Source organism: Nelumbo nucifera, chromosome 4 (genome assembly GCF_055504915.1).
Source record: "Nelumbo nucifera cultivar China Antique chromosome 4, China Antique-T2T, whole genome shotgun sequence".
NCBI lineage: Eukaryota > Viridiplantae > Streptophyta > Magnoliopsida > Proteales > Nelumbonaceae > Nelumbo > Nelumbo nucifera.
In genome coordinates this window covers 40,404,619-40,691,536 of record NC_142652.1, presented here as the reverse complement: position 1 = coordinate 40,691,536, position 286,918 = coordinate 40,404,619, and the positions used below count along the sequence as shown (strand labels likewise).

The window sequence follows — 286,918 nt, the reverse complement described above, 5'->3', positions numbered from 1 at the left end:
CTTCCTAGGTTTGGTCTCTATTGGCAAAAGCTATATCAGCTAATTTTGGGGGAGATAACCAACCCAGATCCTGTTTGATTCTCATGCTGTAAACCTTAAGGGCCCTTTGGTACTAACAACTGAAGTGGCTGAATTGAATGACTTACTGCTTTGTCTTTTAGTGTAAAATAGTTATAATTAAATAATAAAATGCCCAAAACTATGATAATCAATCCAGTTCTTTCAGTTTCAGATATTAAGGAGCTCACACAACCTCCTTATTAACGTATATTCACTAAAAGGCAAAAAATAAGTGATTCAGTTCAGTCACTTCAGCTATTATCAAACGGCCCCATATGTTGTAGTGCAAAACGAGCAATATTAAGTTACTAACCAAGGGATCAAGGTCTTTTATCATTAGCTTTCTACTATATATCCCGAGTGAAGATACCCTTAAATTACTTGATTTGTATGGTTGTAGAGCTGTTTTCTTGTTCATTTTATCCTTCTTTTCTGTACTCATTTGATAAATTTGTTTTGTTCTTTATTTTTTGGAGTAACTGACATTTGATTTCACCTGATTTTTTGAATTAATTGGCATTTGATTTCTATCTTTTCAATAAGAATGAAATATTCTTTAGTCCTTTTCCTACTAGAAGTTGTCAAGCTGTTTGGATGTTTATTGATGAGTGTATAATAAAAATCATTCAAGCTGTCTTATTTAGTATAAATATGCCAAGTCTTTTTTGTCTTGGGTAATTCTTACCACATCATTTCTCATTTACCTCAACTTCTTTGCTGTTCTCTTTTCTATCAGATTATTCAGTGTTTTCTATTCTTTTAAAAGCATGACTCTTGTCGTCTTGATAGAGCACAATGGCGGGACAGGATTTCTGTAGCGAATCCTAAATAGTAGGGAATTGGGATCATGGCCAAGTTGAGTTATGTCTATATTCCTAGAGTTTTAGTTATAATCTTGATCTAGGTTTGAAAGAAAAGGTAGGGAAAGGAAGGGAAAGGTATTCCCTACCTTTCTTCCAACCAAACACAGCCTAAAATCTCTGGTGTATGTTATTGTTACTCTGATTCTAGAGGGTATTTAGCCCATTGAAAATTAGCATTTTGTTTTTTTGCTTGTTGGGGTGCCACTTCTTAGGACAGACTAAAGAGTGATGTTGAGGAGAAGCTCAACGCGGTTTTCCTTACTGCTTGCGGTTCACCATTTGTTTTCACTTCTGTAGTGCCATCAATTCACAAGACAGCAGTGGGATGACAAAAAGTGCATAATATGTAGAAAACACCCTAAGCTAAGGTTATGTTTGGTTTGAATGAAAATATGACAGAAACAGAAAGTTGAGGGAAAGTTCTTATTTTCTATCAAAGCAAAACATAACATGTAAGAGTTTCTTTGAATTTATCTAACATTTCATATTTATTGTCCACTAACTTCACTTTCTATTGCTGTTTCTAAAGAGTGTTAGTACCAAGCATTCTCTTTTGACTTCGTTTTACCAAACATATTCTTGGAGTGAGCAAAAGATCCTTCTTTTCTTAAAGCAATCTCTCTCACTCTGCATCAATAAATGAGACACTTGAAGCATAAATGATCCTTCTCCTTATCATGTTCCCCAGTTCTAGCTCAAGGGAGTCCAACATCCTTGAAGGAAATCTCATCACCTTCCAAGTATTAAAAGCACACTTGGATTCTATTTATAAATTCTAGCTCAAAAAACAGCGCCGTTTTATTGTCTGTTGATTTTGTTGAAGAATGAGAAGTTGCAGTATTTTACACGATTATAATCCATTCTACTAATATAATAGAAACTCTGCATTGAAATAGATAAATAGTTGTCTTGCTTCCATGGTGTTGGGTTCATGGTTATATGGTTCTTAAGAAAGGGTGGTATGATTCCGAAACCATATCAATATTTATTTTATGAAAATAACAATTTTTTGGAATCACATTACGTAAAAGATGTTCTATTCAGGGTTCATTTTTTGAACATTTGTATGATGTGTACATGTACTTTCACTATTTTCATCATCAATTAGAAACATTATGCATTGACTAGAGCCATATGAGTTCACTTTGGCTGTTTTGGGAGCCTCTGCACATGACACCTTAGCTAATTCAGGTCCTCATTTGTTTTTCAACTAAAAAAGTCTCAAGTGTAAATACCTTTTTGCCCACTCATTATGAGATGTCATTTGCAGCAGTCTCCCAAAACAGCCTAGGCTGTTTTCTACACAGCCAAAGTTTTTCCATATGGATAAACCTGCTAAAATGTGTAGGCTTTCAGAATTGAGATTGCCAATGGGCCCTGTGTGCATCCTTGCTCTCAATAACCCCACTATCTGTACCCCGCCCTTATTAGGGCTAAAGTCGCATGTGCATACACACACACACGCCATCTTAGGACTAAGATGGTGGAGTTGAACATGTATATATTTTAAAAGTAAAAATACCAAAATTGAGATGGTATTTTTTTTTTTTTTTTTACAGTAGGATACTGTGCTTGCTGAAAGTTGTTGGAAAATGTTAAAACAATATTCTGCAAGAGGCCTAAACAGGGTTGATCACACACTGAGGCCTATGCAATCTACTCAGAGAGGTGGTTACCATCTCTGTGTAGGCTGTTAAGCATGCATGATATAATGTAAGTCATGACTAGGCCCAAAGTGAATGCAGAAGTCTAGAACTTTTATGGGTATTCTCGGACTACAATAGATGTCCATCATCCAGAATGGGTTCTGATTCATCTTTAAAAATTTTTAGTTCAGACCCCGAAGTGCCAACCAACTCGTGCTTCTGGATGAAGGCAGGATAAAGAGTGTTCTCAAGCTTCTCACCTATATCCACAACTGAAGAATATGCCACTTGAATTCCCTGCTAGGATTCTTCTCTGTTTGTTGAAATGTATTCAGGCTACCTAATTTTTGACATTTTTCTTTTGTATGAGCCATGAAGTAATTGCTCTCAGACTCAAATCCACACTCTCACACTTGCCACTTCCAGATTTTACCATTGTACCAAGCAATGATTTTGTTTTTCTAAATCTAAAATGTTCTAGTTATTCTTTTTGACCTTTCTGTTTTACCAAAAGGCTGTGGTTTCCTCCCCTACTAGAAGGGAACAAATGCAACCTATAGAGTGAAATAGAAGAAACTTAAATTTTTCTCTTATATGGTTATATCACTTTCATAACCTTAAACAGGAGTATGGCATTTTGATATCAGCTGAAGGACTTCATTGCTGTTTTTCATTGAATATATTATCAAGGAGGTTGTGAGGTCCTCAAATATATTTTATCCACAAAAAGACAAAACAATATGTCATTCAGTTAGCCTTTCAGTTATTTTCACAGCCCTAGGCTCACAAAAGTCCATCACGCTGCCAAAAATTTGAGTGGCTGTCACTCAGCTCAACTCAATGGCATCTAGGAAAAAAAGCAGAATAGAAAGAACTTTTATTGACCGAACCGACCGTGGTGTCCTTTTTTCAGTTACGTTGGGAAAAAGGGAAAATACGTGGTGGTGTTTGATAAAAATGATTTGAATTTGGTTCTAAACCCTGAATATTTTTACTTTTCCACTTTAATTGGTCCCACCTGATTGCAATTTAATTGGCCCCAGTGATACATAAACATCTATGAAGCATTGGATATATATATATATATATATATATATATGATATGATATGTAAATCCTATTTTAAACATCTCAGCCTTGACCCTGCTAAGTCAACAGGGTTGTTTCTGTCTTGTCTTATGGTAACAAAAATTAGGGTGAGACATGATGTGAAAACTAGTAACTTGTTCTTGTTCAATTTGCTCAATAATAACCAGCAGCTATTTTACATGTAGGGCTATGGTCCTTTAACTATGACAACTACTTTATGGAGGCTTCAAGCTTTTTCTTTCCTTGGGAAAATAAAATAAAATATAGGTAGGCTCTTCCCAACCCGATCAATCAGTGTCATTGGTTCAAACTTTTGGTCGAAGATAGAAGATCCATATCAATAGAAGGCCCATATAGTGGAGTGGTGACATAGCCCCATCAATTCAAGGAACCATCTTTGGATTCAATTGGATGTTTGGTGGAAGGACAAGTACATATTCCTTCTGGGTTCTTTTTTTCTTGTTTTCTTCTTCACTCCAAGGGTAAATTACTTGTAGGTTCCCAGCTGGGGCTTTGATTTTGTTATTTTTTTTATTTTATTTTTTGGTATTTGGTGAAATGTCCAAATCCCCTATATGGCCGTTGAATATATAGCGCAGCACCACACTCATTTTATTTTTATTTGAATGAACCAACTGATGAACTGCCCCTCAGTTGGCCTGGGGCTTTGATTAAATACTAAGACACTATCCCTTGGGTTTACTTATCAAATTAACTACTTACCACTTGTAGTTTGAGGTTTAAGTTACTTACTCCACACCTCCACTAATGAATAATTTTGGTGATTGAAAGCTCTCATGTAACATCTAAAACAGTTTTGCTCCTATATGAATAAAAATACTCCTATAATTCTTGAAGGAAGAATCTTTTTATCCAAAGAGTTGAGGCGGGAATGAAAAGTAGAAAAACATTTTTTACTTTGTCTTAGTTTTGCTGATTGCACTTATTAATTGTTTATCAATTAATAAACAATAAGTGCTTCATTGAGTCCCCATCATGAAAGCAAGCTTAATTACATGCATGATATAGAGGACTTTGTAGAATTGTCCCCTTTGTAGAACATCACATGTATTGGTTCTACCACAGATGGCTTCCCACAAAAAGAACCTTAACTTTTGGAGGTGCAATTGAGAACTAAATCTTCTTAGCAGTGAAGGAGGCTGGGAGTAGCTACGTGATTAAAATTTAAAAGAGATTTAGTAAAGAACCAACCATTAGGTCTCTCTCTCTCTCTCTCTCTCTCTCTCTCTCTATGGTGAAGACCAACTATTAGGTTCGAGACGCCAAATATCCTACCATCTTGTATATATTTAGGCTATGTTTGGTTTGAAGAAAAAGGTAGGGAAACCTTTATTTCCCTTTCTTTCCCTACCTTCTCCTTCAAACCAAACACAGCCTTAGTGAATAATAGGAAGGCAATGGTTCGAGCAGATAAGCATTTTTTATATTTTATCCTCACTTAGGTTTCTAGTGAATTTAAGGTTCCATCTCACACTATTTAGATCAAAGATGAAAGCATTTTTCTATCTAGCAAAGATGGAATAAGTACAGAAGGAGATACAAAGAAGTTAAGTGCACATGGCCAAAATTTTGCTCCTATTCCATTACCCTCATTTAATTTTATTGTAAAGAAAGAAAGAAAGATGAAGGTACACTAACATACCTTTCCATGGGTTGGCCAAGGTGGTGGAGTTGCAGGCTGTTGTCCTTTCCATCTACATTCATGTCATACTTTCTGATTATGTTTTCTCATACATAAACCTTTCTAAATAAGAGGGAATCTCCATAGACATTCTTTAGAAGTGATCAGTGATGCATTTTACTTTTGTGAAAGTTTCCCAATCTTTAATCCATCTTTCTCCTTTAATTAGCATAAGTAGTCTTATTTACAATACGCTAACCTCTTGAAATGGTCTAATGCCTTTGTTGAAATCTTGAATAGTTACATACAATACACTATGTTTAATTTGTTAATGTGGTTTTAATTAGTGTAAAAAAAAAAAAAAACTCCTTTTAATATGTAATTCTTCAACCATTAATTTGCTAGTTTTCTTTGCATCTCTTTATAGACAGAGTCTAAATATGAAATTAATTTTAGATCCCCACAACTACTTTATTGTCTGTTTATCCTCCTTTAAACCCCAATTACCATATTTGATGCTTTCATGTTCGTACGTACTATTCTATTTAATTTTGACAAGATTTACTCTTAACTTCAAACCATTTCAGCAAGGACACTTCAAATTAGTAGTATTATAATCTTGGGGTTCTAAACAAAATGATGCGTGATGAGATCTACAATTCGAAAGTGTGATACCATCACCTCTTCCCTTCTCACTTCAAATTAAATCTCTTGATCAGTCCTCTTTCAACAAAAGATACGAGATAATTGAGTATAGTTGCTAGAGAGGCCAGAGGGGCATCCTTTTACTCATTTTTGTCATCTTGTGCTAAGTGTAATATCTAGAAACACTTCAATCTATTCAGTACGACCATCTTTCCTAAGACTAATTTGCACAACATCCAATGGGGCCTGTCCTTTTCTTTCTTTCACTTTTTTCTTTCTACCGTGTTTCCTCGCCCATGTCTTTCGACGAGTTCCCATCCTCGTCCTATTTGCTTGAATAATTCATTCTCATCATCTCCTATTCGATTTAGCTCCTTTGCCTTTTCTAAAGGAGTTGCTGCTCAGTCAGTGTTTTAGTGGGTTATTGGAATGAAGAAAATCAGGATAAAATAGTTCAAATGATTTGGTAATCTATCAATCAGCCACCCTCACGGCTGCATAATGTCATTATAACTTCCCGAATTTTTTGGATTTTAAATTACATTTTTCTCTATATCATTTGAACACTTAGGGTCCATTTGATTCATAGTTGGAATTAAAATTGAAATTCTTTAGAATTGCAATCAGAATGGTCTATTCTCATAGTCTATTTTATTCGGATAGAAATGAGAATGAGAATTGGAATCAGTAGGAATGAGATTTCATTCCCAACAAAGGAGCAGGGAATGGCCATTCCCTCAAATAGGAGAATGTTATTCCAGAAAAAAAATGGGAATGAGATTTTAATTCCACTCAACCAAACAATTGAAATTGGAGTAGCCCAATTCTGATTCCAGACCCCAATTCCCGCGAATCAAACAGGGCCTTAATCTTTTTATACAATATAAGAAAACATAAGATAGCCACGTAAGTTCATCATATGGGAAGGTTCCATGACAGAGCTCCATGTGTTGAGTTGGATAGGTGAATTTTTATGCCTATAATCTATAACTTGAATTCAACCTAGCTCATTATACAAAATTTGAAATTCTATCTCTCGAAATGGTAAAAAAAAAAAAAAAAAAATTGTTCCTTCCTACAAGTTACTTCCACTTTTTCACGGTGAAAAAATTTTGAATGTTTGATGAGGCGGCTTTAACATCTATAGTGAAAAAGCATAAATGTCTACTTTTAGGACGGAGCAAAATAAAGCTTTCGTAATAGAAGTGAAATCTGCATTAAAATATCTTATTTTAAGATCCAGAAATAATGGCCTTTATTTCTCTATATTTTTATTTTTTAATCTCTTATTAATGAAGCTCAAATTCTATTTAGGGGCCGTTTGTTTTGTAAGAAGAGAGGTCTGGAATCAGAACCATAATGGTTCATTCCGATTCTAACTATTTGGTTGGGAGAATCGAAATCCAATTCCCATTCCTACTAGAATGGCATTCCCCCATTTGAGGGAATGGCCATTCCAGTCCCTCCCCTCCCCTTGGAATAAAAATTCATTCCAGCCGATTCCAATTACGATTTTGATTCCATCTACAAACCAAACGGACTCTTAATTTGGATTGATGTCCCTGTGCACATAAGGAAAGTACAAGGTGAAGATGCTATAATAATGTCATAACTCATAAAGATGGGTTGTATGAAGATAAGACTATTGGAGAAGATGGAATTGGTGACATTGATCTTATTCATTTAATGCAATAGGATTGACAATGCACATGCAACAGAGTTAAACAGTGCGCTATCCTTTGTTTTACCTACATGCATGTTTGTCATGGAACCAAAAAGACTAGGTTTCAAAGTTATGTTGTACCAATATTATTATTGCACCATATAGTACAAGTGAGTGGGTCAAATGTATTGTGAGCTCCTTGAATAGTGGTTAAAACCATGAAACTTGCTGTAGCAAGAAAGCAGTACTAAATTTCTATGAGTGAGCAATAGTTCTTTGAATTTGAAAGCTCCAGTGAATTAAATGGGGACCATGAAAATGGAAAAGTCACTGAAATATTGCCAATTAACAAATTCTCTGGAGAGAGAGAAAAAGAAAAAAAAAAGGACCTACCTTGCTATATATACTAGTCGGGCCCCTGTGTTGTTAAAATTGTGGCAGGAACTTTATGATAAATTGATAATTCACAATTGGGACAAGTGGGGTACCAAGTCCAATTCAAACTATTTTTGGGTTAGCTGTTGTTAGATAAATTTGTATTAATTTTTATTATTTATCTTAATTTTTACTATTTTCATTACATTTTATTAATTTTATTACTTTTAAATGTGATGGGTAGGCTTTGTTAAGTGACACTTAGGGTTTATTTGGTTTGTAGGAATAGGGGTCTGGAATCGGAATCAGAATGGGCTATTGCGATTCCATTTGTTTGGTTGGGCGGAATCGGAATCCCATTCCCATTCCTATTCCTGCTGGAATGTCATTCCCCCATTTGAGAGAATGGCCGTTCCCTGCCTCTCCCTTGGAAATGAAATCCCATTCCTGCCGGTTTTAATTCCCATTCTCATTCTTGTTTGAACCAAAGAGACTATGGAAATGGTCCATTCCAATTCCAATTCCGACTACGAACCAAACGGATCCTTAGCTATGAGTCTTAGGACATTTCTAATTGAGCCAAGATGAACCCTATCCATTTTAGCATCATTCTTAGGTTAGGCATTGTTTAATAAATTTAAAAGATAACAAACAGTGTAGAAGGGATTAGGGAAAAGGAGAGTTACTTTTTTTATTAAGGTAAATTAAAAGAAATTATTTATATTGATTTTAATTAAATTATGTTTCTATTAATTTGTATCAATTTTAACTAATAATTTTTGCTAAGTTTGTTAACAATTTTTTATTGTTTTTAATTATGTTAATTTTTTATTAATTATTTAAATTTTAATATTTTATTAAGTTTATAAAGTTAATTTTAGAGTATGTTAATAAAACTAAGCTATTTAATTTATTTTAATTAATAAGTTAATCATGTAAAGTAACTTGCTGATTTCAAATTTCCCTTACTTATATTTTTCTATTACCTTCTAATTTTTAATATTTTTCAATAAATATCACATTTAATATATTAAAAAATTTATGTTGCTTTTAGTGAAATTTATTAGTTAATTAAAAAAGTTAAGTGTCTAATTTTTTTTCTTATCTTTTATTTTGTCAGAAAACTTCCCTTATTTTCACAAGTTTTTTTTTGTTATCTTCACTTATTTTTCTAATTTTTTCGATATTTTTTAATTAAAACAATTATTTTTAGGGAAAATTTCTCTTATTTGCTTTTTTGGTTTCATGATTGCATAACCGGGTTGAACCAAATCAAACCATATCGGTCCAGCTTAGCTGGAGAAACAACCTAATCCATTTGATCTACCACTCAATTATTCTAAAATTTAATTTGTCGTAATGGAGCTATAAGACAAATTCACATAAAATATTTTTACAAAATTAGAAGTTAAATTTTCACATAATTTATAGAAAAAATATTAGTGAACTTTTACTATTATTTTGAAAATATAACAAAAAATATTTTATTTAAAATTTAATTAATAGTGAAATTAATATTTTAACAAAAACGTGTTAATTAAAAGTGTTTCAAATATTTATTTTCAAGACATATTTTCACAAAAGTTACATAGTTGATTTAGTAGACCAACTGGATCAATCAGTTTTGTTCAAATTGGCAACTACAAATTTATATTTTCTTGACCCATCTTCTTGCTATAGTGTTCACCAAATTTCAACATCAATACACATTGTGATATGTGGATTCAAATACATCCCATGGAGAGAGATAAATTGTATAATGAGAATATTAAAATATTATTTATAAATATAATAAGATTTTTAATTAATTATTAAAATTTATTATATTACTTTTATTATTTATCTTATTGTATTATCTATTTTTTCTTTTATTAATATTTTAGATACTTTTTACTCATTTTTTATTTCAATTTTTGAGCTTTAATTTAAACTATGTTCTAAAAGAATGAACTTAAACATTAATATTTTAATACATTGATGAAAAATCAAATGTGTACATTTGGAAAGTGGAGAGAGATAAAAATAAAAATAGATAGAAAGAGATGGGGAGAGGGAAAGAGACGTTAGAATTAGATAGTTTATTGGGCACATGATATAGATTAGGAGATGTTTGAGGAAGTTTTAGGTGGGGGAAATAGTTTATGAGATTTTTTTGCAGTGGAGATGAATTGTTAAATCTTACAGACCTATGGGTAATCAAATCGGGTCAAATCAGATATAGATATCGGACATCCTTAGTAGATTCAAATTCCAATTGATCTTTGTGAAATCCATCAAATTATAGGATCAAGATCGGATGTAGGATTAATATTATTGGGATATACCCATATCCAAATCCAATATAATTTGTTTGCATCCATAGAAAGTTGAGCAAGTTAAGCCTAATTTAAGTTCAATCCAGGCCCAACCCTAAGAATTGGGTCTGAGGCTTGAACCCAAGACTAATATATATCCACGACTAATCTATCCAATCCAAGCCTAACCACATTGGAATTTAATGCACTTGGATTGGACTTAGGTTGGGGACTGGGCTCATGTTGTTAAATCAGTCATCACTATAATTTGGCATAAAAGTATGTGTTTTTGCATGCATATATGCAAATATGCCTGTTTATGAATATAGTTGAGCTGTGCTTAAGCTACCTAAGGGCTAGGTTCAAGTCTAACCCAAAAAATAAAAATGGCCAAAATTTTGGGCCCACCCAACCCAAGGACCGAAAAAGCAAGCCTAGCTTGTCTTAAGAAGGCATGTGACAACAAGTGAATGGTATTGAGATAAGCAGGAATACTAGATGTAACCAATTAGGGGTGTGTTATTGGATAATAGATGAGGTAGTGAGGTTGCCTTTGATAGAAAAGAGGTAATAGGAGACAGTTTTATAGGATAGGAGGGTTAATGTTATAGGAAAGTAGGCTTTTAATAGTGTATGTGGAGCTGAAATGTTCAAATATGATTATTAATATATGTTTTATGGTACTAGTAAATGTGCACTTTGCACATGGAAATTTCAAATGATAACAACAACAACAATAGTTGTATGTATATTGGTGATTTATTGCCTTTCAACCTAAAAACTTGTATCAAATTAAATCTTCCTACTCTATAGTTTATATCAATATTTTCAATTTTTGTGCTAATTGAACCATTGCTTGCCTAAAGATCAAGTAGACTAATTGAATTGTTACATGACTCGGATTTTAGGTTCATTTTCAACCAAATTGCTTGTCTTTAAAAAACCACTGACTTGACCCACAACATGGTGACCTAGCTAACCAAACCATTGAATCATTTGATTTATTTAGTAGGGTGATGGAATAGACATTAATTTTCTCTTTTCATAATTTTTGTATTCCATTTCCATCATTTAGCAAACATGAAAGTGGTTTCATTAGTAAAATAGTTTTAAATTTTGTATTCCCTTTTTATCATAATAAAACTATTTCTTATTTATCATACGTAAAAACTAGTTATGTTTCCAAGTTGATTTTCAACGTGAAAGTTTTTATGCTATTAAAATTGTTATTCATGAATTTAATTAGTAAAATTTAATAATGAGAAACAAAAATACATTAAACATATGATTTAATGAGAGAGAATTGAAGTAAACCTTAAATATGAGACATAATGGAAGTTAACCTCAAATGGGGGGATGCCATTCCATCAGCAGGAATGGGAATGAGATTCCGATTCCACCCAACCAAACAGTTGTAATTGGAATAGCCCATTCCGATTCTGATTCCAGACCCCTATTCCTGCAAACCAAACAGGGCCTGATATCATGACCCATGAACATCATCAAGGAAATGGTTGATATTCAAGATTGAGATTGGCCAAGATAGAGTGGATGAAGTCCTCCTTTGGGATTAGCTCGCCTATCTATATTAAAACTCAGAAGCTAAAACTAATTAAAAATTTGAACTATTGGATCCTTACATGGATGTCATCGGAGGAGAAGGTCCAAACAAGTATATATCTCCTAACCTTCAGGAGATATCCAATTTGGTCTTAGATGTACCAGGAAAAGCAGTTGATCGACATTGGACAAGGTTTGGGTGGCGCAGTGGTGATGGACTCCGTCAATGAATTTCATGGTTGATGATCACGTGGAACAATGAGAAGAGCAACGGGAAGAAATGTACTTACTTGTCAAAAATGTTTTTGCTATATGATTACCACGTCAAGTTTAAGGTTCAATGATTTCATTCATTCAACTTATGTAAGTATAGAGCTGCATATATGGTAATCTTGGTGTGATTTATTACAATTAAGAGTACTGGTGTTGAATCGAACTACAATTCAAATAGATGTAAAAAAGGCTTTGTTGATTGCAGGAAATTCGATCTCTTATAAACAAGTGATTGCTGAGAGTGAGAATTGTTATTTGAGTTGTTCTTAATCTTCACTACTGCTTTTAATTTGTTTGCAGTGCAACTAATTTCATTAATTTTCACTAATGTAAATGCAGATTAGAAGGTAGAATTTGCACTTAAATCAATTAATGCACTCCCATGCTTTTGTACCAATGCAAATGGAACTTGCATCGCAGGTGTTGAGACAAACCAAGTGAAACATGATTTATCCAGTTGAGGTGAGGAGAAAAAACAATAGAAATCCAACATGAGATAACCAGGAAATTTTCCTAGGATTATCTATGTAAATAATTACAATACAACCATTGAAATCTTGTTTTTCCATGTGCCATTATAATTTTCTTTGCTGCTAGATCTCTCTCTCTCTCTTTTTTTTTTGTTCGGTTTACAAATTATCTCCCGAATTTCGGTTTTCTTCCTTTCTGTATTCATCATTTTGTGGCTGGATTTAAATAGTTTGGTAGGATTATCATATTTGTTTGTTTTATTTTTCAAAAGTTCTATCACGGCTTTAGATTCAAATCTTATTTGCTACGAAGGTTTCTTCTATCTAGCAGACCTCAAGTGAGCTACAGTAGTTTTCTAATAGTTATAGGCTTATATCTAGCTGGTTTCATAGTAAGAAGCTTGTTTTTCTTTTATATATATATATATTTTCTATTCTTTTCCTCTGTTAAGAGATAACTGTTTCCTTAAAATATCCCCTTTTCTAATTATTTTATTTCTGCTGTTTCACAGAGGCTTCAGCTGCATGCTAGAGATACTGCCATGCATAAACAGTCAAACATCCCATCATATGTTTTCCTCACTCATGCTAACTAGCAGGCCTATTCCTGCAGCCAAACACACCCTCAAATTGGCAATATTGCTATATAGTGTATACCACGTCAAGTCAAGCCTTTCAGGTGGGTAGGGGACCAAGTAGTCCCAGCTCCACACAAGTCTCAATCTCTGCCCTCTAATGGGGTCCTCCACCCAACAAAGATATCTGAGAAAGAGAGAGAAAAGTCCACGCCACATTTCTACAAAAAGCCCATAGTGTTTGCTAGCTGCTTCTCATAATCTCATCTCACCTGCCCAACCAAGAAAATACTACAAAAGAGACAAATTTTGGGGAGGAATTTGAATTTCTTCCGCCATTAACTGTCTTCTTCCACATCTTTTCCTTTTGTATTAAACAGTTTACATCAAACCAGTCCCACTCACAAAGGAGTAGCACCCTCGTTCAATAAAGTGAGTGCTAGACATTAGACAGTATCAAAATTGCACGAATCCCTAGGAAAACAAATCCCCACCCCTTCCCTTTCTTTCTCCAACCTTCTTGGCCCACTTCTTCTTCCAAAATCTGTTCCAGATTCAGTTGGGGACTTGGGATGGATGGAACTGGGTCGGGTCAGGTCTCGGTCCCTGCAAATTACCAGGTTAAAACCGTTTTGGGTAGAAATGTTCAGCCCGACCCGAAGTAGGATCCCCCATGCAACACTATCTCCATCACGATGAAGAATCAAAATCTGTCGACGTGGATACGTATTCTATAGTTTGATTAGTAGACCTGTCACAAAAGTGTTTCTTCTTTTTTACAATATATAAATAGAACAAAGTTGAAGGCCATCGACGAGATCTAGAGGTTCTACATACACTACTCCTATCACCAGTCCTCCATGGATAGGGATCTTCATGGCCTCGGAGTTTTCAATACAGGCATGTCCTTGACTTGGGTATTTCTTCATATTAACTTTTGTCTCTTTGTTTTATTCATTATCTTTCTCTCCAATAAAAGGAAACGCCGTTCTTTGATTACTGAAGATGGCTGTTTGTTCATACTTGTGTTCCAGTTATTGAATCTCCTTTCTCATCAGACTTGTCGACTGGGTACCTTGAAGACGCCATAATTCAGTGGAGTAATCGCAGTAAACGGCGAAGAATGTTGTCATATTCTCATGACCGGACAATGAATGAACACTCAGAGGTTTCTTTATTTCTTCTTCTTTTCCTTCTATTGAGAGAGAGAGAGAGAACTCGAACTCATGCATTCAGTGTATTTTGCCACAGAAATACTGGGACATGGATGTTTATGGGGACCCGTTGGCGAATTTTTGCTACTTGAGAGGGAATTATGATTTAATTCCAGGTAAATAATTCTTCTTCTTCAATTACAGTGTTCATTACTTCATCATATCGGTTCTACAATTAATGGACCATCTTCAGTCAAGTAGATTTTTACCCAAAAATAAATAAAAAAAGAAAGTCAAGTAGATTACCCCAACTAATTTCTCATTCGTTTGGTTGTTTCTTTAATTTTTTTTTTTTAATGTGGAAAGCTATCAATGGAGCTCTATATAAATGCGTGAGATAATGCAAGCAAAACTTACATAGTTTTAATATAAGAATTACATCAATGCCAGTATGTTTGGTTTTCTTTATGATTTTTTTATTACTTTTTTTTTTTTGCATTCTAGGGTAGACTAGTGCTCCCATTCATTTTATAAACATGGTATCAGTTTAAACTCTTTTAATTGGTGTGCTTATCCTGTCGAATTACTCTCCAGAGACTTTGTATACGGTATATCTCCGGTGCTAAATCTTGTGTTTTTGCACTGTGCATATTTGTTTTTGCACTCTTGGAGGAGTGCAAATACAAATAAGCTGAGTGCAAAACCTTGTATACATATTTATAAACCTACAGTACATATTTGTATTTGTATTGTTTCCAAACTGAGCCAATGTTTGTGGTGATCACAGAAGAGAACTGCTTGAAACATTGGTGTTGGGAGAGCAGCACCATCAACCATGGTCTGGCAGGCGCAATGGAGAAGAAGAAAGGAGTGCCCGAGTTCCATGAAAGTCGCTCTGCCTCGTCTTCCTTTCACATGGACTCTCTGGCCACGGACCCGGATGAAAAGGACCCCTCATCTTCAAGTATAATTGCTTTCATTTCAAAAGTGATTCTACTAGTTATTTGTGACCTCTGTTGATCACTTTATCTTTTTTTAATTTCTGCTTTTAGTGAGACGATTACTTTCTTAATTGGGTCTGATGGGGTTCTCGTGTTTAATGCTATGAAGCAGAATGTGGGATGTTGAAGAAGAAGAAGAAGAGGGTGACGTACCCTTTTGATGTAGTAAAGCCGGGAGGGGAGGAAGGAGACGTGACCCTGGAAGACATAAATGAGAGAATGCTCATGCGTCCCACAAGGCCCATAAGGCATCCAGTGGGGGAGTTGGCCTATCGCCCTTGTGCGTCTGCAAATGGATTTGGTCTTTCAGGGAAAGCAGTGGTGGCCCTCACTAGAATCCGCACACAAGGAAGAGGCACTGTCACTATTATTAGGACTAGAGGTTAATTGATTGTAGCTTGCTTCTTCTTTTTTTGTTTTCTTTTAAGAACAGATCGATTCAATATTTGTATATGTGTTTCTGTACGATATAAATCTATAAAGATTTCAAGTGGGCTTTTTCTTTTTGCTTTGGATGGTTATATGCATTATTGGCCACAATTATGAATGTGAGAGGTAAGGTACATTTACATCTGACGCTTGTAGCTGATAAGTTAAGGCCATGTTTGGCTTGTTGATACAAATTAATTATAAGAGGTAGTACAGAAAGTTGAGAGAAAGTAATTCTTAATAAATTATATGAAATTCCTTCTACTTCCCTCTTATTTTCTATCAAACCAATAATAGCCCAAAGGAGGGAGACCTTGTTTCTCTCTCTCTCTCTCTTACTTTTTTGGTGGGTCATTTGAATTAAATGATTTAATTCATAGATTGGGGTGGGGATTTTTGGGATAGGTGGCAGAATTGGAATTTTCAATTCCATAATTAGTTTTGGGTCCATTTAGAGGTGGAGTTGAACCAGCTTCAGCAATTAAAAATATGGTTTTTAGCTGGGGAATTTGAAATTGATGGAGGAAGAATCATTTCAATTCAGGGAAATTGAATGGGAGTGGGAGTTCAAATCCAACTCCACTTCTGCTATCCAAATACAACTTTAGGTTGAATTTGATTATTTAGAAAATAAGAGCAAGAAAAAACTATTTGTAGGAAACTCCTTAAGATATGTCCTAAAATTCCATGATAATTTTCTCATTGTTACTCTTATTTTCTAAGGAGCCAATTAGCCAAACACAACATGAAGGAATGCTATTTTAATCTCAGTTACTTTCTTTTCTGGTTGATCAAGCTTTGAGAGTCAAGTGGTTGATCAAGCTTCAGTCTCTAAGTTGGACCCCATGTCTTAGTGGCAGTTGGTGATGACTTTGACAATACTAGAGCTAGAGTTCATTGAAAATCCAAAGATCAGTTTCAAACTAACCTAACCTCTCTAAAAATTGTCCCAATTCATATAATTATCGTGAAGTCAACCAGGTAATGGGCCGGCTAATATGTTTAATCTGGGAAAGCTTCTTACCAAAACAATAAAATAAAAATAAAAATCTGAGGAAAACTTATGGTTAGATTTATCTCTGGTTCAAATCACCCGATAGCTCACCCCTTCTATTGTTTTCTGGACATAACTCATCAGATTCAGATTAATTCATGAAGAAATGGCTCAATAAGTGTTGTCAGAGCTGGTCCAACCATTAGATCATGATCCAGTAAGCTTTCGGGTTCCCGGTCTTCTGACAGTTTTCATGAGTTCAACAATTAATTATCTAAATGGAAACTAGTGAGTAGTGACCCAGTGAGCTTCCACATTTTTGTCTGGTCTTACAAACTGATTAAAAGGTAAATTAAATTAATTACCTGTAACTAAGGACATTAAAAGTAAACACCATCAATCAATGCTGGTCCCCGCCATCCGGATCTTGTAATGGTTTGTTACACCTACGTTAAAAAAAAAACCCGAAAGTTCATGTACTGAAAATCATGGCCGGGCCCAGGTCGGTTTTGACAGTGTATCAACGGCATCTAGGGCCATCCGGGGCTGATAATATATGTCCGGGCCGGGCCCAGGCCATGCCGGACATCCAGTCTTGCTCCTATAAAATTATGGTCTTTAAAAGTTAAAATATTTATCATATATACATTATTGAAAACTGAACCAGACCGGACGGTTGAACTGGTTGACCCAGGAATCAGTCAGGCAACCAGATCTGCTTCACCCTAAAACTATTCCTAGGCCAAAAACCGTTGAATTGGTCAGTGACCCGCTGACCCAGGTGGTTGAACCGTCGACCTGAACAATAATTTTTGGTCATTTTTATTTTAATTATTATTTTTTTTTTTTAAATCAGAGTGGGCCACCCATTCAAACTGGACAATTGGACTGTTTGACCCGGGAACCAATGGCCAGAACTGTTCTATGTCCGATCCTGTTTTTAAAACCTTGCATATATACATAACTTCGAGGCCAGACCAGCTGTGCTGGGCCTAGGGTTTGCACTTCCGAGCACCATTGACTGTGCTACCAAGAACTCTGAAATTCAGAGGTTACCCCACTTCTATAGAGGCCTATAATAAATTTTTTAGAAAAAAAGACTAACTTGAGGGGGAAGTTGTATATGGACTCTAGAATTTAGATATGCTAATGAAGCAGAAATTTGAGGGGGAAGTTGTTAAAGAAAATTTGTGAAATTCCTTAAAAATGTTCACTTTTAACTTTCTGTTTCTTATTTTCTTCCAATCCAAACACCCCCCTCCCCCCTTAAAAACTTTTCACTCAACTTGTTGGGCCATAGGCTGTGCTGCGGGCCATGTCAGCTCGGGCCGAATCAGCCCGTTGGCCTCAAACCCCAGGCCCAGCCATCCTGGTGGTATGGGTCGTGCCATAGAACCGCAAGCCATACTAAGAATGACCCATATTGTGTCAGGCTGTGCCGGCCCTTTGGCCTCAAATCCCAAGCTTAACCCAACCCAGGGGTATGGGCCGGGCTGGGCCTGACACGAGACTCTAGCACCACTGAACATGTGTATTGTATTCATAAAGCAGAATGGGTGTCCCAGTGTCATAAAAGTAGCACGCATGCGAAAAACTTTCATTTCACGTCACCAACCTGGGTTACAAATCATTGTATATAATAGATGACGACACATGAAGACCAAGTAACGGAGTAACGATACGAGGGAGAGAGCACGCATGCTTTGTAAAACACTGAGCAGCACGGTTACCCTCTCTCATGATCCAACAATAATGCGTTTGGACAGGGTTCTCAGTAGTGCTATTTTTTCTCATGCCTCAGTCCAATCTCTACCAACTTACTCCAGTGACAATGCACCAATTGTCCTGCGTTTTTTTTTTCAAATTCGAATCATGGTGGTTTGATGATCCCAATATTCACTCTTTCATTGACAATGTCAGGTCCAATATGTCAGGTGACCTCTCTACTAAATGTTCACAACTTCGAGCTTGCTTACACTCTTATTGTGGCAACCTATCCTTTCTTAAAGCTCAAATTTCTGCACTTGAAAACCAATTGTCCAATTTACAAGGCCAATCAGTTTCTACTGCTAAGTCTTCTCCAAGCTCTGCAGATCCGCACCTAATTTGACATTCTCTTGGACCATAAAGAGGGTTATTGGCTATATTGTTGGAAAGTGGGGTCAATGTAACTTTAGAAGAGAAGCTCGGAGGCGCGTTTGAAGACACTATCTTTAGAACATTATTTGCCCCCATTCAGTTTCACTGAGTTTGTTGTTGGATTACAGGCAAATCCATTCCCAAGATACAACAGAGCCTTGGGCGAGAATCTGCAACTAGCAAAGTTGAAAAATCTCTGGAAAAACCTTCTGTGAGACTGTAGCAGATCGGACTGGGAGAGAGAGAAAGAGAGAGAGAGTGGATTTCGAAAATGTGTATTTTTTAAGTCTGATTCATGCTCCTTAAATAGTTTATGAAAAGGTATGAAGAAAAGGTAGGTGTTGATTCAGAGAAGGCACCTTGAACAGTCACAATTTCAAACATTGTGACTGTTTAAAAAGTAGTTAACAGTTAATGACTGTTAACTTTGAATTATGCCTCTTGATCACACCCGACTGAATCATGACCGTTGATCTCATCAACAGTGATCAACGGTCAGCATCGCACCAAAACCAAAGCCGCCCTTTGTGAAGTGCCTCATTGTGCCGCACACACGTGCACGTTGCACAGTACCAAACCCCCATACTCTCCTCTACTATTTCTAAGGAGTGTAAATCAGCTCCAATTAAAATACTAAAATGAAGGCTTATAATTTTCCAATGTGGGACAAGTTCAAAACTGAGTTTTGTAAGAGAAAAGCTAATTTTTCAATCAAGTGTGCAAGTGCAATTTCTCATGTAATTGACCAATCAAACCCATTGGATTTAATCTCTTATGAGATTAAAATCCAACACAGAGATCCTGCCTGTCCAGACAGAGGGAAGGGGACCATAATACTCGGTTTTTTCATGTTGTGGCTTCTAACAAGAAGAGATATACAGAACTCTATTCACTAGCTAAAGAACTCCATAGGTGATTGAACTGCAAATCCTCAAGAAATAGCAACTATCTTCTACACATATTGTTTTCATCTTCTTATCCCTCCCTTACTTCTTTTAGGCCCTGTTCGCTTTTCGGTAAGTTACTTATCCAAGTAAATGCAGTTATCTGGGTAAGTTTTTCTTGGAAAACACTTACCCGGGTAAGTGTATTTACCCATGTTCTTTTATTTCTTATGTAAATAAGGCAATGATCATTTTAGTCATAAAAATCCATTATTTAAATGGGCATTTTTGTCTCATTCAAGTGTTGGCAACTTTCCCCCTAGGTGGAAAAGTTATTTACCCACCTAGGAGATGGGTAAAAATGATAGACTATGTGCAGTGCCAACAGTTGATGAAATTAAAGATTCTCTTTATAGTATGGGTGCCTACATAGCCCCCAGTCCCGATGGAGTCCAATCGTTTGTGTATCAATAGTGCTGGAACACAATCCACACTGGTTTGGTTCAAGATTTACAGGAATGCTGGCTGAATCCTTCCTCAATTACCAGAGTAAACAAAACTCACATATGCAGCACAAGAACTGCTGTATACCATGAAAAAGCAGAGAGGTAAAACTAGTTATTTTAGATCAAACTAGACCTCTCCAAGGCCCATGACAGTTAGAATGACCATTTGTGCTAAAAGTTTTATCATCGTTGGGATTTTCTCTGGCTTTTTGTGACATTATTCACAACTCTGTCGATTACTCCAATGAGCATTCTAGTAAATGGACGTCCAGGGACTGAATTCTCACCAACCTAAGGGCTTCGTCAAGGATGTCCTCTTTTTCCTTACCTCTACATTTTGTGTACAAAGGTTCTATCTCGAATGCTCTCCTCCCAACTCCACAATGGCAATCTTTGTTGCATTCAATTCGTTTAAGCAGATCTAGAGTCAAATCAAAGCACTTATTTTTTTGTTGATGATATGATTCTTGTTGGTAAGCATATCAGTTTTTTACATTCAGTGGCTGACTATTTTTTATTTATATCCAAGATGGAAGGATCATATGTTGTAGTTCTTGCCTATGTCGATGACTTGGTCATCACAGGGGATGATGCAACCTGAATCAATTCTCTCAAGGCCTATTTGCATGATTGCTTCCACTTGAAAGATCTAGGCCTACTTCGATATTTTTTGAGCCTTGAAATTTCCAAATCTTCCTCTGGGATCTTCATATGCTAGAAGAAGTATGCTTTAGATATCTTAACTGAAACGAAAATGCTTAAGTATAAATCAGTCCCACACCTAATGGAACAACGACATTTTGTTGATATGGATAGTCCATTACTTGATGATCCAGCCCAATACAGGCGCCTAGTAGGCCGATTGGTTTATTTGACCATAACACGACCTTATCTGAACTCTCTTTCCATGTTACTAAGCTCTCTCTCTCTCTGATCTCTCTCTAGGGTTTATGCTATTTGAATTTGTATGAGTTAGCTGCTGCTATTAGTGTTTGGTTTCACATGTTTGTGCATACTTACTTATTCTTATTTGAAAGGAGAGATATGTTTTCATTTCCTTTGTTGTAAAGTTTAGAAAGGTTACCGGTATCTATTTTTATATATTAAGAAAATGAGTTTACTTTTGAGTAATAATAGTATGTGGTTTGAGTAGAAACCTATCCAATTTAATAATTCTTTTGACTATAAAGTGATAGTGCACGATTTGGAAGCTCCTAGCCAGAAGGTTACCTGGATGCTGGCCGCTTAGCGAGCTGGTTCAAACTGCAAGAAAGTGGATCAGAGAACTCGGGGTGGCTAACCCGGCAAGGTCACTCCAATCCTTAAGTTAGTACTGTATTCTAATAGTGAGCTGAAAGTTTGAATGCAAGTAGCTAGTGAGCTAGTAATCGCGCATATCTTGTGCTATGGGAGCCAATGCCCTTATATAGTTGGGCTACCGTGAGCCTCACGAAACCTCTCCGAGATCCTCGGACCAAGCAGTAGGAGCCCGTTCCGCTCTGGAAGGTGAATAACGTGTTGGCCGATAATCGTCATCGTGTCCACCCAAATCGGGTGGGATGAGGATAAGACCTACGGATGCACGGCGTGATCCCGAAAGGCTCGGAGACAACTGGTGAGCTTCTAGAACCTGCTACGTGTCACCTCGGCAAATACGAGCATCCGAGATACCCTCTCCTCGGGGCAATCCGAAGTGACTGGGACACCCGAAGTGATCGATCTGCCGAAGTAGTCAGAAGCACTGAGTCATCACTTGATTGGCAAGTTTTGTCCACATGTCCTCTGTTCATCAGGTCGGGCCAAATCACCCATCATCACAAAGTTCCAAGGTATAAAGGCAGTAGACACAAGAAAAGGCATCAATTTTCCAACACAACCAACAACCAATATGGTATAATAAAGGTACAACCTTTTTTAATGGTCCTCCACATCAAAATATTGATAACATCACATGATGATCACCTTCTAATTCATTCTATTGTTTTAGAATATTGACAAAGATGGGCGCTTTTTATATTTAAATATTACTTGTCTAGAATCCGTTGTGATATGGTGTTTGTGGCATACAAAATCTTTCTCTTTTAATCGCATGATAATAACCAACACTCTTTTACATAGTGTTTGGAAGCGTGGGTGCTTTTTGGGACTGATTTTCAAGAAAAAATGCTCATATTTCTAAGACCCGTTTTTCATAAAAAAGCGTTTCTACTACGTAGGCAATGAGCAACATTATGTTGTTTGGTATTTCATACATCGGTGGAGTCCCGATTTTCGAGGCATGTCCAATTTTTTAATAATCGGCTGAACCAAACAATGAGATACATGGGCGTTTGTTGAAACGCCTATGTGGATCCAACGTGGCACCATTTTTTTGAAAAATGGCCACGGTTCCAAACATCCCCTTAATAAGGAGGTCATGAGACATTAATTAGTGACCTGGGGAGCTTGTTATCCAAATTTTGCATAACTAGAAAGGAAAACAATTTATAGACACCAAGAACAACCTAAAGATTTTAATACTTCCAAGAGAGGGATTTCAAATCACTAGTTCCTTACCTCTCACCATTCACAAGGATTTAAAATTCACTACATTCAAATGGAAAATTAAATCTCTTCATAATGTATCCACTTTTGGGTTCCTCCTTATAGTTAATACAAACAATGGAAACAGAATTCTAATATTGGATCCTTTTTTTTTCTTTGGGGGGGAGGGATTATCTAATTCATGCTAGGGGGTGTTTCAAGAAAAATGAATTTAATGGTTTTTGCTCTAGGATAGGAAGTCTAACGCCCTGATTGATGGGGGGCTGACATGGATCGATGAAAAAGACACATTTTCTCACCAAACATGATTTAAGTACATCCAACAGTTGATTAATTAGCCATTTTCAAAAAGGAAACTTGGAGAAACAAGGAAGAATAGCTTTAGTAAGATATGCCATGATAGGCATAAAAATAGGGCTAGCTGTTAATGGCCGGAATGAGCCCAACACACCTGAACCAATTTAACTCTCTATTACATTTATAAGGGAATGGATCCATATATATATTTTAGCCTGTGTTTGGATTGATAGAAAACAAGAGAGAACCTGAAAGTTGTGGTAAAGTTCTTGAATAATTCCATAAATTTTGTTAAGAATTATCCCTCAACTTTATAAATAAGATAAAATCAATTATGCATCCACTGCATTGTGTAGCAAAAGGGGTGAACCAATAATTGATATATCACAGCTGAATTTTTAATGTTGTTGAAGCCTTGATTGGTAAGTATACGTTGTCAAATGTTAAAGTACACTTTGTGAAACGTGAACCAATAAAAATTAAGCAAACCATATGACGCCCTTAACCTAATTGATTGATATTTGAACCTAGCATGCAACCAATATTACTGAATGCATCATAGTTGAACTCATAAGATATTTTGAAAACAAAATACAAGAGAATTAGTAGATTTATTGCTAGGTCTTCATGAGTCAAATCCAATAAGACAAATTAGAATACTGCCTTCTAATATCTGAAAAGCAAAAAAAACACTAAAAACTAAATACCTTGAAAATTTATGATTTTCTTCTTTTTCTAACATCTAATATCTGATCGACTACAAATAATGTTGTTTTGCATGCATGAATGTTGAGATCTGAGAAATGACACTTTTACCATTTTACCCCTACAGATTAGAATATTTGTTTTAACCATTCAACAAACTAATTAAAAATAGTAAAACAATAGAAATTTTAATATCAATATAATTATTTATTGAATAATTAGATATTTACTAATTACTTCTTATTTAATAAATATTTATTAATAAAAATTCATAAAATAATTAATAATTTACTATTTAATAAATTAAATAGTTAAATTAATTATTGAATTACTTATCTAATACTTAACTAGTTATTTATTAAATCAATTAATAGTTTATCTCTAAAAAAAGCTCCTTTTAAAATGTAAGTGGTGGAATTTAGTGCAAATGTTGAAGACCTCCTTGATAACTTTAGAATTCATTCTAGGTCAATTACTTATATGATCAAGGGGTGTTCATGGTTTGGTTAACTGAACAGTGGGCTTTCTCTTTAGAAATGGAACCAACACCACCGGTTTGATTCTTCAGTTTCCGGTTATATATATGTGTGTACACATAACGCGTTCAATTATTCACCAGCTTTTTCTAGGTTAACCAAAAATTGAAACAGTCCTTTGATTATTCAAATGCACCGAACCTAGTGGATTGGTTATATATATATATATATATATATATATATATATATATATATATATATATATATATATATATTATATATATATATATATTGATATAGAGAGATAGATAGATAATTATATATGTACACATAACGCCTATATATTTATATATAATATATAGATAATATTATATGACATATATCAAACAGGTTCGATTATCCACCAGTTTTTTCTAGGTTAACCAAAAACTAAAATGGTCCTTTAGTTTCTCAAATGCACCGAACCTATCGGATTGGTTAACCACATTTTTTGGTTTAATTTTCTCGGTACAGTTTATTTTTTTGGTTTTCAAGCTATGAACACCACTAATGGGTCAAACCTAGTTCTGCGTGTTTTTTATCTAGTGGTGTGGGATAACTGACTCTACCCAACCTAAACCCACATTGATTGCCCTACAAGAAGCCATTGTAGAGGCCCGTTTGGGAGAGCTGAACTGAAGAAAATTCAACTAAGCTGATTCAGCTGCTTTGAATCGCTCTAAGTTATTTAAGTAGGATGAAATGGACAGCAATTCAAATGACTGATTAACAGCTAAAGTAGGTTGATTTTTAACCAAACAAGGTCCATGGGCTGTCCATGTAGGGCCTACCTTGGAATACCGGAAGCCACTGCAGTTTACCCTTCCCAAACAGACACTAATTGGTACATAAACTGCATATAATTTTGGTGAAAAATCACAAGGTCTCCAAGTCCAATATCAGCCTAGTATTCATCAATCATCATACTTTTCATGTATTTTCATCGTCCATTGATGAAGAGAATTTAATACCACCCAAACTACTTTGCTAGTTATGTCAATTACCACCCAAACTCATAGACGAACTAATTAAATAACTAATGCTTTCATTTACACTTAGTTCCATGTAGAAGTAGAACCGCGTGAAAGGCAAAAATTATCATTTCTATTTTTCATTTTGCTCTTTTGTTTTCATTTCATTATCCACTAGAGAATGAGTGAATGACCACTCCATACTAATTACAGGATTAGTGTTCTGATAATTTGAACCTTGAAACGCCTTCTAAGGAAAAAAAAAAACCTTGAAACAGGTATCTTGGCTTGCCCACATAAGCCTTCAAAATTAAAAAATTACATACAAAATTTTATTTTATTAATCATAGAATTGTTCTCATATTCGAAAGTCACAATTTCCCCATTATCAGTAATATAAATAGGGTCATAGAATTGTACACCAACGCACTAAGCATAATTATAGTGCCCAGACTTGAATGGAAAACTTGCAGTCCAATTTGATCATCCCTAGTAAGGGGTAGTGCAACGTGGGTAGGCCTAATCCAAGCCCAGACTGACCCATCCTGCAATTTCTGGGTTTCGATTTTTGATCTTTGGGCTTGTGTGGGTGGGCCCAAAACTTCATGCATTCTTTTCATTTTAAATTTATTTGGCTGGGCTCCTGCCTAGCCCTTAACTTAAAGTATGTCAAATTTCAATGTAGGCTGGTCGACAAACTCAAAATTATAACCTGCCTAGCCAGCAGCCCAGGATACTAAAAATCCCAATAGAAAAGAAAAAAGAGAAATATTTGGGGTGTTCCTATCATAGAGAGTAGAGTAACAAGAGAGACGTTCAAGAATGTCGAGGAAATTGTAGACAATAAACTAAAAGATTTTGTCAAATTGCAAGCAGAGTTACTTTACTGAAATCATCAATCAATATGGTGCCTCAATATTTAATGAGAGTATTCAAATTCCCCAAAAATGTGATAGAAAGTATTGAAAGCAAACAAAAGAAGTTCCTATATATGGAACAAAGTAAATAATAGAGGTATTAGCCTTGTCAAATTGGATTTAATATGCCATTCTAAGAGAAATGGGGAATGGGGTTTAAAAAACCTTAAATGGACAAATGTAGTTAGTATAGCTAAACTGGAATGGAAGATTCTCACACAACCGGAAAATCTATGGGTTCAAGTCATGAAAAATAAATACATTAAAGATAAAAGATTGCTGGTAAATAGAAGCTAAAAAGTCAGTTTCTTTCTTGGCTTGGAGAAGCATTCTCGAATTTCGCGATATTCTAAGAAAATGAATTGAGTGGAAGTTAGGAAATGGGAGAACCATAAATTTTTGGACAGAAGGTGGTTTGGCGATGAAGCTTTAGTGAGTGGGGAAGGAGATTCCCAATAAACCATCAGAACTCAGCGAGTGAGTTTATTAAAACTTGGGATAAAGAAAATTCTGAGCTCCTGTGAGTAAATTCTGAGCTCAACATCTCCTATTCTCATGCTTTCAGTTAAGCAAACTTTGCGGGGGATCGTCTGGCTAGCCTGGCCGGGTCACTCTTTATCCTTTACCGGCCCAATGCTTTCTGATCATCTTCTTAGTTGCATTTGCTTGTTTGATGATTGGGGTCATTATTCAGAGCGTCATCCTTCGTTCTAAGGCTTAGTTGTTTCTTTCTTTTGTGCTTTTTATTTTCTTGTTCTCGTTCTACTGTTTCTTTGTTTTATCCTTCTTCCCACATATGACCTTGGCGTGAGATGGGCCCAGGTTGGACAGATGGATTGAACTTCGGATTGATCCAGGCTCAGGAATTAGGCCCAATTATTAGGGTTGGCTTGAGTTTGACTTTCTTTTAACCAAGCCCAGTCCGCACAATTTGCAGCCATATCCAGTCTGAACGAGACAGAGCGGAGAAAATTCTACTCATTAGAAAATGGTGTTTTATTCTATGGAGAACTTGTCCAACATTTTTAAACTGATAAAGACAATACTAATAGTCTCTCTAACTCTAACCAACAGAAAATAAATTATAGAATTATAGCTGAGAAAAGTTAACATCAGGATATCCATTTCAGGATGTGGGCACCTAGTATATATTTACTTGTCAATCACCATTCTACCCAGTCTCTAGCTATACCCACTGATTCGAATCCATCTAAAAGTAAGAAAAAGGATTGCTTGGTCAACTCAAATAAAGCAAATAAGCTGGATCCTGTGTGGCCGTGTGGCTGAGACCTGAGAGACGCATGATCAAATAAATCGAATCGACCATCATGTGGTTTCTAGGCACATTTGATCAACATATCTGGGCCCTATTATATATTGTAAGCAAGAATTTGTGACACCGGCCGACTATATATCTTAGTTATGGGCCTCTTTGAAGCTTGAACCCAACACCGAGAGACACGATCCTAACATTTCTCTGTCCTATTTGCACTGGGAGGACTGAGGAGGGGAAGTTGATGAAAGGGATATATAGAAGCAAATTTAAACTGAGTCCAATATGGGAGCCAGCTGAAAGGGTCATCCGGAACTCAACCACAGTACCGGGTCTCGGGCTCTCAGCATAGCCAGGTTACTGCAATCTTACGCGGAGTAGATACATCTAATAAATAGGGACGACCATGCTCTCGAACAAGCACTATCGTCTCAGATCTTCAGCAGTCTCTCAGATCGTCAAGTATTCTCCATGCCTACATCCGGCGCACTAAACCCACCCAACTCCTTTAATGGGGTTCCTCCTAGAAGAGGACAAGTTCTCAGAAACATTCTGAGACGTAGTCTTTTTCTTGTGGCAACTGTTCTCGACAACATTATGAGAAATCTCTTTCATAGAGTGTAGATTCTGAACAACATTATGAAGATCTCTTTCGTTTTGTTTCTATAAGAAACCTCCCAGTTGCCTGATAATTAAGCTTTGTCCTTCTCCCTACTTGTTACTAAGTTCTCTCTCTCTCTCTTTCTAAGTTTTATACTATTTGAGTTTGTATGGGTTGACTCCTGATATTAGTATGGTTTCACCTCCTTGTACTAGTTATTCAGCTAGTTTGGAAGGAGAGATGTGTTTCCATTTCCTTTTGTTGTAGAGTGTGGAAAGGTTATTGGTATTTATTTTTGTGTTATAATTAAGAAAATGAATCTTACTTTTGAGTAATGATATTATATATGTGGCTTTGAGTGGAAACCCATCCAACAGATTAAAATAAATGGATTCAATTTTATAATTCTTTTGATTATAAAAGTAAAAGGTCATCAAAGCAGTAGAGACCGGAATTGACTTTGAACCAGACTTGAACCGACCTCACCCAATCTGTTAAAGGGTGGGTAGGGTCTGGTTTCAAATTCTTGGAATCGGTCCCTACCCAAGTCAATTCCAGGGTCTAGGGGTTTACCCTACCTGAACCGATCCAATGAACCGGTCTTGGAACTGAACCTGCGTTAAAATAAACTATTCAAAATATTTTTAGGAATGTGAAGGTTTGAACTCAAGCACTCATTGTTACAAAACCATGATCTCACTTGACCATTGAATTACTTAAGTAACTTGATCATTTGCTTTCATTTTAATATTTGAATGTATGTAAAAAATAATGTAAAAGGTAATACTTATAAAATTTAAATTATAATATGATAATTTTTGAATAATATGTTAATATATTATAATAATCTACATATTAAGTTACTCAATTTAATCAATAAACATAATATAAGTTTTACATTATATATTATCATTATTGAAATTCAACATTTTAAAGGACATATTTCATTTAAGAGGGAGAATAAACAAAGAACAAGTTCCGCGGGTAGACCCTAGAACCAACCCTAGAACTGCTAAGGCCAGAACTGACCTTGGAACTAGGGTTGTTCACGGGTCAGGTTAGGCTGGTTTAAGACAATTTTGTTTAATCGACCCGACTTGGTCAGGTTACTAAATCATCAAATTGAAATCGTCCAACCATGAAGCAAAACTAATCCAAACATGAAGGGTCGGTTTGGGTCGGTTTATCGGTTTAAAACTAAAATATATGTTTCAAAAATATATATATTTGATATATTTTGGAATATATATTTTTCGGATATATATTTATTGTTTAAAACTGAAATATCTATTTATATTTAATTTTATTTCTTTTTAGTTTTTTATGCAAAACCGAAATATAGATTTAAATAGATTAATTTTTATACAAAACTGAAATTTTTTTGTGCAAATATACATTTAAATTTATACCAAACTAAATTAAGTATTGTACAATTGTACTATATTTGTATTGGTTTTACTTTTTTAGTTTTTTTCATAAATAACCAGATTTTTTTTCAAAGCTCAAACAAAACACGAATAAAATATATCAACATTTAACATGCATTAAAATTTAAAATATTAAAAAAAAAATAAAATAAAATACTAACCTGAAAATGTGATGCTTGAGTCTTGAGAAGTTGAGAGAATGAGAGTTGAGAAGAGGGGAGGAAAACCAATAGCACTTGTAGTTGTAATGGTGGATGAAAGAAACCTTGAGAGTTGCAAACTTGTAGCTTGAGGCAGACAAGTAGTAAAAGGATGAAGATGAAGATTGGAAGAGCCAAAGAGAAATCAAGATCAAGTCTTCCAAACTCTAAGACTCCTATTTGTGTAAAGCATGGAACCTCTCTTCGACTCTTCCCAAAAATGCAAGACTCCAAGTCTCCAATGTGTCCACTGTCCAAGACTCCATTTTGAGAAGAGCAATTTTCTAGGTTTAGCAAGTCTAAAGGTGTAGGGATCTTGCTTGCAATGCTTGGTAATCCCAAAAGGTTTTTGAAATTGACTCAAATTATGTCTTCCCCTCCCCCCCATATCCAATGTTTCCTATTTGGTGTAAAGTTTCCAACTCAAAAAAGAAAAACAATCCCAAAGACAAAACCAATTCCCATTTAATTATTTTTTTTATGTTAAGTTAACTAACAAGAAACCAACTAGAATAGGGATTACCGGATTAGGGAAAAACTACCTAGGGACTAATTACTTAAAGGATTATATGTTTGGTTCAGTTTGGTTTCGGTTTTCACACATGAAAAATAAAACCAAACCGAATTGTCAGTTTATTTACCTACACAAACCGAAACCAATCGGTAGTATTGAAAAACCAACCAAATCAGGTTGGATCGGACTGATTTGGTCAGTTTACCATCAAACATGAACACCCCTACTTGGAACCGATCTTCACAGGGTAGGTTTCAGTTCCAAAAACTTGGAGCCCACCCCTAGAGGGTAGGTTCCAAGTTCTGCCATAGAATCGAACCCAACCGACCCATGCTCACCCCTATTCTACATAACCTCCTAATTAATTCATTTTCTATTGACATAAATACAATGTTAGTGGAAGATTTTTCTTTTGTTTTCTCCAATAAGATATGTAGGATATGCTCATAATTGAACTAATTCACTATAAACAACTAGATCAAGCAATATATTGCTCAACTTGAAGGTGTAGGTTGGCTTTCTGGTAAAATCTCCTATTGGTTGTAGCAGAGACCTGAGATATTAGTCTCCGTAACCATCAAAGATGAAAAGTTCTAAATAACAGATCCTCTGAGATCCAACAAGACACCATCAACTCTTCCTATGTCAAAAACCTCCCAGCCAAAACATAAATGACACACCTCAACCACAAAATATACCGCCCTGAGCATTCATAGATTAGGGTAGGAGATGCTTTAATTAGACCAAGAACTGAACAGTCTGGTAGGGATGTCAATGGACCGGTTTTGGGTTGGACTCCGTCCAAATCAAAATTTATTTGGACGGATTGGACGGACCAACAAGATAAATTGAATTTGGATGGATTGGACAGACCAATATGACATATTGGATTGGACCTGATCCATCCATAATGAATTTATATTGGATTGAGCCAATATCTGATCCATTAATAGAAGAAGAATATAGGTGTCAATGGACCAGGTTTGAGTTGAAACTAATCTAAATTAATAGGAATTTATATAAATTGTACAGTCTCTGGACCGATCCAAAATGGACTCACATTTATAATGGACTCACATTGGACTGGATTGGATTGGACCAAATCCAGTCTAATTGACACCCCTACATTCTGGGCACAAGTTCTAAGGAGAGAAAATGAAGAAAATGTTAAAATCGATGAAATTCTCAATTTAGATTTTTTATGATAAGATACCCCTTATTCAGATATTATAACAGCTGAAAATTCTTTGATAGCTGCAACCAACACAACAAATAGAACTCATGAACCATTCCTAGTTAATTTCCTTGTAGGAAACATAAACGGTGTTGTTTTGCAGCATGGTTTTTAAAAATGAATTGATGATCGAATCGGTAAGGAGTCCAGTTACCAGTTCGAATGGTTTACTGGCCAATTCAATAGTTTGCTGACTAAAATCAACGGTTTTGGGGGAAAATGGAACCCGTCAGGTGACCGGTTCCCGGTTTTTCCGGTCTTATCGTCCGGTCTAGTCCGGTTTTGAAAACCAAGGTTGTATGGGCTATTTACAAGTTAGAGAATGAGTTAATAACTCCACCACTGTTAACAGAGGCCTACCCCTTTATTAGGAAATCAAAAAGATTACCTAATGTTTAAAGTAACTTCTCTGTCATCCATTGCTTAATTGCAAGAATTTATATCTCTTCACCCAATAAATGTGAATAATTTTTTAATAGGATTGTGTGAGGCAAATAAATGGCACGCATATCTCATCCAGTCGATCAATGAGCAAACTTTATAGGCGAAGAAGAAGGTGTATAGATCAAATCTTCTAGTCGTATGTAATTTTCATTTGTTTGTGTACACTTGATGGGAAGGTTTGACATATGACTCTAGAATTCTTATGAAAGTAATTACTAGACTAGAAGTCTAATTCCTTGTACGTCCACCAATTACACTGTAAATACAATTAATAGCTTTTAAACAAATTATACTTAATTTCATAATATCCTTATCATTAATATTACCTTGTTGATTTTAGCTTTGTTAAGGCACCCATATTTCTTGCTCCTTGGAAAGTGGTACCACACGAATGATTTTCAGGGACATAGTGATAGGAATATGCAATTACACATGCTCTTCCTTACATAGAAAATTCCCAATTTTAAAGAATATGTCATGCTATGACTTAGATTTTCATCGATTCATATTCAAGGCATGTTTCATAACATACAACTTCATTAAAAAGGAGGCATGTGAACATGCACACATTGATAGATAGGGGAGAGAGAACATGCCATCAGATGAAGATGATGGTTGTGCTAAAGGTGATGATATTGGTAGTGGTGCTATAGTTGATCAACCGACATATAGGGAGATAAATGTAATCAGAGACCAAAACTACTAATGCACTATAGGAAAGATACTAGAGGAATCATCTATAGATGATCAGTTAATTGAACTCATCTTTTGTTGTTGTTATTTTCATTAAACACACGTTTGAATAGTTTGTAATGAATGATTGTTGTGCTTGATATGTTATTTATATTTAGAATACTTATTATCTATCGGGATTTTATGTTTAGTAGTTTATCATGCCAAAATTATTTGCGGAAAACACATAATTGAGGGGATATTTTTATCAAATTGCTTATGCAAAAAGAAAGAAATGACACTACACGTGACAAAGCTGAAGCGAATAGGGGTTCCTTGCCCACTAAGAGGGGATAATAGGGGTTCCTTTATATGGGCAGACCAATACCTTGGTACATACCAAATGCCACCCCAGTCTCACTTCGATGGGCCAACTTCTCTAATATTCAACCACAACATATATATAACAACAAATACTTTACTCTTATTGCATGTTGTGGTTACAATATAATTTGTTGTGTGGTATATGCGTGGTTAGCAAGGTTTTTAAAATCAAATTGGATAATGAACTAATCTGGGGTCCAGTTCTCAGGTCAAACGGTCCGATTATTTGAATCAAACGGATGGCCCATTATGACAAAAAACTAATAAAAATTAAAAAATATAAAAAATCATTGGACAATTCGAATGGTTCGACCACCTGAGTCTGCAGTTTGCTGACCAAATCAATGGTTTTTGGTGAAATAATGGTTTTGGGGTAAAATGGAACCAGTAACCGGTCACCTAATTGGTTCCCGAATTTTTTTGGTCTGACCATCTGGTCCAGTTTTGAAAACCATAGTGGTTAGTAATGATATTATTAATATTTAAACTTTCGAAGTGAGTGAAGTTGGTGGTGTTAAACTAATAGATTATTTCTTATTGCATGTAGTTGATTCCGGCATTGTCATGAATAGACCTGTTCATAGGCCGGGCCGGGTCGGGCTTGGGCCGGGCTTTCACTCTGTATTAACAGAATTTTCTAAGGCCCGAGCCTGAGCCCAACCTGACCATCGGGCCTACAACTTGGGCCCGAGCCCGGCCCTCATAAAAAGCCCAGGCCCGAGCCCAAAATTTAGCCCATACTGTTAGCGGCTGAATAGAGAGAGAGAGAGAGATTATAAAGAGAAGAATAAAAAATATATATATTAAATTATAAATATATATTTTAATAAAATATTATATTATTTATATATTTTATATAATATATAAAATACATATTACATACTTTATAAAATATATAATGCTGAGTCGGGCCAGGTCGGGCTCGGGCCAAGCTTTTTTGACAAATCCCAAGCCCGGCCCGAAACACAATCGGACTTACTGTGTTAGGCCCGAGATCAGACCCGTAGGCCTAATTACATGACCAAGCCCAACCGAAATACGGGCCAAGCCATCGGGCTACCCGGCCCATGAACAAGTCCAGTCATGAACTATCTTTTACAGACATGTTACACCAACAGTGTGTTTCTTAAACTAGCATAAATCACATTAAAACATAGGTTCCTTTCATATTACAAATACTGAGTTACACTCCTTTGTTTTTTTTTTTAACTTTTTGTTTGTTTTGCAAATAGTGGGTTACATTCAGGTTACTTCCATATTACAAATTAATACAAGTGATGGTGGGATAATTTCAGCCTTGGTCCGGTTGTATAATTCAATAGATTTTTTTTAATTCATCATACTTAACTTCACAAAATTATGTTTTAGCATATGTTTGGTTAAATAACTTATTGATGGTGGGCACATAGGATTTGAGATAAAGAATGGGACGCATGCTTAAATATATAGTTTGAATGAAAACATAATCATAAGTTCAAAAATATGAATAAAGAGTTTATTTTGGCTTATAACATTCTTTGGATTTCCATTTTGAACAATGCAAACCATTTGACATATATATCTCTAAATAAGCAAATAATGACCATTAGACAAGTGTTATCCATAAGATAAGCATCAATGTATGTTGTTGTAGTATGTGTCATACGATGTATCAAAAAACACTTTGAACCAAGCAAATTATAGATAATGAAAATGTTGTCAATATTTCTACATGGCAGCGACAGTGCCAAAAAAAAAAGTGTTTAGTGGCCATTTCCATTGTGGCATGGTGTTTTAATATCCTCCAGAAAACACCTCACTGAAAATGAGTATGATACCAAACACTTAATCTATCTAGCATAGGTGCAAGTCAACTGTCCAAAATGTAGAATTTACACAGCATCGGGCCTAAGCCCTTGGGCAGGAATAAGTAGACTGCACTCCACTTCAGAAATCTGAATTTACAGCCCCAATAGCTCCTCCCCCTATAAACCGTATCCTGCCCATGAATTTAACATGGATCCATGGTCAATGCTAAGAGTGGATTGAAACAATAAAAATTCCTTGTGGGCAGTTTTTGGACTTGGCTTCCAACTATTAATGATGTCACCTCATCGCTGACATCTCTGGTGCTTCAGCTTGGAGGTGGAGGCTTTACCTTAAGTATAGTGTAGTTTTCTTCCTACAAATCAAATATAAAAAAAAAAAAAAAAAAAAATGATTTATAGCTATTAATAAACGTCAACATCAAAATTAAATATCTATCCTAAGTGCATATATACCCAGTCTATAGCCTCTACCCACTGAAATACTGCAAACCAGTTCGCAGGCATCCATTGAATACTACACACACTAAAAGGATAGAGTAAAAAGCTTGCTTGGTCAACTGAATGCAAATGAGATGCTAAGGTGAGTGCTAGGTAAAGCAGTCTGTCCTCTCTCGGATGGGTCAGACACTCTCAATATATATTTGGCTAGCTAAAACTGAGTCCAAGACAGGACACTGAAAGGTTCATCAGGTACTCAACCACAGTACTGGGTCTCATATCATGGCCAACTTGCAAGCTTACGCGGAGTAGATACATCAAATAAATAGAGCTAGACGACCATGTTCTTCAACAGGCAATATCGATATCAGATCTTCAGTACTTCAGTTAAGGCAGCAACATTTCATACAATAATCAAGTATTTTCCATGGACACTACTACCTTCTGCTTCGCTGATAAGGTTCCTAGAAGAGGGCAAGTTCTCAAGAACATTATATCTCAGATCTTCAGTGACTTGAAGCGGTATTTCAGATCATTAAATGTTCTTCATGGTGACACACAGCTTTGATTTTGTGTCTCCAAGAACTAGAAGAGGGCAAATTCTCAAAAACATTATGAGATCCCTCTTTATTCTTACAGGGAATTATCTCCAGAACGTAAATTTGTGGGATCGATCACTCGATCTTCTATTTTCTAGATCCGGTTTGCTTTTTCCAGGAATCCTCCCGGTTGCCTGATCAGCTTTTTCCTTCTCTACCAACATGCTAGGGAATTCTCTCTCTGTCTCTGGGGTTTATGTACTTAATTTGAGTTCGTATGGGTTGATTCCTGATCCTAGTGTTTTGTTTCACCTGTTCTTGCTTACTCGTTTGGAAGGAGTTAGAGATGTGTCTTCATTTCATTTTGTTCAAAGTGTGGAAAGGTTATGCTAAACACGATGATCTTACTTTTTAGTATATAGGTAGCTTGAGTGGAACCCCACCCAAGAGTTAGAATAAAAAGATTCAATTTTATAATTATTTTGACTACAAAAATCTAAGGGTATCGAAGATCAAGAGAATGAAAGCCATCAATTTTCCAAAACAATTAAGGGGGTGTTTGATTCAGTATTGTTGTGTTGCTGGTGTGTTTAGGGATGATCAATACAAATTTGTATTTTACTCGAGCTTCATTTGATTTTTCTAATTGAAATGACACTCATATATGATGTGGCAAACTGGCGACACATATTTCTTACAAATTTATAATGATCAATAATCCAAATGGCAACAGAAATTCAACGCCACTCTACCAAACACCTTTTAAAAATTAATATGATTTACAAGAAAAATGGTCAATGACGAATACCCCCTGAACTTTTATTTGCAACAAATACCCCTGACTGTTAAGTTAGATGACGGAACCAGCTAATTGACCAAAAATACATTCACTTTTCCAAACGTAACCAGTTAAAAAACACAAGAATCATTTCAGTGGCATAGAAAATAGTTTTTTTTCTTTTTTAATTCTTAATTCATTTCACTGACGATGTCTCTCTTCTTCTTAAAATTGAAAAACTATATCCACTCATTTCTCCAATAAATCAAGAAAAGCCAAACAAAACTATTAATTTGTATCTATCAGAAAGAAATCTCTACCATTTTATTTAAATATTGAATCCAGCCAGAAATCTGTAAGGATCTATCGGAGCAACCGAGAGGACTTCAATGTTATTTATAAAACTAATTGAATCACAAATCATTCAAATAAATAAGAAAATGGTAGTTTGGGGATTTAAAGAAATATAAACAGCTGAATGAGAATCCTTTTCAAAGTTAGCTAACAGAACTCTAACGGAGGTGGATATTTTGTCACAAAGTGAAAGTTCAGGAGGGTCATTACTTGTCACAAATAAAAGTTTAGGGGGATATTTGTTACTGACCCCATAGAGGAGGGTCTTTTTAATTTACCCAAAAAATGAAATTGACAACATATATCTTAATGTTAATTATTCACATCATATCCCAAGGAAGGGGATGAGGAGGTAGAGGTTGAAAAGTGGTCTAAGGCCCTTGCGGTGGGCTGATTTCTTTTGGTTTAGCCCAGGTGGTGGCGCTTTGGTCCTTTTCTTGGGTCTGGTTTCTTTGTTGGGCCTAGGCCTGTTTAATAGGTTTTTTGTTGTTAGGTCTTCAGAAGACCTAGTGTCATGGTTCTGCTTAGGCCCAGGTGTTGAGCCTCTGGTGTGGGCCTGGGCCTTTTCTGCAGTTGTATACGATTCATATGTTTTCTTTTGATAAAATTTTATCTTTACCATTTTATAACATTCCAATCCATTCTTTTGTCTCAGAATATTGACAAAAATGAGACTATATATATTGAGAAAAGGATAATGTATTGGAGAAGCAAAAAAGTTACAAACCCTGCTCAACAAGAAATTGAAGCAAAAGTTTATTACGTGTCTGAACTAGATAGTAGATACAAAAAAAGATTTCTATGATAAAAAAAAAAAAAAGGAATATCCTTTAGCTGTCCATGCATTGCAGATCAAGAATAGAATCTTCCCCATATGCTTTTTAGGATTGTATCCTCGGAATTGCACTTGTTTTCAAAAATTCCCCTGTTTCTTTCCAGCCAAAAATACCAAACTACTGCTGCTGGGACCACTCCCCATAAAACATTCCCTCTCTTGGACAGACCCTCAAGTTGCTAGCATTCCGATAGAAAAGAAATCAAATCTTTTGGAAAACAGAATTGAACTTCAAATAGCCCCAAGGCTTTTCCCCAAATCCAGCTAGCAAGTTTGCTTGATCCCTCAGCCAGATCCTTTTATCCGGGCTAGAGGGGTCTGGCCTGATAAAACTAAGGCTCTGCATCAACTCCAATCAGTGTGCTATTTTCCAATTATTCAGATTCCTTCTGAATATGGAACACCAATCTCCTATAAATCTACCAAGGGAGTATACCTCAGCTACTAGATAGACAGTCCTTATTTTGGGCTAATTCAAACAGTGTTGGTAATCTTTCTTTCAAAGGGCCCTCCCCACACCACTAGTCCTTCCAGAATCCAGAACACCCTGAGCCACCACCAATTTTAAACTTGGTTTCCTTTTTAAAACCAAAGGCTGATTTCTAAATGCATTTCCAAACTGAACACCTAAAAGATAAGCTGGATTCTCGTGGGGCCTAGTTTAAATTGGTCGAACCATACTTAGCCAAAATCACGATCTTCTCCATAGACTGTTGGACTGCTCATTCCACCTCCAAAACCATTTGCCTAGGCAAGGTATATTGAATTTTCTTAATTTTCTCACCCCTAGGCCTCTAATTTTTCTTGGTTTACAAACCTTATTACAGTTGAATAAGTGTATTTTGGATCCCTCCTTCCACCCCTTCCATAGAAAATCTCTCATTCTCCTCTCAATTGTCTTTGCCGCATCATTAGGAATTAGGAAGGGTGAAAGAAAGTAAGTTGGCAAAGAGGAGAGCACACTTTTGATTAGGGTTAGCTTCCCTTCTTTTGATAAGTACTTGGTCTTCCAGAGAGCTAGCTTCCTGTCTATTTATATTTACATTCAGTTTTCAAGCATCCATTGTGTTCTGATGTTTATGATATGATTAAAGCAAACAATATATTAAAAAAAAATGCTCTTTTCATCAAATGATGATTATCCACACTTTAAGAGAAAAAAAAAACATATTTTGAAGTCCTAAAAGAAATATCTCTATGTGAAGTTTTTAAGCCATGGAAGTGGAAATAATTATTGTAGATTTTTTATTTCCTCGTATCTTCAAATGGCTACCCTTGGATTTGTGATTGAGGAAGAATCGACTCTACAATTCCAGATTCCCTTCGATTTGTGAGTTAGTCACACTTAATAGTTTTGCTTCGTTCACTAGTTACAACTGATGATCGTCATATGCTTCCCACTCATTCTTCTTTTAATGCGTATTAACTGATGATCGTCATATGACACCCTTGATTGTTGGTTTATAGTTCTATCCATGCCATCTAGCGGCTTTTCAGCAGTCATCCCCTACTTCTGACTCAATTGCTGGTTCTATAATTCCACCAATGCCATCTAGTGGCTATTCAGCAATATGTACCTCTTTCTTAACTGACTCAATTGCTGATTCTGTGGTTCCACCAATAACACAATAGTCAATCATATGTTATTATCTGTTTATTTTCAAAATGGTTAATGCTCTGCCAACAAAAGAAAAAGGGTTGATTTAAACTTTCTAAAGATGGTCGGTTTCTCAATTATTTCATTGAATAATCCAGTCGATATGGATCCATGGTGCTCATCCCTATCATCTAGGGACCGTTCCAGTAGCTTTCTTCTAAATCTTATGTCATACTTGGTTTTGTCCAATTCATCTTATCTCATGTTTTTTTATAGCAATGAACTCTGCCGATATACTAGAAGAATGTCTATATTAAAGTGTTGCGGAAAAGACTCAAGAAAACAGATTTTAATGGCATTCAAAATAAAAATAAAACATAGATAAAAAGAAACAAGCACAGAGAACATACACAGATTTACGTGGTTCAGCTTATAACCTACATCCATGGGTGAAGGAGGAACAGAAATCCACTATGAAGTTGGTAATGAAAAAGAAATTGTATTCTCACAGAAAACCCTAAGCCTCAAATACACCCAAGGTCTCACTTGTCTCTCACAAGATCAGATTCTGTACAAAAGAGAAAACCCCCGAAATACATAACTTTTTATATTCGGTTCTAACCTATAAGATAAATATGGGTGGGTCTAAAAATTTGCCTTCAGATTTTTCTCAAATTTATTTGGAACGGACTCATGAAGCAACACACCACAAAGAATTCAAGGCACAAATATAATAGAAAGCTTTAAATCTTCAACATTGAGAATCTGCAGACACCTTGGCATTTCAAAGCTGAGGTTAAGGTCATGAAATCAGTTCTCGTAGCCAAGTCTGGGCTCTGTTTCCAGAATCATCAGCTTCAATCCAAGCTCTTTTTTTGGGTAAATAGCTTCAATCCAATGTCAGTTGGCCAAACGAGCACGAATCAAGCTTGAGGTGGGCTGGTTGGGAAGTACAGCATTGAATAATCTTTTGATCTCTGGTTGTAGAAGTTGCCATTGAATGGTCCTAAATACTAGTATCAATAAAGTAATTAAATTAGCTGAGTCAATCCCTAGCAAGGCAAGTAAGAGGGGAGCCAAGTCCGATAACTCTGATCTTAATAACTTTGGAATCGTTAGAAGCAAGAATTCAACAGATTGATTGTTTCTGAGCCCGAGCCAATCTGGGAAATGTTTCTCGACTTGCTTTGTCTATAGCCCTATTTTGCATGGGTGACTGCTGTAAGGCCATAAACCCAGTCAAGCAACATCCAAAAAAACCATTAAATTGGGAGGATAAAATTCCACCCATGCTTGAAAAGGCGGCCCGACCATAATACATGATCATCTAACCACAGCTTTTTTGACGTGTAATATACACTGTCCAAAAGAAATTAATATAATTGCTTTGAATAGGGATTAGGGGCCACCTAGTCAGGTTCTTCTCAGACAAATTTGGCATATTTCTCTTTTTTTTTTCTTGTTGTCAGAACATCTAGTAGGTCTAATCCATGCCTACCCCTTACAATAACAAACCAATCCCCCCGACCTAGCTTTACAACATCACATCTGATCCACATTACTCAACCTCTTTTGGATGACAAATTCCTCCTCTCCTCTTTTATGGGCTCTTTTTCACAAGCTTCCTCTGTTCACCGTAGGGAGTAAAGTGTTTTAGTAATATCTTCCACGTTCTGCAAAATAAGTTAATGGGTCTTGTGGATGGTAAGGTCTTTTGCACCTTGTGCCAAAACAGGTTGCTCCCTTATGCGAGCTAAGAGGATAGAAATTTGCTCAGTTGCCATGTCTAACCGCTCCCTTGACTTGGCTGATTCTGTAATAAGAGTTGACACCATAGACTGCAGTGCCTGAACACGTTCAGCATGATCATTCGGGGTAGTCTGGAGGAGTTTTGTGGGTGATGTGTTGATTCGACGCCAACGGAGAGGTAGATACCGTTCTGGGATTTGAAAACAGTTCCCTGTTGAGAGGACCCGAAGCGCATGACGGCATAGGATCCCCGAGAACTCAAACTGATGGCAGCTACAGGTTATGATACCTTCTCGAGGGATCCAAATCACTTTCCGGCCTCCTTCCAACTTGGTGTGGTGTCTCACATGGAAAGATCCATCATCCATCTGAAATGAAGCATAATGTGCAGCCAAGACAAGTTCTTCCTGGAGTTTACAGAAGGCATAAGGTGTGAGTACTGTAGCTGCATGGGATTCCATTGGGGCCCCTGTCTTGAGGCAAATATTTTGAAGATTTTGTTGCATTGTTTGCTGCTCTCCTGCTTGATCTTTGAAATCAACAGCAACCGCTACCTTTATGTGCAAAGAAAATGTAAGTGAAAGGGAAACCTCATAGACATATATGAGACATTTATGAAAAGGAGATGATGCTCAAACATAAAACATGACTGGATTGCTTGGGCTGTTTCACCAAGTATCATATTCAAGTTGTGTCCCATGCTTATGCAATTTCCCCAGAAATGTTTAACCTGTCTAAGCTGATTTTAACCTTGCACTCAACGAATAAGAGTTTTACATTCAACCGAATGATCCAAATACAGTCAAAGAATGATCCAAGGTTCAAAGACATTGCCTGGCATAGGAGATGAAGGCTTTACCAGTTCCACTTCTGCTTTCATTACATATAATCAAACAATTTTAGACAATTCCCCATCAGTTTATAATCTATGAGATTCAATTCAGATTTTGTTCTTCTAGGCCTGTTGTTTGCCATGACATTGTAGACCTAAAAATGGACCATCTAGAAAGGCATAGTGACATTGTCAGTTGATTTATATCCATAAAGCAAATGTATATATTGATTACCGATAATAAAAGGGAAAACTTGCCTCCGTCTTTCATTAACCCTGCATTTTATTTTTCCATTTCCTTTTCTATCATCTTTTTCATGTTTCTCTCTTGAATCCATTGGACAAGTGGAGTGATGCCATCCATCCTTTGTCCATATTCATGGTTTCAAATGTCGCGAAATGTCGCTAATGTCGCCCAACATATGTCGACATTGAGGCTCACCGACATGAAAATGGATGGTAATATAAAAATTGTATTATTTCGATCGGCATGTCGACCAAATCGATCCAAATAACAAAAAATAAAGACAGTTTTTCCTATTATGTCAACAGGATGTCGACTAATGTACATTAATAATATAATATATTAGTAATATTATATTATTGTAATACAGTATATTAATATAGTTTATTCCATTAATAATTTCTATTTAATATTTCAAATAAAATATTTATAAAAAATAATTAACAAAATAATAAATTAATTACTTTATAATATAAAACATAAAATATTTTTCAAGTAATAAAATATTAACTAGTTAGTATTTTTTAAAATATTTATTAAAATCAGAAAATGTTTATTAAATTTTATAATAAATCATATTCTACATTTAATATAAAAAATCAGAATAAATTTATTATATACTAAATCATAATTTTTTATAAGTTTAGTATTAAAATCATAATAAATTAATTAAGTTTTATAAGAAATCAGAATTTATCATAATCTTAATACTACAAAAAGGAGAATCAGTTTATTAAATTTATAATGAAACATAATGTATTATAACTTTAATATTTAAAAAATCAGAATAAATGCATTTCTATTTACTAGTGTGAAATAAATATATTAGAATTTATAATAAATCAGAATTAAAAATAAGAAAAGAAAATATCAGATAACCTTGTAAAAACATCAAAATGCATAATAAATCAGTAAATCATCATTTACTAATTTGTTATTGATCTTAATTTCTTAGCTTTATATAATGGTTGGGAATAAGATAATAGTCTAGAAATATGTACTAATGCTTCTTTTATCATTTTACAAAATACCATTGCATATTTCCACATTTCATAATATTTCCACTGTCTCTAATTTTTACAATATTTCCCCTCAACATTTCCGACATATGTCCTATATTTTGGTAAGCGACATTTCCATCGACATCGACATTTTAAACCTTGTCCATATTTTTCTATAGGATTTCTAGAGCTTTAGTTCTCTCAATCATAGTTGTCAAGGAAACACCTAGGCGACAAGGTGCCCTTGGAGGCTTGCCTCACCTAATCGCCAAGCAGTTTTGATAAAGTTCATATCTGCACTAGTACTCAGTTAGAAATAGTAGTAGAAGATTAGATAAAAGAGAGAAGAAGAAGAGAAGTGAGAGGAGAAGAAATTGGTTCAAACAAGAGAAAAGTCCATCCTCTCTAGTTGGCCAAGTTATATTTATAGTTTTCTACAATAAAACAAAATGTTTGTTATGCCCCTTCTCAAGTATCGGACACATCACTTAACTTAAACACTACACCTCACACAAAACATAAATAAAAAGACCAAACTACCCCTATACATTTGACACTAACACTCCCCCTCAAGCTGTTGAGATATATCATATAATCCTACCTTGTTGAATATGTAGTCCACTCTTCCCCAACTCAATGGTGAACAAGTCTGTCCATTGACTTCTTATGTTAACATATGCAATATCTATCACTCCACTAAGCACCTTCTCTCTCACAAAATGATAGCCAACTTCTATATGTTTTGCTCTGTCATGAAAACTGGATTAGAAGAGATGTGCATTGTAGCTTGCTTGTCACAGTAAAACTTCATAGGAGTGTCAATCGAGTACCCCATCTCCTGTAGAAGATTTCTCAACCACACTAGTTCACAAGTTGTATGTGTCATGGCTCTATATTCAACTTCTACACTGCTTCTTGCCACCATTGTCTGCTTCTTACTCTTCCATGTCACCAAATTACCCCCGAGAAAGGTACAACAATCTATAGTGGACCTTTTGTCAAATATAGAACCAGCCCAATCAGCATCGGTGTATCCCTCTATTTCAAGATTTCCTCCATTTTTGTATAACAAGCCACAACCAAGAGTTCCCTTCAAATACCGTACAATCCTTAGAACTGCATCCCTATGTGGAACCTAAGGATTTTGCATAAACTGACTCACCACACTAACTACGAATAAAATATTTGGCCAAGTAATGGTTAGGTAGTTTAACTTGCCCACCAACCTCTTGTACCTTCCAAGGTCCCCGAACTCCTCACCCACATCATTACTTAGTTTGGTATTTGGTTCCATAGGTGTTTCACCCGGCTTGGCACCTAAAAATCATGTCTCCTCCAATAAATCAAGAACATACATCCTCCGACATAGGTTAATACCTTGCTTAGACCTTGCTACTTCTATCTCCAAGAAATATTTTAATTTACCAAAGTCCTTTGTTTGGAAGTGCTCCTGCAAAAAGGTCTTCAGCCTATCAATCATCAACCTGTCACTACCGATAATAACAATGTCATCTACGTATACCACCAATAAAATCTTCCCAGCATGTGAGTCATAGCTTAAAAGTGATCAACCTAACATTGTTTCATGCCAAACTTCTTTATCACTTCATTGAATCTACCAAACCACACACGAGGAGACTGTTTAAGTCAATAAATGGCCTTCTTTAGTCTACACACTTTACCACCATCCTCCCCTTGAGCAACAAACCCTGGTGGTTGCTCCATATAGGCCTCCTCAAGGAGATCACCATGTAAAAAGACATTCTTGATGTCAAGCTAAAACAAGGGTCAACCGTACATAGCAGCTAGAGATATCAAAACACGAATTGAACCAATTTTAACAATAGGAGAGAATGTCTCTATGTAGTCAATACCATACATTTGGGAATATCCTTTGGCAACCAGTCAAACTTCCAACCGCTCTACACTACCATCAAGTAAATACTTAACAATGCATATCCATTTACAATCTACAACATGCTTACCAGGGGGAGCATGGTGAGATCCCACATATGATTATGAGCCAAAACTGAGAATTCTTCCATTGCATGGCATCACCCTGGAGGGGCAAGGGCTTCCTAGACATCTGTAGGAACAAGAAGATAACATAAAAACAAACTGGCGATGGGAAGAAGAAATGTGAGATACAGAAACATATTTTGAAATAGGATGAAGTGTGCAACTACGTTTACCTTTCTGCAAGGCAATAGGAAGATCAAGGTCAAAAATAGTGGGTGGGGCTAGTGTGGGAACAACTATCAGATTTGTCGACGGCAAAGAAGTTGGAGGAGGAGTTGGTAAATGTAGCCGATGTCTATACACTTGTTGGATGGGTGGTCGTTCAATAGGAAGCTGCACTAGAGGCGAAGACTTAGCCACAACTAGAACAAGTGGAATATGACATCAGGATACACAAAGGAACGTCAAGAATTGGGGTTATAGCACTTATACCCTTTCTGGGCCTGAGAATAGCCAATATACACTTAGTGGATCGTGCACCTAATTTGTCCATTCCAGGTCCAAGATTATGGACGAAACACACACACCCAAGAACCCAGGGAGTAAGAGGAAACAAAAGACAAGGTAGGGAACAAAGTTGTGAAAGGAGAATGACCTTCAAGGATGGGCATGAGCATCTGATTAATGAGGAAGCAAGATATAAGCACAGTATCACTCCAAAAATGTTTGGGTACATTCATATGGTGCAAAAGGGAACGAGCAGTTTCCAAAACATGGCAGTTCTTTCTTTCAACTACCCCATTTTGCTATGGGGTGTAAGTACATGAAGTCTGATGGATGATGCCATGTTGATCCAAATACTCCTGAAACAATGTATAAAAATATTCTTGCCATTATCAAAATGAAGAATCTTAATATGCACACTGAATTGGTTGTAGACTTCAGCATAAAATTTTTGGAAAATGGAAAACAATTCACTCCTTTCTTTCATAAGATAAAGTCATGTCATCCTTGAATAATCATCAACAAAAATAACAAAGTATTTGTAACCATTGTATGACACTATTTTATTTGGACCCCAAATATCTAAATGAACTAAACAAAAAGGACTCGACATACGATTATCAACCCTAGGACTCAACATACGACTCTCCAACCGACACGACTCACAATCCAAAACAGAAAGATGACTAAACAATGGGACAAGTGAATTAAGTATTTTAAGTGATGGATGACCAAGTCTATAGTGCCACTAAAGAGAAGACAAAGATGTCTGAAGAGCTATTGGCAAACCACCACCACCATCAAGATAATACAATCCACCAACTTCATATCCTCCACTAATCTTCATCCCCGTCTTAAGATCCTGAAAAACACAAGAAAAAGGGTAAAAGGTAATAGAACAATTAAGAGACTTCGTCATCTTACTAAAAGACATAAGATTAAAAGGAAATTTGGGAACATACAAAACTGAGGACAAGGATAAAGGGTCTATGTCGACATTACCAACACCACAAATAGATCAACTTGGGCAAATCATGATATAATAGAGTGTGATATGGAGCACTTAGAAAGGGAGGAAAACACACTTGGAGTCTCAATCATGATTGGAAGCTCCAAAATCGATAATCCAATGGAAGGGTTTGGATGCCAGAGAAGCCATACTTGAATGTGCGAAGGTAGTTGTATTTTGTTGAGACGTGGCCTGGATAAACCACTCATACTCATCGCGTGGGACACTCATCATCTCCTTCCCAAAGACATCCGTAGATTTAGAAGGCATCTAATCAGCTTGTTGGATATCCTGTCTTGAACTACCATCACTGGCCACTGCATGATTTGCCCAAGTTGAAGGTGGGCCATGCAAATCATAACAAAAGTTGATTGTGTGCCCTTCCATACCACAATGTGTACACCTCATTTCATTACTATGTCCTCTACCATGAGCTCCCCCTGAATCTCGACCTCCAATACATCCACCACCACTATGATCGGGCCGAACTCTCCAAGCTCCACTCTAACTCCACAACCCCCCCCCCTCTTGTCACTGCAAAAGGCGGACTTGTCAAAGATATTAGAGTTCTCTATAGGTCCAACAGAAATCCTCTAAAGTCAGGCAAACACCTTCTAGAGAAGAGCTGACCCACCTAGTATCTGTACTCACTATTCATATTCAGATTTAGCCCTACTAAAAATCTGGTTACATCAAGTTGCTCTCTCTCTCTCTATTATTGTTGAATCTTAACATCAAGAGCAAGGGGGTAGTACACATTCAACTCATTACAAAGATTTTTCATGCTAGCATAATATTCCTTGAGACTTTGATTACCCTGTCGCAAATTAAAGTACTCCTGATAAAGCTGGTACACTCTAATAGTATTATCTTGTCCAAAGTACAGCTTCTTGGCATGGTGCCAAATCTCCTTGGTTGTATCTAAGAACATAAAATACACACTAATTTTGGGTTCCATACTATTCCATAACCAGGTCAATCTATGCATCTTCTTGTTCCCAATCACTATATTCCTGAGAATCAGTAGGAAGTTTTTCTTCTCTTATATGCTTCACTTTCTTCTTATTCCTAAGAAAGACCTCTATAGATTTCGCCCAAGGCACATAATTCTCCCCATTCAATTTGATAGAAGTCATTTGAACATTCAGGTAATCGGGGGGAACCATAACACTAAACTTGTGTTCGCTACTATCTCCCATATCTGAAATTCTTCCCTCTCTCTCTCTCTCTCTCTCTCTCTCTCACACACACACACCTGTATATCACATGCCTACTTCACTTTTCAACACACTGCACACTAGTGACAGATTATTGCTGAAGACACCTACTGTCACAATTTTCAGCAATAACAGTCATTGATATTCTTCACTCTCAGCACTACAAAACTACCCGAATGCACACCATAAACATAGCAACTCACCAACTATTCGATTAACACCGAAACACCCATACAGCCCACCTATTTGATCAACAAAAAACCAACCTGCACTCGATTGTCCACTACACCACCTAAAACAGCCCTCTTCGTACCATTGATTAGAGGGTTTCCTACAAACCATAGTTTTCAAGGCGCCAAGGCAAGACTAGTCGACACGGGGGCGCTTAGTCGCCTAGTCACCTAGGCGGGTGCCTAGGCGTCACCTAGGCAATGGATTTTTTATGTAGAAAACATAGATCCTAGGGTAGTTCCCTGGGTACCATAACCATATTTCCTTAATAATTATTTATAATTTTCATAAGAAAAAGTATAGAGTTCATGTTGAAGTATAGAAATCAGCATATTAATGAGAAGAAGAAAAAGAAGGAAAAGAACATTCAAAAAATATAAGGGCTGAACCCTTATTTTTGTTATAGGAAAAGAAGAAAAAAAGTAGTAGAAAATGTGTTGATTAGACAAAGTTTTAAGTTCTTCCTTACTTATTAGTTCAAGTTTTAAAGTCTTTGAGGGTTATACAGCATTTAGCAATGCTTTTTTTTTATAATTGAAAGAATTTATTAATCATCAATGGTAAATAGTACAATATCCCCAAGGAGAGGCACGAGATGCAACCTCTCCAAGCTAGTTAAGTACAGCTTTCCAATAAATTATAACAAGTTACAATGTAGCACAAAAAAGATCCATCCTGGAAACCCCCATGTTTGGCCAAAGAATCAGCCATAGTATTAGCTGACCTGCTTACCCATTTTACCTCAACTCTCATATTACTAGTCAACCATTTTACTTTTTTCATGAGATCTTTGTAGCCCCAAATGGTAGCATCCGGGTTTAGAAGCCACCTTGTTACCACCTAAGAGTCTCCTTCAACTAGGAGATGCTCCACCCCAAGCTGGTTAGCGATCTGAATTCCTTGTACTAGAGCTACTATTTCTGCCCTTGTAGAGTCCCCCACTCCCACTGGTCCTGAGAATAGGGCCTATACCTGAAGGCCCAAGGTTACCTTGCTAGCATTTAGCAATGTTTGTATTGATTAAACCCTAACAAATAAGAAAATAATAAAAAGAAATTAGTATATAAACACACAAAATGAATATTTTAGTTTAATAGTGCCTATTTTATAATTATAATGTCAAAAAATAAAGAATAAAAAAGTATTTTATAATACAAAGTACAAAACTGCTTGGCAATTAGGCGAGGCGAGCCTCAAAGGGCGCTTTGTCTCCTAGGCACCCGCCTAAGCATCGCCTTGACAACTATGCTACAAACCACCACAAACACCCACTAAACCACAGACTGGTGGCATGAAAACCTCCAAAAGGGAAGGGTGACCAATCCTTTTCAGCCCTTTTTCTTATCTCCAATAGATGATGATGAGATCTAGAAAACCCTAGGCTGAATGACGATGGAAAAGAATTCTAGGCAGATCTGAATTTTATTAATCAAGAGAAAAAGTACATCCATAGATATGACAATTGACAAGATGTCACCACAAGAGCAAAAAAGAAGAAACACTCCCCAATACATAGAATACAGCAATACATCTCAAAAGTAAAACAAGACAAAAATAAAATATTAATTTCTTGACTCTAACTCTAAAAAAGTCAAAAAAACCATTTCCAGTATCTTCTTTGGAGACTCCTTCAAATTCTGGCAATAAAGTAATACAATCCATGATTCTTTTACCACAAAGGAATACTAATTTATCTCTCTTTTCTCTTTCCTCTTTTTCTTCAAAAATTCTTCTAGTACTTTCTTTCCAGACCTCCCAACATATGGCAGAAGGAACATAGCTCCAAGCAATTTTCGCCTTGAGACTTCCTTACATTGTCAGCCAATGTGCAAAGCTCTCTTCCAGATTTCTAAGATCCAAAAAGTTATATTTGAAAAGACCAAAGAAATATCCCCAAATGTATTTCGTAAAGCAACACCTTAAACACAAGTGCAGAACATTCTCTTCAGCTGCTTTGCATAAGTAATACCTCCTTGCTAATTGCACTCCCCTACTTTGAATTAGTATTTTAAAAGGCGTGGAAGGTGTACGCTTGGAGGTCCCCCATGTGAGGCACCCCCAAAACGTCCTGAGGCATTGATACCTCTGAGGCATATGCCTCACATCCTTTTTCATGAGGCATGCTAGAGGCATATGGCTCATTTGCCTCATGCACACCTAGTACAAAAAGACAAAAAAGAAAAAAGAAAAGAAAGGAAAGGAAAACTCCCCCTCCTTCCTCCTCGTCCCCCACTTTTAAGGAGGCTTATGCCTCCTTTTGTTTGGGAGGCTTACACCTCTTATGTTCTGAACTACTACCTCTAGGTAGTGGAATGTGCAGTTTGGGCTGATTGAGGGCTTCTAAGTAGGGATTGAGAGTCCTTGTATCTCTCATTTACAGTATGTTGATGATACCTTAATATCCTTGGATGCAACAGTGGACCAAGTATTTATTCTGAGAGCTATTCTGGCCAATTTTGAGATGTTGACAGGCTTAAAGGTGAACCTAGCAATGAGTACCATTATTGGAGTTGGGGAAGTCAGCAGAGAAGTTTTGGGGAGAGGTGCTTCAGTATTTGAATGTCAGGTTGGAGACCTCCCTTTCCAATATTTGGGTTTGCCAGTTGGGGCTAAGGCTTCTGCATTTTCTATTTGGAGGCTAATCATTGAAAAAGTGGAGAAAAAGCTTGACAAGTGGAAAGCTAAATATTTGTCATTGGGGGGAAGAATCACATTGGTAAGATCCTTTCTAGTTTGCCAACATACTACATCTCTCTTCTAAAAATTCCATCTTAAGTGGCTAAGAAGATTGAAAAAAGGCAACAGACTTCTTGTAGAAAGGATTGGGGGTCTAAGAAGTTTCATCTAGTCAGTTGGGACTTGGTGTGTAAGCCAAAGAAGAATGAGGGCTTGGGAATTAGAAGATTGAGAAGTTTCAATATGGCATTGATGGGTGTGTAGGCTATAGAGACTTCAATAAGGCATTGCTAGGTAACTGGATGTGGAGGTTTGGTTTAGAGAAGGAGAGGGAATCTTTATGGAGGAGGGTGGTGGTTGGAAAGTATGGAGTGGTTAGATTTGGGAGGGAATATTTAGGTTGTCTGAACACCAGATTAGAATTGATCAATGCTTTAAAGTGTGTGGAGAAAGATAGTATGGTGTCCTAAATTCAGAAGACCCTTGCTGGACCAGGAAATAGAAGAATGCGTTCATCTGTTGAACTTGCTTCAGAAAGTTGAGGTATCCGCTTCCTCCCAGGATGGCTTGTGGTGGAAAGAGTGCAAGAATGGGGTTTTTCTGTGAAATCTTTCTATCTAGCTATGTTAAAGGATCAGCAGGTATCAGATTATAAGGGTGGAATCTGGGGGAATCCCATTCCACCTAGAGTGGAAGCTTTTGCTTGGCTGGTTGCCATGGACAGCATCTTAACATCTGATCATTTGAAGAGCAGAGGTTTTCATATGGCAAACATTTGTGTCATGTGTACTTCAGATGAAGAGACTGTCCTGCACTTATTTTCCACCTGCAAGACCGCAAGAATCATGTGGAGTTATTACACTTCTTTATTTGGGATAAGTGTGATTCAGCCAAGTTCAGCAGCAGAAATTTTCTCCAACTGGCCAAGATTTGGGGGAGGTAGGAAAGCAAAGATAGTATGGAGCTCCATCCCCTTTGCTGTATGCTGGATGCTATGGAACGAAAGGAATAGAAGGATCTTTGAAGACAAACTCAAGAACACAGAAGTTCTGGTGGCTGTGGTAGGGAAGTTAATTGCAGATTGGGTTTGGGTGTTACCAGATTTTGATCAAGTAAACAGATCAGGTTTGGGGAAAATTTTCGGGAGTATGCTTGAGATTCAATGATGTAATCGTATCAGTCTTAGTTTTGGACTGTACCTAGTTCAGTTTTGCTTTGTTTTGTAAGCTAGGTGCCATCTTGTCACCTTTTGCATGTAACTGATTTTTTTCTTTTAATAAAATTTCTATTTTACTCTTCAAAAAAAAAAAAAGATTTGGGTGGGAATCAAGAGAAGTCTCTTCTTCATTTGGGGTGAATGTATGGAAAGGAATCATGAATTTTAACTAAGAACTTAAAATTTCAATAGTTTCTTGGTTGGGGAAGGAGCTAGAATAAAATTCTGGGAGGATGATTGCTGTGGAGTGGGTAGATTGAGTGGTATATGTCCAAGACTGTATAGACTGGTTGACCATGATATTACCATTAGCCAATGCTATGAGATGTGGGGGGATAAGATGATCTAGAGTCCTAAGTTAAGGAGGCCTTTTTGGGATAGGGAGGTGGAAGACTGTGTTAGGCTGTTGGAAGTATTGGGAAATCCAAAGGTGTCAAGTTCTTCAAGGGATGAACTGCGTGGAAGGAGTGTAAGAATGGGAGATGTACGGTGAAGCCCTTTAGCTCTTTTAAGGGAGCAGATGGTTGGAGACAGGTGTGAAGGTGTGTGGGTTAATCCAGTCCCACCTAGGGTAGAAGCATCCACATGGTTGGTGGCTGTGGTTAGTGTCCTTACCTCAGATCATCTTAAATCCAGAGGCTTTTGTATGGCAAACATTTGCCTTATGTGCAGGGAGAGTGATGAAACAGTTTTCCATCTGTTTTTCTCTTGTAGGCTGGCTGGACTTTGCTAGAAATATTACTCAGCTTTGTTTGGCATACAATTGTTTTTCCCTGAGAGGCGACTCCTAGGCGATAAGGCACCCTTGGAGGCTTGCCTCGCCTTATCACCAAGAAGTGTTGTACATTGTGTTATAAAATACTTTTATATTCTTAATTTTTTGAGGTCATAATTATAAAACAGACATTACTAAACTAAAATATTCATTTTGTGTTTATATACTAATTTCTTTTTATTATTTTCCTATTTGTTAGGATTTAATCAACATAGACATTGCTAAATGCTGTATTGAACCATCAAAGACTTCAAAACCTGAACCAATAAGGAAGAACTTAAAATTTTGTCTAATCAACACTTCTTCCTCCATCTTTTTTTTTTTTGGGCATGTACACATGAACACTTGGTATTCATTCCATATACCAATCCGTACTACTATTGCACAATCAGAGGTTTGCTTCTACTTCTACCTGGGTATACATATACACTTGATACCAAATCCTTGCTTTTCAGAAGTTGTGAACCAATGTTTTGTCATCGTCATTTACTTCCTATGAAGAAAAGCAAGGAATCAGTCAGCCACATCTTCTTCCTCCTCCCAATTTCTTTTTTACAAGATATAGTCCTAAATTTTGGCCAGTTTTTATGCCCAAAACCCAACAAGTTACACCTTGACCTAGCACACATCTGGATCTTCTTCTGGCTTAGCCACTTAGCTAACAAAAGCTTTTCATACAAAGAGTGATACATACATTAATTACATATGTATGTATATAGACATGGACATGTACTAGGCATTTGCACTCCTTTAGTTTCATATATACCCATCATCTATTTATCAAGAAAATTAAATATTCTAAAATTGGAAATGCAAAACAAATCACATTCAAGCATAAGTAATATTTAAACGAAAAGCAAGATAGGCAAACACTATTGTTATTACTAGAACAGCCTTATATATGTGAAGGAAACAAATTGAAACTTGACATAACCATCACTGACTAAGGGCTGACTATATAAGAGATGAAGATAGTAGGCACATAGAGAAGTAGCACTAACATTTAATGGTTCAAACTATGAGGTTGGTGGGCCTTAAAGATATATGACCCAATAATTCCAACTATATTTTACTACATTGAATAATTAGAGAAAAAAATCCGTAAAACTATCAAAAAAAATCTGTCAAACTTAAGATGAAAAAGGAAAATATAGGCATTGGATTTTAATTTAAACAAGGAAAAAGAATGAAACTGACCCTACAAAAATTTAGCTTCTGAAATTTGGAGCGAAGAAGCTCCAAGATAGTATAACAGACAAGCATATACACATATATAACTATACAATGCAACCTTGAGTTCATTCACTGCATCTTTTTTTTTTTTGATAAATTTCCTTCAATGCATCTTCAACCCATATATGACAAGGATATGGCTGGAGAAGATGTCAAACACAAAATTTGCATTAGGCATCAAAGTGTCCAATACATCATTGAGTATCTTAGGGGTGTTTCCATGTGCATGTATAACTCACATGAGAGAGAAAGAGAGAGAACATACGTACTTGTTCGACAAAGTGTGCTAGCCGAGTTTGTGCGCTCAAGAACCGTTGGATGAAAGCATTGATTGACTTGGATTGGCCAGTTGTAGTCATTCCCGCAAAAAAATTGCTTCTCAAATAGGGTAATGCCCAAAGGGTTCGTAAAGAAAACAAATTCGCAATGTGTCTATTTGTGTGAAGCCCAAAAGAGTTCATCATGTCTCTCCAGCCTAGTTCAAACTCCTCTATCGATTCAAGATTATACAGCCGATAAAACTCGGCCTTCCATTCATTGTAGCGTTCCCCAAGAACAGCATTAAACCAGGAAGGGAACTTTGCCACAATAAGCCAAATGCAAAGTGCATGTTTAGTATTCGGCATTTCAACAGCTATCGCCTCTTTGAGACACATATTCTGGTCAGTAAGGATTGTCTGTGGAGGCTTCTCATTCATAAACCTCAAGAATGCCTACCATATTAATAGATATATAATAGAAGAATACCGTAAGGTTAGAAAAGAAAATAATTAACTTTCTTTGATAAATGTATTTTTTGAAGGTCCATCACCATCAATGAACCAAAATATCTACCCTATTGTTATGCATATGGGTTACCAACTCATACATCTGAAACATCCAATCACTTTGCCCACCCGAGTAGGTGCCAGCTAAAAACAGACTGGCTAGTCACACCTAGTCTAGCCAGCCAAAGCATTAGCTTTCTTCCTATCACTAGAAAAATTTTACTCTTCCAAATGCAGTTAGAGGTTAAGATAGTCAAATTGATATTTCAGCTGCACACCACCAAAGGTATCAGAAAATTGAATGCTCAGATCATTGAGTTAGTACATCCCATGTTTAGTATGCATGTCACATTTAATGGTGATAAACCTTCAGGCTAACATATATGGCTTTACTCCTTTACCTTCAATGCCCACGAGAAGGACCGCATATTCTCCTCTCGTAGGAGTACACAACCAAAGAAGCAAGGCATGCCATAATTATTCATGCCAACCCATATCCCAAGTGGCATATCAAAGGCAGTTAAACGATGAGTTGTATCAAACACAACAGCATCACCAAAGATCTCATATGATTGGACTGATGAAGCATAAGACCAAGCAATGTTCTCTAATCTGTTGTTTGCATCAATTGTGTACTCATATTTAAAGTTGGAATCTTTGTCCTGGATGTTCCTGCACATCCTTAGGAGATCAATACTGTCATCTTCTTGATCTACCTTTCTGAATGACTGAAGTAGATTTCTCACATCTTTCTCAGTGAATGGCAAGTATCCAGGCTCCACACGCTTCTCAAGCTCCATGAGCTTCATCATTTGTTGTACAGAGATGCCAGTTTTGGCAAACATGAAGATACGGTTCTTGTCACTCTCTGATATTGTCCGGTATGCTGGTAGGAAGCGAACTTGGTTTGGTTCCAAGAGCTCATGGTTGTGGTGATTTGCAAAGCCTGTAACACGCCATTCTGGAACCCCTAATTCCATAGTCTTGCTGATTCTTAAGTACGCTTGGCAACCACATCTTGATGACTTGCGGTTTCTCTGTGGTTTACTCTCATTTGATGCCTTGATTGGAGTGTTGCCAGCACGATGGCACACAAAGTACCTTCTTGTCAGTCCTTTACCAACTCCATCTTTTCCTTCTGTCCGATGCCGTCTGATCGAGAATCCGCATCTTTTTGCAAACTCACTGTAGAACTCATATGCAGCATCGTGAGTTAGAAATCTTTGCCCAATGTAAGGAATTGCATCATTTGAAGTTTCTAATGACAGTCGGGTGTTCTCTGGTGATTCTTCAGTGCTACTGGTATCATCCAAAGACAAAGATCTCTGGTCTGAAGGATCATTATAAGCCTCTATCATCTGCCTAGCTTCTTCAGACATCACTTCGTTTCCACGTAATAGCATTGGAAGTGAAAATTAAAACCCTGTATCGAATATTTTAAACAATCAATAGGATACCCAATGCAGGAGGTAACAAAGTAGTTCATTTGAATTTAATTTAATGCAATGCAACACAAAAACTTTAGCAATAAATTCAGCCTAATCAATAGTCAAAATAACAAAGAACAGACATGTCCCCAATATATGGTCAGTTTCTTGCCCATATAGCACATTTTTTATGTCAAAACACATGGAGAATTCTAAAACTATTTCTCATTATCAGGTACAACAAAAGCATTACATAGCTGCATTTGGATGCGATGTAAATCAAGAACCGATGTAAAATTTACATCGGTTTGGTTTTGTAGGCATTTGGAAAGATGGTGTACTTATTATCGACGTAAAACTCAACTCCGGTTCAGTTTTGTGTGTGTTTGGATGGAGTGGAGTTTTATGTCGATAATCTATGTCAAACTTCATCAGCTCTAAAGTTTTACATCGATAATTGATTTTATCGATGTAAAACATTACACTCTTCCACCCATCGCTATTTTCAAAAAGCAACGGTCACTTTCATGGTTCAGTGTAAAACGTCATTGGTGTATTTTAAAACCGATTACGTTTTACACTGATTCCAAATGCAGCCTTAGTGGGAAAGAGGGGGGGAATAGAGGTGTAAACCCAAGATGGAATATACAAAGGAACCTAGGAAGGATGGGATCAGAAAGTCATTCAAAGGAAAAACCAGGAGTAGCTCCAATAAATGAGTGGGAAAAAGGACGGGGTAAGAGATCAAGAGAACATGTCGAGAAAATGAGTGTGGCAGAAATGTGTATGCTGAGATGGATAGGTGGAAAAATAGAAAGGACAGCATCAGAAATAGTCATTCAAAGGAACCTAGAGTAGTTCCAACAGGTAGGGGTGTCAATCGACCAGTTTTGGATTGGATCCAATCCGATCCAAACCTTATCAAATCGGATTTCGAGGGTTCATTATAATTATTGGATTGGGCCAATCCAAAATAAATTGGTCCATATTCTTATTGGTCTGAATTGGACCCAAACCAAATTTCCAATAATCCGGGAGGCCAAACCCTTGTCCAATTTGAAACCAATCAAAACTGAAGTCAGCATAAAGTCACTTTTATGAAAGTACTTTCATTACAAAAGCACTTTTACGAAAACACTTTTACAAAAGCACTTATATAAAAGTAATTTATGAAAAGTACTTTTACGAAAGCACTTTTACAAAAGTACTTTTGTGAAAGCACTTTTACAAAAGCAGTTTTATAAGAACACTTTTACGAAAGCACTTTAATAAAAGCACTTTTACAAAAATACTTTTGTAAAAGCACTTTTACGGAAGTACTTTTATATAAGTAATTTTACAAAAGCACTTTTATGGAAGTACTTTTATAAAAACACTTCTATGGAAGCACTTTTATAAAAGCACTTTTACAAAAGCACTTTTATGAAAGAACTTTTACGAAAGCACTTTTACAAAAGCACTTGTACGAAAGTACTTTTATAAAAACACTTCTGCAGAAGTAATTTTACAAAAGTACTTTTATGAAAGCACTTTTATGAAAGTACTTTTATGAAAACATTTACAAAAGTGCTTTTTCAACGCCAAAAGGGTATATTTTTGTAATTTTCAGATTTTCTTCATTTTAGTATATTTTTGTAATTTTTTATATGTTCTATTTTTTATATTTCATTCAGTTTGGATTGGATCCAATCCAGTCCATTTACATTTTAATGGATTGGATTGGATTTGGTTTGTATTGGATTTGGACTGGATTGGGTCCAGTCCATTTGTAAGTGGACTCACATTGGACTGGATCGGGTTGAACCAAATCCAGTCCAATCAACACCTCTACCAGCGGGTAATAAAATGAGAGAAAGTAAACTAAGATGGTTTGATTGCATGTATAGTATAGAAGACCATCAACAGCACCCATAAGATGAAGTGATCTGTTGCAAGTTGAAGGGGCTAGAATGGATAGGGGTAGACCTGAAAGGACATGGATCGAAGTAGTGAGAAATTAATTAAGCACCCTTAATTTTAACAATAGATATGGCATTAAACAGAATGGAATGGCAAAACAGGATTCATGTTTTTCCATTTCACTAGATTCAGTCTAGGAGACAGCAAACTAATTAAATTCTGGACTGATCTATGGTGGGAAACCTAAACCTTTAGTCTGTCCTTCCCCAATCTCTTTCATCTTGCCTTGGATAAACAAAGCCTTGGTTTCTTCCACCCTCATTAGAGAAAGTCATGGCTTAACCTATAATTGCAATTTTCATACAGCTTTAACTGAACCTGAACTGGTCAAGATTTCCTACCTAACTTCCCCGATCTCCAACATTGTCTCTTCTCATCCTGACAAGATAATATGGCTACTTTTATTGAAAAAAAAAAACAAATCATTGCAAACAAAAAGAGAGTACAATAGGAAAGTGATGAGAAATCACCCAAGAGAAGAAAGCAACCGACTAACAACAACCAACTCACTCACACAAATGCAAAAGGAACCAAGCAACAAACACTCAGATAAACAAAAGCAAAAGCACAAAAACCTCTCTATCTCAAAAACACATCAGTTTTCCCCTTCAAACACCTCATCCAACCTGTCTCCTTCCTCATTCTATGCCTCTCCTCCTTCCCCTACACAACGCTTCTTCATCCTTTCTTCTTTGTTGTTCCTCTCAAACACTTCAAATGCCTTCCTTGCGAACTCCTCTCCACCCCACAAGAACAGACCTAGATCTTACCAACCCTAACATTCCTATCAGCCGAACTCACAAAATCCACTTTTCCTCCCTCCTCCTCCTTACCACACCTATAGGAGACTCAACGACACTTTTTCACAATGTACCCTCCTTTTCTTTTTCCTCTGACGGTCTGACCCCATACATAACTGAACAGCCTTCTCTGAAACTTCAGACACCTGTTTCACCAAACCTTCAAAAACATGAGATTCATGACCACTGCCTGTTTTACCTTCAGAAATCTTCTTACATCGTGTTCCTTTTCTCTTATAAATTCTTTTGTACTTGTTTGTAGGACCAACACCAATCAAACCATCTCAATCTTGAGAAAATTTTGGTGACATGAACCAGATGGGACTTGCTTGTACCTCGATCCTCTCCAAAACATTGGCAGCTCCTTCCTTGATTACCGGTTTCCTTCTCCTTCACAGATCAAACCCTGTCTTTCCAACAATCACTTCGGACCAAACAAAATCCTCACTATCCTCTGAGTTGCACATCATACTTGCATTTACTTCCTCCTGAAGACAGCAACACTCTTCTGACTTTCTACCATATCCCCTTCACAGACATCCCTTCCTTTCTTATCCTTCTCAGCATTTCCTTCCACTTTAACAGCTTCCTCCTCCCCTTCTCCTGAACCATCCTCTTTTTCTTGATTCCTTCTCCTAGCATTTTCAGCCTCTCGATCAATCTCCTCCGCAGCCACCTCAGAACAACCAACACTTCACTTATGCTCACCTAGACCACCAAGGAACTCGAAGGAAACAGAACTTTGCCTTTGAGCAATACAGAGCATAGACTCTTCCTTCCGGACCTATTGTATTTTGCAACCAACCAAACCAATTCTTATTCCTACTTCTCTTGAGATGAAAAGAAACACATCCTTTTCTCAGCTTGGCTTTAAAACCCCTGTTATCTCTAACCTTCAACCTATTCAACCTGTCATCCCTAATTCCATGCTCCACCACCGATTTTGAATGGTGCTCCCCACATACATCTTTATACTCGAGAAATCAGAAGAGCCCCTTCTGTGGCTCTCCCACTCTCAGCACCTAACCCAACCCTTTCTTTCCTCAAACTCCTCGCCTCCCCTTCATTGGTCGTTGGGAACTAATAATCTCTCATGTTCCTCGAGGCTTCCAGTTTTAAAATTACCTCCCTATCCTTGTCACTAAGCCTTCTTTCTTCTTCCTCTTGCCTACCGCTCACCTTCCCAACTTTGTCAAACCTCTATTCAATAGCAAAAGTTTCAGATTTTGAGCACCTCTCAGAGAAAAGGTTGGGTCCACTCCGACCATAATTCTTAATTTGTACTTTTCTCCAGCAAATAAAAGATCGATACACTTCAGGATCAACTGAATATCTTCTACTTCAATCAGGATTGCAAACTGCAACTGAAACCATCTCCTATTCCTGAAGTCATATCTTTTGAACCTTCCACAGGCATCCCCAACAAAGCGGAAAGCTTGAATGCATCAGGCATGTAATGGAATGCCGAAAACATTAATCGAAATGAAATTTTTCTTCATCTCTCCTCTAGTCAAACTGACCGACGGTTCCATTTTCCTAACCTCAGATCAGGGTGTTCAGCAATCCACCTCCTTCAAGCAATAAGGTTTTGCCAGTGTCTTCCTTCCACTTGAACATAAACAGGAACAAGCCTGTATTAAGCTTTCTCATGTCAATGAAACCAAAGCTTCTCCAATCAATCTTTGCCCACCTGAACACAGAGTCTTCATCTGGAAAGGAGTTGATAAATCTACCCACCACACATGTTTCCAGAAACTGAACTCTCTCCTTCATCTTTCCACTATCCTTTAGCTTGACCAGGACCACTTTGCACACCGGAGTTTCGTAAGCCTCTCGAAAACAAGGAGAGATAAGCATTATCAAGATACACACCCAAAATGGGATGTTCACTACCAAATCTTTCCCAGACAAAGATTTGTCTCTCCCCGGTCCCACCCACAATTGCCTCCTTTTTATGGGAAGCAGCTTGTGGAAAGATAAAAACTTACAACCATATGCCTACATGATGATGAGACCTTCTCATAAACTGTCTTGTGGCCTGTGTAGCTTATGGCAACACTTCCTGGACCTGGTTAGAGATAACCGCTTTGATTGGGCCCCTCACATTTCTGTTTGTGATTTTATTCATCAGTGGAAAGGCAGAAAACTTGGGATAAGAGGTAATATCTACTGGAAGGTCCGAAGGTGGAAGGCTGTAATACATGCTGCCATGTGGGTGGGGCATTTGGGATGAGTGCAACAAAATAATCTTGGAGGATAAATCCGCTTCATTAGAAAACTCAACAAGATGCATATTAGATTTGGTTAACTCCTGGAACTGTTCTTCATATCAGCTTCATCCTCTCTCCAATACCCCCTTAATACCTCTATTCTGCGGTTTGGTGGCAGTGTAGGAAAGATCAAGAAAACCCTCCTGCAACTGGATTAGGAGCAGTCAATTTGAGTCCTAATGACAGACTGCAATGGATTTTTAGTGGCTCTGTTATTAAAGCAGATGGTGCTTCAAAGACTGAGGTTAAAGCTCTTCTCAAAGGTCTTCAATTACTTAAGGCTCTCTAAGCTGATTCCATTTTAGTAGGTGACTACAAGAATGTTATTGTCAGGGTCAACTCTAAGGGGAAGGAGCCTTGGAAGCTGGCTCATTTTCTCCATGAAATTCCAGACATTTTAGCATCTATTACTTGCAGAATCAGATGGATTTTGCGAGACCATAACCGGACCGCTGACTCTTTAGCTAAATCAGGGATGGATAGTAACTTTTTATACAGTGCAAATAACCTACCTGATTCATGATAGGGATATTTCTTTTTGGTTGTTTAAGCACTTTTGTACATCATCTCATGTACATCCCCCACACACACGCTTTTAATTGAAAGAAAGCTCTCCACTCCCAAAAAAAAAAGAAAAATAAGGATTCATGTAGGACCTCATATAGTTGAGATAAGGGCCATACGGCTTAGATGATGTTGATGATGACAATGACCACAAGGAGGAAGAGAGGCTTAAGAAAAAGGCCAGATCATGGGGAAAAGATAAAATGCAAAGCAATACAAACCCAGCCCCTATTGCCAGAAAAGGTGAACCATGAACCTCAATACAAATTCCATCTCCTAACACTCTCCATAGTGAACCTATATGCCGCATGTCTGGCAGAACAAGGGACTCTGCCCATGGTTGTCAAGGCAATGCCTAGGCAACAAGGTGCCCTTGGAGGGTCGCCTTGCCCAAGGTCCCATATATTTTTGTATAAGGCACTACATAGTATTTTATATTTTTTATTTTATGATATTATAACGTAGTAATTCCGCCAGAAAGTACAAACAAGAAAGTAGAGATTTGTCTTTAAGGTTGAGCATAAGCTTGCTAAACAGGTCATTCTAGACTCATAATCCAACCCACATTCTTCCAAAGTGCATGTCAGTGGTGTTTGTAATTTGGTAGCAAGTGTTACATATGAGCACAGAGTTATGTAAATTCAGTGAAAAACAGTGTTATAGAATATGAGGTTTAGAGCAACCTAAATTCAGAACACAACAATAAATGTCAAGTAAATTATCAAAAAAAAAAACAATAAATGTCAAGTAGACCACAGTCAAAGTTCCTCCACATTCACCCAAGCTGTCCTCATTTATGATTGGCTCAATGTAGCATCCTTGTTCATGATATTAAGCTGCTCAATAAGCCAAAACATTAGAGACAAGAGCTTGCCTACGTTATTTATGGTCTCCAATATGGCCAAAGGTGAGGCTTAGTGAAGCTTGCTTTTGATGTTGTCATCACCACTGCAACTTAACATTGCCTTACTGCTCACTTGGTAAAGCTTAGTAAACCAAACCACTTTTGGGGGCAATCAAGTAAATGTGGTTCCAATATTTAAACATGTACTAATTATCACTTATCACACTTATTTTTATTTAATATGATGCATATATAATATTAGAGACATGCCCAATTTTTTCTGCAATTTTTCTATATTTTAATTATTTTTTATATTTTATTATTTAATTTATAACATCACAGGTTGACCCATTTGACCCAGCCAGTTGAACTGCTGACCTTCCACCCAGAAAGGAAAGCAATTCTTTTTCCAGGTCAGTTTTATAAACATGTTTTTGTGGTAGTAAAATACCAAAAAAAAAATGACAGCCAAGAAATCAGCTAATCAAATCAAATGCCAAACAAGTTAGTTGCAAAGTGTAAAACTGCTCTCAGACTGAAAGGTTAAAGAAAATTATCCAAAAAATAAAATTTCTTGTTTGTTTCTAATTGGTAATTATCAAGATGTTTGGGAAGATAAATACTTTATTCATTCTCACATGAGATCCATCAAAGAAAAGTTTTAAATTTCCAATTACATAAAATACTAAGATGAATTCTTCAACAGAATTTTCATTGCTCAACTATTTCAATGTTTCACAAAGTTATTCTTGCTCACATCTTCTTTACTTATTAATATATCATTCTCAATAATGAAGAGAATTTAACAAAGCACATAAGAGGGAAACAAGAATACTAAAACACAGTGCCATCCCAAGGATGGCAGAAAAACAAAGAAGCGACGAGAAACATGACTACTCCGGTGAGGTGGAATTAGAACAGTTCAGTCAAGGAAACCAGCAGTCATAGATCCAGGAGAATAAGATACTCGACATTGACCCAAAGTCCCAAACATAATTCTATGGCTAATTGCTTCTCTAGAATTTAGGTGGGAAGAGAGGTATCATATGGCGGAAGAATTATACCATGAAATCAATGTTATCAATGTTAGACAGTGTATGCCCTTAGCTCCAATCAGAATGATGTACATTATGACATTTATTGTAAATGAATAAAGTACATATTTGATTCATGTTATTATGGTGTGTTTCTGTGTAATGCCCTTAAACTGGACACATATGAGACTCGTGTTGGTTTAGAATCTTCACAGTCGTTGGATAGATCTGGGGAGATTTATCCTGCCAAGGCTGACACTGATGTGCCACCAAGTGGGTTGGGGTGGCTTGTCTCAGCTGCCAGGGTGAGACCTAAGGTGCATGCAGTGTGGGTTTTCTTGAAACCCTGAACCGGACCAGAATTCCAGTATTGCCCTGGACCTTGGAGATTGATGGGCAAAACTGGAATGTTACACCTAACCCCTAGACTCGATTATAATACTACACTAGGTGTCGAATTGGGCTGTCTTTGATATGCCAATCAGTGAGATCCTTAGAGGGGGTCAAAACCTGAGTATGTTGGGACAGTCCGAGAATTCATCTGAACGGGTGATCATAGTGCTAGGATCAGCCCCTTTGTAGGACAAAGGTAATGATCGGGGATGCACTCTCTCTGATGGAAACCAAAGCTGCCGGCAACCGATTTCAATCGTTGAAATTTGTTTTTGCAAAATATATTTATATAAAGATATACATATATATTACGGTTTCAAAATGTTTGCAAAGGTTTTAATTCCCAGGATCCATGTGAGTGGAGAGTGCAGCATTGTTCCTTGCAGCCAAGGGAGAGGTCCTCTCTTGTCGAGCAATGTTTGATCATTATGGGCTGAGAGGTTAAGTGTAAGACCATTGAGGGTAATACCTGATGGGTTAATCTTGCATTTGCCCACAGTCCCTGGGTTTTTATAAGGTGGTTTGGCCCAAGGACCACTTAGTGTAAGTGTTGGGCCCATTAAGAGCCCATGGTGATGGGCTCAGAAGTTCACTGTTTCCTACAGTGAATTCGGCCAAGCCTTGTAACAGAGGCTAGGTTGAACCCATGTGGCTGATGTGTAGATCAATGTTTGGACAGTCCCTGGGATTTTATAAGGTAGTTTGGCCCAAGGACCACTTAGTGTAAGTGTTGGGACCATTAAGAGCCCATGGTGATGAGCTCAGAAGTTCACTGTTTCCTACAGTGAATTCGGCCAGGCCTTGTAACAGAGGCTAGGCTGAACCCATGTGGCTGATGTGTAGATCAATGTTTGGGTCCCACACCATACAAGGAAACCCAACTGGGCAGCAGTCTGGAAGGTTAGTGAGCATATGGACTTAATGGGCCTAAAGCCCAATTCGAACTGGTCTAATTTGATTAGTTAAAGAAGGGGGCAGATCTGGGATTTGGACCAGCAGATAGGATAGGGAGTTATCCCTATCCACTCAAAGAGTCTAGATCCAAATATAGATTTGGATTTGGAAACTCCTAATAAGATTAGGAGGGCTGATCTAATCTACAGATAAGATAAGGGCTTATCCTTATCTCTTAAAGAGAAGTTATGATCCAAATACAAATTTGGATTAGGAAACTCCTAATGAGATTAGGAGATCTCTTTAAGGCTATAAAAGGAGGGCGAACCTCCATTCATCTCATCACAACTGATCTCAGATCACAGAAAGAGAGAAGACAACTACAGTAAGACTGTGCTATCTTCTGCTCTTGCACCCTCCTCCTGCTACCGCCATTGCCAGTTCGATCTCCACTGTAGGAGCGATCAAGAAGTGTTCTTGATATCAGTTTTTGGAGAAAAACTGATCTGAAGTCGTGCTCACATTCCCTCCATCGAATTCTTGCTGAAGGATTCGGTTCTTGTGAAGAACCTACTGATTCTGCTCCACCCTACGCTGTGTCATCTTCAGTGGGAGCAGTCTTTGGTGTTTTCCTTGGGTGTGAACACCTTCATTGGGAGATATTGTTTCTTCGTATTAGGTACCTCCCTCTCCTACCTTTTGGTTTCAGATCTGGTTCGGTTCTTGGTTCAAGATTGATCCTTGAAAATACAGATTTTCTAAAACAGGGAATGTGATTCCCAGATGGGAGAGAGAAATTTTTTTTGAAATTTCGCCCTACCTTCCTGCAGGGTTCGGCCATCCATATGATGGATCTCTCATCCCTTCAATCAAAGCTCAACTAGTGGCAATTCTATGCCAGTACACCACTTATTGAAAGCAGGAAGGGAGAAGGTCTGGAGGGTGGTCTATGGTTCAAACATGAATAGCATTTTTACTAAATGGAAAAACATATGCTGGAGAAACAAAAAGGTAGTTTTCAGGGGGAAGGTCTTATGCGTGTAGAAGAAGGAAACAGTCTAAAGGGCAGCTGGACTTTTGCACAGGTTATAGCTGGCGCCAATATGGCATTCTTAAACAAGGAGAAGGTTGTTCAGGGAAGAACCAAACCTAAATTTGATAAAACCAAACCAAGTGGTGGGCTGAACGTGCATGACCCTTCACGTGAAGCTGCAGGTTTCTAAGAATGGGCCAAGTAATAAGCTAAAGCCCATGATGAGGAAACTTAATATTAGTAAGGGCCCAAACGGGTCAGCGGGCCTGACCCAGTTACTTAAAAAGGCACGTGAGCCTTTAAAGACTCATGTGACTGGGGAGAGACATAAGGTAGACGATAGAAATCGTCTATCATCGTCTTCCTCAAGCTCTTCATCCGTTGCGAAGGATTTTCCCCAGGCCGCTGCTTCGAATCTTCCTACTCAGTCAGCTGGCTCTCTACAGTGGCATCCAGTGAAAAAACCTCAACGTTCATCTCCTGATCGTCGTAGTCCGTGCTCTGTCAAAAGAAGTAATCCAGATAAATTCGACTTGAATTTTTCGTCTGACAAGGAGGATTGCTCTGGTTCTGATTCCGAAATTGAGGATACTTTGAGCCTTGGCAGTATCGACCTCTCTCAAACAAAGGATCTCTTTGAAGATGACAGTTTAAACACGGAAGTGTTGTTCCTGGAGGAAGACGTTTGTGGGGCTCTTTGACAGGATTTCAAGCAGCAGCTCCCTCCCCCCCGCCAGGTTGTACTTCACGTAAGGGTTGTATGGGTTCAAAGGCTGTTACGGAAGTTGCACAGGGGACATCTACTCCAACAAACAAACCCTCCTCTGGACTGCAACATGCTCAGGTTATCTATTTAGAGGATCAGAACTCATTACTGTCATACCACGCAGAATCGCCGATTAGGGGGCAACCTTTAATGGTAGCTTCGGCTGCATTGGTTAATACAACCTTGATTGAACCTAGACAACTTCCAGAGATCAATCAGTCAGAGGAACCAGGCCTAGATTCGATGCCTCGATAGCAACTTCTGCTCCTGTTCCTACTCTACCAGTTCCCTTTGATTCAGGTACGCCTATGGATTTGTTTTCTGGTACTAACAAGGGTCCTATGCCTGAAACAGGTACTTTGGCTTCCCAACCAGAAGGAATGGCCAATGGAGGGGAGAGTGAGACTGCAGCTAAGGGTTGTGGAGAAGAGGAGGGGGAGGTCTTATTGAAAAGGAAGCAGGAAGAAGAATTAGAGAATTTGGGAGCGGATTTGTGCTCTCTTGGAGGACTATAAAGAGAAAGAAGAGCAAATGGAAGTTACCCCTACAAAATTGGAACGGAAGAAGGAAAATAGAGAGTGTTTGAGAAGTGTTGGAGTAGATAAAAGTAGGAAAAAAAAAAGAAAAGATCAGAGGTGGAAAGACTAATATCAGATATTGAGGGTGATATTGAATTCAATGGCCGAGGGGAAAGAAGAAAGGGTCTCAAGTAAGGGTGGGTGAGGGTGTTTGAGAGGGTTTTCTACTCTTTTCTAATGAAAATCATAAACTGGAATGTGAGGGGTTTAGGAAGTGCAAGGAAGAGAAGACTAATAAAGGAAATGCTTAGAAGAGAAAGGCATGATGCTGTTATGCTACAAGAGACAAAATTAGAAGGGATGGATAGAAGATGGGTTAGAAGTGTGTGGAAATCAAGAGGGATTAGTTGGGTTTCAACTCCCTCTTAGGGAGCTTTAGGGGGTATAATTACCTTGTGGAAAGAAGATGTTGTAGAAGCAGTTGAGGAATTAGTGGGTAACTTCTCTGTGTCTCTGAAATTCAAAATGGTGGAGCGTGACTTTACTTGGCTGCTAACCAATGTGTATGGGCCCAATTATTACAGAGAGAGAAATGAATTGTGGGAGGAGTTGTATGGCATTAAAGGGTTATGGGAAGGTCCTTGGTGCTTAGGTGGGGATTTTAATGTTATCCGATTCACAATTGAGTCAAACAACCCTCATCAATCCATCACGACTAGTATGAGGAAATTCAATGATTTTATCAACTCTTATGAGCTGAAGGAGATTCCTCTTTTGCAAGCCAATTTTACCTGGTCCAACTTTCAGGAAAACCCAACATGTTCGAAGTTAGATAGATTCTTGTCAATGAAGAATGAGAGATTCAATGGAGGGGATTGATGGCTAAAGGGTTACCTAGAGTTACTTTGGATCACTGCCCTATTCAGTTAGGAGAGGAACCCTTAAACTCTAGACCTAGACCCTTTAGATTTGAGAATATGTGGTTGTCTCACCCAAACTTTGTAAAAAATGTTGAGAATTGGTGGAGTGAAGAGCTAAGGGGGGTGAGGTGGAATAGAGTTAGATTTCATAAAAAACTGAGAAATTTGAAGACAAAATTGAAAGCCTGGAACAGGGACCATTTTGGGAGGATAGAGGATTTAAAATCTTCCTTGTTGACTCAGAATTGGACAAGAAGGAATCCCTAAGGACTATGAATGCACAAGAACAAGAGTTGAGGTGGAGTTTAAAGAAGGACTTAGAAGAGGTCCTGTAGCAGGAAGAGATTTCATGGAGGCAAAAATCAAGGTTTAAATGGATCAAGGAAGGAAATGGGAACACAAAATTTTTTCATGCGATAGCCAATGGGAGGAGGAAAAACTTTGTTGCACAACTTGAGATTGATGGAGAGGAAATCTCCTCTCAAGAAGAGATAGCCAGATGCTTTGTAGATCATTTTAAGTCAATTCTTAGAAGACCTCTTGATTGTAGGGTGGAAGTGGATGGTCTAGACTGGCCAAGTCTTTCTGAGAGGGAGAGGGGATGGTTGGAAAGAAACTTTGAGGAGGAAGAGATCAGACAAGCAGTTTTCTTAATGGATAGATCTAAGGCTCTTGGGCCAGATGGATTTACGATGGCCTTTTATCAAGATTGTTGAGACATAGTTAAAAATGATTTATTTGAGGTCTTCAGAGAGTTTGAGGATAATTACGTTGTTAGCTCTGGAGTTAATGCTACTTTTGTAGCGCTTGTTCCCAAGAAGGTTGTCGCTAAGCATCCTAAGTACTTCAGACCAATTAGCTTGGTGACTAGTGCTTACAAAATTTTGGCTAAGGTCTTATCATTGAGGATCAAAGTGGTACTCCCCTCTCCAATTAGTCAAGCTCAAGGTGCCTTTGTACAAGGCAGACAAATAGTAGATCAGATTTTGATAGCTAATGAATGTGTGGAGGAGATGAAGAGATCAGGTAAAAAAGGTTTTGTTTGCAAATTGGATCTTGAAAAAACCTACAATTTGGTGGACTGGAGCTTCCTCTTAGAGGTGCTAAGAAAGTGTGGGTTTGGGGAAAAATGGTGCAAGTGGATTAAGGGTTGTCACACTTCTTGCCATTATTCTATCCTTGTCAATGGAGTAGTTAAGGACTTCTTCCCAGCTTGTAGAGGCCTTAGACAAGGTGATCCACTCTCTTCCTTTTTATTCACTCTTGTTGCTGATGTGTTAAGTAGATTGATTTCAAAAGCAAATAGGGAGGAGGTAGTGAGTGGTTGGAGAATAGGAAGAAATAGTGTGCCTGTGACTCACCTTCAGTTTGCATATGATACTATAATCTTTTGTGAAGGAAGTGACTTGAGGAAGGTTGGGAACCTTAAGAACCTAATTAATTTTTTTTTTTTAAAGGCCTCAAATCTAAAAATCAACTTTGAAAAAAGTTGTGTGGTGGGAATCAATATGGATGCTCAAGAAATAGAGGCTATTACAGGTTGCTTAGAGTGCTCCACCTCATCCTAGCCCTTAACTTATCTAGGTCTTCCACTAGGAGCCAACCCAAAGGAAAGCCGGTTTTGGATCCCTGTTGTGGAAAAGTTTGGAAAGAAGTAGGCAAGCTGGAAAAAGAATTATATCTCTGTGGGGGGTAGAGTGACTTTGATTAAATCCACACTTGCTAATTTACCGGTTTACTTTCTATCTGTCTTTAAGATCCCTACTAGGGAAGCTAAGAGGATAGAGAAGATGATGAGGGACTTTTTGTGGGAGCCGGGGCAAGAGAAGAAGGATCATTTGATTAGATAAGAGTTAGTTAGTCGAAGTAGGGAGGAAGGAGGATTAGGATTAGGGAATATCACTTTTAAGAATGTAGCTCTTCTAGGTTGCTGTGGGGATGGCCTTTAGAGAGGGAGAGGTTATGGCATGAAATGGTGGCAAGTATCCATGGCTGTTTTGGAAATGGTTGAGATGCAGGGATATCCAGGCGGGCAACTCTTGCAACACCTTGGAAGGCAATTCATAGCATCCTCCCATAGTTCCTATGCTGTGTAAGGTATGATGCTTGCTTTGGGACTCGGGTTCTTTTCTGGGAAGACACTTGGGTGGGAAATTTGCCCCTTAAGGATCTGTTCCCTTCTCTCTTCTCTATTTCCCTTTATAAAAAAGAACTTGTGTCTTCCTTTCTTTTGTCCCCATATACCCCCTTGTTGACAAATTGGGACCTTGACTTCCATAGAGGGTTGAGGGATGAGGATTCCCTATCAGTTTCTAAGCTCTTATTGCTACTTGATTCTGTTTGCCTGGACCAACTCATTTCTGATAGGAAGATTTGGACTTTGACTCCGAAAGGGTCGGGCTTTCCCAGTTAAGGAAGTATGGTCTAAGCCTGTTCCCCCAAAAATAGTTGTGTTTTGTTGGGAAGTTTACCATGGTAAAATCAATATGATGAATAACCTACAGAAGAAAAGACCTTTCTTGTGTTTATCCCCTAACTGGTGTATTTTGTGCAAAGCACAGAATGATGACAGTTTGATTTCTTGTCCTTTTACTGCAGCCATTTGGAATTGGGTATTTGATTTGTTTGAGTGCAGGTGGAACTTGCCAACTGAGGTAAATTTGTTGTTTTCCCCTTTTACCTTTGTGTGGACCACAAGAAGAGGGAGAATCATGTTGAAGTGTATAGAGCAGCTCTCCTTTGGACTATTTGGGAAGAGAGAAATTCCAGAATTTTTCAAGAGAAGGAAAGAAGCATTCTTGAGGTCAAAGAGTGTATTATTACAAGGACTATTTTGTGGCTGAGATCCTTAAAACTCTTTGAAGATTATTCCTTTGAAGATTTAATGAGGAATTGGTATGCAGTTGCCCTCACTTCCTCTAGGAAGCCTCGAGTTCAAGTAACCTGGACTCCGCCGATGGAGGGTTTTGTTAAGCTGAACTTCGACGGAAGTAGTCAGGGTAACCCAGGACCGTCTGGGATTGGTGGTGTACTGAGAGATGAGAACAGCAACATCATTGCTTTTTTTTCAGGACAGGTGGGAATAGGAGACTCTGTGAGGGCTGAACTCCTAGCTGCGGCACAGGGGGTACAGATTTCTTATCAACTTGGAGTGCAAAACTTAATAATTGAAGGAGACTCTAAGGTGGTAGTAGGATGGTTGGCTGACCCGGGTACTATCACTTGGAACTTTAAGGATATCTTAAAAAAGGTCAAATGGCTATTAAGGGGCATGACAGTTAGAGTTCAGCGGTTGGGTAGATCGGCTAATGCCTTGGCTGATTATCTTGCTAAACAAGGGGCTACTCAGGTTTGTAATTTTCTTTTTCCTTTGTTTTGTTCTTTAACTAAAGGGTTGATGGTTTCTTCCATCTCCCCTCCTTAAAGGGGAGGTAGCATCTCGTGCCTCTCCCTAAATTGTAATTTGGCTTTGATTTAATAAATCTGACAATTCACTGATAAAAAAAAAGGGCATATCAAATAGTCAAGGTTGCAATCTTTCTTTGCAAAACAAAGGCTTTAATTCCCCATCTTAGCTTGTCCATCTTAATTTCTTAGGTTTGCAAAAGAAACATTGTAAACTAAACATTCATATCATTCTTTTTTTTTTTGATAAATAATTCATATCATTCTTTTCTTGCATATTTATTGTCTAAATTAGCTTATTTATGAGATAGCATCAATGTCTTGAACTTAGAACATATTTTATTTCATCAACTAACCAACACCTAGGCATTGACTAGTAATTGCATCGACTAGATAGGCCAAAACAACTAGTCATTGCCCCATCACATTGATGACACTGCATGAAAGCTCTCTTGGGAGTTGGGAAATCATTTTGTCTTATTTCTCCCTGTTCACCTTGATCCAATTCCCAAACTCCCCTTAACATGTTAGCCTTTGTTGTATGGACACTTCTAAAGAGGCCCCTATCCATGTTAAGAATTTCTATTTTATTAAGTTTCATGCTTGACAATTTGTCTTATTTCTCCCTGTTCACCTTGATCCAATTCTCAAACTCCCCTTAACATGTTAGCCTTTGTTGTATGGACACTTCTAAAGAGGCCCCTATCCATGTTAAGAATTTCTATTTTATTAAGTTTCATGCTTGACAAACCTCGTTCAGGTGACATAGATGTTGGCTAATCTTCATAAACCCCCCTTTAGAATTTCAATTCACCCAAATAGCATTATATTAGTCAACTTTCATATTCAGCCTAGACTCAATATGCTAAAGCCTAAATTGATGCTTTGAATGTAAAGTCAGCACGAAGAAAGGGGTTCAGCTCTGGTTAGATTTCCAATAAGCCCCAAAGGGACAAAGTTAATACCTTGTCACAAATTCTTTCAAGTAATAACTTGCCAATAACTGAAAAACCAGGACTTGCCAAAGAGCAACCATTTTTTTCTTTATTGGAAACAAGGTTCAAAATATCGATACAGTCCGATACGCTGGAAGGGGCACATCAGTCTGTATTGAAGCTCGCCTTTGTTTTTTTTTAGTTTTTTTCTTTGAAACTGGTTCAGGGGTTGGTTTAAGGTCCGTCTACACCCTGAAATAGGTCAGACCCTTAAGCACTAAGTTTAGGGGCATAAGTCGCATAACAGAGGGGCCCTGGTACGATACATATCGGCTGATACGTGACGAAATTTTAACCTTGATTGGAAAATAAATATATGAAAGGAAAAGATAGAATAAGGAAGTATAGCCTCTTGCTGACAAGAAGCTGGAGAACCTTTATTAACAATGGTGGAAATTTCATTAATTAAAAAATAAAAACACGAATGATTCCCGAAAAAAACATAGGGAAAGGAGGGATTTCAGCCAACAAATTAGCAAAACCTTGAAATCCATCTAAACAAGATATTCACTCTGGAAGCTAAGGATCTATCCTCTTTAATGTGATCATATAAGCACCAGAGTCACCCAAACTATTTAGAAGTCCACCCAATAATAGTCCAGCACTTACCTCCACCACAACTTAATTATAGCCTGAGGAGTGTATTAGCATGAGACATTGGAGTAAGGTCAAATTCTTGGCTCTATAGTGAGGTGTTAGGTCCTGCCCATACTGTTAGAAGGACTTGTGCTTTTTACCATGCTGACATCCTGTATTAACTTACAGTCTGCATATTGGCGTACAATTGTTGCCAAGGTGTAAGGGTGAGGTTTAGAGAAGCCTAGATGATGAAAATTGACAAAAGCAACCCAGAACTCCCAAACTATTTTCCTAGTCAGAATAACGTCCACAATGTAACAGAGTTAGCAAACATCAATAATTTCACTAAATAACAATGCCTCTCACCTAATAAAGCAAACTAAATCATCGAATCTGTAAGGAAATAGAAATTCAAAACGTCAATTTCCCAAATCATTAATCATCACCAGGAAGCAGCACCGAGTATGTCTATTATTGATCATACATATAAAAAAATTGGAGAGAGGAATTTATTTTCTCTGTTTATCAAAAGGGTAAAGGATTGAAAACTAGAAAAAGTAGCAAAGTAAACCTCATACCTCTTAATTCTTGTAATGAAGGAAATTTCTATCCAAGCGTGCAAAAGTGCCAGCCAAAATTAAAACCTACAAAATTCACATTCCAGATCAGAAAGAAACATGCAATATCTGACTGGAGAATTCCAGGTTCAGAGCTTTTAATTACTTAAATATCACAAAAACAATGGAGGTCTGCGCTGTTTTTTTTTTCAGAAGAGAAAGGTCATCGAGGGGGAGGAAGAAGACGAAGAAGAGAGGAGGGAAAAAAGAAAGAATTAAGAAAAAAAGAAGAAGGAAAAAGCTACCGGGAACTGGAAGGCCCCAATCGATGCAATCGATTCCTCCTCCATCATTCTCCTTCTCACAGGTAAACTCAAACCCTCGGTCGCATTCCCATCTCTCTCTCTCTCCGGTCGCATAATCGCATTCTCCAACAGCAAAACTAGGGCATCAAATGGGTCGGATCTATATCGGGTCAGTGTAGATACATTCACGTCCGGATCTGTAGACGAACATGAAACTCGAAACAACTAATGGAAACGTGGGTCGTGTTGTTAAGATATTCATTTGTTAGGATGATCAGATAATGCATAATGGATTTAACAAGGCCAGTTTTCAGGTCATTCGCTCCTTTTCTGTTTTTCCTTTTTCCACCCGAAAAGCAGTAAAAAAGATAAAAAAACAAAATATTACTGTTTGCTAATGAAAAAGATTAACAAGTATTACGCTAGGTGTATTATGTATACCAGCTGGTTGATAAAGATTCCTTCTAAGCCTAGTGGAGGCTTGGGATCGAATCCCGCGTGCTCCTGGTTGGTTGGGGATAGGCTACCACCTTCAAATACGCATACATATCAAACTTCTTGGTAGTAGGGAGGATGTAGACTTAAGAATAGGGGTTAGGGTAAAGTTCAAAGTATCAGAAATGAGTGTATCGGAAAAACAATTTTAAGAAATGTATCACGATATGTCTTGAATATATATGTGTATTCGAGAAAAATTAAGATATACATAGATATGCTTGAAAACACTATAAATATTTTAGTAAATTATAAAAATACATCAACAACACTTTTATGAAAAAATATATATTATAGCTAATTATAATTTCATTAAAAATCCTATGCTTAATTATAATTTATAAATTATAATTCTTTAAGTTTCAATGTTTTATGGGATGAAAAGAACGCAACTCTCCTATCCAACCATAAAACATGCACTGGCACAGCTTCTATGTGAAAATATAATCAATAATTATTTATTATTTATTATTCATTTTTAGAAATTATGAAAAATAAATAAATATTATATAATATATTAAAAAATAGTTACTAAAGAATAAATTTCAATTGCTTTGTGGATATGACAGATCATCCATAGAATTATAATATATTCAATCATTGTGATAAAATGATAAAATATAATTAATTATTTATTTATTTTTAATTCCAAAAATAATAAATAAAAAAATCATTATTAAAGAAGAAATTCCAATTGGTCTGTGCATATGATAGATCATCCATAGAATTATAATATATTCAATTGTTGTGATCAATAGATAAAATATAATTAATTATTATTTTTTTAATTCTAAAAATATAAAAAAAAAATCAAAAAATATTAAAGAAGAAATTCCTATTGCTCTATGGATATGATAGATAAATCCATAGATCTAAAAAATATTTAATCATTATAGGCAGAGAAAAAATTACATTTTCAAATTTTTTGTTAATTTATATTTTCCCCAAATATCTTCATGAAATTTTCATAAATCTACTAATAACACAAAAAAATGTGATTTTGAATGTAAGAAATTTAGATTAACATAAATTTAAACATTCAAGAAAAAAAATCACAAGATGTTATAAAAGACTGAAAAAACTTACCTATTTTTTCCATATTTTTTTCAAAATTTGAAAAATCTTTTAAAAAAATAACAATTCACACTTGTTTCTTGCAAATCTAGCACTCTAGAAATGAAGTTTGGAGTTTTAGAGTCACTTGGGGGTGAAAGAAGGCTTAATTCAGGGAAAAGAAGTGTGTTCCCCTTTAGTTTTTTTTTAGTTTTTGGCCATATCTTTTTCGTCGAGACGCCACTAATACGCCCCTGATATGAATCTGATATGCATGAAAAAAGATGAAACATCTGATTTTCATGCGTATCCTGTATCGGTTTTTCAAAGATACGATACAATACGCTCCGTATCAGACGTATCATATCAAAATTTTAAACCTTGGATTAGGGGTGCAAATCAGGTTGCCTAAAGTAAGCACATTTTACACCGTGCATGAGCCTTTGTGTTAGGCACATTCGTATTTTTTTGCAAAGTCTAATCTAAGCCCACCCATTTTGCACCCCCACTTTGGAAGAAAAAAAGAAAAATGTAGCACATGGGTGTGTCAGACAACATGGTTGGTTTTATTTTGAAAAAAAAAAAAAAAAAAACTACACATCATCTTATGTTTTGACCACATTTTAGGGGGTGTTTGATAATTTTGTTGATGTGTAAGTTGTTTTTGTGCTCAAAAACAAAATGAACCATATTATCAAACACCCCCTTAATTTATATAAATTGAGAAATTAATAATATTAAAAATATAATTATTCTCTTTTTAATTAGAAGATGATTTTTGTCAATAGGTATATTTTAGAAAATTTGACATTATGTTTAGCACAAATGTATATTATTAGTGAAGGAAAAAACTAGTAACTATCCTTAGAATCAAGATAATATCAAGAAGTAACAAATTGTTGTAGTTCCTAAAACAACTCAAAATCATCTAGTTTCAAAATAGATTGTTTCTTAGAACAAAAACACAAAACATGTTATTGAATCTGATTGTGAGTAAGGTAAGGTTACGTACGGGGTTTCCTTGGAGGACAAGGGAAAGTCAGGAGCAGGAGGTAGGCTAAAAGTTAGTGTGAATAAAGTGATAGAATGATTATCTCGTTATGAGTTGGACTCTCATTTATAAGGAGAGACCATGAGGTCCTAAAAGAAATGAGTCAAAAGTGTTTGATTCCCATTAGGGAAGGGAGTCTTGGATTTGGTGTCAGTTGTCAAGGAACATTGATAGGGTTTTGCCATGTGCCTTATGAGATAGCTCAAGGATGAGCTTTCCTTTTGTCTAAAGATTCTCATAATACACGTATGTTACTTCCTTTCGTGACTATTTTAAACCGATGTGATACAGATGACATCACTACTTATCTCGCGTGTCCTCTTTAAGCCTACAAGGCATCCTGTCACACATGTTGTTAGCGATGCACGTGTTTCTTTTACTTGTTTTTGACCTGTGATGAACTTGCACCCATCACAATTGTGCAATGACCTTAAGCTCATCGCAAGTCCGTTCGGGTCCTGAATTCATCGCAACTCGTTTTGGGTCATAAGGTCATCACAATTGTGCAATGAGTTATGGACTCATCGCAAGCATTTGTGTAGTGTTGGTTTAGCACATTCCATGCTCTGATGGCCTATGTAACGATCATGTACCTACATTGGTTTCAAAAACATGTTTCCATCTAATTATTCAACTTCATGTTCCATAAATCATATAATTTCAATATTAAAAAATTGTTTTATTTTAAAAATCAATATTTGTTGGTTCTAAAAGCATGTACTATTTTTTGAAACAAAACCAAATTGTTTTTCTTTTTGAAAACAAAATCAAAGTTCAAAAACATGTTTTTGTTTTTTTTTTTATGATATGGTGATTCAAGAAAAAAATGAAAAAAAAAAAAACATTCTTGTTGTAGAACGCCCCTTAGATGATAGGAAAATAAGCAAAGAAAATTGGAAGGTTATTAACTTGCAATGGACAAAATCCAAAAACGACTCCAATTGCAAAAAAAAAAATTAAAAAAAAGGAAAATTCTTGATGAATACTCTATATTTTAGTCCTTAACTTCAAAATGTGCCTCTACAGTACTTGAACTTTCAAAAACTGTCTAATAAGTGCCTTCCGTTAACAATCTGTCAACTATCTATATCACATGATGATGTTCCATTGACAATCTATCAACTATCCGTATCATATGATGACATTCAACAATTAAAAATTTTCAAAATATCAAAAATACCCTTTAAATGAAGACATTGTTCATTGTCTTATGCCTTGAGACTGAACTAGTTGCTACAACCAGAACCTACACCTCAAACAATAGGGGGGTTACATATGTCCATGTGAGGAGAGTGTTGCAGTAGGGGAGGTAGGTTCCATCTTCCTTCAAAGTTCATACTTGCAACAAAAACATCCATACAGAAAAATCTTAAGTTTTCGAATCCTCTAAGACAGTGGGTATCCTCTCCTCTTCCACAAATGACAGGTTAAAAAACTTAGTCACAAAAGCCCGCATCTTATACATATAAAGTTAGTAAAAAAGCCAAGAGATGCAATTACAACTTCAATGCAATGGAAGGCATTTTTACGGTCAAGGTATCCATTTGCTACTGCTCTGCACAAGGCAGTGTCATCCAGATCTAATTCTCCACGATGATCCTTTGGGCTATTTTTAAACTGCTCTTCCTCAAGAACTTCCTTGACACGGTCTAGTTACTATGAGATTGATAATACAACTACATCAAAAGACAACACATGATTTTCATGCAATCTAAGATTTACCTGTCTGTCATCATAGACTGGGCTCCTAGATATCTTTGATGCTAGTTTGGGAGAGAACTGCTTGTGATTTACCCGTCTGTCATCACGACCGATGTTGAGTACATTGTCGCAAGTGAAGTTACCAAGGAAGCAGCATGGATTTCATCCATGAATTAGGAACTATTACATCCAACGCATCACCCATTCCACTGTTGTGCGACAACACTAGAGCCATTGCTCAGGCTAAGGAGCCAAGAGACCAGTCGAAGTCTAAGCACATCAAGAGGAAGTATCACATACTACAGGAGATTGTTGGTAGAGGGGACATCTAGATTCATAAGGTAGGATCAGCAGAGAATGTGGTAGACCCATTGAATAAGCCACTAACACAGTCTAAACACATGGATAGTATGAGACTGAGGCTTGTACCCGATTGGACCTAAGTGCAAGTGGGAGCTGTTAAATAGTGAATTCCCTTAGCTCCAATCATATTGATGTATAAATACAATTATTGCAAATGAATAAAAGTACATTATTGTTTCATGTTGTCATTGGTATGTTTCTGTGAATTTACTCCTTAAACTAGACATTTATGAGACTCGTATTAGTTTAGAATGTTCTCAGCCGTTGGATAGACTTGTGGAGTTTATCCTGCCAAGGCTAACACGTGTAGTGTGTGTTTGGTTGAAATACTAAATCCACACAACTTTCCAATTATACCCTAGACCTTGGATACTGACGGAAAAAACTGAAAAGTTACACATAACCTTTAAACTTGATAATGGTACTGCACTGTGTCTCAAATCGAGCTATCTTTGATATGCCAATCGGTGAGATCCTTTGGGGGTCAAAACCTAGGTATGTTGGGGTAGTCTAAGAATTTACTTGAGTGGGTGATCATATTGATAGGATCGACCCCTTTGTTAGAATTAATGACCGGGACTGCACTCTCTCTGATAGAAACCTAAACTTTTGGTAGTGGATTTCAATCGTGTTTGAGGTTTGTTTTGCAAAAAGTTTTAATTCCCACGACCCATCCGAGTAGAGAGTGTGGCACTACACCTTATAGTCAAGGGAGTGGTCCATTCCTATCAGGTAGTGTTTGATCATTGTGAGCTGAGAGGCTAAGTGTAAGAGACCATTAAGGGTTGATTACCTAATGGGCTATATCTTACTTAAGTCCATTATCCTTGGGCCTTTATAGGATGGCTAGAATCAATGATCATTTAACTGTAAATTTTGGGCCCATTTTTTAGCTCATAGTGATGAGCTCAAGGGTTTACTGCATTTAACAATGAATTCATCTAGGCTTTTTCACAAAGGCTGAGCCGAACCCACATGGGCTTATGTGAGGTCATTATTGGGGTCTTATGCTATACAAATCAAACTTAAATGGGCCAACAACACTCTTGGGACATTAGCCACTTAGTAAATGGGCCTAAAGCCCATGATTAATATGATTAATCAAAATGTCACATGATTGCTTGAACTGTCATGTGACATGGGCGAATATGGGTTGGAGCACCCATTCTCTTAAGAGGATAAGACCTATCTATGATAGAGTCTAGATCCAAATAAAGATTTGGATCAAACCTCGTAATTCGATTAGGAGGGGTGCTACTTAAGGATTAAGAGAAAGAGAGATCGAACTACTTCAGATAACTTTGCTTTCAATTCTCTCTTCTTCTCTTGTCGCCCAAAAAACCCAAATTCGACCCCCACCTTTTTGGGATTGATCTTGATCAGTTCTCTTTTTTATTTTTGCAAGAAAAATACAAAGAAAAATCATTCTCACCTCCCTTGTTCGACCCATAGAGTTGGATTGCAGTTTTGTTGAAAACTACATTGCTAAACCGACTTCACTCCATGTTGCGCCATCTTTAGTAGAAGCTGGTTTGAGATTTGATTTGGTCCAGTTTTAGTGCAAGATCAATCCTAAAAAAAAAATGCAATTTTTCAATACTTGGGAATACGATTCCTAGAAGGTTAAAAAAATTTTTTGAAAATTTGCCCAGCCATCTAGCATGGTTCGTCCATCCATATGACTTCCTTCAATTGTCTATAGCAACAATTTTAAATGACTATCACTATATAGTAATATTTTTAGCAGCAGTTGCCCTTTAGCCCCTTTCAAAATTGCTACTATTTTCAATTTTGTTGTAGTGTTAGTACCTAATTTTGCTCGGTCCCTTCACCCTACCTCTTTGTACCTTCCTTTTAGACCCCAAAACTTAGTAACATAACCAGATCAACTTTAGACTTTTCAAAGCCAAAATTCCCTATTTTAACACAATCCACAGGATAAATACAAACCTTAAAATCAACATCAACATCCAATTAGATATGATTCATAGATTTAAGAAATTATAAATTAGTCATACATTAATTTTATGACAAAACTCCAAAGATCCACTGTTCATCAGGTTAACTTTCTTTCCAATGGCCCCAATCTACATGATATTCAAACTTCCAATCCACAAAATCAAATTCAACACATCCTTCACTTCAATATCACTAGGACACAATCAATAAATCCCACTACAAATTTATGACAACCAATCTTAAGAATACCAAGATTCCATTTTGCCAATCCTAAATGACTAAAGCTAGGAAACCAAGGCCAATAATTTCTTTCTCAAATCAGAAACATCCACTTGACTCCTCACCTTAATATGTGTCCACACATCAAATCTTAGCTAAAAAATCTCTTGTTTAACAATTTAATCAACAAAGATTCCAATTTGACCTTTACGATTAAAACCACACAAAAAGGCATATCTTAAGACCAAAATCTTCAAAATAAACGACCCATTAGGTTTGGACTTAAATTACTCCATTTTCCCCCAAAACAAGTAAGATTTCATTTTGGACCTTCTCATTGGTTAGTGAGCCATAAATAAAAACATTTATCTGAACCAAATCTTTTAATCCACACATTTGATAAAAGATCCATCACTTTTATCAGATTTGAGATGTTCAAAACTGTTTACCCACTAAACTTCACCAAAAAATTCTCTCATTTAACCCTCTATCAAGCAATGATTACGTTTCAGCAAATATCGTCAATGCAAACTTATTAGTCATAGATCTCCACCATATTGACCCTATTTGACCAATTATACCTCACTATTGTGTTCAATAACTCAAAAAACCCAAATACAACAAATTTCATGACCAAAGTTGTCCATTTGACTATTAAAAAAGTGAGATTCCATTTTGGGCCTTCTTGTTAATTGATAAACCATAAGCCATACCCTTGATTTAAATCAAACCCTTCAATCCGTACCTCTGAGCAAAGATCCATCAGATTCAGAATGTCCAAAATTTCTTACCCACCAAATTTCGTCCCAAAATTTCCTTGTTAAACTATCAATCAAACTTAAATTCTATTTCAACAAATCTTATTGATTCAGAGCATACAAACCATAGATCTTCATCATCTAAGTTTTATTTGACTAATCAGACCTCCCCTTTGTATTTAAAAACCCCAAAATCCCAATACATCAATTTTCATGTCTCAATACACATTTGATTGTTAAACTAGAAAGATTTCATTTCGCTATGCCAGATTTAATCACTACATCAACTATCCCAACCTAAGATTTCAAGAGAATGGGGGTCACATCAAACCCATTATTGACCTGTCCAAACACTTGGACCAATGAAATTGAAACCAATAGACAAAAAAGCCCAAAACCCAAAGATACCCTCACTTAAAACAAAAAAAAAAAACGAAACAATATTTGTAAGTGGGTTAAATTTATATTTTTTGCCACTAATAGCCCCAAATGTGAGACTGCAATAGCACACACGTCCCAAGCTCTCTCTGGTCGCACAAAACCCGTGAAATTGAATCCAAAATCGAAAAGAATCCTTTCACCAAAGAGGGAATCTTGACTAAGCACTTTTTTCTGCCAAAATCTTTACCCATTTTTGTGAGCAATTTTTATTGAACTCTAAACTCTCTGATTGGACAAGATTTAGACCTATCCCCTTCTCTTTTTCTATAAATACTGATCCAACTCGAGCTTAAAAAGGGGGAGAAGAGAAAAAAAGGAGATATCTTAGAAGCATTTACAACCTCTGTAAGGCTCCCATTCATGAAAAGTCCCCAAGCATTTTTGAACCTCAAACTAAAAATCCACCCCTTTGTCCTTAAACTGCTGATTTTGCAACAAAAAATACTCCCCAACTCAAGAATCTTTCCAAGCTTCATTTTAACTAATTCAAACTGTTGGAAAACCTTTGTTAAGGTCACACACACGAAAGGTAAGCATCTTACTTTCTCATTTGTTTAGATTTGAAGTCCCTAATTTTTCTTTAGTTTAGTTTCTAGGTTGCTTGAAGTTCAGAAACCTTGGAGAACCATTGTTATCAACTTCTTCTAGACTAAGAAAAGAGGTAGAGAGCTAAGGGTTTTAGGGAAATTAGTACCTAAGGCCCAATAACATCACTTCGAAATTGATCTTAGGAGAAGTTGGGAGCATGATTCTCTAGATTTCAGAAATTCTAATAACCACTTTTAGTGGTTTTTCATTAGAAATTGAGCCTAAACCATTCCCATATTGGGTTGCTACAACAGTTTGGAGAGAGGGGTGCCTAATACCTTCCTTATCCCAATCCTTTTAGATTTAGAATCTCTTGATTAAGTGCCTTTCCCGTAGAGAACATAATCAATATCAAATCAATAAAATCAATTTTTTTCAAGCTGAAAATAAGGGTCCATTTTCTTTGAAAAATGGGCGAGTCCTTTTATTTGAGCCTACCATGATCTTTCTAGAGCTCACAATGGCCTTTCATCTACTATAGTGAAGCTTCTAGTTATATGAGCCCTGACAATGTTGTTGTTGTGAAGCTTACAAGTTTAATGGTTGTAATGTATTAGGCAAAGGGCTGAGAGTAAAAAAAATTCATCATGCCCTGTTGAAGTAAACAAAAGTTTAGCAAACAAAAACTATATCAATAAATCAAGTATTATCAATAATACCATTAGACAAGACTAGTAATAAGGTGGACTAGGACCACCTGCACTAATTGCTAACTACAAGTAGTTTAACTCTCATGAACCCACCATTTATTGCATTTCTTGAATCATTTTTCTTAAGTAATCCACTAACAATGACAACAAGCATTGTAGTTTCAAAGATCACTTGCATCAAGAAAGAAGAATGAATTTGATTTATTTAGTTTCCTTTTGATTAAAAGAAACAAGCGAATGATTAAATTACTTACAACATGAGTAAAAGAATGAAAAAAGGAAACTAGCCCCGTTTGGTTTGTAGGAATAGGGGTTTGGAATTGGAATCTAAATGGGCTATTATGATTCCAACTGTTTGGTTGGGCAGAATCGGAATCCCATTCCCATTCTTGCTGGAATGGCATTCCCCCATTTGAGGGAATGGCCATTCCCTGCCCCTCCTTTGGGAATGAAATCCCATTCCTGCTGATTTTAATTCCCATTCTCATTCCTGTCTGTACCAAACAAACTATGAGAATGGGCCATTCCGATTCCGATTTCAATTCCAATTCCGACTACGAACCAAACGAACCCTAAGGTATCAATAGCACTTTAGTAATGAAAAGAAAAGAAATTCATTTAGTAGTTAAACCATCATTGCATAAGACCAAAAAAGTAAATATAACTTGATCAAAACATAGTGATCCATTAGGTTAAAAATATCATAGCATAAATAGAGAAAAGCTCCCATGGACTGATGTCAAGTTCTCGAAGAACAAGTTCTCATTGTACATCTACTTAAGTACTTTCCTTTTGCATAGGATTATCAATACAATATTTTACCATTTTAGAAAAATATATAAATAGAGAAGAAAGGCAAATACATACTTGTTGGTTAGCATTCTAATCACTTGCACCTGATGAACCCTCACCTCCACTTTCACCATTGAATAGAAACAATTTTTACAAACATATTGGCAAAATGTCACAAATAAGAATCAAATGACTTACAGAAAGTTAGACACCGACAAAAGTTTTAGGAAAAACATATGCAGAAGAAAAAGGTTAATAAAAGTTATTGGGTGCACCTATACTCCCTCAAGGGTTGGTTGGATATTAGCAAATATGCCAAGAAAAATTCATATCTTAGGATCAAAAAGGAATGCTTAGATGATATAATTTGATATCATGAACTTAAGATTCTCATGCCAGAAGAAACCACAACCAAATGTATCATATCTATCTAAGGGAAAATCCATAATTAGTAAAATATAAAATAGATTCCAATCCATTCATTATCTGAATTCCAATAATCTATTTAAGAATTCTAGCATTAAAAAAATGGTAAATGTGAATATATGAGTCCAGATCTTCTAGATACAATATATGCATTTAATACAGATCCAACAAAAAAAAAAAAAAGGATGCATACACAAGCCAATACACCCAATCAGAAGTAAACAAGTCAGTAATCCATAATTAAACAATTATACCAACAACTGATGTTTTTGTTTTTAATTCAATGTACTAGTCCTTGTTTAAAAGCTTATTTCTAGCTGATCTGGAGTCATCTTATACATTTACATCCAAAAAGGTATCCCTAGACAGGCATTGAAATGACAGATGTCATTGTGTAGCAATGCAAGGTCAGTATTGAAATTGAATAACCAAGGGTTCTGCCTATGAAAAACAAGAGTGCGTTAACTTGGTTGAACAAGCGAATTAATATGTTAGGCATTAATTTGAAAAGGAAACAACTAGTTCCATGTTCAATTAATACCATCTACTACCACTGGCAATTTATCCACATTCAGTATAGTTTTTCACTGGTAATTAAAAAAAAAAAAAACAGGGGAGAAATGCACTACAAAACAATGTTTTGAAATTAAAATAAATTGTAGAAAAAGTTGAATCGAATTGAATCGTGAATCATATTATAAATTGTAAGATTATTTTTTTTATAAACTTGTTAAAAAATTAAATATAGATATATTAAAAGGCTAAATATATATAGGAAAGTGATTTTCCTCTATTTTCCTCTATATATACCATATATGTACCTAAAATCATAGAATTTTACCACTTATACACTAGAAGCCTGAGATGATTTAATCAAGTTTGACTTGAAAATTAAACAGATCCACATATAATGGCTCTTTAACCTACATATGATGGAAAATAAACTCAATTTCTAGGCTTAAATAATGTAAATAAATCATTTTCTAGTAAGGGCTTAAAAAAAACTCCCTTGACAAAACTAAATATAAACAAAAGCATAACAATAACAAAGTAGAGAACTAATCTTTAATTGAATTTATTTGAATCATAGTGAATCGTATAAATTGAAATCCTTGGGATTCATGATTCAACTTGTATTGTAAATGGTAAGATTTTGACAACATTGCTACAAAATTCAATAATAAAAGAAGAAAGAAGTTGAGCAATACCAATTAGTTGGATAGAGTACACTTGAACTGCCAAAAGGATTGTTTTGTGAGATTGAGGATAAATTAAGCTTAGTCCTTAAAATGACATTAGAAAAGACTATGAACCAAGTATGTCTAGATTTCTATTACCCATGCAAAGGAAGTTTGACGTCAACAATTATTTCATCTCCTCTTTGGAGGTCCTTTGCATTTACAGCCCCCCACAAGATAGAAAGCCATATGAGAATTCCCAAATCAAGTGCACATATAGTTTCAATTCCTACCACAAGAATTTTTTGCCTAGGCATGGTCCCACCAAATCATTAACTAAACAATTAATGTAATCAAATAATCTAGAAGACTAAAAGGCATTTTAGCCTATCAAAGTCTATTGTAACCTAGGCTACAATTAAGCAAGCATGTGTTAAAGAAAACATTTGTTAAATTCAAAAAGAATATTTAAGGGTACAAAAAAACATATAGTTCTAGGGGTTTCAAACTAGTGATAATTTCAATATAAAATTGGAAATAAGAAATACTTAATTAGGCTCTTCTTCCTTTTTCTAGAAAGTTTCTTAATTAGGGCACTTCTTTCCCTTCATAATCCAAAGAGATAAGTTATTTCTAGAATTCCTTCTAATAGAAGAATTTGTGCAAATAAGAAGTCTTATTAAACCTAGGACCAAATGAAAAAGATAAAGAAGAAGAAAAAAAAAAGAAATAAAATAATGTGAAAAAGGAGGGGAGATAGAGATGTCCTCAATTTATATTTGCATTCCATATACAAGTTTGTTTAATTTTTGACTGAATAAAGTTCTACATAGTAAAGAATTGGATTTGCTCACTTTGACATTATTATCCTGCTCTATGGGTAATGTTGATTTAGTAATTTCATTTAAGTGGATAGAATTCAATGCGTCATTATAACTATCAACTTCAATTAACAATTTTAGTTGGCATTCCAGTAGAACCTCCTTTAATTTGTTATATAGCAAGAACCCTATCACAATATGAACGATTCCTATCATAGAAAATTTTCATCAGGAAGCAAATATACAAAAAGCTTCAGAAAAACATGGCAATTGCAGGCAAGGGATTGAACCTATAAAACAAACAAAAAAATGAGGATAAAATACAAAAGCACAAGGAAAGATAAGAAATTTAAGGAAATATGGTGAAAAAAAGAAAAACATATCTCATCTAAACAAACCGGCCTTAGTCCTTAGAGCTACACAAGTAGCTTACCTGATTTCATTCGACCACTGCTGCTACTTGCACCAAACTCTTTTGACAGAGAAGAGAGAGAATTGGGGTTGTACTACAAGATGGTTAATGGTAAGGATTAAAATATCGACAAATAGGGCAATATTGTATCGGTATTGGTAGGGAAAGATACGAGATACGCCACGATTGGCACTGTATCATATCTGTTTGGGTTATGGTTGAGTTGGCCCTGGGTGCCATGTGTCACCTTCATGGCTGTCTTATCTCTTCGACCACATTGGCACCATATAAGACATATAAGCGCGACCAAGAAAGGAGAACCCATACGAATAAGGAGGACAACTCTGATGGGGATCAGGACTTATCTCGAAGACCTCGACGGACAACCTCACCCCGACAACCTTGGAAGCCTCATCCGAATAGGACACGGATCCTCGACTAAAAGTAGGTAACCTCCACTCAAGGTAAGGGACTTTTGAGTCTTCAACTTCCATACCGTTATTTTGCCTCTGCTTGGACTAGCATGTTTCTCTCAATTGCTTGGCCCGACCACCCACCATTCTTGATTGACTTGAGGGTTGGAGTGCCTATCCGGGGAACAATTCCTCGGGCCTTTGACTACTTTCTTGTTTCAGATCTTGGAGCGTGACTTCATCCTTCCACTTTGGCTTTGCCAATTGGCAGGATTATCTAATTGCGATCTTGGTTCAGGACACCTTGGATTGGACAACATCAGTATCAGTTTGATACGCCACTGTAACGGCGTGTATCGTAGAGTATTGGCCGATATGCACTAATACAGAGGCATATCGAATCGTGTATTGCACAGAAAATAAGAAACACGCTTCACTAGAGAAAAATGGTTTTAATGTGATTCAATCCTTGAAACCCAAGTTGCATAACATCCAAGAGTGCAAGGATCTTTATCGGCCAATATGCACTGATACAGAGGCGTATCGCGTATCAAACCCACATATCACACAGAAAAGTGCTTCACTAGAGAAAAAGGGTTTTAATGTGATTCAATCCTTGAAACCCAAGTCCCATAACATCCAAAGCACAAGGATCTTAACCATCAAGCCATCTTCCATTTTGTGATAATAAATGAAATAAATTATCTTTTATTAAAATTAATTATTATATTTAATCTAAACAATAGTATATTCAATAACTCAAAGTACAAATTAACAATAATTATATTCAAAATTATTATTTTTTAAACCAATAAAATAAATAATTGATCAAATCCACACACACACACACACACACACACACACACACACACACACACACACACACACACACACATATATATATATATATATATATATATATATAAATGATTTTTAATTTCAATAAATTTATACAAATAAAAATATTGTTAATAGAATAATTTTTTTAATACTTAGAGTTATTTGTGTAGAGTTGATAAATTATAATAATCATTTTATAAATTATTAATTAATATTTTAATTTGAATTAAATAACAATGTATTTATTATTACAAAGATAAAATATTGCTTACAAAATATTTGAGAATATAATATAAATTAAAACTATCAAATCCACTAATATGCATTTAATTATTTTAATAATTAAAATTTATGAAATTTCATATGACATGCATCTTTAAAATTTCATTTGTATTTTATATAAACATATTTATTGTTTACAAAAGTGAAAGTATTATTTACTGAACATTTGCAAATTAATTTTTAGTTGATTTTTTTGTTGATGTTAAAAATTGAAAATAGTAAAATAAAAATAATTGATATAATAATTCAAAAATAATGGTTGCATAATTTTTGTGCCTTGGATTTTAATAAAAATAAAATTTGATGCATTATCAATAAAATTGTATAATATCTATGCATCATGTTATACCAATAATAATATATTTTTTCAGATATACCATTAAAATATACAATTCCTATGTATTTATACGTTATTTATAGTTATTTTGACATTAAACTTAAAGTTATTAATATAATTATTGAATTTACATGTATTTCCTTAGCGTATCCAAGCATTTTCATATTTTTTGTCTGTATCCATGCGTTTCACAAGCGTATCCGTACCCGTATCCAAATTGTCCGATACAATACCTGATACTGATACTTTAATTCTTAGTTAATGGTGACAGAAAGAGTTGAGGAGGGAAGGAAAATTAAATATTCCTCCCTTTTAATTTTCCCTCTCGTGTGTATGTGCATTTTCAAGGTTATCAATGGGTCAGATTTACCCAACAAGACCAAACTGATTGAACTCATTATGTGGATTATGGTTCTGGGATTTATCCTGATTATTGGGTCAATTTTTGTTCTTCTTGTTTTAAACCAATTTAGACTTGAACCATTTATTTTGTTAATAACATATTAAGGTTTCCTATTTTTATTATATTTTATGTCTGAAATAAAAAATTTGATAAATAATATATAAGATAATTTTAGTTAAAAATACATGATTTATTAGCATATAAATGATTTACTATTTAATTATCATTTTTATTAAGGTTATATTATGAAAAAATAAATTTTAATTTTATTATTTATATAAATAAATATATGTGGCACTTAAATCAGTCTATTGGGTCAAACTTGATTATCCAAATTAATAATCATGATGATTCTAGGCTTATGAATTTATCTTGATTAATAATCAGTACCGAATTGGGATACCCTATCCCAACCTAGATTTGACCAATTGACAACTGTACAATACTATGTTTTTTCATAGTTGCTACTCCCTGCCACTATATTTTACAACCAGCTATCGCACTGTCATGTATTAGTTGCTATGCACAATATATAGCTATAGTTTATACCCATCATCACTAATATATTGTCACATATTGTAGCTACAATTTTTGCCTCTTATTATATCTCTAAAATCCTAAACATGAGCCTTCTTCTTTTTTTATTTTTATTTTTAAACATCTTCATCCTTAAATTTAAATTTTAATAATTTTTACATAGTTATCTTCTTTATTTTATTATCTTAATTTTGATGCCATAGGTTGCCCCTATTATAATCAAGGTGATTCAACTACCAACTCTTGAGTTGAAAGGCCATGGTTTCATTTTAAAGTCATTTTTTAAACATTGCTTATATGAATTCAATCAAGTCAAAATTGACAAATTTTATAGTGGATCAAGTTAAGTTTAGGTTAAGCCAAACTTGTACGAAACCTTACCCATTAACATGTATAAATTCGGATTAGATGAATGCTTTAGCTCTTCAGTAAGTTGTGTAAAGGTTGTGGAACCAGTGATGAGGTTCCACGTTAGTATTAAATTTACGGGCCCCACTGTAAAAGATGTGGGCCCCATATATTTAATACTGACATGGAACCTTATCATTGGTTCTACAGTCCGCTCAGTAACCTTAACATTCCTAATTTGTATATTCAGCAACGGTTGAAGCACAATAAGCAACAAGTAAATAAAATCTATTTCCCGTTCATTAGTTTATCAACAATTCTAATTAATTGTTGCTAAAAGTTTACTTTTGGCAACAACCTTTGATAACTGTAAACTAGTGATAGATTTTCTTGGTTGGAAGTCTAAGTATTTATCTCAAGTGATCGTGGCATGATCAAGAGCATGGTCAAGATAATTTCAAACTATTTTCTATCCACTTCATTGATCTTGAATTAATGTTGATGGGCAAAAAATTAGAGAACCTTGAATAGTTGAGTTGCATTATGAGACCTAGGAAGGGATCTTGGAATTAAGGATATTGGAATGGTGAATAAGGCACTAATATGATTAAAATTGTTTTATAAAACTAATATGTTTAAAAATTGTTTGTGGCATTTTTGTTTGAATTCTAATAGTTTGTGGCCTTGTGGGTGGAACTATTAATCTATAAATATTTGCATGGTGGTAAGTCAATTTGGAAAGCAAAGAAAAGCATAAATTATATGGATATGTGGGCTAGTATGTTGAATAGTGAATAATTATTAAGACAGATTAAGAGTTCATTGGATAATAAGAAACGAGTAATTCTTTCCCTATTTTAGATTGGTTCCCATCAAGGTTCAAAAAATCGATACGCCCGATACGCCGATAGGGGTGTATCGGGCGATATGAATACAATTTTTTTTTACTTTTTTATTTTTTATTTTTTCAAAATCGGTTCAGGGGGCCGATTTAAGGCTCCTCCATCCCCTGAACCGATCAGAACCCCGATACACCCACTGTAGGGGCATACCGGCTGATACGGGCCGATACGTGTCAATACTTTGAACCTTGGTTCCCATGTTTCCACCCTATTTTGGATTAGATTCTCTTATACTAAAAGATACCATGCTAAAAAACGTTCATTTTGATTTATGTTTTGTATCTCTTTTTACTACAAAATTTGTAAGTTCAGAAACTATTTTTGTTAGTGTTAATCAAGCAAATAATAAATGCATAAACATGTTTTTCGAGCATTCATATGCTGGTTTGCATTTTAAAATGACTAGGATGTGTTTTAGAAGCAATGTTGTACAAATGCTGAGTCAAAAGGTCAGTTATATTATGTTTTTGAAAGTTGGGTTGCACAAAAACCACATATGGGTTGTGGGTGAAGAAGGTGACCACTTAAACGGATCAAATGAGACTAGTTTTCAAAAACCCTAATATATACTGTTTGCATATTAAGGGGGTGTTCTACAACATGAATGCTTTTTTTTTTCATTTGTTTTTGGAATCACCACATCCACAAGAAAACAAAAATATGTTCTTGAACTCTATTTATGTTTCCAAAGGGAAAACAAGTTGGTTTTACAATATTGTTTTTGAAACCAACAAAATATTGATTTTTAAAACAAAAACAAATTTTTAGTATAAAAATTATATGATTTATGGAATACGATGTTGAATAATTAGATAAAAATATGTTTTTGAAACCAAATTCAAGAATATGTTTTTGGTTTCAGTTTTAAAAACAGAAAATACACATACATCGAATAATGTTTTTTGTGTTTTTGTTTTGAGAAACAATTTGTTTTTAAACAAGATGGTTTTGATTTATTTTTAGAACCGGTAATAGGAAAAACAATTCATGTTGTAGAATTCCCCCTAAATGACCTAGTTTTGGCCCATATTGTGCAAGTGTTATGTATTGTAAGAAAGGTCCCACCACCAACAGTCTTTTACATTTACTAGTAAGTGTGCATCCAATTTTCACGTGGCAATTTTAGACGATGATAATGATAGTAATAATGTATTCAAAATTTCCATAAACTTTATGTATTTTTTATTTTTTTTTATTTTTTTATTATTTATCAGATGTAGATTGCAAAATCCAAATCTGATTACATAAACACCTCATCCAAATATATGATAATCGGATCAAGTTGTGAAGTTTCAAGTATCAATGACGTGCCTACCTACTTGGGTAGGCTCTTCTTTTTGTAATGTTTTATCTTTTTTTGTTCATTTTTCAAAAAAAAAGTAAGATTTAAATAGAACAAATTGAATGAGGTGCAAAAATAACAGTTCAATTTATAATTTAAACCTCATAATTATATAGGGATTAAATTCAAAATTTAGTATTTTAGTCAAAAGAAAGTTTGACAGTTTATTCATATTATTGAAAATAGTGTAAATATAGAATTATAGATGTGTTCAATTTTTTTCTATATTTTTTTTTGTATTTCTATGTGTAAAAATAATTTAGATATGTCACACTTATTTTTTGTTTAATATGATAAATATATGCTATTATAATGTGCCTAAAAGTTCTTTTTGCAAAACTTATGTAGTTTTTTCATTTTTGTATTTTTATATCTTATTAATTTTTATTATTTATTTATGAAATTAAATGTTAACACATTTGACCTAAATGTTAAACCATTGGTCTTTCACAAATAGTAAAATAATTTTTTCTATATTTTTGTAATTTTCTATATTTATTTCTATTTTAAAAAAATTATTACATAACTATGACTTCATAGGTTGACCAATTTGATTCGGATGGTTGAATTGCTTAGCCACCACTTGGATAAAGAATGGTTTTCCTTTTGAATCAGTTTTAAAAATATATGGGTTTATGTTGTTAAAAAATATTGACATAGATCTAATTAGTAGCATTTATTAATAAAAAATAACTTAAATATGGGATTTAATAAAAAAAAGAGTTAATACCTTAGAGATAAGACTTAATGAGAGGGAATTAAATGGGATTTAATACCTTAGAGATAAGACTTAAATATGGGATTTAATTACACAAATATAAGCATTTTAATATCTATAAATGTTGTCATTAAAGCTGTAATAAAATGACTTTTATACCCTTTTTCTCAAACCAAGAAATAGATGATAATTTTAATAAAAAAAAACTTTCGCTCTATATCCACACTTTTATATATGGTATAGATATAAATTTGCTGCAAGTGGTGATGGACCATTTATTGGGTCAAATGACTCTAGTATCCCTTGTTTTCATTTAGGGCTTTTGCCTTTTAAAATTGGAATCAGTGGGTCGAGTGATTTGGACACATCCTCAAATTTTATAAATGAGGCATACACACAACCATTCTTGTAAAAAGAAGAGGCATGCAATCACTTGGTTCTCTAATTGAAGGCCAGGTTTTATTGGGTTTATGTATCAAATTTGTATTAATTACTATTAATTAACCATAGATTAATATACATTAAGAATAAATTAATTAACAACAATTTATATGAATATTAGTTAACATAAATTTAAATTTCAGTATATTTTTTATTTTTTCTTTATTTAGTGTTGACAGTAATTAATTAACACAAATTTAATTTTAGTATAATTTTTTGTTAATTTGGTATTAAATTCGTATAACTTTTCCTTTTCTTTTACTTCAATTAATTGCAAATTAATATAAATTGCTATTAATAAACAATAATTATTTAAATATTCAATTTTTGTTTATTTAATTTTTATTTTTTCTATTATGCAAACAATAACTAACAGAAATTTTCTTTAAATTTAACTTTAAACCTACCCAGTACGTATCTTGACCTCTACAAAAAAAGAAACTCCCCCAACATCTTTTCCCTATGCATGGGACCCCACTATTTAAACTTTTAAGGCAAAAGCCCAAAGGCTGGCCATGATCACCACTACATTGGTATTTGGTAATACTGAAAGCTATATATATACTGGGTCAATCTGGAAGGCTGCCCTGCAAATATTAAAATCTAAAATGTCAAGCTGTGTGCAAGAGGAAACCGAACACTTCTATCACTATCAGTAGTTTGTCTTTTATTTTTATTAATTAATATTCTCTTTTGCTGTAAATAATCAACACGCAATAATTTATAAATTGTGCCCAGAAGTCCCTAAACAAGTTTTAAGTCTCTCTCTCTCCAACGCTAGAAAAATTGGACTACTAAAGAGGAACATCCTTTCAAGCAGGCAAGAGTAGGTCCCACTCATGAGTTGTGCCAGTTGGCTTGACCAAGTCATAGCTTTGGTACAGTAAATTTAGTCAATAGTTGACTTTGAAAGTTTCCACTGGGGGCCTGGGGCTCTATCTCCTGAACCAAAGACAAATGGCTACCTGGTCAATTCAGAGAGACAATATGGTGTACTGAGCGATGGATCGAAATAGATCAACAAACGTGGACCCAGAGTGGTTTAGATTATTGTGATTCTATTTCAAGGAACATCCACAACAAGCAGATAGCTAAACTATGAGCAGCAAAAGATTCATCAGGAGCACTGAATCATGGCGATAGGTTAGCAAATTGGTCGCTAGTTTACGGACAAAATAAATAAATAAACTCCATTGCGGCTCTAATACCGAGCTGGGTCTCTCATGGAGGAGTAGGAAATGGTCATCAGAAGGTAGAAGTTGATGTTGGCTTCTATTTAAGATGGCACAGGGTCTCAACACAACCAACTTACGATAGAGAGAAGCTCTGTCATCGAACTGTAAGGCCGTCTGTCTCCGCCATCGGTACTTGCCAGAGAATCCTAAGAGTAAAGAGAGTCGTCCTCCTCCATGGCTCCTACCTCTGGATCAAACGTATCAAAGCAGCCCTGCCTCAAGAAACTCAAAACTTTCATTTTTGCGGTGCCAAAGAGAGGGAGAGTTCTCAAGAGCATCGCCATGCGGTGTCTCTTCTGTTCTGTAAAGAAAAACCAGCCCGTAGACTGAAACTTTGATGAGCTTCTCTTCTCACTACTGTCATCATCTACCATGATTCATTTGCAGCTGATCTCTCTCTTTCTCTCTAGTTCTTATTTGTGTAGGGTGCAGCTATGATTCCGTTGTGTGTTATTCTGTCTGTAGCTTTGTTTCCACTTGATAAAATGGTTTGGTAGTTTTCAACATAATGGGTTAGAACAACAGCAGCTGAATTATTTTCAAGTTGTATGGGAGTTCATTGTTAGAATTAAAGGTAATGAGATTGAAGAACAGCTTTCCGATTCCGACTTTTGTTGCAGAGAATGAGTGAACTAATGACCATCAAAAACTCTCCGAGCTAAGAAAAGAAAAGTGGTTGGGTTTGAGGAATGGGGCCCCTGAAAAGGTCATAAATAAAATGATTAGAGCTCCAAATTAAACATCCCAGCTTATCGTTAATGTTGAAGAAGTCATGATCAGGTGGGGTAGCTTGAGAATTGGAGACAAAATTGGTAATATAATTGATATGCCATGAAATTTAACACTCTGAGCAAAAGGTAATTTAATTGCTCTTCAACTAAAACAATCACATGGGCAGAACAAGCATAACTGCATGCCGCGAGTATTATCTTGCCGATCTACAACTAAAATTAAATTTAATTGTTCTTCAACTAAAATTAAATTTAATTTTTAAGTTTAAATCTTTTGAATCAATTGAACAAACCAAAAAATCGACCCAAACCGATATAGATTGAGTGGGTCGGTTTTCACAAAAGGTTAGTCGGTTTCAGTTAACCAACTCCACAACATGACCATGTCAATTTGATTGGCCAAATAGCCTACGACCGAACCAAACCAACTCATGAACATTCATAATTTCAGTTAAATTAATAGTCCCATCTCTAATAAATAACAATAGTTTAATCTCCAATCATTATTGAAAATTTATAGCAAAAATACATAATTGTTGAAGATATATTGATAATGAAAAAATACAATAAGTACTAAAAATATATTAACTTAGTCAATAAATAGTATAATCTCAAATAATAGTTTAATATCTAATAAATATTAATCAATAATTAATAACAAAAGTACAATAAATTAAATTTAAAAATTTCACTAATAGTAGTTTAATCTCCAATAATTATTAATTTTTTTCTATTAAATAACAGAACAAAATAAATTTATACATAATCATTGAACATACATTTGTCAAGAAAATAATAAATAATTACTGAAATACAATAAATATTAATTTTAGTATATATAATTATATAATAAATACATATTACGAGTTTAAAATTATTATTAATAATATTAATTTTTTTGAAAGTTATTTTCTCAAATCATTACTTGATATAAGTGAAATTAGTTATTTACAATATTATGTAAAAATATTAAATTATTATTAATTTCAATATTATGTTATAATTATTTTTCTACTTTTCAGTTTTTTTTTTAAAATTTATTACATAATTTCTTTATTTTAACTATTTAAAATCTAGTTATGTTAAATATTTTGTTATTTAAAATATATAGTTATTTTAAATAATATGCAAAATATTTCAATTTTAAAATATTAGTTATTTATGGAATTTAGTTATCCATAAAATCATAATTTATACTATTATTATAAAATTTCATTATTAATTTTGTAATATATAAAGTTTTATTAATTTTAATATTATATTATAATTATTTTTCTGCTTTAAAGAAAATTTTAAATTTATTACATAATTTCATTATTTTAACCATTTAAAATATAGTTATGATAAATATCTAGTTAATTAAATATTTAAATAATCTATAAAATATTTAAAATTTTTTGTTATTTCTAAAGCTATTGCATATTATTAAATCTTTGAAAAACATTTAAATTGATGATCCTGAAAAACATAATATAAATTGTTAGTACATAATTTCATGATATATTTTTACAAAATATACAATTATTTGTAGATAATTTCGTTATTTTAACTATATAAAATATAGTTATTTAAATAATTAAATAATCTATAAAATATTTAAATTTTTTTGTTATTTGAATTTTATTTATTTAAATTTATTACATATTATTAAATTTTTGAAAAGCATTTAAATTGATAATCCAAAAACAACATTATTTAAATTGTTAATAAATACTTTAAAGTTATTTTATAATTTTATTAGAATATTTAAATAATTTTTAAATTTTTTAATCCAAACTTTATTTAGATAGATATAGATAAAAAGTAGGGGAGAGGATAAATTGGAATTAGAGATAATTTAGGAGAGAAACTCTCTACTAAATTACAGATAATTGTGGAGATAAATAGGAATTAGAGATAATTCTAAAGAAAGTGGGAGAGGTAGTTTAAGATAAATTTTAGGAGAAAAGATTATTTAGGTTATTGGGAAAGTGCATCTCATTGGTTGTTTCAAAAATGACATGAAATAAAAAAACAAAAAATTCATAAAAAAGAGAAAATTTCTTAACCGCTTTGTTTCAATATATATATATATATATATATATATATATATATATATATATATAACAAGATCTGTTATCTTCTCTTGTTATCCTTGCTCTCTCCTCATCTTAATCTTATCTCCCTTGTATCTTATTTAGATTTAGCTGTGTTGTACTCTCATCCAAATATCTCAATATTTGTATTTCACTCAAACTGTAATTGCTTGGACTATTATAAATACATGAAGGTTCCCTCGAACCATTCTCATATTTTTCTACTATGTTGCTATATTTCTAAGTTGGTATCAGAATGCCATGGCCTCCAATGATGATTCTATGTCTGCATTTGTCCAAAGTTCTCGAGGCTCTCAATCCATTATGTCTTTGGCTGGCACGTTGATTTCTGCATCTTCTCACTAGGTGGATGAAACGGTCCAGGATCTCCTCCAATCATCAACCTAGCTTTGCTTGGCCACAGTTGAGCTCTGCTTGGCCCCCCTCAACACCGCTTAACCATTGTTTGACCTCCATCGGATCATCGGAAGGTGCATGGTGCTCTGATACCAAATTCATATCGATCTCTTGTTGTAGATGAAAAGAGAGATGTTTTATTCTTCGAGCTATGGTGCGTGTAGACACTGCTCACAAAAGTGAAATGAAGAAGACAATAATGATTGATAATTTGAAAATGATTGTTCAATTATTTTCAAATTATTCATTCATTGAAATCAAATGCTAGATTATTTTTCACTTTGTTTATGGAATTTTCCCTTGCTTATTCTTATTTCAATTGTTTTTTCGCTTTTATAAAAGTGACAAATATATATTTATACTTTGTATCACTTTCTAAGATTTCATCTATCTACTTTTATCCCTTAAAAAATATTTTAATAGGTTTTATTCCTTAATAGCAAACTATTTACCTTAGAAGGTAAAATCCCATACCTTCATGATCTTTGAAGTACATTTTCCCTTTATTCATCTATGGTTATAAATCAAGCAAAAAGATTATGAGAGATCAAAGTGACCCCTTGGTCTAGGGCTATGAAGGTAAGATATCTATATCTATTTCTATCTATAATACAATTAAAAGTGTAAAACTTTTGTTTAACTAAAATAACCTTTTTTTTTTTTGAATTTGGTCATTCTCTAATTGTACAGAAAGGAATTTAATTTGAGCAACCACTTTTCTCTTCATATAAATCCATCTCATTAAGTGATATTTAAAGTATTTGCTCCCATTAATTTCTCCTCATTCCAAGGTTTTAAAAACCGACCTGGAAACGGAACCGTTCTAGCTACTAGTTTCAAGGTCAGCGATTCAACCATCTGGGTCGAATGGTTCAGACGGTTTGCATATTAGGGCAACTATTTTATATGAGTTATGAGATTTGAGAAAGGAAAGGAGAGAGCAGATGTTGTTGGTGAGAAAGAAAAAAAGAAAGAAAAGAAAGAAAGAAAGGAGAAAGGAAAAGAGAAAAGGAGGGAAGTAGAAGGAGGAGGGAAGTAGAAGGAGGAGGGAAGGAGGGAAGAAAAAGGAAGATGAGGGTGGTTTGATGCTCATAGGCGACGACAATGGAGACGACGACGGTGACGGCGAGGCAGCGCAACATACACAGATATGAGTTCTCAGATGCTCTTCTTCTTCTTCTTCTTCTTCTTCTCTCTCTCTCTCTCTTCTTCTTCTTCTTCCTCAGATCTGAGACACGAACTCATATATGAGTTCGTATGTTTTCTGACGAAGAAGAGAGTTCTTGGATCAGAACTGCTATTCGAGTTAAACGAGTTGATAGTTCGACTATCCGGGTTAACGATTTTCTAACCAAGTAAATGGTTTTTGACCCAGGAACGAGTTAGGGGTGAAATGGAACTGACTACTTGGACTGTTTTCGGGCCGAATGGTTTGACCGTCTGGATCAACGACGGTTCAAAAACATTGTCTCATTCAATTCCTCTCATTAATACAATTCTTATATTTAGGGTATTAACTCCCATTCTCTTATTGAATCCTATTATTGAAGCTATTTTTTGCCAATAAATTATATCAATTATATCTATATCCGATACTTTTATGATATATAATACATACTTTTTAAAATTGACTTGAACCATTCTTTCATCTTGGTAGCAAATAAGCAATTCAACCATTAGAGTCAAATGTGTCAATCGATGATCTCATAATTAAATAAAATTTTTAAAATAGAAATAAATAAAAAATAGAAAAATTGGGCACATCTCTAATATTTTATATTAATTATACTAAAGAAAAATAAGTGCGATAAATAACTATTATTCTTATTGATGTTAGAATGAAATATAAATTTAAAACCAATCCAAAAATAAAAATTATTTTCATGGTGGTGGGTCAACAATTCAACCTTTTGAGTCAAATGTGTTTGATATCATAATTATTAAATTAAATATAGAAATGATAAAAAAACACAAACACATTATGTAATAATACAAATTTTTGTAAAAAACATTTAGACACTTATCTAATATTTTATATTAATCATATTAAAAAAAAATAAGTGCGATAAATAATAGTTGTTTTTATTGATGTTGGAAATTAAGTATAAATTTAAGATTGACCCAAAAATGAAATTGTTTTCCTAGTGGCAAGTCAAAGTTCAACCTTTTGGTCATATGTGCCAACCATTGATCTCCTAAATAAATAATAAAAATTAAAAAAATGAAAAAATATAAATACTATGTAGAAATGTTTGGACACATCTCTAATATTTTATATTAATTATATTAAATAACAACAATAATATCATAGATTTATTTGGATTATTAGTACTAGTACATGTGCAATTGTGTTGCACGTGTCAATCTTAATAATAATCGCAAACTTATATTATATGTTTTAATACTTTGTTCTCTATTGCGATAAATGGGAGATGGTGGAAGCCAAATTCTTGCCTTGAGATGATCCATTACAAATACATCGGAAACTTAAATGCCTAACAAATTCTTGCTAACTATTTTATAATAGTGTTGAAATAATTTCCTTTCAACACTAAGAAGTTCCTGAGGTGAGCTGAACTCGAAATTTCTCATAATTTTTATACACTACAAAGTTGTAATCAAGCAGAATGTGATTGGTTTTGTCTTCCTTTTGGCTTTTAATTTTTATTTTATTTTTCAAATTATCAGGAAAGAAACATTGAGTAATGGGTCAAGCAGTAGATTATAAGGAAATTGAAAATATACTAAATTTGATTTTTAATTCAATTTTGCTAAGCAAAAAGCTTATATTACATGATGCATTTAACTCATACAACGTAGAGTCAATTAGATAATAACATATGAAACGGCATTTTTCAGTCTGTCTTATTTGGTTCACTATTTACACGTAAGAACAGTACACTATATTATAATAATTCAGATGAATTATAATTTTGATTCTTTTTTAGGCTCCAAAAGAAAAAAATGAATTTATGAAGCCTGGCGAAAAGAGAGTCTGCTAGGGGAATCAATTCTCACAACGAGTTCATCATCAGCACCAGATTCATCACTTGAATCATCTATTACATGACTCTCATCTGTTTTCTTACTTGGTAGTGGGGGAATAGTATTTGGTCCCCTTGAATCTTTCACTCTGAGGCTCCTGGTCACAGTAGCAGCTCCTTCAGATTTGACAGAAACAAGCGGATGAGAATGTATTCTACTTGGAACTCTTGGATATGACAGGCTGTGTGATGGTTTAGACAGAAAACTCCTTGGAAAGCTCCGAGCACGTCTATAGATGTTGCTTACCTATTGATTAAAATAACAAAAGAAATTACTTGAAGGAGCAGGCAATGTTGAAAATAAAAAAAATAAGGCACATTTAGAACTCAAACACACCATGCTGCCAAAGATGCCCAGTTGCATTGCTCTTGCAGACAAGTTGTTTTCTTGTTGATGATTTCCATTTGGATGTTGTCTTGGGTTGTGGAAATGATCAGGCCAACTCATAAGACCACAATGTTCTCTACTTTGACATCTGGGGGGTTCAACTGAATGTGAGACCCATGAGGCAGACCTTAAAAGATTCACTTCGGTCTCGAATGCTGTCATGTCAAAAAACATTACTCTCACCCTTGTCTCAACATGATACCACGATCCTTGATGATAGAAGCTTGAAGTCTTGGTACCTAGATAAAATGATAATCAGGAGTTGAGACTATGGATTATGTAACTTATGGTTTTGGAATGAACAATTAAATGGTTCACTCTTTCTCAAGCATCACTATCAACAAGTTTTCTGGTAAAATAAAACAGACACATGGAGAAAATTAAAACAAAAGTTGTACAGAAATTAAGATCATGTTATCTTTGTTGAGTGTTGTTGGGCTTTGGAGGATTTAGTTTGGGCCTTTTGTAATTTTTATTTATAATTGGGCTGATTATATAATGGGCCTACTTACACCATTTTTCTTAATCTTATAGTTAAATTGAATTTACATAGTGGGGACAGATGAACCCACAATCTTGACTTCTCCCTAACTTATCTTTTTTATTTTTTTATTTTTTCTTCCCTACTGTTCTGATCCTTTTCTTCATAATTTATGTGCAAAAACTTTATGTTATTTGTAAGGTTGTTTATTGAACTGAATGTCTGAATCATATCTTGGTACCAGAGCTGTTCTCTTTTCTTCTTTCAAGACCCATACTCTACTAGGATCAGCAAGATGTAGAAGAGTTTGAGTGGCCAATTACTATCGATTGATGTCACCAGTTAGAGAAATTGGAGCTGATTTGAATTGAACACCAGGGAGACAGTTTTGGGGAGGGTGCTCAAAATTTTTTGGGATTGTTTTGTACCCTTATAGATTGATAGCCACATCGGAAGGCCATCTTTGAGGCTGGTAGGAGCAGATTGACTTTCTCTCAAATTCCTAGGTTCTAGGGTTGGTGGGGCTGACTTGGAAACCCTAAATTCTTGTGTACTTGACTGTAGGTCAAGTGATTTGAGATTAGTACACCTCATTTTCCTTATTTTTGTAAACATTGCTGTTCTTGTTGAATGTTAGATCAATGAAGCAATCTGGAATTGATTTCAAGCAGAATTTGGAGTTTGAGGCTGTTCCTGTAAGGTTCATAGAGAATTCTCTTAATGCAGTGGCTACTGTTTATGCAACTATTATTTGGAGTGGGCATAGTCTATATGTACTTATGTTGGTGGTCATCACAAATTAGGATATCTTACTGGTAGTACCAAAAACCAGATAGTTTAAATGCTTCATATAGTAGGTGGGTGTAGGAGAATTACGTGATTATGTCATGGCTTGTAAGTTCTATGCAACTACATATCAGTAGAAACTACTTGTGGATGAAATCAGCCAAACAAGTATTAGGATAATTTGACTGAAGCCTACTACTCTCAGAAAATGAATGTAAGCAGGGCATATAAATTAAAAAATGAAGTGGATAATCTAAAATATGTGAAGATTCCTTTGGCCTTGTAATACTCTACTCTAAAATCCTTGTTGTAGGAGATCAATTTGTTAGAGAATGATGTGTGGGAGAGCACTAGGAATGCAACTACATATGAGAAGTTAATGGAGAGAAACAAGGTCTTTGAGGGTCCATTTGGTTCACAGTCGGAATTGGAATCAAAATCATTCAGAGTCCAAATTGGAATGGTCTATTCTCATAGATTGTTTGGTTCAGACAGGAATCAGAATGAGAAGTGGAATCAACTGGAATGGGACTTCATTCCCAAGGGAGGGGGAGGGAATGGCCATTCCCTCAAATGGGGGAATGCCATTCCACTAGGAATGGGAATAGTCCACCCAACCAAACAGTTGGAATCGGAATGGTCCATTCTGATTCCGATTCCAGACTCCTATTCCTGCAAACCAAACAGGCCCTGAGTTCTTGATTGGACTCAACCTTGAGTATGACATCACTCAACAAATTATTTTGGCTAGAGATGTCTTAGGTGTACTATTTGTTAGTAATGAGGAGAGATGACAGGTGCATCTCCAGGCACCAATTACAAATCATCATGCCCATGCCAATGTGAAACCAAAGGAGAAGTTCTACTTTAGTTGATAAAACCATTGATGAAAAGAAGGATGTAGTTTGTGGTTTCTGCAATTACTAACTGAACTTTCTGCCTACTCTCCTCACTGCTAACCATAGCATATGCCTGGGACAATAAAATCTCATTCCTAGTTAATATATTCTGCATGGTAATGTCATACTGAGGGTTGAAACCAGTTAAAAATTCAAACACTCAGTTTGTTTCCACCAGCTTCCTATAAGTTTCTGCATCCTTAGTTTTTCCCAAACAACAATCTCTAGTAGATCAATTTCTTGCTACAAAGACTTCAAATATGGATGCTGATTTATATGGATTTAAATAGAATGGATTGGTGAAATAGGATTCATGTAGCCAACCCCATATAGTTGTGAAAAGGCATGGATGGTGATGATAATGATGAAAGATCTCAGCATAGAATAATACAATGCCAGTGGTTTTCCCCCTGTTGTATATTGTTCACATCATTCCTTAATTTATATACTCTGGCCACATTGATTTTCTGAGAATAGGTTTTAGTCACACTATCCCACACCTCCTTGGTGTGGGATAGAGTTCACTAACTGTTATGTGCAACTACATAGAGTTCACTAACTGTTACAATCAACAGCACAAGGGTAGTTAAGTCATTTGCCTATGTTGAAGTTTGACCTGCCATAGAATTCTGTCTTGTTCGTTGACTGTAGAGTAAAGTAGACAGCAAGAAGTAGGAGAGGAAAGAAGAAAAGAGAGAAGAGAGCAAAGAGAGAAAGGCTGGTTCGAATTAGGGAAAAAAGTTAATCCCTTGATTCGGCCAGACCTATTATTATATTATTGACTTATTGAAAAAGACTTGAGTGCCCTTCTTTAAGTAAGAGGCACTCGAACTAACATAACAGTACACATCAGCATTCTCAACAAGTACAAAGACTGAAATACCCCTTCACTAACACCACTAACACTCCCCCTCAAGCTGGTGAGTATATATCATATAATCCCAGCTTGTTACATATGTAGTCCACTCTCCCCCGACTCAAGCCTTTTGTAAACAAGTCTGCCCACTGGTTTCCCGTACTAACATATGCAGTTTCTATCACCCCATTCAGCACCTTCTCTCTCACAAAATGACAGTCAACTTCGATGTGCTTGGTTCTTTCATGAAACACTGGATTGGAAGAGATATGAACCGCTGCCTGATTGTCACAGTAGAGCTTCATTGGAGTACTGATGTCATATCCTATCTCCTGTAGAAGGTTCCTCAGCCACACTAGTTCACAAGCAGTATGTGCCATGGCCCTATATTCCGCTTCTGCACTGCTTCTTGCCACAACTGTTTGCTTCTTACTTTTCCATGTTACCAGGTTACCCCCCAGAAAGGTGCAATAGCCTGTGGTAGATCGTCTATCAGACATAGAACCTGCCCAATCAGCATCGGTGTATCCTTCTACTACCAGTTTTCCACCACTTCTGTACAGCAAACCACGACCAGGAGCTCCTTTCAGATACCTCACAATCCTTAGCACTGCATTCCAATGTGGGACCAAAGGTTTCTGCATGAACTGACTCACCACACTAACCGCAAATGAAATATCTGGCCGAGTAATGGTTAGATAGTTTAGTTTGCCTACAAGTCGTCGGTATCTGCCAGGCTCTTCAAACACTTCACCTATATCACTGCTCAGCCTCGTATTTGTTTCCATAGGTGTCTCAGCCGGTTTAGTACCCAACAATCCTGTTTCTTCCAGTAAATCAAGCACATATTTCCTCTGGCACAAATTAATGCCATGCTTAGATCTTGCTACCTCTATGCCCAAAAAGTATTTCAACTTGCCAAGGTCCTTTGTCTGAAAGTGTTCCTGTAGGAATGCCTTCAATCTGTCAATGCCCATTTTATCATTCCCAGTCACAACGATATCATCCACATACACCACCAATATTATTTTACCTGCCGAAGAGTCAAGACTGAAGACAGAGTGATCAACTTGGCACTGTTTCAGACCAAACTTCTTGACCACCTCACTGAACCTACCAAACCATGCTCGAGGGGACTGTTTAAGTCCATAAATAGCCTTCTTAAGTCTACATACCTTACCATCCTCCCCCTGAGCAACAAACCCAGGTGGTTGCTCCATGTAGACCTCCTCGAGCAAATCCCCATGCAAAAAGGCATTTTTGATATCGAGCTGATGGAGAGGCCAACCAGACATAGCTGCAAGGGAGATGACGACACGAACTGATCCTATCTTAGCAACCGGGGAGAACGTCTCCGTGTAGTCAATGCCATAGGTTTGGGAGTACCCTTTGGCAACCAGCCGCGCCTTCAGGCGCTCAACACGACCATCTGGCAAGTACTTAACACTATACACCCACTTACAACCGACAGCCTGCTTCCCAGGAGGAAGAGCGGTGAGATCCCAAGTGTGATTATGATGCAAAGCAGAGAGCTCTTCTTCCATAGCACGGCACCACTCTGGAGAGGTAAGGGCTTCCTGGACATCCTTAGGAACAACCACGGAGGATAACAAAGATATGAACTGGCGATGGGGAACGGAGAGGTGGGTAAGTGAAACAAAATTGGAAATAGGGTGAAGGGTGCAAGTACGCTTACCTTTCCGTAAGGCAATAGGAAGATCTAGGTCGGAGGCTGGTGTCGAAGCTGGAGCTGGATCTGTCGACGGTGATGAAGCTGGAGGAGCTGCAGCCGGTACACGTGGGCGATGTGTATACACGTGACGGATGGGTGGACGGTCAACCAATGGTGGCACCGGAGGCAAGGACGTAGGCATGACTGGAACCAAAGGAGGTGGATCAGCCACAGGAAGAGGAAGAGGAGGTGGTGATGTGGGGGAAGCAGCAGCACCGGACCCCACGAAGAACGGAGTAGACTCAAAGAATGTAACATCAGCACATACCAAGGAACGACGAGAACTAGGATGATAACACTTGTACCCTTTCTGAGTTCGGGAATAACCAAGGAAGATACACTTCAGGGAACGTGCATCTAACTTGTCAGTCCCGGGACTCAGATTATGAACGAAGCAGACACACCCAAATACCCGAGGAGAAAGCGGAAACGGAGACATGTTGGGGAATAAGACACTAAAAGGAGAACGACCATCAAGGATAGACGTGGGCATCCGATTAATTAAGAAACAAGAGGTGAGCATTGCATCGCTCCAAAAAGTTTTGGGAACATTCATGTGGTGCATGAGGGAGCGTGCCGTTTCTACAAGATGGCGGTTCTTTCTCTCAGCAACCCCATTTTGTTGCGGAGTATAGGTACATGAAGTTTGGTGTATAATCCCATGGTGGTCCAAGTATTCTCGAAAAGATGAGGACAAGTATTCACGACCATTATCAGAACGGAAAATTTTGATGTGAACACCAAATTGATTGCGGATCTCAGCATAAAATTTCTGGAAGATGGAAAATAATTCACTTCTTTCTTTCATTAAATAGAGCCACGTCATTCTTGAACAGTCATCAACAAAAATAACAAAATATCGGTATCCATTATATGACATCACTTTATAAGGACCCCAAACATCTGAATGAATTAAAGAAAAAAGACTCGACACACGGTTATCGACCCTAGAACGAAAGGGAACACGATGGTGTTTCCCAAATTGACAAGACTCACAATCTAAAACAGAAAGTTGACTCAATGAAGGGACTAAGGACTGCAACACTTTCAGCGAAGGATGACCAAATCTACAGTGCCACTGGAGAGGAGAAATGGATGACTGAAGAGCCGTTGACGTTCGTCCACCACCATCAAGATAATACAGTCCACCGGCTTCATGCCCTCCACCAATCTTCATCCCCGTCTTGAGATCCTGAAAAACACACATAGAAGGGTAAAAAGTGATGGAGCACTTAAGTGACTTGGTCAGCTTACTAACAGACATAAGATTAAATGGAAGCTTAGGTACATATAAAACAGAGGATAGGGATACAGGGTCTAGGTCAACATTACCAACACCACAGATAGATGACGTGGAGCCATTAGCAAGGGTAACAGATTGTGATGTTGAGCAATGAGTGAGAGATGAAAACACACCTGGAGTTCCCGTCATGTGATCGGAGGCTCCAGAGTCAATAATCCAGGGGTTGGGTGTGGATGCCAAACAAGCCATACCTGAGTGTGCAAAGGAAGCTGTGTTCTGCTGCGACTTGGATTGAACAAACCTCTCATACTCATCACGAGGAACACTCACCATCTCCTTGCCTGGACCATCTGAGGGAGTAGAAGGCATCGGGTCAGCTGACCGTTTCTCCTGTGTAGGGCTGAAACTGGTGTCACTAGTCATGGCATGGTTGGCCCACGTCGAGGGAGGACCATGTAAGTCATAGCAGTAGTTAATGGTATGTCCATCCAAACCACAGTGAGTACACTTCCGTGGACCCGAGCCACGTCCTCTACCACGAGCTCCCCCTGAATCTCTGCCTCCAGTACGACCACCACCACGGATGTGTGTAGATCCACCACTACCACTCCTGCCAGGCTGGGTTCCTCGAGTCCCACTTCTGCCACCTCGGCCTCTTGACACTGCAAATGCTGATTTATCGGAGACATTAGAGTCCATAGATCCAATGGAAGCCCTCCGAAGACGAGCAAACACCTCCTCTAAAGATGGAAGAGCAGATCCCCCTAGTATCTGGGCTCGTACTGGTTCATACTCAGACTTCAGCCCCACCAGAAACCGTGTTACATCAAGCTGCTCTCGCTGTTGCTGTTGAACTTTGACATCTGAAGTGAGAGGATGATAGACATTTAACTCATTACGGATATTCCTCACATTGGCATAGTACTCCTCAAGGCTCTGATTTCCCTGTTGCAGATTGAAGTATTCCTGATACAGTTGATATACCCTAGTGGTATTATCCTGACCTGAATACAGTTTCTTGGCATGATCCCACACCTCTTTGGCTGTGTCAAGAAACATGAAGTTCACACTGATTTTGGGTTCCATACTGTTCCACAACCATGTAATGATCTGTGCATCTTCCTGTTCCCAGTCTTCATACTCCTGAGAATTAGCGGGGGGTTTCTCCTCTCTTATATGCTTCACTTTCTTCTTCGCCTTCAGAAAAACCTCTACAGACTTGGCCCAAGGGACATAATTCTCTCCATTCAGTTTAATGGAGGTCATTTGGACATTCAGGTAGTCAGTAGATATCATGACACTAGGTTTACTATCACTGTTATCTGCCATTGCCGAACTCCCTTAATTCTGAGCACTGAATTAGGAGCACTACACACTGCACACTACACACAGACACTTCATCGAAATCTGCACACTGATTTCAACAGCTGAGAACTGCAACACCACAAACCCTACTCACCGAAGTCTGTACACTGATTTCAGCAGTATTAAATGTTGAAAACTACAACACCACAACCCCTACTCACCGAGGTCTACACACTGATTTCAGCGATATCAAAAGCTGAAAACCACACTTGTAACACCACCAACATTAATCCACAACTATAGGAAGCTTCACCATTAAGTAGACACTATTGCCATTCGAATCACACACAAACCAGAATAAACCCTAGCATAAACCCTAGCATACTGCAATCTGAGAACCCATCATGCGAACTGTACTACACCTCTCATGTATTCCATAACAAAAAAAAATATATAAAAAAAACTTTACCTCATCGCCTGAAGGCCAACCATACGAAGGGCTGAGACACCACTGCACCACACGTACCAGCCCTAACTAGGGCTTAGAAACCACAGCAACCAATCACCAACGACACAATCGGAGGCATAGAGACCTCCTAGGGAAGAGGGCGATCACTCCTTTTCAGCCCTTTTCCCAGTCTCCAACTCACAACTGAGAACCCCAAGTGAAACCCTAATTCGAATGCGCAGAAGGCAGAATTCTAGCAAGTCTGATTTGGTGAACCTAGCTCTGATACCATGTTGAAGTTTGACCTGCCATAGAATTCTGTCTTGTTCGTTGACTGTAGAGTAAAGTAGACAGCAAGAAGTAGGAGAGGAAAGAAGAAAAGAGAGAAGAGAGCAAAGAGAGAAAGGCTGGTTCGAATTAGGGAAAAAAGTTAATCCCTTGATTCGGCCAGACCTATTATTATATTATTGACTTATTGAAAAAGACTTGAGTGCCCTTCTTTAAGTAAGAGGCACTCGAACTAACATAACAGTACACATCAGCATTCTCAACAAGTACAAAGACTGAAATACCCCTTCACTAACACCACTAACAGCCTACTAATTAAGGTTGAGTTGTCTATTTTGTCTGGGTTTAAGTTGTATGTCCCATACTTAATGAGAGGCAGATTTGTCTTTTGTAATCTAATACAAAGAGTATAAATATAAAGTGGGTCAGCTGAGAGAGGGTGACTTCACCTCTTCTCAGACCGAACCCTTTCTCCTTCTCTACTCTTCTTTCTCTTCTTCTTCTTCTTCTTCTTCTTTCCTTCTTACTTATCTCAGACCTAGGACTGAACTAGTGTTAAACGAATCGTTCACATGGTATCAGAGCACTAGAAAATCAGTCTAGAACTTAGTTTTTTTTTTTTGTTCTCTTCTTCCTTCCTCTTAGGATCGCCATATCAGAACTTTTTGAAATAACTCCCAAACGAATTGGAGGATAGATAAGGTGTGGTTGTTTTTCCTTCTTGGAGGTAACTATGCCTCCATTTGCTGAACCTATGACAGCAGCAGTGTCATAACAACAGTGTTTTATTGTGTGGTGTGTGTGTAGTGATGAATAGTGAGGAGTGACTTTTGTCTCTCGTAGTTGGATTTTTTTTGGTGTGTGGTGATTTTGTTATAATGGCAACAACTGGAGAGGGTAGTGATAATAAGACTGGTGTTATGGTTTCCCCTGATTACCTAAATGTTCAAATGAACTCTATCAAATTAAATGGTGAGAACTATGTGCCATGGGCTAAATCAGTGGAAATGTTCTTGAGAGCCAAGAAGAAAGTGAAACATGTGATAGAGGAGAAACCCTCTTCTACCTCTCTAGGGTTTAGTAAGTGGGCATAGGAGAGGATGCATAGATTATGACCCGGTTGTGGAATAGCATGAAGCCTAAAATTATTGTGAATTTTATGTTCTTGGATACAACTAAGGAGATTTGGAGTCATGCTAAGAAACTTTATCATGGCCAAGATAACACTACTAGAGTGTACTAACTATATCAAGAGTACTTTAACTTGAAGTAGGGAAATCAAAGTTCAGAAGAGTAATATGCAAGAATGAGAAAACTCCACAATGAGCTTAATGTGTATCACCCTTTGACTCTAGATGTTAAAATTCAGCAGCAACAACGAGAGCTTGATGTGACAAGGATTTTGGTGGGTTTAAAATCTGAATATGAAGCTGTTCGAGAACAAATATTAGGTGGACCTGTTTTCCCTCCTCTTGAGGAGGTATTTGCCCGACTCTGGAGGATTTCTATTGGACCTATAGAGCCTTCCTCTCTCTTGCACAGGTCTGGTTTTGTGGTGACAAGAGGGGGAGGTTGTGGAGGTGGTCATGGATTTCTAGGGACTCGAGGTGGTCCTATGTTCAATCGTACTGGTGGTCACAGTGGAGGTCGAGATTCAGGGGCAGGACGTGGTAGAGGACGAAGTACTGGTACTAGGAGGTGCATATATTGTGGATTAGAGGGGTATACTGTTAACTTCTGTTATGACTTACATAGTCCACCCAACACCTGGGCCAATCATGCTGTGACTAATGGTGGTGGTATAGTTAGAGAGAACCAGCAAGCTGATCAAACATCCTCCATATCTAAGGAGCTTATAGGAAGGAAATGGTGAGTGTTCCACGTGAGGAGTATGAGAAGTTTCTTTAGACATCCTCTCAGCAGAATACCACTACTCTTGCACATTTAGGTATGGCTTGCTTGGCATCCAAACGCTCACACTGGATTATTGACTCTAGAGCCTCTAATCATATGACTAGGACTCCAAGTACTGGTACTAGGAGGTGCACAGATTGTGGATTAGAGGGGTATACTGTTAACTTCTGTTATGACTTACATAGTCCACCCAACACCTAGGCCAATCATGCTGTGACTAATGGTGGTGGTATAGTTAGAGAGAACCAGAAAGCTGATCAAGCACCCTCCATATCTACAGGTGCTTATAGGAAGGAAATGGTGAGTGTTCCACGTGAGGAGTATGAGAAGTTTCTTCAGACATCCACTTAGTAGAATACCGCTACTCTTGCACATTTAGGTATGGCTTGCTTGGCATCCAAACGCTCACACTAGATTATTGACTCTAGAGCCTCTAATCATATGACTAGGACTTCAAGTGTGTTTTCTTCACTTTCTCAGTCTTCCACATCCCAAATAGTTACCCTATTAATGGTTCTACCTCTCCCATTTGTAGTGATGGTGATGTTGATCTTACTTCTTTATCTTTATCCTTTGTCTTATATGTACCCAAGTTTCCCTTTAACCTTATGCCTGTTAGTAGATTAACCAAGTCACTTAATTGTTCTATAACCTTTTATCCCTCTTCTTGTGTGTTTCAGGATCTCAAGACGAGGGTGAAGATTGGTGGAGGGCATGAGGCAAGTGGATTGTATTACCTTGATGGTGGTGGTCCGAAAGTAGTTCTTTAGTCCTCTCTTACTCCTCTCCAATGGCACTACAGAATTGGTCATCCATTGCTCAAGGCCCTGAAGTTACTGGTTCCGTCTTTAAGTCGTCTTCTATCGTTGGATTGTGAGTCATGTCAGCTTGGGAAACACCATAAAGTCTCTTTTAGTCATAGAGTTGATAGTCATGCTTTGAGTCCTTTTTCTTTAGTTCATTCAGATGTTTGGGGTCCAAATAAAGTAGTGTTGTACAATGGCTACAAGATCTTTGTAATTTTTGTTGATGATTATTCAAGGATGACATTGATTTATCTTATGAAAGGCAAAAGTGAATTGTTCTCTATTTTCCAAAAGTTTCATACTAAAATTCGTACCCAATTTGGTGTTCATATTAAAATTCTTTGCTCAGACAATGCAAAAGAATACACCTCAACACCATTTCAGCAATACTTAGAGTACCATGGGGTAATTCACCAAACTTCTTGTTCTTATACCCCACAACAGAATGGTGTGGCTGAACGGAAGAACCGACACTTACTTGAAACTGCTCGATCTCTTATGCTTGATACGAATATTCCAAAGCATTTTTGGAGTGACTCTGTCCTTACATCATGTTTTCTCATCAATTGGATGCCCATGTCTATCCTTGGAAGTTAGTCTCCTTTCTCAGTTTTGTTCCCTACTCTTTCTCCATTCCCTCTTACTCCCAAAGTCTTGGGTTGTGTTTGTTTTGTTCAGAATTTAGGGCCTGGGCTAGACAAGTTAGATGCACATGCTACAAAATGCATCTTTCTTTGCTACTCTAAAACCCAAAAAGGGTATAAGTGTTACAACGCTAGCTCTCATTGGTCATTTGTGTGTCTCAATTGTTGTCTTCTCCAGTGCATGTTGTTAGAATTAGTTTTTTTATTTCTGCTGTTAGGGTGCTGTTCAGTCTAGGATGCTGTCAGCATGTTCTTTTCTTTGTTTAAGTTCTTATTATTATGGTGGGCCACTAGGGGCATGCTTGTAATTATTGTTTCTTTTATTTTACATCATGTTAATACAAATAGGAAGCTGGGAGCCACCAGCTTCAGTTTTTTGACTCTTAAACACTTTTTCTCTTCTCTTCTTTTCGTATCTCTCTTCTCTCTTCTCTCCTCTCTCTTCTGGAAAGAAAAGATGGTATCAGAGCATAACTCTAGGCGATAGGAATCTATTTTCTCCCCTCTGAATCACATTCCTTCCACCCAGTTTTCTGACTCTTGGACAGTGAAGGCAGAAACCCTAACCGGACTGATCAGAATCATCAACCATTGCTGTAATTTTTTTTTTTTTTTTGTGCATAGACCAATGATAAATGAAGTGTAATTTTTTGGACTATTCCTGGACGGTTTGAGTGCTGCTAGAGGATTTCAGCAGTGTAGTTGTTATTTCTGGACTGTTTTTTGAACTGTTTGGTTGAAGTCCAATTTCCTGGATGGTTTGACTATTGCTAGAGGATTTCAGCAGCGTTTTTGGACTGGTTTTTTGAACTGTTTAGTGGCTGCCATTAGATTTCAGCTGTGGGTCCTTTGTTTCAGAAGCAGATTTCAGCAATACTTAGAGTACCATGGGGTAATTCACCAAACTTCTTGTTCTTATACCCCACAATAGAATGGCGTGGCTGAACGGAAGAACCGACACTTACTTGAAACTGCTTGGTCTATTATGCTTGATATGAATATTCCAAAGCATTTTTGGAGTGATTCTGTCCTTACATCATGTTTTCTCGTCAATCGGATGCCCATGTCTATCCTTGGAAGTCAGTCTCCTTTCTCAGTCTTGTTCCCTACTCTTTCTCCATTCCCTCTTAATCCTAGTCTTGGGTTGTGTTTGTTTTGTTCAGAACTTAGGGCCTGGACTAGACAAATTAGATGCATGTGCTATAAAATGCATCTTTCTTGGCTACTCTAAAACCCAAAAAGGGTATAAGTGTTACAACGCTAGCTCTCATCGGTCCTTTGTGTGTTTTCATGTCACTTTCCTTAAGTATGTTCCATTCCTTTCTAGTTTTGATGTTCCTCCACCTGCTCCTATGTTTCCTCTTCTAGTTCTAGTTGAGGACCCCTTTCCTACAGTTCCTATTGTGTCTTAACTGTTGTCTTCTCTAGTGCATGTTAATACTGAAAGGCCACTAATCACACGTGTATACTCATAGAAGAGCACCAGCCCCTCCTCTAGTTCAGCCCTCATTGATGGATCCTGCAATTGTACCTCCTTTTGACGTTGATGTTCCTATTGTATTGCGGAAAGTTAAATGTAGTTGTACATCTCATCCTATTTCCCATTACGTTTGTGTTACTCACTTTTCTACTTCTCATCGATAGTTTATATCTTTGCTATCATCTATCTCAATTCCTAAGAATGTCCAAGAAGCCATTGCCTCTCCAGGGTGGCCGCTAGCTGTGAGAACTTACCCCCTCTCCCTCTTGGTAAGCATGTTATTGGATATAAGTGGGTATACACAATAAAATATCTTCCAGATGGCAATGTGGAACGATTGAAAGCCAGGTTAGTGGCCAAAGGCTATTCTCAGCTATATGGTGTTGACTATAGGGAGACATTTTCTCCTGTGGCTAAGGTTCAGTTCAGGCATTGATTTCTTTAGCAACAATGTATGATTGGCCCCTCTTATAGCTTGACATAAAAAATGTCTTCTTACATGGTGATCTTGTTGAGGAGGTATATATGGAGCAACTACTAGGGTTTGTTGCTCAGGGGGAGGATGTATAGTTTGTATAGAGAACACTGATGTGGGCCCCACAGCTGTGGTCCCCACTGTGTTCGTAGGACAGTATGTGTAATTATTTGTTTCAGTCATGGTAGTGTCAGTTGGTGGTCAGTTTGTTACTTCAGTTGTTATTTATTTCAGTTTTTATTTGCTTTATTTGTCATGTAAGTACTAAGGGCAGATCTATCCTTTTCCCTATGTACTGAACATAACCTATAAATACTAAGAGAGTGGCGGCAGCAGATCATTGAAAATCTGTCCCTTCTTTCAACCTTTGTTTCTCCAGTTCTTCTCCTCTCTTTTCTCCCTTTCTCTTCTTTTCTTCTACTTTTTCTAATCTGAAATTTATTAGGGTTCAAGGCTGATTGTAGTCTTGATCGCCTACTGTTTGCAAACTTAGGAAGGCAATTTATGGGCTGAAACAATCTCCACGTGTGTGGTTTGGTAGATTTAGAGAAGTAGTGGGGGACTTTGGCATGAAACAGTGCTAGGTAGACCATTCTACGTTCAATTATGAATCATAACCTGGGAAGATTTTGTTAGTGGTTTATGTGGATAATATTGTCATAACTGGTAGTGGCAGCAATGGGATTGATAGGTTGAAGAACTTTCTACATGATTTCTTTAGCAGCAATGTATGATTGGCCCCTCCTTTAGCTTGACATAAAAAATGCCTTCTTACATGGTGATCTTGTTAAGGAGGTATATATGGAGCAACTACTAGGGTTTGTTGCTCAGGGGGAGGATGGTATAGTTTGCAAACTTAGGAAGGCAATTTATGGGCTAAAACAATCTCCATGTGTGCGGTTTGGTAGATTTAGAGAAGTAGTGGGGGACTTTGGCATGAAACAGTGCCAGGTAGACCATTCTGTGTTCAATTATGAATCATAAGCTGGGAAGATTTTGTTAGTGGTTTATGTGGATGATATTGTCATAACTGGTAGTGGAAGCAATGGGATTGATAGGTTGAAGAACTTTCTACATGATCAGTTCTACACAAAAGATTTGGGTAAACTAAAATGTTTCTTGGGAATAGAAGTTGCAAGGCCAAGGCATGGTATTAACTCGTGCCAAAAAAAGTATGTGCTTGATTTACTTGAAGAAACAAGGTTGTTGGGTGCCAAACTAGTTGAAACACCCATGGAACCAAATAACAAGTTGAGTATTGATCCAGGTAAAGAGTTTGATGATCCTGGAAGGTACAAGAGGTTGGTGGGTAAATTGAACTACCTGACTATTACTCGGCCAGATATATCATTTGCAGTAAGCATGGTGAGTCAGTTTATGCAACATCCTTGAGTTCCACATTGGGAGGCAGTTCTAAGAATTGTTAGGTACATGAAGGGAGCTCCAGGTCGTGGGCTATTATACAAGAGTTGATGAACTCTTGAGATAGAGGGGTACACCATAATTGTCAAGGCGGCACCTAGGCGGGCGCCTAGGCGACGACTAAAAGACAAGGCGCCCTTTGAGGGGCACCTCGCCTAATCACCAAGCAGTTTTCTACTTCCTACTATAAAATACTTCTTAATTCATTCTTTTTTGAGATTATAATTATAAAATAGACATTATTAAACTAAAATAATCATTTTGTATCTTTATATACTAATCTCTTTTTATTATTTTCTTATTTATTAGGGTTTAATCAACACAAACATACTAATCTCCATCGCCTAGGCACAAGGCGCCCCCCAGTTGCCTAGCCTCACCTTGGCACCTTGAAAACTATGGGGTACACATATGCTGATTGGGCCGGATTTGTGTCTGACAGGAGATCCACTACCAAGTATTTTACCTTCCTTGGTGGCAATCTAGTAACTTGGATGAGCAAGAAACAAACTGTGGTAGCAAGAAGTAGAGTTGAAGTTGAATATAGAGCCATGACCCATACTAAATGTGAACTAGAACCTGCCTCTCTGTTTGGTTCATCACCTAATTGAGTTGCAACATATTGCCAAGCTCTACATGGTTGAATCATCAATTTTGGTGTCGGGTTGTCAATCTAGCTCCTTAAGGCCACCAAACAGTGAATCTTCAACTTCACCAACTCCCTAGGTCTACCATTTGAGATCTACACTTTGATTCAATGGCGATTGGCGAGGTGAAGTCAGGAACTTTGAATAGAAAATTAGAAACAAAGAAGAAACTTTCAAACCCTAAAGGCTTTACCCCCTATGATCCAATGGTAACCTCAACCCAACCCACTGTGATCCTAATGAGTCCACTTGATCCATATTGACCCACTATTCAAATGGGTTGGGGTCAAAATTGCCAGACCTAATGATGGGTGATCTATATGTGCATACTATACCATTGTAGGTTGGAAGTTGGTATCTTAGAGGAGAAAAAAACCAATATGTAGTGGCAAGATCTTCAACAGAAGTTTAATATAAGGCAATGTCTCATGGGACATCATAGTTGTGGCTTAAATTCCTTTTTGAAGAGTTGAGAGTTATTCATAGAAAGCATATGATATTATATTGTGATAACTAGGTAGTCATTAATATTACTCAATCCAGTTCAACATGAAAAGACAAAGAATATTGCGGTAGATAGACACTTCATCAAGAAGAGTAGCATCTGGAGCTGGAGATGTATATCTATCTATTATTGCCTCAAAAGAACAACTTGCGGAAAGCATAAGTTATAACGATACACGTAAGCAAGCTGGGCATAACTAACCTCTATGCTTAGCTTGAGGGAGAGTGTTGAGTAATGTTGGGTCATGTAGGTTTTTATGTCAAAGTGATCCCTTTATTGTTTTTATTTATTATTGGGCAGATTATGTAACAAACTACCTGGGCCATTTGTCTTTTCTTTTCTTTCCTTGCTGCCACCTACTAGGGGCAGACTTGTCTTTATACTTCATTTATAGTTAAATCAAACATAACATTGTTGGGATAGATGAACCCCACGATCTCGACTTGTCCCTAAACATAACATTGTTGGAATAAACTTATTATTTGTAAGGTTATTTGCTGAACTAAATCATATCTATCTTGCAGGGTTATCCTAAATTTAACTTCTGGTAATATGTAACATTCCATTTGGTAGTTTTATTTAATTAATAAGCAAGTAGGAAGCAAATAATTGATCATCTAATTCTAGCATGAAAGGGCATCACCAGTGAAATCAATCAGTACACATGGTTGAAAAATAATGAACCAGGTGCAGAAACAAGGATGAGGGTATACAACAGTAGGTACAGGGTTGAAGTATATCTATTCCCAAAAACTGAGGTTTCAGAATAGGATTGTAAGTCACTTAATGGTACTGTGGTCATTACATGGTATGACTTATAATGGTCAAACCTCAGCTCGACAAGCATAGGAATGCAAATTTGAGTCTGAACACAGCCACTTAATGCTATAAAATTCTGGAAGCTAGATCTGCATCGAATCCACCCAGCAAGACATTGGATAGCCAGGACCAGCATGGGATACTGATCTTTTTTTTAAACAGAATTCTAAAGATAAAAATAACGGGGATACCTGTTCCTTATGAATGCAGACTCTGTAACCCAATAATAACAATGTAGTGTCATTAGACGAGCATACCTAGGGGAACCAAAGTATTTAATAGAGGCTGGGGAAGCATATCTAATTTAAATGGTTAAAATTTTAAATTCAGAGTCAGTTGACTCAGTTGTATCTGAACTTTATGTCATTTATATTTTGGTTTATCTCTTAAAGATGAAAATAAGATATACTCTTCTGAAATACCTTGCCATGCTAAATTTCAGGAGCCACATAGAAACTCTAATACTATATTACAGGCAACCGTTGAATGAATCAAAGAAATGACAAAGGTTCCTAAGACGCTAAGGGCGTAACCATTTCTACCCTCCCCCACCCCCACTCAACAAAAAAAAAGTTGTGTAGCCCTTTCCGAAATGTGTTTAGAAGAAACAAGAAAATTCACCCCAAAGCTTCTGGTTCATGGCCACGAGACTTGGACTAACGAAAGAAAGGGGTTAAGTCCCACAATGCAAATAACCCTAGACAAATGAAACTACAAAACCAACATGATGAAACATAATCAATCAATTCTTGAGGCAACTTTGATTCTTAGTATCAAAAAGCAATCCTATAAGAATATCAAACAAGATATATCATTTTAATGGTGTATGAAAATTGTTAAATTACCTGATGTTTCCATACCAAGAAAGCTTATATCTCCATATGATGGCAATAATGCTGCTGGAGATGTAATCAGTTCTTCTTGGACATCTTGGGTTTTTATGAACCCTTCTAATAAAAATCCAACAGAATGGTGTGGTATTTCTATAGTTTCTCCCCTTATGTATGTGTTCATCATTGACTTTTCTGCAACAAGAGCTCTTAGTTCTTGCATAGCCATTTCCTCAAATACTTGAGGAAGCATGAGTTTTGCTATGATTATTACACTTTCCTGCAAGAGCAAGTAAGAAATTAAATGATCTTATAGTTCAACATGAGATGTTAATTCCTGAGAAGTTGTGATCACATGCAGGCAAGTTGTGATTGAGAGAATTCAGTTCTTTGGTTCTGGTTTTAGTTAAACAGCATTGTTACTTTTCTTCTATTGTCAATATGTCTGTATCAAGTGGCATTTCTGATGAGAGAACTATTTGTGGTTTTAGTGTTCCTGTTGGTGTGGGTGATCATCCAAGAATACAAGTTACTAAGGTTAAACTTGATGGAAGAAATTACCCAGATTTGTCTGTCTGATAGAATGTATATTGGAGGCCATAGGAACAAGGTCATATTAATAGAAATATCAAAGAACCTAGTGAAGATGATCCAGCTTTCTGTGTTGGGAATCAAAGAATATGATTGTTACATCTTATTTACCGAATTATGTCTCTCACAACAATAAATATTATTAAAAAATGGGTGAAGCCATGATACCAATATAACCATACCTTCCACAAGAATTCTTCTACTGAAGGATCTGATCTGAGCAAAGAAAGTATCTTTTCAGTTTCAAGAAAGAAACAGTGCACCACAGAATCTGTGATTATGTCACAGATATATGGTTTTCCAGTTAGCACTTCGTATAGGCCAAGCGTACTTCCATGTGAAAATGTTGGATGCAGCGAGTGCTTACTTTTTAAACTCTTACTTGTCCACTGCATGGGTAAAGGACAAAATTGTTCATTGTGAGATCCTTACAGGCTAATCCAGACTGTCAAATGAAAATTACAAATTGATTTAATTACCTTCACAACTCCATTTGAAATAAGCCAAATTCCATTTGTCTTAGATCCCTCTTTGTAGAGTGTGAAACCACGTAATTTTATTATTTCTTTTGTAGAACCCTCAAGAGGTTCACGGACCATAGAGGGAAGTGCTCCGAGCAAAGGATGGGTGCTTAGTGAATCACTCATCTTTGGCATCTTCACTAAAGGAGGATTTCTTAAAAGTTTTTTCAAGTCAGTCTGGTAAAAGAATTAGAGCAATGTTTCAGTATAAAGGATGAGAAAAACATAGTTATTACTCAAAATCATGTAGGAACAATAAACAGAAAATATCACATCCACTTACCTGCACAGCATCATGAAGATGAAACATCTCTTTTTCTTCCAATAACCCAACTTTCTCAAGATTTTGGACATAATCACTCAAATTCTTCAAAATTGAATATGTTATTTGTCTTGTTTTCAAAACACGCAAAACCTGAAAGATTCATCAACATACAAATCATCCAAGAATAACTTAACATTTAACATGTATATTCTGGCAGGAAAAGTAACAAATAATGTAGTAACACACATTTCTAGAATGGGGTTTCTTTTTCTAACTTAAATACCTGAGGGAATGTAACACGAACATCTTCCAGGAACTTTCTTGCTTCCTCTCCTTCTGACTCACTTTCATTAATGACAATTGAAGCAATTTCACTATCACCTACAAATATGTGTGAATTAATTGTGAGTGTCTTGAATCAATCTAAAATATCATTATAGTAAGAGAAAAGGATAAAGATGAAGCAAATAAGAGAGAAAGAAAGAACAAGTGGTGGAAAACACAATCATAAGGGAAGAATGCAATGGAGCAAGTAAGAGATTTAAATTTACTTACATCAAACTGAGATGGACATAAAATACATGAATGAAAAGGAACACCATCTACACTAGATATGAGAGATGTACCATTTGCAAACATAACAAATTAAAAAGTAGGAGACTAAGAAAAGGAAGTAAATACATTTGAAGATCCAAATATACAATCTGAAATCTAGAATAAATGACCCAGGAAGACTAAGACAATTGTGAGGCAAGGCAAGCAATACCAAACTCAGCTGAAGTGGTTGTATTACTAGATGAAGGGGCTGAATGGAGGAGTTTCTCATACTCTTTATTGGTAATGAATAGCATCTCTTTCCCTACTACACTACTTGAAATGTATGTAGATGTCTCAAGTCATCACCATCATCTAAGTCTGCTCAGTGCCATATCCATCACAAACTTTTGGGGTGCTTAAATAATTTCTTATCACTTCCATCCAAGTTCGTTTTGGTCCAAACTTAGCCCTTCTAGTCCCTTCAACTTGTAATAGATCACTTTTTTAACAAGTGTTGTAGATGGTATTCTATGCACATAACCAAACCATCTCAAGAAAAACAAGGCCCCCATATTAGTAATAGGAAGGAACAATAACTCCCCATCTTTGGAATATGATAAGGCATCCAGATGTCACTTTTTTTATCAGAAAAAAGTTATTTTATTAAAACGATTATAAGTGGATTAGTACAATTGATTACAAGATGTCATCCCCAATTACACAAGCTAGATTACAATGAAGCCCGGTAGAATTGCAGCCTTGGGACCCCTTGTTTTGGGAAGGTGTCAGCTAGCCCATTTGCACTCCTACTAACCCAATTGAAGTCAGCATTTAAATCCTTTGCTATCCTTCCAGCTATTCCTGCCATTCCTGGGTTTCCCAAGGAAATTCCATCAAAATTGAGTTTAGCTTTGTCATCTTCTGGAGGTTTTCACTCCACACTTAATTTTTCTTTTTCTCTAGAGGACTGTGCTACCTCCTTCAAGACCTTATAATGTTAGTGACTGAGAAAATCTGGAAACAATCCAAGGTCTTTACCCAGTAAGTAACCTTCACTTTTATATTGTCTATTACCTCCTCCAAAGTCCTACTCTTTTCATTGAAGATTCTGTTATTTCTCTCTTCCTATGCTACCCAAACAACTGTTGCCTTGTTAACTCTCCACATTATTCTTCCTCTCTTCTTTCGATGCCTCAAGAAGCTTGGGTTGAAAATGTCCACCACCTCTTGAGGGGGATCCCACTTGCAACCAAAGAGAGAGCAGAAAAACTCCTAAACATGAAGCACAGAGGAAAATGATATAAATAAATGGGAGAGGGTCTCTCCACTTTCCTTACATAAGAAGCACATATGAGGAGAGAGAGGACAGAAGAGGGCCTCCTTTTATGTAGCATACCACAAGTATTTACCTTTCCAAAGAATAGAGTCCAATGGAAAGGTTGGAGTTTTGGTGAGATGGGCTTACACCAAATTTCTTTCACTGGGAGGTCTGCCTCTTGAGAACTAGGTAAAGCCAAATGCCTGAAAAAGGAAGAGCAAGTAAAGAGACCATCTGTAGAGATTACCCGGAGTCTAGAATCTTCCAAGTTTGGAACTAGGAAAATTGTTCTCCAAAATGTCAAGGTCAATCAACATACTACACTTTCTTTCCCTTAGGCCGCCCCTTCTGAAACCAAGGTTCCAGTTGATATTTGAAAGGGAGTACCCAACCTAGAAATAATTTCATTCTTGAGGTTTGATAGGGCAAAGAGTTCAGGAAATTGATCTTTTAGTGGTGAATCTCCTACCCAAAGGTCTTCCCAGAACCGGATTTTATCCCCTCTTCCCACATCAAAATGGCTTGAGCTAAGAAAAATGGGGTATACCTCATGAATAATTTTCCAAGGAGAAGCAACTTTAGCATCCCAGCCATTACCCTCCTCACCATGAATGTTACAATTACCTTGTGCCACAACCTGTCTCTTTCAAATGGAAATCTCTACAAACATTTTCCCAACAAAGTAGTGTTCCTGAGAGCTAAGTTCCCTAATCCTAGGGCCCCTTTTTGTTTTGGTTTACTAACCTATTCCCATTTAACTAGGTGGTCCTTTTTTACTCTCTCAGTTCCCATAGAAAACCCCTTGTATATTTTCCTAGTTGTTTAGCTATCCTAGAAGGAATGTGGAAGGTGGAAAGGAAGTAGATAGGCCCCTAGATGTCATTATGCACAATTTCAAAAGTACTATCTAATATTTCACTACTGAAATAATAAGAACTTTTATAACATTTTGTTCACTGACAATTTTCACAATTGAAATCAGACAGCTTAACAAAATTGAATAGCTTAGAAAATAAAAGTCATAGACAATTTGAATCATCTTGATGGATAGAAGATCCTAGAACACGTAGAAGTTAAAAAATGTATATTGAGAAATTTAGACTATTGGTAAGGTTGCCCATAGAACATGTACTGACTTTAATGTTTCCCTTCCCAAAATGGAGGCCAGGTAACCATCAAAAACAGATACCTTGTCCTTTCCAAAACAAAAATGATAACAATGGAATGAAGATGACATGTTGATATGGTCACTTGGTCAGAAGCATTAAACCTTATTATTTGAGAAGGAAGTAAGATTTTTAGTACCATGTCTACCTATATGTGCAAATGTAATAAATCAACTCCTAAAGATGAGTTTCCATAGTACAATCCAATCAAATCAGGTATTTAGAGAACTTCTGAAACCATGCTTTGGTTATTGATTAGATGCAAATGAGGATGTTGACTCATCCCACTGGATGGAACATTTGAATTCAATTTACTGTTGTTTTAGAATCGTGCAGGCTTCAGATCAGGTCTAGGTTTCCATCAGGCCTCTCTTATATGTTCCAAGGCGAGGCTAGGCTACAGGGGGCACCTTGTTGCCTAGTTGCCTAGGTGATGGATTTTTTCAAGTAAAAATTATATATCCTAGGGTAGTTGTTAGAATCGGCTGTACAAGGGTAGTATAGTCCTTTTATGTAGTTATATATGAGTTGTTCAGCTGATGTGGCTTTCACTTAAGCGAGGGCACAATGGTAATTCTTGTATACCTTAGAAGAGTATAAATAAAAGAAGGGCCGACTAGAGGGATTAGAATTTTTTCTCTCTAGTTTGGTTGACCTTTTCTCCTTCTTTTTCTTCTCCTTCTCTCTCTTCATCTTCTCTTTCTTCTAATCTGAACTTATACAACATCTGAGTTTTAACAGTAGTACTTGTTGAAAGTGTTAAAATAATTGATTTTATGTTTGTTAGGGTCTGTTTGGCTGATTAAATCCTTTTTATTTTAATCTATTATTGTACTATCACTTAGTAGGGGCACAAGGGTCATTTCCCTTCTTATTTTTTCGCCCTATATATTATAACGAAGCTGGCGCCACCAGTACTGTTCCATTGCCTCAACACTTCTTCCTTCTTTTCTCTTCTCTCCTCTTCTCTTTTCTCTTCTCTTGCTGTAACCTTCAATCAGATTTACTGTCAAGATGGTATCAGAGCATGGCCATTGAATCTGGGCGATCAAGTATCTTCTCCAAGCTGCTGAATCTGGGTGGAACAGAGGAGTACATCTGGGTTGTTCGAATCAGACTTGCAACTGGTACCGCCCCATTTTTTTCCTTTTCTCTTCTTCTCTTCCCTTGGTCGTGTACCAAGAAGAAAACGAATGGACCTGAACCACTGAATGTTGGCACACCCTTGTGAGGTTTTTCCTTTGCTTGTTTTGGATCGTGTGATCCTGTACCTGTGAAAGGCTGCTGTAGGTCACGTATGACCTGTTTTCTCTACTTGTTGGCTTGATGCCTTGTGTGTAAGGATCTCCCCTTGTGATTATTGCTTGTAGACCTACTGAGAAAATTTGCAGGCTGGGACTGCTACTCCGTACAGGTCTGAAAATCAGATTTGTCATCTTGTTTATTCTGGAAATTGGTGCTGGTCTTGTGATCAAATTAAGTCCAAAAACTGCAGTATGGGTGGACTAATCACTTGTTGTGTGTGGAGTTTTTTGTTCTGATATAAGGAGGGATCCTAAGTTGAAGTTTTTTGAAAAAAAAAAATTCTGTTTTGACCATGTCTTCTGAGAATTCTGCTACTTCAGGGATTTCTGGAAATCAAAATGGGGTAAGTGGGGGAATGGATATGAGTTTCCCCATGGCTGTCATTCCTTTTGATGGTCTGAATTACCTTGAATGGTTTAGGGGAATAAAACTCTACATCACTGCTAGGGGAAAAATATGATACATCAATGGGAAAGTGAAGGAACCGAAGTGCGGAAGTGCTGAATATGACAGATGGAACCAAGAAAATAGTATGGTGATGTCTTGGCTCTTGGTTTCCATGCTGCCACACGTGAGAAACACTTTTATGTGGGCTGAAATTGCTTGTGAAATATGGGAACAAGCAAAGTCCACCTATTTAGAGCAGAGACACTATGCCAAGATATACCAACTGCAAGCTGAATCGTCCACTTGTAAGTAGGGAGAAAGGAGTCTCTGGGTGTACTATTCGGATTTGACATTGACATGGAAAGAACTTGATCACTATCAGAATGTTAACTAGAAGTGTGATGAGGATGCAAAGGCATACAAATCACTTGTATCTCAGCAACGGGTATTTGCCTTCCTCTCGGGGCTGAATCCTTTATATGAGTCCATCAGGGTGCAGATCTTGGGAAGTAAAGACTTGCATCAGTTAAGGAGATTTATGCCTTGGTTCAGTCAGAAGAAAGTAGAAGAAATGTGATGAATTCTACAGTGGGGGAGCCAGTTGCTCTAGCTGTCTGATGTTGGAGGTGGCTCTAAGAAGGGTGACTCTCAGAAGAGAACAAATGATAAGAGTAAGCTTTGGTGCACTCAATGCTAGAAGGCAAGACACACCATAGATACCTGCTGGGATCTCCATGGAAAACCTAAATGGGCACAGGATTTGGGTAAGAAGTCAACAATTGATCAGGGCAAGAAACCAAGTCAGCAGAATCAGAAAAGTTATAACTCAGCTAATATGGCATCTCAAGAGATTGGTCCCATGGTAACTCAGGAAAGGCATCCCAGTTCTGACCCTAAGGAAGAGATCATCAACTCCTTCCGTGACCATTTGGAGTTATATGGTAGGACTCTTCGCCAGATGGATACTGGTCCTACTCCTACCTCTTTTGCATCTTCTTCAGGTAACACTGCCATTGCCTTCCATGTGTCATCTCATACCTCTGATTCCCCTTGGGTAATTGACTCTGGAGCCTCAAACCACATGACCGGTAAGTCAAATTTATTTTAGGCATACAATCTTCTCTTTGGGAGAGATAAGGTGAGACTAGCTGATGGCTCTTTCTCCACCATAGCCGACCAAGGAACCATATCTCTCCCACTCGGTCTTACCCTTTCTAACGTACTACATGTTCCTAAGTTACCTATAAATCTGCTTTCCATTAGTAGTATTACTCACTCCTTGAACTGTTTAGTTACTTTCTATCCGTCTTCATGTGTGTTTCAAGATTTGGCCTTGAGGAAGACGATTGGTAGATGAAGCATGGTGGATGGCCTCTATGTGTTGGAGAATAAAGCTGGTCCTGTGGCTATAGAGTCTTTGAGTTCATCCAATGAGAGTCAAGCCTATTTATGGCATAGTCGTCTTGGTCATCTTTCTTTTGAGTCGTTAAAAGTTATATTTCCAAAGTTGTTTGAGTCTTTGTCAGCGAGTCAGTTGCAGTGTCAGACATGTCAATTGAGTAAACATTGTAGAAGTTCTTTGCCTTTGAGAAATAAAAGATCTGAATTTCCGTTTCATATTGTTTATCCTGATGTTTGGGGCCCTGTTACTCTACCTATTGAGGCTGGATATAAGTACTTCATTACCTTGATTGATGATTACTCTAGATACACCTGGGTTTACCCTATGCAATCTAGAGAGGAAGTGCCTAAAATTGTGAAAGACTTTCAACGCATGGTGTTCACTCAGTTCCAAACTGAAATACATATTTTCTAGTTGGACAATGCAAAGGAATACTTCCATAGTGATCTCACAGAGTTCTTTGATTCGAGTGGATCACTTCAACGAAACGGTGTTGCTGAAAGAAAAAACCGTCATCTTCTTGAAGTAGCTCATGGCATGTTAATCAATATGAATGTTCCAAAGCGCTTTTGGATGGATGCTGTTCTGTGTGCTATGTACATCATCAACCGTATGCCCTCTCGGTTACTAGAGTATAAGGCCCTACATCAGCTTTTGTTTACTACAACTCCGTTGTTCCCCATTCCAATGCGTGGTTTTGGGTGTCGTTGCTTTGTTCATAACTTGTCACCTACTCGGGGTAAACTTGATCCTCGTACATTCCTTGTGTCTTCCTTGGATATCCTCTATCTCAAAAGGGGTACCATTGCTATGATCCCGTCTCTTGTAAGTACTATGTCTCAATAGATGTGTCCTCCTTTGAGAACCAACCTTTCTTCTCGGTTTCTCCTCAGGGGGAGAGTAGGGTTGAGGAGAAACAGGCTCAAACTCAACTACCTCCTCTACCTAACCCTCCTCCATTCCGTCTTTCTTCGCTGCCACAAAAGCCAGCAGTGTTCAAGAGCCGTGGAACCTGACACTATGCAACAAACATCATCGGCTTCACTAGAGGTTGATCCTTCCCATCAGCCAGGTACACTTGCTTCTATTGATATGCCTGCTCCTCTCAATGTCGATTCCCCTGTCATTAATGATCTTGATGTTCCTATTTGCTAAGAGAAAGGGTGTTAGATCTTGTACCACTAACCATCCTATCTCTCACTTTGTGTCCTATGATCATATTTCATCTTCATATCGTGCATTCCTCTCCTCTGTTGATAGTATCCCCGTTCCTAAGAATGTGGCAGAAGCTTTATCCAAACCTGAATGGACAGATGCAATGAAGGAAGAGATTGATGCATTACACAAAAATGACACTTGAGAGTTGGTGGATCTTTCTGAAGGGAAGGAACCAGTGGGGTGCAAGTGGGTGTTCACAGTGAAACACAAGGTTGATGGAATTGTTGAAAGGTACAAGGCCAGACTGGTGGCAAAAGGTTTTACACAAGTATATGGAGTGGACTATGCAGAGACTTTTGCCCCAATAGCCAAGATGAACTCTATCAGAATTCTCCTTTCACTGGCGGCAAATCTTGACTGGGAACTTCACCAATTGGACATAAAAAATGCTTTTTTGAATGGTGACTTAGAAGAGGAAGTGTACATGACCTAACCTCTAGGTTTTTGTGCTAAAGGCAGTGAACAAAAAGTGTGCAAGTTAAAAAAATCTTTATATGGGCTGAAACAATATCCTCGGACCTGGTTTAGTAAGTTCCACTCAGTAGTTCAGCAGATGGGGTTCAAACAATGCCAGTCAGATCACACACTATTTGTAAAGAAGGGTGAAGGGAAAAATGCAGCTCTAATTGTGTATGCGGATGACATAGTGATCACAGGAGATTGGGAGGCTGAAATACATAGACTAAAAAAGTTCTTAGCCACTCAATTTGAGGTGAAAGATCTAGGTCCTTTACGTTATTTCCTTGGAATTGAAGTTGCCTGCTCTCACAAGGCCATCTTTATTTCCCAACGGAAATATGTACTAGATCTACTAGAAGATACAGGCAAATTGGGGGTGAGATCAATTGACTCACCAATTGAACCTAACCATCATCTGGGAGATAGGGAGAGTTCTTGAAAGATGTGAAGAAGTTTTAGAGACTTGTAGGGAGACTCTTGTATTTGTCTATAACCAGGTCCGGTATTGCTTATGCAGTGGGTGTCCTTAGTCAGTTCATGCAGAATCCTAAGACAACTCACCTTGAAGCTGCAGATAGGATCCTCAGATACCTCAAGAAGTTTCCTGAAGCTGGTTTGCTGTTCCAAAAACATGGACATTTAAAGGTGGAGGTACATACTGATGCTGATTGGGCAGGGGCAGTTGATGATTGAAAGTCTACCAGTGGATATTGTGCCTTTGTAGGGGGAAACCTAGTCACATGGAGAAGTAAGAAGCAAAGTGTGGTGGCTAGGTCTAGTGCTGAAGCAGAATACAGAGCTATGTCTCATGGTTTCTGAAATCATGTGGATAAGAAATCTGTTAGGAGAACTGGGTTTTACAGTTAGCAACCCTATGTCACTCTATTGTGACAATAAGGTTGCTATCAACATTACAGCTAATCCACTCCTCCATGATAGGATGAAACACATTGAAGTGGACAAGCATTTTATTAGAGAGAAACTTGTAAGTGGAGAAGTGTGCACCCCATACGTTAGCTCAGAAGAACAACTTGTAGACATCTTCACCAAAGGCCTTCATCATGTGCAGCATAATGATTTGTGTGACAAGTTGGGCATGATTGACATCTATGCTCCAACTTGAGGGGGAGTGTTGAAAGTGTTAAAATAATTGATTTTATGTTTGTTAGGGTCTGTTTGGCTGATTAAAGCCTTTTTTATTTTAATCTATTATTGTACTATCACTTAGTAGGGGCACAAGGGTCATTTCACTTCTTATTTTTTCGCCCTATATATTATAATGAAGCTGGCGCCGCCAGCACTGTTCCATTGCCTCAACACTTCTTCCTTCTTCTCTTCTCTTCTCTCCTCTTCTCTTCTCTTCTCCTCTCTTGCTGTAACCTTCAATCAGATTTACTGTCAAGAGTACCCTAGGTTCCATAACCATATTTCCTTAATAATTATCTATAATTTTCATAAGAAAAGTATAATGTTCATGTTTAAGTTTAGATAATCAACATATTCATGAGAAGATAAAAAAGAAAGAAACGAAAATTCAAAAAATATAGGGGCTGAACTCTATATGTTGATTAGACAAAATTTTAAGTTCTTACTTATTGGTTCAGGTTTTAAAGTCTTTGAGAGTTTAATACAGCAGCTAGCAATGTCTGTATTGATTAAACTCTAACAAATAAGAAAATAATAAAAAGAAATTAGTATATAAACACACAAAATGAATATTTTAGTTTAATAATATCTATTTTATAATTATAATCTCAAAAACTGAAAAATATAAAAGTATTTTATAACACGGTATACAAAACTGCTTGGTGGTTAGGTGAGTTGAGCTTCCAAGGGCACCTTGTCGCTTAAACTTCATGAAGACATGAGCTAAATAGTCTATAGTAGGGATTGGGAGCACCATAATTCATGCTGTTGGAATAATTTAATCTCTTTATTCTGTCTAGTTAATTTATGCTTTGTTCTGTTAGAAAACTTAGTCTTTTTTATTATGTTTATAAGCTGTAAGTGTTACAAGAGCATAAGGGTCTTTTCCCTTACTTTTAAGTGACGCCCTATATATAATAACATATTCTGGCGCCACCAGAACATATTCTTCTCCTGAACTCTTTCTCTTCTCTTCTCCCCTCTCTCTTCTCTCTCGTCTCTCTTCTTCCTCCTTGGTTCTTCTATTTCTTCTCTGTTAACATGGTACAGAGCGATCCTACTGGGCTTGAGAGCAGATAAAACAAGATTTTTTTCTTTCTCTTCCTCTGCTGTCTCTCCAGACTGAGATCAAGAAAGGAATCTTCAACTGATACAGAAGACTTTTTTACCAAGAAAAGACCTATGGACTGAGACATCCAAATTCTGTAAGAGGGGCTGTGAAGTTCAGACCTCCTTTTCTGTGGGTTGTGTGATCCTGTACTTAGGATGGAACATATTTAGGTCATAGGTGACCTGTTTTATGCCTTTTTTTGGAGTGATGACACAGTTTATGATCTTTCCTCACAGCTGGTGTGTCTAGATGATCTGGAAGAGTGGTGGACTATATGACTATTAAGTCTGTACTGCACTGAAATCAATCTAATGTGGTGCTGGTCTGTGTTCAGATCGTGTCCAGACTAGAGTGTATGCATGTGGGCTGCATTTCTGGGTGTTTCTAGGACTGTTTTTTTTTGTGTGTCAGGGGAGATCTTAGGGTGTGTTAAGGTTGATTAGTGATCAGAATCATGTCCTCTGAAAATTCTGCAACTTCTGGGATTTCTGGAGGTCAAAACGGAGTGAGCGGGGGGCTGGACATGAGTTTCTCTATGGCTGTAATTCCCTTTGATGGACTAAATTATCTTGAATGGTCTAGGGGAACTAAACTATACATTACTGCTAGGGGGAGAATAGGGTATATTAATGGTAAAGTGAAGGAACCCAAGACTAGAAGTGCTGAAGATGATAGAAGTAAGAAAGATTTTCATGTGGGCTGAAACAACTTGTGAAATATGGGAACAGGCTAAATCTACTTATTCAGAACAGAGGCACTATGCAAAGATATACCAACTGGAAGCTGAATCATCCACTTGCAAGCGGGGGGAGAGAAGTCTCTCAGTGTATTACTCAGATTTGACAACAATTTGGAAAGAACTAGACCATTATCAAAATGTGGATTGGAAATGTGATAAAGATGCTCTTGACAGTGTGGCCGGCTAGAAATAAGAGAAAGAGAAGGGAGGAGAGAGAGAAGGGAGAAGAGAAGAGAAGAGAAGAGGAGAGACTGGCAATCAATAGAACAGTGCTGGCGGTGCTAGCTTCTATTAGTATATATAGGGCAACTAAAATAAAAGGGGAAAAGACCCTTGTGCCCCTCTATAAGTGAAGTACAATAACAAAAAAATAAAAAAGACTTTAACCAACCAAATAGACCCTACCAAGACAAAAATAAAAAACAAGAAATAAAATAAACTATTTCAACACTCCCCCTCAAGTTGGAGCATAGATATCAATCATGCCCAACTTGTCACAGAGATCTTGATGTTTGGAATGGTTTAGCCCTTTTGTAAAGATGTCTGCTAGTTGGTCTTCAGAGCTGATATATGGAGTGCATACTTCGCCTGTGATGACTTTCTCTCTAATAAAGTGCTTGTCAACTTCAATGTGCTTTGTTCTATCATGTAGTACCGAGTTAGCAGCAATACTTATAGCTGCCTTGTTATCACAGAGTAGAGTCATGGGTTTGTCCACTAGAAAACCCAACTCACCCAACAAATTCTTTATCCACATACCTTCGGCTACTCTGTGTGCCATTGCACGGTACTCAGCTTCAGCACTGGATCTAGCCACCACCGTTTGCTTTTTACTCCTCCAAGTAACAAGGTTCCCTCCTACAAAGGTGCAGTAACCACTAGTAGACCTTCTGTCACTTTGAGATCCAGCCCAATCCGCATCTGTATAAATTTCAACTCTCAAATGTCCATGCTTCTGGAAAAATAAGCCAACACCAGGGAACTTGTTAAGATACCGCAGTATCCTCTCTGCTGCTTCAAGATGAGTGGTCCTAGGTGCATGCATGAACTGGCTGAGGACACCAACAACATATGCTATGTCTGGATGGGTCATATAGAGGTACAACAATTTCCCTACAAGCCTCTAAAATTGCTTCACATCTTTAAGAGGTTCACCTTGGCTGTCACTTAACTTATGGTTGGGGCCAATGGGAGAGTCAGCTGGCTTAACCCCAATCTTTCCAATGTCCTTAAGCAAGTATAGGACATATTTCCTTTGGGAGATAAAGATACCCTTTCTTGATCGGGCAACCTCAATTCCAAGGAAGTATTTGGAAGGTCCTAGATCTTTCACTTCAAACTGAGTGGCAAGGAAACCCTTCAAACTTTGAATTTCATCCTTCCAGTCACCAGTAACAATTATGTCATCCACATATACTATTAGGGCAGCCATTTTACCTTCTCCCCTTTTCACAAACAGTGTGTGATCTGACTGACATTGCTTGTATCCCCTCTGCTGAACTGCAGTATGAAATCTGCTGAACCAAGCTCTTGGTGATTGCTTCAGCCCATATAAAGACTTCTTTAACTTGCACACTTTCTGTTCATTTCCTTGAGCCAGAAAACCGGGGGGTTGAACCATATAAACTTCCTCTTCAAGGTCACCATTCAAGAAGGCATTCTTGATGTCGAGCTGATGTAGATCCCAATTCAAATTAGCAGCAAGAGAGAAAAGTACTCTAATAGAGTTCATTTTGGCAACAGGGGCAAAAGTTTCTGCATAATCAACTCCATATACTTGAGTAAACCCTTTTGCCACTAAACGAGCTTTATACCTCTCCACGGTTCCATCAGCCCCATGCTTAACAGTGAACACCCATTTACATCCAACTGGATCCTTTCCCTTAGGGAGATCAACAAGTTTTCACGTGCCATTCTTATGAAGAGCATCAATTTCTTCCTTCATGGCATTTGTCCATTTTGGCTGCCACATTCTTGGGAATAGGGATATTGCCAATGGAGGTAAGGAAGGCACGAAATGAAGGTGAGATGTTCTCAAAGGAAACAAAGTTGGAAATGGGGTGTTTAGTGGTGCACAACCTAACACCTTTCCTGTGGGCATTAGGAAGGTCAAGATCATCAGCAACAGGGAGGTCAGGACCATCATTGGGAGTCAAGTTACCTGAGTGAGTATGATCTTCCCCCGAGGAGTTTGATGGCACTTGAGGTATAGCTTCTGAATTCTCCACAGCTCTTGAACTTGGTTGGCCTTTACGACGACGAGAAAAAAACATGGAAAGGTGGACGATCAGGAAGATAAGGGGGAGAAGGAGAAGGATTAGGAAGAGGAGGAAGCTGAACTAGTTTCTCCTCATGCCTACACTCCCCTTGAGGAGAAACAGGAAAGAAGGGCTCATCTTCAAAGAAGGTAACATCCATGGAGACATAGAATCTCCGAGAAACAGGATCAAGGTAACAATACCCTTTTTGAGAGAATGAGTAGCCAAGAAATATGCACGGGATAGCACAAGAGTCCAATTTCCCCCGGGTGGGAGATAGGTTTTGGACAAAGCACCGACAACCAAAAACACGAGGAGGGATAGAAAGAAGAGGGGCCTTAGGGAAGAGAAGCTGATGTGGGGCTTTGTACTCTAACCAACGAAAGGGCATTCGGTTAATGAGGTATGTAGAACAAAGAACAGCCTTAGGCCAAAATCGTTTGGGAACATTCATATAAAGTAGTAAACCCTGTGCCACTTCAAGGAGGTGTCGGTTCTTCCGTTCAGCCACACCATTTTGTTGTGGCGTGCGGGCACAAGAGCTCCGATGAAGTGAGCCATGTGAAGCAAAGAACTCCGTGAGGTCACTATGAAAAAACTCTTTTGCATTGTCTGACTAAAATAATTGTATCTCGGTCTGAAATTGGGTGAAGATCATCCGCTGAAAATCTTGGATAATTTTTGGTACTTCCTCACGGGTTCGCATTGGGTATACCCAAGTGTATCTGGATTAATCGTCAATGAAAGTAATGAAATACTTGTAGCCACTCTCAGAAGGTAAAGTAACAGGGCCCCACACATCAGAATGCACGATGTGAAAAGGAAACTCAGATTTACTAGTTTTTTGAAGGAAATGAGTTCTACAATGCCTGCTTAACTGACACGTTTGACAAGAGAAATCAGAAACAGACACTAACTTACACAGTTCTGGGAAAACAACTTTCAAGGATTCAAAAGACAAATGACCTAGGCGACAATGCCACAAATACATTTTACTCTTTCTGAACTGACTCATAGACTTTGTATGGTGACGACTTGGTTGTGTAATTCCATGTTGCCCCATATAAGTAAAAGTTTTTTATGGGCAAATACATCTAAGGAAATATGGGATGGGGTTGCAGAAACCTATTCATAGAGGGAGAATGTTGCTAGGGCTTATCAGTTGAGAAATCGGATAATTTCTACAAGGCAGGGAGATAGACCGGTTGCAGCCTATTTCTCAGTCCTTAAAACCCTATGGCAAGAGATTGACCATTTAGAGACATTTGCTTGGGAGACCACTAAGGATGCACCTACCTATCAGAAACATGTAGAGAAGTATAGGGTGTTTGAATTTCTTGCTGGCCTTAATCCTGAGTATGATATTGCACGACAACACCTTCTTTCCAGGGACAGTGTTACTCTCTCCCAGGCATATGCCTTTGTATCAGGGGAGGAGTGCAGGAGAGATGTGATGATGAAAAACCTTATTCCTGATCAGTCTACCATGGTAAGTGCTGTGAAACCTAAACAAAGTGGAGATCGGGGTGGCAGTGAAAACAAGAAGGAAGATAAAAGAGATTTGATCTGTGACTACTGTAAGAAACCTAAACACACAAGAGATACTTGCTGGAAGCTTCACCCACATCTTATGCCGACTAGATTGAAAAATAAGAAGGGAAATGCACACATGGCAGTTATTGGTGACATTCCGGCCCCTCCTACTACAGCTGCTCTGGAGTCTGTTGCAGCTGCGGCAGTAAGGGCTGAACTTGAGAGGTATGGGCTACTTTTGAACCAGCGGGATACAGCCAGTTCCAGTTCAGCCACAAGCGGACAGCAAGGTACAGGTGGTACTGGTGGAGTCCACTCTACTTCCTTTGCTCACACAGGTAGTTCACACGTCACTGCAAATTATGTTTCTACTTCAAGTAAGGAGGAAACTCCTTGGACTATAGATTCTGGAGCCTCAGAGCACATGACCCAGAGCTCTACTATTTTTTCAACTTACTAGCTCTGTTCTGGAAGAGATAGGGTCTCCACAGCTGATGGATCCTGTGAATAAACCCTAGTTGATTCTAGGTCAAAGTAGAGAAGAAGAAAGAAGAAAGGAAAGAGAAAGAAGAAGGAGAGGAGAAAAGTGTCCGGCTAGACTAGAAGAGAGAATGTTCAAAAATCACTCTCCTAGCCGACCCACTTGACTTTTATTCATAAAACTTGAGTTACAACAAAGACAATTTTGTCCCTCATAGAAGATGGGACACATAACTTAAACTCAGATACAATAGACCTTTCACTTTCAAGAAGATACACCAGATTGACCAAAATACCCCTGACTCGAGCATTCTAACACTTCCCCTCAAGCTGGAGAGTATATATCATATAGTCCCAGCTTGTTACAAATGTAATCTATTCTTCCCCGAGATAATCCTTTTGTGAAGAGATCTGCCCATTGATTTCCTGAGCTCACATGAAATGTAGTTATTACCCCACTTATCACTTTCTCTCTCATAAAGTGACAATCAACCTCAATATGTTTAGTTCTTTCATGGAAGACAGGATTGGATGAGATGTGAACAGCAACTTGGTTATCACAGTATAGTTTCATGGGTTTGTCAATTGAGAAACCTATCTCCTGTAGTAAGTTCTTCATCCATACTAGTTCACATGTGGAATGGGCCATAGCCCTATACTCTGCTTCCGCACTACTTCTTGCCACCACTGTTTGCTTCTTGCTCTTCCAAGTTACAAGATTGCCACCCAGGAAGGTACAATACCCTGTGGTTGACCTCCTATCTGATATAGAGCCAGCCCAATCAGCATCTGTGTACCCTACTATCTCAAGAGTTCCTCCCTTTTGGTATAACAAACCACGACCTGGAGCACCCTTTAGGTACCTAACAATTCTCAGAATAACTTCCCAGTGAGGAACCCGGGGATGTTGCATAAACTGACTCACCACACTCACAGCAAATGATATATCTGGTCGGGTAATGGCCAGGTAGTTCAACTTTCCCACCAACCTTCTGTATCTTCCAGGATCATCAAACTCTTCACCTGCATCCACACTTAACTTGGCATTGAGTTCCATACGAGTCTCTGCTGGTTTAGCACCTAACAACCCTGTTTCTTCAAGTAGATCAAGAACATAATTTCTCTGACATAGGTTGATCCCCTGTTTTGACCTCGCAACTTCTATTCCTAAGAAATACTTTAGCTTCCCCAGATCTTTCGTATTGAAGTGGTCCTGTAAGAATTTTTTCAGCCTGTCAATTCCATTGTTGTCACTTCTAGTTATGACAATATCATCCACATACACGACTACCAAGATTCTCCCATCATTTGAGTTATAGCTGAACACAGAATGATCAACCTGACACTGTTTCATCCCAAAGGCCTTCACCACTTCACTGAACTTGCCAAACCATGAACGTGGAGATTGTTTCAGTCCATAGATTGCCTTTTTGAGCCTGCACACCTTACCAGCCTCCCCTGAGCAATAAACCCTGGTGGTTGCTCCATATACACCTCCTCAACAAGATCACCATGTAGGAAGGCATTTTTGATGTCAAGTTGTACGAGAGGCCAATCATACATAGCAGCTAATGAAATCAACACCCGAACTGAACCAATTTTAGCCACAGGAGAGAATGTCTCCATATAGTCCACACCATATAACTGAGAATAGCCCTTGGCCACTAACCGTGCCTTCAATCGTTCCACACTGCCATTAGGAAGATGCTTCACTGTATAGACCCATTTACACCCAACAGTGTGCTTACCAGGAGGAAGGGTGGTGAGTTCCCACGTGTGATTCTGTTGTAGAGCGGATAGTTCTTCTTCCATGGCTTGCCGCCACCCTAGGGAGGTTAGGGCTTCCTGTACAGTCTTGGGAATGGGAACCAATGAGAGTAATGATATAAACTTGCAATGAGAAGCAAAAAGGTGAGCAGTGGAAACATAATCTGAAATGGGATGAGAAGTACAAGTACGTTTACCTTTCCGCAAAGCAATAGGGAGATCAAGATCTGAGGGAGAAGGAGCAGTAGCAGGATCTGTTGATAGGTGCTGAAGTGGAGGAGGGGCCGAAGCACTTCTGCGGGTATACACTTGTGTAATTGGCGGCCTTTCTGTAGTAACAGGCATATGATTTGCATCTGCAGTAGGAATGGGAGCTACGGGAAGGGGGTCCACAACCGGAACAGGAAGAGGAACCACAGAGGGAGAAGAAGAGACCCCGACATCTGAGAAAAAAGGAACTGATTCAAAGAAGGTGACATCAGAAAATACAAACGATTTATGAAACTTTGGGTTATAACACTTGTACCCTTTCTGAGTCCTTGAGTAGCCAAGAAAAATACACTTCGTACCTCGAGCATCTAGTTTGTCTACTCCAGGCCCCAAGTGTTAAACAAAACAAACACAGCCAAAGACTCTTGGGGTGAGAGGAAAGAGAGATAAAGTGGGAAACAATACGGAGAAAGGGGATTGACTTCCAAGGATTGACATGGGCATCCGATTTATCAGAAAACAGGATGTAAGAACAACATCACTCCAAAAATGCTTTGGGACATACCAAGCAGTTTCAAGAAGATGTCTATTTTTCCGTTCAGCTACACCGTTTTGTTGCGGGGTGTAGGCACAAGAAGTTTGATGAATTATTCCATGATGTTCTAGGTTTTGCTGAAATGGTGAGGAGATGTATTCTTTGGCATTATCAGAGCGAAGTATTTTCATATGAACACCAAATTGAGTGTGTATTTCAGCATGAAATTTCTGAAAAATAGAGAACAATTCACTACGGTCTTTCATAAGATAAATCCTTGTCATCCTTGAAAAGCCATCAACAAAAATTACAAAATACTTAAACCCATTGTATGACACCACTTTAACTGGACCCCATACATCAGAATGAACTAAAGCAAAAGGACTTGAGACACGACTATCAATTCTTGGACTAAATGAGACTCGATGATGTTTTCCCAATTGACATGACTCACAATCTAATGATGAAAGATGACTCAAGGAAGGAACTAGCAGCTTCAAAGCCTTGAGAGAGGGATGATCAAGTCTACAGTGCCATTGGAGAGGAGTAAGAGACGACTGAAAAACCAATGCGAGGCCACCACCATCAAGGTAATACAAACCTCCTGCTTCATGCCCTCCACCAATCTTCTTCCCCGTCTTGAGATCCTGAAACACACAAGAAGAAGGAATAGAAGGTTACAGAACAATTAAGGGACTTGGTTAATCTGCTAACAGACATAAGGTTAAAAGAGAACTTAGGAACATATAAAACAGAGGCTAAAGACAATGAGGAGAGATCAACATCACCAACACCACAAATAGGAGATGTAGAACCATTAGCAAGTGTAACTGTCTGAGATGTGGAGGAGCGAGAAAGGGAATAAAATACATCATGATTCCCAGACATATGGTCCGAGGCTCCAGAATCAATGATCCAGGGTGAGGCTTTGGAAGCTAAACAAGTCATACCTGAATGGGCAAGTGTAGCTGTGATCTGCTGAGATGTTTGAAGGAACTGCTCATATATTGCCCGTGGTACACTCACCATTTCCTGCCCGGAAGCACAAGTGGGTGTGGAGGGGGTTGGGGCAGTTTGCTGGCTTTTAGTAATTGTGCTACTACTCTTAGATGTAACATGGTTAGCCCAAGTGTTGGGTGGACCACGCAAATCATAGCAGAAATTAACTTTGTGCCCCTCTAAGCCACAATGTGTACATTTTCTTTGAGCATTACCCCTTCCTTTTCCACGGCCTCCCCCTGACTCTCGGCCTCCAGTCCGGCCACTAGCCTGGTTAAACTTGTGTCCACCACGGTTGCTTGGAGGGCCACTGCTGCCACCACCACTTCTACTTCCACGGCCACTCCCTTTAGTCACTACCAAACCAGATCTATCAGAGAAGGAAGAATGTTCCACCGGCTCAATGGATGCCCTCTTAAGACGGGCAAAAACTTCTTCAAGTGAGGGGAGAGCTGATCCCCCCAATATCTGTGCTCTGACAGGCTCATACTCAGCCTTCAAGCCCACAAGAAACCTAGTCACATCAAGCTGTTCACGTTGCTGTTGTTGGATCTGGACATCTGATGTTAGAGGGTGATACACATTTAGCTCATTGCGGATGTTCCTCAAACTTGCATAATACTCTTCTAAGCTTTGACTTCCTTGCTTCAAATTGAAGTACTCTTGGTATAACTGATATACCCTAGTTGTGTTGTCTTGTCCAGAGTACAACTTTTTATCATGATCCCAGATCTCTTTGGCTATATCTAGGAACATGAAGTTCACACTAATCTTTGGTTCCATGCTGTTCCAAAGCCATGTCATTATCTGTGCATCATCTTGTTCTCAATCACTGAACCCAGGAGAATCAGAGGAAGGTTTCTCCTCCCTCACATGTTTTACTTTCCTCTTGGCCTTCAAGAACACCTCCACAGATTTTGCCCATGGTACATAGTTCTCACCATTCAATTTGATGGATGTCATTTGAACACTTAGATAATCTGAAGAAAGCATGATGCCGGTTTTGTTGTCATTCCCAACTACAGTTGAAGCATTCTCAACTATTTCACCTTTGAATATACACCACAATCTCACACTCGTCACAAGACTTATCTCACTTATGATACCACCAACCCACTTTCTTCAACTGCACATTACACACTACACTCTAAAGCTGAAATCATTCAATCAACACATCAAACACTTGGACTGCACACTGCAGAACCATTTACCATCAACACATCACTGCTGAAATTACTCAGTCATTTCATCGAACACTTGTCCTTCATACTACAGAACTGATTACACACAAGGTCTAGGGGTTCACTTTTAAGCATTTAGAATCATAGATATGTCAGCCACCACAACACAACCAACACCACACCATTGCTGTCGTGGACATCAGCAGTCTACTACTCTTCTTTCAGCACACATGCGAGCAAGAAAACAAAAGAACATGACTGATATGTGTATCAGTTTCACCCAGCACCACAACAACTAACTTTTGAAGCACACAAAAAAAAATTAGCATTCACAGTCCATTTCTGAACACACGACAGTAGTGTCCATACCTGTATACGTCCAGCCCTCTTCGTACACTGAATAGAGGGTCTAGTATACCACTTCAACGACCACCACAGCACCGGCCAGAGGAATTCTCACCTCCAGGCCCTCAAAACGGCAACTCCTTTTCAGCTCTTTATCGAGTCTTCAATCAGGTCAGCTGTAGGATGATGAAACCTACTGTGAAGCTGGCGGCGAACCCAGGAAGAAGACAGCAGCAGGAAAACACAAGACCTTAATGCTCTGATACCATGTGAATAAACCCCAGTTGATTCTAGGTCAAAGTAGAGAAGAAGAAAGAAGAAAGAAGAAAGAAAAGAGAAAGAAGAAGAAGAAGGAGAGGAGAAGAGTGTTCGGCCAGACTAGAAGAGAGAATGTTCAAAAATCACTCTCCTAGCCGATCCACTTGACTTTTATTCATAAAACTTGAGTTACAAGAAAGACAATTTTGTCCCTCATAGAAGATGGGACACATAACTTAAACTTAGATACAATAGACCTTTCACTTTCAAGAAGATACACCAGATTGACCAAAATACCCCTGACTCGAGCATTCTAACAGATCCCATGTTCCTATTACTGGGAAGGGATCTGTCAAGATTAGTGATTCTATTTCTCTACCCTCTGTCCTTCATGTTTCCAGATTGAGCACTAATTTGCTATCTGTTAGTAGTTTGACTAAGAACTTGAACTGCTCAGTAATTTTTTCTCCTAGTCATTGTATTTTGCAGGATCTGGATTCAAAGAGGACGATTGGGAGTGGTCGTGAAGTGAACGGAATCTACCTCCTGGATGTACTTCCTCATTAGAGTCATCATGTCAGTAGGGATAGTGAGTCAGAGTCTGTGGGTCAAATTATGCTTTGGCATAATCGTTTGGGCCATTTACCTTTTTCATCTTTGAGTTTTTTGTTTCCAAAACTTTTTGAGTGTGTTAGTTTGTCAAGTCTAGAGTGTAAAGGTTGTCAACTTGGAAAGCATTGTAGACATTCATTTAAACATAGTAATAGAAGATGTTCTTCTTCTTTTGATGTTATTCATTCGGATGTGTGGGGCCCTTACCATGTTCCTTCTATGGGAGGCTATCGCTATTTTCTCTTATTTGTGGATGATTTCTCACGATACTCTTGGATTTACCTGATGAGATCCCGCGATGAAGTACCATCCTTGGTGAGGCAATTTCATCAGATGGTACTAACACAATTTGGAACATGAATAAAGGTGTTCAGATCCGACAGTGCTAGGGAATATTTTGAAAGACACCTTGCTCATATCTGTTAGAATATGGTGTTATCCATCAGAGCAGTTGTCCCTATAGTCCACAGCAGAATGGTGTTGTAGAAAGGAAGAACAAACACATTGTTGAGATTGCAAGAAGCATGATGATCACATCTACAGTTCCAGTTCGGTTTTGGGGTGACGCAGTTCTCACAGTAGTATATCTGATTAACAGGGTGCCTTCTCTTATACTTGGATTCAGCACCCCATTCAGTCTCCTTTTTCCTCGGGGGGAAATGTTTCGTATTCCTCTCAGGGTGTTTGGGTGTGTCTGCTTTGCACATATCCTTGGTCCTCACCGCTCGAAGCTTGATCCCAAGGCAAAGAAGTGTCTTCCTTGGATATGCAGAGAATCAGAAAGGGTATTGCTGCTATGATCAAGTCTTTGGGAGCCGGTATGTTACCATGGATGTCACCTTTTTTGAATCCACATACTTCTTCTCAAAGAATCCTTCTCAGGGGGAGTGTTTTGGGGAGGTGAGTCAGCAGTCTATTCCTCTCCCAGTTCCAGTCCCTATGTCTACTCCTGTGCTTGACCACCACCCTATGTCACCTACCTTGCCACCTCCTTTGCGTTTTGCTTCTCAGCATTACTTACGACAGAGACTTCACAAGGAGGTTGATTCCACTACAATAGAACTCACATCACTTCCTATCGATTCCTTGGACTCCAGATTCAGCTGACATTGATTCAGGTATTCCTCTTGGTCCCGCTACTATTTCAGTTCCCATTGATCCTACTAACACTATTACAGATAACCTTGATCTCCCTATTGCTCTCAGAAAAGGGAATAGAAAGTGTACTGCTCATTGTATTTCACAGTACTTATCCTACAGTGGACTCTCTCCTTCCTACCATGCTTTTCTTTCCTCTCTTGATTCAGTGTCTATAACCAAAGGTGTAAGTGAGGCTCTCTCCAAACCTGAGTGGAAGACAGCTATGCAGGAAGAGATGGCAACTTTGATTAAGAATCAAACATGGGACATTGTGGATCTACTAGAAGGCAAGGAGACAGTTGGATGCAGATGGGTTTACACAGTAAAATATAAGGCAGATGGAGTATAGAAAGGTACAAGGCAAGACTTGTTGCAAAAAGGTACACACAGGCCTATGGCATTGATTACGTAGAGACCTTTGCACCAGTTGCAAAGATGATCTCTGTTCGGATACTTCTTTCTCTTGCTGCCTCATACTCTTGGCCCTTGTTTCAACTTGATGTGAAGAATGCTTTCCTAAATGGGGATCTGCAAGAAGAAGTGTATATGGATCTTCCTGCTGGCTTTTACAATGATATTGAGAAGGGAAAGGTATGCAGGCTTAAGAAGTCACTTTATGGCTTAAAACAATCTCCCAGAGCATGGTTTGACAGATTCAGAAAGGCCTTGATTGCTTTTGGCTACACTCAGACTCAATCTGATCACACCTTGTTTGTGAAGCGAAGAGGATCTTTGGTGTCAGTCCTAATTGTTTATGTTGATGATATTGTTGTCACCGGGAATGATCTGAGTGAGATTGATGGTCTAAAAAGGAACCTACATAAAGAATTTGAAATTAAGGATCTTGGAGAACTGAGATACTTCTTAGGCATTGAAGTTGCAAGATTAAAACATAGAATTTTTATCTCTCAAAGGAAGTATGTCTTGGATCTTCTTCAAGAGACAGGGAAGCTTGGAACAAAGGCAATCGGCACCCCTATTGATCAGAACCATAAAATCAATGCATCTGAAGGTGAACTAGTAAAGGACATTGGGAGATATCAGAGACTTGTGGGTTGGCTGCTATACTTGTGTATGACAAGACCAGACATTTCCTATGCAGTAAGTGTAGTAAGTCAATACATGCATGCTCCACGAGTCTAGCATTGGGAGGCAGTTGACAGGATTCTTGCTTATCTGAAGGGACACCCGGGCAGAGGCATATTGTTTATTGATCATGGACAGTTGAAACTAGAGGCTTATACAGATGCAGATTGGGCAGGATGCCTTGATGACAGGAGATCAACTTTAGGATTGTGCACCCTTGTTGGGGGTAACCTTGTCTCATGGAAGAGTAAGAAACAAACAGTGGTGGCAAGATCAAGTGTTGAAGCCGAATACAGGGCCATGGCACATGGAGTTTCAGAACTTCTTTGGATCCGTTCCCTGTTAAAAGAAATTGGTGTACAGGCAGAAGAACCTATGATGCTATACTGTGATAACCAGGCAGCAATTAACATTGCCCATAACCCAGTCCAGCATGACCGAACTAAGCACATTGAAGTGAATAGACATTTTATCAGAGAAAGGGTAACTTCTAGAGAATTTTGTCTTCCATACATTGCTTCTGATCTGCAACTCGCTGATGTTGTCACAAAAGGTGTTGCAAAGAACAAGCTGGAGCATGATCTACGCAAGTTGGGAATGTGTGACATTTACTCCCAACTTGAGGGGGAGTGTTGAGTTGGTCCGAGTTGTTTTTTATTTAGTTAGGAAGTTGTTGGGCTTTAGGCCCATTAGTTTATGCTTTTTTAAATTGTGACTGTTCAGCTATATTAGTAGCCGCCCTACTAAGGGCATCCTTGTAATATCTCATCCTTTAAGTTAAGTATAAATATAATGAGAGGTAGGCGGCTAGGGTTAATTTTACAATCCTGGTTAACTTCCTACTCTTTTCTTCTTCTCCTTTCTTCTCTACTGCTGAAATCTTCATCTTCCCCCTCTTTCCTTTCACAAGAAACTCGACTAAATCTGCAATTAGTGATTTCTACTCTTCTGATAGGTTTAACATGGTCGGTTGGGTAATGAAGTAGGTAAAAAGATTGGGTTGGGTTTCAGGGCGTTTGCTCCAAACCAGGTGGAATTCAGAGGGACTTTAGCAACTTGTTGGATTGTCCCGACAAGTTAGCTTTTAAAAGGGATGCTCGAGAGTTCATTGTCGAGTCTAATAGCTCTCGGCCAGATGCAGTTCAGGGATCTCATCCGAAAGACTTTTCTCATCTTTAGGTAGGTTGAGAGCTGACCAAGTTTTCAAAACTGCCTTGCTGTTAGGCAGGAAGGAAAATCGTTTCATGGAAAGGAAGGACGGGAATATAAGCTTCTTAGGGCCTTTAAAGCCAATGCTGAAAAGAAACGGAGTAACAAAGAGGACTGTGGTAGAGGCTAGAAAAGGAAAGGATAGGATGTGGATTTGGCTGACAGCTAGGTTTGACAAAAGTGGTAAAAAGAGGATCATTAGTGGTCTTAGAAAGCTGCTCGACGATGATCCATCTTTTGTGATTGGCGATGCTGGCCTTCCTCTCTGATCGGTAAGGAGCCTGTTGGGAAATGTGTATCCCCAGAGTTCGGAGGAACAAGCTGCAATTCTGGAAGCCCAGTTTTTCTGCTTCCAGAGGTTGTGGCCTCTGCTGAATCAGTGAGGCTGGAAGGGGGGGGGTGAGGAAAAAGCCAGGGAAAGGATCGTTGGTACTGGTGTTGAGTTGGTAGTTGAGGGCAAGGCTGAGGAAAAGGAAATTTCCTGTGATGATGAGCTTAGTGGAGGGCAGGCCGAAAGGCAGTTCGAAGGTTGGCGTTATGAGGAGGTTGAGATCAGTAGGCTGGCTGTTGAGTTGGGTTGAAAAATTAATCTTGAAGAGAAGGAGGAGGATCAGACTAATGGGATAATTAACAAGAAAATGTGCAAATCAAGATCTCACAATATTGTTCGTGTGACAAAGATGGAGAGGTGGCAGGTGTAGGACGTGCAAAAAAAATTCAAATGGGTGTACAGAAGAAAAAGATGGAGAGGTAATGAGACTACCAACTCTGACCATAGGGGGGTGACTGCCAAATCAGTCATCAGCTACCCCTATGTTGAAGGAATATCAGAAGACAAAAGGAGTGGTGACGGTTCTGACCCTACTGTGGTCTGACTGCCACAGAATACTGATGTAGTTGAAGAAGATTCCAGAGGTCTGACATTATAAAATATAGTTGATAGAGAAGTCACAATTGGGAAATGCTTGGGCCTATTTTTCTGGGGCGGTGAGGAATTTGCTAGCAAAGCGTTCAAGGAATTTGAAAGAAGAAGAAAGGAAGAGAGAGAAAAATAAAGCCCTGTCACAAAGAAAAGGGGCATAGAACGAGGATTTCTCAACCCAAGAAGATACACTCACAGATGAAGAATGATGCAGGTTTTAGAATAGGGTGATTTGCTTTTGTTAGTGTCGGGCTTGTGGCTCTTGTTTTTGGGGATGATTGGGTCTGTGTTTTCGTTTTTCTTTTGGGTGTTTGGACAACTCTCATGGTTGTAAGTTGAGATTGTATTGGCTCTCTTGAGTGGATTTTCAGGCTGTTGGTGATATCTTATGACCTGCTGTACTTTTTTACTTTAATGAATTTACCCTTCCAAAAAGAAATACTGTAGCCACATTCAGCACTTAAGAATGGGTTTCTGCAACACTATCTCAAATCTCCTTTCCAATATTCATCTAAAACTAAATTCTGCAGATATTAGGTTGCATTGAATTGACAAGCCAAGACATTACCATATGGTTCCCCTGCACCCATCTACTATGATGTGGATCTGTGATCTTTGTTTAGTAATTAGGGTTGATCATGGGCCAGGTCAGGCTTAACACCAGTGGTTCTTTTTCCAGAAGCTTTAGATCTCCATGAAACTTAAACCACCCACTATAGAAATATCAAAGAGATTTTTTTCTACGCCAGAATGACAATTCTAAACCCCCTTTTAGGGCATCAATGACCAAGGAATACTGAAACTCTGATTTTTCCCTTTATTGGGAAGAACCGTTGAAAGCACTCCCATGAACCAGAAACAACACCAAAAGTGTCCAAAAAATCCTATGAAAATCAAGTGATCAATAAGGAATGATTAAGTCTTTTAATACCTCATGTAATCATAGACTCAAATTGGCTTTCCCATGAGAATTGTAAAACCTGGCTTTGCTACTGGCTTGTTTTGTTCAACCAGCAAAAGAATAAGAAACAATTGTTTGAATGGATAAAATCAGGAGAGGAGCAAAGAAATTTAGAAAGAAGAAAGGAGAGAGTCTAGTTTAAAGAAATCAGTCTTGGGGTGCATGTGCAGCCCAATTTTATTTATATATGATATATAAAGTGAGGACAATCACAAGTATGCACCTTATCAGACAACTTACAAGAATAAAACATAGTACTGTACTCAACATGCAGAAAGCTTTAAAAATATGCTATGTACAAATTTTACCATAATGTGATGCAATGTAATTTTTTATATAAAAAAATTATACTATGAACTGAAATGAACTAGGTTTACAGGTTAAATGAAGGTCCATACCAATGAACTCATGTAGTTGCCTCCTTGCAATTCTGTGTGCACGGAGAAATGCAGCACAAATATAACACGCAGACTCTAACCTTTCCACTGTGAAATATGTTACCAACTTTTGAGGACAAAAGGTCGTCTGGAGGAGCTTATAATAACTTGGAAAATGAACATGATCTTTCAGACTTTTCCAGTCACATAGAGACTCGTGAGATATTAAATCAATTGCTTGATCAACTGATTGCATCAAAAGATTTGCTGTAGTTTGAGTTATTCTTCCTTCATCAAGCATCCCCCAGTAAGCAGACTGAACACCTGGTAGAACATATTCGAATTAGTGTTAAAGTGTGACTTAAATATAACAAGAGATTATGACATAAGAGCAGAGACAAGAATGGCAATTACAGAATGCCCCTTTGATGTAGGACCAGCTCAGTTCTAGTCCTTAGAGAATGTTGAATGGTCTTCTTGATCATAATTTTATGGCTGTTGATGGCTGTAATGGCTTGTTGAAGGGATAAGAGAGAAACTAGGGAGAGAAAGAAGAGAGAAAATACCTGGAATCACTCACAGGGTGCCTAGAATCACTCTAGGGCATGAGAATCAGTCACCATAGTTAGCATAAGCTGAAGAAAACTCAATAAACTTCATTGCCTTTGTGTAAATGTCCATACATATTTATAGACTCTAAACTCGTAATATTCCTAGGAGTCAAACTGTTATAATAGTCTTAGGAGTCAAACTATTAGACTAAATAATCCTAGTAGGACTCAAACTAAACTGTCATATCCCATTTCAATTCAAAGAAGACTCGATAACTCTAATCCTACTTATGCAATGACTCTCAAATTTTAAACATAACAAACTATAACTAGACAAACTAAACCCTATCATTGGACCCCACAGAAAATTGAAAATGACAAAAATACCCCTACTGTCCAAAAAATGCAAAAGAATATAAAATTTCATAAAACTCCAATTTTTACTCTTCAGCTCCTGCATCATTCTTCCCCAGTTCAATAAAACTCGACCTCGAGTTTTGAAGAACTTGAGGATGAAAAATTGATATGCCCCTATTACAAAAAGAGTAGGACTTCCCACAACTACGTGCTTGGACTGTAGAGTAGAGGCCACACACAGAACTAGAAAAAGATGTTGAAAGAAATGTATTTCTGAAACACTGCCCTCCATAACCATCTTTGTTAAATCATCAATAACATTAGTTTCTTGAACACTTAATTCATCAACCAATGATTGTGATGAATCTTCCCTTCGCTTATCCAAACTCTCAACTACAACATTTGGAACTTTTCCTTCAACCTCTACCTTAAGAATCACCATCTCAATGTGTTCTGCTATCCTCATTTCTTCAACAAACTCTAGGACTCCTTCCTTCCATATTTGATGTTGGTGAAACTTGTGCTATGTTAGGTTGTAATTCTTGAATTGGTTCTAGTTGAACTTGAAAGGTAAAGTCACTTACTTCCTTACTAGGATCTACTACAATCAGCACATTTGTATCTTGCACCTGAATTTCTTTAACTTGCTCCACTTTATTTTTTTCTTGATCATTAACCTCAAGTTGATCATGGGTGTTGGAAACTCCAGCAATTTCTATTCTTTTCTTGACATGCATCCTCTTGATTTTAATTATCTACAACTTTTATATCTTGAAATACTTCTCCTTTAGCTTCATCCTCAACTTCAGCTCTTGAATAGTCATCAATATGCAACGAATCATCTACTACCTTTTCAACTTTTTACCTTCTTCCCATTGACTTGAAGTTCTTTGTTGTATCCTGCTGCTTCTTCTTTTGCTTGAAATTAGTCAACTCCATATATAGATCATCATGGAAGTCTAGTGAGTTGTACTTTTCTTGCAAACACCTCTTCATCTCTGCCCATGTACTAATTGGATCATCAACTCTATTTTCTAGTTGTTTCTCAAGAGTTCTCCACCACACTTTAGCATGACCTATCAGCTTCATGCACACAAATCTAATCTTTTATTTGTCAAACATATCATGCTAATCAAAATATTCTTCTAGTTCAGCAACCCAATCAAAGAACGCTTGCGAATCATCATCTCCTTTGAAATCTGGTATTTCCCTTTCTCTTCTAACATGTTTGAAAACCTTGCTCCCATAGCCAACATTATTAGATATGTTTTCTTCAACCATCATGTCAAATAAGTCAACCAAAGACCCTTCATATCGTTCAGAAACCCAATCATCATTGATTCTAGACCTGTAAGATTGTCTAGAAGATACCCTAGGCCTATAGAATCGGTCACTTTGTAAGAACATAGTGAATAAACCATTAGCTCTGATACCAAACTGATGTAGGACCAGCTCAGTTCTAGTCCTTAGAGAATGTTGAATGGTCTTCTTGATCAGAATTTTATGGCTGTTGATGGCTATAATGGCTTCTTGAAGGAATAAGAGAGAAAGTAGGGAGACAAAGAAGAGAAAAAAAGCTTGGAAATACTCACAGGGTGCCTAGAAACACTCTAGAGCATGGGAATCACATAGTTAGCATAAGCTGAAGAAAATTCAATAAACTTCATTGCCTTTGTGTAAACGTCCATACATATTTATAGATTCTAAACTCATAATAATCCTAGCAGCCAAACTATTAGACTTAATAATCCTAGTAGGACCCAAACTAAACTGTCATATCCTATTTCAATTAAAAAAAGACTCAATAACTCTAATCCTACTTGTGCAATGACTCTGAAATTTTAAACATAAACAAATTATAAGTAAACAAGTTAAACCCTATTATTGGACCCCACAGAAAATTTCAAAATGAAAAAATACCCCCTATTTTGTCCAAAAATACAGAAGTATATAAAATTTCAAAAAATTCCAATTTTGACTCTTCGGTTCTTGCATCATCCTCGAAAGAAGTGAATCTTCCAATAGGAAAAATTATTAATCAGTTAAGGAATTGTAAAGAGATCCATTTATTTATATATGAAATTCAGAAAAAAAAATAGGTATAACGAATAAGAAAAACAAGGCTCAATTAAGCACCATATGACGAGATCTTTTTTAGGGATCCTAATCATGTTATTTGAGATAACATTTTAACTTTGAAATAGATACAAACAGGTGCAATATTTTTACTTGTTTTAGCTATAGGAGTTCATTTATTGTAGTAACTTATGGAAGGATCAATTTCTGTAGGCAAAATTTGATTGTTGAATTCCATAAAATTAGTGCCAGCATGCATGTTGGAGGATAGAAACCCTTCCAATTGCCAGAAGGATACTTCCAACATGAAATAAAATTATAAAAATCCAATACTTAAAGGATGAATTCACATTGTCTCAATGTAAAGGAAAAGATGGTAGGTAAAGAAATTGAGAGAACTAAATAGCTAGGCGTATCCTGATGACTAATAATCTATTTCAACCATTGTCAGGGCCATACCTAAATTCAAGGAAGAATGTGTTGGAAGCTTTCCTTTCTTTCAGTAAATGCATTGAAATTATTTCCTTGTTGATAATGTCCTAGAAGAATTTCCTCTATACTTTCTTCCACTGTGTTCATTAATATTACCAGCAATAGGGTTTGTTAGTCAGTTGTAGAGGGGCAGTTTGGTCTTCTTACTTAAGGTGGGGCATAACAGTCTTTATGCTTTACTTTATAAAACTATAAATATAAATTGGCTGACTAGGGAGATTGAATTCTCTTGTTTGAACTGGACTTTTCTTCTCCTCTATTCTCTTCTCTTCTTTTCTCTTCTTCTTTCTTTCTTTTCTCTTCTCTGTCTTTCTACTGTAATTCCTAAATTAATTCTGGTACAGATCTGAATTTTATCATGGTATCAGAGCATCTATAACAAGTTCAGATCTGCCCAGAATTTTTTTCCATTTCCATTCACTCTAGGGTTATGCAGATTTCTCAACAACCACTTGGAGATTAGGAAAAGGGTTGAAAAGGAGTGATCGCTTTTTATATTCTTTTGGAGGTTTTCATGCCTCTGATTTGTGTTGTAGTGGTTTGTGGTGGTTTGTAGGAAGCTCTCTAATTGGTGGTTCGAAGAAAGCTGTTCTGGGTGGTGCAGTGGACAGTTGAGTATGTAGAGAACTAGGAAACTAGCTGTAGGGCTAATTTTGTGCTGTAGGACTAATTTTGTACTTTTTCTTTTCTCTTGTTGTATAACTATTCTTTATTCTCTTTCTTTTGTATATTAAGAGCAGATTTGTCCTTTTACCTTTTAATATAAATATAACTTTTAGGGTGTTGACTGACACATGGTGTCACACCCACCATTCGGCTGTGTTGTCTCTCTCTCTCTCTTTCTCTTTCTCTGTTTTTCGATCTGACTCTGACATGGTATCAGAGTAGGTCATGATCTGATCTGCAAGTAACTTCTTCACCCCTTTCTTATCTGTTATCTAGAGTACTCCCTAACAATATTTTTGAGGCTCTTGAGTGTCCTTGAATCCTATTTCTGAGGCTGAATTCAATCAGAACATGACAGACTCTGTTCCTGGACTGCTGCACCACCAGATTTCTCTTTTGGTTTGGATCTCCCTCTAGAAGCATCAGATCAGGCTGAAACTTTAGATCTAGTGTTGCCCAGGGCAGATCTATTGTTTCCAATTGGTTTGGTTTGAATCAGATTTGATTTAGAAGGGTTTTGAGCCACTTCAGAGTTCAACAGACCCTTACAGTTTCCTTTTCTAGACATCGACTGAGAGGTACTTCTTTGTTCTACTGTTTTGAACACTTCTTTCTGTGGTTTTTCTTGCTCTTGTGATTCAATGGCATCAGAAAGGATGGAAATTCTCCCCATTAGGTTTAATGGTATGAACTATGCTCTTTGGAAATTCAATTTCCAATTTCATGTGGAGGCGAAAGGTCTCTATGGATATCTGGATCAGTAGTGAAACCTGATGATTCAGACATCAAGGGTCTTAATCAATGGAGAATTGATAATGCATAAATTGCATCATGGATCTTAGGATCCATTGAAAATGACATTGCAATTCCTATTAGGATTTCCTATGAGATGTATGAGTATCTCGAGAGAGTATATCTGCAATCAAACACCCCAAGACAGTACCAGATAGAGGTTGACATCTTCTCCTACAATCTAGGAGAAAGAAAGGTCCAAGAGTACTATGCTGGGATTATTAACCTTTGGACTGAATATGAGCTTGTTCACATGGGAAATGATCCTTCAGAATGTTGTGTGAAGTATATGAAGGAACATTTTGATAGAAGAAAGATTATGCACTTCCTAATGCATCTCATACCTGAATTCGAAGTTGTTAGATCTAATATCCTAAGTCGAGGAACACTTCCTGACTTGGATACTATTCCTGGGGAAATTCTGAGGGCTGAAACTATATTTGCCACAAAACCGAATGGGAAGGACTTCTCTAAAATATAGTGCTATGAATGTGAGGAGTTTGGGCATGTTGTTTCTCACTGCAAGAAAAAGAATATGTGCACCCACTGTAAGCAGGTCGGCCATATTATCACTGAATGCCCCACTCGGCCTTAGGAAAGCAGTGGATCAAATCAGAAGAAAGGAAGCTACAAGGCTTATCAGACGGGTGTATATGGATTAGATGCAGCATCCCCCATTACTTCTGTGGCTAGACAAAATGACACTTCAGGTAGCATGCCTAAAGAAGGAATTCGACAGCTCATGTCCTCTGTCATCTCTTCAACCTTCTCTGTTATGGGCCTATCTGGTAAGTCTCCTACCTACTGTCCCTCACCGAACTATCTCTGGTACATTCACTCGGGAGCCTCTAATCATATGATAGGGGCCACTCTTGGTCAGTGTCCTAAACCCCATCTCCCCAATAAACACATTGTTACTGCTAATGGTGAGAAATTAGATATACTTGGATGTGATGATTTGTATTTATCTACTTTTAAGTCATCTCCATTTCATTTGTCTAAAACCTTATTTGTACTTAAGCTTACCACCAATTTAATTTCTATTGGCCAACTTGTAAAGGAAGGTAGCAATGTCTCATTTACTTCTGATGGTTGTTTAATACAGGACCGACAAACTAGGGAGGTGAAAGGGAAGGGGCGCAGACTGGGAAGACTCTTTGCTCTAGAATTTGAGAATAATAAAATTGTGCCTACTTCTACTTCATGTTTGATTTCTACTACTTCTAGTTTTGAATCTGTTAATTGTAATAAAGACTGGCAGTTGTGGCATAAACGTCTGGGCCATCCTTTCTCTAAGAAACTTTATCAGTTGTTTTCTACTAGTAGTTTACCTATTTCTAATGTTTCTCTTAAGAATGTGAATAAAGAATGCATTACTTGTGGCTTATGCAAGAGTCATATTTTGCCTTTTCCTTCTCATTCTGAACATGCAACAATCCCTTTTTATTTAATACATAGTGATGTTTGGTCGTCTCCAGTTTTCTCACGGATGGGTTTTAAATATTTTGTAACCTTTATTGACGACTACACTCGTTTCACTTGGGCTTATTTTCTTCGAAAGAAATCTTAAGTGTACATCGTATTTTGGCACTTTCACACCTATGTTACCACTCAATTTGATGCCTGAATTTGTGTGCTACGATCAGATTCAAGGGGAGAGTATATTGATGGGGATTTCCAAAACTATTTAAAACAACATGAAATTCAAACCCAAAAGTCCTGTCTAGTCACCCCACAACAAAATGGGCTTGCTGAAAGGAAAAATGGGTATATCTTGAGTGTAGTTAGAACTCTTCTACAGGATTCCCACGTACCCTCTTGGTTTTGGGTGGAGGCAGCTAGCATTGCTGTGTATCTCATAAATCATCTTCCGTCATCAATTTTGAATAACTCCTCTCCATTTCAATCCCTCTTCCACAAATCCCCAGACCTATCCATGCTCAAAGTATTTGGATGTGCTTGTTTTGTCCACCTTCCACCCCATAAATGCACAAAGTTAACTACACAAGCAGCTTTGTGTGCCTTTATGGGGTATAGCCCTAAACATAAAGGGTATCTTTGCTATGACCCTTTGGTTCATTGTCTTCGAATTTCTCGCAATGTAGTTCTTCTTGAAAGTGTGTCCTTTTTTGAACATATTGTGAAATTCCTAGCTCCTTCTATTTCCTTGCTGCACAATTTTGATTCTACGGTTACCTCAGATACTCCATTGTCACCTCTGCAACAATTTCAAACCTACTTCAGGAAGCAACGACCTTCTTCAGTCTCCATCCCCCTGCTCCGCCTCCAGTTGCTGATCTGATCACTCCAGTTGCCTCAATAAGTGTTCAAGACCTTCCTTCTGAACCTATTACTACTACTTTACGCCGTTCCTCTAGAATTTCCCATCCACCTAACCATTATGGTTATTCTCCAAACAATAGATCCTTTTCTACCATTTTATCTACCACAGACATTCCCAGATCTTACCAGTAGGCTGTAGTAGAACCACATTGGAAAGATGCAATGGATTCTAAAATTTGAGCTCTTCTTGAAAATGACATCTTAGCCACCTGAGACATCTCTCATAGGAAGTCGATGGGTCTCTTCTATGAAACTAAAATCTTATGGAAGCCTGGACAGATACAAAGCTAAGCTTGTTGCACAGGGCTGCAAACAAGAATATGGGATAGACTATGAGGAGACCTTTGCTCCTGTGGCTAAGATGACCATTGTGCGACTTTTGATGGATGTGTCTGCAATCAAACAGTGGACAATTCATCAGATGGATATCAAGAATGCTTTTCTCCATGGGGAGTTGAAAGAGACAGTCAACATGAAGCCTCCTCTCGGATATTGTACAGATCCGCAGCTTATTTGTCATATGAAGAAGTCACTTTATGGCTTGAAGAAAGCTCCTAGGGCCTGGTTTGAGAATTTCAAAGCTGTCATAACTGATGTTGGCTTTATCTAGAGTTCTTCCGATTACTCCTTGTTCACCCTAAGGCGGAAGCAGGGAGTAATGATATTACTCCTTTATGTTGATGATATACTCATTACAGGGGATGACATAGAAGGAATTGATAGGCTACAACAGTTACTCAGTGAGTCCTTTAAGATGAAGGACTTGGGGCCTTTGACATACTTTTTAGGCCTTGAAGTGAGCAGAAACTCTTGGGGCTACTTTGTCAATCAGCAGAAGTATGTGGCTGATCTTGTTAAACTGGCAAATCTTAGTGATTCTGAGGTTGTGGAGACCCCACTAGAACTGAATCTGAAACTTAGCAAAGATGATGGTCCTCCTCTTGAAGATCCTACCCTTTATCATTAGCTAGTGGGCAGCTTGATCTATCTCACCATGACTCGTCTAGATATATCTTATGCAGTTCAGATAGTAAGCCAGTTTTTGTGTTCCCCAAGACAACCTCATTTATTTGTTGTTCATCGGATCATCAGATATGTACGAGGCACCCTGGCACATGGGATATTCTTTTCCTCCAAATCTCCTATTAATCTCATGGCCTATGCAGATGCTGATTGGGCTGGATGCCATGACACCCAACGATCCACTACTGGCTGGTGTGTTTTCATAGGCAATTCTCTTATCTAATGGAAGTGCAAGAAGCAAGCTACTATGTCCAAATCTTCCACTGAAGCTGAATACAAGGCTATGTCTTCCATGTGTAGTGAGATCATATGGCTTCGGACTCTTCTATTTGAAATACTTAATGAGCCAGCATCACCTGTCCCTCTATATGCAGACAATATCAATGCAATTAAAATTGCTTCCAACCCCGTCTTCCACGAGTGCACTAAACACATAGAAGGTGATTACCATTTCATCCGCGATCTTCTTGGGGGTACTATATCTCTTCCTCATGTCTCCTTTGGGATCCAACTAGCATACTTGTTGACTAAAGCAATGACTTAAGATCGACATCTATTTCTCATGGACAAACTGATGCTTATTCCTAGGCATCAGTTTGAGGGGGAGTGTAGAGAACTGGGAAACTAGTTGTAGGGCTAATTTTGTGCTATAGGATTAATTTTGTACTTTTACTTTTCTCTCGTTGTATAACTATTCTTTATTCTCTTTCTTTTGTATATTAAGGGCAGATTTGTCCTTTTACCTTTTAATATAAATATAACTTTTAGGGTGTCGACTAACACATGGTGTCACACCCACCATTTGACTATGTTGTCTCTCTCTCTGTCTCTGTTTTTCGATCCGACTCTGACAGAGTACTAGTCTGATTTCTGTTGATCAAATAGGTGGGCTATATGGATGTTACAGTGGCTTGTTGGTTGCAGATCAAGTATTATGTGTGTGGTATGCATTTGGGTGGTTTTGTGACGTTGAAAATGAGGGATAAAAACGGCTGTTGTTGCTGAAATCTATGACAATAGGTGTTTCCTCAGCAATAACCAGTCACTAGTGTGCAATGTGGTGAAGGTAGGTGGTGTGACAGTAGTGAGTTAAGAAAAAAAAAGGGAAGTTTTTGTTTACAGCCATGGGAGACAATAGTGAACACAAACTAGTGTTATGATACCCCCCGATTACCTAAATGTGCAAATGACATCTATCAAATTGAATGGTGAGAATTATGTGCCTTGGGCGAAATCTGTAGAAGTTTTCCTTAGGGCTAAGAAGAAAGTGAAGCATGTGAGAAAAACCTTCCACTGATTCTTAGGACTACAGTGAATGAGAGCAAGAAGATGCACAAATTATAACTTGGTTATGGAATAGTATGGAACCCAAGATTAGTGTGAATTTTATGTTCTTAGATAAAGCCAAAGAGATTTGGGTTTATGCCAAGAAGCTCTACTTTGGACAAGACAATACAACTAGAGTGTATCAACTTTACCAAGAATATTTTAATCTACTTTGGACAATGACCCATGTATAGTCATGGTGGTGTGCATATTGGAGGTCGAGATTCAAGGGGAGCTCATGGCAGAGGACGTAGTAATGGTCTGAGGAGATGTACACATTGTGGTATGGAAGGACACATTACCAATTTCTATTATGACTTATATGGGCAAATTATGTAGTGGCTAGTGGTGGTAGTTTGAGACAGGAAATTCAACAAGCTGATTAGATACCTTCTACACCTATAGATGCCTCTGGGAAAGAGATGATGAGTGTTCCACATGATGAGTACGAGTGGTTTATCCAGGCCACTTCTTAACAGAATACAACTACCCTTGCACACTTAGGAATGGCTTGTCTAACATCCAAACCCTCCCATTGAATTATCAATTCTAGAGCTTATGATCATATGATTGGGACTCTAGGTGTACTTTCCTCACTTTCTCAGTCCTCCACATCACAATTTGTTACTCTTGCTAATGGTTTCACATCTTCCATCTGTGGTATTGGTAATGTTGACATCGATTCCCAGTCCTCCACGTACCATTTTTACCCTTTCTATATTTTTCGGGGTCTCAAGATGGGGATGAAGATTGATGGAGGGAATAAAGCTAGTGGATTGCATTATCTTGATGGTGGTGGTTTGTCAACAAGCCTTCAAACATCTCTTTCTCCTCTCTAGTGGCATTGCAAACTTGGTCATCCATCCTTCAAAGCATTTAAGTTATGTTGAAATAACTTAGTTTATTTTAAGTTTAGTGCCGCAAGGGCACCTTTGTAATTTTATCCTTTTTTTTTTTCCATATGGTCGCCCTAGTATAAATACCAAATAAACTGGTGCCGCCAGTTCACTTTCTGTCTCTCTCCTCTCTTTTCTCTCTTCTCCCTTCTCCTTCTCTTCCCTCTGTTCTGGAATCATACCATCTCAGCACCAAGAAAACATGGTATCAGAGCGGCAGATCCAATCTCTTCTTTCCTTTTTTGTCTATTGCTGATCGAACCAAAGAACAGGATCTCTGGTGGACGTGTGAGGAAGCTCACTGCAAGACAGTTCTTTCCTCTTGGTCGTGAGTCCAGAAATTATCAGGGGAGAGAAAAATCGAATGCTGTGAATCAGTTGCGAATACTGTGAGTTCTTTTTTATTTTTCTTCATCAGTTCTGTGGATTGAACTGATCCTTTTGTACACAGATCAGTGGGTTATGTGGGTTTAACGACCTGCGGCTGGTGTGAGAGTTTCTTCTCTCAATGTATGTGGATCGAGTGATCCTTCCTATGCCCTGAAAGGTGTGTTTTCTTCAAGACTGTGGATCTGTAAATGCTGTGACAGCAGTTTATTTCCTTCTATTTACATTGAACTTAAGTTACCGTGTGAAAGTTGATTTATTGTTAGAGGGAATGGTCAGATCTGTTTCTTTGATATACCTTACACATCTGAAATGGTGTGTGATCAGTCTAAAATGGTTCAGTAAGAAAAAAAAATCTGAGAACAGTAATGGTGTGTGACTAGCTTTGATCTCTTTGTGTGAGAACAAGTTTCTTGTGTCCAGAAGTGTGACTGAACTGAGACGGGAACCTGTTTTTTGACTGTACTGTGAGTCATAACTGAATTGAAAATTTGTTCTCTAGCTGGATTGTGACTGATCAGATTCAGCTTCTATGTCTTCTGAAGATTCTGGTATGTTTGGTGTTACTTCTAGTCAGAGTGGGATGAGCGGAGGTTTTGACATGAGTTTTCCCATGGCTATGATTCCCTTTGATGGCCTCAATTACCTAGAATGGTTAAGGGGAATCAAGCTCTACATAACTGCAGGGGGAAAAGCGGGGTATATCAATGGCAGAATTAGAGAACCCCAGTCTAGTGGTGTGGAACATGACAGGTGGGACTAGGAAAACAGCATGGTGATGTCATGGCTGTTATTTGTCTATGCTGCCACAAGTGTAAAAGACCTTCGTGTGGGCAGAAACAGCTCATGAGATATGCTAACAGGCACAGTCTACATACTCCGAACAATGGCATTATGCTAAAATATATCAGTTGCAGGGTGCCTCCTCAACTTGTAAGCAGGGGGAGAGGAGTCTCTCTGCCTACTATTCAGACCTAACTTCTGTTTGGAAGGAACTAGATCACTATCAGAATATAGACTGGAAATGTGATGCAGATGCCAAAGCATACAAGTCTCTAGTTTTCCAGCAAAGTGCGTTTGCCTTTCTCTTAGGGCTGAATCCCACATATGAATCTATAAGGGTTCAGATATTGGGGGATAAAGACCTCCCATCAGTACAAGAAGTACATGCTCTAGTATAGTCAAAAGAGAGCAGACGGAATGTGATGAATAATCCAGAGGGGGAGCATGTTGCTTTAGCAGCTAAAGGGGGTGTTGCTACGGGTGGTGGAAATTCCTTCAAGAAGAGTGACTCCCAGAAGAAAGTTGCTGACAAAGATAAGCTATGGTGTACACACTGTCAGAAGACTAGGCATACTCGGGAGACATGTTGGGAGCTTCACGGGAAGCCAAAGTGGGCCCAGGAAATGAGTAAAAATCTGGATCAGAATAAGAAGCCAGGACAGCAAGGTCAGAGAAAGTTAAATGCAACAAATTTAGTCTCTCAAGAGCCTCAATCATCTACCACTACTATGAGTCCTTCCGGGACTGATCTGAGGGAAGATATCATTAATTCTTTCCATGACCATTTGGAGTTGTATGGGAGGGAAATCCGCCAAATGGATTTTGCTTCTACACCCTCGACTTCCTTTGCATCTACATCAGGTAACGGTAACTCTGCCACAACTTTCCATGTGTCCTCTCATCCCTCAAACTCCCCTTGGATAATAGATTCTGGAGCCTCAAACCATATGACGGGTAAGTCCAATTGTTTTCAATCGTATCATCTATTATGTTGACAGTTGTTTGTGTATTCAGGTTTAGTACCATAAGGGTACTGTTGTAATTTCTCTTCTGTTTATATTGTTCGACTGGACTAGTATAAATAATAAATTCATTCATTCGCCCCCTAGGTTCTGGAGGGCTTTCAGTCACTCGACTCACCTCTCTTCTCTCTTCTCCTCTCCTCTCTTCACTTGCTCTTGCTCAACATGGTATCAGAGCAAGTCGTCCAGGCCTGAAGGGTGATGTCAAGCTAACTACTGTTGCATCCAGTGCTGTCTCCAATCGAACTCCTAATCTGGTGAAATCAGTTCGACCCAGAAGTTACAGAGTCTTTTCGTCTTCCAACCCAGAAGTTGCTCCTCTTGTCTGCTCGACTGTAGAGAGACTATTGCTTGAGGTTTGTAGAGGGTGTTCTGTCTTCAGAAAGGCTATCATCTGAAACTAAAAGAAGTATTGGTCATCTTCTGTTCGGCTGCCTATTGTTTGAGGATTCGTAGAAGAAGTTCTGGTTTACAGGGAGACTATCATTTGAAACTAAAAGAGGTACTATCATCTTTGTCTGTTCGGCTGCCTATTGTTTGATGAACTGTTCGGCTACCCTACTGTTGTCTGTTCGACTGCCTATTGTTTGATGAACTGTTCGGCTGCCCTACTGTTAAGTGACTGTATTCTTTAACACAGTAACTGTATTCAAATTTTTTTTTTGTTGGTATTGTGGACCGTTGATTGTCTGTTCAGCTGGTTGATTGTCTGCTCAATATTAATCTTATTGATTGACTGTTCGGCTACCCTGTTGATCTCCTTGACTGGTTAGTAGGTCATTCAGACCTGTTCTTGTACTGCAACAACAGTGTGCAGACTTGTTTCAGTGAAACCGTAGGTCAGAAGGACCTGTTTCAGTACTGCAACAGCAGTGTTCAGTTTGTTGTTTGCTCTCAGTGAAATTGTAGGTCAGAAGGACCTATTTCAGTACTGCAATAGCAGTGTTCAGTTTGTTGTTTTGTTTTCAGTGAACCTGTAGGTCAGAAGGACCTGTTCTTGTACTGCAACAGCAGTGTTCTGTTTTTTGCTCTCAGTGAAACCGGTGGTCAGAAGGACCTATCACTGAAATAGCCTTGTACGGCTGTACTCTTTTGGTTGTTGTTTCAATATTTTATTCTGATATCATGGGCAGTGAAGATTCAGCCACATCTGGAGTTTCCTCAATGCTAAATGGAATGGGTGGGGGTGACCTATCCTTTCCTATGGCTGTTGTCCCTCTTGATGGTTTAAATTACCTGGAGTGGTCAAGAGGGATCAAATTATACATCACTGCAAGGGGGAAGATAGGCTATATTAATGGGAGGATAAAAGAACCATCCTCTGGGAGTGCTGAATATGATAGATGGAATCAGGAGAACAATATTGTTATGTCCTGGCTCTTGGTTTCCATTCAACCTCAAATCAGGAAGAATTTCATGTGGGCTGAAACTACAAATGAAATCTGGGAACAAGCAAAGTCTACATATTCAGAATTGCGACACTATGCCAAAATTTATCAACTGCAGGCAGCATCTTCTACTTGTAGACAGGGGGAGAGGTGTTTATCAGTTTATTACTCTGACTTAACATCTGTCTGGAAGGAGTTGGATCACTACCAGAGTGTGGATTGAAAGTGTGATGAGGATGCTAAGAAGTACAAGCAGCTTGTCTCCCAGCAAAGGGTGTTTGCATTCTTACATGGTCTGAATCCTATGTATGAATCTCTCAGGGTTCAGATTCTCAGCTCTAAGGATCTCCCATCTGTTCAGGAAGTCTATGCTTTTGTACAGTCTGAAGAAAGCAGGAGAAATTTGATGAACAGCCCTGGTGGGGATGCTGTTGTGTTGGTTGCAAAAGGGGGTGTCTCTACTAGTGTGGGATCTTCTTCCCGGAAAGGAGATCTCCAAAAGAAAACAGAAGATAAGGAAAAATTGTGGTGCACTCATTGCCAGAAACCCCGACACACCAAAGATACTTATTGTGATCTTCATGGTAAACCAAAATGGGCCCAAGATCTGACTAAGAAGCAAGGTTCAGAGGTGAATAAGAAGTACGGACAGCAAAATACAAAGAAACATCACATGGCCAACATGGCTACTCGAGAGAATCAACCCCCCATTTCTACTGTGACTCAGACACATCTCACTGGACCTGACCTGAGGGAGGACATTATGAATTCCTTCCGTGACTATTTAGAGCTCTATGGTAGAGCAATTCGTCAGATGGATGCTCCTCCCTCAACCTCATTTGCATCCATGTCAGGTACCCCTGCCACTACTTTCCATGTTGCTTCTCACACCCCTGACTCTCCATGGATCATTGATTCTGGAGCATCAAAACATATGACTGGTACGTCTTCTTACTTTCAAACCTATCACCCTCTTTCTGGAAGAGACAAGGTGAGACTAGCCGATGGATCATACTCTTCCATAGCTGGTCAAGGAACTCTCTCTCTTCCTCTTGGTCTTACCCTTTCTGATGTCCTTCATGTTCCAAATTTTCCCATTAATTTGTTCTCTGTTAGTAGTGTTACTAATTCCTTGAATTGCTCAGTGACATTTTTCCCTTCTCATTATGTGATTCAGGATCTGGCCTCGGGGAGGACAATTGGTAGGGGTCGTATGGCTGATGGACTTTACATGCTGGAGAATAAGGCTGGTCTTCATGTTATAGAGTCTATGAGTCAGTCCTGTAAGAAAAAAGTCTATTTATGGCATTGTCGTCTTGGTCATTTGTCTTTTGAGTCTTTGAAAGTTGTATTCCCAGAACTGTTTAAGTCAATGTCTGTTTCTGGTTTTTCTTGTCAAACATATCAGTTGAGTAAGCATTGTAGAACTCATTTTCTTCAAAGAAATAGTAAATTTGAATCTCCGTTTCACATTGTTCATTCTGATGTGTGGGGCCCTGTTACTTTACCATCTGAGAGTGGCTACAAGTATTTCATTACCCTCATTGATGATTATTCTAGATATACTGGGGTATACCCGATGCGAACCAGGGAAGAAGTACCAAAAATCATTCAAGATTTCTAGCGGATGGTCTTCACTCAATTTCAAACCGAAATCCAAATTTTTCAATCAGACAATGCAAAAGAATTTTTTCATAGTGACCTCACGGAATTTTTTGCTTCGCATGGTTCCCTTCACCATAGCTCTTGTGCCCGCACACCACAACAAAATGGTGTGGCCGAACGGAAGAACCGACATCTCCTTGAAGTGGCTCGGGGTTTACTACTTCATATGAATGTTCCCAAATGGTTTTGGCTTGAAGTTGTTCTTTGTTCCACTTACCTTATAAACCGTATGCCCTCTCGTCGGTTAGAGTACAAAGCCCCACATCAACTTCTCTTTCCTAAGGCTCCTCTTCTTTCTATTCCTCCTCGTGTCTTTGGTTGCCGGTGTTTTGTCCAAAATTTGTCTCCCACCCGTGGGAAATTGGATTCTCGTGCTATCCCTTGCATATTTCTTGGTTACTCCTTCACTCAAAAGGGATACCGTTGTTTTGATCCTATTTCTCGTAAATTCTATGTCTCCATGGATGTTTCTTTCTTTGAAGATGAGCCTTTCTATCCTGTTTCTCCTCAGGGGGAGTGTAGGCATGAGGAGAAACTGGTTCAACTTCCCTCTCTCCCTAACCCTCCGCCTTTTCGTGTTTTTTCTCATCGTCGCAAAGGCCAACCAAATTCAAGAGCTGTAGAGAATCCAGAAGCTGTACCTCCAGTGCCACCAGACTCCTCGGGGGAGGATCATACTCACTCAGGTATTTTGGCTCCCAATGATGTTCTTGAATCTATTGAAAATGATTCCTCTACTGCTAATGATCTTGACCGTCCTATTGCTCACAGGAAGGGTGTTAGATTGTGCACCACTAAACATCCCATTTCCAACTTTGTCTCCTATGAGAACATTTCACCCTCATTCCGTGCTTCCCTTACCTCTATTGATAGTGTCCCTGTCCCTAAGAATGTGGCAGAAGCTCATTCAGTTCCTGAATGGACAAATGCCATGAGGGAAGAAATTAATGCCCTTCACAAAAATGGCACATGAGAACTTGTTAATCTTCCTAAGGGAAAGGTTCCAGTTGGATGTAAATGGGTGTTCACAGTCAAGCATAAGGCTGATGGAACAGTTGAAAGGTATAAAGCTCGCTTAGTGGCAAAGGGATTTACTCAAGTGTCTGGAGTTGATTATGCAGAAACTTTTGCCCCCGTTGCCAAGATGAATTCCATTAGAGTCATTTTCTCTCTTGCGGCTAATCTGGATTGGGTTTTACACTAGCTTGACATCAAGAATGCATTCTTGAATGGTGACCTTGAAGAGGAAGTGTACATGATTCAACCTCCTAGTTTTCTAGCTCAAGGGAATGAACATAAAGTGTGCAAGTTGAAGAAGTCCTTATACGGGCTGAAACAATCACCACGAGCTTGGTTCAGCAGATTCCATGTGGCAGTTCAGCAGAAAGGATACAGGCAATGTCAATTAGATCACACACTGTTTGTGAAAAAAGGAGAAGGTAAAATTGCTGCTCTAATTGTATATGTGGATGACATAATTGTTACTAGTGACTGGGAGGATGAAATTCAGAAATTGAAACTTTTTCTTGCCACTCAGTTTGAAGTGAAGGATCAAGGACCTGCCAAATATTTCCTTGGAATTGAAGTCGCCCGATCAAAGAAGGGTATCTTCATTTCTCAAAGGAAATATGTCCTAGATTTACTTCAGGACACTGGGAAGATGGGGGTGAAGCTAGTTGACTCTCCCATTGACCCCAACCATAAATTAGGTGACAGTTGTGGTGAATCTCTCAAGGATGTGAAACAGTTTCAGAGGCTTGTAGGGAGATTGTTATACCTTTCTATGACTCGCCCGGACATTGCATATGCTGTTGGTGTCCTCAGTCAGTTCATGCATTCTCCTAGGTCTTCTCATCTTGAAGCAGTAGAGAGAATCCTCTGATATCTAAAGAAGTATCCGGGTACTGGTTTGTTATTTCAAAAGCACGAACATTTGAAATTAAAGTTTATACAGATGCAGATTGGGCTGGATCCCAAAGTGACAGAAAGTCTACCAGTGGCTATTGCACCTTTATAGGAGGGAACCTTGTTACATGGAGGAGTAAAAAGCAAAATGTGGTGGCTAGACCCAATGCTGAAGCTGAATATCGTGCTATGGCCCACGGGGTTGCTGAAGGCATGTGGATAAAGAATTTGTTGGGGGAGTTGGGTTTCCCAGTGGCCAAACCTATAACTCTTTTTTGTGATAACAAAGCAGCTATAAGCATTGCTGCCAATCCGGTGCTACATGATAGAACAAAGCACATCGAAGTTGACAAGCATTTTATTAGAGAGAAAGTTATCACAAGCAAAGTGTGTACCCCCTATGTCACTTCTGAGAACCAGCTTGCAGACATCTTTACAAAGGGTTTAAACCTTTCCAGACATCATGATCTTTGTGACAAGTTGGGCATGATTGATATCTATGCTCCAACTTGAGGGGGAGTGTTGACAGTTGTTTGTGTATTCAGGTTTAGTACCATAAGGGTACTGTTGTAATTTCTCTTCTGTTTATATTGTTCGACTGGACTAGTATAAACAATAAATTCATTCATTCGCCCCCTAGGTTCTGGAGGGCTTTCAGTCACTCGACTCACCTCTCTTCTCTCTTCTCCTCTCCTCTCTTCACTCGCTCTTGCTCAACATATTATATGGACGGGACAAGGTGAGCCTTGTTGATGGTTCTTTCTCCACCATAGCTGGTCAAGGAACCATCTCCCTTCCACTTGGACTCACCCTCTCTAATGTTCTACATGTTCCTAAACTGCCCATAAATTTATTCTTTGTAGTAGTATAACAAATTCGATGAACTGCTCAGTAACCTTTTTTCCTTCCTCTTGTGTGATACAGGATTTGGCCTCGGGGAAGATGATTGGTAGAGGTCGTATGGTAGATGGTCTTTACATGCTGGAGAATAAAGCCTGTCTTGCGGTTATTGAGTCTAGGAGTTTGTCTAATAAGAGTTAAGTCCTTTTATGGCACAGTCGTTTGGGTCATTTATCTTTTGAGTCATTGAAAGTTTTGTTACCATATTTATTTAAATCAGTGTCAGTGTTGGATTTCACATGTCAAACTTGTTAGTTGAGCAAACATTGTAGAAAGCACTTTACTTCAAAAAATAATAAATCTAATTTTCCTTTCCATATTGTGTATTCTGATGTCTGGGGCCCTGTTACTTTAACATCCGAGTCTAGCTATAAATATTTCATTACACTTATTGATGACTACTCCCGATATACATGGGTGTACCGTATGCGGTCCAAAGATGAAGTACCAAAAATCATTAAAGATCTCCAATGCTTGATATTCACTCAGTTTCAAACGGAAATCCAAATTTTTCAATCAGACGATGCCAAAGAATATTTCCATAGTGATCTCATGGAGTTTTTTGCTTCGTGCAGATCCATACACCGTAGCTCTTGCACTAGAACCCCCTAGCAAAATGGTGTTGCTGAAAGAAAGAATCGCCATCTTCTTGAAGTTGCTTGCGGGTTACTTATACACATGAATGTCCCTAAACATTTCTAATTGGATGCTATGTTGTGTGCCACCTCTCTCATCAGCCGTATGCCATCTTGCTTGTTAGGGTACAAGGCCCCACATCAGCTCCTTTTTCCCAAGGCTCCCCTATTCTCTATTCCAATCCATGTGTTTGGTTGTCATTGTTTTGTCCAGTACCTTTCTCCTATTCATGGAAAACTTGATCCTCGTACCATTCCTTGTGTCTTCTTGGGTTATCCTTCTTCCAAAAAGGGCTATCGATGTTTTGACCCTGCTTCCAAGAAGTACTATGTCTCTATGGATGTGTCTATCTTTGAAACTGACCCTTTTTTCCTGGTTTCTCCTCAGGGGGAGAGTAAGGTGGAGGAGAAACCAGTTCAGGTTCAGGTTCTCCCTTCTTTACCTGACCCTCCTCCATTCCGTGTTTTTCATTGTTGCAAGAGCCAACTAAATTAAAGAGTTGTGGAGCAACTTGAAACTACACCACCAACACCATTAGATTCACCAGGGACAGACCATATCCAACCAGGTACTATCATTCCCATTGATGTTCCAGATCCTCTTGCCATAGATATTCCATTTGGTGATGACCTTGACATTCTCATTGCAAAAAGAAAGGGAGTTAGGTCTTGTACCACCAAGTATCCTATTACCCATTTTGTTACCTATAAGAACATCTCACCCTCTTTTCATGCATTCATTTCTTCCATTGACAGTGTCCCTATCCCAAAAAATGTGGCAGAAGCTCTCTTGGTACCTGAATGGACAGATGCAATGAAAGAAGAGATAAATGCCCTACATAAAAATGGTACATGGGAATTAGTGCATCTTCCTAAAGGTAAGGAACCAATAGGGTGCAAGTGGGTGTTCATAGTAAAACACAAGGCTGATGTCACAATAGAAAGGTACAAGGCTAGGTTGGTGGGAAAAGGGTTTACTCAAGTATATGGTGTAGATTATGTAGAGACTTTTTTCCCAGTAGCCAAGATGAACTCCATTAGAGTCCTTTTCTCCTTTGCGGCAAATCTTGATTGGGATCTTCATCAGCTAGACATTAAAAACGCCTTCCTGAATGGAGACCTTGAGGAAGAGGTGTACATGGTCCAACCTCTTGGCTTTAGTGCCCAAGGCAAAGAGCAGAAAGTTTGTAGACTAAAGAAGTCTTTGTATGGTCTGAAGCAATCTCCGAGAGCTTGGTTCAGCAAGTTTCATCTGACTATATAGCAGACTGGCTACAAACAATGTCAAACTGACCATACTCTATTTGTGAAAAGAGGGGAAGGAAAGATTGGGAATTGATAGGCTAAAGACATTTTTGCATAATCACTTCCAAACAAAGCACCTTGGCAAATTAACATATTTCTTGGGGATAGAAGTAGCAAAGGTATTAATTTGTGTCAAAGGAAGTATGCTCTTGATCTATTATTGGATATAGGATTGTTGGGTGCCAAACCGACTAAAATCCCATGGAAACAAATGTCAAGTTGAGTAGTGATAATAGGTGAAGAGTTTGAAGATCCAGGAAGGTATAGGAGGTTGGTGGGTAAGTTAAACTACCTAACCATTACTCAACCAAATATTTCATTTGTAGTTAGTGTGGTATGCCAATTTATGTAGAACCCTCGGGTTCCACATTTGGATGCAATTCTAAGGATTGTATGGTATTTGAAGGGAGCTCCTGGTCGTGGCATGTTATACAAGAGTGGACGAAGTCTTGAGATAGAGGGATACACTAATGCTGATTGGGAAGGTTTTGTATCTCTAACAGAAGGTCCACTACAGGCTATTGTACATTCCTTGGGGGAAATTTGGTGACATGGAAGAATAAGAAGCAAACACTGGTAGCAAGAAGCAACGCAAAAGCTAAATATAGAGCCATGGCACATACAACTTGTGAACTAGTGTGGTTGAGGAATCTCTTATAGAAGATGCGGTACTCGATTGATACCCCTTCGAAGCTTCATTGACAATCAAGCTACAACCCACATTTCTTCCAATCTAGTTTTTCATTAAAGAACAAAACATATAGAAGTTGATTGTCACTTTGTGAGAGAGAAGGTGCTTAGTGGAGTGACAAGCACTGCATATGTAAACACAAGAAGTCAATGGGTAAACTTGTTTAGCAAAGGATTGAGTCGGGGAAGAGTGGATTACATATGTAACAAGCTGGGACTATAATGAAAGATACTCACCAGCTTGATGAGGAGTGTTAGAGTCGGCTGTAGAGTGGTAGTTTGGTCTTTTAACTTTAGGTTGAGAATGTGATGTAATGACTAACTTAGGTGATGTGTACCATACTTCAGTAGGGGCATAACAGTCTTTATGTTTTATTTTAGAAAACTATAAATATAAACTGGCCACCTAGGGAGATTGAATTCTCTAGTTCGAACCAGACTTTTCTTCTTCTCTATTCTCTTCTCTTCTTTTCTCGTTTTTCATTTTTTATCTTCTACTTCTTTCTACTGTTATTCCTAATTAATTCTGGTACAGATCTTAATTTTATCAAGGTTAAACATGGTGTTGGAGTAGAGGACAAGGAGTATCTCTTTTATTTGATACAGAAATTCTACCTCATAGTTGTTCTTTGCACTAGCATTTGATCATTCTTATACTGTTATTAATACATTCACCATTGTTTTTGTACAACAGTAAAATCTTGCATGGACAAGCATGAAAGTGTAAATTCAAGATTCAGAGATGCCACTTTGTGCATAAAAATGCAGAAATTAGGTCCAGTCAACCCTTCCCAACACCTAAATAGTTAGAATCAACATTGGGTAATGGCCCTTAATAAAAAAATAGAAAGCAATTTTGCATCTACCAAAAGTTAGCAGGTAAAGAAGAAAAAAGAAGACATAAAGGACTAAAAGATCTATACTACTATTAAAATTAAAAGTGGGAATGAGGTCTAGGTACTAGACTTTTTCTTGACTAAAATGACCCTATTTTTGAACTTGGCCCATATTAATTGTGAGGGCAAAAATGTAATTTCAATTACTACTTTTAAGTTCAATCTGTTCCTTCTCATTAAGTCCTATATTTAAGATATTAACTCTCATTCCTTCTCATTAAATCTTATATTTAAGGTATATTAAACAAATGAGCTTTATGGGCTTTTTCTTGACTAAAATGCCCCTACTTTTAAATTTGGTCCCTCTCTAACTGTGAGGGTCAAAAACGTAAATTGAACTACTATGTTCAATTCCCTCTCATTAAGTCTTCTATTTAAGGTGATATCTCCCATTCTCTTATTAAATCCTACATTTGAGGTACTTTTGTTTCTCATTAATAAATTTTACTAACTAAATACAAACAATTATTGTAACAATACAAAACCTATGCCTCTAAAACCAACTTGAAAATGAAACTGTTCTTCCGTCAAGGTGGCAAATAAGTAGTTCAACCATCTGGGTTAAATGGAACAACCCATGATCTCATAGTTAAATAATAAAAAGTGTAAAACATAAAATATAAAAATTTCAAAAAAAAATACAGTTCCATGAAGAATTTGGGACAACTTTAATAGTATATATCCATCATTTTAAACAAAATAGGTGTGAGAAATAAGAAGTATTTCTCTAATAGTGGAAATGAAATACAAAAAATACAAAAAAACATATGATTTGTGGAAAATTTTTACACAGCTCAAATATTACACATTTATCGTATTTTTTATAATTAATTATGGAAATGGAATAGAAATTTTAAAGTCACCAAAAAATGAAATCATTTTTTTTCAATTCAAATGGGTCAATTTATGATGTCATAATTATATAACAAAAACTCAAACAATAAATAGAAAAATATAAAAATACCAAAACGTTGTGCACATCTCTAATATTATATATTTATTATATTAAACAAAAATAAATATGATAAATAGGAAGTACCCACCAGCACACCATGCTTTGAATACTTATCTTTGTTTCATGGGTTTTCATAAGGACACGGAAATTATTATTATTATTATTATTATTATTATTGTTATTATTATTATGTGGAACACATGTGCACATTGATAAGTTATATGAAGTAAATAATCTGAAAAATGTTATGCACAATGGTAAGAAAGAATATTTAATCGTCAGAATTTTGGCCATTTCACAACTCATTATACAGAAATACACACATAAAGACAGCATAAATGCCACACAAACAAGTTATATCAATTCTATTCCAATTTCTACATGATACAACACTGGAGGGATGGATTAACACAGTTCAGAGAATAATTACCATTTAAGAGGCGTACTCTTATGTCCTTCAAATTCATAATATCCAGATTATTATCACTTTCAGTCACATTGTGGGGGTGCACTTGTTCCCCCTCAAGGTTATTTAAGCATGTAATATATTTTTTCACTGTAGGCCAGTCTGTGGGTCCTAGTTCTTCATCATCCCCAAGGTCACCAAAAGCTTCTAGTGCCCTGTTCATCATTTCATACCTTGTATAGTCCAATATGCGCCTCTGCCACCATATGCAGATTAATGCAAAATGATTACTTGAAGAAAAATAAAAACACTATATTGTCCAACAACCACAAACTATGCAGAATATATATACAAGGTAAATGAAATTAGAACCGGAAACTAAATTATAAATATTGTGGTTACAATGTTCAATTTATATCTCACAAAAAATTAAAAGACCACAGTTATAATTTGTTCAGATTAAAAGTAAAATCAACCAAAGAAATTAAGATACACAATTTTACAACATTCACTTAATATAGAGACAGAGGGTTCTGCGTAATTACATTATAGCACTCAAATGCAGCATGACACAGACCCAAGAGCTATGAAAAAGTTAAGTTTCATTCTAAAACTTACGAGTATCTTGTTTGAAAGAGAATGCAGAAGAAATTCAGTGGAAAGGGGAAAAAAGAAGCATGCATCAACCACTGAGGATGGTCCAATTTGTCATGAAAATAACTCACTGAGAACACAACCTCTGGAATTTTCCACACTCCAAGTCCTTGGTCATCACATGCCAATTCCAGATACAACTCCCATTCAGTGGAAAGGCTTGCCAATCCCCCCTTTTAACAATGAAATGTCAGTAGGGTGATGACAGGATACACAAAATGGCAGAAACAACTATAAGGTCAATATTAATTCATTTTGTTTCTAGATTTTAAATAGTTTGAGTCTGAGAGTGGTTGCTTGGTGCAAAAAGTGCCAAAGGTTAGTACTGCATCCAGTCTACCACTCCCAAGTCCCAAGATCCTGGAACTAAAGGAACAAATTAAATGTGGACCAGTGTGCTGGAAATTAGCGCATAGTTCATCCTGTAGCTACCAATTTCTGGATCCATAGAAAAATAATAAAAGAAAAGAAAACATGCACTATTCTATTTGATTAATGGAATTATCTTTCAATTATCAAAAAAAAAAAAGAAAACATGTACTATTTAAAACCCACAAGTACATATAAGAAAATTACACTCCTAAACAAACCAGGCACTAAAAAGCACTGAATTAATCCACCTTTTTAAGCTCTTTAGTTACCTTCAACTTTTGACAAGGATCTGTCACAACATATTGACCAAAGAGATGCTTCTACAGTTTACTTATGTAACTTACACAATCACCATAAAACTTTGGGAAAATTCATGACCAAACCCTGTACTTTGGCTCGAGTGACAATTTGGTCCCCGAACATTAAAATGCGATAATTCAGTACCTGAACTTTCAAAATGTGACAATCCAGTACCCAAACTTTCAAAATGTGATAATCCAGTACCTGCCGTTAATCAGCCGTTAAGTGAGATTTGAAAAGTCAAAAATGCCCTAAGAATGCCATCTGGTTCTCTTTATTAACCATCCAAACATTGACAATAAAATGAACAGTCCCAAATTCTAGATTCTTATAACAGTCACCAACTTTTTTGAATAGAAGAGGCTACGTTTTGGGACTGTTCAGTTTTTTCTCAACGTTTGGATGGTTGATAAAGAGAATTAGATGGCATTCAAAGGGCATTTTTGAATTTTCAAATGTCACTTAATGGCTGATTAACGGACTGGTTAACAGCAGGTACTGGATTGTCACATTTTGAAAGTTCGGGTACTTGATTGTCGCATTTTAAAGTTCAGGGACCAAATTGTCACTCGAGCCAAAGTACAAGGTACTGATCAGGAATTTTCCCTAAAACTTTAGAAAAGGTACTAAGGCAAATAAACCACTTAATATATGGCATAACAAAAGACAATTACATCGTTTAACAGATGAAGTTTCAAGGCAACAAAATGATCAGCTTCAAAGAAATGGTTCCTCAAAGCTATTCTATAAAGTCCTGGATGGAGCAAGCTGAATGTCTTTCAAGCTGAAAACACCTTCATTTCTTCTTTAAACCTTTAGAATTTAGTTTCTGGTTGAAGATTTTCATGCAGTCGATAATGTAATAAAGTCATTTATCAATGTCTGACAAGTAGCTAAGATGCACCTCCAAAACAGCAAACTAAAGAAGAAAGAGACAAAACCAATAGGTCAATGCAGCAAGGTGATGACTAGTTGCTTCAACCTTCATAGGCAATGCGTTAACTAGTCAGCCACAAAAGTGTGTCATGAACTTAAGATATTGATGCAATATCATATACAAGTGAACATATTCTGTAAATATGCAATAAAAGAGTGATCAAGGAAATTTACTTTAACCTTGCTTTTGCAAATATAAAAAAAGGACAGAAATAGGTTGAGAGGAGTGAATGTGTTTTTTCTTTCAAGTAAAAACTTAGACTTTAATGATTTGATGAGGCCCCCTTCTTTGTAGCAATTCAATACCAGAAAACCACTGATTGGAAAAGGAACTAGAAGAACTCCTCCATTATTGTTCTTTTATCCTATATCATGACTATTTTATGTATCACCCAAGACTCTTAAAGCAACTAATGTGCATGTGGTAAAATTGTTCTAATCTAGGATATGGTGACGCTTATGATGCACACAGAAGAGAGAAAGAGAACATTAAGAGAAAAACTGATAAGAGAAAAATGGTTGAATTCTCTTCCCTAGTTGGTTGATATAGGAGCTTTTACCCTTATAAGATTGAATAGATCTAAAAATAATATATGAACAGGTAAAAAGACTTTAAAAAACCCTATCATAAATGTAGATCATATGGTCCTGGCAATTTACATATGTAGTCCACTTTGACCCAATTCAAGCTTTTAGAAAACAAATCTAGCCACTGTTTTCAGATTTTACATGAGAAATAAACAAAACCTCATGATCCTCAACAAGTACCATATCACTCCCAAAGTGGCAGTCAACCTCTATATGCTTAGTTCTTTCATCAAATAAGGAATTAGATACAATGTGAACAGTAGATTGGTTATCATAATATATCTTAATAGGAGTTGATACCTAGTTTACATGTTATTAACACCATGTGTGACTGTGGTGGTTTCTGTCTCACCATAAAGATAAACAAATCTGATTAAGAGGGGGGAGGGGGAGAGAATAAGTGAAAGAAAATAACTGAATCTTTTCTACATGTGATCACAATCGTCAACCTTGCTTTGATACCATGTTCTGATCTAGAACAATAGGTGGAAAACAGTAGAAATCTGCTGAATAAAAAAAAATATGAAAGAAAGTAGTTTCTTGAAGAGAGAAGGAGAAGAAGAGAAGTTGAAAAGAAAAGAGAGCAATCAATCTGGCCACCCCCTTCACTTATTATTTATACTAAAATAATAGAACAGTACAAAGACAACTATGCCCTTATAGGGTGGCGAAACATAAAACAACATATATAATACTCAGAAACATAATAAAAAATTGGACTCACATAACTACTGTGGTCCCCACCTCCTATCTAACAACTAACATAAAACATCTACTCAGAAAAACAGCATAAAACTAATTAATCTTCAGCAAAAACCAACGGGAGAAAAAGGACTGTATTCTTCCCCCAGTTGCCTGATGCTTTTAAGAGTGTTTAACTAATAAGTACAATGTGAAATATGGCTTTAAAAGCTCATACATATCTAAACATGATCCTAGTCTCGAGCCACTTAAACAAAAATAACGGCACATATGATAATATTGCAAATTATTAGAGATAAATCAAGAAAATATAACTTCAAATTAAATATAGAGTTGAATATATCCACTAGGCTGACTAGTCATTAGTCAACCTAGTTGATGGTCCTACGGAATTTGGTTTGTTGAATTCTGGTTGTTGTCAGGAATTTTTTCTCTCTTCTTGATTCTCTCTCTCACCTATTTCTAAGTTATCTTTCTTTTTTATGTTTACTCCGAAAGTAAGAGTTCTTCTCCTTCTAATTTCTTATCCATTCTTTGATAGACTGCAAGCTTTCTACTTTCTTCTTCATCCCTATTGTTCATCATTTAATCACCCAGAGCTCTTCATTCACCTCACAAAGCCCACCACCAAATATGAAATCTATAGGACCCCCTACCTTATCCAATATTGCTTGTCAAGGCAAGATTAGGTGAGAGGATACCACCTTGTTATTTTGTATTGTAAAATGCTAAAAGAAAGCCAATGTTAATGATTTTTTCATATTTGCACACTACATTATTAACTTTATTAGGCAATATCATTTTTATCTTTTAACGTTCCATACACAACAAAATCAATTTAATTTAGCGAAGCAACAAGGCATATTAAAGTGTGAAATTTCATATATAATTTTATATATCATAGACCATCTATAAAATACAGCACGGTATATAACATATAATAAGGTGCCTGCCTTGCCTAAGAAGGCACTGAATAGGTAAGCAAAAATGACTAAGCACCCCAAAGAAAATTCCTTGTTACTTAAATAAAGAAATTGGAACTAAATATTGTCCAAAAGTATTATTTTGTCAGAGGTTCATTTTTATCTCAACAATTAGAAGTTAAGGGCTCTGGCTAAATAAGATATATCTAAATATAAATGTTAAATTTAAGTCGTAACAAAAATAAATTATATAAAAGCACAAGTCAAAATATTCAGCAGCTTAAAATGTATACCTTTTCCTGTGATAGCTTATCCATTTCCAAGAAATGTAAAATAAACTGTGTAGTTGATCCATTCAGAACGAGTGTCAAGAAGACGATGCCACCAGTGAAGAAAACAAACTGTAGAAAATGTGAAATGCTCAATTAGAGTACCTTAGATACACACCATTATATACATAGATGACACATCAGAATACAGTCATTTTTTCAATTTGCGACTAAAATCATAGACATTAATTCTCCAATACGTACCAGAGTCCCTGTATCCTGATTTAGAAAATATGATTTGTCACTGGCACGCTGAAATGACAAGAGAAACAAACAAACCAATTAGAATGGACTTTCAATATCGATCCAAACAAGCATTTAAATGAAAGAGTACGCAAGTATCTTAAGCATACAATAATGGATTTCACATAGACTATAGAATGCACAGTAATTGTGTACCACGATTGACATGGACGTGTGCCACCTAGCACTTCATCAAGGATCTTGACCTGCTACAAGCTTGAATTTTTTGAGATGGTTGTATAGATGTACAAGGGATATTATGGGTATTTCCCCTGTATTGGACTTGTAGGGTGTTATTCATGTTATTTTATGGGAGGTAATGTCTTTCCTTGCTATTTTCTCATAATGAATATATTGGAAGAGAAGTTCATGGTATCTCTTCCTCACTCTTAAGCCCTAATCACATCATTATTCAAACAAGAAAAAACACTTTGTACCAGAGCAACATCCAATCAATTTTACATAGACAATGTAATATCACTATACAATGTATCCCTTCCCACCCAAGTTTTATCTAAAGCATCAGCCACACCATTGAGCTCTCAAAGAATCCCTCTGAAGTGACAATGGAGGAGAGAGGTGAATTCTTTAATTTCATTGAAGAAGTTGTTAATCTCTGTGGTCGCTCGTGGTGATTGAGAGGGAGAGAGAGACAGAGAGAGAAAGAAAGAGAGGTACGGATGAGAAGAGAAAAAATCAGTACTGGCTGCCGCCAGTTTTCTATTTATATTAATCTTTATAAAAGAGATGAAATTACAAGTATGCCCCTGGCGGCATATCCTAGGATAAGAACAATAAGAAAAGAAAGAAAAAAAGGGCTAGTCGTTGAAACTGTCCTACTAACAGCAGTTATAAAGAACAATTAAGCCTTACAACACTCCCCCTCAAGTTGGGCTGAAGATGTCTATCATGCCCAGCTTGTCACATAACTCGTTGTGCCGCGAACACGGAAGTCCTTTTGTAAGGACATCAGCAAGTTGTTCCTTGGAGTTGACATAAGGGATGCAAATTTCCCTTTTTTCCAGTTTCTCCCTTATGAAGTGCTTATCCACCTAAATATGCTTGGTCCTCTCATGTAGGACTGGGTTGCTGGCGATGTTTATTGCAGCCTTGTTGTCATAGTAAAGAGACATAGGACAATGAACAGCAACTCCAAGCTCACCTAGAAGGTTCTTTAGCCAAAGGACTTCAGCCACCCCATGTGCCATAGCTCTATACTCAGCTTCTGCACTTGATCCTGCTACCACACTTTGCTTCTTGCTCTTCCAGGTCACCAGATTCCCTCCCACATATGTGCAATACCCACTAGTGGACTTTCTATCATCCACAGCTCTTGCCCAATCAGCATCTGTAAAGACTTCCACCTTTAGGTGATTGTGTTTACTGAATAGTAGGCCTGTTCCTGGATGTTTCTTCAAGTATCTAAGGACTCTCTCTGCTGCCTCCATGTGTGGCTTCTTAGGAGAGTGCATAAACTGGCTCAGAACCCCAACTGAATAGGCAATATCCGGACGGGTCATGGGTAGATAAATCAGCTTTCCCACTAACTTTTGGAACTACTTTACATCTTTCAAAGGTTCACCAATACAGTCACCTAGCTTGTGGTCCACATCCATAGGAGTATCTGCCGGCCTTGAACCTAATTTACCTGTATCCCGTAATAGATCAAGGGTGTATTTCCTTTGAGAGACAAAGATACCCCTTTTTGAACGGGCAACTTCGATCCCAAGGAAATACTTTAGGAGTCCTAGATCTTTCACTTCAAATTTGGATGCAAGGAATTGTTTCAAATTCTGTATCTCTGAGCTCTAACTCCCTATAATGATGATATCGTCTACATACACTATCAATACAGCAACCTGCTCCTGACATCTCTTCACAAAGAGTGTATGATCAGACTGGCACTGTTGGAACCCCATCTCTTGAACTGCCATGTGAAACTTACTAAACCAGGCTCTGGGAGACTATTATAAGCCATAGAGAGACTTCCGTAGCTTGCACACCATGCTTTCACTTCCCTTCGCACAAAATCCAGGAGGTTGAACCATGTATACCTCTTCTTCTAAGTCACCATTCAGGAAGGCATTCTTTATGTCCAGTTGATGCAAATCCCAGTCAAAGTTAGCAGCTAAGGACAGGAGAACCCTAATCGAGTTTATCTTAGCCACCGGAGCAAAAGTCTCATCATAGTCAACTCCATATACCTGTGTACCCTTTGGCTACTAGTCTTGCTTTGCACCTTTCAACAGTTCCATCTGCCTTGTGCTTAATTGTGAACACCCATTTGCACCCCACGGGTTCTTTCCCCTCTGGAGGATCCACCAATTCCCAAGTCTGATTTTTGTGGAGGGCATCAATCTCCTCCTTCATGGCATCTATCCATTCAAGGTATTTTAAGGCTTCTGCAACATTATTGGGAATAGGGATGCAGTCAACTGCCGATAGGAAGGCTCGGTACGAGGGAGAAATGTGGTCAAAGGAAACAAAGTGGGTAATGGGGTGTTTGGTAGTGCAGGACCCGACTCCCTTTCGTTGGGCAATAGGGATGTTTAGGTCGTCCACAGTGGGAGTAGGGTTAGGGGTTGGACTTACCTCCTGGGATTCTGATGATGTCAGTTGCTCAGTGTTTGGCTGCTCCACATTTCTATCACACTGCTAATCTCTCCGATGAGTACGTTGGAAGACAAGGGAGTGAGGCTCGGAATAGAAGGAGGTGTTTGTTTTTCCTTTCTGCAACACCATTTTGTTGTGGTGTTCTGGCGCTTGAACTTCTATGAATAGACCCATGGGAGGCGAAGAACTCATTGAGCTCCCCATGGAAGTATTCCTTCGCATTATCAGATTGGAAGATCTGTATTTCAACATGGAACTGCATAAACACCGTCCTCTGGAAGTCTTTCACTATCTTTGGAACCTCATCTCTGCTACGCATAGGGATTACCCATGTATAGTGAGAGTAATCATCAATCAATGTAATAAAGTACTTATATCCGCCCTCAGAGATTACATTTGTAGGCCCCCATACATCAGAATACACAACATGAAAAGGAACATTTGATCTTTTATTGCTTGAATGAAAGGTTGTTCTACATTGTTTACTCAACTGACATGTTTGGCACATGAACTCTGACACTGAACACGACTTAAATAAAAGTGGAAACAAACATTTTATTATTTCGAAAGAAACATGACCTAAACGACTGTGCCACAACAAAATTTGATTTTTATTTGACTGACTATGTGACTTAGAGGATGACACCGAGATACCAGCTTTGTTGTCGAGAATGTAGAGACCGTCCACTAGGCTTCCTACCAATCGTCCTCCCAGAAGTTAGGTCCTGAAATACACATGAGTCAGCAAAAAAAGTCACACTACAATTCAAGGAGTTTGTAATGCTACTAATTGAAAGCAAGTTTATGGGAAGCTGAGGGACATGCAATACACAATTCAGGTTGAGGCCATGGGGAAGGGATATTGATCCTTGACCTGCAATGGAAGAAAAATAACCATCTGCAAGTCTCACTCTATCCCTTCCTGACAAAAGGCTATAAGACTGGAATAAGTTAGGCTTACCAGTCATGTGATTTGAGGCCCCTGAGTCAATGATCCAAGGGGAATCTGTGGGAGTGACATGGAATGCAGAAGCCACGTTACCTGAAGTAGATGCAAAAGAAGTAGAGGGAGTACCAGTGACTGAGCTGTCCATTTGCTGCATTGCCCTACCATAAGATTCCAAGTGCTCTTTGAATGAATTCATTATATCCTCCTTGGGGTCAGGCTTATTAGGGGGGTCCCGGGTACTACCGGCAACTTGAGTGTCTGGAGTTGCCACATGTGTTGTGCTTGTTCTTTTCACATGACCTTTACCCTGTTCTTGATTCTTTGCTGCCCACTTGGGTTTCCGGTGGATGTCTCAACAAGTGTCACGTGTATGTCGTGACCGTCTACAGTGGGTACAAAATAGTTTATCTTTATCATCTGCCTTCTTAGGATCACCTTTCTTTCCTGTTGAGTTGTTATTTATCGCAGCCAAGGCAACTGCTTTCTTCAGATTGAACAAGGGAGTATACTTCGTGTACCGTAGGCAATTCTTTGCTTCCTAGGATCTGCACCCTCAATGGTTCATATACAGGGTTCAGCCCTAACAAGAAAGGAAACACTCGTTGCTGAGAGACCAGCTTCCTGTAGGCCTTAGCATCATCATCGTGTTTCCACTCTATGGCCTGATAATGGTCCAACTCCTTCCATATGGAGGTAAGGGCTGAATGATATGAGGACAAGCTACGGTTTCCCTGTTTACATGTTGAGGATTCAGCTTGCAATTGGTACACCTTGGCGTAATGCCTTTGCTCAGAATAGGTAATTCTGGCCTGTTCCCAGATCTCACTAGCGGTGTCTGCACACATAAAATTCTTTTTCACAGCAGGTTCCATGGCTGCGAGGAGCCAAGACATCACCATATTGTTTTCTTGGTCCCACCTATCATGTTCGGCCTTCTCACCCTTGGGTTCTTTCACCCTTCCATTGATGTAACCAGCCTTACCCCTTGCCGTTACATAGAGTTTTACACTCTTAGCCCACTCCAGGTAGTTCAGATCGTTCAAGGGGGTAAATGGCATGGGAAAAACCATGTTTTCACCTCCCATACCTGCTGTGTTGCGGGTTGGTGTATTCCCCGGTGAGGTTAATTCATGACTTGCCATTGAATACTACAAAAAAACCAGTCCAAATGCCACCCAACAGCACAGCCGCCACAACTAGAATGTGACAACTTAGGATTTGCTCCTAGAAGGTGAGCAACAAATTATTGAAAATTGCTGAGAACACGGGGACTACTGCTGAGAATAAGGGTTCAGTCAATACAACGTCCAAACAGAACAGTAAACAGTCCGGTCATCGGTTCAGCACCACCAATACAGACATTACTGTCAGTCTGAATGTGGTTCCCCCACTCTAACCATCCAATGTCCAAACTAGTAATCATATAATCAAGGCATGAGCCCTACGCACCATTGGATAAAGAGTACTGAGAAAAACTGAAACAAAAAACGCACCTGTTCAGCACTGGATAACCGAGGAGTTTGCACCATCAACACCCTTCTTCGATTAGGGTTTCATTGCACCAGCACCACCCTACGACCAGAAACTGCTAGGGTTTCTCAGAAAACCGCCACTAGGGACCACTAGGATTTCAGTAGAAGGAGCTGCCAGAACTTACTAGGGTTTCTGCAGATACAGCCACCAGAGAGGACTGAAAACAAGCCGCCGCTAGGGTTTCTGTAAAGGTAGCCACGTCCAATCACTTTTAGAAAGGATGAAGCTAGGATCGTAGGTCTCCTCCAACCCAGAAAGCCTGCTCTGATACCATGTGGTCGCTCGTGGTGATTGAGAGGGAGAGAGAAAGAGAGAGAGAAAGAAAGAGAGGAGAAAAAATCAGTACTGGCTGCCGCCAGTTTTCTATTTATATTAATCTTTATAAAAGAGATTAAATTACAAGTATGCCACTGGCGGCATATCCTAGGATAAGAACAATAAGAAAAGAAAGAAAAAAAGGGCTAGTCGCTGAAACTGTCCTACTAACAGCAGTTATAAAGAACAATTAAGCCTTACAACAATCTCCATGGGCCATCCTCCAATGGATCACCAATCTTGAGTCTCCTTCCACCACTACCAAGGTGATGCTAAGAGCTATTGCAAATCTCAAGCCCACCAATAAGGCATGGATTTCTGCATCAACAGCCTCCGCCTCCCCAATTGGACCACTAAAAACCCAAATAAGGTCACAATTGGCCTTTAAAATGTAGCCTCCAATCCCAGCCTATCCCCCAGTGGCTTAATGTCCTGCTGCTGCCATCAAACTGTAAAATAAACTCAGAAGGTGGCCTTGGGGATAACATGGGACTGATGGAATCTATACCTCAAGAAGAGCTCAAGGCTTCCTTCAAGCTTCTCTCCAAGTCCCCAACAGAAATACCTCTGAACTGTTTATCAACTCTCATCTATAACTTAGTAAGAAACTGGATTCTTCCTCTCATATCTTCTAAGGTGGATCTCTTTCCCTCAAAGAGTCTCTTATTGCGCTTCTCCCAAATGCACTACATAACAGAACGAACCACAGCTCTCCCAAACATAATACCTCATTTTCCTAACTTGCAACCAGATGATTGATTAAGGAAATTCTCAACCAAATTAGGAGGCATCCAATCGTAGCTACTATTACAGAAGAAATCAATAAAAATTTGCTGAAGAGTGCAGGTTATCTCACAGTTGATCAAAAGATGGCCACAGGATTCCCCAACTTTCATGCACATGAAACAAATACGAGGAGCAATATACAATGACCATTCCTCTTACTTAGAATCCTGTCAAAAGTGTTGATGCAGCAACAAGAAGCCTCGCAAACAAAAAAGTACACTTTAAGAGGTACCACAGAAAACCAAATCTTTTTGTTAGGGAAAGAGGGATTCAGAGAGCCTGCCACCAAGTTAAGGAAGAAGGATTTAACAGAAAACTGGCCATTAGAAGAAGGCCACTAAATTTTCTTACCAGAGGAAGGAGGGGTAATGAACACCAAAGAGAGGAAGGAAAGTAGCGAAGAGATGTCCTGGGATTCAGCATCTGTAAGGACTCTATGAAAATTGAAGTTAAAGGAGAAATCATGATCCCCTTTAATAATAACTGAGGAGATTACAGCCTCCTTATTTAAGGTATTTAAGGTAAGGCCAAAGAAGCTAGAGTAAGCAGTCAAGAAAGTTGTTTATGTAACCAAAGATAGGTCCTGAATTTGATTCTATCGCCATTTCCTACACTAAATCTCAAGAAAGGGGAAAAGAGGTCAAAGTAGGAATCAATACCTTTCCAAGGGATGACAGAAGAAGTTCTGTTGAGACAGAGGTTGATATCCCATCAATTCCTATTCCTTCCATACATACTCGAGATTACAGAGGCCATCAGACTAGGTCTTGCAAACTACCTGCCAATTAAGCAAATGATCTCTCTAATCACCCTCCCCCATCCCACAGGAAGTCTCTTTGGAATTTTTCAGTCTAATATATATATCTCATATGCAACAGATGAAGGTTATATTTTTTTCTTTTTTTATTTGTATTTTTTATGAGGATTGGCTTGTTTATCCCCTAGCATTTTTTTCTTTAGGCCAGAATTGCTATGGTGCTTTTTTGATTTCTTCCTCTCCTATTTTCCATCAGATGTGATTCAAAACTAATAAAATCAATAGAATATTTCAGAATTAAGTAAAGGAAATCAGAGAAGGAGGAAGATCGGAGAAGAAAGGAGAAAGAAAGGAGGAGTTCGAAAATCTCCACTTTCCCCTACTCTTATCTTTTATAAAACATACTTATGTTACATAAATTACAAGGAGGCCCTTAAGTAGGCATCCACATCAGCACTAAACTTAGAAAAACATAAAAATAACTAAAGGCCCAATAAGAAAACATAGCATGAAAGAACTAATAAGAAAGACACTAATGGGCTAGGGCCCATTTGGCCCAGTCTCTCTACACCATCCAACTTATTTTCTAATTTTTCAGACCATTATCTCAGTCTCAAGGCTGGTTGGACGTATTGTGGAAGATTTTCTATCTTGCTAGGGTTGAAACTCAACCTGTTTGTAGGATTGGTTGATGTTCCAATTTTTTTCTCCACATGTAACAGTTTTCAAAGGCCACTCTATGCTGGTTGTTTGTCAATACCAATTCCATTGATTAGTTGATTGTTTGTTTGCCTGGAATTGATTCAGCAAACCCTGTGACTGGGTTTCGATCATCGCATGTCTGATAAATTGATTTATTTTCTTTTACCTTGGCTGCAAGTAAGATTTACAAAGATAAGTCTCCCAAGCATGTTATAAGAAGTGTAACACTTTATCACTATTCACCAACATTGGATTATATTGAGATTCAGTTTATTGGTGTGAAGCTTGATAGAACAAGTTATTGTTAGTGATCTCAGTCGCTTAAAATGTTTATTGATTGAAAACTTGGTTATTATGTCTTTACTTGTAAGTTAAATGCAGTCGGACATTAGTAGTGGCTTCTTGTTCCTGAAGACAACCAATGCAGTTCAGAATGCAGCATCAGAGACATACTCACAAGTTGAGAACTTTGCTTAGACTTATCAATTGAGCCAGAAGATCTCCCATCATTGGCAGGAGGAGAGATTTCATGCAAGTTATTATGCATTATCAAGATGCATGTGGGAGGAGTTAGACTACTAATGATTCTTACACCATGTTATGCAAGGCTAATGTAGTGGCATATAAAAGGTCAAAAGGACCAACATATTTCAGTTCTTACCTAGACTTTTATTTTATTTTTTTGATAATAAATAAAAAATAAAAAATTTATTAATAGAAGAGAAAAGAGATTATATAAGTCCAATTTGAAATCAAAGTTAAACTGTTTAAAGCTGGACTCGGATATTTCTTTATTTTGAATAAATCAAATCAGAATGAAAATTTGGTCCCTTCACTAATTGAATCAAATTCAGATATCACTTGGTTCAATTTGTTTAAGACCTGATCTGCTCAACTATTTATTGTTTATATTTATATTTTATAAAAAATATTTATGTATAGACTTTTATACCCATCTTTTATCCTTTCAATGTTTATGACATGTTAATGGTACTTTTAAATTTGAAGGAACCTATAGTTGTCAATCCACTCACAAAGTTAGAAACCCTAACCCTTATGCCTATAGTTGTTTTTGCCAACTTGCTTCACTCTCACCTTAATGCCTTCACAATAGTAAGCAACTTCTGCTCTTAGGTTACCTCTTCCTTAAAGGAAGTGAAACTAGCATGCAGTTACCTTCTAACATCTTGTGTCTTTGGTATTCAGGTTTTTTTCTTATTATTATGAGACATCAGAGATCTGTGGAAAATAGCAGAAGGCGATGATAAATCAAGCATGACATTTCCTTTTTATTTTTTCCTATCTACCTTCTGGAATCTATTATTCAACTTTATTCTTATAGGTTAGAGGATCTATACTTCCTTTTATTCTGTGCATATAACATACAAAACCCATGAATTTCATGTATCATGGAAGCACAATGCTTAACATCGATTTACTATTACATCAGATTGTTGAAACTGCATAAAAAATTTTAGCCCCAAACTCAAATGAAAAATAAATAAATAAATAAATGCTTTGATGAGATAAATTCGTTCTACATGTATAACTGCTTAAATTGATACTTCCATGCTAGAAATATGAAGTATACATACACAAAAACATAAGATTATGCTAGAAATAAATGGATTTAAGAAATTTACATCATCTAAACAGAATTTGGCAAGATGTTGCAATCTATGCAGGACTTGCCTTAACTGATAGTGATAGTGACAATGCAACAGCCCCTCTCAAACCTGACCATGTAAGAATAGTGGCTTCCTTCCAGTCCAGACCATACCCAAAATACCGTAAAAAGGGATACAATATTCCAACAACTAAGGCGCGGGAGATTTGGACAAAAACATAGAGAAGAATAAGGTATCCCCATGAAGCTCCTGAAATCCAGAAGGAAATTGAACACTAAGATTCAAATAAATTCCTTAAAATACTTTTGTAAACCAACATCTGATAGCTTCCTAATAACTTCAATACCAATAAATCTGATCACTTGTCCAGGAAACTCAATAAAAAAATTATGCTGAATTAAAAAAAAAAAAAACTTGGTTAGGGAATACCAGTTTTGGGTAAAAAACTTAGTTGTGAGATCCACATGGCTTCATTGGCTGCATGCTGCCTTGGAGCACTACAAAGGTGCCCTAAGATTAGTTTAACTCAGCCACAACCTCAAATTTTGGAGATCAAATCTGTAAAATCAGAACACTAGGGGAACTTCTAAAATTTTGATTTTGGGTCATATGTTAAAACCACTTCGGGTTATTTTTGTAATTTCACATCCCAAAATGTATAACGCTTGTTTTAGAATTTGGTCCAAACCCATGCCCCCTAAAGTGGGAGCTCTTTGTCGGGAACATGGTTTAAAATATCCCTAATTACCCTAATATTTCCATATCCATGGGTAGTGACATGAAATTTTACCGGAATCGACATTTCCCCAATGAACACTACATGCCCCCTAAGAGCTTGCTAATCCAACATTATCTTGAGCAATGCTATCCTTGGGAATTTTCGGGGGCTTTCCTAGATATAATTTAAAGGTTTTAATCAGTACCTTGGATCTCAACTTTTTTCCAATATTTAATATTTAGATTAAGAGAAACATATTATTGATATCCCCCTTAAACCTGATTAAATAATTTCTTTAAAAATGATAAGTCTTCCATTGAACAGATTCTCAGAAAGTTCTACCCATCAATTACCATCACATGCTCCAGTGTAAAATCATTTGATGAATTTATGAACCTTAATTCCTAATTCCTTTGGAATAAACATAATGACCATTCATCCCACAAAAATCCAAATAAAAACAATCTATATGCACACATATAAGAAATATAGAAGCAATAACAAGTCATTGGAGACTACCATGGTTGTGGAAATGGTTCTCGTTGTTCAGAACACCTTCAGCTATAACAACTCCACTGCAAGAGCATGAGGATGTGAAGGTCAATTAAATGCATCTTATATACTGTACACGAAATACTGAGAATTCACTATCATTTCAACCTTTTTAATGTTCAAATAAAAACAAATGGAGCATTAGAATAGCTTAAATTATTCTTTCTTTTCATACTCTATTTATTTTACTTGGGAAGCATCAAAAATGCTAGGGTGATCATGGGATGAGCTGGGCTGGGTCAGGCCAGGCCACCCTTCTTGGCCTACAAACTTTAAAATGATCTTTAATAAATACTACTTTATATTATATGATGCATATAATATATAAATCTATGTTATACTTAACATAGTACAATATATAAGGCATATATATTTATGGTTTTAACTGGATCTAGGCCCAAGCCCAGAAACTAAAACACATATGACACAAGAGTGTCAAAAGAACAATAAATTCAAAATACCATGTAACAGAGTACCAAGGAAAATTTTTACCTTAAGATGAAAATTAGAGTATTGGCAATGTATGCAACCATTTCCCTGAAAATAGAAACATAGAAAGATCCAATTATGTCCAAATTCTAAAAGAGCTGTAGAGAAGATTTAACAGACTCATGTTCCGCTACTGTAATCTTATACTCTATGCTAGCACTTCAAATTTAATGAGTGACTTTTTCTGTAGGCATTAAAATTACTTCTACAACTTGTGGGGGTTCTATCTTGGAGTTTATCATCTTGATTTATATAGGATGAGGTTTATGTGACTTTTTCCCTCCTTTTACCCATGAGTTCTTTTGCATAACTGCTTTTAAATTTCTACCATATATACTACATTTTAGCATTGGTCAAACAATTGATGATAATAGATCCAAGGAGGGTAATTTGCATGCATAGAAAGTGTTGAGTTGGGCCAATTTCTAGTTATTGGGCCCAGTTGTTCTGTTCTTATTTTAAGTTGTTAAGTTAGGAAGTTGTTGGGCATTAGGCCCATTAGCTTATGTTTTTTAAGTTGTGACTGTTCAGCTACTTTAGTTTCTGCCCTACTAAGGGAATTCTTGTAATCTTTCATTCTTTTAAGTATAGTATAAAATATAATGAGGGGTTGGCGGCCAGAACTAATTCAATTCTGGTTAACATCCCACTCCTCCTTTCCTCTCTTTTCTTCTCTACTGCTGAAACTCTTCATCTTCTTTTCTTTCTCTTCACAAGGAAATCGTCCTGATTTACAAACAGTGATTTCTACTTGGTGTCAGAGCAAGGCCGAAGGTTCCTTGAGCTGTTTTCTCATGCAGCCCTAGATCGGCCGACTGCATGGTGATTCAAGAGGCTAATCAAAGACCTCAGATAAGCCCGGTTTTTGGATTTTTTGGTGAATCTATTTTGCCCTGTAGCTGGTCTAGGGTTTCTCATCAAAATTAGGAAAAACAGGAGAAAGGGGAAGAGTCCTGTTTCTATTGGACTCTTCAATTTTGACCTAGGAAGTGGCGTCCGAATTTTTTAGGGTTCCTTGGAGTTTTCTGTAGGGGGCGGTTCAAGTCCTGCATGATTTGGAGGTATCTGGAGAGAGCAGCTGCCTCTTCTCTCTCTTCTCCCGTCCCACAGAAAAGGAATCTTTTGTGGGAGCAACATCTAGGAAACCAGAAAGGTGTCGTTGGTTCGAAACGTGTTTCATCTTGTTAGTAAACCCTAGCAGATTCTAGGTTGAAGTAGAGAAGAAGAAAGAAAAGAGAAAGAAGAAGAAGAAGAAGAAGAAAGAAAGGTTCGGCCAGACTAGAAGAGAGTCAAAATCCCACTCCCCTAGCTGACCCACTTGTATTTATTGAAAAACATAGAGTTACAGGAAAGACCGTTTTGTCCCTCATAGAAGATGGGACACATAACTTAAACTCAGATACAATAGACCTTTCACTCTCAAGCAGATAATCCAGAATGACCAAAATACCCCTGACTCGAGCATTCTAACACTCCCCCTCAAGCTGGAGAGTATATATCATATAGTCCCAGCTTGTTACAAATGTAATCTATTCTTCCCCGAGACAATCCCTTTGTGAGGAGATCTGCCCACTGATTTCCTGATCTCACATGAGATGTGGTTATCACCCCACTTATCACTTTCTCTCTTACAAAGTGACAATCAACCTCAATATGCTTAGTTCTCTCATGAAAGACGGGATTGGAAGAGATGTGAACAGCAGCTTGGTTATCACAGTATAGTTTCATGGGTTTGTCAATTGAGAATCCCATCTCTTGAAGCAAGTTCTTCAGCCATACTAGCTCACATGTGGTATGGGCCATAGCCCTGTACTCTGCTTCTGCACTACTGTTTGTTTCTTGCTCTTCCAAGTTACAAGATTGCCACCGAGGAAGGTACAATACCCTGTAGTTGATCTCCTGTCTAATATAGAACCAACCCAGTCAGCATCTGTGTACCCTACTATCTCAAGAGTTCCTCCACTTTGGTATAACAAACCACGACCTGGAGCACCTTTTAGGTACCTAACAATTCTCAGAACAGCTTCCCAGTGAGGAACCCGAGGATGTTGCATAAATTGGCTCACCACACTCACAGCAAATGATATATCTGGTCGGGTAATGGTCAGGTAGTTCAATTTTCCCACCAACCTTCTGTATCTTCCAGGATCATCAAACTCTTCACCCGCATCAACACTCAGCTTGGCATTGAGTTCCATAGGAGTCTCTGCTGGTTTAGCACCTAACAACCCTGTTTCTTCAAGTAGATCAAGAACATATTTTCTCTGACATAGGTTGATCCCATGTTTTGACCTCGCAACCTCTATTCCCAGGAAATATTTCAGCTTCCCCAGATCTTTCGTATTGAAGTGATTATGTAAGAATTTCGTCAACCTGTTGATTCCATTGCTATCACTCCCAGTTATGACAATATCATCCACGTACACGACTAGCAAGATTTTCCCATCCTTTGAGTTATAGCTGAACACAGATTGATCAACCTGACATTGTTTCATCCCAAAGGCTTTCATCACTTCACTGAACCTGCCAAGCCAAGCACGTGGAGATTGTTTCAGTCCATAAATTGCCTTTTTGAGCCTACACACTTTGCCAGACTCCCCCTGAGCAACAAACCCTGGTGGTTGCAGGGTTGTACAAGAGACATTTTTTATGTCAAGTTGTACAAGAGGCCAATCATACATAGCAGCTAATGAAATCAACACCCGAACTGAACCAATCTTAGCCACAGGAGAAAATGTCTCCATATAGTCCACACCATACATCTGAGAATAACCCTTGGCCACCAACCTCGCTTTCAATCTCTCCACACTGCCATCAGGAAGATACTTCACTGTGTAGACCCATTTACACCCAACTGTGTGCTTACCAGAAGGAAGAGCGGTGAGTTCCCATGTGTGATTATGTTGTAGAGCAGAGAGTTCTTCTTCCATGGCTTGCCGCCACCCTGGGGAGGCAAGAGCTTCCTGGACAGTCTTGGGAATGGGAACAGATGAGAGTAATGATATAAATTTGCAATGAGAAGCAGAAAGGTGAGCAGTAGAAACATAGTGTGAAATGGGGTGAGAAGTACAAGTACGTTTACCTTTTCGCAGAGCAATAAGAAGATCAGGATCTGAAGGAGAAGGACCAGTAGCAGGATCTGTCGACAGGGGCTGAAGTGGAAGAGGGCCCGATGCACTTCTGCGGGTATACACTTGAGTGATTGGCGGCTTCTCAGTAGTAACAGGCATAGGATGTGCATCTGCAGTAGAAACAGGAGCTACTGGAGGGATGTCCACAACAGGTACAGGAAGGGGAACCACAGAGGGAGAGAAAGAGACCCCAGCATCTGAGAAGAACGGAACTGACTCAAAGAAGGTGACATCAGAGCACACAAACGATTTATGAGATTTTGGGTTATAACACTTATACCCTTTCTGAGTCCTTGAGTAACCAAGAAAGATACACTTAGTAGCTCGAGCATCTAGCTTGTCTAACCCAGGCCCCAAGTGTTGAACAAAACAAACACAGCCAAAGATTCTTGGGGTAAGAGGAAATGGAGATAAAGTGGGAAACAACACGGAGAAAGGGGATTGACTTCCAAGGATTGACATCGGCATCCGATTGATTAGAAAACAGGATGTGAGAACAGCATCACTCCAAAAATGTTTTGCGACATTCATATTAATCATCAAGGATCGAGCAGTTTCAAGAAGATGTCAATTTTTTCGTTCAGCTACACCGTTCTGTTGTGGGGTGTAGGCACAAGAAGTTTGATGAATGATCCCATGATGTTCTAGGTATTGCTGAAATGGTGAGGAATTGTATTATTTGGCATTATCGGAGCAAAGAATTTTAATATGAACACCAAATTGAGTGCGTATTTCAGCATAAAATTTTTGAAAAATAGGGAACAACTCACTATGATCTTTCATAAGATAAATCCATGTCATCCTTGAAAAGTCATCAACAAAGATTACAAAATACTTATACCCATTGTATGACACCACTTTAATTGGACCCCATACATCGGAATGAACTAAAGAGAAAGGACTTGAGACACGACTATCAACTCTTGGACTAAATGAGACTCTATGATGTTTACCCAATTGACATGACACACAATCTAATGATGAAAGATGACTCAAGGAAGGAACCAGTAACTTCAAGGCCTTGAGAGAAGGATGACCAAGTCTGCAGTGCCATTGAAGAGGAGTAAGAGATGACTGAAAAGCTACTGGAGGACCACCACCATCAAGGTAATATAGTCCACCTGCTTCATGCCCTCCACCAATCTTCCTCCCCGTCTTGAGATCCTGAAACACACAGGAAGAAGGGTAGAAGGTTACAAAACAATTAAGAGACTTGGTTAATCTGCTGACAGACATAAGGTTAAAAGGAAACTTAGGAACATATAAACCAGATGATAAAGGCAAGGAGGAGAGATTAACATCACCAACACCACAGATAGGAGATGTAGAACCATTAGCAAGTGTAACTGTTTGAGGTGTGGAGAAGTGGGAAAGAGAAGAAAATACATCATGAGTCCCAGACATATGGTCCGAGGCCCCGGAGTCAATGATCCAGTGTGAGTCTTTGGAAGCTACGCAAGCCATACCTGAATGGGCAAGTGTAGCGGTGTTCTGCTGAGATGTTTGAATGAACTGCTCATATACTGCACATGGTACACTCACCATTTCCTTCTCAGAAGCACAAGTAGATGTGGAGGGGATTGGGTCAGTTTGCTGACTTTCAGTAATTGTGTCACTACCCTTAGTCCTAGCATGGTTAGCCCAAGTGTTGGGTGCACCACGCAAATCATAGCAGAAATTAACTGTGTGCCCCTCTAAACCACAATGTGTACACTTTCTCTGAGTATTACTCCTTCCTCTTCCCCGACCTCCCCCTGAGTCTCGGCCTCCAGTCCGACCACTAGCCCTGCTAAACATGTGACCACCACGGTTGCTTGGGAGTCCACTCCTGACACCACCACTTTATTTCCATGACCACCCCCTTTAGTCACTACCAAACCAGATCTGTCAAAGAGAGAAGAACGTTCTACCAACTCAATGGATGTCCCCTTAAGACAAGCAAAAACTTCTTCAAGTGAGGGAAGAGCAGATCCTCCCAATATTTGTGCTCTGACAGACTCATACTCGGCCTTCAACCCCACAAGAAACCTTGTCACATCAAGCTGCTCACGTTATTGTTGTTGGATCTGAACATCTGATGTTAGAGGATGATACACATTGAGCTCATTACGAATGTTCCTCAAACTTGCATAGTACTCTTCTAAGCTTTGACTCCCTTGCTGCAAATTGAAATACTCTTGGTACAACTGATACACCTGAAAGCTAAATTACTGTAGCCGAAGTAGCAGAAAAGAGAAGAAGAAGAAGAAGAGATGCAGGAATGTCGAACTCTCTACTCAGTCGACAGTACTATTATTTATATTATGGTGTAGTACAATGATACAGGAAGTTACTAGAATGCCCCTGATTAGTGATGGGACACCCAGACAACTTAAAACATTAAATAGGATTAGGCCCATTAACAAAGGCCCAGTACAGGACAACTTAAACTTAAGTATAGGCTAATAAGAACTCTTATCAGCCGAATACTCATACATACAAAGACTTTAATCCAACACTCCCCCTCAAGCTAAGCATGGATATCAATCATGTTTAGCTTGCCAAGCATGTCCCTAAACTTTGCTGCTGCCAGCCCTTTAGTCAGTACATCCGCAATTTGCATCTCAGGTGGAATATAAGGCACACAGAGTTCACCCGAGACAATTCTTTCTCTAACAAAGTGCCGATCAATCTCAATATGTTTTGTCCTGTCATGCTGCACGGGATTGTTGGCAATGTTGATGGCAGCTTTATTGTCACAATACAGCCTGAGAGGACCTTCAGCCTTAATGCCAAGTTCATTAAGAAGAGTTATGAGCCATAAGAGTTCAGCAACCCCGTGGGCCATAGCTCGATACTCTGCTTCTGCACTTGATCTAGCCACTACATTCTGCTTCTTACTGCGCCATGTGACCAGGTTTCCTCCCTCAAATGTACAGTAACCCGAGGTTGACTTCCTGTCTCCAACAGACCCAGCCCAATCTGCATCAGTGTAGGCTTCAATTTCAACTCTATTGTTTTTCCTGAAGAGAATTCCCTTCCCTGGGCAAATCTTCAAGTACCTGAGAATCCTTTCAACTGCTTTCATATGAGGAATCTTTGGAGAGTGCATAAATTGACTGACAACATGCACAGCATAAGCAATATCTGGCCGAGTGAGGGATAAGTATATCAGCTTCCCTACCAATTTTTGGTATCTCTCTTTATCATAGTAGTCCTCCCCTACTGATTCCTGCAGGCCATGGTTCTGTTCCATTGGAGTATCTGCTGGCCTACACCCCATCATGCCTGTTTCCTCTAGGAGGTCAAGAACATACTTCCGCTGACATATGTAGATTCCCTCTCTTGACCTGGCAACTTCAATCCCAAGAAAATATCTCAAATGACCCAAGTCTTTGATCTCAAATTCAGAAGCTAGAAACTCCTTCAGTCTTTTTATCTCTTCCAAGTCATTCCCGGTAATTACCATATCATCCACATAAACAATGAGTGCAGTAAGTTTGCTATCCTGTCTCCTTATGAACAAGGTATGGTCTGCACCACTCTGAGTGTACCCCACTTTCTTCATGGCCCCACAGAGCCTCTCAAACCATGCACGGGGAGATTGCTTCAACCCATATAATGCTTTCCTCAATTTGCACACCTTTCTACTAAAGTCATAGCCTGGTGGAGGTTCCATAAATACCTCTTCATGAAGGTCACCATTTAAGAAGGCATTCTTCACATCCAACTGATGAAGTTCCCATGAAAAATTTGCTGCTAGTGACAATAGAACCCGAATTGTGTTGAGCTTTGCTACCAGGGCAAAGGTTTCTTTGTAGTCAATCCCTTCTTTCTGAGTAAACCCCTTTGCCACAAGTCTAGCCTTGTACCTTTCAATGGACCCGTCCTCCCTGTGCTTTACAGTAAACACCCACTTGCACCCAACAGTGGTCTTCCCCTCTGGCAGATCCACTAATTCCCAAGTTCTTGCTTTCATTAGGGCTTTCATCTCTTCATTCATAGCTTCTTTCCACCTTGGATCAGACACAGCCTCTGAGTACCTAGAAGGAACACGCACAGAGGAAAGAGCAGACACAAAGGAGTGATAGGCAGGAGATAAATGTGAGTAAGAAACAAAATCAGCAATGGGGTGCCGGGTGGTGCAAGAGCGGATAGGCTTACGGAGAGCAATAGGAAGATCCAAATCAGAAGTATGAGAGTTGAAATTACCTTGGATTGTAGAGACAGATTGATCCGAGTCCAACTGATTGCTATCATGAGGTTGAGGACCCCTTTTCCTTCTGTTGTATGTATCTCTTTTTGTTGCCTACTGGAGCCTTCAAGAACATCTGCAGCATCAGGAGAGGTAACCGGCACAGTGGGAGCCTCACTGGGTTGACCCGGAATGTCACAACAAGGAGTAGGAGGAGAGGATGGAAGACCCGAGGTAGATAGGGGAACAAAAAAGGAGGGAGAATGAGATTCCTCTTCCATCCCACTAGTCTCCCCCTGAAGAGGATTCTGAGAAGACTGAAAATAGGGTTGAGACTCAAAGAACACCACAACTCTGGTGACATACTTTCTCTTGGAGACAGGGTCATAACACTTGTAACCCTTTTGTGTAGGAGAGTACCCCAAGAATATTCCCTTTGTAGCCTTAGGATCTAGCTTAGTCTTTTTTGGATCCTTCACATGTATGAAACATATACAGCCAAAGACCCGAGGAGGAAGGGGAAAGTCTGGAAGAATGGGGCACAAAACAGAGAAAGGGGTTTTCATACCCAACACCTTAGATGGCATCCGGTTTATCAGATATGATGCAGAAAGTACAGCTTGAGACCAGTATTGCTTGGGGACTTTGTGTTGGAATAGTAAGGCTCGAGCTGTCTCCAATAGATGTCTATTCTTGCGCTCAACAACTCCATTCTGCTGAGGAGTATAAGCACAGGATGACTGATGTAGTATGCCAACATCTTCCAGGAATAAGTTCAAGGATTTTTCAAAGTATTCAGCAGCATTGTCTGACCTGAATTGCTTAATCTTCTTATTAAACTGTGTTTCAATCATCTTGCAAAAAGCCATGGTTATCCGTGGTACTTCATCCCGTCCTTTTAACAGGTAGATCCATGTACAACGAGAGTAGTGGTCAATAAAACTGATAAAGTACCGGAAGCCATCAAAGGAAACAATGGGTGAAGGGCCCCAGACATCAGAATGAACCAAATCAAAAGGAGCACAAATTTCATTGCTGGAAATTGGATACACAGTTCTACATTGTTTTGACATTTGACATACTTCACAGGTTAGACTCTGACTTGGAATGCCCTTAAACAATTCGGGAAACAACATTTCTAATGAGGAGAAAGACACATGACCTAGCCTAGCATGCCAAAGATGCAGCTTAGCTATTGACCCCACACTTTCCGGATTACTAGTAGCAGATGCTTGTAAGGCTGAGCCGATGTCTGCATCAAGGTAGTAGAGGCCTCCATACTCATGACCGCACCCAATCGTTCTCCTTGTCAATCTGTCCTGGAAGACACAATGAGTAGGAAAAAAGGTTATACTACAGTTCAAATTTTTGGTAAGTTTTGAAATAGACAAGAGATTTGAGGTAAGACTGGGAACATGTAAAACTGATTTAAGAGAGGTCCTTGCTTAGGTCAACAATTCCCTTTCCAGAGATAGTGGAGAAAGACCCGTCAGCAACTCTCATCTTATCCTGACCAGACAACAAATGATATGAAGAGAATAGGGAAGACATATGTGTCATATGGTCAGTAGCACCGGAATCAATAACCCAAGAATTAGAGTCAATAGAGCCAGTGGCACTGAAGGCAGAGGCTGTACCTGATCTACCAAGAGATGTAGAAGCAAAAGAATTATTTCTTAGACGGGCTAATGCCCTACTAAGGATCTCAACCTCACTAGCAGAGAAGCCCAATGTACCAGTTCCAGAGGAATCAACAACTTGTCCCATAGGAGAAGAAGACACTGTTGGTGTATTTTGTGAGTTGTCATCATTGTTGCTGGTGACAAAATTCCCACTTGCCGCAGGCCTGTTATCTCTAGAAGAAACATCTCTGGGTATTGAAGACATCTTGACTGCAGCCACTGTGTAGGTGACACTGATTGAGACTAGCCGAAGCAGTTCTGAAGGTTCTGAACCAGTTCTGGAGCAGATCTGATTAGCTGAAATGACCACAGCAGGTTCTGACAGCACTCGACACAGTTTCAGACTTGCCGAGACTGTCACAGTTCTGAAACAGTTCAGTTACAACAGCAAGCAAGGAGTTCTGGGCTGGTAACCGACCTGAAGCTAAGGGTTCTCAACTATTGTGCTATGCAGACTCCACTTGAACTTTGAGTACTGCAACTATAAAGAGAGTGCCCTTCCTTGCGGCCAATACTAGGACTGCTGACATCAGTCCTCAACTAGGGTTCACAGTGCTGAACAATCTGGAGCTGGCAGCTCCCTAGGTAATCTCACAGCAGTGGTGAGGGGTTTCGGACTGATAACCACCCTGAACTTGGAGCTGTTTGCCACATTGCTATGATGGTAGAAGTGTTCACAGTGCTGGTAGAACACTAGATAGACTTCACTTGGGCTGAACCAAAAACTGCAACAGTTCGGGTACAGTAGTGAGTGAACAGTTCGAGGCCGCAACAGTAGCAAGTGAACAGTGGGCTTTGTAGAAGAAGCTAAGTCTGTGCGAGTCTTGCTGGAGCACCGAAGCTGTAACTGTAGAAGTAGCTAAGCCCCTTTCGGCTAGTGCTAGGACTGCTGAAATCAGTCCTCAACTAGGTCTGTCCTACACAGACCTCTCTTAGTAGCCAAATAGCTACTATTTGCTGGAAATAACCTAGTAGGACATCTACTTCTGGGTCTTACTTCCCTTGAGTCCCACAACCAAGAGAAACCATAGGTTCGAACTTGCTTTACTCTTACACCCCTAGGTCTTCTCTACAGCAACCTAGAAAAGGGAGAGAGAAGATGAAAAGACAACGAGAGAAGAGAGTGTGTGCCGGCTGAAACCAGGAAGAAGCTAATGCTCTGATACCATGAAAGCTAAATTACTGTAGCCGAAGTAGCAGAAAAGAGAAGAAGAACAAGAAGAGATGTAGGAATGTCGAACTCTCTACTCAGTCGACAGTACTATTATTTATATTATGGTGTAGTACAATGATACAGGAAGTTACTAGAATGCCCCTGATTAGTGATGGGACACCCAGACAACTTAAAACATTAAACAGGATTAGGCCCATTAACAAAGGCCCAGTACAGGACAACTTAAACTTAAGTATAGGCTAATAAGAACTCTTATCAGCCGAATACTCATACATACAAAGACTTCAATCCAACAACACCCTAGTTGTATTGTCTTGTCCAGAGTACAACTTCTTAGCGTGATCCCAGATTTCCTTAGCTGTATCTAGGAACATGAAGTTCACACTAATCTTTGGTTCCATGTTGTTCCAGAGCCATGTCATTATCTGTGCATCTACTTGTTCCCAGTCACTAAACCCAGGGGAATCAGAGGGAGGTTTCTCCTCTCTTACATGTTTTACCTTCCTCTTGGCCTTCAAGAACACCTCCAAAGATTTTGCCCATGGTACATAATTCTCACCATTCAACTTGATGGAAGTAATTTGAACACTTAGATAGTCTGGAGAAAACATGACACTTGTTTTGTTATCATTCCCATTTTCAAATGAATCCATCTTAATTATTTCACCTTCAAATATACAACACAACCTCACACTCTTTCACAAGACATATCTCACTTATAACACCACCAATTCCAGCTTCTTTAAATACACATTACACACCACACACTAAGGCTGAAATCACTCAGTCTTCACATCAAACACCTGGGCTGCACACTACAGAACCATTCACCATCAACACAGTAAGACTGAAATCACTCAGTCCTCACATCAAACACTTGGGCTGCACACTGCAGACTGATTACACACAAGGTATAGGAGATCACTTTTAAGTATTTTGAAACATAGATACACCAATCACCACGACACAACCACCACCAATCTACTGCTGTTGTGAACTTCAGCAGTCGACAACTCTTCTTTCAACATACATACGAAGAGAATGCAGAGGAACACGACTGAGATGCATACCAGTCACACTGAGCACCACCACAACCAACTTTTGAAACAAAAAGAAACATTCACAGTCCCTTATTTGGACAAACAACAGTAGTGTTCATACCTGTTCACATTCAGCCCTCTTCGATACTGAATAGAGGGTTTAGTATACCACTCCAACGACCACCACAGCAACGACCGGAGGCATCCTCACCTCCAGGCCCACAAAATGACAGCTCCTTTGCAGCCCCTTATCGAACCTCCACTCAGGTCAGTCGAAAAGGAAGAAGATGACTGTGAAAGTTGGCGGCGAACCCAGAAAGAGAACAGCAGCAAGAAAGAAATGAGGATACGACCTTATATCTCTGATACCATGTTAGTAAACCCTAGCAGATTCTAGGTTGAAGTAGAGAAGAAGAAAGAAAAGAGAAAGAAGAAGAAGAAGAAGAAGAAAGAAAGGTTCGGCCAGACTAGAAGAGAGTCAAAATCCCACTCCCCTAGCTGACCCACTTGTATTTATTGAAAAACATAGAGTTATAGGAAAAGACCATTTTGTCCCTCATAGAAGATGGGACACATAACTTAAACTCAGATACAATAGACCTTTCACTCTCAAGCAGATAATCCAGAATGACCAAAATACCCCTGACTCGAGCATTCTAACACATCTGATCTTTCTGCATATTACAGTAATTTTCTTTGCACCTTTTGAGAAGTATGGATGGTCACGGAGTTGAAAACAAGTCCAGGAGTGAAATGGGACTAGTGGGAGGAGGTGCTAGAGACCTTTTCATGGCTGGGACCATTACTACAGTTAAGTTGGATGGTTTGAATTACTTAGAATGGTCACAATCTACAAAGATGGCCATTGGTGCTCATGGGAAGTTAGGGTATATCACTGGTGAAGAAGTGAAACCGAAAACTAACAACTCCCGGTGGGTACAGGAGAACTATATGGTGATGACTTGACTGTATAATTCCATGCTGCCCCATATAAGTAAAAACTTTTTATGGGCAAATACAACTAAGGAAATATGGTATGGGGTTGCAGAAACCTATACACAAAAGGAGAGCGTTGCTAGGACTTATCAATTGAGAAATCAAATTATTGCGACAAAGTAGGGAGACAGACCTATTGCAATTTACTTTTCAGCCCTTAAAACCCTATGGAAGGAGATTAACCATTTTGAGACATTTCCTTGGGAAACCACTAAGGTTGCAGCTACCTACCAGTAACACCTAGAGAAGTATAGGGTGTTTGAATTTCTTGCTGGCCTTAAACCCGAGTATGATATTGCAAGACAGCACATTCTTTCCAGGCACAGTGTTACCCTCTCCCAAGCATATGCCTTTGTGTCAGGGGAGAAGAGAAGGAGAAATGTGATGATAAAAACTTCTGGTTTTGATCAGTCAGCCATGGTTAGCACTGTGAGACCTAAACAAGGTGGAGACCAGGGTGGTAGTGAAATCAAGAAGGAAGACAAAAAAGATTTGATCTGTGACTACTGTAAGAAGCCTAAACACACAAGAGATACTTGTTGGAAGCTTCATCCACATCTTGTGCTGAATAGACTCAAAAATAAGAAGGGAAATGCTCACATGGCAGTCACTGGTGACATTCCGGCCCCTCCTACTACAGCTGCTCTGGAGTCTGTTGCAGTTGTTGCAGTAAGAGCCGAACTTGAGAGGTATGGGCAGTTTCTGAACCAACAGGATACAGCCAGTTCTAGTTCAGCAGCAGGCGGACAGCAATGTACAGGTGGTTTTGGTGTTGATTCTACTTCCTTTGCTCACACAAGTAGTTCACATGCCACTGCAAATTATGTTTCTACTTTAGGTAAGGAGGGACTCCCTTGGATTATAGATTCTGGAGCCTCAAAACACATGACCCATAGATCCACTATTTTTTCCTCTTACCAACCCTATTCTAGCAGAGACAGGGTCTCCACAACTGATGGATCTCATATTTCCATTGTTAGGGAGGGGTTTGTCAAGCTTAGTGATACCATTTCCCTTCCCTCTGTCTTTCATGTTCCCAGATTGAGCACTAATTTGTTACCTGTTAGTACTTTGATTAAGAACCTGAACTGTTCAGTAATTTTTTCTCCTAGTCATTGTATCTTGCGGGATCTGGATTCAAAGAGAACGATTGGGAGTGGTCGTGAAGTGAATGGAATCTACCTCCTGGATGTGCTTCCTCCTCATCAAAGTCATAATGCCAGCAGGGATAACGAGCTAGGGTTTGTGGGTCAGATTATGCTTTGGCATAATCGTTTGGGTCATTTGCCTTTTTCTTCTTTGAGTCTTTTGTTTCCAAAGCTATTTAAGTCTATTAGTTTGTCAAGTCTGGAGTGTGAAGGTTGTCAATTTGGAAAGTATTGTAGACATTCATTTAAAACCAGTAATAAAAGGTGTTCTTCTTCTTTTGATGTTATTCATTCTGATGTGTGGGGACCTTATCATTTGCTTTCTATGGGTGGTTACCGATATTTTCTCTTATTTGTGGATGATTTCTCTCGATATTCTTGGGTTTACTTGATGAGATCCCGAGATGAGGTACCATCCTTGGAAAGGCAATTTCATCAGATGGTGCTAACACAATTTGGAACATGAATAAAGGTGTTCAGATCCGACAATACCAGGCAATATTTTGAAAAACACCTTGCTTCATATCTGTTAGAGTATGGTGTTGTCCATCAGAGCAGTTGTTCCTACAGTCCACAGCAGAATGGTGTTGTAGAAAGGAAGAACAGACACATTGTTGAGATTGCAAGAAGCATGATGATCACATTTACAGTTCCAATTCGGTTTTGGGGTGACGCAGTTCTCACAGTAGTATATTTGATTAACAGGGTGCCTTTCTCGTATACTTGGATTCAACACCACATTCAGTCTCCTTTTTCCTGAGGGGGGAGATGTTTCATATTCCTCTCAGGGTGTTTGGGTGTGTTTGCTTTGCACATATCCTGGGTCCTCACCGCTCGAAGCTTGACCCGAAAGCAAAGAAGTGTGTATTCCTTGGATATGCAAAAAATCAGAAAGGGTATTGCTGCTATGATCTTGTCTCTAGGAGTCGGTATGTTACTATTGATGTCACTTTTTTTTATTCCACATCTTCTCGAAGAATCCTTCTCAGAGGGAGTCTTTTGGGGAAGTGAGTGAGTACTCTATCCCTCTCCCAGTTCCAGTCCTTGTGTCCACTCCTGTGCCTAATCCTCCTGTGTCACCTACCTTACCACCTCCCTTGCATCCTGCTTCTCAGCGTTACTCATGATAGAGATTCATAGGGAGGTTGATTCCACTGCAACAGAATTCACATCACTATCTGTCGGTTCCTTGGAGACTCCATATTCAGGTATTCCTCTTGATCCCTCTATTGTTTCAGTTCCCATTGATTCTACTAATCCCGTTACAGATAACCTGGACCTTCCTATTGTCCTCAAAAAAGGGAAGAGAAAGTGTACTACTCATTGTATTTCACAGTACTTGTCCTACAGTGGACTTTCTCCTTCCTGTCACGCTCTTCTTTCCTCTCTTGACTCTATGTCTATACCCAAGGGTGTCAGTGAGGCTCTCTCCAAACCTGAGTGGAAGACAACTATGCAGGAAGAGATAGACGCTTTAATTAAGAATCAGACATGGGAGATTGTGGACCTACCAGAGGGCAAGGAGACTGTTGGATGCAAATGGGTTTACACAATAAAATATAAGGCAGATGGAAGTATAGAAAGGTACAAGGCCAGACTTGTTGCAAAAGGGTATACATAGACCTATGGCATTGATTACTTAGAGACCTTTGCACATGTTGCAAAGATGACCTCTGTTCAGATACTTCTTTCTCTTCTTGCCACATACTCTTGGCCCCCGTTTCAACTTGATGTGAAGAATGCTTTCCTAAATGGGATTTGCAAGAGGAAATGTATATGAATCTTCCTGTCGGCTTCTATAGTCATGCTGAAAAGGGAAAGGTATACAGGCTTAAGAAGTCACTTTATGGCTTGAAACAATCTCCCAGAGCATGGTTTGACAGGTTCAGGGAGGCCTTGGTTGCTTTTGGCTACACTCAAACTCAATCTGATCATACCTTGTTTGTGAAACGAAGGGGATCCTTGGTGTCAGTCCTAATTGTTTATGTGGATGATATTGTTGTCACAAGGAATGACCTAAGTGAGATTGATTGTTTGAAGAAGAATCTACACAAAGAATTTGAAATTACGAACGCCAATGAGTGTTCAAATAGTTATTTTCTGATAGAAAACTGACCAAACTTCATACATACTGATGGTAGGAGGGGATGGGACTGACTGACTAAAATTGGCAACATTTATTGAAATAGATTGAAAAAATGGTGATTGATGAAGAGTTGCTAGATTACAAATAAAAAATGAACCATCTACTCAATCTGCAACAACCAATATAAAATAGAATGAGAAAGAAATCTGCCGATAAACTGACCACACCGATGAAGATTTATGTGAAACAGGCCTTAACTAACTTCACAAATGCAAAAAATGTCTCTTGAGACCTAAACAACAATAACCAAAGGAACTGAGGAAGAGAATGTTTGTTTAGGAGAGGGAAATGGGGAAATAATATCAAGAACGGGAAGGACGTAAAAGGAGATACAAGGGGAGAGAAAAGAAGAAAAATGGGAACAATGGTAAGAAATTAGATTTGGAAAGGGAAGAGAAGATTTATTTGAGAGAGGGAAGAGGGAAACTCTTTTGGGAAGTTTCCATTTCCTAGACTTTTAATGTTTGGGAAGTTTTTACCTTTGTTACAACGATGAAATAGGAAGCAGGGTGATGTGGACAAAAGCTAAGAGCACGATCATGTGGCAAAAAGAGTGGGCAAAGACAAACCTGTATTGGACCCAACATGCATTTATTTTTCATTATTTTAAAATTGATTTAAAATTAATAATTTTTACTTTCATTAAATTTTAATTTATTTAGTAAATTGTTATCAATCTGTAATTTAAGTTATGATATTCTGCTAAGCTTATTATTGTTTGAAATTTTTAATAATGTTAGAATTTGTTGTTATAAATTAAGTATAACATTATTGTAATTAATTTTAACAATTATTGTTGTTAAAATTAAAAAATAGTAATTTATTTTCTAATTTCTATTTTTAAATGGGAATTAAACTTTATTACTCTATAATTATAAAATTATTATAATTAATTACTAAATTTTATAATGACAATATTTAAAGTATTATTTATAATTATAACAAGATTTTTAATTAATAATTAAATTTTATTACTTCACTTTTATCATTTTTCTTATTGTATTGTTTATTTTTTTCTCTTATTAATATTTTAGATCTTTTTATTCATCTAATTTCAACATATAAGTTTTAACTTAAACTGTTCTAAAAAATGTTTTAACTTAAACATTAGTATTTTAATACATTGTTGAAAAATCAAATGCATGTATTTAGTAGGTGGAGAGAGAGAGAGAAAGAAATAGATAGAGAGAGATAAGGGAGGGAAAGAGACATTAGAATTAGATTGTTTATTGGACATGTCTAATACATTAGGGGGAAGTTTTAAGTAGGGAAAATAGTTTAGGAGAAATTTTAGGAGGAGATGATTTAGGTGATTAGAAACGAGAGAGAGAGAAAGAGAGAAAGAGTGAGAGAGAGATTTTAGGAAGATTTTTACTATTTAGGTTCTTAAGGTTTGAATTGTTGAGAGGAAAGATGGCGTTGCCTAATAAGATAGACTAAACCCCCGGTGACAAGGCTTAATGAGAGGGCTAGGAAGGGAAAATGAGAGTCTCTAATTGGTAGTTTCAAAAATGACATAGAATAAAAAATTCAATAAGGAGAAAAAAGTAGAGAATATATATGTCGCAAGGGCACTCTTGCCATTTCCCTTATTATTTTTATTCCATTATAAATAGTGTTGTTGGCACTTGAGCCCACCCTTTTGCACCTCTCTTTTCCGTCTTCTTCTCCTCTTTCTCTCTCTCTCTCTCTCTTCTTTTCTCTTCTTTCACAATTCTCTTGTCTTTTTTTCTGATAATAGTAAGTCTATCATAGGTGTCAACATACGGCTACTCACTTTATGGATAATCCCTCAATTTCTCCATCACTAGTAAGTTCCTTGCCTCCATCTCTTCCTTACATCATTCTACTTTTATATTGTATTCTCCTGACCGCTATGGTTTTTCTTCCCCCCATAGTTCATTTTTCGCTATTTTTCATGCTACAAACATACCTAGAACTACTAGGAAGCCCTTGCTATTCCCTATTGGAAAGAAACCATGGATACTAAGATAGGATGCGTACCTTGATTAAGAACGACACATGGTCTTCCAACTTGGATAAGAAGAAGGAAACTCTTATTCAGACCTTTTAACTTGGTAGGATCCTTTCAAATGAAGGAGGTTTTGTGTAGCCTTTGTACCCATAAAAAATAAGGGCATTTGGTTGGGAGGCATTGCTCCAAAAAATAAATACCTCGGATATGCTTCAAAGAAGAAGGCCAAATTGTTGTCTTTTACCCCATGTGTGTAGCCACTGCCTGAGTTATGGTGAGACAATTACACACCTACTAATATCCTATCCTCTTGTATCTTTTATTTGGAATTGGTTCTTGATAGTGCAAGATCTGGTCTCTCTGAGCTGGATAGCAGCTCGGATGTCGGTCTGTTTAGGTGGCTGGTCGAACTGCAAGAAAGTACAATCAAAGGACCCGGGGTGGCTTACTTGGCATGGGCACTTCAATGCTTAAGTTAGCTAATAGAGTTTGTGAGATGAAAAGCTTGTAAGCAAGAGGGCTAGTGAACTAATATCGTGCGTACTTTGTAACGTTAGAGGTAAAGCCCTTATATAAGCGAGCTATTGTGGGCCTCACAAAACACCTCCAAGATTACCAGCCCACGTTACCAAGAGTCCACTTCACACTCGGAGATAGACTTGAAGTAAGCTGATAAGTCTTATCGAGTTTGTCCGATCCGGGCAGGATAAAGATGAGGCATGCAGACGTGTGGTATGATCCCTAAACGATTGGAGACAGCTGGCTAGCTTCTAGAAGTGGGCTACGGGGCACCTCGGCAAGCCGGGCCGACACATGCTGCTCGGACCTCAGACTTGGCCGAGGTGCTAGAGATACTCGAGATGACCTAGCCTACAAAGGTCGCAGGAAGTGCTGAGTCGTCGTCCAGTCATTTGGTCATTCCACATGTCTATGTGCTAACAGGTCGAGCCAAATTACCCCTCATCAATTGCTCCACACACCCATGCCAGAGGTGATCAACTCAATGCAAGAGTTCACGACGAACTTGGGTGAATTTGGCTCGGTCTCTGGCTTGGCCGACATCCGGTCTACAGGTCAAACCTGACTGACCCAATTGGCTCAACCCTAGAATTAGATCGCGTCTCGGGAACACGCGGACGCCACGCAAACTATAAAGTCCGCGGACTTCAAACATGCGCCCAACCTAATTCGACCTCAAAAGTCAAGTGACTACCCTCCTGGGAGTCGTTGGATCAAATTAATCTGGACCGTCCATGATCAGCCATACTGGCTATAAATAAGGCCCTTGGGGACCCATTTTTCCTTGTCTTGCATGAGTTCTTGCACTTGGAGGTTGCACGCTAACTTCGATGTCACTAGGTCGGTCTTTAGTCTTCTATCTTCGAGGTTGGTCTTTGGTCTTCTTCCCATAGGTAAGTTGTCTCCCTTCGTGTTTAGCGAAGAGGGAGTGGAATCTGATCAGGCCAAGGAGGGTACCTCGACTCAAGACCTAGAGCCCGGTCTGGTCGAGGAGGGTACCTTAGTTTAGGAATGGCGGAGTCTCTCATAAAAGGGCCTTGTCTTCCCACTACGTAGCTCGTCCTAGAGAACCATAACGCTTTGGTCCTTCCACAATGTCCACCGAGGAAGTTAGTGCTCTGGATGCTCGGTACAAATTCCCTGATCGGTACAATTACTACATTCCCTTGGAAGGTTTTCCCTGGGACCATGATGATGAGGAGATAACCTTCTTTGCAGAGCACCTAAAGGCTGGGCTTCGCTTCTCACAAACGGCGCTAATTGATAGTGCATGATCTGGCTGCTCCTAGCTGGATGGCAGCTCAGACGTCAGTCTATTTAGGTGGTTGGTCGAACTACAAGAAAGTACGACCAGAGGACCCGGGGTGGATTACCTAGTGTGGGCACTCCAATGCTTAAGTTAGCTAATAGAGTTTGTGAGCTGAAAAGCTTGTAAGCAAGAGGGCTAGTGAGCTAATATCGCGTGTACCTTGTAATGTTAGAGGTAAAGCCCTTATATAGGTGAGCTGCCGTAGGCCTCACGAAACACCTCCGAGATTACCGGCCTGCATTACCAGGAGTTCGCTTCACACTCGGAGATAGACTTCGTGTGAGCTGATAAGCATTATCGAGTCCGTCCGATCCGGGCGGGATGAGGATGAGGCACACAGACGTGAAGTAATGCGGTATGATCCCTAAACGGTCGGAGATAGCTGGCTAGCTTCTAGAAGTGGGCTACGTGGCACCTCGGCAGGTCAGTCCGGCACTTGGACCTTGGACTTGGCCAAGGTGCCCGAGATACCTAAGATGACCTAGCTTGCTGAGGTGGCAGGAAGTGTTGAGTCGTCATCCAATCATTGTATCATTCCACGTGTCCGTGTGCTAACAGGTCGGGCCAAATTACCCCTCATCAGTTCTCATCTCTCTTTGGTTGCAGGTGAGCCCCTCCCTCGGTTGTGATAGAACCCTTGATCCTTCTTTAGACTTCTGAAGAAGAAATGGTGAGTAATGTGGAGAGATATAAGAGCAGTTGTTCCATGGTCAATCTGGGAAGAAAGAAATGATAGGATCTTTCAAGGAATTGAAAGATATAAAGAACAAATTATTGATTGCTTAACTGTCGAGGTCAAACATTGGCTCAAGTAACTGAACTATTTAAAGACTATTCAGCTAAGGGCATCTTTAGAGGCTGGAATGCAGTGGCAAATTCTTCTTCTGTGAAGACTGTGTTCAAGGAACAGTTGAATTTTGATGGAATCTCTTTAGGCAACCTGGGTCCCTCTGGAGCTGGGAGAGATTTTAGAGATGGGGAGGGCAGACTGATGGCCCTGTATTCTAGTCCAATAGGTGTTGGAGACTCACTAAGATCCGAGATTATGGCCTTACTCCAAGGCTTGAGGTTGGCTAAGCAATGGGGCTTTCACCAAAGGAGATTCTAAACTACTAATTGCTTAGTGAGGGAGGTTGGGGTTTTGTTTAGGTGGACTGGGAGACAGGCAAATGGATTAGCTGATGCTTTAGCAAAGTGTTAAGAGTCGGCAGTCAAGAGGGTATTTTAGTCTTTATGTTCTGTGATTAATATTTGTTTTGTCTCTTTTATCTCAGTTTAAGTTATGTGTCCCCTACTTAATAGAGACAAAAGAGTCTTTGTACATTGAAGTTCAAAACATATAAATAAGAAGGTGGTCAACTGGGAGAGTGTGATTTTCTCTTCAGTTGTTTCTTTCTATTCTCCTCTTTCTATCTCTCCTCTGTTCTTTCCATCTTATTTCTGACCTAGAACTGAACCAGTGCTAACCGAACCAATAACATGGCATCAGAGCATTGGTAATCAGTCCAGATATCAGCCAATCCTTCTCACAGTTCATTGTTTTGAGGATATCTCATCACTCTCTTCAAGGATCAAGAAGGGACCAAAAAGAAATGGTCATTTTTCTACCAAGGAGGTAATCATGCCTCCAGAAGTTGCTGCAGTGATCATTTCAGTTGATTGTTAGAAACCCTCTACTCGATGACTCAAAGAGGACTGGTCGGTGAACAGGTCTTCGTATTTTGTTTTTGGCACGGTGATTCAACCCCATTAGGACTGGTTTTCAATCCTTTTAGCAGTGTTGATAAACAGATATGGGTAGGGAGTGATTTTCCTTCTTTCTTGGTGACTGAATGTGTGTGGAAGCAATGAATCGTCTTGTTGAAACCTGTGACAATGTGTTTCAGCAACAATTAATAACTAGTAGTGTAGTGTCGTGATTGAAGACCTTTATCTTCTTAAACCCATGGCAAAAATAGGAGAGAGTAGTGACAATAAATCCAATACCATGACCACCCAACTACCTGCCTGAATGTATAGATGACAACAATCAAATTAAATGGTGATAATTACGTGCCAAGGGCTAAGTCGGTGGCAGTTTTTTTAGAGCCAAGAAGAAGGTAAAACATGTGAAAGAGGAAAAACCCTCAACTAAATCTCAGGGGTACAGTGAGTGGAAACAACAGGATGCACAAATTGTGGCGTGGTTGTGGAATAGCATGGAGCCCAAAATTAGTGTGAATAATGTTTTTAGATACAGCCAAGGAGATTTGGAACCATGCTAAGAAACTCTATTCTAGATAACATAACAGTAGAAGAGTGTATCAACTTTATCAAGAGTACTTTAATCTGTAGCAAGGAAATTGAAGAAAACTGAAGAGAGGAGAGCTTGAGAGTTCGGCAATGAGGGTTTGAAAATGAGAGTTTCGAACCTATTCTCTCTCAGCACCCTAACACTATTTTATTAAGATAGATTTGAATAATTACAAGGAGGCCCTTAGTTGGGCAAGAAATTACAAATAACTTAAAATAGACAGGATAGGCCCAGAACAAGGCCCATTACAGAAAAACATAAATAACAAGAAAAAATAAACAGCCTATGGGCCATTCGTCCCATCTTCTCTACACTCCCCCTCAAGCTGAGCATAGATGTCAATCATGCCAAGCTTGCTGGTATCATGCTGAAGTTTTGCCTTGGGAATGCCTTTGGTGAGAAAATCTGCCAACTGTCCTTCAGATGTGATGAAAGGAAGACACACTTCACCCGAAGAGACCATTTCCCTAATGAAGTGTCGATCAACTTCAATATGCTTGGTTCTATCATGTTGCACTGGGTTGTGAGCAATGTTGATGGTAGCCTAATTCTCACAATACAACATCATTGGCTTGTCATATTAAACCCCAAGTTCTTCCATCAATGATTTTAGCCATAATAATTCAGAAACTCCATGTGCCATGGCCCTGTATTCTGCTTCAGCAGAAGACCGAGCAACAACCGATTGTTTCTTGCTTCTCCAAGAAACAACATTACCAGCCACCAAGCTGCAATATCCAAAAGTAGATCTTCTGTCATCAATGTTTCTGGCCCAGTCAGCATCAATGTAGGCTTCAAGTTTCATATGACCATGCTTGGCAAACAGAATACCCTTTCCTGGGGAGCCCTTCAAATAACATAAGATTCTCTCTGCTGCTGCCATATGAGTGTCTTGGGGAGCATGCATGAATTGGCTAATGCAACTGACTGCATATGCAATATCTGGCCGAGTCATGCATAGGTACAAAAGTTTCCTAAGAAGTCTCTGAAAGATTCCTTTGTCTTCTAACAATGTCCCTTCTGAGGCTGAGAGTTTATGACTCATATCAATAGGAGTAGCAACTGGTCTACCACCCATCTTTCCAGTTTCAGAGAGCAAGTCAAGAACATACTTCCTTTGGGAGATAAGAATCCCATCATTGGATCGAGCCACTTCTATGCCAAGAAAGTATCTCAATTCCCCCAAATCTTTAATCTCAAACTCTGTATGAAGAAAAGATTTTAGATCATGAATTCCTAAAACATCATTACCAGTCACTACAATATCATCTACATACACAATGAGGTATACTGCCAGAGGTCCACTCCTCTTCACAAAAAGAGTATGATCGAACTGTGTCTGCACATAACCAAAGTTAACAAGTGCTGTTCTAAATCTCTCAAACCATGCTCTAGGGGACTGTTTTAGTCCATAAAGAGATTTCTTCAGCCTGCATACCTTCCCTTTCATATCAATTCCATACATCCCTGGAGGAAGAGACATATAAACCTCCTCATGTAATTCACCATTCAGAAATGCATTCTTCACGTCCAATTGATAAAGGGGCCAGTCAAAGTGAGCAGCTAAAAATAGAAGAAACCTCACAGATGTCATCTTGGCAACAGGTGCAAAGGTCTCCAAATAATCAATCCCATATATCTGTGTATAGCCTTTTGCAACTAGCCTGGCCTTGTACCTTTCAATGGTGCCATCAGCTCGGTATTTGATAGTAAAGACCCACTTGCAACCGACTGGATCCTTCCCTTCAGGCAAATCCACCACTTCCCATGTGTCATTCTTTTGTAGGGCATCGATTTCAGATCTCATAGCATCCCTCCATTCTAGAATCTTAAGAGCTTCTGACACAGACCTGGGAATAGGGTTAGAAGCAACAGAAGAGAGATAGGCAAAGTATGAAGGTGAAAGAAAACTATAAGAAAGGTGCTTGGAAATGCAGTGTGCAGTGCACTTCCGTTTTCCTTTCCTAACAACAATGGGAATATCAAGGTCAGGGAAGGATGACTCCAAAGGTGCTGAAACAATACCTGTTGTCTCTTCTGTGACTGGAAGTGTATGAGGCTCATGTATTGTAGGAGAAACAACCTGCACATTTCTGGATCTTTGCCTTTGATACACCTTGGGATTGAGGATAGGACGAGGAGGTAAAGAGGGAAGAACACTGGGACAGGGAGAATGGAATGACTGATCCACCCTTGATACATTTGAAGGAGAAGCAGACACATCAAGAGACTCAACAGGGACAGGAAGAGGGAGAGCAAACACCTGTGACAAATCCTCCCCCTGTGGACAATGTCCTTCTAGAGAGGAACCATAAAAGGGGGAAAGCTCATCAAAGATGACATCCATTGAGACATACCGAGTGCCAGTCTTTGGATCAAAACAACAATAACCCTTCTGTGTGGGGGAATAACCAAGGAAAATACACTTTTGAGCTTTGGGTTCAAATTTATGCCTTTGGACACTTGGAACATATACATAACAGGTGCAGCCAAAGACACGAATAGGAACAAGAAAAAAGTCCTTGTCCGAATGAAGGAGATTGAAGAGAAACTTAAACCCCAAAACCCTAGATGGCATACGGTTTATAAGGTAGGTAGCAGTAAGAACAGCATCACCCCAAAACCTTGTAGGAACATGTGAGGCAAATAAGATACTTCTTGCAACTTCAACAATATGCCTATTTTTCCTCTCAGCAACCCCATTATTTTCTGGGGTCCTAGCACATGAGCTTTGATGAATAACCCCCATGTCAGAGAGATAGCAGGATAGGTTCTTCTCAAAGTATTCTTTTGCATTGTCAAATCTGAAGATTTTAATCCTGGTATCAAATTGGGTTAGAACAAATTCATGGAATTGTCTTACAAGTCTTGGAACTTCATCACGGGATTTCATCAGGAATATCCAAGTGAACCGAGAAAAGTCATCAATAAACAGGATAAAATATTTGTAGCCACCCATGGAGGGTAAGTGGTAAGGCCCCCACACATCAGAGTGGACAATATTAAAAGGAAAAGAAGATCTTTTATTGCTCAAAGGATAATTGTTTCTACAATGCTTTGACAATTCACAAGACTCACAATGAATATTGGACAAACTAATTCCCTTAAACAGTTCAGGGAATAGATGACACAAGGCAGAAAAAGACAAATGACCAAAACGGCGATGACACAACATAATCCGACTAACAAACTCTGAAGAAACAGATCCGAGAGCAACATTCTCAAGATGATCAGTGCATTGTCCCGGAGTATCAAGCAGGTATATTCCGTTCGCCTCATGGCCACTCCCAATCACCTTCTGAGACTCCAGATCCTGAAAAACATAGTAGGAAGGAAAAGATGTTACACAACAGTTTAGTGACTTGGTTAAACTACTTACAGACAACAAATTTGTATTTAGTTTAGGTACATGAAGGGCAGAAGGTAGGAACAAGGAATCCGTAGCCTTGATGGTTCCCTTACCAGATATAGGGGCTGTTAGAATGCTAGAGTGTGTTCGGCTGATAGGGTCTCCTATTAGCCCATTCTTATGTTAATTTTATCTTGTAACTGGGCCTTTGCTAATGGGCCTAATCCTGTTTATGTTTTAAGTATTCTGGTTGTCCCATTACTAATCAGGGGTATACCAGTAATTTTATTGTACTTTGTACTTCACTTATATTTAAATAAAGGCCTTGTCGACTGGTAACATAGTTCGACATTCTCTGCATCTAAGAAGTTCATCCTCTTCTTTACTACTTCGAGTTCAGCTTCTTAGTTTACATGGTATCAGAACATTAGCTCCTTCCTGGTTTCAACCGGTGTACTATCTTCTCTTGCTGCCTTCTTTTATCTTCTCCTTTCTTTCTGGGTTGCTGCAGTGAAGACCTATGAGTGTAAGGGAACTCAGCAAGTTCAAACCTAGGGTTTCTCTTGGTTGTAGGACTCAAGGGAAGTAAGACCCAGAAGTAGATGTCCTACTAGTTTTTTTTAGCAAGTAGTAGCTATTTGGCTACTAAGAGAGGTCTGTACAAGACAGACCTAGTTGAAGACTGATTCCAGCAGTCCTAGCACTAGCCGAAAGGGGAGGGGCTTCCTCTATAGTTGCAGCTTTGGTGCTCCAGCCAGATTTGTGCAGAACAGTGGTAAAGGCATAGCCTCCTCTACAGTTGCAGCTATCCGGTGTGCTACCAGCACTGTGAACTTTGTGACCACTTCGGCCAGCCCTAACCAGAACCACCCACCGCACTATGAACAAACTCTTTGACCGAAGTTAGGATGTCATCACTATCTGGTGAAGTTTCTTCTAGAGATAACAGATCTGTTACAAGGTCCTCAAACCTGGAGAACCCTAATCTGCATAGCTTGCAGATTACAAGTGTGCTATTGGATGAGTATAACTTTAGAGAGTGGTCAGTCTCAGCAAGACTGTTCATTACCTCTCGTGACCTCACAGGCTATATGGATGGAGAAAAAAAGGAACCAGAAATCAGCAGCCCTGAATACACTGTGTGGCGCAAGGAAAATGCCACAGTCATGTCTTGGTTGCTGGCCTCCATGACTCCTCGGGTGGCCAGAACTGTTCATCACTTCCCTACAGCCGCAAAAATTTGGGAGAAAGTATCTAAGACATATGGCCAAAAGAAGAACAATGCCAGAATCTACAGGCTGAACCAAGACATTGCAGCCCAAAGGCAAGGAGACATATATGTGGCAACATACTTTGCAACACTGGAAGGCCTCTGGAAAGAGCTCCATCACTTGATTTTGGATTGGGAAAATGCAAGGGATAAGGAGAGGCATGACAAGCAGATTGAGGAGGGCAGAGCCTTCAAGTTCCTGACAGGCTTAGACCCTATATATGAAGGTGTAAGGTCACAGATTCTAGGGAGAGACGAATTACCTGAAATCCATCATGTTTACTACCTGGTGAGGAATGAAGAAGTAAGGAGAAAGGAGATGCAAGTTGATTCCTAGACACAAGCAACAGAACTATCTGGAGAACATTCAGCCTTAGTCTCCACTAAGGGAAACAGATTTTCAGACAAGAAGACCCTCAAGTGTACCCATTGTGGTGGTGAGAAACACACAAAGGAGAAATGTTGGGGTAGTGACATCTCACAGAGTACTCAGCCAGTGTCCTCCTCCACCACAAAGCAGGTTGCTGATTCTGCTAGACCAAGTACCTTGGGATTTACAGCTAGTGAGGTAAAGGTTCTCAGTCAGGCATTAGCCCGTCTGAAGAACAATCCTTTAGCTTCCACCTCTCTTGTCAAATCAGGTACAGCCTCTGCATTTAGTGCAACTAGTTCCATTAATTCTAGCTCTTGGGTGATTGACTCAGGGGCCACTGACCGTATGACACACATGTCCTCGTTATTCTCCTCATATCATTTGTTGTCTGGCTAGGATAAGATGAGAGTAACTGATGGGTCACTCTCCACCATCTCGGGAAAGGGAGTGGTTGACCTAAGCAAGGATCTCTCTTAAATCAGTCTTACATGTTCCTAGTCTTACATCAAATCCGTTGTCTGTTTCAAAGCTTACAAGAAATTTGAACTGCAGTATAACTTTTTTTCCCTCTCACTGTGTCTTCCAGGATAGATTGACGAGGAGAACGATTGGGAGTGGTCATGAGTATGAGGGCCTCTACTATTTTGATGCGGATGTCAGCTCAGCACTGCAAACTTCTGCTACTACTAGTCCAAAAAGTGTGGGGTCAAGAGCTAGGCTGCACTTGTGGCATACTAGGCTAGGTCACTTGTCCTTTTATTCTTTAGCTATGTTGTTTCCCGATTTATGTAAGGGAGTTCCGAGTCAAAGTTTAGTTTGTGATGTGTGTCAAATGTCAAAACAATGCAGATCAATGTATCCAATTTCTAGTAATGAAATACAAGCCTCTTTTGATTTGGTCCATTCTGATGTTTGGGGTCCTTCACCCATTGTTTCCATTGATGGCTTCCGTTATTTTATCAGCTTTATTGACCATTATTCTCGGTGCACTTGGATTTATCTGCTAAAAGGACGTGAAGAAGTTCCACGGATAACTATGATGTTTTGCAAGATGATTGAAACACAATTTGGGAAGAAGATTAAACAATTCCATTCAGACAATGCAGCTGAATACTTTGAAAGATCCATGAACTCATTCATGGAAGACGAAGGCATGTTACATCAGTCATCATGTGCTTACACCTCTCAGCAAAATGGAGTTGCTGAGCGCAAGAACAGGCACCTAATGGAGACAACTCGAGCTTTACTTTTCCAGCATAATGTGCCCAAGCAATATTGGTCTCAAGCTGTCCTCACTGCATCATACCTGATAAATCGGATGCCATCTAAGGTACTGGGTATGAAGACCCCCTTCTCTGTGTTGTGTCCCACTCTTCCAGAATTTCCTCTTCCCCCATGGGTTTTTGGATGTACATGCTTCATACATGTGAAGAATCCAAAGAAAACCAAGCTGGATCCTAAGGCTACAAAGGGAATATTTTTGGGGTACTCTCCTACACAAAAGGGATATAAGTGTTATGATCCTGTCTCCAAGAAAAAATATATCACTGGAGATGTAGTCTTTTTTGAGTCTCAACCCTATTTCCAGTCTTCCTAGAATCCTCTTCAGGGGGAGACTAGTGGAATGGAAGAGGATTCTCAGTCTCCCTTCTTTTTTGTTCCCCTTTCATCACCTTCCACTACTCCTAGCTGTAACATTCCGGGTCAACCTAGTGAGACTCCAGCTTCAGTTGATGCTTCTGATGACTCCAGCAGGCAAGAGAAAGAGATACTCACATATAGTAGAAGGAAGAAGGGCCCCAGCCTCATGATTGCAACCAGTTGAACTCAGATCAATCTGTCTCGGCAATCCAAGGTATTTCTGACTCTCTCAATTCAGATTTGGATCTTCCTATTGCTCTCCGTAAGCCTGTTCGTTCTTGTACCACTCGGCATTCCATAGTTGATTATGTCTCTTACTCACATTTATCACCTGCCTATCATTCCTTTGTGTCTGCTCTTTCCTCTGTATGTGTCCCTTCCAGATATTCAAAGGCGGTATCTGATCCAAGATGGAAAGAAGCCATGAATGAAGAAATGAAAGCCCTAATGAAAGCAAGAACATGGGAATTGGTGGACCTGCCGGAAAGGAAAGGCACTGTTGGGTGCAAGTGGGTATTCACAGTAAAGCACAAGGAAGACGGGTCAATTGAAAGATACAAGGCCAGACTTGTGGCAAAGGGATTTACACAAAATGAAGGAATTGACTACAAGGAAACCTTTGCCCCGGTAGCAAAACTCAACACAATCAGGGTTCTACTGTCATTAGCTGCAAAATTCTCTTGGGAACTCCATCAGCTGGATGTGAAGAATGCTTTCCTAAATGGTGATCTACATGAAGAGGTATTCATGGAACCCCCACCTGGATATAATGTTGGAAAGAAGGTGTGTAAATTAAGGAAAGCTTTGTATGGCTTGAAGCAATCTCCCCCCCGGGCATGGTTTGAGAGACTCTGTACGGCCATGAAAAAAGTGGGGTACACTCAGAGCAGTGCGGATCATACATTGTTTACAAGGAGGCAGAATGGAAAACTTACAGCTCTCATTGTTTATGTGGATGATATGGTGATTACTGGAAATGATGTGAAAGAGATGAAGAGGCTGAAGGAGTTCTTAGCTTCAGAATTTGAGATCAAGGACCTGGGAAATCTGAGATATTTTCTCGGGATTGAAGTTGCTAGATCAAGAGAAGGAATCTACATATGTCAATGAAAATATGTGCTAGATCTCCTAGAAGAAACAAGCATGATGGGGTGTAGGCCAGCAGACACACCAATAGAACCAAATCATGGATTACAAGAATCAATGGGTGAGGAATACTGTGATAAGGAAAGGTACCAAAAATTGGTAGGAAAACTGATATACTTATCCCTCACTAGGCCAGACATTGCCTATGCAGTGCATGTTGTCAGTCAATTCATGCAGTGGAAAGAATTCTCAGATACTTGAAAACTTGCCCAGGGAAAGGAATTCTATTCAAGAAGAACAGTAGACTTGAAATTGAAGCCTACACTGATGCTGATTGGGCTGGGTTTGTTGGAGACAGAAAATCAACCTCAGGTTACTATACATTCTTGGGAGGAAACCTAGTTACATGGCACAGTAAGAAGCAGAATGTTGTGGCTAGATCAAGTGCAGAAGCAGAATACCGAGCTATGGCACATGGGGTTGCTGAACTCTTATGGCTCAGAACTCTCCTTAATGAGCTTGGTATCAAGACTGAAGGTCCTCTCAAGTTGTATTGTGATAATAAAGCAGTTATCAACATTGCCAACAATCCCGTGCAACATGACAGGACAAAACATATTGAAATTGATCAACACTTTGTCAGAGAGAGAATTGTTTCAGGGGAACCCTGTGTGCCTTATACTCCGTCAGAAATGCAGATTGCAGATGTATTAACAAAAGGGCTGGCAACTACAAAGGTCAAGGACATACTTGGCAAGCTGAACATGATTGATATCCATGTTTAGCTTGAGGGGGAGTGTTAGAATGCTAGAGTGTGTTCGGCTGATAGGGTCTCCTATTAGCCCATTCTTATGTTAATTTTATCTTGTAACTGGGCCTTTGCTAATGGGCCTAATCCTGTTTATGTTTTAAGTATTCTGGTTGTCCCATTACTAATCAGGGGTATACCAGTAATTTTATTGTACTTTGTACTTCACTTATATTTAAATAAAGGCCTTGTCGACTGCTAACATAGTTCAACATTCTCTGCATCTAAGAAGTTCATCCTCTTCTTTACTACTTCGAGTTCAGCTTCTTAGAAGTGAACTATCAGCTAAAGTGATTTTATCACGTCCAGAAAGCAAGTCATATGAAACAAACAAGGTAGAAAGATTGGTCATATGGTCAGAAGCACCTGAGTCAATAATCCAAGGGATCTTGAGATTACCTGAAGTGGTAGCATGATTGGCAGAAGCCCTTATACCTGAATGAGCAAATGCAGAAGAAGCAGAATTTCTTGAAGGATTGGAAGGAGAAGTCACATCACCCAGCTGACTGATCATCTTCCCAAACTTTTCATATTTTGCTCTCATGGCTGCCAACTGTGCAGAAGCAGACATCTCTTCACTATCTGGCCCGGTAGCTACATTTGCACTTCCTGATCTTTTACTATCATGTTTTTTCTGAAACCGAATGGGAACAAGATTAGGATGTAGTTTCCAGCACTTGTCTTTGGTGTGCTTCGGCTTCTTGCAATACTCACATATAACTTCTTTTTTTCCTGTGCCACCAGAAGTTCCAGCATTCCCTTTAGGTTTAACCCCCATATTGGCAAAGTGACCACTAATATCAGCCCCTTGAACCTGGACAGCCCTTCTGCTCTCTTCACTACTCACCAATGCATAAGCTTGTGACAATGAGACACACTCCTTGGAAAGAATATTCTGTTTTGTGATATCATATTATGGGTTTAGTCCAGTTAAGAACTCAAAAACCCTGTTCCTTTCAACCAATTTTCTGTAGGTCTCTACATCATTGGTGGTGTCCCAAGTTACAGTTTCTATTAGGTCAATCTCTTGCCATAGAGACTTCAGGGTTGAGAAATACACAGCTAGAGGCTTCTCCCCTTGCCTTAAATTCTTTACATCACTTCTCAATTTATATGTTCGGGCCACATTGAGTTTTTGGGAATAGGTTTCTGCAACACTGTCCCAAATTTCCTTTGCTGAATTCATCCATAGGTAGTGTTGGCTAATTTGTGGCTGCATTGAGTTCACAAGCCACCCAATGACAGTGTAATTTTCTTGCATTCACTTCTCGTAGGATGGATCATCTTCTGGGGGAGCCTTCTTACTCCCGGAAATGAACCCCCACATTCCTCTACTACATACATAGATCTTTACTGATTGTGACCATGCCAGATAATTAGTTCCATCTAGTTTGACTGTAGTCACAGTCAATAAGGAATCACTTGGAGTCCCCTGAACCAGTCCATATTCAGCACCACTTTTGTTTTCAAACTCTGAGGAGTACATCATGTAACCACTTCAAATATGATTTCAGATGACTTCTACAAGTATACTGAATGAGGACGAGCAAGAACTGAGTTCAGCCGACCACAAGAAGGCAATACACTGAGTTCAGCCTTCAAGAAGTAATCAGAAACTTCTAGGCACTGTGCACTCAGCCGAAGTACCTTTTCAAATCTGGACTTTAAGGTAACCACCAAAGAAATAGCCAAGAAGAGTAAATACCAATTGGTATTGCTGAAAAGGCCTTTTTACAAACACAGTGTGGGCAATAGAGACAACCCCACTGTCAAAAAAGAAAAAAAGGCCTCAAGAACAGTTTGTACAACCCCCCAAAAACAGCCAAATATAAGTAACAATCTACAGCCTTGTTACAAGGATGTTTCGGCAGTTTTGACAGTCCAAGGAGTGAAAACAGCCCAGAAATTTCTGGGTTAAACCAAATTCAATGGCAGCCGAAGGTAGTACAGAACAACCAGAAATTTTCGGACACTTCAATAGTCCAAACACATAAGAAAATAACCCAGAAATCTGAGCACAACTTACAATTTCGAGCTTCAAACCAGAACCGAGCTGTTCCCCTTCCTTTTTTTCTCTGATTCTTCCTGGTCACCGAACCACTTCTCCAAGAGATTCTAGTCTTGGGCACTTCCAATGACCTCCAAGAATCAGGCAACACGAGCCTAAGCTTCCAGCCCTAGAATATTGAAGTTCAGGCCTACTCTGATACCATGAAGAAAACTGAAGAGAGGAGAGCTTGAGAGTTCGGAAATGAGGGTTTGAGAATGAGAGTTTCGAACCTACTCTCTCTCAGCACCCTAACACTATTTTATTAAGATAGATTTGAATAATTACAAGGAGGCCCTTAATTGGGCAAGAAATTACAAAGAACTTAATATAGACAGGATGGGCCAGAATAAGGCCCATTATAGAAAAACATAAATAACAAGAAAGAATAAACAGCCTATGGGCCATTCGGCCCATCTTCTCTATAGAAATCAAAGCCTTAAGGAGTATTACAGTAATATGAGAAAACTTCAGAATGAGCTAAATGCATATCATCCTTTGACATCAGATGTTAAAATTCATAAGCAACAACATGAACAGCTTGATGTCACTAGGTTATTAGTGGGTTTGAAATCTAAATATGAGCTAGTTAGTGCACAAATATTAAGTGGTTCTGCTCTTCCCTCTCTTTAGGAGGTGTTTGCCTGGCTTCGTAGGATCTCTATTGGGCCTTCAAAGAGACATACCATCTCTAACATATTTGTGTTTACAATGGTAAGAGGGAGAGGTCATGGGAATAGAGGAGGTGGATGCGGAGTCCAAAGCAAGGTGGTCCTATGCTTAACCATACTAATGGACATAGTGGAGGTCGAGACTCAGAGGGAGATCGTGGTAGAGGATGCAACAATGGTCCTAGGAAGTGCACATACTGTAGAATGGAGGGGCATACTATTAATTTCTATTATGATCTACATGGGCCACCCTCTACATGGGCTAATCATGCTATGACAAGTGACAGTGGTGAAATAACTTAGACTCAACAAGCTGATTATACACTTTCTACATCTACAAGTGCATCTAAGAAGGAGATGGTGAGTATTCTACGTGATGAATACAAAAGGTTTCTTCGGGCTTCCTCTGACAAAAACATAACTACCCTTGCCCACTCAAGTATAGCTTGTTTGGCATCCAAACCTTCCCATTGGACTATTGACACTAGAGCTTCCGATCACATGACTAGGACTCCAATTGTGTTTTCTTCCCTCTCTCAATATTCGACATCCCAAACAATTACCTTAGCAAATGATTCTACTTCTCCTGTTTGTGGTGTCGGTAATGTTGATGCATCTTTATCTTTATTCTTTGTTTTATATGTACCCAAATTCCCATTTAATCTCATGTCTATTAGTAGATTGATGAAGTCCCTTAATTGTTCTATTACCTTTTACCCCTCTTCTTGTATTTTTCAAGATCTCAAGACGATGATGAAGATTGGTGGAGGGCATTAAGCTAGTGTATTGTATTACCTTGATGGCGGTGGTCTAAGAGTTGCACTAAGCCTTCTCTCACTCCTCTTCAACGGCATTGCAAGCTTAGTCATCCGTCTCTTAAAGCACTCAAGTTACTTATTCCATCATTGAGTCGCCTTTCTTCTTTGGAATGTGAGTCGTTTTAGTATAGGAAACATCATAGAGTTCCCTTTAGTCCTACAATTGATAGTTGAATTTTGAGTCATTTTTTGTTGGTTCCTTCAGATGTTTGGGGTCCAAATAAAATTGTATCATATAATAGTTACAAGTACTTTGTAATTTTCATTGATGATTATTCAAGGATGACAAGGCTTTATCTTATGAACGAAGAAAATTATTCTCCATTTTCCAAAAGTTTCACACTGAAATTGGCACTAAATTTGGTCTTCACATTAAAATTATTCATTCTAGAATTGTCAAAGAATAGTTCTCTACACCATTTCAGCAATATTTAGAACATGATGTAATCCATCAAATTTCATACACATACACACCACGACAGAATGGGGTGGTTGAATAGAAGAACCACCATTTACTTGAAATTGTTCGATCCATTATGTACAATACGAATGTTCCCAAATGGTTTTTGAGTGATGTTGTACTCACATCCTATTTTTTCATTAATAGAATGCCCATGTCTATCCTTGAAGGTCATTCTCCTTTTTCAATTTTGTTTCCTACTTTACCTCCTTTTCCTCTTACTCCCAGAGTTTTTCAATTGTGTATGTATCATTCATAATCTGGGGCTTGGGATGGACAAGTTGGAAGCAAGTGCTACAAAATGTATCTTTCTTGGCTATCTAGAACCCAGAAAGGGTATAAATGCTACAATCCCAGTTCCCAACATTCATTTGTTTGTCTAGATGTCACTTTCTTTGAATTTGATCCATTCTTTACTAGTCCTAATGCTCCTTCCCCACCTTCTATGTTTCCCGTTCAATTCCAATTGAGGACCTCATTCCTATAGTTCCGGTTGTGTCCAAACCTTCATCTCCTCCAATTCAGGTTACTATAGAACGACCACCAATCATGCAAGTGTATACTCATAGATGAGCATCGGCTCTTCCTCCGGTTCTTTTTTCATCGACGGATCCAAACCTTCATCTCTCCATTGCATTGCACAAAGGTAAAAATAGTTGTACTTCTTATCTCATTTCCAATTATGTTTCTATTTCCCACCTACCTACTTCCCATCGCCAATTTGTTTCCCTTTTATCCTTTGTTTTTATCCCTAAAAATGTCCAAAGAGTTATTACTTCCCCAAGGTACTGTTAAGCAATGAAAGAGGAACCTACACTTGCACATAATCACACATGGGAGATTACCACTCGCCCTCCTAATAAGCATGTTGTAGGATGTAATTGGGTGTACACAATCAAATACTTACTAGATGGAAAGATAGAAAGGGTGAAGGTTCATTTGGTTGGTAAAGGTTACACATGTAGAGAAGATGGAGGGTAGTTATGTAATTTTATCTCTTTCTTGTATTTTATTAGGCATGTACAATAGTGTACAGATTCTTTAATTCTTTTGTAAGGACAAACTTGTCCATTCATATTTCTTTAATATAAATACTATCCTTTTGGGTTGGTTTGATTAGATTGATCAACCCCAACAGATCTGAACTATTGGCTTTCCTCTTGTCTCTTCACTTTCTCATGAACTAACATGGTATCAAAGCAAGCTGTTCTCTGATCCATTATTTTTTTTTTTCAATCTGTTTGAGAACTATTCTCATCATTGATTGGTTCTGGACTGTTCTGATCATTCCAGGAACCAGTTTTCTGTGTTTTGTGCATCCAGCAAGAGAGATTTATTGGATCTTTCTCTAAAGACATCCATTTGCAGTGAAAATTGAAAGGAAGTATCGCTTGGTCTTCTTCTTCATCCTCTGAAAGTCTCATCGATATCAGAGAAGTATTGAGAGAGATCTATACATCTCTTCTGGGCGGCAGAAACCAGTCTTTTCTTTTTGGACAATTTTCTCAGATTTCAACTATTGTTGAATCTTGGCCTCTTTTTCGGTTGTAAGAGGTTTCTTCTCTTAGTTTTTGACTCTCTTGGATTGGCTTTATACTTATATTGCTTGATTCAACTGGTTTTTGCTTTGTGTTCTTACTCAACATGGGTCTAGAAAAGAATGAAATTATTTCTCTTAAGTTCGATGGAAGCAGCTATGCTCTTTGGAAGTTTCACTTTCAGCATTTTGTTGAAGGGAAAGGTATGTGGGTTTATATTGATGGTTCCACATCCATACCCGATGCCGATGATATCAAAGGGCTGAAACAATGGAAAACTGAGAATGCACAGGTTGCTTCGTGGATTCTTGGTTCTATTACCATGGATGTCAGTATCCTAATGAGAGGACTCAAATCTGCCCATGACATGTTCGAATACCTTGGAAAGGTGTATCAGCAATTGAATATGTCTAGGCAATATTAGATTGAAGCTGATATTTTCTCTTATGTTCAAGGAGGGAAGTGAATTCAGGAACAGTATGCTGGGTTTGTGAACCTTTGGACTGAATATGAATTGGCTCACTTTGGGGATCTCTCTACAGATTGTAGTGTGAAAACTATGAAGAAACATCTCAGTAAGAGAAAGGCTATGCATTTTTTGATGCACTCAGATCTGATTATGAAACTCTACACTCCAGTATACTCAACTAAGAGCCTGTACCCAATCTTGATATAATACTTGGTGAGTTATTAAGAGAGGAAACTCATCTCCTCACTTAGTCTGCGCTTGACCAGAAGAAGGAACAGGGAATAGATATTATCTTCTTGGGTACCAAACAGAAGGGGAAGAAGGATTTCTCAAAGACGCAACGTTATGAATGCAAGGAATACAGACACATGGCATCCCACTACAAGAAGATAAATTTTTGCACCTACTGCAAACAGAAGGGACGCATTATTGTGGAATGTCCAATCAGGCCCCCCAAGAAAAGACAACATAAGGCTTATCAAGCCTCAACTGAACCGACTCCAACTGATACTGCATTGTCCTCATCAGCTCACAAACCTGATCCACAAGGAAATTTGACTGAAGATAAGATTCGTGAGCTCATGTCCTATGCTTTTTCTGCTATTGGGCGGGCTGGTAAGTCTGCTTATTTGTGTTCTTCTCCTTCACACAAGTGGATCATTGATTCCGAGGCCTCAAACCATATGAATGGGGCCTCCTTTGGTCAGTCTTCTAAACTTTACACCTCTATCAACCACATTATTACTGCTAATGGTGATTCTCTTCCTGTATGTGGATGTGATGATTTATTTCTGTCTACTTCTAAGTCTACACCCTTACATCTCCTGGAAACCTTTTTTGTGCCTTAGTTGACTACTAGCCTTATTTCTGTTGGACTTGTTGATGATGGTAATAATGTTTTTTTACTTGTGATGGTTGTTTTATCCAAGACCAGTACACTGGGAAATTGAAGGGGAAGGGGCCTAGGCTTGGAAGACTATTTGCTATGGAATTTGAGAATAAGGAAGCTTCACCAAAGTCTTGTTTGCTATCCACTACTAGTTTTTCTCCTATCTCTTGTAATAATGTGGCACTTATGGCATAGATGTTTGGGTCACACCCATACTAAAAACTTGGATTATTTATTTTCTTTTGGTTGTTTGCCTATGACTACTACATCTTTAAAGAATGTTGATAAATCTTGTTTAACTTGCTACTAGAATAAAAGTCATATTTTTCTTTTTCCATCTACTAGACATGCTTCTACACCTTTTTACCTTATTCACAGTGATGTGTGGTCCTCTCTAGTTATTTCACGTTTGGTTATAAATATTTTTGTATTGTTTATTGATGATTGTACTCAATACACATGAGTTTATTCACAGTGATGTGTGGTCCTCTCTAGTTATTTCACTACTATAAGTTCCTCTTCCCATCTTGTTGATTTGCCTTCATCCGTTCCTTTGCGTCAGACATCTCGTGTTTTTTGTCTACTTGACCGCTATGGCTTCTTTTCTAGCCATAGCTCCTCCTCAGCTATTCTATCATCCACAGATATTCCCAAGTCTTACAATGAGGTTGTAGCAGTTAAGCATTGGAAAGATACTATGGGCTTAGAGATTCAGGTTTTATAAAAGAATAACACCTGGGAGATTGTCACTCCTCCCCAAGATGCCTCCATCATTGGTAGTCAATGGATTTAGACAGTGAAACTTAAATCAAATGGTACTACAGACCGATTGGTTGCTCAAGGCTACAAGCAAGAATATGGAATTGACTATAATGAGAATTTTTTGGCCAAGATGACAACAGTCTGTTTACTCTTGGCCATTACTACTATTAGACAATGGATAGTTCATCAAATGAATGTCAAAAATGCCTTTCTCCATGAGCATTTACAGGAAACAATTTGCATGAAACCATCTCCTGGCTACTACGATGATCCTCTTATGGTGTGTAAACTGAAGAAATCTTTATATGGTTTTAAACAAGCTCCTCGAGGTTGGTTTGACTGCTCTCTTATAGTGGTGTTAGAGGCTGGCTTTCAGCAAAGTGCTTCAGATTACTCTCTTTTCACTCTCAAGCGAGCACAGGGGTTGACTCTTCTCTTGGTATATGTTAATGATATACTTATCACCAAAGATGATGTGGATGGAATTAACAATTTGAAGCTCCTTCTCAACAACTCCTTCAAAATGAAGGATCTTGGGCCTGTCACATATTTTCTTGGGCTTGAAATTCAGCGATGTTCTCAAGATTATTTTGTCAACCAACAGAAATATACCTATGATTTGGTGACACTTGCTCGTTTGACTGATTCTAAACAAGTAGATACACTTCTGGAGCTTTATCGTAAGCTAAGCAAGAATGAGGGTGAGCTTCTCCCTGATGCTACTTTATATTAGCAGCTTGTAGGTAGTCATATCTACCTAACTATGACTAGACCGGACATTTCCTATGCAGTCCAGCTTGTAAGTCAGTTTGTATCTGCTCCACGTCAGCCCCACTTCTTTGTGGTTCTCCAAATCATCCATTATGTCAAGGGCACTCTATCTCATGGCTTGTTTTTCTCGTCTTCATCCTCCACCCAGCTCCGAGCTTATGCAGATGTAGATTGAGCAGGTTGTCCTGACACTCATCGTTCCACTACTGACTGGTGTATATTTCTTGGTGATTCTCTGGTTTCTTGGAAATAAAAGAAACAACAAATCATTTCCAAGTCATCTACAGAAGTAGAGTTTAGAGCAATGTCCTCAATATGCAGTGAAATAGTTTGGCTCAATGCTCTACTTGATGACTTGGACATTGATCACTCATCTGCCATCCCCTTGTTTGCTGACAACATGAGTGCGATCAAGATTGCATCCAACTCGGTATTTCATTAATGCACTAAACATATTGAGGTGGATTGCCAATACATTCATGATCTTCTTCTTGCGGGTCACATGTCTCCTCGGGCCTACAAGTTGCAGACCTCTTCACCAAAGCTATGACCAAAGCCCAACATAATTTTCTTATAGACAAACTGATGCTTAACCCCCAAGATCAGTTTGAGGGAGTGTGTAGAAAAGATGGAGGGTAGTTATGTAATTTTATCTTTCTTGTATTTTAGTAGGAGTGTACAATAGTACACAACTTCTTTAATTCTTTTGGAAGGACAAACTTGTCCATTCATATTTCTTTAATATAAATATTATCCTTTTGGGTTGGTTCAATCAGATTGATCAACCCTAACAAATCTGGACTATTGGTTTTCCTCGTCTCTTCACTTTGTTACGAACTAACAACTCATAGTTGTATGGAATAGACCATATAGAAACTCTCTCCTATTGCCAAAATTGGATTAGTCCGAGTTCTAATATCTTTAGCAACATGGCCCCTGTTTCAACTTGACATTAAGAATCCCTTCCTACATGGTGATCTTCTTGAGGAAGTTTATATGGAGCAACCACCAAGGTTTGTTACTCAGGAGAAGGATAGTAAAGTATGAAGACTTAAGAAGGCAATTTACAGGTTGAAAAAGTCTCCGTGTGCTTGGTTTGGCAAATATAGTGAAGTGGTAAAAGACTTTGGTATGAAGCAGTGTCAAGTTGACCACTCAATATTTAGCTATAAATCTGAAGTTGGGAAGATTTTGGTGGTGGTATATGTAGATGATATTATTATAACTAGTAGTGATAGTATGGGGACTAATAGATTGAAAGCATTTCTACATGATCACTTTCAAACAAAAGATCTTCGTAAGCTAAAGTATTTCTTGGGAATAGAAGTTGCAAGGTCAAAGCATGATATTAACTAGTGTAAATGTTGGGCCCATTGAGAGCCCATGGTGATGAACTCAGGGGTTCACTGTCTCCTATAGTGAATTCGGCCAGGCCTTGTAACAGAGGCTGGGTTGAACCCATGTGGCTGATGTGTAGATCAATGTTTGGGTCCCACACCATACAAGGATATCCAACTGGGCAACAATTTGGAGGATAAGTGAGCACATGGACTTAATGGGCCCAAAGCCCTATTCGAACTGGCTTAACAAAATTAATTAAAGAGGGGTGGTTCTGGGATTTAGATCAGCAGATAGGACAAAGGATTATCCCTATCCACTCAGAGAGTCCAGATCCAAATAGAGATTTGGATCAGGAAACTCCTAATCAGATTAGGAGGGCTGATCTTTATCTGCAGATAAGATAAGGGATTATCCTTATCTCTTAAAGAGAGTCCAGATCCAAATACAAGATTTGGATTAGGAAACTCCTAATGGGATTAGGAGAACCTTTCTTTAAGGCTATAAATAGAGAAGGGTGAACCCCAGTTCATCCTTCAGTATCTATCAGACTTACTGATTCAAGAGAGAAGACAGCATACAGTTGAACTGACGCCAGCTTCTGCTCTTGCCTTCTCTTGCTATTGTCGCCATTACCAGTTCGATCTCCACCTGTAGAAGCGATCAAGAAAGGGTTCTTGATATCACCTTTTGGCAGAAAAGGTGATTTGAAGTCGTGCTCACTCGCCCTCCATCAGATTCTTGGTGAAGAAGCAGGTTCTTGCTGAAGAGTCATCCTACTGGTTCTGCTCCACCCTACGCTGTGTCATCTTCGGTGGGAGCAGTCTTTGGTAATCTCCTTGGGCGTGAACACCTTCGTTGGGAGTTACTGCTACTCCGTATCAGGTATATCCCTCTCCTACCTTTTGGTTTCAAATCTGATATGGTTTAGGTTCAAGATTGATCCTTGAAAATGCAGTTTTCTAAAATAGGGAATGTGATTCCCACATGGGAGAGAGAAAGTTTTTGAAATTTCGCGCAACCCACCTGTAGGGTTCGGCCATCCATATGATGGATCTATCATCCCTTCACCCTCGTCAAATGAAAAGGAATTTTCTATTGTTGATGGGGTGGTCGTACATGTCATTGGGCCACCATTTCATCTCTGGAATTATGAGGTAGCAGTTTCAATTGCAGTGCTTTGTGGAGTTAAGCCAGAGGATATACGCAAGAAAGTAGTTGTAAGAGTTGATGGAAGATTCATGTCAGTTTGGCTAGCCTCTTCCATAGCTGTATTGTGGAGAGAGGCTCACAAGGAAGAAGATAAACAGGAGGAGGATCATGTATTACATGGATGCAAGGGATTGGAGAGTCAACTAAGGATTGGAAGTTTCATGAAAAAGGGTAGGCAGGATCTAGCTGCTTCAAAAGCAATGGAAAAGCTGGAAAGTCAAAAACATAAACAAGGAAAGAACTTGGAATTCGAAAGATCATTTTCCCAAGTAGTCGTAGATGCTGCCAAAATTGTTAATTCAAACATGGTGGGCCAGGTACAAGAAGGAAAGGGGGTGTTATAAGCCCATGGGCCCCTGTTTTGAGGAATGGGAGACATCGGGTCAGGCTGAAGGATGGACATCTAAACTAGAACTTGTGAATCCAGGTCAGTTAGAAAGGAAGGAGCATGAAATGGGTCTTATGTTGAGGACCCATCTAAAATAAAGGTGGAGGGACGTCACATTTTAAAAAATCAGTTAGATAGGGAAGTTTCCACAGGCTTAATTCATTGCTCGGTGTTAGATTAGCAACAGTGCTTACGAATGTAGATCAGGGTATGCCTCAACCTACAAGGGAATCCTCTCCAATGGTTCAGCTAGTGCAGGATTTTTGTTTAGAGAAGCAAATCCAAACTAAGAAGCTTTGCATTGATATGCCAGAAAAGAAACAACCGTGGAAGGCCATGTTTGATGCAGCAATTGGCAAAGTGGCAATTTTTAATCTAGTGGTAGAGGGGAAAAGAAAAAGGTTCCCAAGTAAGGATTCCTAGGTGGTAACATAGGGTTAACTAAAAGTGTGAAATCAATGAACATTATTAGTTGGAATGTGAAGGGCTTGGGGAGTGAAAGGAAAAGGAGGGTAATTAAGGACCTTTTGAGAAGAGAGAAGGCTGACAGAGTGATGTTGTAGGAAACCAAGCTAGTGGAGCTAGATAGAAAGCAAGTGAGAAGTGTTAGAGATCAAGACGAGTGTGCTAGACTCCAGCTCCCTTGTGGAGTGCTTTTGGTGGAATGGTTACATCATGGAGGGAGGATGTTGTGGAACCATTAGAGGAACTTATAGGAAGGTACTCATGTCTTTAAAGTTTAAAAATCTGGAGGATGGGTTTATTTGGGTGTTAACTAACATGAGTAGAAAGGTTTGGACAACCTATTTTCATATAAAAACTGTAAAAGAAAGAAAAAAAGAAAGAGAAGAAAAGGTTTCAGCTAAGAAAGAGAGATGAAAGAAGAGAATGGGAGAAGATCAGAATTAGGTCTGACCGCCCCTTTCATTAGATTATATACTCATAAATAAAAGAGAGTACAAAGACAAGTATGCCCTTAGTAAGTCGGCTACTTATGTGAACTTAAAAACACTCTTAACTTAAAACATAAATTAATGGGCCTAAGGCCCAATAACTCCCTAACCATGCTGTGTAAATAAAAACATATTATATCAGCCCAAAACTCAATACTCCCCCTCAAGTTGGGAATAAATGTCACACGTTACCAATTTGCATAGATCATGTTCTAGCTTGTTTCTTGCAACTCCTTTTGTTAGAACATCAGCAAGCTACAAGTCAAATGCAACATATGGCAACCAAACTTCTTCGGATGTCATCCTTTCCCTTATATAGTGTCTATCCACTTCTATATGCTTCGTCCTATCATACTGAATTGGGTTGTGGGAAATGTTAATTGCTGCTTAATTGTCACAATATAGCATTATAGGTTCTTCGGCCTCAATCCAAATCTCCCCTAACAAGGAAAGGATCCAAAGGAGCTCTGAAACACCATGTGCCATGGCTCTGTATTCAGCTTCTGCACTTGACCTTACCACAACTGTCTGTTTCTTAATCTTCCATGAAACTAAATTACCTCCAACAAGAGTACAAACTCCTTATGTAAATCTCATGTCATCTAGGCACCCTGCCCAATCAACATCTATGTAAGCCTCTAACTTCAACTATTCATGGTCAACAAACAATATGCCTCTACCTAGGTGTCCCTTCAAATAGGAAAATATCCTATCAATAGCCTCCCAATCCTGAACTTGTGGGGCATGCATGTATTGACTCACCCCACTAACCTCCGTTATCTTCCAACATCCTTCACTAGTTCACCCTCTGAAGCATTTATGCTATGGTTCTGATCAATAGGTGTATTCACTGCCTTTGCCCCATGCTTTTCTATCTCCTGTAGTAGATCAAGAACATAATTCCTCTGTGAGATGAAGATCCCATGCTTAGACCTTGCCACTTCAATGCCTAGAAAGTACTTTATCTCCCCAAGATCCTTAATCTCAAACTCTTTGTGCAGTTTCTTCTTCAGTGAAAACTCAAATCATTTCCTACAACTATAATATCATCCACATACACAATCAAACTGACACCAATGAACACATCCTCTTCACAAAAAGAGTATAATTAGATTGAGTTTGAGTATAGCCAAATACAACCAAAGCACTTCTAAACTTATCAAATCAAGCTCTGGGTGATTTTAAACCATATAGTGACTTCTTCAACCTGCATACCTTTCCTTTTTCCACATTATTGTAGAAGCCAGTTGGAAGGTCCATATACACCTCCTCTTGTAAGTCCCCATTGATAAAGGCATTCTTCACATCAAGTTGGAAGAATGGCCAAGAGTATGTAACTGCTAGTGATAGAAGAATTTGAACTGAACTCATCTTTTCCATTGGTGCAAAAGTTTCTGTGAATAAACCCTAGTTGATTCTAGGTCAAAGTAGAGAAGAAGAAAGAAGAAAGAAAAGAGAAAGAAGAAGAAGAAGGAGAGAAGAAGAAGAGAGTTCGGCCAGACTAGAGAGAATGTTAAAAAATCACTCTCCTAACCGACCCACTTGAATTTTATTCATAAAACTTAGAGTTACAAGAAAGACAATTTTGTCCCTCATAGAAGATGGGACACATAACTTAAACTCAGATACAATAGACCTTTCACATTCAAGAAGATACACCAGAATGACCAAAATACCCCTGACTCGAGCATTCTAACACTCCCCCTCAAGCTAGAGAGTATATATCATATAGTCTCAACTTGTTACAAATGTAATCTATTCTTCCCCGAGACAATCCTTTTGTGAAGTGCCCACTGATTTCCTGACATGAAATGTAGTTTTTACCCCACTTATCACTTTCTCTCTCACAAAGTGACAATCCACCTCAATATGATTAGTTCTTTCATGGAAGACGGGATTGGATGAGATGTGAACAGCAGCTTGATTATCAGAGTATAGTTTCATGGATTTGTCAATTGAGAAACCCATCTCCTGTAGTAAGTTCTCCAGCCATACTAGTTCACATGTGGTGTGGGCCATAGCCCTGTACTCTACTTCTGCACTACTTCTCGCCACCACTGTTTGCTTCTTGCTCTTCCAAGTTACAAGATTGCCACCGAGGAAGGTACAATACCCTGTGGTTGACCTCCTGTCTGATATAGAGCCAACCCAGTCAGCATCTGTGTACCCTACTATCTCAAGAGTTCCTCCCTTTTGGTATAACAAACCACAACCTGGAGCACCTTTTAGGTACCTAACAATTCTCAGAACAACTTCCCAGTGAGGAACCCAGGGATGTTGCAAAAACTGACTCACCACACTCACAGCAAATGATATATCTGGTCGGGTAATGGTCAGGTAGTTCAACTTTCCCACCAACCTTTTGTATCTTCCAGAATCATCAAACTCTTCACCTGCATCCACACTTAACTTGGCATTGAGTTTCATAGGAGTCTCTGCTAGTATAGCACCTAACAACCCTGTTTCTTCAAGTAGATCAAGAACATATTTTCTCTGACATAGGTTGATCCCCTGTTTTGACCTCGCAACCTCTACTCCTAGGAAATACTTTAGCTTCCCCAGATCTTTCGTATTGAAGTGGTCTTGTAAGAATTTTTTCAGCCTGTCAATTCCATTGTTGTCACTCCCAGTTATGACAATATCATCCACATACACGACTAGCAAGATTTTCCCATCCTTTGAGTTGTAGCTGAACACAGAATGATCAACCTGACATTGTTTCATCCCAAAGGCCTTCACCACTTCACTGAACCTACCAAACCATGCACGTGGAGATTGTTTCAGTCCATAGATTGCCTTTTTGAGCCTGCACACCTTACCAGCCTCCCCCTGAGCAACAAACCCTGGTGGTTGCTCCATATACACCTCCTCAACAAGATCACCATGTAGGAAGCCATTTTTTATGTCAAGTTGTACGAGAGGCCAATCATACATAGCAACTAATGAGATCAACACCCGAACTGAACCAATTTTAGCCACAGGAGAGAATGTCTCCATATAGTCCACACCATATAACTGAGAATAGCCCTTGGCCACTAACCGTGCCTTCAATCGTTCCACACTGCCATCAGGAAGATGCTTCACTGTATAGACCCATTTACACCCAACAGTGTGCTTACCAGGAGGAAGGGTGGTGAGTTCCCACGTGTGATTATGTTGTAGAGCAGAGAGTTCTTCTTCCATGGCTTGCCGCCGCCCTGGGAAGGTAAGGGCTTCCTGTACAATCTTGGGAATGGGAACCGATGAGAGTAATGATATAAACTTGCAATGAGAAGCAGAAAGGTGAGTAGTGGAAACATAGTCCAAAATGGGATGAGAAGTACAAGTACATTTACCTTTCCGCAAAGCAATAGGGAGATCAAGATCTGAGGGAGAAGGAGCAGTAGCAGGATCTGTCGACAGGTGCTGAAGTGGAGGAGGAGCCGAAGCACTTCTGCGGGTGTACACTTGAGTAATTGGTGGCCTCTCTGTAGTAACAGGCATATGATGTGCATTTGCAGTAGGAATGGGAGCTACGAGAAGAGGGTCCACAACCGGTATAGGAAGAGGAACCACAAAGGGAGAAGAAGAGACCCCGACATCTGAGAAAAATGGAATAGATTCAAAGAAGGTGACATCAGAGCACACAAACGATTTATGAAATTTTGGGTTATAACACTTGTACCCTTTCTGAGTTCTCGAGTAGCAAAGAAAAATACACTTCGTGGCTCGAGCATCTAGCTTGTCTACTCCAGGCCCCAAGTGTTGTACAAAACAAACACAGACAAAGACTCTTGGGGTGAGAGGAAATGGAGACAAAGTGGGAAACAACACAGAGAAAGGGGATTGACTTCCAAGGATTGACATGGGCATCCGATTTATCAGAAAACAAGATGTAAGAACAGCATCACTCCAAAAATGCTTTGGGACATGCATATTGATCATCAAGGACCGAGCAGTTTCAAGAAGATGTCTATTCTTCCGTTCAACTACACCATTTTGTTGCGGGCTGTAGGCACAAGAAGTTTGATGAATTATTCCATGATGTTCTAGGTATTGCTGAAATGGTGAAGATATGTATTCTTTGGCATTACCGAAGCGATGTATTTTCATATGAACACCAAATTGAGTGCGTATTTCAGCATGAAATTTCTGAAAAATAGAGAACAATTCACTACGGTCTTTCATAAGATAGATCCATGTCATCCTTGAAAAGTCATCAACAAAGATTACAAAATACTTAAACCCATTGTATGACACCACTTTAACTGGACCTCATACATCAGAATGAACTAAAGCAAAAGGACTTGAGGCACGACTATCAATTCTTGAACTAAATGAGACTCGATGATGTTTACCCAACTGACATGACTCACAATCTAATGATGAAAGATGACTCAAGGAAGGAACTAGCAGCTTCAAAGCCTTGAGAGAGGGATGACCAAGTCTGCAGTTCCATTGGAGAGGAGTAAGAGACGACTGAAAAGCCACTGGGGGGCCACCACCATCAAGGTGTCTTGAGATCCTGAAACACACAAGAAGAAGGATAGAAGGTTACAGAACAATTAAGGGACTTGGTTAATCTGCTAACAGACATAAGGTTAAAAGGGAACTTAGGAACATATAAAACAGATGCTAAAGACAAGGAGGAAAGATCAACATCACCAACACCACAAATAGGAGATGTAGAACCATTAGCAAGTGTAACTGTCTGAGATGTGGAGGAGCGAGAAAGGGAAGAAAATACATCAGGAGTCCCAGACATATGGTCCGAGGCTCCGGAATCAATGATCCAGGGTGAGGCTTTGGAAGCTAAGCAAGTCATACCTGAATGGGCAAGTGTAGCTGTGTTCTGCTGAGATGTTTGAAAGAACTGCTCATATACTGCCCGTGGTACACTCACCATTTCCTGCCCAGAAGCACAAGCGAGTGTGGAAGGGGTTGGGGCAGTTTGCTGGCTTTTAGTAATTATACTACTACTCTTAGATGTAGCATGGTTAGCCCAAGTGTTGGGTGGACCACGCAAATCATAACAGAAATTAACTGTGTGCCCCTCTAAGCCACAATGTGTACATATTCTCTGAGCATTACTCTTTCCTTTTCCACGGCCTCCCCCTGACTCTCGGCCTCCAGTCCGGCCACTAGCCCGGTTAAACATGTGTCCACCACGGTTGCTTGGAGGGCCACTGCTGCCACCACCACTTCTACTTCCACGGCCACTCCCTTTAGTCACTACCAAACCAGATCTATCAGAGAAGGAAGAATGTTCCACCGACTCAATGGATGTCCTTTTAAGACAGGCAAAAACTTCTTCAAGTGAGGGGAGAGCTGATCCCCCCAATATATGTGCTCTAATAGGCTCATACTCAGCCTTCAAGCCCACAAGAAACCTAGTCACATCAAGTTGTTCACGTTGTTGTTGTTGGATCTGGACATCTAATGTTAGAGGGTGATACACATTGAGCTCATTACGAATGTTCCTCAAACTTGCATAGTACTCTTCCAAGCTTTGACTCCCTTGCTTCAAATTGAAGTACTCTTGGTATAACTGATACACCCTAGTTGTATTGTCTTGTCCAAAGTACAACTTCTTAGCATGATCCCAGATTTCCTTAGGTGTATCTAGGAACATGAAGTTCACACTAATCTTTGGTTCCATGCTGTTCCAGAGCCATGTCATTATCTGTGCATCTTCTTGTTCCCAGACACTGAACCCAGGGGAATCAGAGGAAGGTTTCTCCTCTCTTACATGTTTTACCTTCCTCTTGGCCTTCAAGAACACCTCCACAGATTTTTCCCATGGTACATAATTCTCACCATTCAACTTGATGGATGTCATTTGAACACTTAGATAGTCTGGAGAAAGCATGACACCTGTTTTGTTATCATTCCCATTTTCAAATGAATCCATCTTAATTATTTCACCTTCAAATACACAACACAACCTCACACTCTTTCACAAGGCTTATCTCACTTCTAACACCACTAACTCCAGCTTCTTTAAATACACATTACACACCACACACTAAGGCTGAAATCACTCAGTCTTCACATCAAACACCTGGGCTGCACACTGCATAACAATTCACCATCAACACACTAAGACTGAAATCATTCAGTCTTCACATCAAACACTTGGGCTGCACACTGCAGAACTGATTACACACAAGGTCCAGGAGATCAACTTTTAAATATTTAGAAACATAGATACACCAATCACCACGACACAACCACCACCAATCTACTGTTGTTGTGAACTTCAGTAGTCGACAACTCTTCTTTCAGCATACATATGAAGAGAAATGCAGAGGAACACAACTGAAATGCATATCAGTCACACCGAGCATCACCACAACCAACTTTTGAAGCAAAAAGAAAATATTCACAGTCCCTTACTTGGACCAGCAACAGTAGAGTTCATACATGTCCACATTCAGCCCTCTTCGATACTGAATAGAGGGTTTAATATACCACTCCAACGACCACCACAGCAATGACCGGAGGCATTCTCACCTCCAGGCCCACAAAACGACAGCTCCTTTTCAGCCCCTTATCGAACCTCCACTCAGGTCAGTCGGAAAAGAAGAAGATGACTGTGAAGGTTGGCGGCGAACCCAGAAAGAGAACAGCAGCAAGAAAGAAGTGAGGATACGACCTTACAGCTCTAATACCATGTGAATAAACCCTAGTTGACTCTAGGTCAAAGTAGAGAAGAAGAAAGAAGAAAGAAAAGAGAAAGAAGAAGAAGAAGGAGAGAAGAAGAAGAGAGTTCGGCCAGACTAGAGAGAATGTTAAAAAATCACTCTCCTAACCGACCCACTTGAATTTTATTCATAAAACTTAGAGTTACAAGAAAGACAATTTTGTCCCTCATAGAAGATGGGACACATAACTTAAACTCAGATACAATAGACCTTTCACATTCAAGAAGATACACCAGAATGACCAAAATACCCCTGACTCGAGCATTCTAACAGTTTCCAAGTAGTCTATGCCATAAGTCTGAGCATATCCTTTTGCAACTAACCTCGCCTTGTACCTTTCTATACTCCCATCAGCCTTGTACTTCATTGTATAAACCAATCTGCATCCAACAATCTCCTTGCCATCAGGCAAATCCATAATCTCCCATTTCTGATTTTTAATCAATGCTTTCATTTCCTCCTACATAGATGTCTTCCACTCAGGTTTGGAGAAAGCCTCACTAACACTATTGAGTATAGACACGGAGCCAAGGGAGGTAAGGAAGGCCCAGTAGGAAAGGGATAATCCACTATAAAAAAGATAGTGTGAGATGAAATGAGTAATACACTTCTTCCCTTTTCTGAGGGCAATAGGGAGATCAAGTTCATCAGCAATGGCGTTAGGAGCAGGGGTAGTAGTATCAATAGCAACTAAACCATTAGGATGAACAAGAGGCATACTTAGGTCTGTATCAATCAAACCTAGAATCTCCGATGAGCCAATAGGGAGTGACGTGGGTTCCTCTACTGTGGAATCAACCTCCCTATGCTGTCATAGGCACTATTGTGTAAAACACTGAGAGATAAGACGCAATGGAGGTGGCCAAGTGGGTGAGATAGGTAGGTTAGACACTGGAGTAAACAAAGGAGTTGGAACAAGAAGTGGTATAGATTGTTCACTTCCTTCTCTAAAACACTCCCCCTGAGAAGAACCCCCCAAGAAAAAAAGGTGTGGACTCAAAAAAGGTTAACATCCATAGTAACATACTGACTCCCGGAGACTGGATCATAACAACAATACCCCTTCTGATTTCCTACGTACCCAAGGAAGACACACTTCTACGCCTTAGGATCCAACTTTTAGTGGTGAGGACCAAGAACGTGGACAAAGAAGACACATCCAAACACCCTTAGAGGAATATGGAATGTCTCCACCTCAAGAAAAAAAATTGCATCACCCCAAAAACGAACTGGAACTGTAGAGATCAATATTATGCTTCCACAATATGTATGTTCCTCCTTTCCCACACCATTCTATTGTGGAGTGTATGTACAACTTCTTTAATGGATAACCCCATGCTCCAAAAGGTATGATGACAGGTTTACTGCAAAGTACTCCCTGGCATATTCTGATCTAAACACTTTCACCCGTACCCCAAATTGTGTCAGCACCATTTGATGAAATTGTTGAGCCAAAGACAGTAGTACCTCATCACGGGATCTCATCAAATATATCCAAGAGTACCGAGAATAATCATACACAAATAGAAGAAAATACCGATAACCACCCATAGAGGAAACATGGTACGGCCCCCCACACATCAGTATGAACAATATCAAAAACAAAAGAAAATCTTTTGTTACTTGCTTTAAAGGAATGTCTACAATGCTTTCCAAGTTGACATCCCTCACATTCCAAACTAGACAAACTAACAGAATCAAACAATTTGAGGAAAAAATATGCAAAGAAGCAAAAGACAAATGTCCTAACCGATTATGCCAAAGCATAATCTGACCCACTCTGATGACTAGGAAGCGCATCAAGAAAATAGATTCCATACACCTCACGACCACTCCCAACCGTCCTCTTTGATTCTAAATCCTACAAAACACAATGACCACGAGAAAAAATCACATAACAGTTCAAATTCTTTGTCAAGTTACTAATAGATAAAAGATTAGTGCTTAGTCTAGGAACATGAAAGACAGAAGGTAGGGTAATGGTATCAGTTATCCTGACAGACGCTTTCCCAATAATGGGAACATGTGATCCATCAGTTATGGAAACTCTACGCAGAGGTGGTATGAGGTGAAAATGGTCGAAATATTGGTCATATGTTCTGAGGCTCCTAAGTCTATAATCTAGGAGGTCCCCCCTTACCTGTAGTGGATATATAATTTGCAATGGCATGTGAACTACCTGTGTGTGCAAACGAGGTAGAATGACTACCTCCTGATCCACCTACACCTTGCTATCCACCAGAAATAGGTTTTGAACTGGCTATATCCTTTTGATTCAGGAATTGTCCTTATCTTTCCAATTTGGCCCTCACTACAACTGCTGCAACAAATTCTAGAAAGCCTGTAGTAGGTGGCCCTAATAAATCACCAGTCACTACCATATTCACATTTCCCTTCTTATTTCTGAGTCGGCTCAGTACAAGGTGTGGGTAAAGCTTCTAGCAAGTATTTCTGGTATGTTTGGGTGTCTTACAGTAATCATAGATCAAATCCCTTTTGTCCTCCTTCCTCGGTTCATTTCCATCCTTATCCCCACTCGGCTTAGGCTTCACTGTGCTAACCATAGCTGATTGCTCAAGGCTTGGGTTCCTCATCATCACATTTCTCCTACTCTCCTCTCCAAACACAAAGGCATATGCCTAAGAGAGAGTTATATTGTCTCTGGAAAGAATATGTTGTCGTGCAATATCATACTCAGGGTTAAGTCTAGCTAAAAGGTCAAAACCCCTATTCTTTTCTAGGAACTTCTGATAAGTTGTTGCATACTTGCATCTTTGCTACTTTCCCAAACCACAATCTCCAAATAATCTATCTCTTGCCATAAGGTTTTTAGGGCTGAAAAATAAAAAGCAACAAACTTATCTCCCTACCTAGTAGCAATCACCTGGTTTCTCAACTGATAGACCCTAGCAACATTTTCATTCTGTGAGTAGGTTTCCGCTACTCCATCCTAAATCTCCTTATCTATGTTAGCCCATACAAAGTTCATACTTATATGGGAAAAAGGCATACGCCTAAGAGAGAGTTATATTGTCTCTGGAATGAATATGTTGTCATGCAATATCATACTCAGGGTTAAGTCTAGCTAAAAAGTCAAAAACCCTATTCTTTTCTAGGAACTTCTGATAAGTTGTTGCATACTTGCATCTTTGCTACTTTCCCAAACACGGAATTACACAGCCAAGTCATCACCATGTAGTTCTCTTGTACCCATCGGGAATGGTTAATTTCAGGTTTCTTTTCCTCACCGGTGAGGTGTCAACGGTATTCAAAAATCTGATTTTGAATTCAAGATTCGACATAATCGAAACGAATTCAAATAATTCGAATATCTAACCAGTCAAATTCAAATATCCTATTCATACCAAATAGTTAATCAGATTCGAATTTGGATATGACCTGATTCGCTTCGATAAATATTTGAATTCGACCGATTATTTAATTCTTAATTTCTTATATATAGTATATAAAATTTTTAAATGTTTTATATAATTTATATATATGATAATTAAATTATATAAATAATTTATATATTTATATAAATAAAATATTTAATAATTACTTAAAATAATTAATTAGTCAAATCCAAATCGAATCGAATATTTGAATATTTAAATGGATTCGAATTCAATTTTTAATTTTCAATATCTGTCGGATATTGAATCGAATTCGGATATCGGATTTTTTAATCAGACTCGAATTCGAATATTGCCTTATCCGATTCGAGTTCAATCCGCTTACACCCCTAGGTGACATACCCCAATTTCCCACAAGCACGAATGGCCATCTTTGTAGATTGTGACCATTCTAAGTAGTTTGTACCATCCAACTTGACTGTCATGATGGTTCCAACCCCGAAATGGTCTCCAATACCTCCTCCCCCGGATCTCATTTCCCCCGAAAATTTGCTTTCAACTACACAACCATCCATAACTCTCAGAATAGGTTAAGAAATCAATTTGAGATGAAAAAGAAGGTATTTATCTCCTTTAGAAACCTCAAACACCCTCCTAGAACCTTAGAAGCCCCTCCCTCCAAAGATTCCTTTTTCCATAAGAGCGGGAGAAGAGAGAGAAGTTGTTGCTCCCTCCAAAGACCTCCAAAAATGTTGGGACTTGAACCGCCCCCCTTCAAAAGACCTCAAGGGACCCTAGAAAAATAGAACGCCACTTCCTAGGTCAAAATTGAAGAGTCCTACTAAAACAGGACTCTCCCCCTACCTCCAGTTCTTCCTAAATTTGGTGTAAAACCCTAGACCAACTACAAGGGGTTGCAATTCCACCAAAAAATCCAAAAATTGGGCTTACTTTAGTCTTCGATCAGTCCTTTACCTTATCATGCAATCAGCCGATCTAGGGCTGCATGATGTAGCAGCTCAAGAAATGTTTAAACTTGCTCTGATACCAAGTAGAAAGGTTTGGACAACCTGTTTTGATATAAAAACTGTAAAAGAAGGAAGAAAAGAAAGAGGAGAAAAAGTTTCAGCTAAGAAAGAGAGATGAGAGATAGAAGAGAATGGAAGAAGCTCAGAATTAGGTTTGGCTGCCCCTTTCATTAGATTATATACTCATAAATAAAAGAGAGTACAAAGACAAGTATGCCCTTAGTAAGTCGGCTACTTGTGAGAACTTAAAAACACTCTTAACTTAAAGCATAAACAAATGGGCCTAAGGCCCAATAATTCCCTAACTATGCTATGTAAATAAAAAACATGTTATATCAGCCCAAAACTCAACAACATGTATGGGCCAAACAACTATAGAGAAAGGAATGAAATGTGGGAGGAGTTGTATGGAATACAAGGATTATGGGATGGCCCTTGGTGTTTGGGGAGAGATTTGAAAGTCATTAGATTCTACATGAATCCAACAATCCCTATTACCCAATTACAACTAGCATGATGAGATTTAATGATGTTATTAATCATTGTAAGTTAAAGGAGATCCCCCCATTGCAAGCCTATTATACTTGGTCTAATTTTCAAGATAACCCTCTCCGTTCTAAATTGGATAGGCTCCTCTTCAATGTAGGGTGGGAGAACCATTGAATGGATTGGGTGGCTAAGACTTTACCTAGAGTTACCTTAGATCATTGCCCTATCTCTTTAGGTCAAGAACTACTAGGGAATGGACCAAGACCTTTTAGATTTGAGAATATGTGGTTAACTTATCCGAATTTTGTGCATAAGGTTGAGGAGTGGTGGACTAAAGAGTTAAGGGGGGTGAAGTGGCAAGGAGTTAGATTTCATAAAAAAATTTGAAAAAGCTAAGATCAAAAATTTAAAAAAAAATGGAACAAAAACCACTTTGGGAGGGTAGAGGAACAAAAGGTTTCCTTGTCCCTGATTGAGGAGTTGGATGGCAATGAATCTCAAAGGATTTTGACTGAGCAAGAGAGAGGGTTGAGAAGAGAACTCAAGAAGGAGCTAGAAGAAGTCCTTTTTAGAAAAGAGATTTCCTGGAGGCAAAAGTCAAGACATATATGGATTAAGGAAGGGGATAGGAATACAAAATGTTTTCATGCCTTGGCTAATAAGAGGAGGAGGAAGAACCTTGTTGCTAAATTAGAATTGGAGGGAAGAGAAATCAAAAATCAGGATGAGATAGCCCGGTTATTTGTGGATCATTTTAAGTCAATTCTCATAAGAACTTTAAATGATAGGTTAAGCATAGAAGGTATAGATTGGCCAAGATTGAGTGAAGAGAATTTGAACTGGATTGAAAGGAATTTTGAGGAAGAAGAGAATAAACATGTAGTTTTCTCAATGGACAGGTCCAAGGCTCTGGTCCTAGGTGGTTTTACCATGGCTTTTTATCAGGATTGTTGGGATGTGGTGAAAGAAGATCTTTTTAGGGTGTTTAAAGAGTTTGAAGATAAACACTTAGTAAGCCTTGGAGTCAATGCCACCTTTATAGCTTTAATCCCTAAGAAGGTAGATGTGAAACATCCTAAAGATTTTAGACCTATTAGTTTTGTGACTAGAATCTACAAAATTTTATCTAAGGTGTTGTCTTTAAGGATAAGATAAGTTCTACCCTCCCTTATTAGTCAAGTCCAAGGAGCCATTGTGCAAGGAAGACAAATAATTGATCAGATCTTATTAGCCAATTAATGTGTGGAGAAAATGAGGAAGTCCGGCCAATAGGATTTTGTCTATAAGTTGGACATAGAAAAGGCTTATGACTTGGTGGAATGAAATTTATTGATAAAGGTACTAAGGAATTGTGGTTTTGGGGAAAGATGGTGTAACTAGGTGAAGGGTTGTGTCAGCTCCTGTCATTGTCCAGTATTGGTTAATGGTGTGGTCAAGGACATCTTTTTATTTGTAGAGGCCTAAGGCAAGATGACCCTCTATTGCCCTTTCTGTTCACCCTTGTAGCTGATGTCTTTAGTAGATTAATTACGAAGGTTGATAGGGAAAATGCAATAAAAGGTTGGAGAATAGGCAGGAATAAAATTTCGGTAACCCATCTCCAATTTGCTGATGACATTATAATTTTCTATGAAGAGGGAGATCTGAGTAAGGTGAGGAACCTAAAAGGATTGATAAAACACTTTGAGAGTGTCTCCAATTTAAAGATAAACCTAGACAAGAGCTGCACAATGGGAATTAATATGGATGATAGGGCTATTGAGTCTGTGACAGAGTCTGTGGCAGAGTGTTTAGATTGTCCTACTTATTCCTAGCTTATGTCCTATCCAAGCCTTCCTCTAGGTATTAATCCAAGGGAGAGTTGCTTTTGGACTCCAATCTTGGAAAAGTTTGAAAAAAGACAAGCAACTTGGAAGAAGAATTATATCTCTCTAGGGGTTAGGTGAATAATTTTGTTAAGATCCACTTTGGCTAATTTGTCGGTTTATTATTTCAGTGTCTAGAATAGGGAGGCCAAGAAGCTTGGGAACCAGGGGAAGAGAAAAGGACCATTTGATAAGGTGGGAATTAGTGTGTAGGAGCAATGAAGAAGGCGGATTGGGAATATGCAATTTAGTCCTTAAGAATGTATCTCTTTTGGGAAAGTGGCTTTGGAGATGGCCATTGAAGAGAGAGAGAGAGAGAGAGAGAGATTTTGGCATGAGGTTGTAGCTAGTATTCATGGGTCTTTGGAAAATGGTTGGGAAGCTGGTGTATCACGTTGGGCAACTTTGTCTACACCTTGGAAAGAAATTCACAGCATCCTTCCTCTTTCTAAATTTTTTCAAGTATGATGTTCGCTCTGGCAATTTTGTTTTCTTTTGGGATGATTTTTGGGTGGGTAACTCAGCTCTAAAGTATATCCATTTCCATGTTTAAGAAGAAGGTTGTTTCTAATTTACTCCTCTCTCCTGTCCTCCCTCTGTCTTTAAGTTAGAATTTTGGGTTTAGAGGAGGCTTAAGGGACAATGAACTTCAGTGTGCCTCCGAACTCCTAACTCTTCTTGGTAATGTTTGTTTGGACCCCAATCAACTAGATAGGAAGATTTGGATCCCCAATCCCCCATCCAAAAGGTTCCTTCTCCTATGATTCTTTCTTTAGGTCCCTTTGTTCTTCTACTCAGAGGGTTTTTCTGGTAAAGGAGGTCTGGACTAGGTCTGTTCCCCTTAAAATTGTGGTGTTCTGTTGGGAGGCATTTTTTGGAAAAATCAATACTTTAGAGCTTACAGAAGAAAAGGCCTTTTATGTGTTTGTCTCCCAATTGATGTGTTATTTGCAAAGCTAATGGTGAGGATCATTTCCACTTACGAATTTACTGCTCCTTTGCTGCAGCTATTTGGAATTGGATTTTTGCTTTGTTTGGGTGCAGGTGGAACTCACGTATAGATGTAAGGCTACAGTTCCATCCATCTTTCTTTGTGTTTCCCACTAAAAGAGGGAGGAGCATGTGAAAATGTATTAGAGAAGCTGCCCTCTGGACAATTTGGGAAGAAAGGAATGCTAAAATCTTTCAAGAGAAAGAAGTCTTTAAACTGTTAGGGACTGCATTTTGACAAGAACAATACATTGGTTGATAACTACTTATTCCTTCCAATCCTTTTCTTTTGATGACCTTTGGAGGAATTGATTAACTGTGGCAATTAGTTCTTCTAGGAAGGATAAGGTCTATACAGAGTGGGTCCCTTTGCCTGAAGTAAGTGTAAAGTTGAATTTTGATGAAGTAGTCAGGGCAACCCAGGACCTTCTGAAATAGGAGGGGTGTTGAGAGATAAGCACTGCAACATTTTAGCCTTATTCTCTGGCCCAGCAGGCTTGGGAGACTCTAATAGGGCTGAACAATTAGTGGTTTTACAAGATATCCAAATTGCAAGTCAGCTAGGTGTGGAAAATCTAATAATTGAAGGAGACTCTAATGTTGTGGTGGGTTGGCTAGTAGACTCAGACTCAGTGATTTGGTGCTACAGTGATCTCTTAAAAAAGCCAAGTGGTTAACAAGAAAAACGAACATTAGCTACCATTGGGTGGGCAGATCATCGAATGCTTTGGCTGATTGTCTTGCCAAACAAGGGATTAACAGAGAAAATACATTTTGGGCTGCTTTGTAATCCTTCCTGGTGTTTAAAATGTATTCTTCCTTGTAAGGGGAGGTTGCATCTCATGCCTCCCCTTGGAATGATTGTAATAGTTCTCATTCCCTGTTAATAAAATCATACTTCAATTATAAAAATCAAAAATAAAAAAAAAAAAAACCTTGCTCTTTGGGAGTGGGAGCATTCACCCAAGTGTTCTTCCTCTTCTTCATTACAGGCATGAAACCCTAGATTGGATGAAAACATTCAGGTAAAACCTTTGGCTACCAACCTAGTCTTATACTCTTCTACAGATCCATCAACCCAATGCTTCACAGAGATGGTTCACATTCAGGTAAAACCCTTGGCTATCTCATAGCTTCCTTAACTACATTAATTGGAAATGATGGCATATTTTCAATGTAGAGTATTGGTTAGTTTCTTCCCAAACAATATGGATAACATACCAAAAATGATGCAAGCTCTGTTGGCCTTCACCCTTAAAAGCTGTCCTTGCAACTGCAGAATAGAACCTGTGCAATGTCCATATGTGTAATACAAGAATTGTTTATTCCCATCTTTTATCTAATTTAATGAGCTTATAGTCAATCTATGTAAGAAATTATGACACTAATATAACTTACATTCCTAGAGTCATCACTGTCAAGACACCTGAAACATCAACCCCTTCTTGAGCCTAGCACATAAAAACAACACATTTTAGGTTAGATTGTCATAAATTATGAAAATGAATCACTAACTTATGAATTCTATATTTTTATGATGTTCAATATAAGATTTATTAAGAACAAACAAAAGGTATACAAGCAATCTACAGGGCATAAAACAAGGAAAATATTAAGAGAAATGCAGCTAAGAAAAGCTGCAATGCACTACAAACCTGTACCCCGAGCAAAACAACACATATGCACCCACAGTGGAGGATACAGCCATCAAACCAATACTAAAAGCAAGGAAAACCAGAGTTGGAGAACAGCATAAATTTTGCAAGCACAAAACAAGAGAAACCAAGGAAAAAAAAAAAGAAAAACACCCCACAACCAACCCCTATCTACTCCCCAACCCCAAAGGAAAAGAAAGGAGGAAAGAAAGAAATAACACTATCTTTTACTTGTATAGCTTATGCCTCTCATTCATTTACTTTTCTAATACCTCTTCCAGTTTCCTACTTCCTCTAGATGGTTCTGATGTGACCCTAACTCCCAATCAAACAGATAAAAAATCACTCTACAAGTTTCCTTAGCCAACCCCAAATAATTCAGATTAAGGTTGAGTTAGTAAACTCCAATTCTATATTGTCAGCATTCAAAATTAGATCTAACCCTGTCCTTTACCTCCAGGCTCCAATTCTCTAGGAAATAGTTAAGAGGCGTATCCCCTGCCCAGAAAAAAGGAACAATCCAAGAATTTGGCTGACCAAGGCAAGGATCCAACATCCTTATCTATTGGTACTATTTTTTTTTTTTTGAAAATTCTATCTATTGCCACTTCTTCATCGATTACAAGGATTTCATAAATCTGATCCTCTTCCTCTGCATCAACAAAACCCCCTTTGTTTACCTTCTTGTCTCCCTCATCGTCAATCAGAACCATTACCACCCAAGTGTGAACAGAGAAGGGCTTTGCATATGGTATATTTAGTGTATTTTGTTTTTATTACTGTAGGCCTGATTCACTAGATAGGCCAATAGTTTTGTTGTCTTTTCTTGTGCTCTTTTAGAAATGTATTTGTAATTGTATATAGTTTTCCACATTATGATAAAAAAAATCTTTTGGGGTGGGAATTCATTCATACCACTACACCTCTTACCCTTGGTCAACTTCCAACTAATATGGGGACACCGTTGGAGTTCCAATCTCCTCAGTCGACATAGAGAAGAACTTAAGGTCTGGTAGTGCTAAGGAAATATGGAGAAGAATTTGCATATATTTTTACAAGAGGAATCACTCATCAGAGCTCATGCAGCCAAACTCCTTTTACAGACCTATGAGATTGGCTATGTTACAAAGGAAAATCAATATTATTAGTAATGAAATTGCAACTTTTCAATTTATATATACATGCTGATTGGTATGCACAATTAGGGAACTAACCTACAATTTAGTTCTTTTTTGTCTGTAAACGTTTTTCACCTCACCTATGTTGTGGCTAGTGACTAGGTGACTACACACTGCTTTATCACCCAAAATCTCCAGGGACCTTGACAACTGTAGTTGAGGGCAATATTCTGATTTATTATTTGCTCATTTAATAAAACAAAATGAGATGGGGAGGACCTTAGCTTTTGCCTTCTCAAACTTTCTCTTCTCTTATACATTCTTTCTTTTCCTTATAAACTCTAACCTGAATTTCAACTTCTCCAAAGACTCCTTCCATACCCTAGGTTCCAAATTTCCGATATATAACAACCATGAAGCGTTTAGTTTTATCATCACATGCTATGATGGTTGCAAATCTTTCTGTAGCATATGGATGGAATGAGAGAATCTTGCTACCACTTGCGAGCCCTGAACTATGGGATCCATGGGGAGCCCTTTGAATTCATTTTTGGTCATAGTCATCACCTAGTTGGCCACCCACACAGAGTTGCAGATTGCAGCCTTCATGGAACAGCATCTATTTCTCCCTCATAACCTCTCTAATTTATATTTTGATGAATGATTAGGCAATTTTATTATAGAGAAAAAAAGGAAGTACAATCAGCCTTGGAGGAGGCATGAGATGCTACCTCCTCATAGGGGTAAGTACAGACCCAAACACTTATTGGTAAGCAAGACTATAAGTTAGCCAAAGAAACCCGAAAAACCCCTTGTTTAGCCAAAGAGTCTTCCAATGCATTTGCTGATCTACTGACCCACTGGAAATTGACTGTCATATTCCTTGTAAGCCATTTTACTTTTCTCGGAAGATCTCTGTAGCCCCAAGTGACAGTGTCCGGATTCAGCAACCACCCCACTATCACCTTGGAATCCCCTTCAACTACCAAATTCTCCACTCCAAGTAGATTGGTAATCTGTAAGCCTTGTACAAATACTAGTGATTCAACTCTCGTTGAATCTCCAACTCCTACTGCGCCTGAGAATAAGGAGAATGTTGCCATCCTTATCCCTCAAGATTCCTCCAATACCCAAGGGCCCTGAGTTACCTTCATTACTACCATCAAAATTCAGCTTTATTACCCCTTCTGGAGGAGGAGTCCACCTTGCTTGTAATCTGGTCTCCTTTGAGGCTATTGATGCCACCGCTGCCCAACTCCTCCGAATATCATCACAGAGTAATCCACAAACAATTCTGAGCAAACGTCATACCTTACAGACCGGAGGAATTTAGGAAAAATGCCAGAGATTGCCTTCCAAGGTGTGGTGAGCCGAGCCCGTCGACATACCCTGGCATCTCATCCAATTTCAGAACAGCCATGGATGCTCTCCACCACCTCATGCCACAACCTCTCTCTTTCCAAAGGCCGCCTCCAAAGCCATTTACCTAATAGAGCTTCATTCCTATTAACTAAGTTCCCTAACCCTAAATCCCCTTCTTCCTTACAACAACCCACTACCTCCCATGTAATTAAGTGATCCTTTTTCTCCTCCCCTAGCTCCCACAGGAAGTCCCTCATCAGTTTTTTTAGTCTGCCAGCTACCTTGCAAGGTATCCTAAAAACGGATAGAAAGTAGATAGAGAGATTGGCAAGTGTGGCCTTGACCAAGGTAACTCCTCCCCCAAGTGATATATAGTTCTTTTTCCAAGTCAAAATCTTTTTCCAAACTTCCACCACTGGGTTCCATAAGTGGCTCTCCTTAGGGTTGGCACCTAGGGGAAGTCCTAAGTAAGTCAAGGGCCACTCAGAAATGGTGCACTCTAAGCAAGCAGCAATAGACTCCACCTCCCTCTAGTCTAGGTTTAGCCCCAACACAGCTTTTCTCAAGATTGATCTTCAAGTTAGAAGCCTTCCCACAAAGTGAGATTAGGTTCTTTGGATTCTGCACCCTTGACACTTCAAGTCCTTCACAAAAAATCATGATGTTGTCTGCAAATTGAAGGTGGGTTACTACTACTTGGTTTCTTCCTATTCTCCACCCTCTTATTGACCCAACACTATCTACTTCTGATAAAAGTCTACTAAATGCATCAACTATCAATGTGAATAAAAAGGGGGAGAGAAGATCACCTTGTCTTAAACCCCTACAAGCTGCGAAGAAATCATTTACTACCCTACCCCATTGATTAAAACTGGGTAATGAAAAGAAGCGAGGCACCCACTAATCCATTTACACCATTTATCCCCAAAACCACACTTCTAAAGCACCTCTAATAGGTAACTCCAATCCACCAAATCATATGCTTTTTCAAGATCCAATTTGCATATGAAACCTTGATTGCCCAATCTTCTCATCTCCTCCACATATTCATTTGCTATTAAAATTTGACCAACTATTTGTCTTCCATGAACAAAAGCACCTTGAGCTTGACTAATGAGGGAGGGAAGCACCTTTTTAATCCTTAAAGACAATACCTTAGCCAAGATCTTATAAACACTAGTCACTAGACTAATTTGTCTAAAGTCTTTGGGATGTAAGGCCTTTTTTTTCTTTGGAACCAGGGCAAAAAAAAGTAGCATTGATTCCTCGATTAATGATAAACATGTCCTCAAACTCTTTGAAGACCTCAAACAAATCCTCTTTAACTATATTCCAACAATCTCGATAGAAGGCCATAGTAAAGCGATCGGGCCCTGGTGCCTTGGATTTGTCCATTAAAAACTGCTTGTCGGACTTCCTCCTCAAATTTCCTACCCAACCACCCTTAATCTTCTTCAAAGAGACTCGGCCACTCCAGACCATTCAACTCCACTTTGCTTTCTAGTTGTCTCCTCAAGATAGCTTTAAAATGGTTAACAAAGTAGTTGGCTATATCGTTTTGGGAATCAAGTACTAATCCATCCACTTCAAGTTTAATAACCAAATTTTTCCTTCTCCCACTAGCCATTTTGTGGAAGAGTTTAGTATTTCCAGAACCTCTAAGAGATTTCTTCTTGCAAAAGAACCTTTTCTAACTTCTTCAACCTCCATCATAATTCTCTCTATTGTCCGTTCATTGTTCTTTGAGATTCCTTCACATACAGTTCCTCCATTTGAGACAACAAAGCTGATTTCACTTCCTTTATTCTCCCAAATTGGTCCATGTTCCATTCTTTTAGCTCTGCTCTTAAACTCTTCAACTTCTTGTGAAATTTTACCCTTTTTCCACTTCACCCCCTCACCTCTTCACTCCACCACTCTTCCACTCTTCAAAAAATCTAAGTGAGTCAACCACATGTTCTCAAATCTAAAAGGTTAAGGACCACAGCTAAAAGGTTCTTGTCCAAGTGTAATGGGACAATGGTCCGAAGTCACTCCAGTAATGCTTTGGCTAACAAATCTCTTTACCTCTGATATTTTATTTTTCCTTTGGCTTTTCCCTACCCCCGGATTTACTAAGAATGACTCTAAGCTCTTTTGAGTCCTCAAATTTTGCTAGATTTTCCTCCCAAGATTCTTTTGTATTCTTATACTCCTAAAGAAGGGCACATTCCAACTATTTTCCTCTAACACCACCCTTTTCCCCCATGTGAGAATGGTCCACTCCTGCATCCAGTCTAGATTTAAAAGGCCGATCCAGGCCCAGCATTTGGTTTTCTACCAGCCTTAAGCTCTTCCTATTTGAATAGCTTGTGCATGTTTACTGTCTTTAACTCCATCTGTCACCACTTTAGCATAGGACTTGCCATTCTGACCAATGTTGTTTCCCAGTTTACCTAAACTATCAACCTGCCCAATAGCTTTCATGTTCTCCACTTTTTGCTTTTCCATATTAATGTTACAATCCTTACCTTGCTCCCCAAGTAAACAGATCAGCTCTGTCTCTTCATCTTCCACCCTGCAACCTTCCTTCCACAGCTGCACATCAATGGAGGTCGCCATCCAAACAGAGTAGGAAACTCCATCTGTTATAACCTCTACCCTTCTTGGTATATCATCAGGTTTAACACCACTTAACCTGAGAGCTACAAATGTAGATTGTGAACAAATACTCCATCTAATCCAGCATTACATATTGAGGCTAAGGGCTGCAACACATCATCCCTCCAAAGGTGAAACAGCAGTCCTAGCAAACGAACGAACACATCATCCTCAATACTATAATTTCTAGAGTTTGAGAGAGGAGCCCACCTTCAGACTGTAAAGGCTCCTGCTTCCGAATTGAAGCTTAATGCCGAGACTTCAACTCCTGTCTCGCCCATATCAAGCAAAGCCTTACAATTATTAAGAGGGGTAATAACAATCAGAGACTTCGATTTGGAAACAGGAGCCTTTACAGTCTGAAAGTGAACTCCTTTCTCAAAAAGGGTAATAACAATCAGAGACTTCGATTTGGAAACAGGAGCCTTTACAGTCTGAAAGTGAACTCCTCTCTCAAAAGGGGTAATAACAATCAGAGCCTTCAACTTTAACTCTCATAGGATCACCTCTGCAACCTTCCTCCAGTCTTTTGGATGGGCTAAGGTATCAACCACAAACTTTCTATCCCAATCCTCCTTCCCTCCATTTGTTATCAGTTTGCAGTTCAGTTTCCTCTTCTCTACAACTACCAGGTTCTGCTGCTTCCCTCTACCTTGATGTAACTCATAATCACTTCTTTTTCCTTTTCTAGTATTTCAAACTTTCCTAGCCTGACTAGGAAATCACAAAGCAACCTTGCAACTTCCTTCCAACCTTGACCCTTTCTTCCTTCAGGGAAGAATACCAGCTGCTTCATTCCTTCCCCAAAATGTTCCTGAAGAGCAATAGATGATCCTTTGGTATTTTTCTTACATTCCACCTCATACCTTCTTCTTCCTTCTAATCCAAGATCCCTGTAGTTTGTTTGCTTACCTTTGGAGCTTGCTACCATCACAGAATCCTTCAACCATTCCATCACTTCAAGGCCCACCAGCAAAACTGTAGCCCTCTTTGCCTCCCGGATCTTCAAGCTCAGCGTCCCTTTGATTTTCATCTCTTCAAAAAGGAAATCTTAGGTTCAACGTTCAGAACTTTCTTCCATCTTCCTGCTTCCACAAACCTCTCCATCTTTGCCTCCTTCCTCTCTTATTATATTAATCTGTATCTAAGATACCATTCAGAAGAAGTATGGAAGGAAACAACTAAAAAGAAAAAACAAGCTGGATTAAGATATCAAAAAGAAATATGTTAACAGAAAGCTGTCACACCACCCACCAGGAGTTTATCTTTTCCTTCTTTTTCTGTCTATATGCAAGCATGGTTAAGAATATTTGTTAAAATTTAACCAAAAAAAAAAATATTCAGAAGAGAATGTAGTCTATCAGAATGAAGATGATAATGCAATTAATCCATTCTAATGCAGAAACAAGTTGAAAATAATTGCAGGTCACACAAATAAGTAAATGTAATCAACTCTCAAATCATAAAGGGTCAGATTAATCAACATCACGTGAAATCAAGCCAAATCATTCAAAATGGGCCTCTAGTTCTCAACACCAATTTTCTTTTTCATTTCATGTTTCAACTAAGAACCGTAAGACTATATGAAGCATTTGTTTCCTTGATATGAGGAATACAACAAATGTGAGTTTGCAACAAAACCTCAAAACATTGATGAACAAATTTTAGTCTATTAAATGAACAGTTAATATACAACATAAAATGAAATTTCAAAATGCGTCACAGATATTTAAGTTAACTTACAGTGAAATATGCCAAATAGCTCACAGCAAGTGTCAGTGTAATCTCTATTACCGTGTCATTGAAAATAAACCCCAACCAAAGAACGGATAATACTCCAAAGGCAAGTCCAATACCTACACTGAACAAAAGAAAGAAACTTGGAAACAAAATCATTTCTTCAAACCAAATTATATACAAAATGACAGTGCTACATACGCTCCAAGGGAAACTTCAGTTAAGAATTTGACTATAGTCCCCACGTTAAAAGTCTCACCAAGCACCATTTGATAGAAGAGCTGATATACCACAATAGCTGTCCTGGAAATTGAAAGTTAACTCTGTCACAAAAATCCAAGTGTGCAAATGAATATGTAATTTATCTTAAGAAGGGTTATCTTGTCCTTTTGTACACAATGTAAGCTATTATAAATAAGAGGTGAATGGGTACAGGCCCTTAACTTTTTTCTTTCTTCTGTTTTTTTTTAATAGATAATGGTAATTTTATTAATTAAAGAAGCACGGGATACAAGTGAAACTCCCCACAAAAAGGCACGAGGTGCAGCCTCTAAACTATATCATAAAGCTTACAAGTGAGCCCAAAAGAGCTGATTCCTATATACCCTTGTTTGGCTAGAAAATCTGCCAACCCATTTTCTGATCTTTCCCAATGAACTGTGGCTGAGATATTTGATGTTAACCACTTCAATATTCTCAACGCTTCCCTATAAAACCAGGCTGCAATCTCCAGCTCTTTTAGCCATCCAATAACCAATTTGGAGTCACCTTCAATAATTAAGTGTTCCACTGCCAATTCTTTTGCAATCTCTGCTCCTTCTTGTACAGCTTGGACTTCTGCATTAACTGAATCTCCCATCTTCTTTCTTCCTATTATAACCTCCATCCCTCTCTCCCATTTTTATCTTCTCTTCTCCACTCTTTACATCTTTCTTCCTATCTGCCCTTTCTTTTCTTTCAATCTAGTACCAATATTCTTTTTGATAGGTAATAGTAAAGTTAAAGTAATTTCATTAATGATAAATGTGCAAATGTTATTTACAAGATTTACAGCAATTAGGCCAGCACCAATAAACACACTTGCAATTAGGCCCACCCAAGTTGCACCCCTAAATGTACCTAAGAAACTAACCAATATTATAATGCCTACAAGAAATAGAATAGCTTTTTCCAAGGTATCAATAAACACGAAAAGCTATTAAAAATAGATACCCATCATTCATCAATGATTCTCCTTCAATTATTGTACTCAGTTTTTTGCTTGCACCAAGCTCTTTCAATAAAGCCACGACAGCAACAGGGTCAGTAGCACTAAGAAGGCCCCCTAGCAATAATGATGTTTTCCAGCTCCAACTATATGGGAAAACAAGCTGCAGAATGGAATTGTCAAATTTATTACAAAGAACCAAAGATTAAATATAAGCTTTAGAACCCAAAGATACCTTCAGAGCAGATCCCAGACAGAAAGTTGAAATTAGAACACCTGGACCAGCAAGCAGAACCATTTGTACAATGCATCTCTGCATGATTAAGGAAAATGAAGAAAACAAAGGTTGATTATTTCCTTTTGAGTGCAAGAAAACAATTGATCAATCCATTAGCAATAGTATAGTCATGCACTTAAATTTTCCTCTGTTCTTTTATTCTTTTCAGGTTTTCTTTTTCTTTCTTTTTTTTTGTTGGGTTTTCCATTCAAACAAGTATAAACAGAAATGACCAGGGATAAAAATGAGGCAGGCATGAGTTGAGCATTTGTTAAAATTTGAAGAGCCCTCAGTGATATAATCTAAATTCTTTAAATCAGGTATCCAATTTTCTGTCGTAAAAAATGACAATTATATAACGGAATCAACAACCAAAATTATGTTCCCAAGATCCCATTATGAAAGGTAAATGGTTCATATTGCTTTACTCTCTTGAAGGAGCTACTAAATCCAAATTGAAATGCTTCACCTCTACACAAATGGTTCTTTTACAAAGAGAGTATGAAGACCTAAAGTAAGTAGAACATTCACATCATCAAGATATCAACTGATGCTAGATCTTACCAAGTTCTTTCTACCTTTGAGCTTCTAGAGTTACTGGTTAATTTGTCTAGGTGTGGTGCATGGGTGCTTCAGTCGTTGTGCTTTTGTTGGAGGCATGGCCAAAAATATCAGAACCCATCATTAGATGAACACCAAGGTAAAATAATGACCCATAAGTTTAGTCCATGCATTCAGGGAGCCTTACTGTTTCTATCTATATTCCCAACATTAGGTTTCATTCATTATCATCGTCACCATCTTCTTCTTCTTCTTCTTCTTCTTCACCCCAACTATATGGGGCCAGCTACATGAATCCTGTTTCACCATTCTATTCTGTTTAATGCCACATCCATAATCCAGTGTCAAATTATGAGTGCTTAAATCATTTCTTACTATTTCAACCTATGTCCCTTTTGGTCTGCCCCTAACCCTTCTAGGCCCTTCAGTTTGTAAAAGATCACTTTTTAGGAGTTACTACTGGAGCTACTCCTAGGTTCCTTTGAATGACTTTATTTCTAACCCAATACTTTCTAGTTTTTCCACTAATCCATCTCAATCATTTCTGCTACACTCATTCGGACATGCTGTTTTGACTACCCAACACTTTGATCTATGAAGCATAGCTGGCCTTACAACTGTTTTATAAAATCTTAATTTTAATCTAAGTGGTATTTGCCTATCACATAAGACTCCAAATGCAACCCCCCCCCCCTATTTTGCCTATCTTGCTTTAGTGCTATGGATGACATCCTCCTCAATCTCTTCCTTGTTATGAATTACCAAACCAAGGTAGCAAAACAGGTCACATGACTCACATCTTGATCTCCAATCATAAGCATACCATGATTTTGTCACTCCTATTATTATTAAATTTACATAGCATATATTCTATTTTAGTCCTTATTCTGAAGCCCCTTTTTTGCTCAATAATTAATAGAAATTTCATTAATCAGACATTAATGTTCAAATTTATATTTAAATTATGATCATTAGGCAAGATACAACTCTTCCACAAATTTCATTACAATTTTGCCTGAAAGATATGATCCCCCATCACCCTTTTCTTGGCTAGTGATTCGTCCATGGAGTTAGCCAATCTCTGGACCCAATGTACTTTCACTACCATACTTCTTATCACCTATTTGATTCTTTTAATCTCATTTCTGTTCACCCACATGGTTTCTCCATTCTTCATCAGCCATCCTATTAAAATCTTTGTACCTCCCTCTATTATAAGTTTCTATATATTCAGCTCTTTTACCCCAACTACTGCCATCACATCATAACACCTTCCACTACTGCCATCACATCAATTCTCAGAGTCCCCAACCCCAATTGGCTCAGACAACATAGCAATACTATTACTTATCTCATCCCTAAAAATTCCACCTACCCCTGATTGCCCAGGGTACCCTGGCTGCTACCATCAAAATTCAAATTTATGAAACCTTCCTTTGGTGGTGACCACTCTTTGTCTATTTAAAAGCCTCTTGTTTCTAAGGCACTTATCAGTAAACTTAATTTTGCATTTAATCCTTCATTAATTTCATCAAATAAAACAATGCCATCAGCAAAAAACACAAGCACCATGGGACCTCTAAAGTACGTTTAGTCAATTCATCTATGATCAATGATCATTACTTTCTTTTCCAAGATCCACCATATTATCTTTCTAGGGACTCTAAAATATTGCTCTCTAGATCAATGAAGCCATGGTACAATAACTTTTCTGCCCCTATTAACTATGGGGACAGAACATAAAACATAACTCAAGATAGATTGACATAAATGCCCCTATGGGCAATGCCTGAACTATTTAACAGTAAGTCCCTAAGGCTGCATCTGGTAAGAAGGCAAATGCTGAACCAAAGCGGATTCACACACCAGTTCAGTTTTGCAGGTGTTTGGTATGAAAATGAAAGTAAATTCGTTTTCTCTCACATTTTTGTAATCAATGGAAGAAAACTTTTGCACTCAAAGTTAGGCAATGTAAAAAAGGTAGATTCCAATCTTGAATTTCATGTTAGTACCCACCACAACAGAATGCATTTAATAAGAGTATGAAATTTATCATTGGAAAACCAAACCAAGTTTCCATCTTCATGAACTGAACATATTTGCCTTTTGTACTCCAAATGCAGCCTAAAGAGAACTATAACTGGAATGTATGTATTCATCCATAATTTAGTGCAACTGATCAATGAAAATCATCACCCTAGCCCTAGGGCTTATGTACCAAGGAAAAATAACAAAGAAAAAAAGTTGAGAAAAAAACAAATCAGAGAAAATCCATCGAATATATGATACATCGCTAGTTTTATAATCACATTAGTAAAATAGCTACAACAACAAAGAAGAAAGAAGACAAGCTGGTAGAAGGGGGAAAGGAGCATTAATAAAACATAACAAACTTTAATTATTTCTACTTATTAATGGTAGTTTGGGCTCTCAGTAGGCAAGTAAGAAGGTGTGGAGGCCCCAAGTCTCTCTGTAAGATTCTTTCTAGTCATTAAAAAAGAAAGTTCCAAGAAAAGATGGAAAATTGAGGTGGGGCCCATAAAAAGCCAGTGGGATCCTTAGAGCCAGCACACATGAGATGAAGGTCTTCTACAGCATGCATCTCAAACAGAATTCAGAAATTCCCATTCATTTAGAACATAATCAAAACCTCACATAAATAAGACAGCAGGGATAATTTAGGAATCATGGGGCTGAGCAAGTTCAGTTTAGTTAGGAGTCCTGAAATGTTTTAGAGCCACTCTACGAAATCCAGCTTCAGTAATAACAGAATCTGTATTAAAAATCAAATAACTAGAATGGAAAAGTTTAATTAGTTTAGGAGTGTATCTTGTGACATATTGTGAATGGAATCAAGGATTATTTATGGAAGAATCAAGGAGGCTTGGCCATTTAAATTTCTAACCAAAGGGGTGTATCTTGTGACGTATTGAATTGAATAAGTTGCATTTGCAGGTTTTTCTCTATGCTCTTGTTTGCATGGTTTACAATGTCCATAAATTTCCTAATGTTTCGACAACATATTTCCATTTCTATGGGTACTGACATGAAGTATTACTGGAATAGACATATTTCTCACGGAAAGCTATCAGTGCTATATGGAGTACAAGAGGTAGTATTATAACATAAGTTGGTAACAATATTTTAGATATCTGGAGTAATAGTGTTATTGTTCACATAATGGACAAGATTTCACTTTGAGCCAGCTTGAAATTTTTTTCAAACATAGCTTTTACTGTATAATAAGTTATTTGGTTCATCTATTAGAATCACTTGCACTTTCTATGAGATTAAATTTTGCCTGAACTCATTCTATCATATAGTTTTGATGAGTTGAAACAAGATAATAATTTAAAATGGTCTACCTATGAATCTTTTATCATTGCTTAAAATAAATTCAATGTTTTTGCATATTTCACAATGTTCCCCCATGTCTATAATCTTTTTACAATATTCCCATACAACATTTCTAACATTTCCAACATGTTTCCTGTATTTGGATGAATGATACTTGCACTAACACCAACATTTTAAACCTCACTTGTTTGTGAAATAAAACTCATAAAGTCATGAAGGTGATGATTTTCATTTTGTTTTTTTTTTTTTTTGAACAAGGTAAAGTATTGTATTATGTATCAAAATGAAACAAAATATACAATCAGTTATCAGCCCAGACCCCTGTACAAGGGCAATGTGTACTAGAGGAGAACCAACATCCCCAAAATAAACCCAACCAACAAGAAATTACATAAAAATATCCAAAAAGAAAATCCTTATAAAAAAAAAAGAGCTTGTGTGCCTAGCTGTGAGAACCTCCTCTCTTGAGTTTTGACCCCTTCAAAAATTCTAACATTCCTTTCACACCAAACTGACCAGAACACTGCTGCAGGTATAATGTCCCAGACTACTCTGTCAGCCTTATTTTACCCCTTTCACACCATGTTCCCATGGTCTGAACCATTAGTAAGTACCATCTTGGCTAAAATTTTACAAACATTTATTGGTATGACTGATCTGCTCTTATTAATTTAGCCATTTAATTAGTAGCAAAAACCATAGCCTCTATTTTCTAGAATCACTCTAAAGCAACCACAATAATTGTTTCCTGAAACCTAAAGTCTTTTAGGGCCCATTGCTCTTTTGGATTTTGAGTGGGGAGAAAGATGGTTGGGGTCCATGGGATTTTGGTTCCCATTGACCAAGATACCCATGTTATTTTTTCAGATTTATGTGGCATCCACAGAAAATTTATTTTCCCTGGTTATCACTTACCCGGTTAAGTGATACCCATCTCCCGGTTGGGTAAGTAACTTTCCCACCAGGGAGGGGGGGGGGGGGGGGAGTTGCCATAGCTTGGATGGGACAAAATTGCCCCTTTTAATAATGGATTTTTATGGCTAAAAAAGTCATTTTCTTATTTATTTGGGCAATAAAAGAACATGGGTAAAAGCGCTTACTCGGGTAAGTATATCTCCTAGGTGGGTAAGTAAATTGCCCCTTTTAATAATGGCTTTTTAATGGCTAAAACAGTCATTTTCTTCTTTATCTGGGAAATAAAAGAACTTGGGTAAATGTGCTTACCTGGGTAAGTATTTCCCAAGAAACACTTACCCCCGTAAGTGCATTTACCGGGATAAGTAACTTCCAGAAAAGCGAATGGGGCCTTACAATTATCCTGCAACACTCCAGCTTTCAGAAATAAGTTCAGAAGACCAAATTTTGTTCAATAAGACTAGAAGTGAAAGATCTTAAGCAACTTACCAGATAACATTAGTTTGCTTTGAAAGATTTTTCTGCTCACAATGTTTCAGATAGATAAACAGAAAAAATAGATAGATAGATAGATAGAAAGAAAGAAAGAAAGATATTCCTCAATGAAAGTTTATCAAGATAATCCTCAGTGAAACTAAAATTCTTTAAATTACAGAGAAGTAGAGAACGCCCACCTTTATCTGGTGCACTTCCATTGAGAAGGAACTCTCAAAAAGGAGAGCCGGAAGAAAAACAGCCAAGAGAAGGTCAGGATCAATATTTGCCCCTGCTCGTTAACATCATTATACCTCATTAAATAACATTTAAATGTCGCAGGAAGTCCCTAACCTCCTAAATATATCAGGATAAATCCACATAATATACCAAACCGTCATTAATTGTTGCAAAGTTCACTTCAACAAAAAGAACATAAGATCTAAACTTACAAAGACGAATGCCATCCCCAACTTTTCCCAATCGAAGACTAGTACCATATTCTGCATACCAAAGAATCAAGTAGTGTAAGCTTCAGATATCTTCCACAGGAGATTTGATAGAGAAAATAAAAATAAATAAAAAAGTAAAACACAGATGGACAGCTCAACCCCATACTGGATATTGTACCAAAAAAAATACTGGAAATGGGAAAAAGTTTGTATGGATTTTCTAACATTTGAAAATAATTATATTCTCTGATTCATGGTCAGGTTAAAAGTGGTCGTAGTGATCAGGCCTTAGTTAAAATCTGATTTTCATTCGAAAATCTCGTTGATGGCATTTACAAATAACTTACCACCAATAAAACCAAGTTCAACAAATAGATAGTATACAAAAATGTCAAAGAAAAGAATTATTACTTCCATATTACTCTGCAAAACAGAATTAGAGTTTGAAAATATCAAAAAAAAAAGGAATTAAAGCTTGAAAATATCAAAAAAAAAAAAAAAATCTTCCTTGTTACTCTGCAAAACAGAATTAAAACTTGAATTATACTAACTCCCAGCAAAACACGAAACATGAACCGACCCAGAATCAGAAAAAAAAACATTTAATGAGAAAAGCACCAAACTGAATTGGAGATACCTAATGATCCGAGGCCAATGCCAAGAATGAGCAGGGCAACGGTGTAAGGAACTCTAGTCCCCCGAAGCAGATGCCTACTTGCTATGCCCAACACCAAACAGATCCCCACGAACAACACCGCATCCGTAGGCTTAGAAGAGCTCTGCTCACTGGACACTTCATACGGTAGCGGCCCTTCTGCCACTGCCGCCATTTCTCCGCACGAACACAAATTCTTCCACCCCCAATACTAAAATCTCACCCAAATACAAGGAGGTGCAGATAGAAACAGAAGAACAAGACGAAGCATGGAGTTAGTCAAGAGTGAAATAGATTGTATGGAGCTCCAAGTACAGAACTAGAAAAGCGTTAATGATTCACGCAGTTCTCTACTTCTCTTTATAGATGTTTCTTTCAGACTTAGGAGAGAGAGAGAGAAGATCAAAGTTGAAAGCAGAGGAAACGTGGAACATTTTTCGAACAATTTTTTTTTTTAAGGAGATGCGATGACGAAGGCCTATTGGGATTAATTCTCCCAATCTTCATGTTCAATGCGGCGATCTAAAGTGATGCAAATAATCGTGGCAGAATTAACGTGCCTGAGTAAAAAATCTGCGAGTTTTTTTCTTTTTTCTGGGGAACGGTTTTTTCTAACAGTTGAAAGCTGATACCTCAAACCGGAGTGGGGCAGGGGTACAAAAAAAAGGAATAAAAGCGAGTAAGCCGGGAACTACTAGGCACTGCCGCACAGCGCACAGGGAAGGAAACAGGATTCAGTCATAGTCCATTCGAACAGAGATATTACCGATGTACAAGGCTGTTGGAATAATGTTCGAACGGATTTTGCTCTCACTGAAGCTGATCTCACTGGGAAGTAGGAACTGAAGAAACGAGCAAAACAAAAAAAACAGCTGGGGACTCTAAAACAAACAGCAAAAAAGAAAAGACAATATATGAACGGCTGGAAGATGAATATATTAGTAAACGTGCACATGAATGCGCAGGTGGCAGTATAGATAAAACTATTTATAATTTATGGACATATAAGTGGGCAGTTTTTGAAGTGAGAATAAATGATATATATATATATATGTCTTTTTTATGCCCAATATTGTATGTTTGGATAAAATGGTAAAAAATGTTCAATAAAAATATCAGAAAGAAGGGGGCATTCCCTTTTTTATAGATAGTATAGATAATAATAATAATAATAATAATAAAATATGTTTTGATAAAAAATTTAAAATATTTGAATATATAATAATTAATCAGCAAGGAGATCAAAACCCATTAATAAATTATTCACTGAAAGAGACAAAGCAATAAGCCATTCATTTCAACCATATTAGTATCAAAAGGCCCTTGACTTCCTCTGTCATATGGGAAAAGTAGAACAATTTTATGCTCTATGTAGTAAAAAAAAATCTTTTTTGATTTTTGGATCTATCAATATGGTGATGGTGTTGAGTAAATTTATGATGCCCTGTGGAGCAATTTATGATCCCCTGTGCATGTATTTTCCAATGAAAAATCATAGGAAAGTATAAGGCTTTAATTTGGACCAGTTAGCCAAAGTCCAGATATTTAATGTTTTTTGTAAGTATAAATATTATTAAATATGTATTTATGCATGACCTACTTTTGAAGATGTTATATTTCATCAATTTCATGCCCACAAAATAAAGAATAAGGTAAAAAAGCATGGCAAACACTACTTTGGGATTTCTAAAGAGATGGATTAAGGGAGCTAAAACCTAAGTGGTTGCAATCCATGATTCAATTTTTTGTTGTTCATACATGATACATGGAAAGAAAATGAGGTGAAACTTACGTGGCGTTTGATAAATATGAAAAGTTAAAAAGATATTAAAAGTGTCTAAAATCTTAAAAGAGATATGATGCTTTTCTAGTTTTTAGATGCTCTAAATAGATAAGATTATTTGTGTTGGATCAACCATTCAACACTTGAAGTTCCCTTATTTTACTATTTTACCCCTAGAATCAACTATTTCATAATTTTGAGTTCAATTTGCACTATTTCATATCAAATCATTTATGAAATTCAAAATAATATTGAAATAATATGAATAATAAATAATACAATTAAAATTATTAAAAATAATTTATGACTAATAAAAAATATTAAAGTAATTAATACTTAATAAAAATTAAAATAATTAATAAATAAAAATAACACAATTAAAATTAAAAAATAATTAATGACTAAAAATATTTACATAATTATTGACTAAAAAATATTTACATAAATTACCAACAAATAATGAACACCCCTAGAACATCATTCTAACTAGTAGGTGGAAATGGAAAGTTGTTGGTAGTGTTGTGTGCAACCTCATGCAAAACTCTAGCGTCATGTGTTGTTCCTTCCCAATTGGCGTAAACATATGTGAACACCATGTTAAAATCATAAACAACTAGCATATTTTGGAAACATTCTTTCCCTCATCTTCCTTGACATGCTAGTTGCTTCTCCGGTGGTACTATAACATGAACAAGTGTGTCATCTAAAACACCAACAATACCCTTCAATAACAAATAAAAACAAACAAATAAAACTCGTTCTAAGATCAACCCCTATCATAATAAAAATTAGAAACCTATGTGACATTATCAACTAGTTACCCTGAATACTTGCCAAAGTCATTTGTGGTGCCTTGGGATCTTAGGGTTTGGGTCAAATGTAGTTGGGCAGATCATCTCTCGTGCAAATTCCATCATAGCAGTTAACTCTTGATGGAAGTATCTATGCACTATTTGAGTGGAGTGTTGGAACCATCTCTTCATAATAGAGAACTTTTCATTATGGCTCAAACACAAAAGAAACATACCATATTCTCCTCCACTGATATGTATCAACTATCATGCAACCATCCGCGATTTCGAAAATGGCCACATATTCGTACATATGCTTCAATAGGCATCCTCATAACCTTAATGGTTTGGGCATTATTTTCATTTAATAGCTCTTGTGTATAAATATAATCGGGTACTGAAGATTCACAATCTGACATCCTTAGAATATGTCATTTTAAAAGCTTTTTTATATACCAATATAGGATGATAATCATACCCAACCTCTTCATCCTAGGTGTCAACATATTTATTGGGTACCTGGTAGTTTACATTCTACATTGAGATTAATCTAAAAGCAAACATTCAAGTATATCGAAGAGAAATATGAAAATGTCAATTATGTCAAGTCATCAAGTGCCACAAACTAATATCATCTATAACATATCTAAAATATCAAAAAACCCAAAAAAAAGCATATTGCATATGTCCACTTAGAAGTAAAGTGTATCATTCCAAACTAATTAATAAAGAAAAAAGAGTTCCACCCATTTGTTTAACCAAAACATCATATCCAAATATGATTGAAATCGACAAACAACTCCTATGAGAGGTTCATCCTCTTAGCCCACAGTGATATCTACCTTTTCACCTCCTCCTCATTGAATGTGTCACATGTTTCACACCAATGGATCCACTCCTTCTTAGCTTTCAGGTTTTCCATAAAGATAATTGAAGCCTCAAAGTATAAAGGTGTTCTAGCTATCCATCCAATTTCATGGAGTTTTTGCATGTAATCTTCTACAATTGGGCCTCCATCTTTAGCAATCAGAATGTCAAGAAGCTTCTCCATCTTGATATCAATTCCACTACTACCCTTATTTGGACTCTTAAATGCTCGTTCACTTGGACCTATAAACTCTTCAACTGTTTGTTGTGTTTGAGTTTGGAGCCTTATGGGAGGTGTGGCAAGTATGTCATCAAGATCAATAGGATCACCCTCTAGGGTCTCACCCTCAAATTCAATAGATGGTAAAGCAGTTGATAAACTAGTAAAAGCCAATGGTCTTAGCCTATTCGCCAATGGAGTCCAACCAACTTCTCTAGTTGCACCACGATTTTAAAAAACAATTGGAAACGGAACCATTCTGGCAATGGTTTCCGGGTGATGGTTCGACCATCTAATTTGAAGGGATGACCCGTTCTGACAACAAAAATTAAAAAATAATAATAAAAAATAAAAATACAACCAAAAATTGTTGTAAGGGTCGTCGGTTTGACCACCTGGGTCAATGGATTGTTGACTAATTCAACGGTTTTTACCAGGGACCGGGTTTGGGGTAAAACGAAACTGGTTGCTTGAACAATTCCCAGGCCAAACGATTTAACCATCTGAGTCAATGATGGTTCGAAAACATGTGTTGCACAGGCCCCATTGAACAATGCTCTGCATTCAGCCGTAAACTACAACCATACATACCTAAATACTTTTGCATTTGGATATGCCTATTACCATATAAATAAACAATCCATCCTATTAGACCCTACACACAGAGATATACCTATCAACAACAAAATTCCAAACTAGTTACCTTTAAGAAATCTTCCCATTGCTCATTTGTCCAATCCATTGTACTCGTGGTTGGGTTGTAACCATTTGCCATCCTACTAATTAGGGCCACCCAAAGTTGATATTTTCTCTTCAGATAATTGAACCCATTTTTTAGTTGTTTTTGTGAAATGTTCTTTTGAATACTTTCCTATAACTTCTTTTGTATTCGTGCCCATGAATTTTTCCTCAATGATCCCACTTGCCTTTCATGGATAGTCACTTCCTCAATACATAGGTCCAACAATAGTTCCTGCATTGTTGGCTCCTTCCAATATGCCTTATCATAATTATCCCCATAAGCCATTCCTAAGTCCCTATAAATATTATTGCAAAAGAAAATAATATAAACATTCACAATTAGAGTGATCACAAAGAAAGTAAAAACTCAAAGCAATATTTTCTTTTGCTTCACCACCATTCGGCTATCTTCAATTCTCAACATCCACATTTTCAAAAAATCTTCTTTCTCTAAAATCTGAATCATCATATCAAATCTAGGTGAAACCTATCTGTCCCATAGATATTTCAAATTACTTATTTCAAGACAACCGATCAATTATTTTCTATAATTTTATATTATCATCATTATCATCATCATCATCATCATCATATGTATGTATATAGCTATTTAAGCTCAGCTTGCGAGTCTCACGAGCTGATCTTTATTAGACTTGAACTCAACTCAATTAATAAATAAGTCTGTAAATTGGCCTCGAACTCAGCTCGAAGCTTGATTGAAACTGAACCGAACCGAGCAAAGCTCGAATAACTCGTAAAGAACTCGACTAGTGGCCACCCCTACACATACTTAAACCTTTAGAAAGAAGGTGCAGGTATAAAAAGAAAAATGCATCCCCATATTTGACTTTTCACATAACCAACGAATGGTTTATTTGCCATTTCAGTAGTGATGCACTCAAATCATTTTCCACTTGGGTTTTAGTTGGAAAGTTGTTTTGTGTACCAACTTCAATACTGAGACGGATCTGAATTGGATTGTATATATAGGGTCTATTTGAATGCGATTATATGTATCTCCACTATTTGATATCCATATACGTTTTATTTAGATTTTGGATTGGATCTGGGTCATGATCCAACCCTTACCATAGGCCACAGCTAACAACATCACATTTCTCTTAATACATAGCATGATTTGCCTTTCTTTGCATGAAAAGGCAAACTGGTAGGCCATAAGATTATATTAAAAATATTGATTAGGTTTTATTTATTTTGTTGTTAATATAGGTGTCAATTGGACTGGATTTGGTCCAATCCGATCCAGTGTAATGTGAGTCTATATTACAAATGGACCAGGTCCAATCCAATCTGGCCAATGAATTTTTTGGACTATTTTTGACCAGTCCAATTCAATGTTTGGACCATTCAATCTGTTCAAATTTGTTTTAATTTAGATTAATTCTAATTCAATCCTGATCAATTGACACCTATATTATTATCTTCTATATATGGACCAAATATTGGCTCAAACCAATCATTATGGATGGACCAAGTCAAATCCAATAAATACTTTGGACCGTTAAGTCTGCACTGGTCCAATTTAATATTTCTTGTTGATCCATTAATACGTCCAAATTGATTTTGGTTTGGATGGGTCCAATTCCATTGACACCCCTAGTTGTTGATAGACTACTTGTTCATAATTTTTGAGTTTTTTAAGACTTGTGCTTCAAAATGTTTTGTGGCCATTGCCTCACCTCTTCAAAGCCAACTATCTTGCATTTGCTCCTAAACTTTTAAAACCTAAAACCTATGCTTTGATTTCACCAAGCAGCTTTGGAAAAGTCACTAAAAGAAGCTTATAAAGTTATAATGGATTTTTTTTTTCTTTTTGGATGGACATTAAATTTGGGCTTGCTAGATTTTTCACTAAATATTATTCATAAATTGTCAAGGTGGGGCCCATCTCACAAAGCCAAAAGCAGCCACGGGGAAAATTCTCTAGACCTGTTCATGGGTCGGGCCGGGATTTCACTAGTTATTAACAAAATTTGATAAAGCCAAGCCGGGCCTGACCGTCAGGCCTGTAATTGGGGCCCCGAGCCCGAAGCCTAAAGCCTGACCTATTGTTCCCAAATTGCAACTGTTTTCGTTCTAAATTGTTCCCAAATTGCCTGAAGTTTTGATTTGATTTAAAAGATTTCTGAGGTTTTGTTTAAGACCAATGGTGTGGTGGACTTGGACTGTTTGGGTGGAGGAGGTGGAACGGTAACAAGTGTGTGTTACCGAGTGAGAAGACCAGGGAAGTTTGAAGGTTGAAGAAAGAAAGTGTGAAGATGGATTCGAAAGAGAGAGAAAAGGCCAAAAGAGGGAAAAGTTGGGTTAGGGTTTTGGGTTAATAATAAAAATATTTAATATATAAAATATATTATATAATATATACAAATATTTATATATTTTTAATTATTATATAAAATAAAGTCGGACCGGGCTTTTATGATAAATCCCGAGCCTAAGTCAAAAATAAAACGGGCTTAGTGTTTTGGGCCCAACTTCAGGCCCACATGCCTAAGGGTATGTCCAAGCCCAAGTTGGGAGTGGGCCGGGCCACTGGGCTACCCGGCCCATGAACAAGTCTAAAGCCCTCCCAACCCAAACAGGCTTTTAAAGCCCGAAAGCACAAAACCCCAATTTTAGGCTTGGTGCTTTGGGCCTTAAAAGTGTTTAAAAGCAACATTTACCAAATGTTCAAAATAGCTTTGGCTCATTTTAGTTTCCCAAGGCTCAAAAGCAAACGCTTGTCCAAATGGACCCTTAATCCTCCCTAATATAAGCATAGCATGATTGTTTCTCCAATTTGGAGCCCAAATTAGTAGGGTGGGGTTGAGTAATTCTTTTGCCCAAACATCTTATTATACATGCTGATGCTGAACCCCAAAAAATCATAAAAAACAAAAAAAAAAGAAAAGGAAATTTACTTGCATCAACATATAAACTTGGGTCCGATGCAGCTATATCCCAATGAGATGAGATGTGTTTCCAACCAAACCAAAGACTAGAGCCACAAGTATTGTGACCATGGGTATATGTCCTTTCCATTTGATGCAACTTGAATGGCTTTGTTATCGTAAAAAAGGAAAAAAGGCTACAAAGTATGCGTATTGAGTCCAGCCGTCCAGGGAAACAAGAGGATACTATGTCGTTTACAATATGCCTAGATGGACCTATGCGAAAGGAGCTAACATTTATTACCATGATTGGCCCATCATTAGGACTAGAACTGTAGGCAATTTGAACTCCTACAATAAATCCACTGGTTCCCACAAAATGGTCTTGACAAATAGTAGATTGGGCATTTGTACCTTTATGAGAAAACCTCTTCATATATTGCTATTAGCAATAATTTCTCTTGTAACTATATCTCTGTTGTCCTTGTTCTAAATAGACCTGTTCATGGGCCGGGCTGTGTCGGGTTCGAGTCGGGCTTCACTTTGTATTAACAGATTTTTTTAAGGCCCGAGTCCGAGTCTGGTCCGACCATCGGGCCTATAATTTGGGCCCGAGCCTGGCCCTCATAAAAAGCTTGAAGCTCAGGCCTGGGCCTGAGTCCGAAATTTAGCCCATACTGTTACTACTGCTGAAGCGGCTGAAGAGAGAGAGAGAGAGAGAGAAAGAGAGAGAGAGAAAAAATTATAAAGAAAAGAATAAAAAATGTATATATTAAATTATAAATATATATTTTAATAAATAATATATTATTTATATATTTTATATAATATATAAAATACATATTATATATTTTATAAAATATATAATGCTGAGTCGAGTCAGGCCAGGCTTGAGCCAGGCTTTTTTGACAAATCCCGAGCCCGGCCCGAAACACAGTCGGGCTTACTGTGTTAGGCCCGAGGTCAGGCCCGTGGGCCTAATTACATGACCAAGCCCGACCGGGGTGCGGACCGGGCCATTGGGCTACCCGACCCATGAATAGGTCTGTTCTCAAGTAAGCAGTCAACCTAAGAGTTGGGATCAACTACAACACACGGTGCCAACAAGATCCCAATCAGTCATTGCAGTCGTATATCATCTCTCCTGAATAACATGGGAGATGTTTCCAATGTGCTGTTGCAATGGCCTGTTGGGAGTATTTTGTTGGTAGTTCAATTTAAAAGTTTCAGTTGTTAGGTGGGGTTCTTGAATAGGTTTTTATTTTTTAATATGCTTCTTTACATAAAAGCTTATCTAACTTGAAGTGTAGATAAATCCATCTAGATCTTGTGCTCAAGGTTCAAAGTATTGGAAACACAGGATGTATCAGAAAGACAATTTTAAGAGACGTATCAAGATATGCTTTGGATATACATAGATACAGACAACAAATTAAGATACATATAAATATGTTAGGAAATTCAAATATATTACAAACAATAATTACAAGTTTTAAATGATTATAAATAAGTTATTTAAATGTAAAAATCCATATTTACAATCATTTAATTGTAAATAATTACAATTAATAATTGTTGAAATATGATGGAATAAATAAAATATGAGAAAGTAAAAAGAAAACTAAAATATGAATGTGTATACATCAATTTTCAAATAACCAATATAAATGTTATGTGTGTACATCAATTTATATTAATATTTATTAATATATAAATTTTAATAACTAATTCTAGCATTTATTAATAAATGTCTATTAAGAAATCCTAGTGACTAAGGTTTGAATCTTCTCATTGTTTAAAGTATGTAGTTTTTATACTAATAAAATGAAATTAATGAGACAAGATCATTAACTAGCAGAATTAATGAGAGAGTATCATTAATTAGTGGAATTAATAAGAAAATTTGAATTAAGTGCTAAAGTTAAAATTTAAATTTAAAGTAAGAATAATTGACTAATTAATGAAAGAAAAGTTAGAACTAAATATAAAAGTAATTAAAGAGATTAATGAATAAAGGGCACACAAAAAAAATCAAGTGTATCTGGCTATCTCAGGCCTGTATCGTTCGATACAGAGCTGAAACAGCCCAATATGAGCCTGTATTGGTGGATACATACGAAAAGAAATGGAATTGATGATTTCTACACATTCTGCATATTGGGTTTTTGTAGGAACAATATGAATTGGCCAATACGGCTCGATACGTTGCAAAATTTTGAACCTTACTTATGCTGAAATTTAATTAATTATAATCGGGTGATGACATTTAAGCATTAGATGACTTAGTCAAACAGGCTTTGATGTCTCAAGGAATTGTTCAACATTACACTAGTTAAGTTTTCAAAAACCATCATGGATCCAGTACTAACCTATTAATTGTTATCAATACTGAACTCCAAGTTTGTCTGTGGTGATTTCAAGGTTTTTGAGTACCTTTGCAAGATTAACATGCAATTTTTTTTTTTTCTAAAAAGTAGGAAAAAATGAAGCCACATTTGCTTAATCATAAGAACCTGTGTTGGTAAAATCAACAAATACCTCTGGAATTAGGTAATTGTTGAATGTTAGATACATCTTTATAATCAATTTCTTGTCCATCTACAAAGACATTAAGGTTGTATTTGGTTTGAAAGAAGAGATAGGAAAAGGAAGGAAAATGTAGGGAAACCTTACCTTTCCTTTCCCTGCTTTTTCTTTCAAACTAAACCCAGCATAGAGATTATAGAGCATTTCCAGCTTTAGTGCCCTTAGCTAAAAAGCTCTAGGAGTGCAATTTGGATTGGCCTGAGTTAGCATTTTTATATTGATTCAGTATCGGGTATTTGAGCTGATTCCATTCAAATTTTGATAAAAACCCAATATGAGACCACTCAAATTGCACCTCTAATTTCTTTTATATTTTTCATCACATCAAGGTTCAAAATTTCGATACATATTGGCTCGATTTATATAATATTAGGGGCTTCCCAATACACCTCTACATGGGGTGTTTCAGGGTTTAACTTGGTTTAGGGGGTAAAAAGACCTTAAACTGATCCCTCTAAAATATATTTAAAAAAGCTTAAAAAAATAAGGGAACAAGCCCGAATACAGTTCGATGCGGTTGGAGTGTTTCGTGTTGTATCGATATATATTTTGAACCTTGCATCATATGTCTTTGTTTGATAGTTTATTAAGCATGGTTCAAAGTATTAATATTTAGATGATACAGAAAATATGTGTATTTTTCATGAAAAAAATGTCTATCACAAGTTTTCAAACTTTGATAATATACTAGGAGGGGTTCTATCACAAGTCATGATCGAATGAGTTTTATGGGTATGGATTTATGGTCTCTATGCCATGGTGAAACCTGTAATTATGACCGGTCCACTTAGTTTTACAATTTTTTTTTATGCCTTTCCTTGATCAAGTTTCAAAGTATCAATACATTCTCATACTTCGCAAGGGGTGTATTGACACTTTAAATCTTGCTCTTTTATATTTGTCTTTTTTAGGATTTTTTGTTTTTCTAAAATATAGTTTAAAGGTAATTTAACATTTGAAAAGTAAACTTTTTCGTATCAATACTTTAAACCTTGTGTTGATACTATTTATGAGAAAAAAAACATTGCCTTGGATTCATGCCTAGGTCATCTGTCATCATGACAAAAACTTTAGATGCAATTTGGCAAATTTTTTGAAAGATCTTTTAGAAAATATGATAGCTAAAAGAAAATGTAAACTTTTACATAAAAATCTTGATAGTTATAGACTGTTTGGTTGAAAACTCATCTGACAAAAAAAAAAAGGCAAAAACTTCTATTTTTAACTTTCCAAAATAAGATCAAATCGAACCTTTTGCATCTTTTTAAAACATAATCTTTCGACGGAAAGATGTTACTCCAACCAAACAAAAGAGGATTAAAACACAAAATGCCTAGAAAACTGATAACCCGCATGAAAAAACACATCTAAAGGCACCCTAATCTCTCTCTCATTTATTTCCCTGCTCATCTCTGTCTTCCTTTGAAGACCATTTTCACGTGTCACTCAACCGGTACTAAAAGGACTTATCCACAACTTTCCAAATTTCAATAATTATTTCATAAGTCAAATGCAGCTTGAAGAAAGACACATAATTAGTGATCACGTGTTGATCATGGTCATTCGATATCCATTCAAATGTCAAAGGTGGAAGATCAAATCTGCGAAACTATAGCCTCTTCATGATAATGTCAGTGGGCCCTATCTACACCCTGCTCCGTACGTCTCCATCTCTAATTTCCCAATAATGTGTATTCATTCATGAATTAGGATCTTCATCCAAGATCTTTATTGATGATTCATTTATACGTTAATCCTTTATTCTTATTTTATTAATTGTTGGCCCTCCTAATTTATATTCATTAATATTTGTCCCTCTAACATAAAATCCTATCTCCACCCCTGTCTAATACCACATATCTCACCATAGAAATGGAATCCGGAACGTGTTTCGTTGATAGGAAATTCGGACTCTTCAATAATACCCCCACCCCTACACCAAAAGTAAATAAATAACTCTTTCACATGCTCTCTATGATTGATTGATTGAGATGGGTATTGCTTTCAAACTCTAAAAAAGACGACCATTCGAGGCACTTCGCCCAAATACAGGTGGAATATCATCCATTCAAGGCCAAGTGACGCATGGAGGGTGCCAGGTTCCCAGCTGGCTTGTTGCTAAAATGTACGACTGTCCCACATGTGATGGGTCAAGCTTTGTACAGGTTATATATGGGCCGTGCTGGGCATGCCAGGCCGGGACGCAGGTGGCGCGGCCCGCTCGATCATGCTATGCCAATTTGACACGCGGACCTAAAACCCCAGTTACAGAACAGCCACACGATTGTGTTCGGCCTAGTACAATTCACGGACCGTCATGACCGGCCCTGCCGAGTTGGTCTGATTTATACCTCTTAGTACTTGTCATTGGGAAAAGATGCAGGAGATCCCAACTCTGTTTTAATCACTTAGGTGAGGTATATACGAAAATTGTCCTTTCCATTCTTAAACTCGCACCATTAATCTCAAATCCCTGAAATATGATATTTAGACTCTGTTTACTTTTCGGTAAGTTATTTATCTGGGTAAATATATTTGGATAATTTTTTCTTGAAAAACATTTACTCGGGTAACATTATTTACTCATGTTCTTTTATTTACTAGGTAAATAAGATAATAATCATTGACCAACTTTCCCTCCTCTTAAAATCCAAAAAAAGAATGTTCCCTTAAGGATATTTTTATAGGATAAAGACTTAAACCTCCCCTATTAGTATATACCACTATTAAATTTGGTAGAATCGATGGAATGACTTTTTTGCCCTTCATTTTTCTTCAAGTTTTCAAAAAAAACCATTAAAGCAAGAACATCTTTTGGTTAGAACCTTCTAAGAGTAATTAAGCATCTTTGCTGGCTACTTGTACAAAGTTTCTTGAGGTTTCTCCTTAAACGTTTGAGTTATGTTTTCATGGAGTCCAAGTGTAGACAGGTAAAGAAATGCAACTTCATTATTCATTCAACCTAACAGGTCGCAAAAGATGCTTCACATCCAATACACCATTTCTAAAATATCTCTCCCTTGACTTCAGTACCCTATCTACTCTTGCGTTTCTCTGCTGCTTTATTAGAACCCCATCTCTCCCTTGACTTCATGGAGTCCAAGTTGAAGCATTTTTGTTTCTTCATGGTCACTCTTGCTACACTTAGTGATATTCTTTGTTTCCTTCTAGGCTTTCCACCCAGCTGCTCAGCTACCCTCCGATTATCCATTTGTTTCCTCTCTTTCCATGTCATGTCAGACGTAATCAAGTACTCAACTTCCTTCGATATCTATCTAAAGTCAGATCTTTTGTCCGACAAATCCGTGAGGAGGATGATACTCTTTTAAATGCTGATCAAGAAAGAGAGTAGGAGGATTAACGGAACAAATATGTTTTGACCCAGATTACATGTAGATGTGTAAAACGGGTCGGCACGGCCTGTGCAAAGTACGGGCCGTTTTCGGTCGTGCCGCCCCAGGGATAATTTGGGGGTCGGCCCTGTACGGTTAAGGTTGTAAGTTGGGCTGGGTTAGGTTGGGTTGAGGCCAATTCTAGCTCAATCCGATGTTCTAAATCCCTAATCCTAACCCTAACCCAACCCGACCTTCAACCCAATCTATTCAACCTTAATCCTAACCCTAACTAATTCCTTCAACTCTAATCTAACCTGACTAGGGGTGTAAACAGATCGAATTCGAATCGGATCAGGCAATATCCGAATTCGAATCTGATATCCAAATTCGATTCGATATCTGACAAATATTGAAAATTAATATCCGAATTCGAATTTGATTAAATATTCGAATATTCGATTCGATTCGATTCGAATTTGATTAATTAATTATTTTAGATAATTAATAAATATATAAAATAAATATGTTATTGATACAAAGTATATAAATATATAAGTTATTTATATAACTTAATTATTATATATATTATATAAAATATTTTATATATTATATATAAGAATTAAATAATCGGTCGAATTCGGATATTTATTGAATCGAATCAGGTCATATCCGAATTCGAATCCGATTAACTATTCGGTAAGAATAGGATATCCGAATTCGATTCAATTATGTCGAATATCAAATTCGAAATCAGATTTTTGAATACCGTTGACACCCCTAAACCCGACCCAACCCGATGTCAACTTCGGGTTGGGTTGGGCCCAACCCAACCTTCCCGCCCCTTAAAATCTAGTAGAAAAACAAGTATTTATTTATCATGAGTTATGACTTATGATAGAATTATTCTCAAAAATATAAATTCATGAAATCAACATTAATTAAACATAAAATTATCGAAATAAAATCACTAATAATAATTCATAGGATCAAGAAAATAATTTGAATCTATTTGATAGGTCACACATAAAAATTACAAGACAAAAGGAAAAGACAAGTAGTCAAGTACATGTGAATAACTTAAAGAAAGGCATGACAGTATGTAGGGGGCTATACAAGTATCATGCATCTAAACAAATCAGTCTATGTTATATATATATGTGACATGTAGTAGACTAGTAGTCTAGTACTATAGGGGGTCGGGTTCGGGTTGGGTCGGGTTGCCCGAGGGGTCAACCCTAATCCATCTCGAACTAAGGTCGAGTTCAAGAATTTCAACCCTAACCCTAACTCGATCATCATCCTAGCCCAACCCAACCTGACTTTTTCGGGTTGGGTTCAGCCAACCCAGCCCAAGTTGTAGCCTTAGGTATGACCCACAATCCAGGCCTGCATGGGCCCGTGTTGTGTTGTGTCGTGCTGCGGGTTGGGTCATGCTAGCATGTGGGCTGCGGGTGGCACGACCCACTCAGTCATGTTGTGTCGGCCCACATGACTCGCATGATTAGAGGTGTAAAGTGGGTCGTGCAGGACTGGCACGACACGACCTGTGCCGTGCTGGCCTACGGGGCTGTCACGGGTCGTGCCGCCCTCCCTAGTAAAAAATTTGGGGGTCAACCTAGCACAACCCACGGCCCGAGCTCGTGCTGTGGGCCGAGCCTTAGGCCAGGTTGGGCTGTGCATCAGGCCGAAGCTATTTATTTTAAAAAAAATTGACAAAAAACTTAAAATTTTAATTTTATATGAATTTTGTGTATAAAATTGCTTATATATGCAATAGTTAAATAAATTAGTATAATAAAATAAAAAATATTTATTTTATTAATATATTATATACTATATATTATTATATAATTATGATTTGTATAATATTATATAAAATATATATAAATATAGCTAGGTTGTGTCGCGGGCCATGCTAGGCCAAGTTGCAGGCTGGTACATGCCATGTTCTGCCGGCCTGTGAACCTAAAACCCCAGACCAGCACGGCCCGCATGGTCATGCTGGTCTTGGTTGGGCCCGCAGACCATCGTTCTATGCTGTGCTGGGCCGCGGGCTACATAGCCCGGTTTACACCTCTACGCACGATTGTGCTGGGCCTGACACAACCCACAAACCATCATGCCGGGCCTATCCAAATTTGTGCTGGGCTACGGGTGGCATGACCCATTTTACACCTCTAATTACATGTCAAATCCAACCCGATTTGGCGATCTCCATCCTATAATAAGGCCTTGTTCACTTTTTGGTAAGTTACTTACCTAGGTAAATACAGTTACCTTACCTGGGTAAGTGCACTTACCCATGTTCTTTTATTTCTCATGAAAATAAGGCAATGACCGTTTTATCCATAAAAATCCATTATTAAAAAGTGCATTTTTGTTCCATTCAAGTGCTAGTAACTTTTCCCTTGGTGGGAAAGTTATTTATCCACCTAGGAGATGGGGTAAGTGATACCTAGGAAAATAAACTTTTCCTAATCCCCATAGAAATTTAGAAAAAAGAACATGGGATTCTTGGTCAATGGAAACCAAAATCCCATTGACCAACTTTCCTCCCTCTCAAAATCTAAAAAAAGAACGCCCCCTAAAAGGCATGGCAAGAGAAAAAAGTCATGCTTTTAGTGAGCAAGCATGTGAGTTTTCTTTCACTCCTTATGATTATTGCAAATTAATAGAGACACATTTTCTATCATCTATACCATCTCTTATTCACTTTTCACAGAACTCGCACAATTATCTTTACAACTGTTGAGTAACAAATTCATCCAGGTGGACAAAACTGGCTTTTTGAAAGATTTTAACAAGATAAAGGGTCTTGACGGGCTGACTTGTTAGAGGAGGTTTTTGTCTGATAACATCACCTATGAAGAGAGGTTTTAGTCCAATTTAAAATGAGGGGATGTTTTAGTATTTAGGGGAATCTTAGGGGAGGTTTAAGCCTTTTATTCTATTTTTATTCTAATATTTAAACTTTTCATTACCTAATTTCAAGGTGTTGATAGAATATACTATTCTCAAACCATTTTTAACACTTGTATCTTAATGAAAGACAGATGAGTAATCTGACACATTAACACTATTCTGTAAACAACTTTTTGGGGTCCATAGTACAAGTATAATTAGGTTTGGGTATTGGGTACCCAAACTCACAAAGGTCAAAATCCAAATTTTCTCAAACCCTATAGATTTATTCTAAAACCTAACTTATGATAAATGAATTCTATTACGGTTAGGATGGATTGGGTATTTAAAAATTTCCACAAAATTGCCATTCCAACTTAGGAGTCTATTACTCACACCACCATGTGTGTTAATTGTTATACTAGCAAGGACCCGTGCAATGCACGTGAAAATCTGAAAGATTTAAATAATTTTATTTTTTATTTAATGTTGATTTATAAAAAATAATTATTGTTAATTGAATATGAACAGATATATTTTAATGAATTTAGTTTTATTAATATTTTGTAGTAATTTTAATAATTTTTTATCTTTTTATTATTTTTAAATGAAATTTTGATTAATTTTAAATAAACAAAAATAATTATAAAAGCTAACATTTTTATTAATTCCACTAATAATTAACAAATATATAGGAATGACAATGAGGTGGGTTCAGGGTAGGGCACCCCATCCCTTTCCCTGCCCCATAGTCAAGACACTTTACCCCATCCCCACCCCAACCCCACTATCACATGGGCTCAGGACAAGATAATATCACTCCTTAATGTCGGGAAAGTTCAAGGGTAAGGCACCACATTCCTCATCGATGATGAAGAATCCTCGAATTTCCGTACCTCGTCCCTACTACTGAGCAGGTTCAAGCAGAGGTGTAAATTGGGTCGTACTAACAACCCACTGTGGCCCCCACAAAATGCGAGTTGTGTCGTGCTAACCCACAAGGTGTCCAAGGCTGTGTCGCCCTCCTTTAGGATAATTTGGGGGTCGATTCGGCATGGCCCACGGCTTGAGCCCACAGGGGCCCGTGCCGTGGGTCGGGCCTTGGGCCAGCCAATGCTGTACACCAACCCAAGCTCAAGGCAAGGCACTCACTCCCCATCCAAGGTTTTTAAAATTGGACCGAATATGGAACCGTTCTAGGGTTGAACGATCTGACTATTCGGTCTGACTAGATGACCCGCTCTGACAAAAAAATTAGAAAAACAAAAAAAGGCTAAAAATTGCTGCCTAGGTTAATAGTTTGACTGCCCAGGTCAACGGTTTGCTAACCAAATAAACGGTTTAAACTTTTCATTACCTAACTTTAGGATGCTGATAGAATATACTATTCTCAAACCATTTTTAATACTTCTATCTTAATGAGAGACAGATGAGTAATCTAACACGTTTACACAATACAACTTTTTGGGGTTCATAGTGCAAGTATAATTAGGTTTGGGTATTGGGTACCCTAACTCACAAAGGTCAAAATTCAAAATTTTCTCAAACTCTATAGATTTATTCTAAAACCTAACTTTTGATAAATGAATTCTATTAGGGTTAGGATGGATTGAGTATTTAAAAATTTCCACAAAATTGCCATTCCTACTTAGGAGTCTATTACTCACACCGCTATGTGTGTTTATTGTTATATAACCAATTATGGGGCACATCCCATTTGCCAATGTGTGGAATATTGGTGTGTTCACTTTTTATTGTCACGTAGAAAGTGAGACAAAGCAGGGTAAACAGTAAATCGAGGCTCTGTTCTAGGTGCCCTACCAGGATATGGGAATAGGGATGATCATTTCAACTTGGCCCAGCTTGCATATATTTAAATATGTGTTTTATACATAATGTATACATATGTACATACATTATGTCATATTGTATTATATATATAAATATTATTATTTGTCATTTAATATAAAACTATTGGAGGGGACCTGTGTTGTAGGGGCTGGCTTATAAACTATCAAGCTCGAGTCAAAAGCTTGGAAATTCGAGCTTGGTTACCTTTGATTGTAGGTCTCTCTCAAGCAACCGAGGTCTCCCTCAATTGCTGAGGTGCCAAATCGAGATCTTTCTTAGATACTGAAGTGTCAAGCTGAGGTTTCCCTAGCAGGCAAAGTGTCAAGCTAAGGTCTCCCTTAGTTGACAAGGTGCCAAGCTGATGTCTCCCTCAATTGTCAAGGTGCTGAGCCGAAAATCCCTTAGTGACCGAGGTGTCGGGCCGAGGTCTCCCTCAACGGTCAAGGTGTCATCTATCTCAAACTCGATTCAAATTAGAGACTTGAGCTTGAGCTCAGAAGTTCGAGCTTGGCTCAACTCGAAACCTTTGATTGTAGGTCTCCTAGCAGCCGAGATGCCAAGCTAAGGTCTCCCTTAGTTGGAGAGAGAGTGGCATTCTTGTAATTTATAAGGAGAGAGAGAGAGATGGCATTCTTATAATTTATAAGAGAGAGAGAGAGAGTTGGTAGGAGAGACTGGCATTATTGTAATTTCTATGAAAAAAGGCAAAAAATATTGTTAGATTCCATTTTCCTCATCCTCAGGCCTTGTTACGTACACATTTCAGCTTAATACATTTATATAGATATTATATATGTAATTTTTTTATATAAAAGATGTAGGCTCAGAATCAAGCTTGGAACCCGGCCTAGGCCCTTATCTAAGGTGCAAAGTCTAGCCCAACCCATGATCAATGAGTTTGTTTTTTTTTGGCTCAGTTTAGATAGTGATTATAGGAATAGTAAGAAACAGAAAAGCTAAGGTGGCATTTGATAAAACTTTTTAGAAGTCTAACATCTAAAAAACTTGCTTTTCAGAGGTAAGGGACGTTTGAGATCATATGTACTTTTATTGTCTAATAAGAGAAAATGCATTTGAAACGATAAGACCTAGTTTCATGTTTTACCAAAACTAAACACATTTCAGAGGCGATGGAATGATGTTAATGCCCCATTAGCATAAACTATTTAATAATAAATAATATTATTATTTAATAATAATAACAATAAATATTATTCTTAAATATTTATTATTACAAAAATAATAAATAATTATTTGTTTCAACAAATCATAATATTTGTTTAATAGTAATAATAGTATTTTTATGGGAAAATTCTCGATCAATACCATGTATTTTGGCTTGAGTGACAATTTGGTTTCCGAACTTTAAAATGCGACAACCCAATACCCAACCTTTCAAAATGTAAGAATCCAATACCCAAACTTTCAAAATCTGACAATGTAGTACCTGCCGTTAACCAGTTCCTTAATCAGCCATTAAGTGACATTTGAAAAGTCAAAATTCCCTTCGAATGCCCTCTAATTCTCTTTATCAACCATCCAAACATTGACAAAAGCTGAATAGTCATAAATCCTAACATCTTCTATTCAAAAAAGTTGGTGATTGTTTAGAAGAATCTAGAATTTGGGACTATTCATTTTATTGTCAATGTTTGGATGGTTGATAAAGAGAATTAGATGACATTCTTAGGGCATTTTTTACTTTTCAAATGTCACTTAACGGCTGATTAACGGACTTGTTAACGACATGTACTAGATTGTCACATTTTGAAAGTTTGGGTACTGGATTGTCACATTTTGAAAACTCCTTTAACATCTCCTCTCAGTACATAAAAAATCCCTATAGGGGAGAAGAGAGTTCTCCTCAATCCGAGCACAACTTAAACCAGTTCTATTGGATTTGAGTTGGACGAAGGTTCAAAGTATTATCCCAATAGATACATAAAAATTACTTATTTAGAGTTTTGAGAAGTACAATACTGTTTTTTTTGTTTATCACACTAGCATGGACCCATGCAATCCACGGGAAAATCTGAAAGGTTTAATAATTTTATTTTTCATTTAATGTTGATTTATAAAAAATAATTATTGCTAATCCAATATAAACAAATATTTTTTTAATAAATTTAGTTTTATTAATAATTTTTAGTAATTTTAATTTTTTTAAATGAAATTTTGATTAATTTTAAATAAATAAAAAAATTATAAAAACTAACATTTTTATTAATTCCACTAATAATTAACAGTTATATAGGAATATGACAACGGGGTGGGTTCAGGGCAGGGCACCCAATCCCTTTCCCTGCCCCATAGTCAAAACACTCTACCTCATCTCCACTTTGTCCCTAGTGTCATGTGGGTTCAGGCCAAGGTAACCACTCCTCAATGTCGGACGAGTTCAGGGGCAAGGCACCCCACTCCTCATGGGGACCCGTGTTTTGTTAAACGAAAGTTAAACAATAGAAATACATAAGAGTATATAATTGTTTTATATTTTAACTTCGACCAAACTTAACCCGAGTTGATTGGTTTTCTAGTATTTCATATCGACTTTGGTTTAATAAATATATATTAATATTTTATATTTTAAATTTAATTTTTTAATATGGGAAACTAGGAAAGTTCCCATATTTGTAAGTCTAAAATATTTTCTATCATAGATTTAATTTTTGTAATTTATTTTTTAATAATGTCATTGTAATTTATGAAATTTAAATTTAATTATTAAGTTTAAATCTTTTGAACAAACAAACTAAACCGAAAATAGGCCAAAATCGATACAATTGAGTTGGTGGGTTTTCGCTAATGGTGAATTGGTTTCGCGTGACAAACTGCGGACTTGACCAGATCAATTTGGTTGGCAAAACAGCCGGCAACTGAACTGAACCAATCATTGAACACTCCTAATTTCAACTAAATTTATATTCTAATCTCTAATAAATAACAATATTTTAATCTCCAATAATTATTGAAAATTTATAGCAAGCATATACAATCATTGAAAATAAGTTTATAATGAAAATATAATAGATACAAAACAAAAATACAATAATTACAAAAATATAATAAATACTGAAAATATACAAAATTAGTCAATAAATAGTGTAATCTTAAATAATAGTTTAATCTCTAATAAATATTAATCTATATATTATAAAAAATAATTAATTACTAAAAACAAATTTATAACAAAAATACAATAAATTAAATTTTGAAAGTTAATAATAGTTGTTTAATCTCCAATAATTATTGATAAATTTCTATTAAATAACAAAAACAAAATTACATATATAAACAATTATTGAAAGCATATTTATAAAAATATTAATAAATAATTACTGAAAATAAAATAAATATTAGTTATAGTATATATAAATATATAATGAAGATACACTATTATTGTAAAATTATTACAAATAAATATAATTTTTGATAGTTATTTTCTATAATTATTAATTGATATAAGTGAAATTATTTATTTACAATATCATTTAGTTATTGAAATAATATTGTTATTTAAATTCTTAAAATATTAATTTTTAATTGAATTTAATAATCCATAAAATTGTAATTGTACTATTATTAAATAATTCGTTATTAATTTTGTAAAATATTAAATTATTATTAATATGAATATTATGAATTCTATTATAATTAATTTTCTACTTTTAAGATTTTTTGTTAAATTCATTACATATCGTTATTTTTAACTATTTAAAATTTTGTCATGTGAAATATTTTTTTATTTAAATATTTAAATAATATGTAAATATTGAAAAATATTCATTATTTGAATTGTATTTATTTTATTGTTATTACGTAATATTAAATATTTTGTTGTATTATTTAGCTATTTTTAATGTTTTTTAATATTTTTAGTTATATAAATATTTAAGTAATGATTTATTTTTAATGTTAGTTTTTTATTATTTGAATATTATTTAAATTGAATAATTCACAAAATTATAATTTATAGTTACTACATAATTTCATGATGAATTTTATAAAAATATTGAATTATTAATAATATGAAAATTATTAAATCTATTAATTTTTTGTGCTTTGAATAAATATTTTAAATTTAGTATATAATTTCGTTATAACATTTAAATAGTTATGATTTTTTTTAATTGAAACTTTCTTTAGATAGATATAGATAAAAAGTGGGGGAAAATATAAATAGGAATTAGAGAAAGTTTATGAGAGAATCTCTTTACTAAATTAGAGATATTTGAAGAGATAAATAGGAGTTATAGATAACTTAGGAGATAAATAGGAATTAGAGACAATTTAGGAGGAAGTGGGGGAAAGTGGTGCCACTTGGCTAAACATTAGAAAAGCTTTATGGTTGTTAGAAATAGTTAGGTATATGTTATTTGCTTATTGGTTTAATGGGTATATATATATATATATATATGTATGGATTTGAAGCAAGGAGAGGGCTGCTGATATGACATGACCAATTTTAATATATATATATATATATAGAGAGAGAGAGAGAGAGAGAGAGAGATTTACAAGTAAACATATTAAACTGCAAAATAATATGGTTGATTTATTCCAATTTGTTGTGATATTTTAAACCTTGGGTCAGACCAAATGATTGAACCAATCAACTAGTGATGGGTCTTAATGGTTAAACAACCTGTTTGTCTCAAGAGTTGGAATTGTCAAAGACTAAAGAGCAACAGTGTGGTAGGATCGTAGGGACTCCCAATTGTTTCCACATAAAAGGGTTGGTTATGCCATTTTTGGTTAGTAGATGTTTTAGGACTGCCATTGATTCAAATAATCGGTCCGTTCAGCTCAGGAATTTTTTAGATAATCAATTTCGTTTTATTCTAAATTCAGTCTCTAACCAAAAATTATTGAATTAATCAACGATATATTGACTCGAGTGATTGAACCGTTAATTTACTTGACTCGTTGAATGATTTTTAACCATTTTTATTTTTTTCTAATTTTTATTAAAAAGAACCATTCATTTGAATCGAACAATCAAACCATCAACTCAAAAATCGATGGTGAAAACAGTTCCACTTTCAAAGCAAAAAAAAAACTTTTAAGATATTAACTTGTCAGGTAAAGAAAAAGGCTATCACGATTCAAGTGGCATATCTCCCATAAAAGAAAATCTTGTCGGAAGATACATGCCGCCAGATTTATTTAAAATAAAAGGGACGGCATTACCTATTTACATCATTACCATACCGATATCTGGCTTCACGTCTGGGCCATAAAAGTCAAAGTAAAATATTTTATTAACAACATATTAATGTCTGTAGACGGTAATCGTCTAAATCTAAATTTTTAAATTTAATTATTGAGTTAATAAATTTAAAGAAATAAGTAAAATATTTTCAAATATTTTTGCCCCTTTTATTGTTACTTGCACACGTGATGGAACGTGAATTGAGATGGTTAATGCAAAAAGAAATTCCTTCATTGTACCATAAACCATAATGAATCATAAACTGTAGTTATCATTAATTGTAGTTATTAGAATTTAAAATTAGACGCAATCACTATTTGACCATATTTTTAAGCAATTTCAAAATTTAATGGCATGTGTTCATGTGCTTTTCAAAAGAACTCACATATATTATAGATAGCACAAGAGCTGTAAGAGAATTTTGCGGAAATAGTATGCAATGGATAATTTAGTAAAAATAAATAAAAGAAAAAAGGGGTAAATTGCAAATTATTATCCTGTACTTTAGTCCCTGCTTCGGAAGAGTATAAATATAAATATTAGGCTCAGTTTGGAAAGATTGCAAATACAAAATATAAGGTTTTGTACTCTACAAATTTGTATTTGTACTCCTTCCAAACTGAGCCTTAGGCTGTGTTTGCCATTTGGAATTAGTGTAAAACGTCATCAATGTAAAAATACACCAATGGCGTTTTACACTGAACCCGATAGTGATCATTGCTCTTTTGAAAGTAGTGGTAGGTGGAAGAGTGTAAAGTTTTACATCGATAAAAATAATGTAGTTTTTACATTGATTATCGATGTAAACCTTTAGAACCGATGAGGTTTTACATCGGTTATCGACGTAAAACCACACTCCATCCAAGCGTACACAAAACTAAACAGAAGTGTAGTTTTACATCGATAATAATTACACCCTCTTTCCAAACGCATACAAAACTGAACCAAAGTAAATTTTATATCGATTCTTGATTTACATTGCATCCAAATGCAGCCTTGGGGATAGTGGCAATTACCTCCTTAAACTTTCATTTGTGGCAAAGACCACCTCTTCATTTAGTTGAACGACTAAAAAAGTTAATTTACCAAAATACCAATTCAAGAAACTTCTATAAAACGGAAATTGCAACAAAAAAACCAATAAATTTCTATAAAAACTTGCAATTGCAACAAGTACAGCATACAACTAATATCAACTAAATCAGTAACAAATAAAAATAGAAGAAATGCTAAAAAAATCATTAATAAAGGGTGGTTTGGGAATTTATAAAAATTTAAACAGTAACATGGGAATCTTTTTCAAAGTTAACTGACAAAATGTTAATAAAGGTGGTCTGTTAAAATCTAAAAGTTTAGGGTGGTCTCGCAAATGAAAGTTCCGGGTGGTAATTTCCATTACCCCCAACCTCAAAGTACAATGTGGTATATAATTTGTAATTTACCCAAGAAAAAAAAGGGATAAATGGACTGAAATTACAGCCCCCTCCTATATAGTCTATTAATAGCCCCTTTATAAATCACATCCTGCCTGTGGATTTAGCATCAATCCACGGTTAGGATTCATCCCACCTGTATGGTGGGACTCTGATTTCTGAGGTGGACTAAACTATAAAAACCCCATAAAATTATGAGTGGAAGTAAGGATTAAATATTGGGTGCATCATATCCCAATTAATGCATACAGATACACATGGATACACTGATATAAAGGTTTTTTAAAATACCTAAAACTTTAAAATAATGTGTGGGACCCTCTATTACCTATAAAATTAAAAAAAAACAAAAAGTAAATAAAAAGGAGATATCAATCATATTGATACATAGTGTCTAGATCTGCTCCTCACAAAATGCACACCTCACACCCCCATCTCACCGTGTATTAAAAACATTTCCTGTCCTTTGTGTTATTATTTATGGGGAGATGTTTCCCAATACACAGTGAATGGGACTGTAAGGTCCATGTGAAATGTGCTTTGTGAGGAATAGATACCGATTCTAATACATACCGATACCCACTTGAAGGTATCGACATATCAATATTTTAAACCTTGAGTAGAAGTAAATTCTCTTAACATGTTCCTCAGATAAGGGCATAGAGTCTCTAATGCGCCATGGGATTTCCATATCAGATTCCAGCTGGAATTTGAGAGTAGGTTGGGGCTTGGGAGGCCCCTTCCAAATACAAGAAAACAAACCTGATCTCTCCTATTAATTAATTTTACTATTTTTTTTTTTAAAATAGGAAGATCATAGGAAGAGTCATGTAATCATCTTTCTGCTACATTAATCATCATCATCATCTAAGTCTTCTTCCGATTTATTATGGATGCTTAAATTATTTCTTATTATTTTCATTTAATCTCTAAATCCTTTTCAATTTCCCACATCAGGCCTACCCACAATACAGTACCATCATGTCTGGAACATCTCCCGATGATAAGGGAGATATTCTCAATGAACACCTATAGTGCCATAGAATTATGGAAGGTTATAAGTTATAACAATCCTTTCATTATATTGCATTTAATTAGATTGTGGACATGCAAAATTGTAGGCCCTGATTTTTCATGCACGCTACAAGTTACAAGCTATGGAGGTCTGAGACCGATATAATTGCATATATTTTGAATTTGTAAAAGAAATTGTAACGTATGTTACCCACTTTTCTTTCTTTGCTTTACTTTATGATGCGCGCATTTAGGGGTGCAAATGGATCGGATCCGGTCTTATTTGATCGAATCTGGATCACCCCTGTTTGGATCAGATTGAATTCGAATTATCTCTATTTGATTCGAGAAGATCTGATTCAATATATATTATATATTTATAAATATAAATATAAATATATAATACATATATATGTTATTTGTTTATTTATTAATATATTTTTATAAATTTGTTATATTATTTATTTTTTATAAAAAACATATGGTGATAATAATTAAAATATATTTTATTTTTTATTTTATTTAAATTAGTATATTTTATTTTTCTTTTAATAATTTATTAATAAAGAAAACAAGTCAAATTGGATCAGATCAAAAAATCTAACTTACCGATAGAATTCAAATCCTATCAGATCCGATCAGATTGGATCTGACATGAACAGTGTTGCATCGGGATCCAATCCATTTGGATCGCTAATCGAATCAGAATCTGCTAGAGATCAAGTACATGGTCTGTTACAAGATAAAGCCAATTACGATGAACCACTTTGTTAGTTCTATAATCACTTGGTAAAGATTCAATTCAAGTGCAAACACCAGTCCATAGAGGACCTGGTGCTTAGTTAGGTTGACCTTAGTGGGTAGTGAGTCGTCATTTACAACTCTCCAAAGTCCAAATAAATAGCTTCACACAAGGAGGAATAAGAGTATATTTGCACCAGTGTTTCCATTACAAATCTCCATCAACCACACCAGGAATAAGAGTATGTTATTTGTGATTTGCCGACCTAGTGTCAATGGGTGGGTCAGGTTTGGTTCTAGATAGCTTGGACCAGTCCCGTTCCAATAATAAATAAATATTCATTTATTTATTTTATTAAATTTATTTATTTATTTAATTAATAATTTATTTTATTAACAAATTATATCTCTCTCTCCCCAAACTTAATATTTAGGGCTATCAATAGGTTAGGTCTGGGTTGGATAGCTTGTACCAATTCCGTCCTAACAACAAATAAACTTGTATGTATTTATTTACTTATCTTACTAAATTATTTAATTATTTAATAATCTAACAAATTATTATTGCTAGCAAATTAAGATCTAGAATCATGTATACATTTATATATATTCACTCTCTCACTTGATTCTCTCTTTATCTTATTTATTTTGCTAAATTTATTTATTAAATTAAATTAAATAAATTATTATTTAACTATTTACAGTTATGCCACCGTACAAAACAAATTTACGATGAGAAAAGTCATCTCTCCCTCTTTTACTCTCATTTGATTATTTATTTATTTAATAAT

At 37.8% G+C, this 286,918-nt stretch overlaps 3 protein-coding genes across 7 annotated transcripts; 1 reads left to right on the top strand and 2 right to left on the bottom strand.

The window, feature by feature from the left end:
- Positions 1–13,749: 13,749 nt before the first annotated feature.
- LOC104611073 (uncharacterized) lies at positions 13,750–15,881 on the top strand. Of its 2 annotated transcripts, none has more exons than XM_010277989.3 (5): positions 13,750–14,054; positions 14,189–14,322; positions 14,406–14,484; positions 15,096–15,272; positions 15,419–15,881. In XM_010277989.3, exons 1-5 carry the CDS (start codon positions 14,015–14,017, stop codon positions 15,694–15,696), a joined length of 708 nt encoding a protein of 235 aa, XP_010276291.1. In that variant the 5' UTR covers positions 13,750–14,014; the 3' UTR covers positions 15,697–15,881. The 2 variants fall into 2 exon arrangements, with proteins under 2 accessions (XP_010276291.1, XP_019055591.1); XM_019200046.2 differs by having other exon boundaries at positions 13,777–14,054; positions 15,422–15,872.
- A 24,782-nt stretch (positions 15,882–40,663) lies between these two features.
- FRS11 (FAR1-related sequence 11) lies at positions 40,664–74,237 on the bottom strand. 2 transcript variants are annotated; one of them, XM_010277991.2, is made up of 5 exons: positions 73,985–74,223; positions 73,701–73,766; positions 55,123–56,144; positions 54,224–54,667; positions 40,664–41,611 (listed from the first exon to the last, which is right to left on the bottom strand). In XM_010277991.2, the coding sequence occupies exons 3-5, from the start codon at positions 56,122–56,124 to the stop codon at positions 40,994–40,996; spliced, it is 2,064 nt and encodes a 687-aa protein (XP_010276293.1). In that variant the 5' UTR covers positions 56,125–56,144; positions 73,701–73,766; positions 73,985–74,223; the 3' UTR covers positions 40,664–40,993. The 2 variants fall into 2 exon arrangements, with proteins under 2 accessions (XP_010276293.1, XP_088759237.1); XM_088903111.1 differs by lacking the exon at positions 40,664–41,611 and adding an exon at positions 46,099–46,459 and having other exon boundaries at positions 73,985–74,237.
- Positions 74,238–100,666: 26,429 nt separating this feature from the next.
- Positions 100,667–260,667, bottom strand: SOS1 (sodium proton exchanger, putative (NHX7) (SOS1)). 3 transcript variants are annotated; one of them, XM_088903034.1, is made up of 24 exons: positions 260,528–260,667; positions 259,744–259,972; positions 259,107–259,157; positions 258,855–258,946; positions 253,306–253,383; positions 253,076–253,233; positions 252,123–252,166; positions 251,870–251,982; positions 244,750–244,802; positions 244,573–244,638; positions 186,514–186,558; positions 185,989–186,044; positions 184,816–185,000; positions 175,430–175,477; positions 175,190–175,297; positions 170,446–170,677; positions 146,984–147,286; positions 120,585–120,682; positions 120,320–120,451; positions 119,995–120,213; positions 119,698–119,904; positions 118,940–119,204; positions 101,294–101,583; positions 100,667–101,203 (listed from the first exon to the last, which is right to left on the bottom strand). In XM_088903034.1, the coding sequence occupies exons 2-24, from the start codon at positions 259,934–259,936 to the stop codon at positions 100,883–100,885; spliced, it is 3,357 nt and encodes a 1,118-aa protein (XP_088759160.1). In that variant the 5' UTR covers positions 259,937–259,972; positions 260,528–260,667; the 3' UTR covers positions 100,667–100,882. The 3 variants fall into 3 exon arrangements, with proteins under 3 accessions (XP_088759160.1, XP_088759159.1, XP_010276296.1); XM_088903033.1 differs by having other exon boundaries at positions 251,870–251,987; positions 252,065–252,166; positions 260,528–260,666; XM_010277994.3 differs by lacking the exon at positions 260,528–260,667 and having other exon boundaries at positions 251,870–251,987; positions 252,065–252,166; positions 259,744–260,406.
- Positions 260,668–286,918: the final 26,251 nt, after the last annotated feature.

Coding starts and splice junctions, on each gene's coding strand:
- LOC104611073 (XM_010277989.3), top strand. CDS start 14,015: ATGGATAGGGATCTTCATGGCCTCGGAGTTTTCAATACAG. Junction 14,055..14,188: donor CCTCGGAGTTTTCAATACAG/GCATGTCCTTGA, acceptor CTTGTGTTCCAG/TTATTGAATCTCCTTTCTCA. Junction 14,485..15,095: donor GAATTATGATTTAATTCCAG/GTAAATAATTCT, acceptor TGGTGATCACAG/AAGAGAACTGCTTGAAACAT.
- SOS1 (XM_088903033.1), bottom strand. CDS start 259,936: ATGGCGGCAGTGGCAGAAGGGCCGCTACCGTATGAAGTGTCCAGTGAG. Junction 120,452..120,584: donor TTCGTGTTACATTCCCTCAG/GTATTTAAGTTA, acceptor TGAATCTTTCAG/GTTTTGCGTGTTTTGAAAAC. Junction 120,214..120,319: donor ATCTTCATGATGCTGTGCAG/GTAAGTGGATGT, acceptor TTCTTTTACCAG/ACTGACTTGAAAAAACTTTT.
- FRS11 (XM_010277991.2), bottom strand. CDS start 56,124: ATGCTATTACGTGGAAACGAAGTGATGTCTGAAGAAGCTAGGCAGATG. Junction 54,668..55,122: donor CCTTCTCGTGGGCATTGAAG/GTAAAGGAGTAA, acceptor TTAATATGGTAG/GCATTCTTGAGGTTTATGAA. Junction 41,612..54,223: donor TAGCACACTTTGTCGAACAA/GTACGTATGTTC, acceptor TTGCACATAAAG/GTAGCGGTTGCTGTTGATTT.